A 288,358-nucleotide genomic window follows, 5' to 3' on the forward strand; every position below is an offset into this window, starting at 1 on the left:
CTGCTCTGAGGCCGTGTCGATCACCATGGGGCATCACCTCCCATCAATACTCCCCTGCACTTCAATGCTGTTCACAGTTGCCCTTCTGCACTTTGCTGATGTTGGGGCTTTGGTTGACAAGACTGGTGGCTGCCCCTCAAACACCAACCCTCGCTCATTTTCCGACATCGAGTCCTCTTGCCGGTCCCTGGTCTTCAGTCTTGTTTGCAATGCTCAGGAGCATTGCATGACCAGCAGAGCCACCCCCTGTTGTCTGTCCCCAACTCACCAGACTCCTCTAGAGCCCTCTTCAGCCTTCCGCATTCTTTCTTTTTTATGTTCCGACTTCTCACAATGCCAGCAGATTCCCTGAAACTGGTCCGATGGCATGACTTTTGTCTTCTAGCCTTGAATCCGGAACTCGAGGTCGTCTAAACCTCTCCACAGGTTTACAAACTCCCTCTCCACAAACTCCCTCTCCAAAGCTCAGGCCAGGCCTTCCTTCAGGTTTGTGGGCTGTGCTTGTTGAACTTGAACCATAAGCTGCATTGATGCATTGGTCCTTATGGAGGATTGTCAGCAGCTAAGGTGGTGCAGCAGCTAAGGTGGTGTTGTTGGCCATGCAGAGCACTGGACATCCCGGCCTGACTTAATTACAGGAAGGTTTCTTCTTCGCGACATTCGGAGCACACTATCCTACACAATTCTACATTCACTAAGGTATTTCATTACTTACCCCCATACACGTAACAATATGTACGTGGCTTAGCATGATTTATAAAATGTGTACGTGGGCTAGTGTGATTTATTAAATGTGTATGTGGGTTAGCGTGATTTATAAAACTAGGACGTGCCCGTACGTGGGTGCCCGTTCCTTGCCAAAAAAAAAAAAAAAAATGTCTTCGCCCATGCATGCATGGGCATGCCCATGGGCCCATGGGCGTGCCCGTAAGTGCGTGATGTGACCGTACAATGAATGTATCGTCCCGACGCCGCAGCTCGGATGGCGCTGCAGTTAATCGGGCCTGTATCGGCAGAGTTATTATAAACGTGTACTACAATCGATCGTACCTTACAACAATCAACACAGATTGCAACGTCAAATAAATGAATACGCTCTCAAATGTGCCGTCCGAGGCAGCGTCTGCTCGCCACGTTCAGCATCAGTACGTCGTCACTATGACTATCCGTAAGTCCGGAAGTGACGTCCTCATTTGACTGTCCGGAAGGTCGCATATCGCAGTTACGATGAATCGCAAATTAGTTTTAATTAGTTTTAAAACATAGTTTAACGCCAACATAGCGCCAACATAGTTTGCCAACGTGAAATAAATGAATACGCTCTCAAATGTGCCGTCCGAGGCAGAGTCTGTTCGGCACGTTCGGCACACGTGATAGCTCGCTGCTCTCTGATTGGTTGAATCGTTTTTTGGACATAGCTCGGTAACTACTTCTCCGATTAATATGAAACCTTGAAAAGGCACATCCTCGGGTCCCCAGCAATATACCTGGCAAGTTTAAAGTATATCGGACCCGTGGTTGTCGAGAAACAGCGGTCACAGACACACACACACACATACACACATACACACACACAGAGATTACTGGAATTATAGATAGACTAGGACGTGCCCGTACGTGGGTGCCCGTTCCTTGCCAAAAAAAAAAAAAAAATGTCTTCGCCCATGCATGCATGGGCGTGCCCATGGGCCCATGGGCGTGCCCGTAAGTGCGTGATGTGACCGTACAATGAATGTATCGTCCCGACGCCGCAGCTCGGATGGCGCTGCAGTTAATCGGGCCTGTATCGGCAGAGTTATTATAAACGTGTACTACAATCGATCGTACCTTACAGCGTCTGCTCGCCACGTTCAGCATCAGTACGTCGTCACTATGACTATCCGTAAGTCCGGAAGTGACGTCCTCATTTGACTGTCCGGAAGGTCGCATATCGCAGTTACGATGAATCGCAAATTAGTTTTAATTAGTTTTAAAACATAGTTTAACGCCAACATAGTTTGCCAACGTGAAATAAATGAATACGCTCTCAAATGTGCCGTCCGAGGCAGAGTCTGTTCGCCACGTTCGGCACACGTGATAGCTCGCTGCTCTCTGATTGGTTGAATCGTTTTTTGGACATAGCTCGGTAACTACTTCTCCGATTAATATGAAACCTTGAAAAGGCACATCCTCGGGTCCCCAGCAATATATCTGGCAAGTTTCAATTAGATCGGACCCGTGGTTGTCGAGAAACAGCGGTCACAGACACACACACATACACACATACACACACACAGAGATTACTGGAATTATAGATAGACTAGGGCATGCCCGTACGTGGGTGCCCGTTCCTTGCCAAAAAAAAAAAAAAACGCTACCTGTACGCTCTACCCCGCCCGTACGCCCGTACGCCCGTAAACAAAAAAAACAACGCTCTTCGCTTCCGCCCTTCGCTCTGGGAGAAATAATGCGCATAAGAAATCGAGAAATTATTATTTTCTCCGGAAGAAATCGAATTACGAACCGTAATGGCGCACGCGCTCGGCTCGGCTCGCAACAACGCGTTCTGTGATTGGCTGCCGGAAGTGAAGTCTTCACTGTCCGGAAGGTCGCAAATCGCAGTTACGATGAATCGCAAATTAGTTTTAATTAGTTTTAAAACATAGTTTAACGGCAACATAGTTTGCCAACGTGAAATAAATGAATACGCTCTCAAATGTGCCGTCCGAGGCAGAGTCTGTTCGCCACGTTCGGCACACGTGATAGCTCGCTGCTCTCTGATTGGTTGAATCGTTTTTTGGACATAGCTCGGTAACTACTTGTCCGATTAATTTCAAACCTTGAAAAGGCACATCCTCGGGTCCCCAGCAATATACCTGGCAAGTTGCAAGTATATCGGACCCGTGGTTGTCGAGAAACAGCGGTCACAGACAAACAAACACACACACAGACACACACACACACACACACAGAGATTGCTGGAATTATAGATAGATGTGTTCGTGGATTTGTGTAACTTGTGGGTTCGTGTGATTTTTATAATGTGTACGTGGATTTGTGTAACTTGTGGGTTAGTGTGATTTTTATAATGTGTACGTGGATTTGTGTAACTTGTGGGTTCGTGTGATTTTTATAACTAGGACGTGCCCGTACGTGGGTGCCCGTTCCTTGCCAAAAAAAAAAAAAAAAATGTCTTCGCCCATGCATGCATTGGCGTGCCCATGGGCCCATGGGCGTGCCCGTAAGTGCGTGATGTGACCGTACAATGAATGTATCGTCCCGACGCCGCAGCTCGGATGGCGCTGCAGTTAATCGGGCCTGTATCGGCAGAGTTATTATAAACGTGTACTACAATCGATCGTACCTTACAGCGTCTGCTCGCCACGTTCAGCATCAGTACGTCGTCACTATGACTATCCGTAAGTCCGGAAGTGACGTCCTCATTTGACTGTCCGGAAGGTCGCATATCGCAGTTACGATGAATCGCAAATTAGTTTTAATTAGTTTTAAAACATAGTTTAACGCCAACATAGTTTGCCAACGTGAAATAAATGAATACGCTCTCAAATGTGCCGTCCGAGGCAGAGTCTGTTCGCCACGTTCGGCACACGTGATAGCTCGCTGCTCTCTGATTGGTTGAATCGTTTTTTGGACATAGCTCGGTAACTACTTCTCCGATTAATATGAAACCTTGAAAAGGCACATCCTCGGGTCCCCAGCAATATATCTGGCAAGTTTCAATTAGATCGGACCCGTGGTTGTCGAGAAACAGCGGTCACAGACACACACACATACACACATACACACACACAGAGATTACTGGAATTATAGATAGACTAGGGCATGCCCGTACGTGGGTGCCCGTTCCTTGCCAAAAAAAAAAAAAAACGCTACCCGTACGCTCTACCCCGCCCGTACGCCCGTACGCCCGTAAACAAAAAAAACAACGCTCTTCGCTTCCGCCCTTCGCTCTGGGAGAAATAATGCGCATAAGAAATCGAGAAATTATTATTTTCTCCGGAAGAAATCGAATTACGAACCGTAATGGCGCACGCGCTCGGCTCGGCTCGCAACAACGCGTTCTGTGATTGGCTGCCGGAAGTGAAGTCTTCACTGTCCGGAAGGTCGCAAATCGCAGTTACGATGAATCGCAAATTAGTTTTAATTAGTTTTAAAACATAGTTTAACGGCAACATAGTTTGCCAACGTGAAATAAATGAATACGCTCTCAAATGTGCCGTCCGAGGCAGAGTCTGTTCGCCACGTTCGGCACACGTGATAGCTCGCTGCTCTCTGATTGGTTGAATCGTTTTTTGGACATAGCTCGGTAACTACTCGTCCGATTAATTTCAAACCTTGAAAAGGCACATCCTCGGGTCCCCAGCAATATACCTGGCAAGTTGCAAGTATATCGGACCCGTGGTTGTCGAGAAACAGCGGTCACAGACAAACAAACACACACACAGACACACACACACACACACAGAGATTGCTGGAATTATAGATAGATGTGTTCGTGGATTTGTGTAACTTGTGGGTTCGTGTGATTTTTATAATGTGTACGTGGATTTGTGTAACTTGTGGGTTAGTGTGATTTTTATAATGTGTACGTGGATTTGTGTAACTTGTGGGTTCGTGTGATTTTTATAACTAGGACGTGCCCGTACGTGGGTGCCCGTTCCTTGCCAAAAAAAAATAATAATAATGTCTTCGCCCATGCATGCATGGGCGTGCCCATGGGCCCATGGGCGTGCCCGTAAGTGCGTGATGTGACCGTACAATGAATGTATCGTCCCGACGCCGCAGCTCGGATGGCGCTGCAGTTAATCGGGCCTGTATCGGCAGAGTTATTATAAACGTGTACTACAATCGATCGTACCTTACAGCGTCTGCTCGCCACGTTCAGCATCAGTACGTCGTCACTATGACTATCCGTAAGTCCGGAAGTGACGTCCTCATTTGACTGTCCGGAAGGTCGCACATCGCAGTTACGATGAATCGCAAATTAGTTTTAATTTCGTTTTAAAACATAGTTTAACGCCAACATAGCGCCAACATAGTTTGCCAACGTGAAATAAATGAATACGCTCTCAAATGTGCCGTCCGAGGCAGAGTCTGATCGCCACGTTCGGCACACGTGATAGCTCGCTGCTCTCTGATTGGTTGAATCGTTTTTTGGACATAGCTCGGTAACTACTTCTCCGATTAATATGAAACCTTGAAAAGGCACATCCTCAGGTCCCCAGCAATATACCTGGCAAGTTTCAAGTATATCGGACCCGTGGTTGTCGAGAAACAGCGGTCATAGACACACACACATACACACATACACACACACAGAGATTACTGGAATTATAGATAGATGTGTACGTGGATTTGTGTAACTTGTGGGTTCGTGTGATTTGTATTTATTTATTTATTTTATTTTTTATTTTTTTGTATACAAGATCGAGGCTCGTGAAAGAGCGAACATTAATCACACAGAAAGACAAACAGACACACAAAACAAATAACATCGGGAGCGGTAGACAAGATGGGGAGAGAGGGGGAAGGACACAAACACAACATTTGAGAGCAGGGACCGAGAGACATGGAGACATCGAGAGAACTGTGGGAGGGAGAGGGCTTTGGGAGGGAGGCATGGGAAGGGGGGGGGGGGGGTGGGAGAGGTATAAAACATATGGACACTGCCAGGACTTCCAGGAAAGAAGTTGGAATTTCAAACAAGGTGGATCTGGGGTGAATTAGCGGGGGTAGAAAAGATCAAGGTTTTGGATGGGGGAAGATAAGAGATGGTGGTGAACAGCTGTTTTGAAGACCTGGAGGGAGGAGTGTGATTGAAGTGAGTGTGGGAGTTTGTTCCAGAGGCGGGAGAAAAGAGGAATGAAAGAGTGAAGGTGAGCAGAGAGCCGAGATTTCGGCAGTTTAACCATCAGAGGGTGGCTGGCAGATCTTGTGCGACCTGTAGGAATATTTGGGGGACAGAGCACAGAGAGAGCTGGGGGAGCAAGGCCGGAGAGGAGTCGGTAGAAGACAGAAAGACCACCTACCTGCCTGCGGTGAGTGAGTGAAAGGCCCTCAGAGATAGCTTCATCGCGGGAGATTCCAATGATTCTGAAAGCTTTGGATTCAACAGCGTGAAGCCGAGCCAGGTGTGAGGCAGGAGCACCAGCCCATAGGGGAGAACAGTATTCCATTGAGCTGCGGATGAAAGCCTTGTATGTGGTGAGGAGCTCAGGTGTGCCTAGGAAGGACTTCGCACGACGGAGGATGCCCAGTCGGCGACTGGCTTTGGAGGCCAGCTTGGAAATGTGGTTTTCCCAAGAAAGATCATGGCAGATGGTGAGACCCAAAAGCTTGAGCGACAGAACTTCTTGGAGAGGATTGTTGAGAAAGTAGATGGGAGGGTTGTCCAGTCGAGCTTTTCGGAGAGACATAGTAAGAGTGTGAGATTTGTCAGGATTGAAAGACATGTTCCACATGTTTGACCAGTCTGTGATTTTGTCCAGGTCTTCAGAGAGTGAGGAGGCTGCAGACTGCCGATCTGAGGGAAGAGGAATGGAGCGGCAGAGAGTGGAGTCATCAGCAAAGAGATACAGAGGATTTTCCAGAGAGTCGGAGAGATCATTGATAAAGACCAGAAAAAGCACAGGGCCCAGCACACTGCCTTGGGGAACTCCAGCCTGAACGGGAAGGGGAGATGAGAGAAATCCATTCAGGGCCACACGTTGACTACGACCAGAGAGGAAGTCCGCAAGCCCTGCATGGAGATTTCCATGGATACCATAGGAGGAGAGTTTGGTGAGCAAATTTGTGTAAATTTGTGCAGACGTGGGAGTAAGATAAGGAGAGCTCGGGGTGTCCGTGGGGCGATTGCAAAAGGAACACCGGTTGTGACCTCAGTGTTGTGTGCTTAGCTCATTCCGTTTAGTATTTATGTGGATATTACTGTACCGGTATAATGTGTACCGGTATAATCTGTACGTGGATTTGTGTAACTTGTGGGTTCGTGTGATTTTTCTAATGTGTACGTGGATTTGTGTAACTCGTGGGTTGGTGTGATTTTTATAATATGTATGTGGATTTGTGTAACTTGTGGGTTATTGTAATTTTTATAATGTGTACGTGGATTTGTGTAACTCCTGGGTTATTGTAACTTTTATAATGTGTACGTGGATTTGTGTAACTCCTGGGTTATTGTAACTTTTATAATGTGTACGTTGATTTGTGTTACTCGTGGGTTAGTGTAATTTTTATAATGTGTACGTGGATTTGTGTAATTCCTGGGTTATTGTAACTTTTATAATGTGTACCGGTACTTAGGTTTTTTGTAATATGATGACAAAATGTCTATGTCAGTTAGCCTTGTGGTGTTATTATCTCTGGCTCAGCTCGAGGCAAAGCAGACGTGGGAGTAAGATAAGGAGAGCTCGGGGTGTCCGTGTGGAGATTGCAAAAGGAACACCGGTTGTGACCTCAGTGTTGTGTGCTTAGCTCATTCCGTTTAGTATTTATGTGGATATTACTGTGAATCATTGTGCCTGTGGAGTCGTGGAGCATGATGCGCTCGACACTCGCTGCTCTCCTCGCTCTATGCGCTGTAACCGTTACTGCGGGTCCGCTGTGTGACGAAGGAGATGAGGTGTGCATTCGAAACGAAGCCAGCGTGCAGGTAAGCGGCAAGTTGTTGGGGAATTTACAACGAGCACATTATGACGAATACTTGAAATAGCAGCGAATGTGGAGAAGCTCGTGAGAATGGTAAAAATATATCGTAAAAAAGTTTTCAGAAGTAACATGATTAGAGATGCAGAACTTTCTAGAATTGCAGCATTTAATTGTACTGCAAGACGCCATTGATTTCAGTGACAACTCACAAAATACATTGATCATGCCCAGTACATGAAACATATCCTTTGTGTGTTGATGAAAATATTGTAAATAACGCGATTATTTAAATAAATAAAAAATTGCAAAGTCAAAAGTAGACACTCGGTAGACAGCATACCTCCGCCAGGTTGACCAGTTTATGTTTTGTATCCACTGATCGGTCAGATCTGGATTTGGACCTCAAAAGGCGAATCCGCTTGTTGTTGTCACCTACCTGACTCGTCCACCAAATTTCGGCCGAATCCATCCACAACTTTTTAGATAACCTGCTCAGAGATAGACAGACAGACAAACAGGAGTAAAACATAAACTCCATCCACCTTCAGAGGCAAAGGTAACTAGAAGGGCACTTGGTAGAGCGCACATCTCTGCCAGGCTGAACAGTTTACGTTTTGTATCCACCGATAGGTCAGATCTGGACTCGGACCTGAACCAAAATCAAATTGGTTTGTTCTTGTCACTTACCTAGCTCATCCACCAAGTTTTGTCACAATCCGTCCACAACCTTTTGACATATCCCACTCACAGACAGACAAACAGACAGGGGCCCACCTTTGTTGACGGAAGTATCCAGTCTTGCACAATTTTTTTCCCACAATGCAATCAAAATTTGCCACTAATAATACATACAAATGGGGGCATCATCGGATGAACAAACAAATTGACCCAAGGACTGGTCTCCTCCAGGTAGTAGACAAAAAATGGAAACACCTGGGTAAATGGCGATCGCCAAGGTGCAGCTTCCACGCAGGTGTGGCCCATGTGTGGCAGCAAATAACATCCCAGTGTGCTTAGGGTCATGTATAACAATGCTGCACGGGTCTGGTTGCCTGTAATTATGGCTCGCATGCTATAAGGGGAGACCCTCCCAAAACGCCCCCATCCACAGAGATCCACGGCACATACAGGCAAATAACATCCCAGCGTGCTTAGGGTCATGTATAACAATGCTGCACAGGTCTGGTAGCCTGTAATTATGGCTTGCGTGCTATAAGGGGAGACCCTCCCCAAGGCCCCCATCCACAGAGATCCACGGCATATACAGGCAAATAACATCCCAGCGTGCTTAGGGTCATGTATAACAATGCTGTACGGGTCTGGTTGCCTGTAATTACGGCTAGCATGCTATAAGGGGAGACCCTCCCCAAAGCCCCCATCCACAGAGATGGTGTGGTCACCCAATAGTTTGATGAGTATGACACTGATGTTATCCATATGTTGTGGATCTGAACGTAATCAAGCATTTATGGGATATTCTGGAACAATGCCTGGGACAGTCTTTTCCACCTCCATCAAGCAGGCGTGAGTTGATTGACTTTCTCTTGGAAGAATGGTGCCGCATCCCTCCTGCAGAATTCCAGACGCCGGTGGACTCTATACCATGGCACATACAGGCCGTACTGGTCCGCACGTGGGGACCCAATGCCCCCATTAAGTGACTTTACATTGGTGCTTCCATTTTTTTGATCCATTACCTGTACGTGACAATTGAATGTGTTCCTGGGCAAAACAAAAAAAATTGACGGAAGGATGACTAGTAGAGCATTGTTATATAAACAGTTGTCAGACTGAGAATGTTAAGAAGTCCATGAAAAGAGGGACACACACACCACGAGGGTTAGAAACATTCCATGCCGTTTACGAAACCTCCGCCACTGATAACAGTTTCGTCTTCACTGCGACAACAATGATTAACCAGCTGTTGTTGTGGCTTGCAAAGCACAACGTTGTGTGCCCCATTTACTTTGCTTGGCAGGGTAAAACAGAATGAAAACAGACAAACATACAGGGGGTGAAAACATATAACCTCCATCTACTTTCAATGGCGGAGGTAAAAAAACAATTAAAAAAAATTAGAACTGCAATTCGTTGAACGTATACTTCCGCCAGACTGAACAGTTTACGTTTTGTATCAACTGATAGTCCAGATCTGCTGACCTGAACCAAAATCTAATCGGCTTGTTGTTGTCACTTGCCCAACTCATCCACCAAGTTTTGTCATAATATATCTACGACTTTTTGAGATATCTTGTTCGCAAACAGGGGTGAAAACATAAGCTCCTTCCACCCTCGGTGGCGGATGTAAAAATAAATTTGTGCTTTGGATTGTAAAAAGAGTGTAAAGTGTGTTGAAGGATATAAGAAGTTCAAAGGAATTATGACCAAGTCCTTTTTAGATGGTTATGAGTTAGTGGTATCCAGTTTGAGAAATGAAGAACTGGGTAGAGCAGGGAGGTGGTGCTGGGGTAGAGGTGGGAGCACAAATGTGTGTTCACTACGGTCTATTTTTTGAGGATAAAACAAACTCGAAAAACATTTTCCATAAAAGAGTAATTATGTCTCTTCTATTGGAGATGTAGACGGTGGCTTGCAAACCGAGCCTCAAGGGCGGTGTACAGAAGCGTTTTTTAAAATCACGATAAATGCAAGGCGCAGGAAGGTGAAATTCACTGTACGTGATGTGCAACACTCGCAGAGTAAAACGAGTGTTCATTTACATCCGTAAGATGTCTAATAAATAAAGAAGATAAGCACACCTGACCTGACATTAGGCTGAGGCTTCAGACTTTGGAATGCTCACGAGGCTGCACCGTCAAATAAGCTGTTCCAACCTGTAATTTTTGACGGACTTTTTACAAGTCTGATCTGATTCATCCTCCTGCTCTTGGTACTCTGAATCATGTGGTGAGGCAGTTGTTTTAAAAACAAGTTGCATTCTCCTCCTGGAATGCAAATCCAACCAAATGCAGCCTCACATCATTCCACAAAGCCCGTAACAGTCGTTCCCAGTCATACTCAACTGCTCCTAAATTCTGTCTTTTTTTACACCTGAGAAGGTGGAAACGTTTCTGGCAATCCTAAACTCTGACTCTGACTCAGCAACTGGACCGGATGGCATCAGCTCACGCATGCTAAAAACCTGTGCTCTTGCACTTCCTCTCTCTGCCCATTTTCACCCAGTCATTTATCCTAAGTCATCTTCGTCTGCTTGGAAATCCACAAACATCACAGCATTACATAAAAAGGTGCAAAAAATGATCTCCTTAACTACCGACGAACTACCTTACTTCCAATCATCAACAAGGTCATGGAATCCTTCATCGCACTACATGACATAAAATCATTCCTTTTCTCCAACATCCTCATCCCATATCATCAATTCGGATTCAGACCAGGTCACTCCACCTTGGACATGCTGCTTTTACTCTCCCAAAAATGGATGGAGGCCCTCAATACCAGACATGAGATCAGCGCTGTCTCCCTCGACATACAGCATGTCGAGCATTTTCCATACAGTCTGGCATCCCGCCTTGCTCTCCAAACTCTCTGTCTATGGAATCCAAGGCCACGTCCACTCTTGGATTACTAACTTTCTCCACTCTCATAGCCCACGTGTGGCTCTCAATGGAATCCGGTCTTCTCCTCTCTCTCTCTGTCCAAAGGCTGGAGTTCCCCAAGGTGCAGTGTTCTAGGCCACATCCTATTCCTAATCTTCATCAATGATCTCTCTGGGTCTCTGGAAAATCATCTCTATCTCTTTGCTGATGACTCCACTCTCTGCTATGTCATCCCTCATCCTTCAGGTAGACAGGCAGTTGCCTCTTCCCTCTCCTCAGACCTTGACAAAATCACAACCTGGTCAAACACTTGGAATATGTCTTTCAATCCTGACAAATCCAAGACACTCACCCTCACACTCACTCACATCTTTCACCAAAAGAACCGTATGGAAAACTATTCCATGTACTTTCTCAACAACCATCTCAAAGAGGTTCAGTCACTGAAACTCTTGTGGTTTCACTTTCAGACATGATCTCTGTTGGGCAAGCCACATTTTTGGCCTCCAAAGCCAGACGCCAACTGGGCATCCTCCATTGTGCAAAGTCCTTCCTTGGCACACCTGACCTCCTATCCACTTAAAAGGTTTTCATCAACAGTTTGATGGAGTACTGCTCTCCGTTCTGGGCTGGTGCCCCTGCCTCACATCTTGCTCAGCTTGATGCCGTGGAAACCAACACCATCAAGATCATTGGAATCTATCGCAATAGAAGCTGAATCTGTGAGCCAATCACATCACCATCACCAACAGGTTACTGGTCTCTCTGACTTCTTTCTGGTCTTGCATCTTCTGCCCTCTCCATGCTCTGTCCCCCACAAGCATCTGCTGGATCCACTTGGTCCACCAGCAACCCCCTCCTAGTGAATCTGCCCAAATCTACAACAACTGCTCACCTCCACTCATTTATTCCTCTCTTTCCCCTCCTGTGGAACCACCTTCCACACTCTCTTCAATCTCATTATTCCCTCCGGTTCTTCAAGGCAGGTGTTCACCACCATCCCAGGTCATCCCCCATCCAAAGCCCTTGCCTTTTCTACACCAGTTAAACCACCCCCACATGTCCCTTGTGTTCTCTCCAAACCCTCATCGTTCCCTGCATCCCTCGTTTGTCTGTCTACGTCTACCTTTTTCCTCTGCCCTGCTGTTAGCATTTCCCCATTTGTCCTGCTGTTCCATTAGTTATGTTGTGCCCTGATCTGTTTTGTGTCCCCACTCTTCCAGGAGCCTTGACCATGCATTAAAAAAACTAGCTGAGCACTTCTCAACACATGGATGTTATGGTTTTAAACCCCAATCAAATCTTCATTGCTTTGTTTTGACCTTTTCTTCCTGTTTTCTTACACAAGCTATTATGGGATCATTCGTTATTGCAGAAGTAAGTAAGTTAGCTGTTGGCACATAAGAAAGAATTTGAGAGGGAGTTTGGAAGATGTAAGGAGCTGTCGGCAGGTAAAGTAAAAAATGCTGAGGTAGATGACAGTCCTCATGAAAGTTAAAAAAACAACAACAGGATATAATATGAGAAGGTGTTCAGAATGTTCGAGAACGAGATAGGGTAGTCGTCCCAGAAATCTGAAGTTTTTTGTTTTTCAACATCCAAGTAAGTAGATTTGGTAAGAAAAAGGCCATCCGTAAGCGATGTACTTGTCCATTGAAAGATAAACAACAAGTTGGCATCACTTCAGCTATTGTATCTCACTCAAACTTCTTTTGAACGTCACACATATGTACTGTAAACAAATTAGAAACGTTACATACAAAGCAACAGAAAGGTGGCATGGACAACTCATCACCAATATCATGTTGCGTAAATGTTAACTTTTTATGGTCATCGATATCTTGCCATTATTGATAAATACAGTTGTGCTAAAAACTACCTCCAGTCTACAACTGTCTATAACTTGTCTTTGTGGTGGTTGTATCCCCACACCCCCCAACGTAAGTTGTAATACTTCCCCATTCTTCCCTGCTGCCCGGATTTATCAGGGCAGCGCAGTCATGGTCATAGAGCCGATTGGTCACCATGGACCTGCCCTTTCCATCTTGTCCCTCTCTCTTTGTCCCACTTGTCCCACCTGGCTCTGTCGTGGCCCTGACTTCGTGAAGGCCGGGGTACACCATGCTGGATGTGGGGGATCTCTGGGTCGCTATATGTCGGTCGAATAATTGTCCCGGGATATAAAACAACAACAACAACAACAACTAGCTCTAGACTTACCCAAGGTTTAATTAATGTCGTTATTATAGTGATTAGTTTATTAGAGTAACATCATTAAAATTATCACAGCACATAACGTCACAGCACATAACGTGACAGCACAGTCACAGGAATGTTCTGGTTTCCATTTCTCGGCGTAAGTGGATACTTTTGATTTGTACGAGAAACTTTCTCCAAAGTTAATCATTCTGAGGCAGATTTTATTACTCTCGCCAGAGAGGATATTGCATTTGGGTCCATTTATTACGTCCAAAAAAAAAAATTTCGACAAGTATGTTCATCACCGGTTTGGTTGTGTGTGTGTTTGTGTGTGTGTTTGTGTGTGTGTTTGTGTGTGCGTTTGTTACTTGGCAAAAAAATATATATTCCCCAAGTATGTTGATCACTCCGGTTTGTGTGTGTGTTTGTTTGTGTTTGTGTGTTTGTCTGTCCGCTCACTTATACTTGCCTACAGGTCACAATTTGAAACCGATCTTCACGAAACTTCACCAAATGGTAGAGTTCGTGGTCCGACAAAATCTTATATATTTTTGAGGGCAAAAGGTCAACCACTTTTTTGTCCCCCATCGCACCGCGAAGCGAAAGGGGGGACTATGGTTTTCCCCTCCGTCCGTGTGTCCGTCCGTCCATCCGTCCGTGCATGCATGCGTCCGTGCATGCCTACGTGTGTACGTGCATGCATGCATAAGCGAAGGACCGAATTCTAATTTGGTGTGTGGGTAGTAGGTGATAAATGTTGCTTCTGTGACACCTCCGTTTAACATGGGAAATCCCTATCTAATGTCATTTACCCCCTTGTCTTTTTCAAAAATCATAAACACCTCTATTTCTCCCTCTATGAACCTATAATCCTTCTCACCTTATGAACCTATAATCCTTCTAGCCTTATGAACCTATGATTTTCTTCCTTTATGAACCTATAATCCTTCTAGCCTTATGAACCTATGATTTTCTTCCTTTATGAACCTATAATCCTTCTAGCCTTATGAACCTATGATCCTTCTCACTTACATGTAATTTTTACCCTATTCCCCCCACTAGCCCCTTAATGTAGTTCCTTAGACCACTCTACTAATGAGCCTATAAATATATTATCTCTTTCTAACTTTTTAAAGAGTTCCATTCTCCTATAGAACTCATCCCCATCAAGTATATTTATAAAGTATACAGGTTCCTTAACCTTTTGTTGTGAAAGTATAAAGTGGTATGTTTCACGGAGGGTTCTTGTTTGACCTCCTCCTCTCCCACATACCATTTTAAAATTATAATATTTATTATCCGATTGATAACCATTAAAGTTCTCACTCCACTCTAATATATTTTTCTTCCCGCCCTCCATTACCCCACTTAACAAATGAATACGTTTATCCGTCTTGAGAACCTTCTGACCAGTGATTCTCTCAACCTCTTGAATCTGATATTTTTCACATTCGTTATGTTTTCCATTTATATACCAAGGTTGATTACACCTCCACTCTTTAGTCTGGTTGATACTTGGTTCTATCATTTATATAACTAGGGCGTGCCCGCACGTACGTGCTTGCCCATACGTGCTTGCCCGTACGTGCGTGCAAAAAAACATGCGTGCAAACAACAACAACAAAAAAAAACTTTGAAACCACGTGGCAGTAACGACCACAGAACCCCCCCCCCCTCTATTTACATGAAATGGTTTGGTTCATTCGCAAAGCCAAAGCGAACGGCTTGCGAGTACGGTAGAACCCCCCCCCCCCCCTCTATTTACATGAAATGGTTTGGTCCATTCGCAAAGCCAAAGCGAACGGCTTGCGAGTACGGTGACCATACCTTGGGAACCACTTGTCCGATTAATTTCAAACCTTGAAAAGGCACATCCTCGGGTCCCCAGCAATATACCTGGCAAGTTTCAAGTATATCGGACTGGTAGTTGTCGAGAAACAGCGGTCGCATACAGACAGACAGACAGACACACACACACACACACACACACACACACACACACACACACAGATTGCTGGAATTATAGATAGATAGTAAAAAAGGTGGCGGTAGCCCGTTAAAATCCCTAACCCCCCTTTTTAACTCATCACTTATATATATATCTTATCACTTATATATATCTTATCACTTATATATCTTATCACTTATATATCTTATCACTTATATCTTATCACTTATATATCTTATCACTTATATAACTTATCACTTATATACTTATATAACCATAAGGGAGACTATCAATTCCATTTTCTAAAATAAACCTCTTATCATCAAAAGCCCCCAATGCTTTCTTATTCACCTCTTCTGAATATAATTGATGTTTATAACTTCTTATTCCATTAATCTTTCTAAACTCTTCTTTCTTTGTTGTTAAACAGTTATAATAATCCTTAAAGTTTATTGTTTCTTTAATGACATTTTTCTTTACACCTTTTAACTTCTTATCAGTCTTTTCAACGTTATTCACAATGTATTTATAAGCATAAGCCTTCGACCTCAATCCCACAAATTCACTCATAACATTTCCTCCCAATTCATCCTTGAACTTTCCAATCACCTTTTTATTTTTAGAAGAGAACAACTCACTCTCTGGACTGTAATTACTTGTATCATAGATATTAATGTCCTTTTTCATGTCTGAATAAACATCATCAGTATTAATTTGCAAAATAAAACTATCAGTATCCATATACAACAATGACACATTATCCTTATACTTTGATTTTAGATTAATATGAAAGTAATCATACATTAATGACTTTGACAAGTCAAGAATTGATGTTCCAATGTAAATAGGTTTGTCCATTTCAATACTCTCTTTAACCAAATGGATCGCACAAAAGTTCTCAGTAAAGACCTCAGCTCTAGTAAAACTCGGTCTATTAATTAATTTTGATGCTTGTTCCCAAGATGTTGCTAGTCTGATATTTTGTCTTTTCCTCACATTCTCCATGGTCTTACCAAAGACCGCATTATTCATCAATTTATAAAAGTCTTTCTCAAAATTTGTTTTTGACTCTGTTCTTCTTTGTGTATTAAAATCAATGTACCCCTTTAACCAATGACTTTGATTGAACTTTAGAACCCTGTGGATCTTCTCTACTCTTAGACCTTTTGATAAATATTGTCGCAAATTTCTTTGGTGTAGTACATAATTTTTCTTGTTATATAATGTAGTAAGTAATTTTTCTGTTGATTCACCTATATCAAACGATCGTTGATAATCACTCAACCATTCTTTCTTTGGACTTTCTTTCTCACAAGCAAATGGAAGATCTTTATGTTTGACATGAAGTTCTTCAGGATATTTTAAATCGACCTCAAAATAATAACCAACCTTTGAATCATCCAATTCTTTTTGTGTAGAGATACATACATCTTGTAAAACTTTTGTGTAGTCTTTTTCCTTTACCCATCTTAGTTTCCCATAAGGAAGAGCTTGAGACATTGCCCAGCCATACAAGTTGTTTGCGTCATAGTACATCAAGTAAGAACTCTCTTTCGTTGAATCATAATTTGGAAGATATTTGTTATTTGCTTTTGCGTATCTGCTCGAGCATACTTGTGAAATTCCACCTCTTTTTGCCTTTTCAATCATCAAAAGCATATCGACATCGGTTATCAAATCCAAATCTTGTTTTGTCATTTTCAACATCGCGCTCCAAGCCAATCCAGGTGCTGTGTAGTAGTGAGCAGGATCCAATCCATATCCAGTGCGACAAACAGATCTAAAGGCTTCAAATACATCGGCCAATAAAAGCACATCAGTTTTGAGATACAAATCGTGATACTCGCCAAGATTCTTGATGTTATATTTTTCCCAAACATTTTGTGCGTGTACATAATCTTTATCAGATATATGACTGTTGTTTAATTTGTTATCGAAATTTTCTTTTAAAGGAAGTTGTGTTTCATTGAATCTCTCAAATGAGTCCATATAGTCATAGGGGTAAATTCCCTTTTGTGTTAGAAAATCTTTATCTGAAAAATACTCTGAAAGATATGGAAACTCTTTTAGATTTTGAACCAAGTTAGCCAATGGACTTGCCATGAATTTAAATGTATCAAGAAATCTGATATGAGTAATAGGAGATGTGTGAATTGTTTTTGTGAATGAAATGTATTTCTGATCCGTGTTAGGAATTGCTGAAATGTGTCCAGATGTCTTTGAAAGTTCATTAATAAATAGATGCGTATCATAATGAGCGTTGTTATGAAGAAAGACAGGAATGAAAGAGGGGAGTTGATAATTAATATTACAACTTTGATGAGCTGGACCTCTATATTTACCAGTGAGATGACAATGATCTCTAACCTTTAGACCTTCACCAATTTTTTCCTCACAAATATGACAAACATTGTTTTTTCTAAATTCCCTTTTCTGTTCACTCGTCAAGGACATTGGTTTATTAGTTTCTCTCATTATCTTGGTTAATCAGACACAGTCTTTTTCTAGTCGTTTCACAAACTCCTCTGGGGTATTTGAGCCTCTATACTCCTCTAACTTGTTATATTTATCACCAATGGATGATTTGATATAATAACAAAAACCGCAAGGAGTATGTTTTTGATATTTATTTGTGTATGATTCTTTTGGATCTGGAGAAGCAGTATCTATTTTTTCTAGAATACTTTCAAAATCAGCATATATAACAAATGGATGTTTGATCTTTTTCTTTTCATCTTTGAATGTGATATTTGAGCCTTCTTTAGGCATATTGATTACCGTTGATTTATGTTCACCACAATAATTTGAATGTTTATCTAATCTTTCTTGTGTATGGAAGAAGTTAAGACAACGCAAACAAATATATATTTTATTTGTTTTTTTACATACTTGTGGTTTTATTAATTTAGCAATATCTTTAATGTATGTATAATGTGAATTTTCCTCTGAATTAAAATATAGAAGATTAATATGAGTTTGTTTACAATTGTCAGAAAGCTTTAAAACCTGAATGCTGTTTGTTTCTGTTAGACCATAAACATTAACTGATAAATTATTTATCTTTTCAAATTTAGGAATATCATTTAAAGCCATAGGAAACTTTAGATCTTTCGTATTTAATGTATTCTCATATTTTTTATAATGAGATACTCTTTCATCATGAAAATGTGGAGGATGTAAGTGTGCTAGAATAGACCAGACAAAACATTTATTGTCTTTATTTTTGATATTGATAACTGCTTTTCTATTTTTGATAACACTGGGTAAATCAATGTAGGAAGAAGCTTTTAGAGGATCTGATTTAAGAATATCAATGTCTATGTAAATAATTTTTCCTATATTGAATCCACTTCCTACGATTGAATTATCCACATCTTGCTCTTGTTTAATAAGTTCATCATAGACTCCTGATGTTTTAAAATCTTGATATGAAGATATAAAGTGTGGCTCAGTTCTCATGTATGGTGTATCTATAACTCCTTCATCCTTTGTCTTTTCTAATTTTACTCCCATATAAAATTTAAGTGGTTTCATTTCTTTTAGTGTTTTTTCAATCAACGTTTGAACAGCAGGTTTAACTATTTCTACAGCATCAACTATAGACTCTAGTTCAGGAGGTTTGAAGTTAAAGACTCTTATTTTAATATGTCCTTTGAATGCGCCATCAGAGTTTTTAGTTGTGATAAAATTTGATAAATGTAGAATTGTTTTAAGATGTATTTCGAAGCCTTTCTTGAGGATATTTTTATTACAGGCAGAACAGTGTTTTGTTTCCTTCTGAATAGGAGATAGTAGGTGAAGTAGATTAAATGTGTGTTTGTTAGTTTTAAGGTGTCTTTTGTATTGTTTATATTCTTGTTCACAAACGTCGCAATACGTTGCTTTGATCATATTTATTTATATAGTAAAATTATACTTAAAACAAAGTGCCTTTTTTAGAGGCTTTTTAAAAGATGAAACTGTGCTTAAAGTAAAACACCTTTGAGCTTTTCAACTCGTTTTATGTATATAACTTTATTTAAAGTAAAACACCTTTGAGATTTTCAACTCGTTTTATGTATATAACTTTACTTAAAGTAAAACACCTTTGAGCTTTTCAACTCGTTTTATGTATATAACTTTACTTAAAGTAAAACACCTTGGAGCTTTTCAACTCGTTTTATGTATATAACTTTACTTAAAGTAAAACACCTTTGAGCTTTTCAACTCGTTTTATGTATATAACTTTACTTAAAGTAAAACACCTTTGAGCTTTTCAACTCGTTTTATGTATATAACTTTACTTAAAGTAAAACACCTTTGAGCTTTTCAACTCGTTTTATGTATATAACTTTACTTAAAGTAAAACACCTTTGAGCTTTTCAACTCGTTTTATGTATATAACTTTACTTAAAGTAAAACACCTTTGAGCTTTTCAACACGTTTTATGTATATAACTTTACTTAAAGTAAAGCGTCTATGTATTAGCCAGAAAGTTTAGATACTCTAGTTCATCAATTTCAATTTCACTATCTGAGTCATCAATAAAGCTACTCTCATAACTATCATTTGAACACAAACTATTAGTATCATAACTATCTTCAGATCCTATACTCTCAGTATAATAACTCTCAGAGTATTGACTGTTAATATCACTCATTTACATACCATTAAACTTCCATCAATATCTATATATTTTCTTTCATGAGAACTAATAACCACAATATTTTTTACATTAAATGTTATTTTCAAATAATCTCTAATAATCAGAGTACGGAATGATAGTTCACCACTAATATTCATATTATTAATTTCACCCACATCTTTGGGTCTATTAAAGAATATACAAATGTTTCCTCTAGAATCGTTGATGGTCTTATCATTCATTTTCAAAGCTTCTTTATCAATGACCTTTTCAAGCTTTGAGTAAATTGTTAGTAGTAGTGGAGAAACTTTTGTCAAATTTACTTTAATAGAGTTATTAATTAACAAAGCTTGTCCCGTAAATTTAATAAAAGGACACATGTTATTCTCCATTATGGGTTTAATCCAAAAATTTCCATATTTATCTTTGTTCAATTTAACATCTTTGACATATTTTTCGATATCTTCCACCGAAGTAGAGATTGATTGAAATTTGTCCTTTGTGTTTTACTTTAAGCACAGTTTCATCTTTAAAAAAGCCTCTAAAAAAGGCACTTTGTTTTAAGTATAATTTTACTTTATAAATATGATAAATTCTGAAGGATATTTAGAATTTCCAGACTCTCCATATGATAAATTAGAAATCTGCCACCATTGTGGTAGAATAGGGCTTAATAATGAGGGTTCATATAAACAATGTATTTTCTGTGATTTAATTTTAATTAATGATAATAAAAAATATAGAAAAATATATAACTCTTTTAAATTAGAACCAAAAATGAATTACTTTACAAGATTAATAAGAGAGATGAATGTTAAGTATTATGGTGATAATACACCATTTCTTACAAGGGAAGAGACTATTTGTATTGAGGAAATGTATAAGGGTTTAATGATATTTATTATTCAAAATAATTTTAATGGAAATGTTAATACAAGATACTATATAAACAAAATAATGCATTATTTTGAAATTAAACCTGAACTCAGGATAAAATATAGAGTTTCTCAAAAAACTCAAAAAAAGTTAGATGACTTGTTTTCCAAATATATAAATGAATGATTTTTTACCCGTTTGGGAAAATAAGATAAAATTTAATAACCATAAAAATCTTCCAAATTCATTGAGATGTCTAATAGTCGGTTCAAGCGGATGTGGAAAAACCTGTTTACTTTTAAAGATGCTCCTTAGTCCTAATTTTTTAGATTATGATAATTTAATAATTTTTACAAAGTCAAGTTTTCAACCCGAGTATCAACTACTCTCACAGGGTTTTAATGCGGGTCTTAAAAAGGAAGACATTATCGGTTTATTTAAACTTCAAAACAAACTCAATGATTATAATATTGATGATATAATACAATTATTTTGTGATACACAGAAATCAAAATCAAAACCAAAACCCATAACTTGTATTCTCAGTGATAATACGGATGATATACCTTCACCTCAAGATTTAGATAAATCAAAAAAGAACCTCGTTATCTTTGATGATTGTGTTAATGAGAGAAACCAAACAGTAATGGATAGCTACTATACAAGAGGGAGACATTCTTCTTGTAATTGTATTTATCTTAGTCAGTCATATTTTCAACTCCCTCGGCGCTCAATAAGAAACAATGCTAATACTTTTATTTTATTTAAGTTAAATTCAATAGATACAAATAATTTTTGGAGAGATAATTGTTCTACAATATGTAGTAAGAAGGAATTTGAAAATAATATGAAACACACGATTGGAAAATATAAATATATTGTTGTGAAACCAGATGAGATACTAAATGATATTTTTCAATAAATAAATACAGAAAATGAATACCGAAGAAAGAGTAAGAAAGTTTAAAGAACATCAAGAGTTGGTTTCAAAAGTTGTAAAGCAACAGGAAGACATAAAGAAGAAAAGGAGACAGAAACTAACTGGTGAAGAAGCCTTTGAAAGAAAACAAGAGAAATTTTTTAAACCACTTTTAAAAACTCAACAAACGATTTCACCTACAGTTCCCACGGTAGAATTTACTCCGAAAAAATTTCAAATGCTCAAAGATTTTAGTCAAATGACAGCAAGAACTTGGAGAATTAGAATATGATGATGAAGGATTATTTCGGCATCTTGAGAAGGTAAATAAACTTTCCAATTATATTGTAGAAGCTCTTCAAAACAATGAATATTTGAAGGGTTCAAAAACCAGAGCAGGTCTCATTCCAACAGAAGAACCAGCACAGTTCCATCTTGTGAAAGAAAAGTTATTGATATTTAATGATAAATTGGTGTTCTTAAGTTCTGACCAACCAAATGTTGAATTAACCCCAAGATTAATGTTTCTTCTAACAAAAGATGGACATGCTAATTCACCTTATTTTGATGAACCGCTTGATATGGAAAGAGAGTAAGATAGAGAGTATATTGAGTTGCTAAACGCACTTGATTATGGAGTTTCTGTTGCTGGTAAAAGTAAGAAGAATGAGAAGGAGAAACATATTATTGATGCTTTAAGTAAGCTTGGTTCGGGTGTTAGTTTTCTTCCAAATGACCCATCACAATTAGTTAATAGGCTATTATTGTTGTTAGGTAGTAAGAAGGCTGGAAACAACAATTGTTTTAATGAAGCATCCGCCATTTTAGATCAGTTGATGAATATGAAAATAATTAATAAATGTCAATACAAAGATATTTTATTAGATATTAAATAAGATGAGAAGCACAATTCTTAGTTTTAATTTCACAACGAGTGATTACACAGCTTCATTCCCTTACCCACTACAACTTGACCCCACAAAAGAATATGAGGCTTCTTTGTTGTCAATGGAGACTTACAATACCCTTTTTAATATCACAGAGAAAAACAACAAGTTTAGTTATAATCCAGGAAGTGGATATAAAACTATAACCGTTTCACCCGGTGCTTACGAGATTTCTCAAATATCTTCAGAAGTCTCTCGCCTTATGAAAGAAAAAGGTGATGAACCAAAAAATATTGTAATAGATATTCAAAAACACACTTCAAAATCAACTATTAAACTTAAAAATAATTATAAAGTTGATTTCACGATTGAAAATTCGTTCAGAGAGCTATTGGGTTTCTCTTCTAAAAAGATTGAAACTAACGGGACGTCTTACAGTGATAATGTCATTCAAATATCCTCCGGTATAAATTCAGTATTAATTAATTGTGATTTGATTGATGGTGCTTATAACGATGGAATAAGAACAAATACAATATTTTCATTCAGTGCATACTCAACCCCGATTGGTTATAAATTTAATATGGAACCAAAAAATCTTGTCTATTTACCTGTGTCAGGAAAAACCATATACAGAGTAAATTTTAGGATAACCGACCAAGATAATCGTATGATATCCTTTAATGATGAAATTATATCCATCAGAATTCACCTACGTGAAGTTTTTCAATAAATAAATAATGGTTATTGTGAGAAAACACGAGTTGGGAAAATATAAAATAATTACAGGGGATGGGATGTTCCTTTCACCATACTATAAGGGTGAAGGTATGTTTCTTGGTAGAGGATACTATAAACCAAAGAGACAACGGGGTGACATCAATTTAGAAATAAAGGAGATGGGATAATTGATACTCTAATGGGTATTGGTTCAACCATCCTTAAACATAAAGACCTAATTGGTTCAACTGCTTCAGCCATGGGCTCAGTTGCGGGTGCTATAAAGAGTATAAAAGATGCTCAAAAGGAGTCTCATAAATTACAAGCAATCAAAGAAATTAAAAAAGGTAAAACTCAACTATCTTCACAAGAACGACAAAAAATCATTAAAATACTTGGGTCAGGGTTTCAACGATTTTAATGCTATATAAATACAAGTATGGAAGCGATTGATAGTATCTATGATTTGGATGATACGATTATCATTTCAAACTCTACTAAAAAGGAAGACTATTTTAAGGTAAATGCTATAACAGGAACAGACTGGAATTCAAACGGAACAAAAAGTTTTGAAATAAATAATCAACAAACTTACTTGAATATAGCTGGTAGTTTCTTGCTGTGTAAATTTAAATTCACTAAGGCTGCGAATAATACTAATGCTACACTCGTAAATGATTTCTTCTGGAAAATGTTTGATAGTGTCCGCCTGTATATTGGAACACAAGAGGTTGAAGCGGTTGATTATGTCTCTGCTATATCTGAAATGATGAAATTTACACTATATTCGTTTAGTGATAGAATGGGTAAGGGAGCTGTTGAAGGTTTTATTCCTGATATGTCAACGGGAACAAATGCTGACCCTGGTTATAGTCAAAGGAAGTCAATGTATAATGATGATACAAAAGCAGAGAATAGTTTTACCGTAGCAGTACCTCTGAAAGGTATATTTGGATTTTGTGATTATGATAAAGTTTTGTATGGTCTTAAAATTAGATTTCAACTACAAAGGAATGATAATGTAAATAGATTGCTTTTTGGGGCTGAAAATGCTTTTGGCGACAATAATGAATTTGTTATTAATGATTTGTGTTGGTATATTAGTGAATATACTCCTAATCTTAAAACGGAAGAGATGTTAAATAGAAGACTTAACTCAAAAAAAAAACACCTTCAGAGGCCATTTTTCCCCGCAAAGCGGGGGTTGGCCTTTTTCGGGAACCGTGGTTGTTGTTGTTTTTCGGTCCCCTTTTTGAAGCAATGTTTTACGGCCGGATGCCCTTCCTGACGCCAACTCTTTTTGCCGCCTTTAACGACAAACAGGGAATTACCAGTGAACTGGTACTCAATTAGCCGACCTCGGAAGGATGACAGGCTGAGTCAACCCCCCTGGTGTTAATTCAGCGATTAGACCGGGATTCGAACCCAGGATCCTAGGATCCTAAGCCGGCACCTTAACCGCTAGCCCAACACCAGGGCAAGACTTAACTCAAAGAAACCGCTAAATGTATCATACCTTAAAAGAAGATGTCAACACGTTAAACTGGAACACACTACCTACACTTGGAATTTGGGTGTTCTTGAAGGAAAGCCACGATACCTATGGCTCATTTTTAAGAAACCAGATGGAGAGGAGGGTACTGATAAGAATAATGCACTGAGTGATAATGCTAAGGTGAAACAACTTCGGGTTTCTCTTGATGGAACATTTTATCCGCGAGATAGATTGGAAATTGCTTAGGAAAAAAATGATTATGCGGAAGCCTACAAGTCTTACCAAAAAGTGTGTGAAAGCAACGGTAATAATGAACCTATTTTGGATATGGTTGCGTTTCAAAAACTTTATACCATCTACGCAATTGACCTGAGTTCTCAAAAGGAAACTATAAAGTCTAATAGAGTGGATACTTCTCTATACATTGAAAGAGGAGAGAATGAAGAAGTTGATGCTTATTGTTTGCTTTTGGAGGAAACAGAATTACAGATTAATACAGATAATGGTGTTATGATTAATATCACATAGGTTTTTTTCTCATAAATAAATGAGTAGGAAAGAACTGGTATATGTTAATCAAATCAATCTTAATAAATTAACATCTTGTATTCAAAATCAAAAGCCTTGTATTATTAACGTTAATACAATTCAAAGAAAAGGAGCAGTAAGAATTGATGTTTTACTCACAAGAGAGCAGGTAAAAACACTAAATGATGCTGGTTCACTTAAAATTAAAATGACAAAACCTATGTTAAAGAAATATTCAATACAAGAGGGAGGATTTCTCCCGTTTCGAATTCCTTTATTTGCTGGTTTAAGTGCGGCGGGAGCATTGACTGGTGGTATTTCAGCAGCGGTAAAAACTGCTAACGAAAGGAAGGCACAACTAAAAGCTCAAAAAGAATTGGAAAGACATAACAAGGAGTTGGAGAAACAAATTAGTGGAAGTGGTGTAATTGTGGATTTTGCTCAAAAACTTGAAAGTCTACCTGATAAAGCTAGATTGATAGTTGGAGATATGCTTTCCTCTATCACTCAAGCGGGTGTTAAACTAACTAAAAGGGGTAATGGGTTATATCTTTCTCATAAATAAATGGATAAATGGTTTAAACAATTTGGAAAGAATACAACGTCAAATATAGAACTTACTAAATATTGTAAAAAACTAAAAATTGATAATGTGGTTATTTGTATGAGAGATGAATTAAAAAAGTTGTCCAAGAATACAATGAATATTATTATGAATTTAGACACAGAATGGTTCTCATTGGGTTTGTATTCATAATAGTCAGGATAAATATTATTTTGATAGTTATGGTATGCCACCGCCTGTTGAAGTAATACAATTCTTACAGAATGGTGTTTATCAAACATTTCAAGTTCAAGAAATTAATTCTAAATGTTGTGGTCAATTATGTTTATATGTATTATTTCAACTCAACAATAATGAAAATTTTAATGATATCATTTTTAATCTAATATAAATGACATGTTGGAAAAGATGGTTCTATCTTTGGAAAATCCTCTCAGGATATTGATTTATCAAATTATTATACAAAGGCACAGGCTGAACGACAAAAATCTAGTATAAGTAAAAATATTAATATGAAGAATACTTATAAATTAATCAATTATCCAAACCCGACAGATGCGAATGACTTAATTAGATTTCGTGATTTATCACAATATATATTTTTTAAAGAAAACAGCACGTTTTGTTAAACAAGTAAAATTTACAACCACAACACCCGGTTATACTGACCATACACCTTTCCTCATTCAATTTAACTATCTGCTTACAATTGAATTTTATAAAGAAGGACATATAGTTAATATGCGAATCAATAAATGGGGGTATGATATGCCTGATTTAGGGTATAATTGGTATTTTTCAATAAACTTAGAAGACCTACATGATTTGAATCAGTCTCATAAAGAAGAATATTATCCGCTTGGTGAGGATAAGGATTTATGTGGAAGTACAATTAGTAAACAACAAATACATGGTTTTAAGAAAAGAAAAATATATGATAGTATAGCGATGGTTAGCATGACAAAGAAGGAAGGTAATGAGATAAGGATAGAAAGCCGAGGAATACAAACCGATTTGGTAGTGGGAAGATGGGGTGGTATTACCTGTTATAATATTAATCTCACATATATTTCTGATACATAAATGGCAGGAAAAAGACTACAAGAGAATTATAATTTTTGTATTCAGGGATACCTACAAGAAAAGGGTGCTCGGTATTACATACCTTATGATTTGGAGCATATACATGGAAATTTTGTCATTAAAAACTGGCCTTATACTGATATTGCTAAACCCACAAATAGAGACTTGTTTAAAATATTAAATAAAAATGAACTTCTCAAAGTTATGAAATATAAAACTCTTTTAGAAATCGTCAACAAATCTTATTGGTATCCTATTATGAGAAAAATAATTATAGATACAAGAATATCTCAAAATCCAGATGAGTATATGTATAATATTCTTTGGGGCTCAAGCTCAAGGGTAGCAAGGGATGAGGAAGGAGTTGAAGAAGAGAAGGAGGAAGGAGTTGAAGAAGAGAAGGAGGAAAGAGAGAAGGAGGAGAAGGAGGAAAGGGAGAAGGAGGAGAGGGAGAAAAAGGAGAAGGAGGAGAAGGATGAAAGGGAGAAAAAGGAGAAGGAGGAGAGGGAGGAAAGGGAGAAAAAGGAGGAGGAGGAGAGGGAGGAAAGAGAGAGGGGGGAAAAATATAAAAATATGACCATTCCTGAGATTAATGAAAGATTGAAGTTATTACGACAAATAAATCAATCTCAACGCACCGAAGAGGAAAATAAAGAACTAATGACTCTTATGAAGATATTGGTTTTTAAATTTGCTATAATAAATTCAGAGAGCAGATATACAACATATAGTTGATGATGTTGGTGTTATTGACTTTAGTTAGTTTTATTTGTAAATAAATGGAGGAGAGAGTGAAGGCATTCCTAAGGATTCTTTATGTTTTAAAAATCAAGATAGAAATGTATATGTTGAAAACCCAAAAGGCTTTGGCACTATGTAGGACTTTTTCTCATAAATAAATATGAGTTATTGTCTCAAATGTAAAAAGAAAACTAAATCTAAAAATATCTCCTTTGTTAAAGCTAAAAATAATCGAGTTTATCAAAAAGGAATATGTCAAGTGTGTGGCTCTAAAAAGTGCCAAAACATCTCTCCTAAAAGTGGAGGAGACATACAAAAGTTTTTGTCAGGAAGTAAATTTACAACAACTGGAATTCCAGGGGAACTACATCTACCTGGATATTCTTTCTGTGGTCCTGGAACAAACCTGGATAAAAGATTAGATGAGGCTGACAATCCTAAACCTTGGTCTAAACCTACAAATAGGGTTGACGAAGTGTGTATGAAGCATGATATTGCTTATGGGAAAACCACTACGTTGACTGAAAAACATAAAGCCGACAGAGAAATGTTGTATAATTTGTCTGATACAAAATCCAACGTTGAGAGAGAAGGTTGATAGGTTTATTGTGAGAAATTTGATAAATGCTAAATTGAAACTTGGCCTTGGTTATTCACCCTCAAAAAACTATTAGGCTCTAATGATGTCATCAAGACTGAGGAGCTTTTGGCTGATGAATTACATAAACCTATAATCACAAAGTTTAAAAGAAGGAAAATTTATTCTAAATACACCGACCACATATGGTCCGCTGATTTAATCGAACTAAAAAATGATAAGGGATACAAGTATGCTTTAACCGTTATTGATTTGAGGAGTAGATTTGCTTGGGTTGTTCCTTTGAAAAACAAGAGAGGTTATACTCTGATGTTAGCCTTCCAACAGATATTTAATAAAAGTAAAAGAAAACCAAAGAAACTGTGGACCGATGAGGGAACAGAGTTCTATAACAAAATATTTATGAAATTTCTTAAGGGGGAGGGTATTAAATTATACAGCACCTTTAATGAAGGAAAAGCAGTTGTTATTGAGCGTTTTAATCGTACTTTAAAAGAGAAATTATATAAAAAATTCACACAACTCGGTTCCCAAAAATGGGTGTATTTTATTCAGGATATTGTAGATAATTACAATAATACAGTTCATTCATCAACAAAATCAAAACCATCAAAAACATTTACAAAATTAGAATATGAAAAGGAGATTAATTTCAGAAAGCCCAAGTTCAAAGTTGGTGATATTGTAAGAATATACAGATGGAAAAGTCATTTTGAGAAAGGTTATACAAAGAGATGGACTAATGAATTATTCAAAATCATTGATGTAATGGATACTATGCCTTGGACTTACAAATTATATGATATGAATTGGGAAGAAATCTTGGGTTCATTTTACTCACAAGAATTACAAAAAACAAAACTGATAATTCATTAAACAACAACCATCCATACTTTCATCCACCCAGATTAGCTAATTTAATTAGTAGTAATAAAAAAAATTAAATAAATAAATAAAAATCATAAGCCACACCCAGACAGACCCCACCCACAAACCCCGCCCACACAGACCCCGCCCACACAGACCACACCCACACAGACCCTGCCCATACAGACCACACCCACACAGACCCCACCCACACAGACCACACCCACACAGACCACATCCACACAGACCACACCCACACAGACCACACCCACACAGACCACACCCACACAGACCACACCCATCATCTCCCACCCCTGTGTGCCCCCACCCTTGATCCCCCCTCATCCCACCCCCACCTTCCCCACACACACAAGGGGAGGGGAGGGGTGGGATGAGGGGGGATCAAGGGTGGGGGTGCACCTTCCCATCTTTTTTCCCTTTATTCTCTTTTTGTAATTAAGAATTAAATAATTCTGGACAAAGCGAATAAAATCAAAATTATGAAATAACATTAAAAACATAAAAATTATAATAAAACATTTTTCACGATGTATAAATTCAGTTTCTTCCATAAATTCAGTTTCGTCCAAGGTATAATATCCTCTTGTCTCCCATGTTGGCTTCACCAATTTCTTTTGTGTCTGCAAGGCACAAAAGGGATTTTAAATTAAATTCACCAAACACAGTATTTGCCTGCCGTGTCATCCCAAAACCACATGAGGGCAGTCTAGTACCATAAATGAGAAACTCCATTTTTCCAAACAACTCACATGAGCAGGAAATTGGTTGACACTCCTCCGGTCGTCGAAGTTGTGAAATCCCTGGGTTTCATCAAACTTCATGTTGCTTGGTTGGTTTTTCATGCTGGAATAAAACAAACAGTTAGTTAAAGGAAATAACACACAGCTCACTTTACCACACAGCACCTTTAACACACAGTTATTCAACCACCAACTTTGATAAAAAGGAGAAAATTAATGGATTGAAGTTTGTGAATAATTAATTATATCTCTTACCTCTCGCATAGAATTTCAAACAAGGTGTTTAATTCGTTGTCAGTCATTGGTTCTGTTGTTGAGACAACCTTGGAGAATATTAACGGGTGAGAGAGGCTTTCTAAACACTCAACCATCTCATTATGAAGACCCCTCCGAATTTCAGTGAATTCTGTAAGAGTTTCATTCAAATTCTCCCTTTGTTGGTGAAAATCAATGACTTCATTTTCAACATCAATCACCACCTTTGATAAAGATAGACTGCAAAAGAGAAAAAACAATAATTATTGAGAGGCTGTTAATGATGTTCCATATAAGACAATGAATAATTAATCGTGAGAACAAAAAAACTTACCTGTCTTCTGATAAAGCTTCATCCTCCATCCTCCAGAGAAACATAACGTGTGTTTAAAAAAGCAAGGTGTGGTTAGAGCCTTTATAGGCAAGGCTGAGTCATTGGCAAGGCTGTCATTTCCTGTGCCACGTTGGCAACTGGCTCAACAAAAGATGATGCAATGTTTCGCCATAAATGATAGAACCAAGTATGAGCCAGACTAAAGAGTGGAGGTGAGAAGGATTATAGGTTCATAAAGGAAGAAAATCATAGGTTCATAAGGCTAGAAGGATTATAGGTTCATAAAGGAAGAAAATCATAGGTTCATAAGGCTAGAAGGAGTATAGGTTCATAAGGTGAGAAGGATTATAGGTTCATAGAGGGAGAAATAGAGGTGTTTATGATTTTTGAAAAAGACAAGGGGGTAAATGACATTAGATAGGGATTTCCCATGTTAAACGGAGGTGTCCCAGAAGCAACATTTATCACCTACTGTGGGTGAAACCCACGTCAAAATCCAAGATGGCCGCCGCCATGTATGTCTGACGCCATGTATGTCTGAATCTTGTGAGCGGAATATCTTGAAAAATAAACGAACTCCTACCTTCTAATCTGGTGTGTGGGTGTATCTACGCATAAGGGAGAACGCTATTGAAAATTGGGTCGCCACGTCAAAATCCAAGATGGCCGCCGCCATGTATGTCTGAACCTTGTGAACGGAATATCTTGAAAAATAAGCGAAGTACCAACTTCTAATCCGGTGTGTGGGTGTATCTACGCATAAGGGAGAACGCTATTGAAAATTGGGTCGCCACGTCAAAATCCAAGATGGCCGCCTTGTGTCTTCCACTTTGTCAACTCACATCACTTCACCGACGGGGGACCGAGGCGTAACGCTTGTTCAAATTTCTAAAATCCTCAATTTTCATTTGTTTGTTTGTCTGTCCGCTCACTCATACTTGCCTACAGGTCACAATTTGAAACCGATCTTCACGAAACCTCCCCAAATGGTAGAGTTCATGGTCCGACAAAATCCTATATATATTTTTTTGAGGGCAAAAGGTCAAAAGGTCAACATAGGCCAAAGGTCAACCACTTTTTTCAAATTTCTAAAATCTTCAATTTTCATCCGATTCACTTGAAATTTGAATGGGATTTACATATCATTGAACTTAATTCAACCAACAACTATTTTTGAGATAAGCATCGGCCGAAAGGTCAAAATAGGCCAAAGGTCAACCACTTTTTCAAATTTCTAAAAGCCTCAATTTTCATCCGATTGACTTGAAATTTGAATTAGATTTTCATATCAGCTAACTGAATTCAACCACCAATTATTTGTGAGGTCAAGAGGATGCCCTACTGAGTGCCATTCTGCTTTGTTCTCTTTTGCCAAGTGTCGCTCTATGAGTGATTTTTCATTTGTGTGTTTGTTTATCAGTCCGCTCACTTATAATTGCCTACAGGTCACAATTTTAAACCGATCTTCACGAAACTTCACTAAACGGCAGAGTTTGTGGTCCGACAAAATCCTATATATTTGAGGTCAAACGGTCAAAAGGTCAACAAAGGCCAAAGGTCAACAACCATTTCAAATTTCCAAAATTCTCAATTTTCATCCGATTGACTTGAAATTTGAATAGAATTTACATATCAATTAACTGAATGCAACAACCAATTATTTTGGAGATAAACGGAGGCCAAAAGTTCAACATAGGCCAAAGGTCAACCACTTTTTATCAAATTTCTAAAATCGTCAATTTTCATCCGATTGACTTGAAATTTCAATGGGATTTTCATATGACTGAAATTAATTCAACCACCATTTATTTTTGAGGTCAACATTACCCAAAGGGTCAACATAGGCCAAAGGTCAACCACGTTTTTCAAATTCCTAAAATCCTCAATTTTCATCCGATTGATTTGAAATTTCTATAGGATTTTCATATCAGTGAACTGAATTCAACGAACAACTGTTTTTGAGGTCAACATAGGCCAAAGGTCAACCATGGCCAAATTTCTAAAATCGTCAATTTTCATCCGATTGATTTGAAATTTAAAGACGATTTACATATCAGGTCACTGAATTCAACCACCAATTATTTTTGAGGTCAACATTACCCAAAGGGTCAACATAGGCCAAAGGTCAACAACTTCGTCAAATTTATGAAATCCTCAATTTTCATCCGATTTACTTGAAATCTGAAGAGGATTTGCATATCAGTTCATTAAATTCAACCACCAATTATTTTTGAGGTCATATAGCCCAAAATAGCCCAAAAGGTCAACATAGGCCAAAGGTCAACAATTTAGGTAGAATATCTAAAATCGTCAATTTTCAGCCAATTTACTTGAAATTTGAAGAGGATTTGCATATCCCGTCACTTAATTCAACCACCCATTTTTTTTGGTCTAAAGGTGAAAAGGTCAATTCTGCAAAATTTCTAAAATCGTCAATTTTCATCTAATTGACTTGAAATTTGAAAAGGATTTGCATACTTGATCATTGAATTCAACAACCGATGTTTTTTTAGATTAACATATGCCAAAAGGTTAACATAGGCCAAAGGTCAACAACTTAGTCAAATTTATGAAATCCTCAATTTTCTTCAATCTACTTGAAATTTGAAGAAGATTTGCATATCATTTCACTGAGTTCAACCACCCATTAATTTTGAGGTAAACATAGGCCAGAAGGTCAATCTAGGACAAAGATCAACAACTTTGTCAAACTTCTAAAACCCTCAATTTTCATCCGATTTACCTGAAATTTGAAGAGGATTTGCATGTCACATCACTGAATTCAACCACCAATTATTTTTGAGGTCAACATCGCTCAAAAGGTCAACATAGGCCAAAGGTCAACAACTTATTTTAGGGATTTCGCAAGTCCCTAAACTGTGCTTTGCACGACATATTTATTGTTTGTTTGTCGACACAGAACGTGAGTAGGTATATAAAAAAAAAATTCTTTTTTTTTGTATACAAGATCGAGGCTCGTGAAAGAGCGAACATTAATCACACAGAAAGACAAACCGATACATAAAACATATAACATGGGGAGCGGTAGACAAGATGGGGAGAGAGGGGGAAGGATACAAACACAACATTTGAGAGCAGGGACATCGAGAGATCTGTGGGAGGGGGAGGGCTTTGGGGGGGGGCGTGGGAAGGGGGGGGGGAGAGGTTAAAAAAACATATGGACACTGCCAGGACTTCCAGGAAAGAAGTTGGAATTTCAAACAAGGTGGATCTGGGGTGAATTAGCGGGGGTAGAAAAGATCAAGGTTTTGGATGGGGGAAGATAAGAGATGGTGGTGAACAGCTGTTTTAAAGACCTGGAGGGAGGAGTGGGATTGAAGGGAGTGTGGGAGTTTGTTCCAGAGGCGGGAGAAAAGAGGAATGAAAGAGTGAAGGTGAGCAGAGAGCCGATATTTCGGCAGTTTAACCATCAGAGGGTTGCTGGCAGATCTTGTGCGACCTGTAGGAATATTTGGGGGACAAAGCACAGAGAGAGCTGGGGGAGCAAGGCCGGAGAGGAGTCGGTAGAAGACAGAAAGACCACCAACCTGTCTGCGGTGAGTGAGTGAAAGGCCCTCGGAGTTAGCTTCATCGCGGGAGATTCCAATGATTCTGAAAGCTTTGGTTTCAACAGCGTGAAGACGAGTTTGGTATGAGGCAGGAGCACCAGCCCAGAGGGGAGAACAGTATTCCATTGAGCTGCGGATGAAAGCCTTGTATGTGGTGAGGAGCTCAGGTGTGCCAAGGAAGGACTTCGCACGACGGAGGATGCCCAGTCGGCGACTGGCTTTGGAGGCCAGGTTGGAAATGTGGTTTTCCCAGGAAAGATCATGGCAGATAGTGAGACCCAAAAGCTTGAGCGACAGAACTTCTTGGAGAGGATTATTCAGAAAGTGGATGGGAGGGTTGTCCAGTCGATCTTTTCGGAGAGACATCGTAAGAGTGTGAGATTTGTCAGGATTGAAAGACATGTTCCACTTGTTTGACCAGTCTGTGATTTTGTCCAGGTCTGCAGAGAGTGAGGAGGCTGCAGACTGCCGATCTGAGGGAAGAGGAATGGAGCGGCAGAGAGTGGAGTCATCAGCAAAGAGATAGAGAGGATTTTCCAGAGAGTCGGAGAGATCATCGATGAAGACCAGAAAAAGCACAGGGCCCAGAACACTGCCTTGGGGAACTCCAGCCTGAACAGGAAGGGGAGATGAGAGAAACCCATTCAGGGCCACACGTTGCCTACGACCAGAGAGGAAGTCCGCAAGCCCATACATACATTACATTAGACCCATATATATATTTAGACCCCTTGAGATGCCTAAGAACCCATACGACCCTTAAGACCTTGAAGAGCCTTAAGACCCCTGACACCTTTAATATGTTTAGGACCCATAAAATTCCCAATACCTTAAAATCCTTAAGACCCTTTAAGACCCCTAAAAACGGTTAAGATTCCTAACATCCTAAATACCCTTTATAACCATAAGATCCTTTAAGATCCTTAACACCCTTTATACACCTGAGCCTTTGGACCCTTTCGAACCTTAAGACTCTTCAAGTCCCCTAAGGTCCTTTATCAACCTAAGACCCTTCAAGATCCATAAGAGCCTTTAGACCCTGAAGGCCATTTAGAACCCTAAGACCCTCTCGTCCCCTTAAACACTTTATTACCCATAATACCCCTACGACCTCTTAAAATCCTAAGATCCTTAAGACCATTTAGCAACCTAAGACCCCTTAAGATCCATAAGATCCTTTAAAACCCTAAGAACTTTTATAACTATGTCGACCCTATATACTCCAAAATACCCCCATAGTCCCCGTTGCACCCTTTAGAACCCTTACGTTCAGATGCTGTTCACGACACGACGGATGCTATTCGACGCTTCAGAACTACTAAAACCCTTAAGACCCCTTAGACTCCTTTCTATCCTTTCGACACTTTTAGGCCTTCACACTTTTCAGACCTTTTAATACGCTTTATACCCCTTTGACCTTTAGACCCTTTTTAGACGTTTTTTAAAAAGACCCTTTAGACCTTAAATTACACACCTTAGACCCCATTCAACCTTTGTAGACACTTTAGACCATTTCGACCTTTACATCTTTCGACCTTCAGACCATTTGACCTTTACAACTTTTCAGACCTTTGACCTTTACAGCTAGACCATTTAGACATTTCATCTGCAATCAAAGCAACCATTCATTTAGGACATTCTTCCATTAATTTGCCACACAAAATACACCAAACTAGTCCTGATGATGATCTGCCATCTTTGAATGCTGTTTGTAGTGTTTTTCCTGCATCATTGTTGTTATATGAACTCCCAACTTTGTCTGGTGTGTCCGTTGTTGTCCCATTTCTCCTTTTCTTTGTTGTTGGTTAATATACTTGGCCTAGCACTCTAAGCCTTGTACATACGGGGTTCTGTTAATCTGTCGCTTCCACGGCTTATCCACCTATTTGGGTCTTTTCACTCTTACGTGCTTCTCATGATCCTCATCCAACATCTATTACCCAACCATTCACCAAAATAAGATTTTAAAAATACAAAAATGGTTGCCCTTCCTCCTCTTCGCTTTTTCTTTTTTTCTTCACTTTTATTTCCATGTCTTCTTGACTCTCTCCGACACCTTCTTGATTCATCTGCTTGTATTTGTTGCCATCGCCCCCTTCATTTTCCCTCTTGCTTTTCTATGAAAATGTCAGATTAACAAAAAAAACCTTTGCTTGCACATCTATTGATTCAGTGCTTTAGTTGTGTAAACAGGGGGTGCATGAGTCACATGTCCCCCGACGACTTATTGGAATGCCACTCTCATGCAATCCTAGCTTGCCACATCGTAGCTTCTTTTGCAGGCCTTCCGCATATTCTCAGTGGATGAATTCCATGAAAATCGTCACCCACGTGTGATTCCGTCACATTACCTGGTCTGCCTCACTGAGAGTAGTACTCGTCTGTAGCCATGTGACAGTTCTGGTTCAATACATATAATTGAATTCTCTCTGCTCTTCTTAGCATTCATGATAATTACCTTATATGTTCAAAATTAGAGTGCACATGGTGATTCCGTCACGATGGAATTCATGAGTGGCGGATTGACTGTCCTTGGGGCCTGAGTATCATTTTATTTTGGGGGCCATTTTCTATGATTTTTTTATCAACAATATATGTACATGTACAGTAAATAATTTACATATACGGTACTTAAACTAATTGAGAAACCAACATAAAAGGCTAGTTCTAGTTTGGGGTCTTTTTTAGATAAGTTGGGTGAAGACGAGGGTGATTTTGTTTTGAGCTGATTAGGGGCCCCTTAAACTATGGGGAGCCTACTGTTGGCTTTAGAGTTAAGGTTGCTGGCTTTCTCGGGGTCCTGAGTTCAAGCCCCTGCCATTCTGTTGAATTGGCACCAGATGGGTGACTCAGCCTCTCATCCTTCCAAGATCCACCAAATGAGGACAAGCTTACTAGAACAGGGACACTGCATCAGCAGAAGGGCCGCACTCCCGGCAATGATGGACCCTACAGCCACAGGCTGCGTACTGAGTGATGATGATCTACTTTGTTCCTGCCCAGCTCCAATTGTCCCCTCCAGACCATGTCCTATTGAAAGCAGCCATTTCCCTCACCATATATAGGGAGCTACTAAGGTGCCACCATCTTTGGCAGCTCAACAAGACAAGGTTGTCTGGCAGCAATCTGCTTTCTCTCACATAGACGGCTACACCATCTTTTCAACTGTAGTAATTAACCGGCCCTGGAACACATTCCTCACAAAAATACATTCTCTTCCTCATTAGTCCATACTTTACACATATGGCAATCCCACTCAACATCTGACCTTTGGTATCCCACAATGCTTGCACTGAGAAAATCTGTGCATCTGTACTTTGCTTTATTGTCAGATTTGAAAATTTAATGTTATGTACACTACCTTTACTTATATTACCTGAAAAGTTGTACTGGTATTTATTCACAAAAATGATGGCACATTCGATCCACTTGTTCCAAGACCAATCAGCCTCGTCCGCAATCATAAGCGCAAAGTAATGTGATCAATCATTGCTGCAGACCTCATCTTATTTGATTGTAGATCATCAGTTTGGCTCCCATCATGGCCATGCCACTCTTGGCGTGTCGCTTTTACTATCTGGACAATTGATGGATGCCCTGAATCGCAAATGAGGTCTGAGTACTCTCACTAAACATCTTGTTAAAAGTCGATACCATCCGGTATCCAGCCTTCTCCCTCTCCAAGCTATTGAGGATTCCCTCCTTGACTGGCTGTCAGATTCCCACCAGGCACACAAAAAGCAGCTGGCATTGGGATTGCAGCCGCTTGGGAAGGGGGAGGGGGAGGAGGAAGGGGAGGGGTGAGGGAGGGGGGAGGGGGAGGGGGAGGAGGGAAGGGGAAGGGGTAGGGGTGAGGGGAAGGGGGAGGGGGAAAAGGGAGGGGGAAAAGGGAGGGGGAAAAGGGAGGGGGAGGGGAGAAGAGGAGGGGGTAGGGTAGAGGGGGAAGGGAGGGGGAGGGGAGGATGGAAGGGGGAGGGGGAAGGGGGAGGGAAGGGGAGGGCCAGTCAACAATGACGTTGCAGTTCTCATGGTCGGAGAGCAGCACAACAATCGCGACATCGTCCTGCATCTTCGCAACAGGACGAAGTGGATTTTGGAGACTCACCGATCCTGTGACGCCCTCCAGTACCGGCGTTGCCGGGCGGGGGAAGGGAGACCCGTACATTCCCAACCCGTACATTCGCCCTCTCGACTCAAGCTCACTCGGACAAAAGCCTCGCACAAATTACACCGTGAAGGCCCAATGGCCAGGTCTATGCCACAAATCAAGTACGTGAGCGAGTCGGGCGCACTGAATTGAAAATATATTGAATGCTCATACTCCATGAAAAGTGAAGCCGCCGTGTCGCCATCTTGGTTAGCACGACTTGACCAACTCGCTTCGTGGATCTCGTTTGTTTAGAACGTGTTAATTACGTGCGAACGCGTAACTGTGAGTTTATGGCGGCAAGGAACATCACGTGATCGCTCTGAGCGAATCAGCATGCTGCTCTGCCACCTGCTCAGATTCCGTGTATAATATTCCTCGCTGAAATGCGCTGAGGTAAATATGAATAAAAAAATATGGATCTCGTAAAGATGAAAGAAAAAAAAACCTATGTGGTGTGAATGGCAATGTTCCTCGCTGAAATGTGAAAAAACGCAATCGCTTTTCGCTCTGAAATACGTGCGAACGCGTAACTGAGTTTATGGCAGCAAGGAACATCACGTGATCGCTCTGAGCAAATCAGCACGCTGCTCTGCCACCGGTCAGATTCAGTGCATAATATTCCTCGCTGAAATGCGCTGAGGTAAAAATATGGTAAAAATATATTATGAAATAATTTTTTTTAGGTCGGCCATGTTCTTCCCAGGCTCAATGGCCATGTCTATGCCAAATATCAAGCATGTGAGCCTCTCCGTTTAGGAGTCTATCGGTAACATTACACACACACACACAAACTGTGTTTTATATATATAGATAATCCCCCCATAATTAGACCGTAACCTCTATAATCACCTAAACCACTCCATGGACAAATTGAAACATGGCTCATTGGCTCATTGTCAAGTACTCCCCATGGGGAACAACATATACTCATGAGGTCATCGATTACTTCATTATGACGTCATAATTAGGTAGAACACTCGATCCGATCAGTTTGAAATTTATTTAGCGTGAACTACACGAAAATTTTATGGGAGAAGTAAATTGATGACGTCATCGGTCACGTGGTTCGGCAGCATTATTGGATTGAACATAAATCTATGTCGTCAATGAACCATACAAGCACAGCAGCCAATAAACACCACACCAAATACACCACACAAACACGTCTGTCTCTCTGACTGCTCTTTCTTGTTGGCATTGCATCTGGTACATGTTTTGGAGCTTCGGTGGTGCGCATTTCTGTAGCTTTTCTTGGTTAATGTATGCCGCTTTCTTTGGCTGGAAGAGCATGGGGGTTAATTTATGGAAATCCTATCCACCTGGGGTAATTGATTAGATGAGAGCTGTTAAAGTAAAGAAGGGCCTCTTTCAGTGCAAAGATGCCAAGTACAGTAGGCCTAAGTCGCCAATATACAGTAGGCCTACATATATTAGTATGATAATTGTCAAACAGTTATCAGCAGCATCTGGATGATCACCTTACTTATGCAGCAGCAATATTGAAATGTTGAATGCAAGTTGATTTAAAAAAACATTTAAATACATTTGTTTTGCCTTCAGGCTTTTCTGAAGACTGCAGGTTACATCCAAAAAGCGGAATTACGAGACGACGAGGGACCCGAAGAAAACAGTGCATTGCGCAAGATGCAGGCATTTTACGGGCTTCCTGAGACAGGCAAGGTGGACACCTCCACTTTGGATCTAGTGCGAGCACCTCGTTGCGGATTTCCAGATGTAAAAGCGTTCAGTACATTCGTCAACGAACCACGTTGGGATCGTTATGACCTTACGTACAGGTTTGTTTGTGGGGCCGCCAAGTATGCTCACTTTTCTGCCTGTTATTGATCTCGTTTGTGATGATGTTATGTTCACGTATCATTGCAGAATTGTAAACAGCTCGATCTACACAAACTATGAAATGGTAGAAGCAGCGATAGCAAAGGCATTCAAAACGTGGGCTGATGCCACAGCATTCAAGTTCAGCAAGGTGGAGGATGATCAGGCTGACATCATCATCTACTTCGTCAAAGGAGGTGCTTATGCAATTAAGTCGTTATTATTATTATTATTATTATTATTATTATTATTATTCATGCCATAGCCGCTTCTGGTGGCCGTTGGCAATAGAAAGCACATACATGCAATGTATCTGTAAGCTATAATCTTGGGGGTGCTACTCCACACCAGAAGTGAAATTCCCAGGATACTGGAACTTATTTTGCCAACCTCAGAAGGATCAGACTACTATCAGAAGATCAGACTGACTGATATTAATGTTCGGTACATTCTGGGTTTCGTAGAAAGCTGAAACTTGGCATGCCGACGGACATCCATCAAAGCCGGTACACCGGGAAAAGTCACAGAACCGTCGGAAAGCGTTCGTAAATGCTAATTTAGGTTAAAAAAAACCTCGTAAACGCACATGTAAAAAAACCTCAACCAATATCTAGCATTTGAAAATTGGCATTTCTATAACTGTAAACTGTGAAATAAACATGACAATATCCCTTATTGAAAAAAAAAAGTGTCCGTAAATGAAAATTTATGTAAAAAACCGTAAACGTGCCCGTCAAAAAAAAAAACCTCAATTGATATCTAGCATTTGAAAATTGTAATTTATATAACTGTAAACTGTGAAATAAAAACCTCAATTGATATCTAGCATCTGAAAATTGTAATTTATTTACCTGTAAACTGTGAAATAAAAACCTCAATTGATATCTAGCATCTGAAAATTGTAATTTCTATAAATGTAAACTGTGAAATAAAAACCTCAATTGATATCTAGCATCTGAAAATTGTAATTTCTAAAAATGTAAACTGTGAAATAGAAACCTCAATTGATATCTAGTATTTGAAAATCATAATTTCTATCAATGTAAACTGTGAAATAAAAACCTCAATTGATATCTAGCATTTGAAAATTGTAATTTCTATAACTGTAAACTGTGAAATAAAAACCTCAATTGATATTGAGCATTTGAAAATTGTAATTTCTACAAATGTAAACTGTGAAATAGAAACCTCAATTGATATCTAGCATTTGAAAATTGTAATTTCTATCGATGTAAACTGTGAAATAGAAACCTCAATTGATATCTAGCATTTGAAAATTGTAATTTCTATAAATGTAAACTGTGAAATAAAAACCTCAATTGATATCTAGCATTTGAATATTGTAATTTCTACAAATGTAAACTGTGAAATAGAAACCTCAATTGATATCTAGCATTTGAAAATTGTCATTTCTATCAATGTAAACTGTGAAATAGAAACCTCAATTGATATCTAGCATTTGAAAATTGTAATTTCTCTAAATGTGAACTGTGAAATAGAAACCTCAATTAATATCTAGCATTTGAAAATCATAATTTCTATAAATGTAAACTGTGAAATAGAAACCTCAATTGATATCTAGCATTTGAAAATTGTAATTTCTATACCTGTAAACTGTGAAATAGAAACCTCAATTGATATCTAGCATTTGAAAATTGTAATTTATATAACTGTAAACTGTGAAATAGAAACCTCAATTGATATCTAGCATTTGAAAATTGTAATTTCTATAACTTTAAACTGTGAAATAAAAACCTCAATTGATATCTAGTATTTGAAAATTGTAATTTCTATAAATGTAAACTGTGAAATAAAAACCTCAATTGATATCTGGCATTTGAAAATTGTAATTTCTATAAATGTAAACTGTGAAATAAAAACCTCAATTGATATCTAGCATTTGAAAATTGTAATTTCTACAAATGTAAACTATGAAATAGAAACCTCAATTGATATCTCGCATTTGAAAATTGTCATTTCTATAAATGTAAACTGTGAAATAAAAACCTCAATTGATATCTAGCATTTGAAAATTGTAATTTCTATAAATGTAAACTGTGAAATAAAAACCTCAATTGATATCTGGCATTTGAAAATTGTAATTTCTATAAATGTAAACTGTGAAATAAAAACCTCAATTGATATCTAGCATTTGAAAATTGTAATTTCTACAAATGTAAACTATGAAATAGAAACCTCAATTGATATCTCGCATTTGAAAATTGTCATTTCTATAAATGTAAACTGTGAAATAAAAACCTCAATTGATATCTAGCATTTGAAAATTGTAATTTCTATAAATGTAAACTGTTAAATAGAAACCTCAATTGATATCTAGCATTTGAAAATTGTAATTTCTATAAATGTAAACTGTGAAATAGAAACCTCAATTGATATCTAGAATTTGAAAATCGTAATTTCTATACCTGTAAACTGTGAAATAAAAACCTCAATTGATATCTAGCATTTGAAAATTGTAATTTCTTTAACTGGAAACTGTGAAATAAAAACCTCAATTGATATCTCGTACATATTTGAAAATTGTGATTTCTATAGCTGTAAACTTTGAAATAAAAACCTCAATTGATATCTCATACATATTTGAAAATTGTGATTTCTATAACAGTAAACTGTGAAATAAAAACCTCAATTGATATCTATCATTTGAAAATTGTAATTTCTATAACTGCAAACTGTGAAATAAAAACCTCAATTAAAATTTACGTAAAATCTGTAAACGTGTCCGTAAAATAAAAATCTAAAATCTAAAATGATATCTAGCAGGAGGTCGGTGATGCTTGCTTATGATAATAAAGCTTCTATTTATTATGTATCGATGTACAAAGCACAGTGTGTAATTGTGTAGGCATACCCCACTGGACCCTAGTCTGTTCTCCCCTATGGGCCGGTGCTCCTGCCTCACACCTAGCTCGGCTTCACGCTGTTGAAACCAAAGCTTTCAGAATTATTGGAATCTCCCGCGATGAAGCTATCTCTGAGGGCCTTTCACTCACTCACCGCAGGCAGGTAGGTGGTCTTTCTGTCTTCTACCGACTCCTCTCCGGCCTTGCACCCCCAGCTCTCTCTGTGCTCTGTCCCCCAAATATTCCTACAGGTCGCACAAGATCTGCCAGCAACCCTCTGATGGTTAAACTGCCGAAATCTCGGCTCTCTGCTCACCTTCACTCTTTCATTCCTCTTTTCTCCCGCCTCTGGAACAAACTCCCTCACTCCCTTCAATCCCACTCCTCCCTCCAGGTCTTTAAAACAGCTGTTCACCACCATCTCTTATCTTCCCCTATCCAAAACCTTGATCTTTTCTACCCCCGCTAATTCACCCCAGATCCACCTTGTTTGAAATTCCAACTTCTTTCCTGGAAGTCCTGGCAGTGTCCATATGTTTTATACCTCTCCCACCGCCCCCTTCCCATGCCCCCCCCCCCCAAAGCCCTCGCCCTCTCTCAGATCTCTCGATGTCTCCATGTCTCTCGGTCCCTGCTCTCAAATGTTGTGTTTGTGTCCTTCCCCCTCTCTCCCCATCTTGTCTACCGCTCCCTATGTTATATGTTTTATGTGTCGGTTTGTCTTTGTGTGTGATTAATGTTCGCTCTTTCACGAGCCTCGATCTTGTATACAAAAAAAAAAAAAAAAAAAAAAAAAAAAAAGGTAGCTGCTTATTGTGAAAAATGAAAAAAAACCTGTCTTCAGAACAACTTTTGATCCCATACATTACTCAACCTACTCACTTTTCCCTAGTCTAGTGTTTACCTTTCCTCCCTTCTCCCTCACAATTTATCAGATCCCCTCTCCTTAATTCCCATCATTTAAATTGTCTTTTCCTAAATTTTCTCTCTGTTCCTTCACATAAATGCCAAATCAGTACAAAGCATTTCCCTGAAAACTGATGAGTTGTATCATGGGGTAAATAGTTTGTCTCCAACATGATTTTGTCACACAACTGATGAACAGTTATAACAAGCGTTACGCCTAGGTCCCCCGTCGGTGAAGTGATGTGAGTTGACAAAGTGGAAGACGCAAGGTGGCCATCTTGTATTTTGACGTGGCGACTCAATTTTCAATAGCGTTCTTCTTTGTGCGTAGATACACCCACACACCAGATTAGAAGTTAGTAGATCGTTTATATTTCAAGATATTTCGTTCACAAGGTTCAGAAATATATATGGTTGTGGCCATCTTGGATTTTGAAGTGGCGACCCAATTTGCAATAGCGTTCTTCCTTATGCCTAGATACACCAACACACCAGATTAGAAGTTGGTACTTCGCTTATTTTTCAAGATATTCCGCTCACAAGGTTCAGACATACATGGCGGTGGCCATCTTGGATTTTGACGTGGCGACCCAATTTTCAATAACGTTCTTCCTTATGCGTAGATACACCCACTCACCAGATTGGACGTCAGTAGTTCGTTTATTTCTCAGGCTATTTCGCTCACAGGGTTCAGACATATATATGGTGGCGGCCATCTTGGATTTTGACGTGGCTACCCAATTTTCAATAGCGGTCTTCCTTATGCCTGGATACACCCACACACCGGATTAGAAGTTGGTACTTCGCTTATTTTTCATGATATTCCGCTCACAAGGTTCAGACATACATGGTGGCGGCCATCTTGGATTTCGACGTGGCGACCCAATTTTCAATGGCGTTCTTCCTTATGGCTAGATACACCAACAACACCAGATTAGAAGTTGGTACTTCGCTTATTTTTCAAGATATTCCGCTCACAAGGTTCAGACATACATGGCGGCGGGCATCTTGGATTTTGACGTGGCGCCCCAATTTTCAATAGCGTTCTTCCTTATGCCTAGATACACCCACACACCAGATTAGAAGTTAGTAGTTCGTTTATATTTCAAGATATTTCGCTCACAATGTTCAGACATATATATAGTGGCGGCCATCTTGGATTTTGACGTGGCGACCCAATTTTCAATAGCGTTCTTCCATATGCGTAGATACACCCACACACCAGATTAGAAGTTGGTACTTCGTTTATATTTCAAGATATTTCGCTCACAATGTTCAGACATATATATGGTGGCGGCCATCTTGGATTTTGACGTGGCGACCCAATTTTCAATAGCGTTCTTCCTTATGCGTAGATACACCCACACACCAGATTAGAAGTTAGTAGTTCATTTATTTTTCAAGATATTCCGCTCACAAGGTTCAGACATTTACTTTTCAAGATATCGCGCTCACAAGGTTTAGATATGGTGACAGCCATCTTGGATTTTGACGTGGCGACCTAATTTTCAATAGGGGTTCTTCCATATGCCTAGTTGCACCCACACACCAAATTCGAATTCGGTCCTTCGCTTACGCACACACGGACGCACGCACACACAGACGGACAGACGGACGGACGGACGCACACACGGACGGAGGGGAAAACCATAGTACCCCTTTCGCTCCGCGGTGCGACGGGGGACAACAAAGCGATACTTGGGTTCAGTGGTGTAATGGTTGGAGTGTCCGTTCTGAGTCTGGGAGATCGGTGGTCCGAACTGAGTCACATCAAAGACTTTAAAAATGGCTTCCTTGCTTGACTCTCAAAATTTGAAAAGGATACACAGACAAACAAGCATAGATTTGAAATAATAGTGCAAGCTTTGATGGGCCTAATGACTTCCTTATGCATCCAGGCTCCTTGTAATAGGAGTAATACATAAACAATGTACCAATCAGGTGTATACATATAAATTTGAATGATTATACTCATCCAGTTGCCAAGTACAAACTACCTGCGACATAGAAGGCCGTCTTCATTCCTGGATTTCTGCCTTATTCCACTTATTCAGTCAACATTTGGCCATCAATAGAATCCTCACCTCCCCTCTCTCAGTGGAGGCTGGAGTTCCCCAAGGTAGTGTCTCGGACCCAGTCTTGTTCTTAGTCTCTGTAAGCAACCACGCAGATGCTTTGTAAACCCTCTCTTCTTTTTGGCATGCTACTCAACATTGTGTTGTACAGTAGCCCCATCCATCCCTCTGATAGGAATACAGTAGCTGCTTCTTTCTTTGCTGATCTAGGAATGAGTAGACATGATAAATGGAACATGTCCGTCAATCCAGGAAAATGTCACATTCATCCTATTGCTCTGGAAGGATTGTCAAACGAACCCACATCTATTTCAGTGGCCATTCACTGATACAAGTTTATCCCCTTGAATTTATAGATATCACCATCAGCCATGACTTTTCCTGGGGCGATGACATAGCTGTCCTCCAACGCCAGCCACAGACCGGGCAGCGTCCATTGATCCAAATCTTTCCTTGGAAAATCAGACCTACTCATAGTCTACAAGGCCTTTGTTACTATCTGAATGGAGTACTGCTCTCTGCTCTGGGATGGTGCCCCAGCATCTCACCTGTCTCTCCCAGATTACGTGAAATCTAAAGCTCCAAAAACTATCAGAATCTTCCATGATGAGATAGAAGCCAAGGATCTTTGGCTCTCATAATCCAGGCAGGTCGGTGGTCCCTCTGTTTTCTACGCTCTATTTACCTATGTTGCTCCCTCTCCACCCTCAGTCCTTCGACCCTCCCAATCTACTCGAGGATGCACTCGTTCTTCCAGAAATCCCCTCCATACTTGCTTCTCCTATCTATGGAAACATCTCCCAAAGGTTGTTCCGCTTCACTCTTTCCTCCAGGGCTTCAAACAAGCAGTGTACCGCCATTGTCATCGACAGTTTTGACCCACAATCTTTATTTATCCCCATTACTCTTTCCTAACCCAACCAGCTTACTTGCTAGTTCCATTTTTCCTCCCCTCCTTCTACTCCTTATTCTTGTTCCTTCATTTCCTCCATGTTTGTCTCACTGTCAGTTATGCCTTGCTCTTCCATGAGCCGCACACACTATATTTTTAAAAATGTATGCAAGAGTGCAAAATTGTGGTTGTAAAATACATCCCGAGCTCCTCTATTCTGCTATTTTTGTTTGCTGCACAGTAAGAGCTGTGTGCTGTTCACATTCTGTCTGGTAAGATTGACCACGACTGCTGCTCGTGCCTGTCATCCGTGACATACTATCACCATCCCATACTGTCCGTATTGTCTCTGTTTGGCTGAACAAGACAATTTCACACAAGTATCAGCATGGTGTTCACTGTATTTCGGTATTTAAATATGGTATTTTGTTCTACATCATTTCTTTTCATTCTTTGTCACCTGTTGAGACATCACCCGTTTTTAGGTTATTTCTCCGGAATGACCTCAGCGTGGGTCCCAGTGTCCGGCCGTCCGTCTGTTATCATTTGATTAAAACATCTTCTCCTCACAAACTACCCGACCGATTTGGACCAAATTTGGTGCGATGCATCAGAACAGCGAGGTCTCATGGTGTTGTGCTCCTCATCCTGATGCACCCCTAAATGAGATGGAAAGGGGGGTTTTGTCCCAAATATTGGTATTTCATTCAAAAATCTCCAGACCAAACTTCCCACGAGGCATCGGGACCATACCCAAACCTTAAGTTATGCTCCTCATGGTCGTATCTCCCCCTGGAAAGGGGGCCACGGGCCCCTCCCCGAATCCCTAATTTTCACTAAAACATCCCCTTCTCCCTAACAACCTGAGTGATACGGACCAAATTTGGTACAATGCATCAGTATAGTAAGACCTCATGGTGTTGTGCTCCCCATCCGGATCTGCCCCCTGAAATGACCGTCGGTCCCCCACTGGGCTATTGTTTCATCATTCCAACTTTTCTCTCAAACATTTTACAATGGGTTGCAAACTTGAAACATTTTTGCCTTTTACCCCCAATTATTCATGCCAAATGACTAACTAGTTCCAAATTCTGTTTCATTATTTCTCACCACCCTTCCTTAAATTAAGTTCCCAATAATTTCATACATTTTAGGAATCGCTGACATTATTACATGGGATAAAAATTGCATGACAAATATTGTGAATCAAATTAACTGTTCCACATATTTGACTTTATTTCGATACTGCATACAGTCGTGGCCAAAAATATTGGCATCCTTGCACTTTTTTCAAATAATGGGCCATTTCTTCCAGAAAATTGTTGAAATTAAAAAATCGTTTGGTCTTCACAGTCATATTTATTTCTTTGGTTTGCCGTGGAACAAAACAAAAAAAGCTGAAAAATTACTAAATCTTAGCTTATTCCACACAGAAATCCTAAAATGGCCCGGACGATATTATTGGCACCTTTTAGAAGTTGTTCGAAATAATTAAATTTCAAGCAGGTGATTCTCATTTAGTTTGGAATTGAACTCACATGTGGTGAGTTGCAGGTGCCGGCAATATACAAATCACTCATTCAACCAGTTTGAATCGAGAAAAGGAGTCATTCTGCTGTTTTGTGTCACTGTGTGTACCACCATGAGCATGGAGAAAAGAAATAAAACCAGAGAATTGCCCGAGGAGGTCAGACACAAGATTGTAGCCAAGCTTGGACAATCTCAAGGCTACAAGTCCATCTCCAGAGACCTTGGTGTTCTTGTGTCCACCGTACGCAATGTTATCAGGAAGTTTAAGGCCCATGGCACTGCAGCCAACCTCCCTGGACGTGGCCACAAGAGGAAACTTGATCGAAGATTGCAGTGAAGTTTCAACTTGCACCATCCGTCGCCAACTCAATGAAAGGGGGTTCTACGGTAGGAGACCCAGGAGGACCCCATTGCTGAGAGATAGACATAAAGCCTGACTGGAGTTTTCCAAAACACACCTGAACAAGCCAAAATCCTTCTGGGAGAATGTCCTGTGGACAGATGAGACCAAATTAGAGCTTTTTGGTAAAGCACATCATCTCTATGTTTACAGAAAACAATTAAGCCTTCAAAGAAAAGAACAGCTTCCCTACAGTCAAACATATGGAGGAGGTTCAGTGATGTTTTGGGGTTGCTGTGCTGCCTCTGGCACTGAGTGCCTTGAATGTGTGCACGGCATCATGAAATCAGGAGATTACCAAGGCATTTTGGAGTGCAATGTTCAACCCAGTGTCAGAAAGCTGGGTCTACGTCGAAGATCATGGGTCTTGCAGCAGGAAAATGACCCCAAACACACATCAAAAAGCACCCAGGAATGGTTCACGACAAAACTCCGGACTGTTCTGAAGTGGTCCAGCAATGAGTCCTGATCTAAATGCCATTGAACACCTGTGGGGAGATCTGAAAACAGCAGTTGGGAGAAGGCACCATTCAAATCTGGGGGAACTGGAGCAGTGTGTACAAGAATAGTGGGCCAATCTTCCAGTAGAGACGTGTAGGAAGCTCATTCATGGCTATAAGAAGCACATGACTGCATTATTTTGTCCAATGGCTGAGCTACCAAATATTAAGTCTAGGGTGTCAATAATTTTGTCAATGCCATTTCGTTTTATTTTCTGATTTAAAAGGATGTATTAAGTTCTGAATCAAAAAACAAAGGTTCTGTAATATCATCAGTGAATGAATGAATTATGGAGACCAAATAATTTTGTCAATTTCAACTTACTTTCAGAGAAAATTGTGAGTTATTTGAAAAAAGTGCAACGATGCCAATATTTTTGGCCACGACTGTGTCGAATGTGTAGGCACATGTTGTACATTGAAAACATATTGAGGTGTTGCCCTCATAGTGGTGAGCTTTTCCCGGCGTGGTTTTTTCGGGACATGTTGGACATTGAAAAGCTATGGAGTTATTGGCCACATAGTGGTTATCTTTTGCCTGTGACAAAAGTGACAGCACTGCCAATGCATGGTAGCTTAAAACCTTTCCCAGATTCTGAAGTACCTACACCCAAACGTTTTGGCCTCGAGGTGCTATGGTTTGGCCCTGAAAGAGTAATGTACAAATACACAAACATTTGAAATTATTTATTAGATTAGGTATGTAAGTCCTTTTATTAGTCCCCTACCGGTGTACACCGGAGGGGACTATAGGTTTGCACGCCGTCCCTCCGTCCGTCAGTCCGTCACGCAAAGAACAGTTTTCTGGACTTTTTTTCTAAACGCTTAACGCTAATGATTTCAAACTTGGCACATGGTTTCCTCATGATAAGTTACAGGTCAGGTTCGAACTTCACGACGTTTCGATCATTTTTGACAAAGTTATGGCACTTTGAACTTTGGGAATTCTGAAGATTCTGATGATCCTTAACTCAGTGCCATTTTAAGTTTTAATTTCCTTTAAAAACCAATTTCTCTGCAATAATAGGACCGATTGAGATAAAAATTTCACCATATGATGGACTCGGTCTGTAGAATATTTTAATGGTAATTATGACGTCACAGGTCACGTGGTTCGGTCGCCATATTGTTTTTCGTGAAAACATGAAAACCCCTTTTTCTCTGCAACGGCTGAACAGATCAAGGCCAAACTTTGCAGGCAGAATCGCATACCCATGACGAACAAAAACGTCAGCGAGCATGAGGTCATGCATCACATGGTTTCAAAGTTATGGCGTTTTTAAGCATGAACCTTTAAAACCGAGCTCCTCTCTCATTTTTTATCCAATCGAGGGGAAACTTCACAGATCTGTTCAGCACTAAAATGTCCTTTTGGAATTTGCGATAGGGCACGTGGTTTGGCAGATATCGTTAATTAAACGAAAATATTTTAAAAATGGATATCTCTTGTTTATTCTCGAGTTCTCCTCAAGCCGCACCGCGCGCCCTCAGCCTCGGCTCACGAACGTCAACAGCGTGACACAGCATGCGCTTTCCGGAGGGGCGGAGCCAAGCCGAGCAACATATATATACACATCGATCATTGATCGTGAACCAAAAAATATAATAAATTACTGATGGTTTCAGAGTTATGACGTTTTTAAGCATGAACCTTTAAAACCGAGCCCCTCCCTCATTTTTGATCCAATCGAGGGGACACTTCACAAATCTGTTCAGCATATCAGTCTACTAAAATGTCCTTTTGTAATTTGCGATAGGGCACGTGGTTTGGCAGATATCGTTAATTAAACGAAAATATTTTTTTTAATGGATATCTCTTGAATCGCTAGTACCTCAGACCGTGAGTTGCTAATAATTTATATAATTCACACAGTGCAATACGTGCAGGCCGCTCCACGGAGTGACCTTGCGGGCTTATCAACGAGGCGATGCGTGACACACGTGTCTCAGCATACCTCAGATCAAGTTTGAAAACCAGCATCAACCGGCATAAATTTGCATATTCGATCATTTTTGACAAAGTTATGGCACTTTGAACTTTGGTAGGGGACATGTATTGCAGCGCAATACTCCGAATGCTTGTTTTTCAACAGTTCTGCTTGCTCTATTTCTGTTCCCGTTTGCTTTCAAATCTCAAACAGACATACGGTATTTCTAATGAAGTTGTGCTCTTCGTATATCTTGGAAATTTAAAAAAAGTTTTCCTTGCATTTGTGATTGATGACCGAGCACTACTTTTTCCAGTGATGATGTACAGCACATGCTTAAAGTGTAGCTAAATTTAGAAAAAGATTAATGAGGAAGAGAATGGATACATGTTGGAAAAGAAGAATAGACAGACTTTGCATTAACTTCTTACCAAGTTTGTACCGAATGTTCCAACAGCTCATGAAGACAATGCACCTTTCTTTCCCACCTCAAACACGATGGCGCATGCTTACCCTCCTGGGAAGGATATTGGAGGTGACATCCATTTCAACGATGCCTTTGTTTGGGCAAATGGAAATATTCCTGGTGAGAAACTTTTTCAATGACATTGCACATAAGGGTTGAGGAATTTCTAGATAGAGTTAATAGTTGCTTTTTCAAAACAGTTTGGATATTAGTTCAACCAATGTAGCAGCAATAATCTTATAAGCCTTGGTTTCCACGGCGTTAAAATGGGCAAGATGTGAGGCAGGGGAGCCAGCCCAGAGGAGAGAGCAGTACTTCATCAAGCTGTAGATGAGGCCATGCCAGTGGATAGGAGTTCATGTGTGCCGAGGAAGAACTTTGTATGACGGAGGATGCCCAGTGGCTTTTTTTGGATGCTAACTTTGAAATGTGGTTTCCCAAGAAAGATCATGGCTGATAGTGCGTCTTAGTTTAACATTTTTTTTTTTTTTTTTTGTATACAGGTTCGAGGCTCGTGGAAGCGAACGAGCATTTATCAAACAAAAAATTAAACAGACACACAAAGTATATAATAAGGGGAGCGGTAGACAAGATGGGGAGAGAAGGGGAAGCACAAACACAACATTTGAGAGCAGGGACATCGGGAGATCTGTGGGAGGGAGAGGGTTTGGGGGGAGGAGGCATGGGAAGGGGGGGGGGGGGGAGAAGTATAAAACACAAGGACACCAAGGACTTCCAGGAAAGAAGTTTGTATTTCAAAAAAGTGGATCTGGGGTGAAATTAGCGGGGTAGAAAAGATCAAGGTTTTGGATGGGGGAAGATAAGAGATGATGGTGAACAGCTGTCTTAAAGACCTGGAGGGTGGAGGGAGGAGTGCGATTGAAGCGAGTGAGGGAGTTTGTTCCAGAGGCGGGAGAAAAGAGAAATGAAGGAGTGAAGGTGAGCAGAGAGTCTTGATGAACTGAATCATGAATGACTGAACTTAGTCAAGAGGATTGTTAAGAAAGTAGATGGGAGGGTTTGCCAGATGGTACTTTTGGAGAGAGACAGTGAGAGTGTGAGATTGGTCAGGATTGGAAGACATGTTCCAAGTGTTTCACCACCTTGTGATTTTGTCAAGGTCTGAATATAGGGAAGAGGCTGCAGCGTTCCTGTCTGAAGGATGAGGGATGTCATGGCAGAAGGTGGAGTCATCAGCCAATCGATAAAAATAATTTTCCAGAGAATCACAGTTAATTTATGAAGATTAGGAATAGGACTGGACCCAGAACACTGCCTTGGGGTACTCCAGCCTTGACAAAGAGAGGACATGAAAGGATTCTGTTGAGAGCCACACGTTGGCTACGAGAGCAGAGGAATACATTAAGCCATGTGTGCAGTTGGCCATGGATGCCACATGCAGAAAGTTTGCAGAGTACAACAGGTTGCCAGACTGTATCGAAAGCATGAGATATATCCAAAGAGACGGCCATGATCTCATGTCTGACATTGATGTCCTTTTTTTTTTCTTTTTTTTTGTATACAAGATCGAGGCTCGTGAAAGAGCGAACATTAATCACACTGAAAGACAAACCGACACATAAAACATATAACATCGGGAGCGGTAGACAAGATGGGGAGAGAGGGGAAAGGACACAAACACAACATTTGAGAGCAGGGACCGAGAGACATGGAGACATCGAGAGATCTGTGAGAGGGAGAGGGCTTTAGGGGCGGGGCATGGGAAGGGGGGGGGGTGGGAGAGGTATAAAACATATGGACACTGCCAGGACTTCCAGGAAAGAAGTTGGAATTTCAAACAAGGTGGATCTGGGGTGAATTATCGGGGGTAGAAAAGATCAAGGTTTTGGATGGGGGAAGATAAGAGATGGTGGTGAACAGCTGTTTTAAAGACCTAGAGGGAGGAGTGGGATTGAAGAGAGTGAGGGAGTTTGTTCCAGAGGTGGGAGAAAAGAGGAATGAAAGAGTGAAGGTGAGCAGAGAGCCGAGATTTCGGCAGTTTAACCATCAGAGGGTTGCTGGCAGATCTTGTGCGACCTGTAGGAATATTTGGGGGACAGAGCACAGAGAGAGCTGGGGGAGCAAGGCCGGAGAGGAGTCGGTAGAAGACAGAAAGACCACCAACCTGCCTGCGGTGAGTGAGTGAAAGGCCCTCAGTTAGCTTCATCGCGGGAGATTCCAATAATTCTGAAAGCTTTGGTTTCAACAGCGTGAAGACGAGCTAGGTGTGAGGCAGGAGCACCAGCCCAGAAGGGAGAGCAGTATTCCATTGAGCTGCGGATGAAAGCCTTGTATGTGGTGAGGAGCTCAGGTGTGCCAAGGAAGGACTTCGCACGACGGAGGATGCCCAGTCGGCGACTGGCTTTGGAAGCCAGCTTGGAAATGTGGTGCTCCATCCATTGTTGGGTGATATTATATATATAATTGTATTGGGTGCATCATTTGTATAGGGTGTGTCATAAGTCAGTTTATCCCCTACAAATATTACGTGACTGCTTCTTTGGTGGGAATGTACAGTCACGTGAAAAAGTACGTACACCCCATGTAAAGTTTTGACTTGTTCAACATATTTCAACATACATCTATTTGATCTTCATTTCAACAATATTGAGAGATAAAGGTGATATAATATAACAAATATAATGAAACATTTACATTTTGTAGTCCATTGTAGAATTTAAATAAACATAAACGCAAATTTCGCATGTGGAAAAAGTAAGTACACCCCTACATTTATCACTACTTCAAATACCTAAAATTAGAATCAGGTGCACCAGCTCAGGTGCAAATGATTAGAACATCGTTAGAGAGGATCTTGGAGGAACCTGTCTTATTTAAACCTCAGACGTTCAGTTTGGTTTGCTCTTTGTTGTTGAAGTGTGCGGCGTCACCATGCCTAGATCAAAAGAGCTCTCTGAGGCCTTCAGAAAGAGGTTATAGATGCCTACGAGTCTGGGAAGGGATTTAAAAAGATCTCCAAACAATTTGAAATCAATCATTCGACTGTCCGGAAGATCATTTACAAGTGGAGAAGATTCCAAACAACTGCCAACTTGTTCAGGCCAGGCCGCCCCAGCAAGTTCAGCCCGAGAGCAGACCGCAAGATGCTGAAAGAAGTCTCTAAGAACCCCAGAATGTCATCACGGGACCTACAGGTTGCTCTTGCCACAGTTGATGTCAAAGTGCACGAGTCTACCATTAGAAAGAGGCTGCACAAATTTGATCTACATGGGAGGTGTGCCAGGAGGAAACCTTTGCTGTCCAGAAAGAACATCAGGGCAAGACTAAAGTTTGCCAATGAACACCGAGGCAAAGACCAGCACTTCTGGAACAATGTGCTCTGGACAGATGAGTCAAAGGTAGAGCTATTTGGCCACAGTACCAGAAGACGTGTTTGGCGAAAACCAGAGACAGCATTTGACCACAAGAACCTGATACCAACTGTAAAGCATGGTGGTGGAAATATTATGGTTTGGGGCAGCTTTGCTGCATCAGGGCCTGGGCAGCTCACCATCACAGAATCCACTATGAATTCTTCATTGTACCAGAGGGTGCTTGAGGATAATGTGAGGCCATCTGTCGGAAAGTTGAAGCTCATCCGAAGGTGGACCTTGCAACATGACAATGACCCTAAACATACCAGTAAATCCACCAAGGAATGGCTGAAAAGAAAGAAATGGAGGGTTCTGGAATGGCCAAGTCAAAGCCCGGATCTAAATCCCATCGAGATGTTGTGGGGGGATTTGAAACGAGCTGTGCATGCAAGAAACCCCTCAAGCATCGCACAGATGAAAGAATTCTGCTTGGAGGAGTGGGCAAAAATTTCTCCCAGTCGATGTCAGAGACTGGTAGACAGTTATAAGAAACACCTTCTTGAGGTTGTTTCTGCCAAAGGGGGCAATTCCACCTATTAGAGCCAAGGGTGTCCTTACTTTTTCCACATGCGAAATTTGCATTTATGTTTATTTAAATTATACAATGGACTACAAAATGTAAATGTTTCATGATATTTGTTATATTATATCACCTTTATCTGTCAATATTGTTGAAATGAAGATCAAATAGCTGTATGTTGAAATATGTTGAAAAAGTCAAAACTTTACATGGGGTGTACTTACTTTTTCACGTGACTGTATGTGTATTACATATCGGGGGAAGCGCAACACCCTGTAATTGGTGATAATGAAGAGATGTTTTTAGATAATAAAGGGTTGAGACAAAATAAGTGCAGATGAGTTTTTCAGCAGAAATGTAGAAACTTAAAATTTGGCAAAATTAGTTTTGATCTTTTTTTTTTTTACAATTCCCACAGTGGTGCTGACATTTCCTGAAGAGAGCGTTTGTCACTTTCCATTCATTTACAAGGACCAACCTCACTACGAATGCATCAAGGATGACAGGTATCCCTGGTGTGGTCTCACGGAAAATGTAGACAAGGACTGGAAGCGAGGCTGGTGTCCAGAGAAAGGTACGAACATTGGAAAAAGACTTGTAAAGCCGTCACTGATTTCACATGTGATTCAGGGATGAGTGGTTTGTGCATGTGCTGGGGGTACATTGTGGTTAGGTACAATATTGTTGTTAACATAGGTACTCTGAATAAATTCACATTGATGTGTATGGGTTGCGTATAAAGCTGTTCCTTCATTGGTTCACTTCCTTGTCTTTTACACCCATGGAGAGGCAACTCGACTTTATTATTGGTGAACCTCCATTTTTTTAGGGGGGTGAAGTTAGGAATCCCATCAAAGCGGGGTTATATAAGGGCGGAGTTATACAAGGGCGGGGTTATACAAGGGTGGGGTTACATGAGGGCGGGGTTACACGAGGGCGGAGTTATACAAGGGCGGGGTTATACAAGGGTGGGGTTACACAAAGGAGGGGTTACATGAGGGCGGGGTTACACGAGGGCGGAGTTACACAAGGACGGGATTACACAAGGGCAGGGTTACACAAGGGCGGAGTTAGGAAACCTATCAGGGCGAGGTTATACAAGGGCATGTTTATACAAGGGCAGGGTACTACAAGGTCGGGATTACACAGGGGTGTGGTTACATGAGGGTGGGGTTATGCAAGGGTGGTGCTACACAAGGGCAGGGTTAGACAAGGGTGGGGTTACATGAGGGCGGGGTTACATGAGGGCGGAGTTTACACAATGACGGGGTTACACAAGGGCGGTGCTACACAAGGTCGGGGTTACACAAGGGTGGGGTTACATGAGGGCGGAGTTACACAAGGACTGGGTTACATGAGGACGGAGTTACACAAGGATGGGGTTACACAAGGGCAGTGCTACACAAGGTCGGGGTTACACAAGGGTGGGGTTACATGAGGGCGGGGTTACATGAGGGCGGAGTTTACACAATGACGGGGTTACAGAAGGGCGGTGCTACACAAGGTCGGGATTACACAAGGGTGGGGTTACATGAGGGCAGGGTTACACAAGGGCGGAGTTAGGAAACCTATCAGGGCGAGGTTATACAGGGCGTGTTTATACAAGGGCAGGGTAATACAAGGTCGGGGTTACACAAGGGTGTGGTTACACAAGGGTGTGGTTACACAAGGGTGTGGTTACATGAGGGTGGGGTTATGCAAGGGTGGTGCTACACAAGGGCAGGGTTATACAAGGGTGGGGTTACATGAGGGCGGGGTTACATGAGGGCGGAGTTTACACAATGACGGGGTTACACAAGGGCGGTGCTACACAAGGTCGGGGTTACACAAGGGTGGGGTTACATTAGGGCGGGGTTACATGAGGACGGAGTTACACAAGGATGGGGTTACACAAGGGCAGGGTTATACAAGGGCGTGTTTATACAAGGGCAGGGTAATACAAGGTCGGGGTTACACAAGGGTGTGGTTACACAAGGGTGTGATTACACAAGGGTGGGGTTATGCAAGGGTGGTGCTACACAAGGGCAGGGTTATACAAGGGTGGGGTTATACAAGGGTGGGGTTATACAAGGGCGTGTTTATACAAGCGCAGGGTAATACAAGGTCGGGGTTACACAAGGGTGTGGTTACACAAGGGTGTGGTTACACAAGGGTGTGGTTACACAAGGGTTGGGTTATGCAAGGGTGGTGCTACACAAGGGCAGGGTTATACAAGGGTGGGGTTATACAAGGGTGGGGTTATACAAGGGCGTGTTTATACAAGCGCAGGGTAATACAAGGTCGGGGTTACACAAGGGTGTGGTTACACAAGGGTGTGATTACACAAGGGTGGGGTTATGCAAGGGTGGTGCTACACAAGGGCAGGGTTATACAAGGGTGGGGTTATACAAGGGTGGGGTTATACAAGGGCGTGTTTATACAAGCGCAGGGTAATACAAGGTCGGGGTTACACAAGGGTGTGGTTACACAAGGGTGTGGTTACACAAGGGTGTGGTTACACAAGGGTTGGGTTATGCAAGGGTGTGGTTACACAAGGGCAGGGTTATACAAGGGTGGGGTTATACAAGGGTGGGGTAATACAAGGGCGGTGCTACACAAGGGCAGGGTTATACAAGGGTGGGGTTACATGAGGGCAGGGTTACATGAGGACGGAGTTACACAAGGATGGGGTTACACAAGGGCGTGTTTATACAAGAGCAGGGTAATACAAGGTCGGGGTTACACAAGGGTGTGGTTACACAAGGGTGTGGTTACACAAGGGTGGGGTTATGCAAGGGCGGTGCTATACAAGGGCAGGGTTATACAAGGGTGGGGTTATACAAGGGTGGGGTTATACAAGGGCATGGTTATACAAGGGTGGGGTTACATGATGGTGGGGTTACATGAGGGCAGTGTTATACAAGGGTGGGGTTATGCAAGGGCGGGGTTATACAAGGGCATGGTTATACAAGGACGGCGTTACACAAGGGCAGGGTTATACAAGGGTGGGGTTATACAAGGGTGGGGTTATGCAAGGGCGGTGCTATACAAGGGCGGTGCTACACAAGGGCGGGGTTACACAAAGGTGGGGTTACATGAGGGCGGGGTTACATGAGGGCGGGGTTACATGAGGGCGGAGTTACACAAGGACGGGGTTACACAAGGGCAGGGTTATACAAGGGCGGAGTAAGGAAACCTATCAAAGCGAGGTTATACAAGGGCGTGGTTATACAAGGACGGGGTTACACAAGGGCGGAGTTAGGAAACCTATCAGGGCGAGGCTAAACAAGGGCGTGTTTATACATGGGCGGGGTTACACAAAGGCGGGGTTACAGGGGCGGGGTTACACGAGGGCGGAGTTACACAAGGACGGGATTACACAAGGGCAGGGTTACACAAGGGCGGAGTTGGGAAACCTATCAGGGTGACAAGGGCGTGTTTATACAAGGGCAGGGTAATACAAGGTCGGGGTTACACTAGGGCGTGGTTACACAAGGGTGGGGTTATGCAGGGGCGGTGCTACACAAGGACAGGGTTATACAAGGGTGGGGTTACATGAGGGCAGGGTTATACAAGGGTGGGGTTATGCAAGGGCGGAGTTACACAAGGACGGGATTACACAAGGGCGGAGTTAGGAAACCTATCAGGGCGAGGCTATACAAGGGCGTGGTTATACAAGGACGGAGTTACACAAGGGCGAGGTTATACAAGGATGGGGTTGCACAAGGGCAGGGTTATACAAGGACGGGGTTGCACAAGGGCGAGGTAATACAAGGACGGGGTTGCACAAGGGCAGGGTCATACAAGGGCGGGGTCATACAAGGGCGGAGTTATACAAGGGTGGGGTTATACAAGGGCAGAGTTATACAAGGGTGGGGTTATACAAGGGCAGAGTTATACAAGGGTCGGGTTATACAAGGGCAGAGTTATACAAGGAAGCCTATCTAGAATGCAATTCAAAAGTAAATAATTTTTTGAAGAAAAAAAGTACGGATGGCTTAGAATACCAAAAGTAAAGAAACAACGTAAAGATTATTGCATTAAAATGACAAAATGTGATAATACTTTTGATATAGCAATGCCTATGTAAGTAACACCAACTGGTGAGGCATGTCTACATTCACCAATGAGGTTTTATCCTCCATATCTCTGTGAGCTAATGCAACCCATGTTGGGAAAGGGCAGGACAATGTTGAATGGCATCATCATTAAAAGGCCACACACACACCTGCCTTGCTGAAATTACGTAAAACATTTTGATCAGCAGAGTAATAGTTGTTCATGAAGTGTGTACAGTTTGGTGACATTTGTGGATGCCAATGTTCCTCTCACATTGGACTTCAAAGAAATCAGAGACACAAACATACCAACTACAGGTGAGATCCATTGTTGGTGACAGGTTACTCCAACAACGCAGTTGAGTTACCAATGGACAAGAGTATTCAATATGAGACTTTCCAAATGACTTAATCTGCCCCAGTATGTTCGGCGTGCATGCGCAGAAACCCGTAGAAATAGAAATCTTCAGCGCATGTGAACTCCTATAGTGCGTGCATGGTTAGGATTATTACTACCTAACATGGCTCACAAAGCTTCTAAAAAAAGCTGAAAATACTTGGAAAAATACCTGAAAGAAAGCACAATGAAAGAGCTGGATGGAGACACTGTATCTGGTTTGGGTGTTGCTGAATACTGATGGACAGGTCATATCTGAGGCTTGCGAATCGACAGGGTAATTTTAAAATCAACTTTTAAAATGAGGATATTTACTATTAATTTACTAAAAGAAGTGTGTGCGTGTGCCTGTCGCCACTCACTTGTATTAACAGGATATTGTAGGAACTCGACACCTCGCATCCACTGATATTTCTCGTATTTCTATATATTTTCGCGATGCCGATTTGCATCCATAAACACAACAATTATGATTTATCACTTAGGAATTGCTACTCTTTCGTGTAAATGCTGAGAATTATGTTTAAAAGACGACGTGTTTGAATAACGCATTTTGCCCTAGCAACGGCCCACGCTAGCAGAAGCGAGTCACTGAAAATGCACACTCCGCGCATGCGTAAAGGGCCTCGTTTCGCATTCATACATCATTTCAAAAGTTCTGTATCAATTTCGATTATTTGACCAGAGAAATCTACATGGATTTGAGGAGCATTTATAAATAAAGCCATAACCAAAAGAACATAAGTTCGTCAAGCTGTAAAGCAAAATATTGTCTGTGTTGTGAAGAAATGAGGTGATGAGAAATGCTGAACTATGTGAAACATTGAAAGTGGTATTTGTGATGGTCTACCACAGGATTGCTGACATATGGTGGAAATGGCCTTGGCTTTCCATGTGTCTTTCCCTTTCTTTATGGTGGCACCTGGCACAAAAACTGTCTCCAAGACCAATATGATGGCGGCTACAGCTGGTGTTCCACCACCTCCAACTATGACGTGGATCAGAAGCATGGGATCTGCCCAGAACCTTGTATGTTGTTTAGCTTTACAGGATTTTACTCCTGCGCATCATTAAAGCAATAATACAATAACTGGCAATTTCATTACTATTTAATTATCTCCCAATTATATATATTTTAAAACTTTAAGAAAATGACTTGGGGGTTAATGAAGGGGTTAATTAGATAGTTATTTCATATTGTTCGTACAAAGCATCTAGTAGCACACTGTATAGAAGCTGCTAGAATCATGTGCACAGTGAATGCCCTTTCACCCGAAGCACTGTTTGTGTCTGTCTTCTTTCCCTTTGTCCCTCTGCAATTAATGTCCCTTAATAGTTTTCCTCTTGTGTCATCCTATTCGATAATTGCCTTCTGTGTGTTAACCAGAAGCAAATGGCGTATCAACGTGTATTACTCTCGGGTGCTACCAAACAAATGGCACGTCCATATGTGTAATGTCCATTGAGGGTGGGGACCCATGGCATATGATGTAAAGGCCATGGTTATTTACACGATTGTAGCAGCGACAGAAAGATTGCAGGTAAAGGTTGTTGGTGGGAGGACTAGGTAGCTGTAGAACACACAGCTGGCAGGAACAAACTGCACCGTATCGTGGGTGAAAAACCACCTTTGTACACATCTTCCTTTTTCCAGCCACTCTTCGTGATTAATTTTTCTCACTATTTCTCATTATTGAAGCAAATTCGTGTTTCTCACTATTTATATGAATATTGTTTAAAATGATATTTGGAGACGAGTTTTTCTCACTATTTACACAGAGAAAGATTGTTTAAAATGATTTTTGGAGACGAGTTGTTCTCACTATTTATATAGAGAAAGATTGTTTAAAATGATATTTGGAGACGAGTTTTTCTCACTATTTATATAGAGAAAGATTGTTTGAAATGATATTTGGAGATGAGTTTTTCTCACTATTTATGTCGTGAAAGATTGTTGAAAATGATTTTTGGAGACGAGTTTTTCTCACTATTTACAAAGAGAAAGATTGTTTAAAATGATATTAGGAGATGAGTTTTTCTCACTATTTATGTCGTGAAATATTGTTGAAAATGATTTTTGGAGACGAGTTTTTGTCACTATTTATATAGAGAAAGATTGTTTGAAATGATTTTTGGAGACGAGTTTTTCTCACTATTTACAAAGAGAAAGATTGTTAAAAATGATTTTTGGAGACGAGTTTTTCTCACTATTTACAAAGAGAAAGATTGTTTGAAATGATTTTTGGAGACGAGTTTTTCTCACTATTTACAAAGAGAAAGATTGTTTGAAATGATTTTTGGAGACGAGTTTTTCTCACTATTTACAAAGAGAAAGATTGTTGAAAATGATTTTTGGAGACGAGTTTTTGTCACTATTTATATAGAGAAAGATTGTTTAAAATGATATTTGGAGATGAGTTTTTCTCACTATTTATGTCGTGAAAGATTGTTGAAAATGATTTTTGGAGACGAGTTTTTGTCACTATTTATATAGAGAAAGATTGTTTGAAATGATTTTTGGAGACGAGTTTTTCTCACTATTTACAAAGAGAAAGATTGTTAAAAATGATTTTTGGAGACGAGTTTTTCTCACTATTTACAAAGAGAAAGATTGTTTAAAATGATATTTGGAGATGAGTTTTTCTCACTATTTATGTCGTGAAAGATTGTTGAAAATGATTTTTGGAGACGAGTTTTTGTCACTATTTATATAGAGAAAGATTGTTTGAAATGATTTTTGGAGACGAGTTTTTCTCACTATTTACAAAGAGAAAGATTGTTAAAAATGATTTTTGGAGACGAGTTTTTCTCACTATTTACAAAGAGAAAGATTGTTTGAAATGATTTTTGGAGACGAGTTTTTCTCACTATTTACAAAGAGAAAGATTGTTTGAAATGATTTTTGGAGACGAGTTTTTCTCACTATTTATATAGAGAAAGATTGTTTAAAATGATATTTGGAGATGAGTTTTTCTCACTATTTATATAGAGAAAGATTGTTTGAAATGATTTTTGGAGACGAGTTTTTCTCACTATTTATGTCGTGAAAGATTGTTGAAAATGATATTTGGAGATGAGTTTTTCTCACTATTTATATAGAGAAAGATTGTTTGAAATGATTTTTGGAGACGAGTTTTTCTCACTATTTACAAAGAGAAAGATTGTTAAAAATGATTTTTGGAGACGAGTTTTTCTCACTATTTACAAAGAGAAAGATTGTTTAAAATGATATTTGGAGATGAGTTTTTCTCACTATTTATGTCGTGAAAGATTGTTGAAAATGATTTTTGGAGACGAGTTTTTGTCACTATTTATATAGAGAAAGATTGTTTGAAATGATTTTTGGAGACGAGTTTTTCTCACTATTTACAAAGAGAAAGATTGTTAAAAATGATTTTTGGAGACGAGTTTTTCTCACTATTTACAAAGAGAAAGATTGTTTGAAATGATTTTTGGAGACGAGTTTTTCTCACTATTTACAAAGAGAAAGATTGTTTGAAATGATTTTTGGAGACGAGTTTTTCTCACTATTTATATAGAGAAAGATTGTTTAAAATGATATTTGGAGATGAGTTTTTGCCACTATTTACAAAGAGAAAGATTGTTTGAAATGATATTTGGAGACGAGTTTTTCTCACTATTTATATAGAGAAAGATTGTTTAAAATGATATTTGGAGACGAGTTTTTCTCACTATTTACAAAGAGAAAGATTGTTTAAAATGATATTTGGAGATGAGTTTTTGCCACTATTTACAAAGAGAAAGATTGTTTGAAATGATATTTGGAGACGAGTTTTTCTCACTATTTATATAGAGAAAGATTGTTTAAAATGATATTTGGAGACGAGTTTTTCTCACTATTTACAAAGAGAAAGATTGTTTGAAATGATATTTGGAGACGAGTTTTTCTCACTATTTATATAGAGAAAGATTGTTCAAAATGATATTTGGAGACGAGTTTTTCTCACTATTTACAAAGAGAAAGATTGTTTAAAATGATATTTGGAGACGACTTTTTCTCACTATTTACAAAGAGAAAGATTGTTTAAAATGATATTTGGAGATGAGTTTTTGCCACTATTTACAAAGAGAAAGATTGTTTGAAATGATATTTGGAGACGAGTTTTTCTCAATATTTATATAGAGAAAGATTGTTCAAAATGATATTTGGAGACGAGTTTTTCTCACTATTTACAAAGAGAAAGATTGTTTAAAATGATATTTGGAGACGAGTTTTTCTCACTATTTACAAAGAGAAAGATTGTTTCAAATGATATTTGGAGATGAGTTTTTCTCACTATTTACAAAGAGAAAGATTGTTTGAAATGATATTTGGAGACGAGTTTTTCTCACTATTTATATAGAGAAAGATTGTTTAAAATGATATTTGGAGACGAGTTTTTCTCACTATTTACAAAGAGAAAGATTGTTTAAAATGATTTTTGGAGACGAGTTTTTCTCACTATTTATATAGAGAAAGATTGTTTAAAATGATATTTGGAGACGAGTTTTTCTCACTATTTACAAACAGAAAGATTGTTTGAAATGATTTTTGGAGACGAGTTTTTCTCACTATTTATATAGAGAAAGATTGTTTAAAATGATATTTGGAGATGAGTTTTTGCCACTATTTACAAAGAGAAAGATTGTTTGAAATGATATTTGGAGACGAGTTTTTCTCACTATTTATATAGAGAAAGATTGTTTAAAATGATATTTGGAGACGAGTTTTTCTCACTATTTACAAAGAGAAAGATTGTTTAAAATGATATTTGGAGATGAGTTTTTGCCACTATTTACAAAGAGAAAGATTGTTTGAAATGATATTTGGAGACGAGTTTTTCTCACTATTTATATAGAGAAAGATTGTTTAAAATGATATTTGGAGACGAGTTTTTCTCACTATTTACAAAGAGAAAGATTGTTTGAAATGATATTTGGAGACGAGTTTTTCTCACTATTTATATAGAGAAAGATTGTTCAAAATGATATTTGGAGACGAGTTTTTCTCACTATTTACAAAGAGAAAGATTGTTTAAAATGATATTTGGAGACGACTTTTTCTCACTATTTACAAAGAGAAAGATTGTTTAAAATGATATTTGGAGATGAGTTTTTGCCACTATTTACAAAGAGAAAGATTGTTTGAAATGATATTTGGAGACGAGTTTTTCTCACTATTTATATAGAGAAAGATTGTTCAAAATGATATTTGGAGACGAGTTTTTCTCACTATTTACAAAGAGAAAGATTGTTTAAAATGATATTTGGAGACGAGTTTTTCTCACTATTTACAAAGAGAAAGATTGTTTCAAATGATATTTGGAGATGAGTTTTTCTCACTATTTACAAAGAGAAAGATTGTTTGAAATGATATTTGGAGACGAGTTTTTCTCACTATTTATATAGAGAAAGATTGTTTAAAATGATATTTGGAGACGAGTTTTTCTCACTATTTACAAAGAGAAAGATTGTTTAAAATGATATTTGGAGACGAGTTTTTCTCACTATTTATATAGAGAAAGATTGTTTAAAATGATATTTGGAGACGAGTTTTTCTCACTATTTACAAAGAGAAAGATTGTTAAAAATGATTTTTGGAGACGAGTTTTTCTCACTATTTACAAAGAGAAAGATTGTTTGAAATGATTTTTGGAGACGAGTTTTTCTCACTATTTACAAAGAGAAAGATTGTTTGAAATGATTTTTGGAGACGAGTTTTTCTCACTATTTACAAAGAGAAAGATTGTTGAAAATGATTTTTGGAGACGAGTTTTTGTCACTATTTATATAGAGAAAGATTGTTTAAAATGATATTTGGAGATGAGTTTTTCTCACTATTTATGTCGTGAAAGATTGTTGAAAATGATTTTTGGAGACGAGTTTTTGTCACTATTTATATAGAGAAAGATTGTTTGAAATGATTTTTGGAGACGAGTTTTTCTCACTATTTACAAAGAGAAAGATTGTTAAAAATGATTTTTGGAGACGAGTTTTTCTCACTATTTACAAAGAGAAAGATTGTTTAAAATGATATTTGGAGATGAGTTTTTCTCACTATTTATGTCGTGAAAGATTGTTGAAAATGATTTTTGGAGACGAGTTTTTGTCACTATTTATATAGAGAAAGATTGTTTGAAATGATTTTTGGAGACGAGTTTTTCTCACTATTTACAAAGAGAAAGATTGTTAAAAATGATTTTTGGAGACGAGTTTTTCTCACTATTTACAAAGAGAAAGATTGTTTGAAATGATTTTTGGAGACGAGTTTTTCTCACTATTTACAAAGAGAAAGATTGTTTGAAATGATTTTTGGAGACGAGTTTTTCTCACTATTTATATAGAGAAAGATTGTTTAAAATGATATTTGGAGATGAGTTTTTCTCACTATTTATATAGAGAAAGATTGTTTGAAATGATTTTTGGAGACGAGTTTTTCTCACTATTTATGTCGTGAAAGATTGTTGAAAATGATATTTGGAGATGAGTTTTTCTCACTATTTATATAGAGAAAGATTGTTTGAAATGATTTTTGGAGACGAGTTTTTCTCACTATTTACAAAGAGAAAGATTGTTAAAAATGATTTTTGGAGACGAGTTTTTCTCACTATTTACAAAGAGAAAGATTGTTTAAAATGATATTTGGAGATGAGTTTTTCTCACTATTTATGTCGTGAAAGATTGTTGAAAATGATTTTTGGAGACGAGTTTTTGTCACTATTTATATAGAGAAAGATTGTTTGAAATGATTTTTGGAGACGAGTTTTTCTCACTATTTACAAAGAGAAAGATTGTTAAAAATGATTTTTGGAGACGAGTTTTTCTCACTATTTACAAAGAGAAAGATTGTTTGAAATGATTTTTGGAGACGAGTTTTTCTCACTATTTACAAAGAGAAAGATTGTTTGAAATGATTTTTGGAGACGAGTTTTTCTCACTATTTATATAGAGAAAGATTGTTTAAAATGATATTTGGAGATGAGTTTTTGCCACTATTTACAAAGAGAAAGATTGTTTGAAATGATATTTGGAGACGAGTTTTTCTCACTATTTATATAGAGAAAGATTGTTTAAAATGATATTTGGAGACGAGTTTTTCTCACTATTTACAAAGAGAAAGATTGTTTAAAATGATATTTGGAGATGAGTTTTTGCCACTATTTACAAAGAGAAAGATTGTTTGAAATGATATTTGGAGACGAGTTTTTCTCACTATTTATATAGAGAAAGATTGTTTAAAATGATATTTGGAGACGAGTTTTTCTCACTATTTACAAAGAGAAAGATTGTTTGAAATGATATTTGGAGACGAGTTTTTCTCACTATTTATATAGAGAAAGATTGTTCAAAATGATATTTGGAGACGAGTTTTTCTCACTATTTACAAAGAGAAAGATTGTTTAAAATGATATTTGGAGACGACTTTTTCTCACTATTTACAAAGAGAAAGATTGTTTAAAATGATATTTGGAGATGAGTTTTTGCCACTATTTACAAAGAGAAAGATTGTTTGAAATGATATTTGGAGACGAGTTTTTCTCAATATTTATATAGAGAAAGATTGTTCAAAATGATATTTGGAGACGAGTTTTTCTCACTATTTACAAAGAGAAAGATTGTTTAAAATGATATTTGGAGACGAGTTTTTCTCACTATTTACAAAGAGAAAGATTGTTTCAAATGATATTTGGAGATGAGTTTTTCTCACTATTTACAAAGAGAAAGATTGTTTGAAATGATATTTGGAGACGAGTTTTTCTCACTATTTATATAGAGAAAGATTGTTTAAAATGATATTTGGAGACGAGTTTTTCTCACTATTTACAAAGAGAAAGATTGTTTAAAATGATTTTTGGAGACGAGTTTTTCTCACTATTTATATAGAGAAAGATTGTTTAAAATGATATTTGGAGACGAGTTTTTCTCACTATTTACAAACAGAAAGATTGTTTGAAATGATTTTTGGAGACGAGTTTTTCTCACTATTTATATAGAGAAAGATTGTTTAAAATGATATTTGGAGATGAGTTTTTGCCACTATTTACAAAGAGAAAGATTGTTTGAAATGATATTTGGAGACGAGTTTTTCTCACTATTTATATAGAGAAAGATTGTTTAAAATGATATTTGGAGACGAGTTTTTCTCACTATTTACAAAGAGAAAGATTGTTTAAAATGATATTTGGAGATGAGTTTTTGCCACTATTTACAAAGAGAAAGATTGTTTGAAATGATATTTGGAGACGAGTTTTTCTCACTATTTATATAGAGAAAGATTGTTTAAAATGATATTTGGAGACGAGTTTTTCTCACTATTTACAAAGAGAAAGATTGTTTGAAATGATATTTGGAGACGAGTTTTTCTCACTATTTATATAGAGAAAGATTGTTCAAAATGATATTTGGAGACGAGTTTTTCTCACTATTTACAAAGAGAAAGATTGTTTAAAATGATATTTGGAGACGACTTTTTCTCACTATTTACAAAGAGAAAGATTGTTTAAAATGATATTTGGAGATGAGTTTTTGCCACTATTTACAAAGAGAAAGATTGTTTGAAATGATATTTGGAGACGAGTTTTTCTCACTATTTATATAGAGAAAGATTGTTCAAAATGATATTTGGAGACGAGTTTTTCTCACTATTTACAAAGAGAAAGATTGTTTAAAATGATATTTGGAGACGAGTTTTTCTCACTATTTACAAAGAGAAAGATTGTTTCAAATGATATTTGGAGATGAGTTTTTCTCACTATTTACAAAGAGAAAGATTGTTTGAAATGATATTTGGAGACGAGTTTTTCTCACTATTTATATAGAGAAAGATTGTTTAAAATGATATTTGGAGACGAGTTTTTCTCACTATTTACAAAGAGAAAGATTGTTTAAAATGATATTTGGAGACGAGTTTTTCTCACTATTTATATAGAGAAAGATTGTTTAAAATGATATTTGGAGACGAGTTTTTCTCACTATTTATATAGACAAAGATTGTTTGAAATGATATTTGGAGACGAGTTTTTCTCACTATTTATATAGAGAAAGATTGTTTAAAATGATATTTGGAGATGAGTTTTTCTCACTATTTATATAGAGAAAGATTGTTTAAAATGATATTTGGAGACGAGTTTTTCTCACTATTTATATAGAGAAAGATTGTTTAAAATGATATTTGGAGATGAGTTTTTCTCACTATTTATATAGAGAAAGATTGTTTAAAATGATATTTGGAGATGAGTTTTTCTCACTATTTATATAGAGAAAGATTGTTTAAAATGATATTTGGAGACGAGTTTTTCTCACTATTTATATAGAGAAAGATTGTTTAAAATGATATTTGGAGACGAGTTTTTCTCACTATTTATATAGAGAAAGATTGTTTAAAATGATATTTGGAGATGAGTTTTTCTCACTATTTATATAGAGAAAGATTGTTTAAAATGATATTTGGAGACGAGTTTTTCTCACTATTTATATAGAGAAAGATTGTTTAAAATGATATTTGGAGACGAGTTTTTCTCACTATTTACAAAGAGAAAGATTGTTTAAAATGATATTTGGAGATGAGTTTTTCTCACTATTTATATAGAGAAAGATTGTTTAAAATGATATTTGGAGATGAGTTTTTCTCACTATTTATATAGAGAAAGATTGTTTAAAATGATATTTGGAGATGAGTTTTTGCCACTATTTACAAAGAGAAAGATTGTTTAAAATGATTTTTGGAGATGAGTTTTTCTCACTATTTACACAGAGAAAGATTGTTTGAAATGATATTTGGAGACGAGTTTTTCTGTATTTATATGGAGAAAGATTGTTTAAAATGATATTTGGAGACGAGTTTTTCTCACTATTTATATAGAGAAAGATTGTTTAAAATGATATTTGGAGACGAGTTTTTCTCACTATTTATATAGAGAAAGATTGTTCAAAATGATTTTTGGAGACGAGTTTTTCTCACTATTTATATGGAGAAAGATTGTTTGAAATGATTTTTGGAGACGAGTTTTTCTCACTATTTACAAAGAGAAAGATTGTTTAAAATGATATTTGGAGACGAGTTTTTCTCACTATTTATATAGAGAAAGATTGTTCAAAATGATATTTGGAGACGAGTTTTTCTCACTATTTACAAAGAGAAAGATTGTTTAAAATGATATTTGGAGACGAGTTTTTCTCACTATTTATATAGAGAAAGTTCGACGGTGGGAGGGATTTTCGAAGCTCCACACGGTCTCCACGTTTTTCGAAGTTAAGTCTGTTCACAATTGTATTTTGTCGAAACTGTATTTATCTTTCGGTGTGTGAAGTTATTGTGTGCAACTTTGGTTGTTTCTCGGTGTTTATCTTTCATAAATTGATCGTCTGTTTGCCGTGTCGTGTCTTGAGGCCTTGTACAGTGTGCACTGTACAACCTTGAGGCTTTGTTTTTCTCTCAGCGGTCCGTCGTTTGTGATCCAATAACTTTCGTTCTCTGTATTCCCAGGCTTTTCACCCATAGCCTACTTCCTTGTGTAAATCTCAACTCAAAAAAAAACAAAAAAAAAAAAAACATTTCCTTCTATGTTCTCATTCGTTTATTCATTCTTATTCGTTCGTTCGTTCTTCGACCACGTGTTTCTCCCCCATTTCCCCAGATAGTTTTCACTCATTAACCTTCAATGTTTACACTTTCCCCTCAAGTTATGTATTCCGTCATATTTTATAACACCTTTTTCTTCTTCTTCTTTAAAAGGCTGCTTTCGACTTGCTCACCAAATCAATTCATCCCCAAAAAAATATCCATCTCCTATAGTGCCTTTTTTCTACATTCCCTAAACTCTCCTGCACTCCATCCTCCATCCAGCGTCCTTAAACGTATTTTTAACTCGAAGGTCACAAGAAACTCATTTTGCAATAAATGTTCGTTTCCCATAAATCGTACACTTTCAAAAATCCAATCTCACCCCTCCCCTCCAAATCTTCCCCATAACCCCTCCCCTCCAAATCTTCCCCATCACCCATCCCTTTCAAATCTCCCCCCTTGCCCCCTCCCTCCTAAACTACCCCCTCACCCCTCCCCGCCAAGACGCCCCCTCGCCCCTCCCCTCCTAGACTCCTGCCTCACCCCTCCCCTCCAAATCTCCCCCATATCCCATCCCTTTCAAATCCCTCCCCTTGTCCCTTCCCTCCCAAACTCCCCCCTCACCCCTCCCCTTCAAATCTCCCCACCCTCATTGCTTCTCAATTTCCCCCCTCTCACTCCCCCTCCTCAAAGCGTCCTCCCCGCTTCTTCCCCCTTCAAACTCTCACCTCCATCTCCCCCAACCTTCTGCCTCGCTCTTCCCCCTCCTCAAATAACACCTCATTGTGGCTCACCCAATCACCATCAAACCTTTTGTCCGCCCCATCCTTCCCTTTCTCCGAGCTATTCTGAAATCTCTGACACACCTTCAACAGCTCTCCCTATCTCTTCCACCTCTTCCACATCTTACCCTACCCCTCCTCCCCCCTGTTCTGTATCTGATGCTCCCCCTTCCTCTTCATTAACGGTATGGACCTCAAACATCCGGGGCCTTCGTTCAAACTTAACTGATCTCTCCATACAGGTTGCTTCTGTCAAACCAGACGTGATCTGCTTAACAGAAACTTTCCTCCTTTATGATGTCTCTGATTCCATAGTATCTCTCCCGGGCTACTCCCTCCTCCGGTATGATAGACCTGAGCCTCGTCCTGGAGGCGGGGTTGCTATCTTTATCAAAAACTCTCTTCCTCACTCGCCCTGCACTGCACTCTCTCCACCTCACCCCCAGGAATACCTCTGGCTACGGCTTCCCCTTCGCTCCCACCTCTTGTTCATATGTGTGTTGTACCGTCCACCAAACAGTGATGACTCCATCTACATCTCGCTGTCTGATGATATGGACCAACTTCTATCTACTCATCCCAACTCTCTCTTCCTCATATGTGGTGATTTCAATTGTCACCATGCCAGTTGGCTGGGTGTGGGTACCTCTCTCACCAGCCATGGCTCTTCAGCAAAGGACTTCTGCGACTCACTGGGACTGACACAATCTGTCAATTTCCCGACCCGGATCTCAGTCAACGGAACATCTTCTCTTCTGGACTTGGTTATGACTAACTTCCCTGAAAATGTCTGCTGCTCTTCTTCTGCTCCGATCGGATCATCTGATCATGTCCTTGTTAAAGTGGACATCTCTCTGACCATCCTCAGGGAGCCTGCTCAGCGTCGACGAGTCTGGCATTTCACTCAGGCCAACTGGCACGGTCTTCAAGCAGCCATTAATCATCTGGACTGGTCTCCCATCTCTACCACCTCTGACATCAACTCATCCTGGGAATTCTTCCAAAGTAAATTGCTCTCTCTCATGCACAGATTTATCCCATCTCGTCTTCAGTTGTCATACCCTTCCTCCCGTCGATGATACACGGAATCTTGTGGTGAGGCTGTTGCCCAGAAACAACTTGCCTTCGTCTCCTGGAAAGCAAATCCAACGGAAGGAAATCTCATTCCCTTTCACAAAGCCCGAAACAAGTGTGTGTCCACCCTCAGGAGAGCCAGGAAACAATATCTCTCCGTTCGCAAGACCGAACTCTCTTATCTGTCTCCCTCTTCCAAATCCTGGTGGCGTCTGGTCAAATCCGTTTCTGGTGTTTGTTCCCCCTCCATCCCCTCCCTTACCTCAAACGGCTACACAGCTGACTCCGCACGTGAAAAAGCTGAATGCCTCAACTCTGTGTTTGCCTCTAAATCTTGTGTCCCAAACCCATCCCTCTCTGTACCCACCATACCCAGTCGTACCCTGCTGCTCCTGGACTCCGTGTCCTTTCCTCCTGACAAGGTGGAAAAGTTTCTGTCAACCCTCGACTCTGATTCTGCAACTGGACCCGACGGCATCAGCCCACGGGTCCTAAAATCCTGCTCTGCTGCTCTATCTCACCCTCTCTCTGTTCTCTTCACCCTCTCTTTTGCTCAAGGTCAACTGCCATCTGCTTGGAAATAAGTCAACATCACCGCTTTGCACAAAAAAGGTGCAAAAACAGATCCTAGCAACTACAGACCAATCAGCCTTCTCCCAATTATCAGCAAAGTCATGGAATCCATCATTGCTTCGGATATGAAATCTTTCCTCTTCTCCAATGGCTTGATCTCTGATCATCAATTTGGTTTCAGACCAGGTCACTCTACTCTGGACATGCTGCTTCTGCTGTCTCAACAATGGATGGAGGTCCTCAATGCCAAACAGGAAATTAGAGCTGTCTCCCTCGACATATCACGTGCCTTCGACACGGTCTGGCACCCCGCTCTGCTCACCAAACTCTCCTCCTTTGGTATCCATGGAAATCTCCACGCATGGCTGGCGGACTTCCTCTCTAGTCGTCGTCAACGTGTGGCCCTGAATGGGTTTCTCTCATCTCCTCTTCCTGTTCAGGCTGGAGTTCCCCAAGGCAGTGTTCTGGGCCCCGTGCTTTTTCTGGTCTTCATCAATGATCTCTCTGACTCTCTCGAAAATCCTCTCTATCTCTTTGCTGATGACTCCACTCTCTGCCGCTCCATTCCTCTTCCCTCAGATCGGCAGTCTGCTGCCTCCTCACTCTCTGAAGACCTGGACAAAATCACAGACTGGTCAAACAAGTGGAACATGTCTTTCAATCCTGACAAATCTCACACTCTTACCATGTCTCTCCGAAAAGATCGACTGGACAACCCTCCCATCTACTTTCTCAACAATCCTCTCCAAGAAGTTCTGTCGCTCAAGATTTTGGGTCTCACTATCTGCCATGATCTTTCTTGGGAAAACCACATTTCCAAGCTGGCCTCCAAAGCCAGTCGCCGACTGGGCATCCTCCGTCGTGCGAAGTCCTTCCTTGGCACACCTGAGCTCCTCACCACATACAAGGCTTTCATCCGCAGCTCAATGGAATACAGTTCTCCCCTATGGGCCGGTGCTCCTGCCTCACACCTAGCTCGGCTTCACGCTGTTGAAACCAAAGCTTTCAGAATTATTGGAATCTCCCGCGATGAAGCTATCTCTGAGGGCCTTTCACTCACTCACCGCAGGCAGGTAGGTGGTCTTTCTGTCTTCTACCGACTCCTCTCCGGCCTTGCACCCCCAGCTCTCTCTGTGCTCTGTCCCCCAAATATTCCTACAGGTCGCACAAGATCTGCCAGCAACCCTCTGATGGTTAAACTGCCGAAATCTCGGCTCTCTGCTCACCTTCACTCTTTCATTCCTCTTTTCTCCCGCCTCTGGAACAAACTCCCTCACTCCCTTCAATCCCACTCCTCCCTCCAGGTCTTTAAAACAGCTGTTCACCACCATCTCTTATCTTCCCCCATCCAAAACCTTGATCTTTTCTACCCCCGCTAATTCACCCCAGATCCACCTTGTTTGAAATTCCAACTTCTTTCCTGGAAGTCCTGGCAGTGTCCATATGTTTTATACCTCTCCCACCGCCCCTTCCCATGCCCCCCCCCCCCCCAAAGCCCTCGCCCTCTCTCAGATCTCTCGATGTCTCCATGTCTCTCGGTCCCTGCTCTCAAATGTTGTGTTTGTGTCCTTCCCCCTCTCTCCCCATCTTGTCTACCGCTCCCGATGTTATATGTTTTATGTGTCGGTTTGTCTTTCTGTGTGATTAATGTTCGCTCTTTCACGAGCCTCGATCTTGTATACAAAAAAAAAAAAAAAAAAAAAAAAAAAAGATTGTTTAAAATGATATTTGGAGACGAGTTTTTCTCACTATTTATATAGAGAAAGATTGTTTAAAATGATATTTGGAGACGAGTTTTTCTCACTATTTACACAGAGAAAGATTGTTCAAAATGATATTTGGAGACGAGTTTTTCTCACTATTTATATAGAGAAAGATTGTTTAAAATGATATTTGGAGACGAGTTTTTCTCACTATTTATATAGAGAAAGATTGTTTAAAATGATATTTGGAGACGAGTTTTTCTCACTATTTACACAGAGAAAGATTGTTCAAAATGATTTTTGGAGACGAGTTTTTCTCACTATTTATATAGAAAAAGATTGTTTGAAATGATTTTTGGAGACGAGTTTTTGTCACTATTTACAAAGAGAAAGATTGTTTAAAATGATATTTGGAGACGAGTTTTTCTCACTATTTATATAGAGAAAGATTGTTTAAAATGATATTTGGAGATGAGTTTTTCTCACTATTTACACAGAGAAAGATTGTTTAAAATGATATTTGGAGACGAGTTTTTCTCACTATTTACAAAGAGAAAGATTGTTTAAAATGATATTTGGAGACGAGTTTTTCTCACTATTTATATAGAGAAAGATTGTTTAAAATGATATTTGGAGATGAGTTTTTGCCTCTATTTACAAAGAGAAAGATTGTTTAAAATGATTTTTGGAGATGAGTTTTTCTCACTATTTACACAGAGAAAGATTGTTTGAAATGATATTTGGAGACGAGTTTTTCTGTATTTATATGGAGAAAGATTGTTTAAAATGATATTTGGAGATGAGTCTTTCTCACTATTTATATAGAGAAAGATTGTTTAAAATGATATTTGGAGACGAGTTTTTCTCACTATTTATATAGATAAAGATTGTTTAAAATGATTTTTGGAGATGAGTTTTTCGCACTATTTATATAGAGAAAGATTGTTTGAAATGATATTTGGAGATGAGTTTTTCTCACTATTTATATAGAGAAAGATTGTTTGAAATGATATTTGGAGACGAGTTTTTCTCACTATTTATATAGAGAAAGATTGTTTGAAATGATATTTGGAGATGAGTTTTTCTCACTATTTATATAGAGAAAGATTGTTTGAAATGATTTTTGGAGACGAGTTTTTCTCACTATTTACAAAGAGAAAGATTGTTGAAAATGATATTTGGAGATGAGTTTTTCTCACTATTTATATAGAGAAAGATTGTTTGAAATGATATTTGGAGATGAGTTTTTCTCACTATTTACACAGAGAAAGATTGTTCAAAATGATTTTTGGAGACGAGTTTTTCTCACTATTTATATCGTGAAAGATTGTTTGAAATGATTTTTGGAGACGAGTTTTTCTCACTATTTACAAAGAGAAAGATTGTTGAAAATGATTTTTGGAGACGAGTTTTTCTCACTATTTATATTGAGAAAGATTGTTTGAAATGATATTTGGAGATGAGTTTTTCTCACTATTTATATAGAGAAAGATTGTTTAAAATGATATTTGGAGACGAGTTTTTCTCACTATTTATATAGAGAAAGATTGTTTGAAATGATATTTGGAGACGAGTTTTTCTCACTATTTATATAGAGAAAGATTGTTTGAAATGATTTTTGGAGACGAGTTTTTCTCACTATTTACAAAGAGAAAGATTGTTGAAAATGATATTTGGAGATGAGTTTTTCTCACTATTTATATAGAGAAAGATTGTTTGAAATGATATTTGGAGATGAGTTTTTCTCACTATTTACACAGAGAAAGATTGTTCAAAATGATTTTTGGAGACGAGTTTTTCTCACTATTTATATCGTGAAAGATTGTTTGAAATGATTTTTGGAGACGAGTTTTTCTCACTATTTACAAAGAGAAAGATTGTTGAAAATGATTTTTGGAGACGAGTTTTTGTCACTATTTATATAGAGAAAGATTGTTTGAAATGATTTTTGGAGACGAGTTTTTGTCACTATTTATGTAGAGAAAGATTGTTTGAAATGATATTTGGAGACGAGTTTTTCTCACTATTTACACAGAGAAAGATTGTTTGAAATGATATTTGGAGATGAGTTTTTCTCACTATTTATATAGAGAAAGATTGTTGAAAATGATTTTTGGAGATGAGTTTTTCTCACTATTTATATAGAGAAAGATTGTTGAAAATGATTTTTGGAGACGAGTTTTTCTCACTATTTATATAGAGAAAGATTGTTTGAAATGATATTTGGAGACGAGTTTTTCTCACTATTTATAAAGAGAAAGATTGTTGAAAATGATTTTTGGAGACGAGTTTTTCTCACTATTTATACAGAGAAAGATTGTTTGAAATGATATTTGGAGATGAGTTTTTCTCACTATTTATATAGAGAAAGATTGTTTGAAATGATATTTGGAGATGAGTTTTTCTCACTATTTATATAGAGAAAGATTGTTTGAAATGATATTTGGAGACGAGTTTTTCTCACTATTTATATAGAGAAAGATTGTTTGAAATGATTTTTGGAGACGAGTTTTTCTCACTATTTATATAGAGAAAGATTGTTTGAAATGATTTTTGGAGACGAGTTTTTCTCACTATTTACAAAGAGAAAGATTGTTGAAAATGATATTTGGAGATGAGTTTTTCTCACTATTTATATAGAGAAAGATTGTTTGAAATGATATTTGGAGATGAGTTTTTCTCACTATTTACACAGAGAAAGATTGTTCAAAATGATTTTTGGAGACGAGTTTTTCTCACTATTTATATCGTGAAAGATTGTTTGAAATGATTTTTGGAGACGAGTTTTTCTCACTATTTACAAAGAGAAAGATTGTTGAAAATGATTTTTGGAGACGAGTTTTTCTCACTATTTATATAGAGAAAGATTGTTTGAAATGATATTTGGAGATGAGTTTTTCTCACTATTTATATAGAGAAAGATTGTTTAAAATGATATTTGGAGACGAGTTTTTCTCACTATTTATATAGAGAAAGATTGTTTGAAATGATATTTGGAGACGAGTTTTTCTCACTATTTATATAGAGAAAGATTGTTTGAAATGATTTTTGGAGACGAGTTTTTCTCACTATTTACAAAGAGAAAGATTGTTGAAAATGATATTTGGAGATGAGTTTTTCTCACTATTTATATAGAGAAAGATTGTTTGAAATGATTTTTGGAGACGAGTTTTTCTCACTATTTACAAAGAGAAAGGTTGTTGAAAATGATATTTGGAGATGAGTTTTTCTCACTATTTATATAGAGAAAGATTGTTTGAAATGATATTTGGAGATGAGTTTTTCTCACTATTTACACAGAGAAAGATTGTTCAAAATGATTTTTGGAGACGAGTTTTTCTCACTATTTATATCGTGAAAGATTGTTTGAAATGATTTTTGGAGACGAGTTTTTCTCACTATTTATATAGAGAAAGATTGTTTGAAATGATATTTGGAGACGAGTTTTTCTCACTATTTACACAGAGAAAGATTGTTCAAAATGATATTTGGAGATGAGTTTTTCTCACTATTTATATAGAGAAAGATTGTTGAAAATGATTTTTGGAGACGAGTTTTTCTCACTATTTACAAAGAGAAAGATTGTTGAAAATGATTTTTGGAGACGAGTTTTTCTCACTATTTATATAGAGAAAGATTGTTTGAAATGATATTTGGAGACGAGTTTTTCTCACTATTTATATAGAGAAAGATTGTTTGAAATGATTTTTGGAGACGAGTTTTTCTCACTATTTACAAAGAGAAAGATTGTTGAAAATGATATTTGGAGATGAGTTTTTCTCACTATTTATATAGAGAAAGATTGTTTGAAATGATATTTGAAGATGAGTTTTTCTCACTATTTACACAGAGAAAGATTGTTCAAAATGATTTTTGGAGACGAGTTTTTCTCACTATTTATATCGTGAAAGATTGTTTGAAACGATTTTTGGAGACGAGTTTTTCTCACTATTTACAAAGAGAAAGATTGTTGAAAATGATTTTTGGAGACGAGTTTTTGTCACTATTTATATAGAGAAAGATTGTTTGAAATGATTTTTGGAGACGAGTTTTTGTCACTATTTATATAGAGAAAGATTGTTTGAAATGATATTTGGAGACGAGTTTTTCTCACTATTTACACAGAGAAAGATTGTTTGAAATGATATTTGGAGATGAGTTTTTCTCACTATTTATATAGAGAAAGATTGTTTGAAATGATATTTGGAGACGAGTTTTTCTCACTATTTATATAGAGAAAGATTGTTGAAAATGATTTTTGGAGACGAGTTTTTCTCACTATTTATATAGAGAAAGATTGTTTGAAATGATATTTGGAGATTAGTTTTTCTCACTATTTATACAGAGAAAGATTGTTTGAAATGATATTTGGAGACGAGTTTTTCTCACTATTTATATAGAGAAAGATTGTTGAAAATGATTTTTGGAGACGAGTTTTTCTCACTATTTATATCGAGAAAGATTGTTGAAAATGATTTTTGGAGACGAGTTTTTCTCACTATTTATATAGAGAAAGATTGTTTGAAATGATATTTGGAGACGAGTTTTTCTCACTATTTATATAGAGAAAGATTGTTGAAAATGATTTTTGGAGACGAGTTTTTCTCACTATTTATATAGAGAAAGATTGTTTGAAATGATATTTGGAGATGAGTTTTTCTCACTATTTATATAGAGAAAGATTGTTTGAAATGATATTTGGAGACGAGTTTTTCTCACTATTTATATAGAGTAAGATTGTTTGAAATGATATTTGGAGACGAGTTTTTCTCACTATTTATATAGAGAAAGATTGTTTGAAATGATTTTTGGAGACGAGTTTTTCTCACTATTTATATAGAGAAAGATTGTTTGAAATGATTTTTGGAGACGAGTTTTTCTCACTATTTACAAAGAGAAAGATTGTTGAAAATGATATTTGGAGATGAGTTTTTCTCACTATTTATATAGAGAAAGATTGTTTGAAATGATATTTGGAGATGAGTTTTTCTCACTATTTATGTAGATAAAGATTGTTTGAAATGATATTTGGAGATGAGTTTTTCTCACTATTTATATAGAGAAAGATTGTTTGAAATGATATTTGGAGATGAGTTTTTCTCACTATTTATATAGAGAAAGATTGTTTGAAATGATATTTGGAGATGAGTTTTTCTCACTATTTATATAGATAAAGATTGTTTGAAATGATATTTGGAGATGAGTTTTTCTCACTATTTATATAGATAAAGATTGTTTGAAATGATATTTGGAGATGAGTTTTTCTCACTATTTATATAGAGAAAGATTGTTTGAAATGATATTTGGAGATGAGTTTTTCTCACTATTTATATAGAGAAAGATTGTTTGAAATGATATTTGGAGATGAGTTTTTCTCACTATTTATATAGAGAAAGATTGTTTGAAATGATATTTGGAGACGAGTTTTTCTCACTATTTATATAGAGTAAGATTGTTTGAAATGATATTTGGAGACGAGTTTTTCTCACTATTTATATAGAGAAAGATTGTTTTAAATGATTTTTGGAGACGAGTTTTTCTCACTATTTATATAGAGAAAGATTGTTTGAAATGATTTTTGGAGACGAGTTTTTCTCACTATTTACAAAGAGAAAGATTGTTGAAAATGATATTTGGAGATGAGTTTTTCTCACTATTTATATAGAGAAAGATTGTTTGAAATGATATTTGGAGATGAGTTTTTCTCACTATTTATGTAGATAAAGATTGTTTGAAATGATATTTGGAGATGAGTTTTTCTCACTATTTATATAGAGAAAGATTGTTTGAAATGATATTTGGAGATGAGTTTTTCTCACTATTTATATAGAGAAAGATTGTTTGAAATGATATTTGGAGATGAGTTTTTCTCACTATTTATATAGATAAAGATTGTTTGAAATGATATTTGGAGATGAGTTTTTCTCACTATTTATATAGATAAAGATTGTTTGAAATGATATTTGGAGATGAGTTTTTCTCACTATTTATATAGAGAAAGATTGTTTGAAATGATATTTGGAGATGAGTTTTTCTCACTATTTATATAGAGAAAGATTGTTTAAAATGATATTTGGAGACGAGTTTTTCTCACTATTTATATAGAGAAAGATTGTTTGAAATGATATTTGGAGACGAGTTTTTCTCACTATTTATATAGAGAAAGATTGTTTGAAATGATTTTTGGAGACGAGTTTTTCTCACTATTTACAAAGAGAAAGATTGTTGAAAATGATATTTGGAGATGAGTTTTTCTCACTATTTATATAGAGAAAGATTGTTTGAAATGATTTTTGGAGACGAGTTTTTCTCACTATTTATATAGAGAAAGATTGTTTGAAATGATATTTGGAGATTAGTTTTTCTCACTATTTATATAGAGAAAGATTGTTTGAAATGATATTTGGAGACGAGTTTTTCTCACTATTTATATAGAGAAAGATTGTTGAAAATGATTTTTGGAGACGAGTTTTTCTCACTATTTATATCGAGAAAGATTGTTGAAAATGATTTTTGGAGACGAGTTTTTCTCACTATTTATATAGAGAAAGATTGTTTGAAATGATATTTGGAGACGAGTTTTTCTCACTATTTATATAGAGAAAGATTGTTGAAAATGATTTTTGGAGACGAGTTTTTCTCACTATTTATATAGAGAAAGATTGTTTGAAATGATATTTGGAGATGAGTTTTTCTCACTATTTATATAGAGAAAGATTGTTTGAAATGATATTTGGAGACGAGTTTTTCTCACTATTTATATAGAGTAAGATTGTTTGAAATGATATTTGGAGACGAGTTTTTCTCACTATTTATATAGAGAAAGATTGTTTGAAATGATTTTTGGAGACGAGTTTTTCTCACTATTTATATAGAGAAAGATTGTTTGAAATGATTTTTGGAGATGAGTTTTTCTCACTATTTATATAGAGAAAGATTGTTTGAAATGATATTTGGAGATGAGTTTTTCTCACTATTTATATAGAGAAAGATTGTTTGAAATGATATTTGGAGATGAGTTTTTCTCACTATTTATATAGATAAAGATTGTTTGAAATGATATTTGGAGATGAGTTTTTCTCACTATTTATATAGATAAAGATTGTTTGAAATGATATTTGGAGATGAGTTTTTCTCACTATTTATATAGATAAAGATTGTTTGAAATGATATTTGGAGATGAGTTTTTCTCACTATTTATATAGAGAAAGATTGTTTGAAATGATATTTGGAGATGAGTTTTTCTCACTATTTATATAGAGAAAGATTGTTTGAAATGATATTTGGAGACGAGTTTTTCTCACTATTTATATAGAGAAAGATTGTTTGAAATGATATTTGGAGACGAGTTTTTCTCACTATTTATATAGAGAAAGATTGTTTGAAATGATTTTTGGAGACGAGTTTTTCTCACTATTTACAAAGAGAAAGATTGTTGAAAATGATATTTGGAGATGAGTTTTTCTCACTATTTATATCGAGAAAGATTGTTTGAAATGATTTTTGGAGACGAGTTTTTCTCACTATTTACAAAGAGAAAGATTGTTGAAAATGATTTTTGGAGACGAGTTTTTCTCACTATTTATATTGAGAAAGATTGTTTGAAATGATATTTGGAGATGAGTTTTTCTCACTATTTATATAGAGAAAGATTGTTGAAAATGATTTTTGGAGACGAGTTTTTCTCACTATTTACAAAGAGAAAGATTGTTGAAAATGATTTTTGGAGACGAGTTTTTCTCACTATTTATATAGAGAAAGATTGTTTGAAATGATATTTGGAGACGAGTTTTTCTCACTATTTATATAGAGAAAGATTGTTTGAAATGATTTTTGGAGACGAGTTTTTCTCACTATTTACAAAGAGAAAGATTGTTGAAAATGATATTTGGAGATGAGTTTTTCTCACTATTTATATAGAGAAAGATTGTTTGAAATGATATTTGGAGATGAGTTTTTCTCACTATTTACACAGAGAAAGATTGTTCAAAATGATTTTTGGAGACGAGTTTTTCTCACTATTTATATCGTGAAAGATTGTTTGAAATGATTTTTGGAGACGAGTTTTTCTCACTATTTACAAAGAGAAAGATTGTTGAAAATGATTTTTGGAGACGAGTTTTTGTCACTATTTATATAGAGAAAGATTGTTTGAAATGATTTTTGGAGACGAGTTTTTGTCACTATTTATATAGAGAAAGATTGTTGAAAATGATTTTTGGAGACGAGTTTTTCTCACTATTTATATAGAGAAAGATTGTTTGAAATGATATTTGGAGATGAGTTTTTCTCACTATTTATATAGAGAAAGATTGTTTGAAATGATATTTGGAGACGAGTTTTTCTCACTATTTATATAGAGTAAGATTGTTTGAAATGATATTTGGAGACGAGTTTTTCTCACTATTTATATAGAGAAAGATTGTTTGAAATGATTTTTGGAGACGAGTTTTTCTCACTATTTATATAGAGAAAGATTGTTTGAAATGATTTTTGGAGATGAGTTTTTCTCACTATTTATATAGAGAAAGATTGTTTGAAATGATATTTGGAGATGAGTTTTTCTCACTATTTATATAGAGAAAGATTGTTTGAAATGATATTTGGAGATGAGTTTTTCTCACTATTTATATAGATAAAGATTGTTTGAAATGATATTTGGAGATGAGTTTTTCTCACTATTTATATAGATAAAGATTGTTTGAAATGATATTTGGAGATGAGTTTTTCTCACTATTTATATAGATAAAGATTGTTTGAAATGATATTTGGAGATGAGTTTTTCTCACTATTTATATAGAGAAAGATTGTTTGAAATGATATTTGGAGATGAGTTTTTCTCACTATTTATATAGAGAAAGATTGTTTGAAATGATATTTGGAGACGAGTTTTTCTCACTATTTATATAGAGAAAGATTGTTTGAAATGATATTTGGAGACGAGTTTTTCTCACTATTTATATAGAGAAAGATTGTTTGAAATGATTTTTGGAGACGAGTTTTTCTCACTATTTACAAAGAGAAAGATTGTTGAAAATGATATTTGGAGATGAGTTTTTCTCACTATTTATATCGAGAAAGATTGTTTGAAATGATTTTTGGAGACGAGTTTTTCTCACTATTTACAAAGAGAAAGATTGTTGAAAATGATTTTTGGAGACGAGTTTTTCTCACTATTTATATTGAGAAAGATTGTTTGAAATGATATTTGGAGATGAGTTTTTCTCACTATTTATATAGAGAAAGATTGTTGAAAATGATTTTTGGAGACGAGTTTTTCTCACTATTTACAAAGAGAAAGATTGTTGAAAATGATTTTTGGAGACGAGTTTTTCTCACTATTTATATAGAGAAAGATTGTTTGAAATGATATTTGGAGACGAGTTTTTCTCACTATTTATATAGAGAAAGATTGTTTGAAATGATTTTTGGAGACGAGTTTTTCTCACTATTTACAAAGAGAAAGATTGTTGAAAATGATATTTGGAGATGAGTTTTTCTCACTATTTATATAGAGAAAGATTGTTTGAAATGATATTTGGAGATGAGTTTTTCTCACTATTTACACAGAGAAAGATTGTTCAAAATGATTTTTGGAGACGAGTTTTTCTCACTATTTATATCGTGAAAGATTGTTTGAAATGATTTTTGGAGACGAGTTTTTCTCACTATTTACAAAGAGAAAGATTGTTGAAAATGATTTTTGGAGACGAGTTTTTGTCACTATTTATATAGAGAAAGATTGTTTGAAATGATTTTTGGAGACGAGTTTTTGTCACTATTTATATAGAGAAAGATTGTTTGAAATGATATTTGGAGACGAGTTTTTCTCACTATTTACACAGAGAAAGATTGTTTGAAATGATATTTGGAGATGAGTTTTTCTCACTATTTATATAGAGAAAGATTGTTTGAAATGATATTTGGAGACGAGTTTTTCTCACTATTTATATAGAGAAAGATTGTTGAAAATGATTTTTGGAGACGAGTTTTTCTCACTATTTATATAGAGAAAGATTGTTTGAAATGATATTTGGAGATGTGTTTTTCTCACTATTTATATAGAGAAAGATTGTTTGAAATGATATTTGGAGACGAGTTTTTCTCACTATTTATATAGAGAAAGATTGTTGAAAATGATTTTTGGAGACGAGTTTTTCTCACTATTTATATAGAGAAAGATTGTTGAAAATGATTTTTGGAGACGAGTTTTTCTCACTATTTATATAGAGAAAGATTGTTTGAAATGATATTTGGAGACGAGTTTTTCTCACTATTTATATAGAGAAAGATTGTTGAAAATGATTTTTGGAGACGAGTTTTTCTCACTATTTATATAGAGAAAGATTGTTTGAAATGATATTTGGAGATGAGTTTTTCTCACTATTTATATAGAGAAAGATTGTTTGAAATGATATTTGGAGACGAGTTTTTCTCACTATTTATATAGAGTAAGATTGTTTGAAATGATATTTGGAGACGAGTTTTTCTCACTATTTATATAGAGAAAGATTGTTTGAAATGATTTTTGGAGACGAGTTTTTCTCACTATTTATATAGAGAAAGATTGTTTGAAATGATTTTTGGAGACGAGTTTTTCTCACTATTTACAAAGAGAAAGATTGTTGAAAATGATATTTGGAGATGAGTATTTCTCACTATTTATATAGAGAAAGATTGTTTGAAATGATATTTGGAGATGAGTTTTTCTCACTATTTACACAGAGAAAGATTGTTCAAAATGATTTTTGGAGACGAGTTTTTCTCACTATTTATATCGTGAAAGATTGTTTGAAATGATTTTTGGAGACGAGTTTTTCTCACTATTTACAAAGAGAAAGATTGTTGAAAATGATTTTTGGAGACGAGTTTTTCTCACTATTTATATAGAGAAAGATTGTTTGAAATGATATTTGGAGATGAGTTTTTCTCACTATTTATATAGAGAAAGATTGTTTAAAATGATATTTGGAGACGAGTTTTTCTCACTATTTATATAGAGAAAGATTGTTTGAAATGATATTTGGAGACGAGTTTTTCTCACTATTTATATAGAGAAAGATTGTTTGAAATGATTTTTGGAGACGAGTTTTTCTCACTATTTACAAAGAGAAAGATTGTTGAAAATGATATTTGGAGATGAGTTTTTCTCACTATTTATATAGAGAAAGATTGTTTGAAATGATTTTTGGAGACGAGTTTTTCTCACTATTTACAAAGAGAAAGATTGTTGAAAATGATATTTGGAGATGAGTTTTTCTCACTATTTATATAGAGAAAGATTGTTTGAAATGATATTTGGAGATGAGTTTTTCTCACTATTTACACAGAGAAAGATTGTTCAAAATGATTTTTGGAGACGAGTTTTTCTCACTATTTATATCGTGAAAGATTGTTTGAAATGATTTTTGGAGACGAGTTTTTCTCACTATTTACAAAGAGAAAGATTGTTGAAAATGATTTTTGGAGACGAGTTTTTCTCACTATTTATATTGAGAAAGATTGTTTGAAATGATATTTGGAGATGAGTTTTTCTCACTATTTATATAGAGAAAGATTGTTGAAAATGATTTTTGGAGACGAGTTTTTCTCACTATTTACAAAGAGAAAGATTGTTGAAAATGATTTTTGGAGACGAGTTTTTCTCACTATTTATATAGAGAAAGATTGTTTGAAATGATATTTGGAGACGAGTTTTTCTCACTATTTATATAGAGAAAGATTGTTTGGAATGATTTTTGGAGACGAGTTTTTCTCACTATTTACAAAGAGAAAGATTGTTGAAAATGATATTTGGAGATGAGTTTTTCTCACTATTTATATAGAGAAAGATTGTTTGAAATGATATTTGGAGATGAGTTTTTCTCACTATTTACACAGAGAAAGATTGTTCAAAATGATTTTTGGAGACGAGTTTTTCTCACTATTTATATCGTGAAAGATTGTTTGAAATGATTTTTGGAGACGAGTTTTTCTCACTATTTACAAAGAGAAAGATTGTTGAAAATGATTTTTGGAGACGAGTTTTTGTCACTATTTATATAGAGAAAGATTGTTTGAAATGATTTTTGGAGACGAGTTTTTGTCACTATTTATATAGAGAAAGATTGTTTGAAATGATATTTGGAGACGAGTTTTTCTCACTATTTACACAGAGAAAGATTGTTTGAAATGATATTTGGAGATGAGTTTTTCTCACTATTTATATAGAGAAAGATTGTTTGAAATGATATTTGGAGACGAGTTTTTCTCACTATTTATATAGAGAAAGATTGTTGAAAATGATTTTTGGAGACGAGTTTTTCTCACTATTTATATAGAGAAAGATTGTTTGAAATGATATTTGGAGATGAGTTTTTCTCACTATTTATATAGAGAAAGATTGTTTGAAATGATATTTGGAGACGAGTTTTTCTCACTATTTATATAGAGAAAGATTGTTGAAAATGATTTTTGGAGACGAGTTTTTCTCACTATTTATATAGAGAAAGATTGTTGAAAATGATTTTTGGAGACGAGTTTTTCTCACTATTTATATAGAGAAAGATTGTTGAAAATGATTTTTGGAGACGAGTTTTTCTCACTATTTATATAGAGAAAGATTGTTTGAAATGATATTTGGAGATGAGTTTTTCTCACTATTTATATAGAGAAAGAACATGAAATGATATTTGGAGACGAGTTTTTCTCACTCTTTATATAGAGAAAGATTGTTTGAAATGATATTTGGAGACGAGTTTTTCTCACTATTTATATAGAGAAAGATTGTTTGAAATGATTTTTGGAGACGAGTTTTTCTCACTATTTATATAGAGAAAGATTGTTTGAAATGATTTTTGGAGACGAGTTTTTCTCACTATTTACAAAGAGAAAGATTGTTGAAAATGATATTTGGAGATGAGTTTTTCTCACTATTTATATAGAGAAAGATTGTTTGAAATGATATTTGGAGATGAGTTTTTCTCACTATTTACACAGAGAAAGATTGTTCAAAATGATTTTTGGAGACGAGTTTTTCTCACTATTTATATCGTGAAAGATTGTTTGAAATGATTTTTGGAGACGAGTTTTTCTCACTATTTACAAAGAGAAAGATTGTTGAAAATGATTTTTGGAGACGAGTTTTTCTCACTATTTATATAGAGAAAGATTGTTTGAAATGATATTTGGAGATGAGTTTTTCTCACTATTTATATAGAGAAAGATTGTTTAAAATGATATTTGGAGACGAGTTTTTCTCACTATTTATATAGAGAAAGATTGTTTGAAATGATATTTGGAGACGAGTTTTTCTCACTATTTATATAGAGAAAGATTGTTCAAAATGATTTTTGGAGACGAGTTTTTGTCACTATTTATATAGAGAAAGATTGTTTGAAATGATATTTGGAGACGAGTTTTTCTCACTATTTACACAGAGAAAGATTGTTCAAAATGATTTTTGGAGATGAGTTTTTCTCACTATTTACACAGAGAAAGATTGTTTAAAATGATTTTTGGAGACGAGTTTTTGTCACTATTTATATAGAGAAAGATTGTTTGAAATGATATTTGGAGACGAGTTTTTCTCACTATTTACACAGAGAAAGATTGTTTAAAATGATATTTGGAGACGAGTTTTTCTCACTATTTATATAGAGAAAGATTGTTCAAAATGATTTTTGGAGATGAGTTTTTGTCACTATTTATATAGAGAAAGATTGTTTGAAATGATATTTGGAGACGAGTTTTTCTCACTATTTACACAGAGAAAGATTGTTTAAAATGATATTTGGAGACGAGTTTTTCTCACTATTTACACAGAGAAAGATTGTTTAAAATGATTTTTGGAGACGAGTTTTTCTCACTATTTACACAGAGAAAGATTGTTTAAAATGATTTTTGGAGACGAGTTTTTCTCACTATTTACACAGAGAAAGATTGTTTCAAATGATATTTGGAGATAAGTTTTTCTCACTATTTATATAGAGAAAGATTGTTTAAAATGATTTTTGGAGACGAGTTTTTCTCACTATTTACACAGAGAAAGATTGTTTAAAATGATTTTTGGAGACGAGTTTTTCTCACTATTTACACAGAGAAAGATTGTTTAAAATGATTTTTGGAGACGAGTTTTTCTCACTATTTACACAGAGAAAGATTGTTTAAAATGATTTTTGGAGACGAGTTTTTCTCACTATTTACACAGAGAAAGATTGTTTCAAATGATATTTGGAGATAAGTTTTTCTCACTATTTATATAGAGAAAGATTGTTTAAAATGATTTTTGGAGACGAGTTTTTCTCACTATTTACACAGAGAAAGATTGTTTAAAATGATTTTTGGAGACGAGTTTTTCTCACTATTTACACAGAGAAAGATTGTTTAAAATGATTTTTGGAGACGAGTTTTTCTCACTATTTACACAGAGAAAGATTGTTTAAAATGATATTTGGAGATAAGTTTTTCTCACTATTTATATAGAGAAAGATTGTTTAAAATGATATTTGGAGATGAGTTTTTCTCACTATTTATATAGAGAAAGATTGTTTGAAATGATATTTGGAGACGAGTTTTTCTCACTATTTACACAGAGAAAGATTGTTTAAAATGATATTTGGAGACGAGTTTTTCTCACTATTTACACAGAGAAAGATTGTTTAAAATGATTTTTGGAGACGAGTTTTTCTCACTATTTACACAGAGAAAGATTGTTTAAAATGATTTTTGGAGACGAGTTTTTCTCACTATTTACACAGAGAAAGATTGTTTAAAATGATATTTGGAGATGAGTTTTTCTCACTATTTACACAGAGAAAGATTGTTTAAAATGATTTTTGGAGACGAGTTTTTCTCACTATTTATATCGAGAAAGATTGTTTAAAATGATATTTGGAGATGAGTTTTTATCACTATTTAGTATTTGTATATTATCTTTTTTAAATGGAACTGTCCAAGTTAAGGCCTACTGTGTCTGATTGCTTTTTCCAGCATGTTTTATGTTTTTTTTAAATGGGGTTTCTGGATTTTGTGAATTTTACTTTAGAAAAACAGTTAATTACTGGTCAAAGTACCTTCAAAACTGTCAATTTTGGTGCAAGCTGTCAAGAAGGTGCATTGCCCTCGAACCCCCGTTTTGATGCTTGGAGACCTGCTGTGAATATTGGTACATTTCAGACGCACATGCGCACCTGAGCGATATTCAGTCCCTACCACCTGAATATGTAGGCCTTAGGAAATGAGAAATAGTGATCTGTTTTAAATCTTTTTTTGGAGAGCTAACATAAAAAATATTTTGATTTGACTTTAATGTTAATTTGATGTGCCTTAGAACCCACATTTTCGTACTACTCATGTACATCGATACTATTGTGACAATGGTCATCCCTCGTACAATCGCTCTCAACATGTTGCATGATGTACGTCCATGGAAATACAGACATGGTTTTTACTTTTTTGTGCATCTCTCATCCCTGAATACCACAGTTGAAGCCGTTACGACCGGTGGAAATGCCAATGGTGCACCATGTGTCTTTCCTTTTGTGGCTTACGGAAAGGAGTTTAACCGCTGCACATCCGAAAAACGACAAGATGGTCGCCTTTGGTGTGCTACCACCAAAAGTTACGACAAAGATGCTAAATACGGTCTTTGCCAAAAAAGTGGTGCGTTATAAAGGTTTGATGTAAATTACAGCATGCACATTTTACTCTGTAGATGTTCTCCGACTTTGTTTTGTTTTTTATGTGGCAAACTGCCCGATTCCCTCAATTCTCTTCAATATCCGTATTTCATTTGCTATCTTCTCATTTTCTGGGAATGGGTGTTTCCTAATAGATTTATTTACCCAGTAGCTTTGAGTTCCCTTAGCATCCTTTAATGCAAACTTTATTGTCCTAAAATTATTATTCCTTCTCAGACTTCCTAAATAGCTTGTTTTGGATACATTTAGCTTTGCAAGATAAATACTTGATAGAAGCATGTGGAAAACACCCAAACTTTAATGAGAAAGTGGATAAGAAATTCATGTAGAGCCACTGCCATCCTAGCAGGCAGGCCCAGGCCTATTCAAACATCAGAAACATACTGATGCTGACATTTGGAAAACTGCTTTACCAGAACTACAAAATAAGACTCAAATCAATTTTCATGAATTCAGTTAAGAGGTATGGGGATATGCTTTGCATCTGCATTTTGTGGATTGGTTTGATATACTTAGAGCAAAGGTACTGAAGGAAAATAGAACACGAAAGTATCACAAAACAAGATGCAGTGAGAATTTCTGTTGCAATACATGAGAATTTCTGTCCTCTATCGGTCCCAAGTACTTACTTTTTCCACATGCGAAATTTTCATTTATGTTTATTTAAATTATACAATGGACTACAAAATGTAAATGCTTCATGATATTTGTTATATTATATCACCTTTATCTATCAATATTGTTGAAATGAAGATCAAATAGCTGTATGTTGAAATATGTTGAAAAAGTCAAAACTTTACATGGGGTGTACTTACTTTTTCACATGACTGTAGATCATGCTCAATACATTTCAAACTGATCAGACAAAGCGTTGTCGCTGTCAAATTATGATGTCATAATTATGGCCCCATGAGGTCATCGTTAGCAATACCTATTCCCATATGGAGTTCTTTACAATGAGCCACGTTTCAATTTTTTCCATGTAGCGGTTTGTTAGATGTAGAGGTGCAACATTTTTCGGTTTTCCCAAGATGGCGCCTGTGCCACATGACCTATGACGTCATGATTATCATTAAAATATTCTAAAGCAGGAGGCGCACGGATGGTGAAAATTTCGTGTCCATCAGACCAACAGTTGCTAAAAAAAATTAATAATGATCGGATGGATGAGTGTTGTATTTGTCGAATAATGACGTCATAACGAAGGCACTGATGACATCATCATTAACATATCTTATTCCCCATGGGGATTAGTTGATAATGAGCCAGGTCTCAATTTTTTCCATGGAGTGGTTTCAGAGATATAGAGGTGCAAAGTTTTTCCAAGATGGCGCCTGTAACACATGGCCTATGACGTCATGATTATCATTAAAATATTCTACAGGAGGAGGCGCTCTTATGGTGAAAATTTCATGTCAATCGGACCAACGGTTGCCGAGAAAATGCATTTTTAAAATGCAGACACGTACGGCACAGTCGGCACACGGCACACACACACACATGAATGCTTAACCCCGATTTTCGCTTCGCAAGCGCAGGGTAATAAAGCCATGTGCCGAGTTTCAGTTGAATATGAGACGCTTATCCTGTGTAACCACAAAATTGAACAACACCAACCTCTCAGTAGCAGTATGAAGGATGACTTGGCACTAAACATTGACCTCTATACAGGAAATGCTTTTAATTCCTTCACGCGAATGTAAACAGCAGTAAAGCCTTAATTATACCCGCCCCCCTCCCCCCCCCCACCCCCCCCCACGACAATTCCATCACCAATAAACCTACCAATATTTATGAAAACATGGTGTTTATGAGTATGTGTATATACTGTATAGAGTGAGTGCTCTGTCATTATGGAATGTCTTTGCACAGCCATGGACCTTGCAGTAGTTGCAGCTCATGAGATTGGCCACTCGCTTGGCCTGGGACACAGCCGCAATATGGCAGCTCTCATGTATCCTACATATACTTTTGACAAGAAAGAGCCAGTGCTCATGCAAGATGATCTTGATGGGATCAAGAGTCTGTACGGTGAGGCTGATACACCATTGATTGTTGTTGTTGTTCATTGTGCTTCTTGCTCTTTTTGCTGCTTTCATATTGTATTGAAAGCACTCGGTTTGTAATCTCTGTAAGTGGGGAAAAGGTACTTTGATTATCAAGTAATATTTTTTCCCTTTATCAAGTCAAGCAGACTCAGGGATATAATGGTTAGAGCATCCTCTCTGAATCTGAAAGGTTGGCAGTTTCACTCTGACCCTGGCCTAATCATACGAAAGACTTTAAAAACCTTAGGTGCTGATTCCTTGCTCAACATTTAAAGGAAAAGGTTCTCAAGGGTGAGTGCGCATACCTCGAGGCTCTCTTGCAAGCCTGTTGAGACCCAGAGGCCAGAGTTCATTGGGAAGTGACGTCACTTCCGAGTTCAGTGGCTGTTTGCCTGAAATCAAGTCTGCTGCTGTCTCACATATCTTTCTGCAGTTGTGTGCGTGATTTGTGTTGTGAGCCCTAAACCATGTATTAAAAGTAAATAAAAAGGTGAAAGGTTAATGAGGTACACTACCGGTCAAAAGTTTTAGAACACCTACATTTTTCCAGTTTTTATTGAAATTTACACAGTTTAATGTTCAGTGAATAACCTGAAATGGTACAAAGGTAAGCAGTAAACTGCTCGAGGTTAAAAAAAAGTTTAGGTTAGCAAAAATGGGAAAATAATGTAAATTGCACCGTTATATTGTAAAAAAAAAAAAGGCCTTCTTCAGAGAACAAGTAATGGGTTAACAACTTACATTTGTTCTGTAGCAATAAATAGCCTTGAAAGTTGATGCAAACAATTCCTACAGGTGTCCCAACCTCTGCTGATTACTTGATTACAAACCCCATCTGTATAAAAGCACTATTGGAACAGACTGTTATTACACCCTCTGAAGCATTATTTGGAAAAGATTGCACTGCAGGAAGTAGTATATTGGAAACTGGAGGAAACTCTGACAGGAAGAGGTCTGGCACACCAAAAGCCACAACAGAATCAGAAGACAAGTTTCTGAGAGTCAACAGCTTACGTGATCGGCGGCTCACAGGACAACAGCTTCAAGCACAACTTAACACTGGTCGAAGTAAGCAAGTCTCAGTTTCAACTGTGAAGATAAGACTTTGAGCTGCAGGTTTGACAGGTCGAGTGGCAGTAAGAAAGCCATTGCGAAGATGGCAAAATAAGAAAAAGAGGCTTGCCTGGGCCATGAAGCACCGCCAGTGGACTACTGAAGACTGGAAGACAGTCTTATGGACCGATGAATCAAAATTTGAAATCTTTGGTTCACCACACAGGGTTTTTATACGCCGTCGAGTAGGCGAAAGGATGGTTCCTCAGTGTGTGATACCAACTGTCAAACATGGCGAAGGAAGCGTGATGGTCTGGGGCTCTTTTGCTGGATCCAGAGTCTGCGACTTGCACAGAGTGACTGGCACCCTGAACCAAAATGGCTTCCACATCATTTTGCAGCGCCATGCAATACCCTCTGGTATATGCCGAGTTGGTCAGGGGTTCATCCTACAGCAAGATAATGACCCTAAACACACCTCCAGGCAATGTCAAAATTACCTTCGAGGAAAAGAACAAGACGGTAGGCTTCAAATCATGGAATGGCCAGCACAGTCTCCAGACTTAAACCCCATCGAGCTGGTTTGGGATGAACTGGACAGAAGGGTGAAAGCAAAGCAACCGACAAGTGCAACACATTTGTGGGAACTTCTGCAACAGTGTTGGGAAGAACTTCCCGAACAATATTTGATTTCCATTGTCGAAAGAATGCCACGAGTGTGTTCGGCGGTTATATCTGCAAAAGGTGGCGACTTTGCTGAGTCAAAAATTTAAATTAAATTTTGTTAAACAAAATGATTCTATGATTTCTTTCTTATCTCCAATAGTTTATTTGTTATATGCTTAATTTCAGAGTACATTGAGACATTAAACTGCGTAAATTTCAATAAAAACTGGAAAAATTGAGGTGTTCCAAAACTTTTGACCGGTAGTGTATGAATAATACACTGTTTAATACTTTTGTTCATGACATTGATATAATTGTTGCAGACATTTGTCTTGTTTTGAAGTCTTTGGGCTCATATAAATGGAATGTACCTATGTAGGCAGAAAGACTTATAATGTGGTGGAGAAGAGGGCGAGTACTGTTCCGTATAAGGTGTTTAAGGAAGGATACACTAGCTAGATCCTGACAAAGAATGTTTACCTAAGAGGAAAGCTGACATATTGATACAGAGACAAACACAGGGGGAAAATGGCTGTTTAAAAAAAATGAGGAAAATTACATTCTCAGGTGAGAGTATATCCTCATTGAGGGATTTCAGGTTCAGTGATGCAATTATTTCAAGTCCAAAAAGAACAATTACACACGCAAATATCTGGTGCGACTACGAAATACAAAAGGTTCGACCACAAAAAAGTAATGCAATTGGGAGGGGTCTTGCATGATAAATCATTGCTCGTCAGGTTATACCTACTGGATTAAAGGTGGTCATCTTGCAGAAGACAAGATGACCACCTTATCACCTTCTACAAGTGAAGGGAGTACTTTGGAGGTACCATGTACCAGCTGGAACCTTAACCTGGACTTTACTTCCTGTCAATAAAAGTACTAGCATGAACAAGGGCCTTTACTGTATGGTGCTGTATGGCCTTTACTGTATACCAAGGTTGCTGATTCAGCAGCACAATAAATGTGATTATTTCAAATTGTGCCAATCAGAAAACAGCAACATTCTGATAATCTTCATATGGTGACAGTTTAAACTAGAACAGCACTCGGTAGAGCGCAAACCTCCGCCAGGGTGAACAGTTTACGTTTTGTACTCCACTGATAGGGCAGATCTGGATTCGAACCTGAACGAAAATCTAATTGCCTTGTTCTTGTCACCTACCCTACTCATCCACAACTTTTTGAAATATCATGCCTTATATCGTTTTTAGCCCTATCACTCAATGGAGAAGAATCACTTAAAAAAATTATCTGATCCTGATCCGGATTCGAATTTTCACCAAAATCGAATCAATTTGGCCTTGTCACACAAATAAACTGTCCACATCCATCCACAACTTTTTGAGATATCGTGCTATATATCGGTTTTAGGCCTTTCACTCAATGGTGAAAAATCACTTCAAAAAATTCTCTGATCTGGATCAGGATTCGAATTTTCACCAAAATTGAATAATCTCTTCCTTGTCACACACACAACGTCTCGACCAAATTTCATCCGATTCGGTCTACAACTTTTTGACATATATGTCCTGACAAGAAATATGTCCTGCATAGCACGATACTTGCAAAATCACTAAAATAAGTTATTGAACTTAGGCCTATGTTGACCTCAAAATAATTGGTGGTTGAATTCAGTCATCTAATATGCAAATCCTCTTCAAGTTTCAAGTCAATCAGATGAAAATTGACGATTTTAGAAATTTTGTCTGTGTTGACCTTTTCAGCTTTAGACCTCAAAAATAATTGGTGCTTAAATTAAGTCACCGTATATGCAAATCCTGTTCAAATTTCAAGTCAATCGGATGAAAATTGAGAATTTTAGAAATTTCACCTATATTATTGACCTTTGGCCTATGTTGACCTCAAAAATAATTGGTGGTTGAATTCAGTGACCTTATATGCAAATACTTTTCAAATTTCAAGTCAATCGGATGAAAATTGAGGATTTTAGAAATTTGACAAAATTTGTTGACCTTTGGACCATGCTGACCTTTTGACCTCAAAATCAATAAACCTCTTCTTTAGGACCAACTCTACCATTTGGTGAAGTTTCGTAAAGATCGGTTTAAAATTATGACCTGTAGGCGATTGACATACAAACAGAAAAACAGACAGACAAACAGAGATTGAGGCTCGTGGAAAAGCTAGAACAGAATGGAAGCGAACAAAGTGGAGAGGGGGAAACACCAACAGCAGATTAGAAGTTAGAGTGAGATCAAGGGGAAGGGCACATGGGGGTGAACAAGCTGCACACAATCGGAATGAAAGACAACAAGAAGAGGAAGAGGAAGGCGGAGGTGAAACAGAAAAGGAACGAACCAACCAACAACTAACAACAAAAAGGGGCGAGTGAGGGGGGAAATTCACTATAACCCGGTAAAAAGGGAACGCTTGGGAATGAGGTCATTTGGGGTGGAAGAGATCATGAGTATGGATGGGGGATGACCTGAGTTAGTGGTGAACAGCTGTCCTGAATCCCTGGAGGTAAGAATGGGCCTCAACAGACTGGGGAAGTTGGTTCCGCAGGTAAGCGGAATTTCAAATTGATTTGAAATTCCCCTTAGAGAGGGGAGAGGGGTGAAAGATCCTTAGTGACCAAAAGAGGAACAAATGAGTGGAGGTGAGCAGTGACTCTTGATTTTGGGAGTTTAACAAGAAGAGGGTTACTGGGATATCATGTAGACCCTACAGAAACCCAGGAGGGACAATGGGACATAGCCAGGAGAGGCAGGGGACGCAAAACCAAAAAGGAGGCGGTAGATTACAGAGAGGCCATCACCCTACCTTTGATGTGAAAGTAACAGGCCTAGACACTCGGCTTCATCGTGGGAGATCCCAATGATATTGAGTGCCTTGCTTTCCACAGCACCAAGAAGGTCAAGGTGTGAGGCCAGCAGAGACTTTCTGCAGCAGTATTCCATCAAGCTGCGGATGCAGGCCTTATACTGTAGGTGGACAGACATTCAGGTGTGCCAAGGAAGAACTTTATACGACAGAGGATATCCAAGAAAGATCATGGCTGATGGTGGAGCCCAAACATTTTAGAGACATAACCCCTTCAAGTAGTTTGTTAAGAAATACATGGGAGGGTTTGCCAGGCAGTCCTTTTGGAGTGAGACAGTGATTGCGTGGGATTTCTCAGGATTGAAAGACATATTCAAAGTGTTTGACTAGTTCTTGACTATATCCAGGTATGCAAAGGGAAGAGGCTGCAGCCTGCCTGTCCGAAGGATGAGAAATGACATGGCAGATGATGGAATCATAAGCAAAGAGATCAGCAGGATTTTTCATGGAATCAGAAAGATCATCGATGTTATTGCGCGGTAGCAGTTCATTCCTCAAGGTTCAAGCAAGGAGTGATTAATTAATCAAGAAATAATTTCCCTACAGGACTGAAGCTCAAGTAAGCAAGGTTAACTTCACAGTGGCGTAGCAGGGCAACTACTGGGCACAACCGGCAATTAAATCACGAATAGGAAAGGAAGACAGAGAGAAAGAGAGAGCGAAAAGGGGAGGAAACACTGACATCAGCAAGTAAGAGGTTTGGGTTAGGAAGGATTCATGGGGGTAACAAAAATGGATCCTGGGTGAGGATGGCGGACGACGTGAGGTGACAGTCCACTGCCTACTTGGAGATGAGGGAAGAGTGCGAAAGAACGGCTTCTGGAAGGCAGTTTCACAGACGGGAAAAGCAAAGAACAAAGGAGTCGATATGTGCAGTCAGCCTGGATTTTGGAACTTTAAGCAGGAGAGGGTCACTGGAAGAACAAGTGCATCCTGGAGTTGCTTGGGAGGGTTGGAAGACAGAGAGAGAGAGGAGAGAGGAGAGAGAGGAGAGAGGGGGAGAGGAGAGCGGAGAGAGAGAGGAGAGAGGAGAGAGGAGAGAGAGAGAGAGAGAGAGAGAGAGAGAGAGAGAGAGAGAGGAGAGAGAGAGAGAGGAGAGAGGGGAGAGGGGAGAGGGGGGGGAGAGGAGAGAGAGAGAGAGGAGAGAGGGGAGAGGGGAGAGGGGGGGGGGAGAGGAGAGAGAGAGAGAACGAGAGAGAGAACGAACGAGAACGAACGTGGAAAAATATCAGAGAAGAAGAGATAAATATAAAAAAACAGAGCGATCACGGATCTGCTTCCAATGTGAGAGCAACAGACCTCGTGTTTGGGCCTCATTTCAGGAGATTCTAATAATGTTGGGAGCTTTAGATTGCACAGAATTCAGGAGAGAAAAGATTTGATACTGGGGTGCCAGCCCATAGGAAAGAGCTGTACTCCATTGAGCTATGGGCAAAGACCTTGCAGACTGTTTATCGCTCTGATATTCCAAAGAAAGACTTGGATCAATGGATCATGCTCCATTTGCAGCTAGCTTTGATAGTGAGGTCTATAATTTCAAGAGACTGAACTTCTTCCAGTGACCAGATGACGATGGAAATAAGCACGTCAGTTCATTTGATGATCCTTCCACAGTGACAGGGTGAGACAATGATATTTTTCAAGATTGAAGGATCTGATTAATTGATCAGACCAGAACCTAATCAAATCTAGATCAGCAGAGAGTGATGCAGCTGCAGTGGGTTGGATGGGGGGTACTGTACAATGTATAATGTGGACCTTTGTTGAGCTTTGAACTCCCATATATAGCCAACCAATGGGTGTTCAGATTACCAATTACGTCATGACTGATGAACCAATCAGTGTCGATCCTAAATGGACATGCTTATATATGCACACTCTTTCACTTCCTTCTTTCTCTTGCTGTGATTTACCTGAAGGATTACAGCACCAAAAGCTTCATTTATTCTTATTATGTCGAGTTTGTTTTCGTGCATTTTAAAGTTCTTTATTTTCTGTATTCTATATTAATTCAACATTATATAAATGAATCCAAAGCACTTTGTGAACTGTGAATTGTCTGTGCATTTAACCTGCATCTAATTGCTTTTACCTGCAATTGTTTTAAATTAATTTTATCTTTTTTGTGCTAAATTAAGATGAGCCTGGTGTTGGCTTCGCGGTTAAGGTGCTGGCTTGGGATCCTAGGATCCTGGGTTTGTTGGCTTAGCGGTTAGGGTGCGGCTTGGGATCCTAGGATCCTGGGTTTGTTGGCTTAGCGGTTAGGGAGCCGGCTTGGGATCCTAGGATCCTGGGTTTGTTGGCTTAGCGGTTAAGCTGCGGCTTAGGATCCTAGGATCCTGAGTTTGTTGGCTTAGCGGTTAGGGTGCCGGCTTGGGATCCTAGGATCCTGGATTTGTTGGCTTAGCGGTTAGGGTGCCGCTTGGGATCCTAGGATCCTGAGTTTGTTTGCTTTGCGGTTAAGGTGCCGGCTTGGGATCCTAGGATCCTGGGTTTGTTGGCTTAGCGGTTAGGGTGCTGGCTTGGGATCCTAGGATCCTGGGTTTGTTGGCTTAGCAGTTAGGGTGCCGGCTTGGGATCCTAGGATCCTGGGTTTGTTGGCTTAGCGGTTAGTGTGCGGCTTGGGATCCTAGGATCCTGGGTTTTTTGGCTTCGCGGTTAGGGTGCCGCTTGGGATCCTAGGATCCTGGGTTTGTTGGCTTTGCGGTTAGGGTGCCGCTTGGGATCCTAGGATCCTGGGTTTGTTGGCTTAGCCGTTAGGGTGCGGCTTGGGATCCTAGTATCCTGGGTTTGTTGGCTGAGCGGTTCGGGTGCCGGCTGGGGATCCTAGGATCCTGGGTTTGTTGGCTGAGCGGTTAGGGTGCCGGCTTGGGATCCGAGGATCCTGGGTTTGTTGGCTGAGCGGTTAGGGTGCCGGCTTGGGATCCTAGGATCCTGGGTTTGTTGGCTTAGCGGTTAGGGTGCTGGCTTGGGATCCTGGGTTTTTTGGCCTCGTGGTTAGGGTGCTGGCTTGGAATCCTAGGATCCTGGGTTTGTTGGGTTAGGGTGCGGCTTGGGATCCTAGGATCCTGGGTATGTTGGCTGAGCGGTTAGGGTGCCGGCTTGGGATCCGAGGATCCTGGGTTTGTTGGCTGAGCGGTTAGGGTGCCGGCTTGGGATCCAAGGATCCTGGGTTTGTTGGCTTAGCGGTTTGGGTGCCGGCTTGGGATCCTAGGATCCTGGGTTTGTTGGCTTAGCGGTTAGGGTGCCGGCCTGGGATCCTAGGATCCTGGGTTTGTTGTCTTAGCGGTTAGGGTGCCGGTTTGGGATCCTAGGATCCTGGGTTTGTTGGCTTAGCGGTTAGGGTGCCGGTTTGGGATCCTAGGATCCTGGGTTTGAATCCCGGCCGATCGCTGAATTAACGCTAGCGGGGTTGACTCAGCCTCTCATCCCTCCGAGGTCGGTAAATTGAGTACCAGCTTTCTGGTGATTCCCTGTGTGTCGCAAGAGGTGACTAACAGGGTTGGCGGCAGGAAGAGCATCCGGCCATAAAACATTGCTTCAAAAAAAGGGGACCATGGTGCCCGAAAAAGGCCAACCCCTGCTCTGCGGGGGGAAATGGCCTCTAAAGGTGGTTGTTGTTTTTTTGTGTGTGCTAAATTAAGATGATATTAGCATCTGCAAGAGTTGTAGTGACTAGAAGAGGCAAATAAAGGTGATAACTAGCGAATCAAAAGGTTTTTAGTACAAAAAAAACAACCAGGGAAAGGACATTGAAGGTTGGGCTGGGGGTGAGAATGTGTGAGGTCTAAAGGAAGTGCAATGTGTTCTGATAAAGCAGGTATTGATGGCCTCGGCAATGCTCAACCACGCATCGAAATGACTACCAAAGAGCCAACTCAAGCTATGACTACGACACCAAGTGCTGGTTGTTCACACATAAGCAAAAGCTCATGGGATGAGAGCCAAGGCCTGCCGAACGTCGCTCCTGTTGCATGCGAGACCACAAAATTTGATGCCATAACAGATATTGACGGGAAACTGTACTTCTTCAAAGATGGGTGAGGAATTCACATTATGACATATTTCACTAATACTGTTATGATATGAGATGATACATATAACATGGCAAGCCACATCACAAGGCTGCGGCCTGAAGAAGGTCATAAGTTTGGTTAAAACATCACCAGAGCCTCACTCTGCTCTCTTTCCTGTTTGCTGCAAAATACAACCTTCCATGCATAACTTATGAAATGCTTTCCAAAAGTCTAGATGCACTTCCCTCATCCACACAATCAGAACCTTCTTAAGAGACTCCAATAAATGTGTTAAACATGACCTCCATTGAGTAAATCCAAGCTGACTGCATTTGACTCGTTGAACATTTATTTAAATTGTTCCGCATCTGATCTCGAATTAATGTCTTGAACATCCTCTCCACAATTGAAGTTAAACTAACAGGTTTATATTTCTCAGATACCTCTTTGAATCCTTTCTTAAATATATCCAGGTTAAACTTTATAAATCCAGGTAGACTGCACACCTAAACTTTTATTCCTCGCTTTTCCCCGTCTACGCAACCGCCTTCCAGAAGCTGTTTGTTCTGTCTCACTCTTCCCTCCAGTGCTTCAGGCAGGCACACCACCACATTATGTCATCCCACATCCTGACCCTTCAGATACAGTGCCTCCAGAAAGTATTCACACCCCTTGACTGTTTTCACATGTTGTTGTGTTACAGCCTGAATTTAAAATGGATTAAATTGAGATTTTAAATGTAATTAATCTACACATAATACCTCATAATGTCAAAGTGGATTTTTTTTTTTTAGAATTTTTTTACAAAATAATGAAAAATGAAAAGCTTAAATGTCTTGAGTCAATAAGTATTCGACCCCTTAACTATAACACCACAAATTGAGCTCAGGTGCATTCAACGTCCTTTGATCATCCTTGAGATGTCTCTAAAACTTGATTGGAGTCCACCTGTGGCCAACTCAATTGATTGGACATGATTTAGAAAGAAACACACCTTTCTATATAAGGTCCCACCGTTGACAGAGGACGTCAGAGCAGAAATTCCACCAGGAAGTCCAAGGAACTGTCTGTAGAACTCCGAGATATAATTGTGAGGAGGCATAGATCTGGGGAAGTGTATAAAATAATTTCTAGTGTGTTGAAAGTTCCAAAAAGCACAGTGAGCTCAATCATTAGGAGAATGGAAACAATATGGAATTACCCAGATTCTTCCCAGAGCTGGCCGTCCGACCAAACTCAGCAACTGGGCGAGAAAACCTTGGTCAGGGAGGTGACCAAGAACCCAATGACCACTTGACAAAACTACAGATTTCCTTGGCTGAGGTGAGAGAACCTGCCGGAAGGACAACAGTCTCTGCAGCACTTCACAAATCTAGGCTTTATGTTGAGTGGCCAGATGGAAGCCACTCCTGCGAAAAAGGCACATCACAGCACACCTGGAGTTTGCGAAAAAGGCACGTGAAAGATTCTGAGAGCATGAGACAAAATATTATGTGTTCGGATGACACAAAAAATTACTCTTTGACCTGAATGCAAAGTGCTACGTCTGGCGGAAACTGAGCGCACCTCATTACCCATCTAACACCATCCCTATTGTGAAGCATGGTGGTGGCAGCATCATGCTATGGGAATGCTTTTCAGCAGCAGAGACTGGGAAGCTTGTAAGGATAGAGGGACCAATTAATGGAGTCAAATACAGGCAAATCCTTGAGGAGAATCTGCTTCAGAGTGCAAAAGACCTTAGATTGTAGTGAACATTTATGTTCCAACAGAACAATGACCCCAAGCATACAGCCAAAGCAACACTGTAATGGCTTCAGAACAAGAATGTGAAAGTCCTTGAGTGGCCCAGCCAAAGCCCAGACTTGAATCCCATTGAGAATCTGTGGAAAGCCTTGAAGATTGCTGTTCACCGATGCTCCCCATCCAACTTGACAGAGCTTGAGCAAATCTGCAAGAATTAAGTGTACAGGATGAGAAACTCCACAAATCCAGATGTGCAAAGCTGATACAGACATACCCAAGAAGACTCAGTGTATAGCATATCTCAAAAAAAAAGTTGTGGACGGATTCGGCCGAAACCTTTTGGACGAGTTGGGTACGTCACAAAAACAAGTCAAATAGATTTTAGAGGTCTGGATCCAGATGCGGCCTATCAGTTAGTTAGGTCCAAAACTTCAATTCCGTGAACATTTTCTGGCTAGTAAGGTTTGACGATTGATTTGACTTCTATTGACATTTTATAACAAAAATAGCCTCTATGTCCCTCCCAAAAATCCCGGCATTTTTCGCCAGAGGCCCGAATCCAAGATGACCGCCGGCACTATCTTGAAAAATTAAGTTTTGAACCAGAACACCTAGAATCACGTACAAGACACTTTTTTGGGTAATTTGACCACGAGGATTCCGAATCTGACATTAGTTTGACGTTATGACATTATTTTGACCCAGAAATCCAAGATGGCCACCATCCAGTAGAGCGAAAATGCAACTTTTAAATGGGAGAACATATGATCATGAATTAACACATTATTTTGGCTAAATCTATATTGGCCACGGAATTGAGGTCCTGATTAGTGAATTGCTATTTTCTTGTTTTTTATTTGTCTGTGTGTGTAATGTCATATACTTATTTCTGTCTTTCCAGGGAGTATACGAGCGAATGAGACGGCACTGAGAAGCGCAGTATTCAGAAGATAGCTGTCAAGAGAATGTCCACCGTTCCGTGTGCCCTCCAGTGTGGCGGGCTTTGCAATGAAGCCACTGATGTCGTTACCTCAGTTGAGAGTTGGGAAAATCTCAAGAAAAACGCCCTGTTATGGAGCGGTCTTGACAAGTTCGGAGACGTTTATGCAACAGTCAATTGGGATAATGGTCCCGGCAGACAATGTGTCCATAAATCATGTAGGCTGACCTTATGGAATGCTAATAAACTGGAGCAGGCCAAGACAAGACAGAAAAAACGAGAAGTCAAGGAATGCCAATCTCAGTCTTCGTCCATGTCTGAGGCTTTCCCCCCGGCTGCTTCTCCACCTGCCAAGCGGCTGCGATCAAGTGTAGAAGGGCTGATACATGAAAAAACAAAATGTGTCTGGTGCTGTAAACCGGAGTCGGCAAAGCACCCAGAATCAAAGCTGTCCCTGATTTCGTATGATAATGCATGGGCAACGTTCAAGAGTCACACGGTGGTCCTCGAAGATCAGAGCATGCGAGACAGAATCAACTGTGTGATCGATTACGCAGCTGATGACCCATATGCGATTGAGATCAGATATCACAACAAATGCTGGTTGAAATATGTGCGTAGTTACCAGAAAATGAGTGAAGATGACAAACTCCCACGCATGCACAATGTCAATCTCCGTGAGGCTCAGACTATCTTCTTTGACCACATCAGAACAGTTATCTTTGAGGAACGTGAGCTAAGGTCACTACAGAGCCTCCTCAAAGACTACAGCTCTATCATATCTCGGTATGGCTTCTCAACATCCAGCATCAAGTCATCCTTTATCAAAGATATCCTGACCCGGGAGTTTGAGGGCAAGATCGGCTTCCACTCCCGCCCTCAGAGAAACCAGAGCGACCTAGTCTATGACACGTCTGGGGGTGGTTCATATGTTGAAGCTTCTTCTGCTTCTTGCAGGAGCGGGTATTCAGTAAGAATACCTCCCTTCATGCACCTGTCCCTCTGAGTAAACGCTTGACATTTGCCAAGATGCCAGACACGGAGAAGCCCAGGGAGGAACTCAAAACGAGAGCTGCTGAAATGGAGCAGAATGCTCTCAAGGCAGTGATCAACCTGGTTGAGGTCAGTCGTCTTGTGGACCTCACTGAGTTGCTGGAACATCGTGTTGTTGAGGAGTGTGTGGCTTTATTCAACTCCAACGGAACATACAGGAAGACACAGAAGAGTAAGCTCATCCAGAAACTCTCTCTGCAATCTGTAGATCTGCAGGAACCCTACACCGCTCTCATCGACATGGACATGATTTGGAGGATGGCAACTCCATCAGCAGAGGATCGACAGACGCAACATGGCACCCCATACAAGTGGTCAGACTATGTCCACAAGGTGTCTTCCATCATCCTTGCCCGCCATGGTGATGCTGAACGTATCTTCTGTGTGAATGACCCATATGACACACCATACTCTACTAAAGATGACGAGCGAGACCTGCGGGTACAGGGTAAGGCACATATACCCAACACCTACATGAAATTGAATGACCCCTTCCCTTCTGCCCAAGCATTCAAAACACTTCTATGTAGCGTCAGCAACAAGGGGCGGATGCAAAAGCTGATATGCACCTACCTGACAGACCTTGCAGAGAGTGTTGATGCAGAGATTGTCTACTCTGTTGGCTCCCACTGCACCAATTTGTCAACCCAGCAACCAATGGAGAACTACAGCTTTGACCAGTCTGAGGCTGATACTGTCCTCTTTTCTGCTTACGCAGTTCTGCGTGAATCAGGCTACAGTGGCCCTGTTGTCATTGATACCGCTGATACCGATGCCTATGTCGCGGCAGCAGTCATCTCGCAGCAGCTGCCCGGAAAGCTCTGTATCAAGAGGAAGAAGGAGACTATCTTATGTCATGGCCTGGTTAATGACGAGATGGCAGACTGTATTGTGCAGCTGCACTGTATGACAGGCTGTGATGCCAACTCAGGCATCTATGGCAAGGGTAAGAAGTTGGTGTATGACCGGGTGGCGAAGAGCCCTGTGGCTCGACGGCAGCTCTCGCTGTGTGGAGATAGCCTTGACCTTGAGGAGGAGGTGCTAGAGGAGCTCTTCCAGTTCACACGACATGTCATCTATGGCAACGAAAAGAGTAGCACCATGGCTGAGGCCCGTGCAGCAAAGTCTTTATCCGTCTCCCTCCAGATGCAGACAGCCTACGCCAACACTGCCTCCGAGCAAACTACTTGGCATATCTTGTGCGTCATCCCTCCAAGAAACACCACCCCTCGCCACTCGGACATGGCTGGGAGCTGGTGGGTGGTCGCTGTCGCCCTGTCCGCCACACGCAACCTGCTCTCTGAAAAACACTGAAGACACTGAAAGACACTGAAAAACAAATCATTAATCCGTCTCCCTCCAGATGCAGACAGCCTACGCCAACAATGCCTCCGAGCAAACTACTTGGCATATCTTGTGCATCATCCCTCCAAGAAACACCACCCCTCGCCACTCGGACATGGCTGGGAGCTGGTGGGTGGTCGCTGTCGCCCTGTCCGCCACACGCAAACTGCTCTCCCGACACATCTACCTGCACCAGGGCCAGCTGAAGAGAGTGAGGAAGATGAGAGCCAGGAGGGGAATGAGGAGCGAGATGATGATGTACAAAGGCGGGGAGATTCATCGGAATCTGATGATTCAGATTCTAGTGAAGCAGAATGCTCTGATTCGGACTAATCATATAATTAAAGGTCATATTGATTAATTACTTCATTTGAAAACTGTTCAAGTCACAGCTATTAAAAATAGCTTATTTTGAAGTGTAATGAGTTTACTTGTCATGCAATCATCAATTACTTTACTGCAAGATATCCTTATGGAGGTAGTTTCTTTAACATGTTTAAGTACAAAAGTTGCATTTTCGCTCTACTGGATGGTGGCCATCTTGGATTTCTGGGTCAAAATAATGTCATAACGTCAAACTAATGTCAGATTCGGAATCCCCGTGGTCAAATTACCCAAAAAAGTGTCTTTGTACGTGATTCTAGGTGTTCTGGTTCAAAACTTAATTTTTCAAGATAGTGCCGGCGGTCATCTTGGATTCGGGCCTCTGGCGAAAAATGCCGGGATTTTTGGGAGGGACATAGAGGCTATTTTTGTTATAAAATGTCAATAGAAGTCAAATCAATCGTCAAACCTTACTAGCCAGAAAATGGTCACGGAATTGAAGTTTTGGACCTAACTAAGTGTGATAGAAAACTTAAACTGTCCAGCTTGGCGGAGGTATGCACTCTACCAAGTGCCGTTCTAGTTTACGTATTTGTAACTAAGCTTGTGTTTATTACAAAAACTATACGAAACATTACGGTACTTTCAAAATTATTCTCAAGAAACACAGTTGTTCAATTAATATGTTGAATGAGCTGGGGCTCCCACGTCGATCGGAAGAATGGACGCGACAAAAAGCTGGAATTCATCCGAGTTGCTTTAATCAAACCAAACACTCAGGCACTCTGAAAAGCCCGTTTATCGGGCAGCAATATATATATTATCCCGGAGCATTTGCCCAGGAAAGGCGAGAGGGGGCATGCCCGGGCGTCCCGACCGAGGCCTGGCAAGTTGAGCGCGGGCCTGCCCGGGCGTCCTGGACGAGCCCGGCATGGTGATCGCTCCGCGTCCTTGATAGGTGCAAGGCGATTGTGAAAACCCAGCGGTAGCCGCTACACACGTCCCCCCAGAATCGACTTGCACCGGCAGGGTCAATTTGAGGGGGGTCCTGATGACCCGGCCGAAGCGACCCCTGGCGGGTCGTGGGAGGGGGTCCGGTGTGGTGGTGGGCGGTCGAGTGGGGGGCACCGTGGACGGGGGGCGGCCTCGCCACGGCGGAAGGGCCACCCGTGGTGGGTGGTCGACGTCCACGTGCGCCGGCTTGAGGCGGTCCACCGCAATCCGGTCCGACCTGCCGCCGATGTCGATGACGAACGACTTGTCGTCCCGTCGCAGCACCCGGAAGGGCCCGTCGTACGGCGGCCGGAGTGGCCCCCGATGTGCGTCGTGACGCACAAAAACATACTCCGCTGTGCGAAGTGCTGGGGGGACGTAGGACTGGGGGTCACCGTGGTGGGATGTTGGCACGGGGGCAAACCGTCGGGCGGCCTCCTGGAGGTCCGAGCGCTGGTGAGCTGCGGACCAGGGACTGGTAGCATCGGGCACGAATTCGCCCGGGACACGTAGCGCCTGGCCATAGACAAGCTCGGCGGTGGATGCTTGGAGGTCCTCCTTGGGGGCCGTGCGGAGGCCCAAAAGGACCCACGGCAGCCGGTCGGCCCAACCGCCGTCTTGAAAGCCGGCCATGAGCGCGGCCTTCATGGAGCGGTGGAATCGCTCACACAACCCGTTTGCTTGGGGGTGGTAGGCCGTAGTATGGTGGAGCTTGACCCCCAGGTTGCGGGCGACCGCGCCCCACAGCTCGGAGGTGAACTGTGGTCCGCGGTCTGACGAGATGTCCGCCGGTGCGCCGAAGCGGGCGACCCAGGTGGCGATGAAAGCCTGCGCCACGTTGGCGGTGGTGGTGGAGACGAGGGGAACGGCCTCCGGCCACCTGGTGGTCCTGTCCACCATGGTGAGCAGGTGTGTGAACCCCCGTGACGGGGGGAGGGGGCCCACCAGATCCACGTTGACGTGGTCGAAACGTCGTTCGGGCACGGTGAAAGGTGCCAGCGGGGCCTGGGTGTGTCGGTGGACCTTGGCCCGTTGGCAGGCCGTGCAGGTGCTGGTCCAATCGCGGACGTCCCAACGAAGGCCGTGCCAGACGAATCGCGCCGACACCAGCTTCTGGGAAGCTTTCCGGCCCGGGTGGGAAAGGCCGTGGAGGGAGGCGAAGATGCGGCGTTGCCAGGTGACGGGCACGATGGGGTGAGGCTGGCCTTGGGAGACGTCGCAGAGCAGGACAGTGTCCGCGAAGGGGATGTCGGCCAGGCGGAGGCCCGTGTCCGCCGCCCGGAGGGCTTGCACCGTGGTGTCGGTGGTTTGGTCTGCCGCCATAAGCGCAAAGTCCACGCCCAGGTGAACCGCGTTCGCGCTGGCCCGGGAAAGACAGTCGGCCACGGCGTTGTTTTTGCCGGCGACGTGCCGGATGTCCATGGTAAACTCCGACACGGCGGAGAGGTGGCGCTGTTGGCGGGCCGACCACGGCTCCGTGACCTTGGCCATGGCGTAAACCAACGGCTTGTGGTCGACGAACGCCGTGAAAGGTCGGCCCTCCAGGAGGTGGCGGAAATGGCGGACGGCCAGGTGTAGACCGAGGAGCTCCCGGTCAAACGTGCTGTATTTGAGCTCGTTCGGCCGGAGCTGCCGGCTGAAAAAAGCGAGTGGCTGCCAAACCCCGTTCACCCATTGCTCATGTACAGCGCCCACCGCGTAGTCGGAGGCATCCGTGGTGAGGGCGATGGGAGCGTTGAGCACCGGGTGAGCGAGCAGTGTTGCGTCGGCGAGGGCCCGCTTTGAGCTTTGGAAGGCCGCATCCATCGCTGCGGACCAGGCGATGTCGTGCTTGGCCGGCTTGCCCCGGAGGGCTTCGTAGAGCGGCCGCATGAGTTGAGCAGCGCGGGGCACGAAGCGGTGATAAAAATTCACCATTCCCAGGAATTCCTGCAGGGCCTTTATGGTGCGGGGACGTGGTGATGGGTTCCACGGGAACGTGGTGATGGCCTCGACCTTGGTTGGCAGCGGCACGGCCCCGTTCTTGGTGATGTGGTGGCCCAAAAAATCAACGGCCATCGTGCCGAAGTGGCATTTGGCCGGGTTGACGATGAGGCCGTCCTCGCTGAGGCGCCCGAACAGTGTTCGGAGGTGGAGGAGGTGCTCGGCCCGGGACGTGCTGGCGACGAGGATGTCGTCCAGGTAAACGAAAAGGAACGGCAGGTCACGCAGCACGCCGTCCATCAAGCGCTGGAATGCCTGAGCCGCGTTCTTGAGACCAAACGGCATCCGCAAGAATTCGAATAAGCCGAACGGCGTGATGACTGCCGTTTTAGGGACGTCGGCCGCCCTGACAGGTACCTGGTGATATCCCCGTATGAGATCAATTTTCGAAAAAATGACCCGTCCCGCCAGACGGGCGGAGAAGTCTTGGATATGCGGGATCGGGTACCTGTCGGGGGTGGTAGCATCATTGAGACGGCGGTAGTCGCCACACGGGCGCCATCCACCCCCCGGCTTTGGCACGATGTGCAGTGGCGAGGCCCACACGCTATCGGAGCGCCGCACGATGCCGAGGTGCTCCAACGCGTCGAATTCGGCCTTCGCCACGGCGAGCTTGGCTGGGTCGAGGCGGCGGGCCCTGGCGTAGACCGGCGGGCCCGTGGTTGGTATGTGGTGCTCGATCCCATGCCGTACTGCGACGGCCGAAAACGTCGGCCGCGTGAAGGCCGGGAACTCCGTGAGCAGGCGAGCAAACTCGTTCGCCGCCGGGACGGCGCATGCCAGCTCGGTCGGCGCGGAGCTGCTCAATGTGCATACCAGGGAGCTGAAGGTTTCGGCGTTGATTAAACGACGCCGTTGGACGTCCACCAGCAGTCCGTGTGCACAGAGGAAGTCGGTGCCTAGCAGAGCCATGGGCACGTTTGCGGTTACAAACGTCCAAGCAAAGCGTTGGCCGCCGAAGCAGAGGGTGACGTTGCGCGGGCCGAAGGTGCGGATGGTCGATCCGTTGGCCGCAACCAAGGAGGGGCCGCAAACCGCGGATTGCCTGTCCTGGTCAGAGGTGGGTATGACGCTCAGTTGGGCGCCGGTGTCGCACAGGAAGCGCCGTCCAGACGCTTTATCCATGATGAACAGTAAGTTGCCCGTGTGGCCGGCGCTCATGGCTGGTAATGAACGCCGGCCCGGCCGTTTTTTTTGTTTGTTTGTTTTTTGTTTTTTTTGTATACAAGATCGAGGCTCGTGAAAGAGCGAACATTAATCACACAGAAAGACAAACAGACACATAAAACAAATAACATCGGGAGTGGTAGACAAGATGGGGAGAGGGGGGGAAGGACACAAACACAACATTTGAGAGCAGGGACCGAGAGACATGGAGACATCGAGAGATCTGTGGGAGGGAGAGGGCTTTGGGGGGGAGGCATGTGAAGGGGGGGAGGCATGTGAGGGGGGGGGGTGGGAGAGGTATAAACATATGGACACTGCCAGGATTTCCAGGAAAGAAGTTGGAATTTCAAACAAGGTGGATCTGGGGTGAATTAGTGGGGGTAGAAAAGATCAAGGTTATGGATGGGGGAAGATAAGAGATGGTGGTGAACAGCTGTTTTAAAGACCTGGAGGGAGGAGAGGGATTGAAGGGAGTGTGGGTGTTTGTTCCACAGGCGGGAGAAAAGAGGAATGAAAGAGTGAAGGTGAGCAGAGAGCCGAGATTTCGGCAGTTTAACCATCAGAGGGTTGCTGGCAGATCTTGTGCGACCTGTAGGAATATTTGGGGGACAGAGCACAGAGAGAGCTGGGGGAGCAAGGCCGGAGAGGAGTCGGTAGAAGACAGAAGACAGTAATTATGTCCCGGCCTGCCGAAGGTGCACGGGGGTCGGCATGTCCGGGCCTTCTGTCCGAACCTGGCATGATAGTAACACCACGCTTGGTCAGGTGGAGGCCCCGGTCGTCGTGCTGGAGGTGGTCGGCTCGGTGTAGCGGCCGCCAATTGCGTCGGCAGTTCGGTCGTCGACCGTGCCGGGTGCTCGGGCGCCATGGGTGTTGCGTCGGACGGCGGTGGGTCCCATGTCGCCGCTGCGATGCGCTGTCCTGCGGCGGAGATCTTGTCGGCTTCTCTGGCAAGGGCCCGGGGATCTATGATCGTCGTGCTTGCCAGGGCGAGGCGTACCGGGTTAGGCAGCTGACGGAGGAACAGCTCCCGGAACAGGAATGCCGGAGAGTGCTCGCCGAGCAGTGAAAGCATGTAGTCCATTCGCTCGGAAGGGCGCGTGTCGCCGAGCTCGGGCAGGTCGAGCAGGCGCCGTGCGCGCTCCGCCGATGGGAGGGCGAAAGCGTCGAGGAGAAGCTTCTTAATCGCGCCGTATTTGTCAGCGGCTGGCGGGCTCTCGAGGAGGCTCAGGGCGCGGGCCGCGGTGGCCGAACCGAGCGCTGCTACCACATGGTGGAAGCGGGTGTCGTCGGCCGTGATGCCTCGCAGGGCGAACAGGGAATCCGCCTGTGCGAACCAAACCGCCGCGTGAGCCTCCCAGAAGGTAGGCAGTTTAAGGGCGACTGCCGTGTCCATGTCGGTAGGTCACCAATGAAGGAGCTGGGGCTCCCACGTCGATCGGAAGAATGGACGCGACAAAAAGCTGGAATTCATCCGAGTTGCTTTAATCAAACCAAACACTCAGGCACTCTGAAAAGCCCGTTTATCGGGCAGCAATATATATATTATCCCGGAGCGTTTGCCCAGGAAAGGCGAGAGGGGGCGTGGCCCAGCGTCCTGGCTGTGGCCTGGCAAGTTGAGGGCGGGCCTGCCTGGGCGTCCTGGACGAGCCCGGCATGGTGATCGCTCCGCGTCCTTGATAGGTGCAAGGCGATTGTGAAAACCCAGCGGTAGCCGCTACAATGTAAGCATTTATATGTCTTCAGTAGTCAACATATATACATTGCAGGAAATTATCCACCATATAAAACACAATGTCAGTTTGTGTGTTTGTACAGATGTCTGTCCCACTTCATAAGGGAAGGTTTTAAAGGCCAATCTTTTAACACGCATGTGTGTTCACTCTGGTCTATTTTTGAGGATAAAACAAACTCGAAAAACATTTTCCATAAAAGAGTAATTATGTCTTCCATTGGAGTTGTAGACGGTGGCTTGCAAACCGAGCCTCAAGGGCGGTGTTTTAAAATAACAATAAAAAGAAGGCGCAGGGAGGTGAAATTTGTTGCACGTGATGTGCAACATGCACAGAGTAAAACGAGTGTTAATTTACATCCGTATGATGTCCAATAAATAAAGACTATATAAGCACACCTGACACAAGGCCGAGGCTTCAGACTTTGGCACGCTCACGAGGCTGTACCGTCAAATAGACCGTTCCAACCCGTCATTTTTGACGTGCTTTTATATTAGTTCTTAATAAACCTCCATCTTCAAAAACGTCCTCTTTAATCCGGATGTACGACATGCAATCATCACTATCCTGTGCAGTCAATTGTCAAAATTTCAATGAAAGGGCTTGTTGACGTTTTCGTCGACCAGAAAATTTACAAGTATTACCCATTCCATCCTCTTCGTTATAATAATATGACTTCTTTTGCAAGGAAATTCAATGCAGGAGGAGGCAATCAGGCCTGCACAATCACAACAACAACAACAACAACAGGCATTTTAAGGCCATTTTCCCTGCAAGAGCAGGGGTTGGCCTTGCGGTCCCCATGACAATCTTCTCCATTTTGCCCTATTTTCTGCATCTCCCCTTGTTAACCCCCTTGCCCACATTTCTTCTTCCACCATCTTTAGCCAAGTCTTTTTCGGTCTTCCCCGTCCTCTACTTCCTTCTACATTCATTTCCATCACTCTTCTCAACCAGTCACTTTCATCCTTCCTCAACACATGACCAAACCATCTCAACCTGTTCCTCTTCACAGCATCAATCACAGGCTCTATTCCCATCATCTTTCGCAATTCATCATTTGTCTTCCTCTCTCTCAACGATACTCCACACATCCACCGAACCATTCGCATTTCCACCCTTTCCAGCCTTCGTTGCTGCTCTACGTTCATTACCCATGGCCTGCACAATCGTTGCCATTTAAAGGTTGTTTGCCCATCTCCTATCAGTTTTAAATGCTGAGTATCCAGCAAGGAAGCAGCACGTACCATTTTTATAGTATTTGGTATGACTCGGCCAGGGTGAATTTTAAACTACCGACTTCGCGGACTCAGAGCGGATGCTCGTAGTATCACACTACAGAGCCTGGTTTATTATCCCACTTGCCAACCTTCATACACTACTCTTAACTTTCATAAGTAAACGTCAAGGTCAACTTTGAACCACTGCACTAGAAGTGTGACAAAGAAAGTATAATGCATCACATGACCATTACATGCAGAAGTGGGGGTTGGGTGTTTGGAATGTGCAAGTGTGTGCAGAGAAAGGGTTTTCTTGTATAAAATGGAAAATCCAATGTGTTTTTTCTGGTGAGTTGTTGGTGGAAATCAAAACAAAAGAGGAACAAACAAACAAATACCATAAATTAAAACAATACTATTTATTTACCTGTAATTAAAGTACTGCTGTAAATGCTGGGGAAAATGTGGTGCGTTTTATCCTTGTTTTAGGTACTTTTGGTATAACGATCACTCGGAGCTCATGAAGAAGCCACATGGACCCCGTTTCAGTGCTGACCGGTGGCCCAAGTTTCCTGCGAAACTTTCTGCAGCATTTCAGAACAAATATAATGGCAAAACATACTTCATTTCCGGTGAGTACCTGGGCTGTTAACAGATTCCACAGTGTGACTTTTTTCTTCCTGGTCATCTACCGGGAGGCAGGTTCATTGCTGCCAAAGCAGAGATTGCACTTGGTGGCATGATCACCTCAAAGCTGTCTCGCTCACGTATTTCTACCTTGGATGCTTTTAAATAGTTCAGATATTATTTATAATTCTCTAAAAGTAATTTTCTGTGTTTAGCTAAGATAGGTTCTGTTCTTGTAACCTAATAGTGCTCATCCGCTAGCATTCCAGTTCTACTTCCTTTGCAAGTGGAAAAAGATCAATCTTTCTCTGAGAAACATCTTTTTACAGCTCAGAATACTGTATTGGATTATTTTGTCCAACCTTTGTCCTTATTACCTCCATTTTAAACACTAGGGGGCAGTTTTTAACATGTTGGTCCATTGGACCACATTTTCATTGGTCTTCACGGCCTTGTAGCATACCTATACCTGCGTGCTGTACTGCTTGAGTAATAGCTTGCCTTTCACCAAGCTCAGATGTGCAGTGAGCCAGAGCAGGGAGGCATGGGGAGGGGGAGAGGGGTATTACATGTTCGTTATTAATATTGCCAAATTATACTAATATTATTATTTTTGGTAATATTAATGATATTAATTAATATATGCTTTGCTACAATGTTATCATTAGTTTTGTTATTAATTTACAATTAGAATGCCATGACGTGGAAACACTTAATGACCGCGAATAGGGGGAAAAAACCGCGATTTCATGGAGCAAGGCCGCAAATAGGGGAAAAACCGCGAATTCGCGGAACATGGCCGTGAATAGGGGGGAAAACCTCGATTTTGCAGAACATGGCTGCAAAAAGAAAAACAAAAAGTCAATTTGCCGGATACTTTTCCGTGAATAGAGAAACATGTCGCATTTTATCAACTGCGAATAGCGGAACCGCGAATAGCGAAACGCGAATAGCGGAAACGCGAATAGCGGAACCGCAAATAGAGGGGTCCGACTGTACTTAACATTGAGGAAAATGGCAGGGTCGAAAATCGGCACGACCAAAGCTCAAGGAACCGGAACCAGAAATATCCAAATGTTTAAATATTTCATGAAATGCACAGATATTTAAACTCTACTGCTGTTGAGATGACATGTCTCACTGAACTCTCCTGTCCTCTGTGGTTACCTCCACATCCTCAGTCATCTTGGGACAAATGCAGTGTGTTTTTCATATACATACAAAGTAAACAAATAATTTTCATCACGTCATTAACTTTTGAGAGCTCTCAAATCCTTTTAATATACCAATTTCCGCTTAAGGTGACGTGCAGTAGTCTGCCAATGTTAGGGTCGGGTTGGTATTCCCTGTTGTCTTCCATGTGATTTGGGGATTTCTTTTGCATTCTCCAAAATTCTCAAAAATCGATTTCTGCCAATTTATCATTCCTCTTTTAAATCCCCCATTAAATGCTTCCTTTGGGACATGCTGCTCTGAAACTGAGCAATAAGACCGACTACCTTTTTTCTCTAAAGATGTCAAGGCTTTAAAAAAGCAAAAGGACAGAGGGTGACAATTTTTAAAAAACTGACAGATTGGGGTAGACAACAAAGCCACAGGGGCCAGTGAATAGAGAAAGGGTCAGGGTTGGCAGATACCACAAGGTAACAATGCAGAACAATCTTGAAGGTCTTGAGGGAAGGGTATGGTGATGACAGGTGAGCTGGCAGGTTGACAGGTTGAAAAAGCTTGGCATGTCGAGGCAGAAAGAGTGTAATTTGCCAGCCTGTTGAACAGGGCGGATCAGGTCACCAGAGCCTGTCTTTTGGCCACAGTGACCAAGGAGAGCGGGACGTGGCTTTTTGCAGTCCCTGTTCTCTCTTTGGGAACTCAGCTCGACCCAGAATCCCTAAGTGTTGTGGTCGCCCTGGGAGTCGGAGCGACAGTCTGCAAACGCCATACGTGTCGATGCGGCAGAATGATGTACACACTTGCCCATCATGGTCTATCATGCCGTTTCAGCGCTGGTCGATGACACAGACATTCTGCCCTAAACGACTTGGTTAAACGTGCCCTCAATTTTGGAATCCCTGGGTTTAGTCCGCGGTGAAACATATGCCCAGATGGCTTGAGTATCATCCCATTTAAGAATGGTAAAAACCTAACCTGAGAAGGTACCTGTATTAACACTTTCGTTGACTCACATTTCAATAATACAGCCGCCCTAAAATGGCTTAATCACATAGGCTGGTTAAGACAAGTGGATAGCCGCATAACTGTATTTATTACAAGGGGAAATGATTTGGAATGTTTATACGCACCTTACACCCACATACACATTCTGCAGGATCCCTGGTGTGGCAGTATGCTGGAAGGGTATTGGAGGCCTGCTCACCTCTCCCTCTCTCGACACTTGGCCTGCCCAGTTCCGTTGATCATATTCGTGGTGTTCTTGCTCAACAGAATGTCGCCTACATCTTTGGAGATTCACAACTGTGGAGGTGTGGTGGGCCAAAGTCTTGGACTTGCAAAGTGGATAAGTTGGGAAACAATCAGGAGGATCTTTCTTTTAGAGAATCAAGATGAAGTGTGAAATAAATTGCTTTTTTTCTTCCTTTTTTTGCATACAAGATCGAGGCTAACATTAATTGAGGCCAACATTAACATGTTTTGTAAGAGCTAACATGAATCACATTTTAAAAAACTGACACATAAAACATATGATAAAGGGAGCGGGAGACAAGATGGGGAGAGATAAGGAAGCACACAAGTACAACAGGAGAGAACAGGGACATCGGGAGATCTGTGGGAGGGAGAGGGCTTGGGGAGTGGGGGCATGGGAAGGGGGAGGTGGGAGAGGTATAAAACACATGGACACTGCTACGACTTGGTGGACAGAGCACAGACAGGGTTGGGGGAGCAAGGCTGGAGAGGAGTCCGTAGAAGAGAGAAAGACCACCAACCTGCCTGCAGTGAGTGAGTGAAAGGCCCTTGGAGTTAGCTTCATCGCGGGAGATTCCAATGATTCTGAATGCTTTGGTTTCAACAGCGTGAAGACGAGCTAGGTGTGAGGCAGGAGCACCAGCCCAGAGGGGAGAACAGTATTCGATTGAGCTGCGGATGAAAGCCTTGTATGTGGTGAGGAGCTCAGGTGTGCCAAGGAAGGACTTCAAAAGACAGAGGATGCCCAGCTGGCGACTGGCTTTGGAGGCCAGCTTGGAAATGTGGTTTTCCCAGGAAAGATAATGGCAGATAGTGAGACCCAAAAGCATGAGTGACAGAACTTCTTGGAGAGAATTGTTTAGTAAGTAGATGGGAGGGTTGTCCAGTCGGTCTTTTCGGAGAGACATCGTGAGAGTGTGAGATTTGTCAGGATTGAAAGACATGTTCCACATAGATATGGCATAGATAAACTTTATTAAATGGTTTCATGACCAGTCTGTGATTTTGTCCAGGTCTGCAGAGAGTGAGGAGGCTGCGGACTGCCGATTTGAGGGATGAGGTATGGAGCGGCAGTGAGTGGAGTCATCAGCCAAGAGATAGAGAAGATTTTCCAGATAGTCGGAGAGGTCATTGGTGAAGACCAAAAAAAGCACAGGGCCCAGAACACTGCCTCGGGGAACTCCAGCCTGAACAGGAAGAGGAGATGAGAGAAATCCATTCAGGGCCACACGTTGACTATGACCAGAGAGGAAGTCCGCAAGCCATGCGTGGAGATTTCCATGGATACCATGGGAGGAGAGTTTGGTGAGCAGAGCGGGGTGCCAGACCGTGTCGAAGGCACGTGATATGTCAAGGGAGACAGCTCTAATTTCCTGTTTGACATTGAGGACCTCCATCCATTGTTGAGACAGCAGAAGCAGCATGTCCAGTGTAGAGTGATCTAGTCTGAAACCAAATTGATGATCAGAGATCAAGCCATTGGAGAAAGGAAGGATTTGATATCCAAAGTAATGATGGATTCCATGACTTTGCTGAGATTCGGGAGCAGGCTGATTGGTCTGTATTTGCAAGGATCTGTTTTTGCACCTTTCTTGTGTAAAGCGGTAATGTTGGCTGATTTCCAAGCTGATGACAGATGACCGTGAGCAAAAGAGAGGGTAAAGAGAACAGAGAGAGGGTGTGAAAGAGCAGCAGAGCAGGATTTTAGGACCCTTCGGCTGATGCCGTCTGGTCCAGTTGCAGCATCAGAGTCGAGGATTGACAGAAACTTCTCCACCTTGTCAGGAGAGAAGGACACAGAGTCCAAGAGCAGCTGGGTACGACTGGGTATGTTGGGTACAGAGAGAGAGAGGGTTTGGCACACAAGATTTTGAGGCAAACACAGAGTTGAGGCATTCAGCTTTTTCACGTGCGGAGTCAGCTGTGTAGCCGTTTGAGGTAAGGGAAGGGATGGATGGGGAACAAACACCAGAAACAGATTTGACCAGACACCACCAGGATTTGGAAGAGGGAGAAAGGTTTGAGAGTTCAGTCTTGAGAGTAGAGAGATATTGTTTCCTGGCTCTCCTGAGGGTGGACACACACTTGTTCTGGGCTTTGTGAAAGGAAATGAGAATGCCTTCCGTTGGATTTGCCTTCCAGGAGGCGAAGGCAAGTTGTTTCAGGGCAACTGCCTCACCACAAGATTCCATGTACCATGGACGGGAGGAAGGGTAGGACAACTGAAGACGAGATGGGATAAATCTGTTCCACATATCATGTTCCACAAATTGCATGAGAGTGAGTAATTTACTTGGGAAGAATTCTCAGGATGAGTTGATGTCAGAGGCAGTAGAGATGGGAGACCAGTCCAGATGATTGATGGCTGCTTGAAGACTGTGCCAGTTGGCCTGAGTGAAATGCCAGACTCGTCGACGCTGAGGATGGCTAGGGTGAATCAGGGCTGAGGATGGCTGAGGATGACTCTGAGAATGGCCATTGAGATGTCCACTTTAACAATCATATGGTCAGATGAAGCAATTGGAGCAGAAGAAGAGCAGCAGACATTTGCAGGGAAGTTTGTCATAATCAAGTCTAGAAGAGAAGATGCTCCGTTGACTGAGATCCGGTTCGGGAAATTGACAGATTGTGTCAGTCCCAATGAGTCGCAGAAGTCTTTTGTGGTGCTGTGGCTGGTGTGAGAGGTACCCACACCGAGCCAACTGGCATGGTGACAGTTGAAATCACCACATATGAGGAAGAGAGAGTTGGGATGAGTAGATAGAAGTTGGTCCATGTTATCAGACAGCGAGATGTAGATGGAGTCATCACTGTTTGGTGGACGGTACAGTCGGTACACACACATATGAACAAGAGCAGAGAACGAAGGAACAGGGAGGTGTATAAGCAAATGTGTTAGTACAGGAGGAGAGGCCTACTTTTTAAATTCTTTGTTAATATGTTTTTTGGAAGGTTAGGTGAAAGTGGATCAGAGGAAGAAGGAGAAAGTTGAAGGAGTATGGTGAATAATAGAATTGGAAAGGTGTCTTTTGGCTGGAGAGGATTTAGTTATGAAGGAAGGAGAAAAAAACAAAACAATTCTTAACATAATTCCCAAACTTTGGTTTTCCCAAGTACTTGTTTATAAAAAAAACATTGCCTTAAAAACTCAAGTACATCAAAAAAACTTCTTTTTACTAATATTTGGCAATTAAAGCACCACTTTATTTGAAACCTGGCCTGGAACTTGTTCTCCAGGGTGTCACAGATGTCTTGTGACCACATGGTGGTCCGGATGTCCTGTGACCCCTAACATTTGTTTCCTTTTATCATTCCTTTGCACAAGTGGACCTGCAGGCAATGTTGCATACAATTTCTCGCAGGACATGGCGTTGAATCATCCTGTGCAAAGCAAATGCTGGTTCTCATACAAACTTACTGCACCCATAACAAAGGCATTGTAAATATTTATAATAATGACTTTTAATAAAGTTTATCGATGCCATTTTTATATTGCTTACATTACATTACACTAGCAGAGTACCAGCCGTACAGGCGACCTTCTGCTAAGCATGCAACACCTTCATCCAACACATACCTTTATTTGGGCGGTGTATCGGAACTGAGAGCTAGCTCCCTCAATTGCTCCAAATTTTTTTTTTAATACCTCAGGTTACGTGCATGAAGTAAAAACATACCTACTGCTTATAATTCAAAACACTTCACTGCATTGGAAAATGTGGCAACAGGAATACTGTACATACTATAAACGTATAAAGGGAGGGAACTTGTAATACCCTCTCCCACCTGCAGGCGGCACTACACGTCTATACATAGAGAATTGGCGTTGCCCTCCTTACACCCCAAGTCCACTGGCAAAGATTAAAAAACGCCCCTATACATTAATTAGGTCATGCTGATCCGATGTAGCAAGTCTGGATGTAATTGGGCCAGAACTGCAGGAGGAGTAGCATGACAAACAAACACACAAACAAACCCACACAAACAAACACACACAAACAAACACACAAAAAACATACAAACAAACACACAAACAAACACACAAACAAACACACACAAACAAACACACAAACAAACCCACACAAACAAACACACACAAACAAACACACAAACAACCCCACACAAACAAACACACAAACAAACCCACACAAACAAACACACACAAACAAACACACAAAAAACATACAAACAAACACACAAACAAACACACACAAACAAACACACAAACAAACACACACAAACAACCCCACACAAACAAACACACACAAACAAACACACACAAACAAACACACACAAACAAACACACACAAACAAACACACACAAACAAACACACAAAAAACATACAAACAAACACACAAACAAACACACAAACAAACACACACAAACACACACAAACAAACCCACACAAACAAACACACACAAACAAACACACAAACAACCCCACACACAAACACACACAAACAAACCCACACAAACAAACCCACACAAACAAACCCACACAAACAAACACACAAACAAGCATACAAACAAACCCACACAAACAAACCCACACAAGCAAACACACAAACAAACCCACACAAACAAACACACAAAGAAACCCACACAAACAAACACACACAAACAAACACACACAAACAAACACACACAAACAAACACACACAAACAAACCCACACAAACAAACACACAAACACACACAAACAAACCCACACAAACAAACACACACAAACAAACCCACACAAACACACACAAACAAACTGGCTTGCTGGCGAGGGTTCGTTTATTCGCAGCTCTACACGCTCTCCATCGAAATCGAAGTTAAGTAATTGTTCCCATTTGTATTTTCGTTATAACTGTATTTATTTTATGGTGTATGTACGTATATTGTCCCGACGAAGATTTTCGGTGCAAATCTTTCATACCTGTATTGAAAATCGTGTTAATTCGTGTCGTGTCTTGACGCCTTGTACAGTGAACACTGTACAACCTTGAGGCTTTGTTTTTCTCTCAGCGGTCCGTCGTTTGTGATCCAATAACTTTCGTTCTCTGTTTTCGCAGTCTTTCCACCCCAAAGCCTACTTCCTTATGAAAATCTCAACTCAAAAAAACAAACAAAAAAATAAGACATTACCTTCTCTGTGCTCATTCGTTTATTCATTCTTATTCGTTCGTTCGTTCTTCGACCACGTGTTTCTCCCCCATTTCCCCAGATAGATTGTCAAATTTCAACTCGTTATTTTATCGTCCATGCGATATTGTTTGATTATAGTTAGTTTTGGTTTGAATTTCCTGTAACTCGTAATTAATTAATCGTGTTCTGCTCCTCGTGTGTGGCCTTGTAGTTGTACCCCCGTCGGTGTTTTGTTAACTTAAGCGTGTTTTGCTTGGCTCTTGGTTTTTTCCCTTCTACCCCGAACATAATACTCTGTCTAACGTTCTAAATCCCCACCCCCCCCCCCCCCAAAAAAACAAACAAACAAAAAAACAAAAAAAAAACAAAAAACATTTATTTTCCTTTCTCCACATGTACTGTTGTCTCATCCTGTATTTTCTGTCCAGGTGTGCTGTTCGCCCCGCCCCCATTATCTCCTTGCCATCCACCGTTTGCCCTGTTCACGTGACTCGTGGTGGTCCCTCTCGGCTCTCCCCCCGTTGGTATTTTGTGCATAGAAGATTGTTCACAGTTCTGTTTAAATATTATTTAAATATGTTTAACCTTTCCCCTTCTGTGTTTATTTCAGTGGTATATTACAACACGCTGTTTTTCTTCCTATTTAAAAGGCTTTTCTCAATTTCCTCTCCAACGCATTCCACTTCAAAAAAAAGAAATTCAATATCTTATACGTCTCCCTCACTAATGGTCTAAATTCACATTCATTCCATCCCTCCTCCATCGTTCTGAATCGGATTGCTAACTTGAAAATCACAACAAACCCAATTTGTTATCAATGTTCGTCTTTCATTAATCATCCACTTTCTAAACTCCCCTCTTGCCCCTCCCATCCAAATCCCCCCCCCCTTGCACCTCCCATCCAAATCCCCCCCCTTGCACCTACACTCCTAAACTCCCCCCTTGCCCCTCCACTCCTGAACTCCCCCCTTGCCCTTCCCCTCCTAAACTCCCCCCTTGCCCCTCCCCCTCCAAATCCCCCCCCCTTGCCCCTCCACTCCTGAACTCCCCCCTTGCCCTTCCCCTCCTAAACTCCCCCCTTGCCCCTCCCCTCCAAATCCCCCCCCCCCTTGCCCCTACACTCCTAAACTCCCCCCTTGTCCCTCCACTTCTAAACTTCCCCCTTGCCCCTTCCCTCCAAAACTCCCCCCTTGCGCCTCCCCTCCTAAACCCCCCCCTCACTCCTCCCCTTCAAAACTCCCCCCTAACCCCTCCCATTCAATTCTCCCCCCATACCATTCCTCTCCAATTCTCCCTCCTCCCCCCTCCTCCTCCAAGCTGCCTCCTCCCCACATCGTCTCCCTTCTATCTCATACCTCCACCCCCCCCCCAAACCTTCTACTTTCCTCTGCCCCCCCCCTCAAACAACCCCTCACTGTGCCTCATCCCTTCACCATCAAACCTTTCATCCTCCTCATCCTTCCCTTTCTTGGAACTCTTCTGCAATATCTGACACACTATCAACTGCTCTCCATACCTCCCCCTCTCATCCTTCATCTTACCCTACTCCTCCCCTCCCCTGTCCTGTACCTGATGCTCCCCCTCTCTCTTCATTAACGGTATGGACCTCAAACATCCGGGGCCTTCGCTCAAACCTGACTGATCTCTCCATACAGGTTGCTTCTGACAATCCAGACTTGATCTGCTTAACAGAGACTTTCCTCCCTCAAGATGTCTCTGATTCCTTAATATCTCTTCCTGGTTACTCCCTCCTCTGGTATGATAGACCTGAGCCTCGGCCTGGTGGTGGGGTGGCTATCTTTATCAAAAACTCTCTTCCTCACTCTCCTTGCACTGCCCTCTTTCCTCCTCACCCCCAGGAGTACCTCTGGCTACGGCTCCCTCTCCGCTCCCACCTTTTGTTCATATATGTTCTGTACCATCCCCCAAACAGTGATGACTCCATCTACATTTCACTGTCTGACAACATGGACCAACTTCTATCCACTCATCCCAACTCTCTCTTCCTCATATGTGGTGACTTCAACTGTCATCATGCCACCTGGTTGGGTGTGGGTTCCTCTCTCACCAGTCATGGCACCTCAGCAAAGGACTTCTGTGACTCACTGGGATTGACACAATCTGTCAATTTCCCGACCCCGATCTCAGCCAATGGAGTATCTTCTCTTCTAGACTTGGTGATGACAAACTTCCCTGCTAATGTCTGCTGCTCTTCTTCTGCTCCAATCGGTTCTTCTGATCATGTGCTTGTCAAAGTGGACATCTCTCTGGCCATTCTCAGAGAGCCTCCTCAGCGTCGACGAGTCTGGCATTTCACTGAGGCCGACTGGGACGGTCTTCAAGCAGCCATCAATCGTCTGGATTGGTCTCCCATCTCCACTGCCTCTGACATCAATTCTTCCTGGGAATTCTTCCAAAGCAAACTGATCTCTCTCATGCACAGATTTATCCCATCTCGCCTTCAGTTGTCTTACCCTTCCTCCCGTCCATGGTACACTGAATCTTGTGGGGAGGCAGTTGCCCTGAAACAACTTGCCTTTGCCTCTTGGAAGGCTAATCCAACTGAAGGCAATCTCAGTTCCTTCCACCAAGCTCGGAACAAGTGTGTGTCTACCCTCAGGAGTGCCAGGAAGCACTATCTCTCCTCACTCAAGAATGAACTCTCAAACCTGTCTCCTTCCTCCAAATCCTGGTGGCGTCTGGTCAAATCCGTTTCTGGTGTTTGTTCCCCCTCCATCCCCTCCCTTACCTCAAATGGCCACACAGTTGACATCGCACGTGACAAAGCCGAATGCTTCAACTCTGTGTTTGCCTCAAAATCCTTAGTCCCAAACCCATCTCTCTCTGTTCCCACCTTTCCCAGTCGAACCCAACTGCTCCTGAACTCTGTGTCCTTCTCTCCTGACAAGGTGGAGGAGTTTTTGTCAAACCTCGACTCTGATTCTGCAACTGGACCAGACGGCATCAGCCCACGGGTCCTAAAATCCTGCTCTGCCGCTCTATCTCACCCTCTCTCTGTTCTTTTCACCCTATCGTTTGCTCAAGGTCATCTGCCAGCATCCTGGAAATCAGCTAACATTACCGCTTTACACAAAAAAGGTGCAAAAACAGATCCTTGCAACTACAGACCAATCAGCCTGCTCCCAATTATCAGCAAAGTCATGGAATCCATCATTGCTTCGGATATGAAATCTTTCCTCTTCTCCAATGGCTTGATATCTGATCATCAATTTGGTTTCAGACCAGGTCACTCTACTCTGGACATGCTGCTTCTGCTGTCTCAACAATGGATGGAGGTCCTCAATGCCAAACAGGAAATCAGAGCTGTCTCCCTTGACATATCACGTGCCTTTGATACGGTCTGGCACCCAGCTCTGCTCACCAAACTCTCCTCCTATGGTATCCATGGAAATCTCCATGCATGGCTTGCGGACTTCCTCTCTGGTCATAGTCAACGTGTGGCCCTAAATGGATTTCTCTCATCTCCCCTTCCTGTTCAGGCTGGAGTTCCCCAAGGCAGTGTGCTGGGCCCTGTGCTTTTTCTGGTCTTTATCAATGATCTCTCCGACTCTCTGGAAAATCCTCTCTATCTCTTTGCTGATGACTCCACTCTCTGCCGCTCCATTCCTCTTCCCTCAGATCGGCAGTCTGCAGCCTCCTCACTCTCTGAAGACCTGGACAAAATCACAGACTGGTCAAACAAGTGGAACATGTCTTTCAATCCTGACAAATCTCACTCTCTTACTATGTCTCTCCGAAAAGATCGACTGGACAACCCTCCCATCTACTTTCTCAACAATCCTCTCCAAGAAGTTCTGTCGCTCAAGCTTTTGGGTCTCACTATCTGCCATGATCTTTCTTGGGAAAACCACATTTCCAAGCTGGCCTCCAAAGCCAGTCGCCGACTGGGCATCCTCCGTCGTGCGAAGTCCTTCCTCGGCACACCTGAGCTCCTCACCACATACAAGGCTTTCATCCGCAGCTCAATGGAATACTGTTCTCCCCTATGGGCTGGTGCTCCTGCCTCACAACTGGCCCGGCTTCACGCTGTTGAATCCAAAGCTTTCAAAATCATTGGAATCTCCCGCGATGAAGCTACCTCTGAGGGCCTTTCACTCACTCACCGCAGGCAGGTAGGTGGTCTTTCTGTCTTCTACCGACTCCTCTCCGGCCTTGCTCCCCCAGCTCTCTCTGTGCTCTGTCCCCCAAATATTCCTACAGGTCGCACAAGATCTGCCAGCAACCCTCTGATGGTTAAACTGCCGAAATCTCGGCTTTCTGCTCACCTTCACTCTTTCATTCCTCTTTTCTCCCGCCTCTGGAACAAACTCCCACACTCCCTTCAATCCCACTCCTCCCTCCAGGTCTTTAAAACAGCTGTTCACCACCATCTCTTATCTTCCCCCCTCCAAAACCTTGATCTTTTCTACCCCCACTAATTCACCCCAGATCCACCTTGTGTGAAATTCCAACTTCTTTCCTGGAAGTCCTGGCAGTGTCCATATGTTTATACCTCTCCCACCCCCCCCCCCCTTCACATGCCTCCCCCAAAGCCCTCTCCCTCCCACAGATCTCTCGATGTCTCCATGTCTCTCGGTCCCTGCTCTCAAATGTTGTGTTTGTGTCCTGCCCCCTCTCTCCCCATCTTGTCTACCGCTCCCGATGTTATTTGTTTTATGTGTCTGTTTGTCTTTCTGTGTGATTAATGTTCGCTCTTTCACGAGCCTCGATCTTGTATACAAAAAAAAAAAAAAAAAAAACCCACACAAACAAACACACAAAGAAACCCACACAAACAAACACACACAAACAAACACACACAAACAAACCCACACAAACAAACCCACACAAACAAACACACACAAACAAACCCACACAAACAAACACACACAAAGAAACCCACACAAACAAACCCACACAAACAAACACACAAACAAACACACAAACAAACACACACAAACAAACACACACAAACAAACACACACAAACAAACCCACACAAACAAACACACAAACAAACCCACACAAACAAACACACACAAACAAACCCACAAAAGCAAACACACACAAACAAACACACACAAACAAACACACACAAACAAACACACACAAACAAACACACACAAACAAACACACACAAACAAACATACAAACAAACACACAAACAAATCCACACACACAAACACACACAAACAAACACACAAACAAACCCACACAAACAAACCCACACAAACAAACACACAAACAAACATACAAACAAACCCACACAAACAAACCCACACACACAAACCCACACAAACAAACCCACACAAACAAACACACAAACAAACCCACACAAACAAACATACAAACAAATACACAAACAAATCCACACAAACAAACACACACAAACAAACACACACAAACAAACCCACACAAACAAACACACACAAACAAACACACAAAGAAACCCACACAAACAAACACACACAAACAAACACACACAAACAAACCAACACAAACAAACCCACACAGACAGACCCACACAAACAAACACACAAACAAACCCACACAAACAAACACACACAAACAAACACACACAAAAAACACACACAAACAAACCCACACAAACAAACACACAAAGAAACCCACACAAACAAACACACACAAACAAACCCACAAAAACAAACACACACAAACAAACACACACAAACAAACACACACAAACAAACACACACGAACAAACACACACAAACAAACACACACAAACAAACCCACACAAACAAACATACAAACAAACACACAAACAAATCCACACACACAAACACACACAAACAAACACACAAACAAACCCACACAAACAAACCCACACAAACAAACACACAAACAAACATACAAACAAACCCACACAAACAAACCCACACAAACAAACCCACACAAACAAACCCATACAAACAAACACAAACAAACCCACACAAACAAACCCACACAAACAAACACACACAAACAAACACACACAAACAAACCCACAAAAACAAACCCACACAAACAAACACACAAAGAAACCCACACAAACAAACACACACAAACAAACACACACAAACAAACCCACACAAACAAACCCACACAAACAGACCCACACAAACAAACACACAAACAAACCCACACAAACAAACCCACACAAACAAACCCACACCAACAAACCCACACAAACAAACCCACACAAACAAACCCACACCAACAAACATACAAACAAACACACAAACAAATCCATACAAACAAACACACACAAACAAACACACAAACAAATCCACACAAACAAACATACAAACAAACACACACAAACAAACACACACAAACAAACACACAAACAAACACACACAAACAAACACACAAACAAACACACACAAACAAACACACAAACAAACACACACAAACAAACACACAAACAAACACACACGAACAAACACACACAAACAAACACACAAACAAACCCACACAAACAAACCCACACAAACAAACCCACACAAACAAACACTTTCAAGCAAACACACAAACAAATTCACACAAACAAACACACACAAACAAACACACAAACAAATGCACACAAACAAACACACACACTGCTCCATTAATTATAGTAAGGACACCCATTGGTATACAAAAATATTTAATTTTTAGAGCATGAAATAAGGGCGACAAGACATCTGGAACACACTGTACTGTACTGTACTGTACTGTATAGGCCTAACCATAAGGATCCATAGGACATCTAGAATTGGAAATGAACCCATTCCTAAATGTAAACAAAAGTTTCAGAAAATGAAAAGAAAATAAAAGAAATGACACCGAGTTAAATTAGTTTGAATCCAAATTGAAGACTACTTCCTGCCGGGGTATAAGTGGACATTATTTAACAAGAAGCAATGTAAAAATTGTTCTGACTTGGTGAAACCAAGATTTGTGTCAAACGATATAAAACAGATGGACCAATGGAGAGCAAGTTCGATGGCATGATGAGCGACAAACTCCAACAGTATATTTAATATCCATCTATTGCTATTAGTTTTCTAACTTAAATTATGTTTGCAAATAAATTATGTTTCAGAATGAAACTGCAACGAGGGACAGTAACAACCGTGTCAGAGAAGAAGGAGACCCAACTCTGGCCAGGCGTTGCTCCAGCATGGGACACGGTCTTTCATACCCGGAGTAAGTGTCATCATTTGCATTGAATCCCACAATACGAACCCAACCTTGGGCCTTCTGTCAAATGCTGGGCAAAAATCTTTATTTTTATCTGTTTCACTGTTTTTGATACCCTTGCTGATGTAAATATAATATGAAGAGGCCTGGGTTCTTCGTTATCTACTATATAAGAGAGATGTCTGTCTGTGTGTGTGTGTCTGTCTGTCTGTCTGTGTGTGTGTGTCGCCATTTTTCTCAGAGATGGCTGAACGGATCTTCGTTAAACTTTCAGAGGTTCATCAGTGAGTGCCTGGGGGGAGTGTTTTAGGCAAAAATAATAATAATAATTTTTTTTAAAGATCGTTTTATTGGAGTTAAGAAAAAAAAAATTGCTCGATAGTGCCTAAGCTTTTTAAATTAATGACATATACAAGTACACATTCGCATAAATAAATACAAAACAATCACCAGACATTTGAGCACAAATAAATCAAACAATTCCGGAAGTGCATGTAGTTGGTAGTAAGATTTCTTCTTCTTCCTGATCGGCATCACACTTAACTCAGAAACGTGATGAACGCCACATTCACCCCATTCACCCACCAGCATATATATGAACCCCCTTACTCTCCTGCCTCCCCCCTCCCCTTCCCCCCCACCCATTCCCCCTTCCCCTCCTCTCCTACCCCCCCCCCTCTTCCCCCTCCACCTCCCCTCCCCCCGCTCCTCTTCCCCCCTCTCCCCTTCCCCCCTCTCATCTCCCCTTTCCCCCCCTCCCCTCCTCCCTCCCCCTTCCCTCCCCCCCCGCCCCCCCCGCCCGGCAACACCGGGTACTTCTGCTAGTTTCTGATAAAGTAGTGTTCGAAATGAAAACTTGATTTCAACGCCATATACTGTGCATGCTACTCCAAACTAGTTGGGAAACTACTTTTAGTATTCTGTTAGAAATACTCGTCATCGATTGGTCAATAATCGTCCCCCGGTTGCCATCATGAGTGAGAGAAATGGTTGGCATTGTTTTTGTATTTGTAATTTTATGGATACAAACCAATGGTGTTCCCTTGCAAACTTGAAAAATTGGATGAAGTGCTTTGTTTTGTTTTCCACCCTCTTCACATCACCTCTCCCACTGCAGATCACAACTACTTTGTCACTGGAGACGTCTTTCAAAAGGTGTCCAGTCGTGGTCGCATTTTGCTCATCCATTACCTCCGTCGGTCTTTCCTTGGGTGTTCCATGACTCCTGAAACACCAGAGCCGTGAATCATTCACTTGAGATGGTTGAGTGAATTGAAGCGCTTTGTTGTCCCCAAGGAATGGCGAGATTTAAAATAATTTAGAGAAACAATCGTTCCACGTTGGGTTGTTCAGTCGTATTGGATTCTTTCTGATTTTAAGAGAGCTGCTGTGAAATATTCATTTTTAGAAATTCAGCAGTAGAATCTCAACTTGTACCCTGTCATTAAATAATTATGAGAACTTTTCTAGGAGAATCTTGGGTTTTCTTTCTACTTTTTGCAATCACTTTTTTTTTGGGGGGATTACTTGTAATGCTTGCATTGCCTATTGCTAATTTTGTGGAATAAAAAAAAAAGCATAAATATAAACTGCAAAACTTGCACCGAGTCCTGATCTAAGCATCATGTATGATCTAAACATCACGTAAACTGATCCAGACAACTCATATATATATATATATATATAGTCTCCGGAGGTGATCCGGGCATCTGTCCGGGGGTGTGGCTTACTCCGTTGAGAGAGAAGCTCCACCCATTCTGGAAGAGGCTTCAAAAACAAATATCCACCATTTTATTTACTTGCATAGCTTTTGTTAGGCCCGTGGTGTCTTGCTCTCTCTCACAGTTTTATTTCAACTCAAATTCGATATCTCATTTCATTTTTCACAGTCACTAACATAGTTTTAGACTCGGTTGAAAAAAAAAACGGGAAGAAAATCCGATGAAAGTTTCCGTTGATAGAACGAAATGCATTTTCAAAGGCCTGTGAAATAAAGACCATTCATTGAGTCACCGTCACGATTTTATCTCGAATTCACCATCTGATTTCATTTTAATCGATGGTTTTAGACTCGGTTTCAATGATTGAAAAAATTAATGCACACACGGGAAAATGCCGAGATATATAAAAACTCGCGGCACGTTGTATCATACACCGCCCAACATGACACAGACGGCAAAATGACGTAATATATTAAAAATTCGCTTTTTCTTTTCCGTTAAGATATATTACTTTTCCGTTTGATGACAGTCGTCACAAAAACGTCAACAATGATGCCGACATATATTTCTTCGTTCTTATTTCATTCAACATTATTATCCGGAAGTAAAGGTTCACGTGTTCATTTCACGTGTGCAAAAACAAACTCCATTTCACGTGTGCATGGACGTGTAATTCACATATGTAAAATAAATAAATTAAGAGACGGGAAATTGCTGAGATATTTCGTTCGGAACGATTATACACCGCCCAAAGGAAAAATTTCACTGAGAAACTGAGTGAATTCACCGAGAGAATTTCATCGAGTTTCAGGAAATTACCGAGAGATATTTCTTCGTTTTTATTTTATTAGTTATGTGCACATACATTTTAAACATGTATATACATGTGGGATGTGGGATATATACATGTGGGATATGTGTGTGTGTGTGTGTGTGTGTGTGTGTGTGTGTGTGTGTGTGTGTGTGTGTGTGTATGTGTGTGTGTGTGTGTGTGTGTGTGTGTGTGTGTGTACACAGTCACGTGAAAAAGTAAGTACACCCCATGTAAAGTTTTGACTTTTTCAACATATTTCAACATACAGCTATTTGATCTTCATTTCAACAATATTGACAGATAAAGGTGATATAATATAACAAATATCATGAAACATTTACATTTTGTAGTCCATTGTATAATTTAAATAAACATAAATGCAAATTTCGCATGTGGAAAAAGTAAGTACACCCTTGGCTCTAATAGGTGGTATTGTCCCCTTTGGCAGAAACAACTTCAAGTAGGTGTTTGTTATAACTGTCTACCAGTCTCTGACATCGACTGGGAGAAATTTTTCCCACTCCTCCATGCATAATTCTTTCAGCTGTGCGATGTTTGAGGGGTTTCTTGCATGCACAGCTCGTTTCAAAATCCCCCCACAACATCTCGATGGGATTTAGATCCGGGCTTTGACTTGGCCATTCCAGAACCCTCCATTTCTTTATTTTCAGCCATTCCTTGGTGGATTTACTGGAATGTTTAGGGTCATTGTCATGTTGCAAGGTCCACCTTCGGTTGAGCTTCAACTTTCCGACAGATGGCCTCACATTATCCTCAAGCACCCTCTGGTACAATGAAGAATTCATCGTGGATTCTATGATGGTGAGCTGCCCAGGCCCTGATGCAGCAAAGCTGCCCCAAACCATAATATTTCCACCACCATGCTTTACAGTTGGTATCAGGTTCTTGTGGTCAATTGCTGTCTTTGGTTTTCGCGAAACATGTCTTCTGGTACTGTGGCCAAATAGCTCTACCTTTGACTCATCTGTCCAGAGCACATTGTTCCAGAAGTGCTGGTCTTTGCCCAGGTGTTCATTGGCAAACTTTAGTCTTGCCCTGATGTTCTTTCTGGACAGCAAAGGTTTCCTCCTGGCACACCTCCCATGTAGATCAAATTTGTGCAGCCTCTTTCTAATGGTAGACTCGTGCACTTTGACATCAGCAGTGGCAAAAGCTACCTGTAGGTCCCGTGATGACATTCTGGGGTTCTTAGAGACTTCTTTTAGCATCTTGCGGTCTGCTCTTGCGCTGAACTTGCTGGGGCGGCCTGGCCTGAACAAGTTGGCAGTTGTTTGGAATCTTCTCCACTTGTGGATGATCTTCCGGACAGTCGAATGATTGATTTCAAATTGTTTGGAGATCTTTTTAAATCCCTTCCCAGATCCGTAGGCATCTATAACCTTCATTCTGAAGGCCTCAGAGAGCTCTTTTGATCTCGGCATGGTGACGTCGCACACTTCAACAACAAAGAGCAAACCAAACTAAATGTCTGAGGTTTAAATAAGACAGGTTCCTCAAGATCCTCTCTAACGATGTTCTAATCATTTGCACCTGAGCTGGTGCACCTGATTCTAATTTTAGATATTTGAAGTAGTGATAAATGTAGGGGTATACTTACTTTTTCCACATGCGAAATTTGCATTTATGTTTATTTAAATTATACAATGGACTAAAAAATGTAAATGTTTCATGATATTTGTTATATTATATCACCTTTATCTATCAATATTGTTGAAATGAAGATCAAATAGCTGTATGTTGAAATATGTTGAAAAAGTCAAAACTTTACATGGGGTGTTCTTACTTTTTCACGTGACTGTATATATACACACTACATGACCAAAAGTATGCGGACACCCGTTCTAATTGGTGGAATCGGCTGTTTCAGCCACACCCATTGCTGACAGGTATATATAATCAAGCACACAGCCATGCAATCTCCATAAACAAAACATTGGCAGTAGAATGGGCCGGACTGAAGAGCTCAGTGACTTTCAAGGTGGCACCGTCAATTAATTAAGGCACCAATGATGTCAGCGTTAACAACACCTATTCCGCATGCGGAGTTCTTTACAATGAGCCACGTTTCAATTTTTTACACGGAGCAGTTTTGGAGATATGGAGGTGCAACATTTTTCGGTTTTTCCAAGGTGGAATCTGTACCACGTGACCTATGATATCATAATTATCATTAAAATATTCTACAGGAGGAGGCGCTCCCATGGTGAAAATTCCATTTCCATCAGACCAACAGTTGCAGAGAAAAAAAATCATACAGATCGGATGAAGCGTTGTTCTTGTCAAATTATGACATCATAATCAAGGCACTGATGACATCATAATTGACATCTTATTCCCCATGGGGAGTACTTGACAATGAGCCATGTTTCGGTTTTTTTCCATGGAGTGGTTTCAGAGATATCGAGGTGCGAAGTTTTTTTCCAATATAGTGCCTGTACCATGTGACCTATGCCGTCATAATTATCACGACAATTCTACAGGCGGAGGCGCTCCTATGGTAAAATTTTGTGTCAATCGAACCAACAATTGCAGAGAAAAAAATTTCATAATGATCAGATCAAGCGTTGTACTTATGAAATTATGACGTCATAATTAAGGTCCCGATGACATCATAATTGACATATCGTATTCCCCATGGGGAGTACTTGACAACGCACAATGTTTAAATTTTTTCCATGGAGTGGTTTCGGAGATGTGGAGGTGCAATGTTTTCATTTTTTCCAAGATGGTGCACATACCACGTGACCTATGACGTCATAATTATCTAAAATTCTAAAGGCAGAGGCACTCCTATTGAGAAAAGTTTGTGTCAATCTGCCGAACAATGCAGAGAAAAAAAAATTCATACTGATCGGATGAAGCGCTGTACTTATCGAATTATGACGTTGAAGGAGCTGCGCTCCAACGCGAGTCGAAAGAATTGACGCGACCAAAGACGGAATTCGTCCGAGTTGCTTTATTGAAACAAAACAGCTCAGGTATTCTGAAAAGCCCGTTTATCGGGCAGCAATATATATACACATTTATGCCCGGGCGTTTGCCCGGGAAAACCGAGACCGGGCATGCCCAGGTGTCAAGGGCGAGTCCTGGAAAGGCGAGTCTGGACATGCCCAGGCGTCCTGGACGCGGCCTGGCAAGTCGAGGCTGGGCGTGCCCCGGCGCTCTGGGTGAGCCCTGGAAAGGCGAGAGCGGGCATGCCCGGGAAAGACGAGACCGGGCGTGCCCGGGAGGTTCGGGCGTGCCCGGGAACAGCGAGTCCGGGCATGCCCAGGAGAGGCGCGTCTGGGCCCGTCCGGACGAGCCCGGCATGGCGATCGCGCCCTGGCCGCGTCCTGGCAGGTGCAAAGTGATTGTGTACATTCAGCGGGAACCGCTACACACGCCCCTCCAGAATCGACCTGCACCGGCAGGGTCAATTTAAGGGGGGTCCGGATGACCCGGCCGAAGCGACCCCTGGAGGGTCGTGGGGGGGGGGTCCGATCCGGTGGTGGGTGGTCGAGCGGGGGGAACTGTAGACGGGGGGCGGCCTCGCCACGGAGGAAGGCCCAAACGTGGTGGTCGGTCGACGTCCACGTGCGCCGGTTTGAGGCGGTCCACAGAGATCCGGTCCGACCGGCCGCCGACGTCGACGACGAAGGACTTGTCGCCCCGTCGCAGGACCCGGAAGGGCCCGTCGTATGGCGGCCGGAGTGGCCCCCGGTGCGCGTCATGACGCACAAAGATGTACTCCGCTGTGCGAAGCGCCGGGGGGGACGTAGGACTGGGGGCCACCGTGGCGGGACGTTGGCACGGGGGCAAATCGGCGGGCGGCCTCCTGGAGGTCCGAGCGCTGGTGTGCGGCGGACCAGGGACTGATAGCATCGGGCACGAACTCGCCCGGGACGCGGAGCGGCTGGCCGTAGACGAGCTCGGCGGCGGACGCCCGGGGGTCCTCCTTGGGGGCCGTGCGGAGGCCCAAAAGGACCCACGGCAGCCGGTCGGTTCAACTGTCGTCCTGAAGGCCGGCCATGAGTGCGGCCTTCATGGAGCGGTGAAACCGCTCGCACAACCTGTTGGCTTGGGGGTGGTAGGCCGTGGTGCGTTGCAGCGTGACCCCCAATGAGCGGGCGACCGTGCCCCAAAGTTCGGACGTGAACTGTGGGCCGCGGTCGGACGAGATGTCCGCCGGTGCGCCGAAGCACGCGACCCAGGTGGCGATGAACGCCTGCGCCACGTCGGTGGTGGTGGTGGAGGTGAGGGGCACGGCCTCCGGCCACCTGGTGGTCCTGTCCACCATGGTGAGCAGGTGGGTGATCCCCCGCGATGGGGGCAGGGGACCCACCAGGTCCACGTGGACGTGGTCGAAACGCCGTGCAGGCACGGTGAAAGGTGCCAGCGGGGCCTGGGTGTGGCGGTGGACCTTGGCCCGCTGGCAGGCCGTGCAGGCGTTGGCCCAGTCGCGGACGTTCCGTCGAAGGCCGTGCCAGACGAAACGCGCCGACACCAGCTTCTGAGAAGCTTTCCGGCCCGGGTGAGAAAGGCTGTGGATGGAGGCGAAGATGCGGCGCTGCCAGGAAACAGGCACGATGGGGCGAGGCTGGCCCTGGGAGACGTCGCAGAGCAGGACGGTGCCCGCGAAGGGGATGTCGGCCAGGCGGAGGCCCGTGTCCGCCGCCCGGAGGGCCTGCACCGAGGTGTCGGTGGTCTGGTCGGCCGCCATGAGCGCGAAGTCCACGCCGAGGTGGACCGCGTTCGCGCTGGCCCGAGAAAGACAGTCGGCCATGGCGTTGTCTTTGCCGGCGACGTGCCGGATGTCCGTGGTGAATTCCGACATGGCGGAGAGGTGGCGCTGCTGGCGGGCCGACCACGGCTCCGTGACTTTGGCCATTGCGTAGACCAACGGCTTGTGGTCGATGAAAGCCGTGAACGGGCGGCCCTCCAGGAGGTGTCGGAAATGGCGAACGGCCAGGAATAGACCGAGCAGCTCGCGGTCGAACGTGCTGTATTTTAACTCGTTCGGCTGGAGCTGCCGGCTGAAAAAAGCGAGGTGCTGCCAAACCCCGTCCACCCATTGTTCATGGACGGCGCCCACCGCGTAGTTGGAGGCGTCCGTAGTGAGGGCGATGGGCGCGTTGAGCACCGGGTGAGCCAGCAGCGTTGCATCGGCGAGGGCCTGTTTTGCGCTCGCGAAGGCCGCATCCATGGCCGCAGACCAAACGATGTCATGCTTGGCCGGCTTGCCCCGGAGGGCCTCGTAAAGGGGCCGCATGAGCTGAGCAGCGCGGGGCACGAATCGGTGATAAAAATTCACCATGCCGAGGAACTCTTGTAGGGCCTTGATGGAACGGGGACGCGGGGACGCGGGAACGTGGTGATGGCCTCGACCTTGGTCGGCAGCGGCACGGCCCCGGTCTTGGTGATGCGGTGGCCCAAAAAGTCAACGGTCGTCGTGCCGAAGTGGCATTTGGCCGGGTTGACAATTAAGCCGTGCTCGCTGAGGCGACCGAACAGTGTTCGGAGGTGGAGGAGGTGCTCGGCGCGGGACGTGCTGGCGACGAGGATGTCGTCCAGATAGACGAAAAGAAATGGCAGGTCGCGCAGCACGCCGCCCATTGAGCGCTGGAACGCCTGGGCCGCGTTCTTGAGGCCAAACGGCATCCTCAAAAATTCGAACAGGCCGAACGGCGTGATGACGGCCGTCTTCGGGACGTCGGCCACCCGGACAGGTACCTGGTGGTATCCCCGTATCAGGTCAATTTTGCAAAATATGACCCGTCCCGCCAAACGGGCGGAAAAGTCCTGGATTCCCGGGATCGGGTACCTGTCGGGGGTGGTAGCGTCGTTGAGGCGGCGGTAGTCGCCACACGGGCGCCATCCGCCCCCTGGCTTTGGCACGATGTGCAGTGGTGAGGCCCACGCGCTATTGGAGCGCCGCACGATGCCGAGGTGCTCCAACGCATCAAATTCGGCCTTTGCCACGGCGAGCTTGGCCGGGTCGAGGCGGCGGGCCCTGGCGTAGACCGGCGGGCCCGTAGTGGGTATGTGGTGCTCGATCCCATGCCGCACTGCGACGGCCGAAAACGTCGGCGGCGTGAGGGCCGGGAATTCCGCGAGCAGGCGAGCGAACTCGTTTGCCGTCGGGAGGGCGCACGCCAGTTCGGTCGGCGCGGAGCTTCTCATCGTGCACGCCAGGGAGCTGAAGGTCTCGGCGTTGACAAGGCGACGACGTTTGACATCGACCAGCAGCCCGTGCGCGCAGAGGAAGTCGGTGCCCAGCAAAGCCATGGGGACGCAGGCGGTCACAAAGGTCCACTGAAAGCGCTGGCTGCCGAAGCAGAGGGTGATGTCGCGCGGGCCGAAAGTGCGTATGGCCGAGCCATTAGCAGTGACCAAAGAGGGGCCGCAAACGGCGTCCCGCCTGTCCTGCTCGGAGGCGGGTATGACGCTCAGTTGGGCGCCGGTGTCACAAAGGAAACGCCGCCCGGACGCTTTGTCCCGAATAAAAAGCAAGTTGCCCGAGTGGCCGGCGCTCATGGCTGGGAATGAACGCCGGCCCGGCCGTTTCCCGACTTGCCGAAAGTGCACGGGGGTCGGCACGTCCGAGCCTTGTGTCCGAACCTAGCGTGGTAATAACACCACGCCTGGTCAGGTGGAGGCCCCGGCCATCGTGTCGGAAGCGGTCGGCGCGGCGTGGCGGCCGCCAGTTGCACCGGCAGTTCGGCCTCCAACCGCGCAGGGCGCTCAGGCGTCGTGGGCGTCGCCTCGGACGGCGGCAGGCTCCAGGTAGCCGCGCCGATGTGTTGGCCCGCCGAGGAGATCTTATCGGCTTCCCTGGTGAGGGCGCGGGGATCGGTGATCGACGTGCCAGCCAGGGTGAGGCGTACCGGGTGAGGCAGCTGGCGAAGGAACAGCTCGCGGAACAGAAAATCCGGAGAGTGCTCACCGAGCAACGAGAGCATATAGTCCATGCGCTCGGACGGGCGCGTGTCGCCGAGCTCGGCAGGTCGAGCAGGCGCCGTGCGCGTGCCGCCGATGAGAGGGCGAAAGCGTCGAGGAGGAGCGTCTTCAGCACGTTATACTTGTCGGCAGCCGGCGGGTGCTCGAGGAGGAGCGTCTTCAGCGCGTCATACTTGTAGGCAGCCGGCGGGTGCTCGAGGAGGCTCAGGGCGCGGGCCGCGGTGGCGGAACCGAGCGCTGCCACGACGTGGTGGAAGCGGGTGTCGTCCGCGGTGATGCCTCGCAGGGCGAACTGGGAGTCCGCCTGGGCGAACCAAACAGTCGCGTGAGCCTCCCAGAAGGTAGGCAGTTTAAGAGTCACTGCCGTGTCCATGTCGGTAGGTCACCAGTGAAGGAGCTGCGCTCCAACGCGAGTCGAAAGAATTGACGCGACCAAAGACGGAATTCGTCCGAGTTGCTTTATTGAAACAAAACAGCTCAGGTATTCTGAAAAGCCCATTTATCGGGCAGCAATATATTGTTGCGGATATGAGGACTGTATTTTTTTGGATTGTGTGTATTATTATTATTGTTTATTCTGCGCCTCCTGCCTCCGGAGCTGTGTAAAGGTCAAAGGGCGTCCCATAATTAGTCCATAAAGCATCCACACCACAGCCAATCATAGAATACCCCTGTTCGATAGTTATATCTTATTATGTGTTTTAGGGTAAGGCTGTGTCTCCCATTAATTGAAATACTCCATTGCACCAGTGAAAGAGATAGATTCCCTTCATTCCCACTCCCAAAACTTCCATTCCCCCTTTTCGTCAATTGCCATTCGCATTGCCAACTGCATTTTGGGCGGTTTTCTCTTCATCCGCCATTGACCACGAGGCAGGGTTGGGGAAGAAAGGCGGGTCCCCACCTCGTCATAGAGGGGAGGAGTGAGTCAGCCCCACTCAACCAACCACGAACAAGGGGTTGGACTTGGAGAGGGTGTGGAGAGAAACATCGAGGAGGTTCGCGAAGGTTGAGGGGCGGGGCCTATATAACCCGCAGGCAGGGCGTTTCCGAAAGGAGATGAGCCTTTACCGAGAGACGAGAGGGAGTCCAAGGAGTTGAGTCCAACCAAGAAGTCCAGAGTTGAACTGCAGCTCGAGCCACTGCAACTGCATTTGCTGCAGCTGGAGCCACCGAAACTGCAGCCACAGCAGCGTGAGGCCTGGACGGCAGTTTGGAGCAGGGCCGCAAAGGAGCGGCGGCTGCCCATGAGTCGAACGGCTGCAGGACCAGTTGGACCTCCCTATCCGGCCAGCCATCCATCTCCCGCCAGTCCTATCATCATTCCCCGCGTGAGTCTGTCCTTGTTTGTTCTGTCCCTGGGTTAATTAAGACTGTAGGTAAGCTAGCGTTGCACTGTGTATCTAAGCTCGTCTGTAAATAAACGTGACTGCTTTCTTCTTGATTATATGTGTAAATAATAAATCCAATTACTCTTCTGTACGTCTTCTTCCTCTTTGTATTCGGTCGCTTTAGAGTTTTCCCGATTGAATAGCGGTGGCGCGATCCGGCCAAAGTTTGGGGCAAATCAGGTATTAATCAAGGAAGCACTGTTCGGTCACGGTAATACCACCGCTCGGTCAAAATAACATCTTTAACCGCGGCCGTAACAATATATACACATTCATGCCCGGGCGTTTGCCCGGGAAAACCGAGACCGGGCATGCCCGGGTGTCAAGGGCGAGTCCTGGAAAGGCGAGTCTGGACATGCCCAGGCGTCCTGGACGCGGCCTGGCAAGTCGAGGCTGGGCGTGCCCGGGCGCTCTGGGCGAGCCCTGGAAAGGCGAGACCGGGCGTGCCCGGGAGGTTCGGGCGTGCCCGGGAACAGCGAGTCCGGGCATGCCCAGGAGAGGCGCGTCTGGGCCCGTCCGGACGAGCCCGGCATGGCGATCGCGCCCTGGCCGCGTCCTGGCAGGTGCAAGGCGATTGTGTACATTCAGCGGGAACCGCTACAACGTCATAATTAACCATATCGGACCCGTTCCACTGAAGCGAGCGCTGCTCGTGAGGACCAGCCACTTCCAGCTGTATCATGCAGTTATATGAATGGTGAAATTCATGTCAGAAGGTTGAGTATGGGCGTGGCGACTAAAGTCGACAGCGGGTTCGATAGGGTACCGATGACAGGTACCGATGGTACCGATGACATCATCCTTAACACATCTTATTCCCCGTTGGGAGTACTTGACAACACACCATGTTTCAATTTTTTTCCATGGAGCGGTTTCGGAGAACAGAGGTGCAACGTTTTTGGATTTTTCAAAAATGGCGCCTGTACCACGCGATCTATGACGTCATAATTATCATTAAAAGATTATACAGGAAGTCAAAATTTCATGTCCATCTGATCAGATCAAGCGTTGTACGTGTCGAATTATGACGTCAAAATGAAGGCACCGATGACATCATCATCAACATATCTTATTCCCCATGGTACTTGACAACGAGCCTTGTTTCAATTTTTTCCATTGAGCGGTTTCGGAGATATAGAGGTGTAACTTTTTTCCAAGACGGCGTCTTTCCAAGACGGCATCTGATCAGTACCACGTGACCTGTGACGTCATAATTCTAAAAAATATATATACAGGCGGAGGCGCTCCAATGGTAAAATTTCGTGTCAATCGGACCAATGGTTGCCAAGAAAATTAATTTTAAAAATGCAGACACGTACGCCACACGTACAGACGGACGGACGCACCCGAATGCCTAACCCTGTTTTCGCTTCTCGAATGCAGGGTAACAAATGTGAATGAGAAAGAGAGAAAGAGATTGAGAAGATTTGATTGTGTGGCCGACCTGAAGTCAGGTCCTTGGCTGCTTGGCAAGCGTGATTCTGGGCTTGGTTTGCCATTGCCTTCCCAGCAGTTAGTCGGGGCAGGATTTTATAGTTTCAGCAGGATGCCGGTGATAACTCGCCTCTCTTGGCGAAGGACACCATGGGATCTTTCACATCCCCCAAACTAATGCTGGCAGACAGGACACCCAGCTTAATGTCCATTACATGGACGGCACTCACTGATGAAATCACCTGCCTGTGAAACACAAGGATGACAGTTTATAGCTGGGTCGGGATTCAAACGCAGGTAAGACAGCTTTGAGGTGAGTGTGCGTACCTGCAGGCTATCCTGCCTGCACCTGTGTCGGAACACAACTAGAGTAAAGAGAGGTCGCACGCTTCTATTTGATCTTAAACAAGGAAATAAGGAGACCATTCGGCCCATCATTAACATGTTGCACTCACCAGTTATTTTTTTCTTCAGGTACAAACAACAATCTTTTTTTTTATTATTGAAGTCCAAATAACCCGATTTTGATCAGGTGACCCAACTTATATAATCTATATACTGTATACCACAAATAGTTTAATAACTGGTCTCAGACTCCTTGGATTCATCTATCTATAATTCCAGTAATCTCTGTGTGTATGTTTGTATGTTTGTATGTTTGTATGTTTGTATGTTTGTATGTTTGTATGTCTGTATGTCTGTGACCGCTGTTTCTCGACAACCACGGGTCCGATATACTTGAAACTTGCCAGGTATATTGCTGGGGACCCGAGGATGTGCCTTTTCAAGGTTTCATATTAATCGGAGAAGTAGTTACCGAGCTATGTCCAAAAAACGATTCAACCAATCAGAGAGCAGCGAGCTATCACGTGTGCCGAACGTGGCGAACAGACTCTGCCTCGGACGGCACATTTGAGAGCGTATTCATTTATTTCACGTTGGAAAACTATGTTGCCGTTAAACTATGTTTTAAAACTAATTAAAACTAATTTGCGATTCATCGTAACTGCGATTTGCGACCTTCCGGACAGTGAAGACTGCACTTCCGGCAGCCAATCACAGAACGCGTTGTTGCGTAGGCGTGGCCGATGTGAGAGCGAGCCGAGCCGAGCGCGTGCGCCATTACGGTTCGTAATTCGATTTCTTCCGGAGAAAATAATAATTTCTCGATTTCTTATGCGCATTATTTCTCCCAATTCAGTCAGAGCGAAGGGCGGAAGCGAAGAGTGTTGTTTTTTTTGTTTACGGGCGTACGGGCGGGGTAGAGCGTACGGGTAGCGTTTTTTTTTTTTTTTGGCAAGGAACGGGCACCCACGTACGGGCATGCCCTAGTCCTTTAAAATCCCATTATCATAATATTTTGCCTTATTATCATTTCTTTGTACCCATAACTATCAATCAACTCAAACCTTTTTCCACAGAATTCTTTCTCGAGTAATCAGAAAATCCCATCCGGTAAAGATGGTGAAAGAGGAAGAGACGCCATCTTGAAAAGCAACCTCCTCTGGGTAAGGCCTAGGTCAGAGAACGAAGTGTGGAGCTGAGGTAAATATGGTGAAAGAGGAAGAGACGCCATCTTGAAAAGCAACCTCCTCTGGGTAAGGCCCAGGTCAGAGAACGAAGTGTGGAGCTGAGGTAAATATGGTGAAAGAGGAACAGGCGCCATCTTGAAAAGCAACCTCCTCTGGGTAACGCCCAGGTTAGAGAACGAAGTGTGGTGCTGAGGTAAATATAGTGAAATATGAAGAGGCGCCATTTTGAAAAGCAACCTCGAGGTAAGGCCCAGGTCAGAGAACCAAGTGTGGGGCTGAGGTAAATATGGTGAAATATGAAGAGGCGCCATCTTGAAAAGCAACCTCATCCAGGTAAGGCCCAGGTCAGAGAACCAAGTGTGCAGCCTTAACCTGAGGTAAATATGGTGATGTAGCGGTTACCGGAAGCATAACACAATTACCGTGCACCGCCGATGACGCAACCGGCGAGCGGTCACGTTTCCGGACTCGCCCGGGCGTGTCCAGACTTATCTTTCTCGGGCAAACACTTGCCTTGCATACCACGCCCCGCCGAGAGGCGTGACTTACGTATTTTGCATACCACGCCCCGCCTGAGAGGCATGGCTTTTGTGTGTTCAGTTTGCGATATAAATTGCTGCCCGTTCGAGGGGAGGATTCAGCGTGCTTTTGAGTTCTTTGGTTTTGAGCTAAATAAATAGCTCGGTGAAACTTCGTTCCTGTGTCGTCCATTGTGTCTGGCTTTATCGTGCGAGCACAGCTCCCACAATTGGTGACCCCTTTCTACGAACACGGTGATGGAGTCAGCTGTAGCTTTGAAGCTCCCGGGCTTTTGGGAATCTCACGCGGCCGTTTGGTTTGCTCAAGCCGATTCTCAATTCGCCCTGCGGAACATTACGGAGGACACGATGCGCTACCACCACGTGGTCTCCGCACTCAATGCCTCCGCCGCGACCCGGGTCCTAAGCTTCCTACAGCACCCGCCGGACGCCGACAAATACGGCGCGCTCAAAGGCCTACTCCTCGGTGCGTTTGTACTCACGGAGACTGAACGCGCACGACAACTACTACATCTCCCGGAGCTGGGCGAGGCCCGTCCGTCCGAAAGCATGGACCACATGCTTGCTCTTCTCGGTGACCACAGCCCGGACTTCCTCTTCCGCGAGCTGTTCCTCCAGCGGCTACCCGGGCAGGTACGCTTAGCTTTGGCTAATTCGCCCATCACGGACCCTCGCGCCCTGGCCAAGGAGGCCGATAAATTTTTCTCGGCCAGGCGACATGTCGGAGCGGCCGCCTGGGACCCTGGGCCGACCGATGCAATGCCCGCGCCACGACCGGCGCCTCCACCGGCCGAGTCCACACCACTGATGGCTGCGACCGCCGGGACGCCCCGTCGACCGAACCCGACGCGACCGCCGGAGCCTCCACCAGAGCGGACCATGTGCTATTACCACGCCAGGTTCGGGCAGAAGGCCAGAACGTGCCACCCACCGTGCACTTTCGGCGGGTCGAGAAATGACCAGGCCGGCACTCGTTGCCTGCCATGAGCGTCGGCCATTCAGGCAGCCTTCTGTTTATCACGGACACGGTGTCCGGGCGGCGTTTTTTGTGACACCGGCGCTCAGCTGAGCGTGATACCCGCATCGGTGGAGGACAAACAGGCCGCGCTTTGTGGCCCCGCCTTGGTCGCCGCAAACATTTCCTCCATCCGCACCTTCGGTTCGCGCAGCATCGCATTCTGCTTCGGGGGCCAGCGCTTCAGGTGGGACTTCATCAGGGCGAACGTGCCCATGGCCTTGCTGGATGCAGATTTTCTTTGTGCGTATGGGCTTTTGGTCGACGTCAAACGGCGTCGGCTCATCAACGCGGAGACCTTCAGCTCGCTCGCTTGCTCATTGAGCGGGTCCGCTCCGACCAAGCTAGCCTGCGCGCTCCCGGCCGTGGACGATTTCACCCGCCTACTCGCCGAGTTTCCCGCCCTCACGCAGCCGACGTTTTCGGCCGTCGCTGTCAAGCATGGCGTCGAACACCACATCCCGACCACAGGTCCACCGGTCTACGCCAGGGCTCGCCGCCTCGACCCGGCCAAACTCGCCGTGGCGAAGGCGGAATTCGACGCGCTGGAGCGGTTGGGCATTGCGCGGCGCTCGAACAGCGCGTGGACCTCGCCCGTGCACATCGTGCCCAAACCGGGTGGCGGATGGCGACAATGCCGCGATTACCGCCGCCTCAACGACGCCACCACCCCCGACCGGTACCCGATACCACACATACAGGACTTTTCCACCCGTTTGGCGGGGCGGGTGATCTTCTCCAAGGTCGACCTTATTCGGGGCTAACACCAGGTACCTGTCCGGCCGGCCGACGTTCCGAAGACGGCTGTAATTACACCTTTTGGCCTCTTCGAGTTCCTCTGAATGCCGTTCGGCCTGAAGAACGCGGCCCAGGCCTTCCAGCGGCTGATGGACAGTGTGCTGCGCGATCTCACCTTTCTGTTCGTCTACCTGGATGACATTCTCATCGCCAGCACTTCCCGGGTGGAGCACCTCGTCCACCTGCGCACGCTTTTTGAGCACCTCGGCCAGCACGGCCTCATCATCAACCCGGCGAAATGCCAGTTTGGCGTAACGGCCGTCGACTTCCTGGGGCACCGCATCACGAAGCGCGGGGCCGTCCCGCTGCCTACTAAGGTGGAGGCAGTCACAAGTTTCCCGCGCCCCCACTCCATTAAGGCTCTACAGGAATTTTTGGGGATGGTAAATTTTTATCACCGGTTCGTGCCTCGCGCCGCCCAACTCATGCGCCCCCTGTACGAAGCCCTCCGGGGCAAGCCGGCCAAGCACGACGTCGCCTGGACCACAGAGATGGACGCGGCGTTCACGGGCGCTAAGCTGGCCCTCGCCAACGCGACCATGCTGGCGCACCCGGCGCTCGACGCACCCATCGCCCTCACCACGGACGCTTCCGACTACGCGATGGGCGCCGTGCATGATCAGTGGGTGAACGGAGCTTGGCAACTGCTGGCCTTCTTCAGCCGGCAGCTTCAACCTAACGAGCGCAAGTATAGTGCTTTCGACCGCGAGCTCCTCGGCCTTTACCTGGCCATTTGCCACTTCCGCCATCTTTTGGAGGGCTGCCGTTCATGGCGTTTGTGGACCACAACCCCTGGTCTTCGCCATGGCCAAGGTTACGGAGCGGTGGTCGGCCCGCCAGCAGCACCACCTCTCCGCCGTGTCCGAATTTACGATGGACATCCGGCACGTTGCGGGCAAGGACAACGCTGTGGCCGATTGCCTCTCCCGGTCCGGCGTGAACGCCATCCACCTGGGTGTGGACTTCGCCCGCATGGCGGCCGACCAGACCGCCGACCCCATGGTGCAAGCCCTCCGGACAGCGGACACAGGCCTGCGGTTGGCCGACGTCCCCTTCGAGGACACAGGCACAGTTCTCCTGTGCGACGTTTCCCTGGGCCAACCTCGCCCCATCGTGCCCACCGGATGGCAGCGGCACATTTTTGACGCCCTCCACGGCCTTTCCCACCCGGCCTGGAAAGCATCACAGAAGCTCGTGGCAGCGAAATTCGTCTGGCACGGTCTCCGTAAAGACGTCCGCGACTGGACCAATGCCTGTGTCGCTTGCCAGCGCGCGAAGGTCCACCGGCACACACAGGCCCCGTTGGCACCATTCGACGTGCCCACGCGGCGCTTCAACCACGTCAATGTGGGCCTGGTGGGACCCCTCCCCTCCTCGCGGGGCTTCACCCACCTCCTCACGATGGTGGACAAGACAACCAGGTGGCCAGAGGCCGTCCCGCTGGCATCAACAACATCCGCCGACGTGGCGCAGGCCTTCGTTGGCACCTGGATTGCCCGTTTTGGCGCCCCCTCGGACATCTCCTCCGAGCTTTGGGGCGCGGTCGCCCGGGCCTTGGGGGTCAAGCTTCACCGCACCACGGCCTACCACCCCCAAGCCAACAGCTTGTGCGAGCGGTTCCACCGCTCGATGAAGGCCGCTCTCAGAGCCAGCCTCCAGGACGACGGTTGGGCCGACAGGCTCCCGTGGGTCCTATTGGGCCTCCGAACGGCCCCTAAAGAGGACCTCCAGGCTTCCACCGCCGAGCTGGTCTACGGCCGGCCACTGCGCGTGCCGGGCGAATTCATCCCCGACTCCACCGGCCCCTGGTCCACGGCTCTCCAACGCTCGGACCTCCAGGAGGCCGCCAGGAGATTCGCCCCCGTGCCCATGTCCCACCACGGCTGCCCCCAACCCCACGTCCCCTCAGCACTTCGCACTGCGGAGTACGTTTTTATCCGGCACGACGCACACCGTGGACCGCTCCGGCCGCCGTACGATGGACCTTTCCGGGTCCTGAAGAGGGACGACAAGTCATTCATCGTCGACATCGGCGGCAAGCCGGACCGCATCTCCGTGGACCGCCTCAAGCCGGCCCATTTGGACCTCGACCAACCTCCACGGTTGGCCCTTCCTCCACGACGGGGCCGTCCCCAGTCAACCAAGCTCCCCGCCGGACCATCCACCGCCACGCCACCTACCACCCCCACACGAATCGCCAGGGGTCGTTTCGGCCGGGTCATCAGGACCCCCCTCAAACTGACTCTCCCGGTGCAGGTTAATTCTGGGGGGGCGCATGTAGCGGTTACCGGAAGCATGACACAATTACCGTGCACCGGCCAATGACGCAACCGGCGAGCGGTCACGTGTCCGGACTCACCCGGGCGTGTCCAGACTTGCCCTTCTCGGGCGAACACTTGCCTTGCATACCACGCCCCGCCGAGAGGCGTGACTTACCTATTTTGCATACCACGCCCCGCCTGAGAGGCGTGGCTTTTGTGTGTTCAGTTTGTGATATAAATTGCCGCCCGTTCGAGGGGCGGATTCAGTGTGCTTTTGAGCTCTTTGGTTTTGAGCTAAATAAATAGCTCGGTGAAACTTCGTTCCTGTGTCGTCCATTTTGTCTGGCTTTATCGTGCGAGCACAGCTCCCACAGTGAAATATGTAGAGGCGCCATCTTGAACAGAAACCTCCTCTGGGTCAGGCCCAGGTCAGATAACCAAGTGTCGAGCCTCAACAGGAAAATGGCAGCACAGTCACGTGGCGTGATGGGTTTGTACCATGGAGGATATATATGTACATACCGTTGTGCATTTGTTGTGCATGTTTTCACTGTGGGTTCAGGGGTGGATCAAGATAGGGGGGGTGCATGAAACTATAGAGCTGGGGGGAGTGAAGGGAGGTCTGGGGGTCCTCCCCCAAGAAATTTCTAAAAACTGATCGTCAGAAACGGCATTTCGTGCGTTTTTGGAAGTTTCTGCAGTTCCTTGTGTTCTTCCCTGGTTCAACAGTTCAACAGATTCGCGATGACTAATGGTCAGATAGAGGAACTGGTGAACCGACTTGCCCAGCTGTTCCTTCTGCTATAAGTTGATGAATTTTGTAGGTGTGTGTGTGTGTGTGTGTGCGTGTGTGTGTGTGTGTGTGTGTGTGTATAAAAGAGAGAGATAGAATTGTGAGGAACAGAAATGACAAAACGAGGTGTGTGTGTGTGTGTGTGTGTGTGTGTGTGTGTGTGTGTGTGTGTGTGTGTGTGTGTGTGTGTGTGGTGTGCATGCGTGCGGCATGTTATTTGTGTAGTTCTACTGGAGCTTTCTGATATGGAATTTCTGATTTGTGTTGTTCTCGCGAAATGATTGTTATGATCTCCTGAATTAATTAGTCTCATTAACTACAAAGAATCCAGAAGAATTCCCATGTTTCTAAACGCACGCCATGTTAAGATGCATAGAGCAGCTTAATAGGTCCTTCCATGGCATGCCATTGTCATTACTAAATAAACAACAAAAACAATGATAATATTTTACAAAGCATTTATTCCAACTCAAGCACCACAGCCGGCAGGTATGCTGCAAGGCCATGAAAGCCGATGAAAATTTGGTCCATTTGGACCAACGGGCTCACTAGTAGTTATAAAAGACCTGAGCACTCCCATAGTGTGAAATGATGGCGATGACAGACTGTGTGCTGGTCAAAGCCCGGCACCGCCATGCGCCGAGGTTGTGAAGCTCAAGGCAGGGGGTTCTACCCACAAAGCCCGGCACCGCCATGCGCCGAGGTTGTGAAGCTCAAGGCAAGGGGTTCTACCCACAAAGCCCGGCACCGCCATGCGCCGAGGTTGTGAAGCTCAAGGCAGGGGTTCTACCCACAAAGCCCGGCACCGCCATGCGCCAAGGTTGTGAAGATCAAGGCAGGGGGTTCTCCCCACAAAGCCCGGCACCGCCATGCGTCGAGGTTGTGAAGATCAAGGCAGGGGGTTCTCCCCACAAAGCCCCGCACCGCCATGCGCCGAGGTTGTGAAGCTCAAGGCAGGGGGTTTCCCCACAAAGCCCGGCACCGCCATGCGCCGAGGTTGTGAAGATCAAGGCAGGGGGTTCTCCCCACAAAGCCCGGCACCGCCATGCGCCGAGGTTGTGAAGCTCAAGGCAGGGGGTTCTCCCCACAAAGCCCGGCACCGCCATGCGCCGAGGTTGTGAAGCTCAAGGCAGGGGGTTCTCCCCACAAAGCCCGGCACCGCCATGCGCCGAGGTTGTGAAGCTCAAGTCAGGAGGTTCTCCCCACAAAGCCCGGCACCACCATGCGCCGAGGTTGTGAAGCTCAAGGCAGGGGGTTCTCCCCACAAAGCCCGGCACCGCCATGCGCCGAGGTTGTGAAGCTCAAGGCAGGGGGTTCTCCCCACAAAGCCCGGCACAGCCATGCGCCGAGGTTGTGAAGGTCAAGGCAGGGGGTTCTCCCCACAAAGCCCGGCACCACCATGCGCCGAGGTTGTGAAGCTCAAGGCAGGGGGTTCTCCCCACAAAGCCCGGCACAGCCATGCGCCGAGGTTGTGAAGGTCAAGGCAGGGGGTTCTCCCCACAAAGCCCGGCACCGCCATGCGCCGAGGTTGTGAAGATCAAGGCAGGGGGTTCTCCCCACAAAGCCCGGCACCACCCTGCGCCGAGGTTGTGAAGCTGAAGGCAGGGGGTTCTCCCCACAAAACAGATCAGATCGGACAGCGGAAGGTGAATTATTTTTATTAATCGTAAATTTTGCTATTTTGTAACAGACGGCGCTTGTGTTTCTGAATGAAAATGTCACACACGTCATGTGCGGATATGGTGACGTCATGGTGTATGTTCATGAGGGCCAGAGATGCCATCCGACTTTCTCCCATGGATTTCTCAGGTAGGTCTTCAGACGACGCAGGTAAGAAAATGAGCGTTCGGCCTCACAGGAGGCTACAGGGTGGGTGCATCCAATATGGAGTAGGACTTTGATGGATGGAAATTCGTCTCCATCTACTGCGCAGAAACAATCCATGAATGTGCTTGGAAGCGAGTTGTTGGGCCTCCTTCTCCAAAACACCTGCCAGTCTCTAAGCTCATTTGTCAGTCCTGCTGGATGTTTCATATCGTTTTTCCAACGCAACACCTTCTGATGTAGGGCTGGAATGTCGCAGGTATCGCCGATTATTGCGGATGGCATCAGCAGAAACAGATCACGACCTTCCAGATTTTCAGCACAGAATCGGGTGTCCCTTTCCTGGCTGAGGAGGTCGACAAATGGAATGGACATGTTTCTGAAGTGGAAGAGCAAGGGAGTGTTGGCGGCAGTGTTCGGACGATGGATTTGTCGTTTTACATCTCTCGGCATTGTGACGTCACCTCCTACAGATTACATCATGGCCTCAGCGTGATCGAACCACAGAGAGAATTCAGTTTCTGCATTTGACCGAAGTTGAGTGAGCGCGTCCTTCTTGTCGTCAATCATGGAGTATTCCTCCTGCACATCCATGCCGTTGCGTTGAAGAGGGGGGGGGGGGGGGATAGTGCGCACGCCCTGCCCCCCCCCCTGGATCCGACGCTGGGGTTCTTCTTCAATTATCCATCGGGTGAATGGACCAAGCCACGTGATTTCCCTCTTCCACGAACCTCGACCTCTGCGGAAAAGAAAATCTGCAAGTCCTCATGCGTTTCACTGTTAGCATTTCCCAAAAAATATTTATTCTGCAGTTTAATTGTGGTTCACCTAGTTTACCTTTATTTTAGACCAGCGGCGTGCCTCGATGAATCAAGACCGTTACAAATCAAGGCCGATCAGCGAATATAAGCACGAGGATGTGAAAAATAAACAGGTGATTATATTGCATCCAGTAATACTCGGTTTAAACTAACAACAGATAGCCTTGTGGATCCCGCACGGTATTGTGGAAACATCCCAAAACTGGGAAGGGGAGGCCGATGCAATCGTGAGGAATGTTTTTGGTTTTAAACGGGAATTAAGGAATTGCTTCGCCACGTCGGTCTGATTTCACATTTTGAACACGAGAACACGAATCGGAAAACACGAACCTGAAGTTTAGCAGTACTTTGACTGAATTTGGCAAATTGTGCGGAATCTCGTCATGAGCGCCCACTTAGGAGCGAGGTAATTGTCGTAGTCTGTCCGTCCGGCAGTCAAACTAAAATGAAAATCATTCCAAACAGGAAACTTACTGTTTTTAGGGACGTCAGCCTGGTGTTGGCTTAGCAGTTAGGGTGCCGGCTTGGGATCCTAGGATCCTGGGTTTGTTGGCTTAGCGGTTAGGGTGCCGGCTTGGGATCCTAGGATCCTGGGTTTGTTGGCTTAGCTGTGGGTGCTGGGTTGGGATCCTAGGATCCTGGGTTTGTTGGCTTAGCGGTTAGGGTGCCAGCTTGGGATCCTCGGACCCTGGGTTCGAATCCCGGTCAATCGCTGAATTAACGCCAGGGGGGTTGACTCAGCCTGTCATCCTTAGAGGTTGGCAAATTGAGTACCAGTTCACTGGTAATTCCCTGTGTGTTGCAAGAGGCAACTTACCGGGTTGGCACCGGGTTGGCAGCAGGAAGGGTATCCGGCCATAAAACATTGCATAAAAAATGGGACCACGGTGCCCGAAAAAGGCCAAACCCTGCTCTGTGGAGAAAAATGGCCTCTAAACGTGGTTCATATATATATATACACACAGTCACGTGAAAAAGTAAGTACACCCCATGTAAAGTTTTGACTTTTTCAACATATTTCAACATACAGCTATTTGATCTTCATTTCAACAATATTGTTAGATAAAAGTGACATAATATAACAAATATCATGAAACATTTACATTTTGTAGTCCGTTGTATAATTTAAATAAACATAAATGCAAATTTCGCATGTGGAAAAAGTAAGTACACCCTTGGCTCTAATAGGTGGAATTGCCCCCTTTGGTAGAAACAACCTCAAGTCGGTGTTTCTTATAACTGTCTTCCAGTCTCTGACATCGACTGGGAGAAATTTTTGCCCACTCCTCCATGCAGAATTCTTTCAGCTGTGCGATGTTTGAGGGGTTTCTTGCATGCACAGCTCGTTTCAAATCCCCCCACAACATCTCGATGGGATTTAGATCCGGGCTTTGACTTGGCCATTCCAGAAACCTCCATTTCTTTCTTTTCAGCCATTCCTTGGTGGATTTACTGGTATGTTTAGGGTCATTGTCATGTTGCAAGGTCCACCTTCGGTTGAGCTTCAACTTTCCGACAGATGGCCTCACATTATCCTCAAGCACCCTCTGGTACAATGAAGAATTCTTAGTGGATTCTGTGATGGTGAGCTGCCCAGGCCCTGATGCAGCAAAGCTGCCCAAAACCATAATATTTCCACCACCATGCTTTACAGTTGGTATCAGGTTCTTGTGGTCAAATGCTGTCTTTGGTTTTCGCCAAACATGTCTTCTGGTACTGGGGCCAAATAGCTCGACCTTTGACTCATCTGTCCAGAGCACATTGTTCCAGAAGTGCTGGTCTTTGCCTAGGTGTTCATTGGCAAACTTTAGTCTTTCCCTGATGTTCTTTCTTGACAGCAAAGGTTTCCTCCTGGCACACCTCCCATGTAGATCAAATTTGTGCAGCCTCTTTCTAATGGTAGACTCGTGCACTTTGACATCAACAGTGGCAAGAGCTACCTGTAGGTCCCGTGATGACATTCTGGGGTTCTTAGAGACTTCTTTCAGCATCTTGCGGTCTGCTCTCGGGCTGAACCTGCTGGGGCGGCCTGGCCTGAACAAGTTGGCAGTTGTTTGGGATCTTCTCCACTTGTAGATGATCTTCCGGACAGTCGAATGATTGATTTCAAATTGTTTGGAGATCTTTTTAAAATCCCTTCCCAGACTCGTAGGCATCTATAACCTTCTTTCTGAAGGCCTCAGAGAGCTCTTTTGATCGAGGCATGGTGACGCCACACACTTCAACAACAAAGAGCAAACCAAACTAAATGTCTGAGGTTTAAATAAGACAGGTTCTTCCAAGATCCTCTCTAACGATGTTCTAATCATTTGCACCTGAGCTGGTGCACCTGATTCTAATTTTAGGTATTTGAAGTAGTGATAAATGGAGGGGTGTACTTACTTTTTCCACATGCGAAATTTGCATTTATGTTTATTTAAATTTTCCAATGGACTACAAAATGTAATTGTTTCATGATATTTGTTATATTATTTTGTGGTGCTGTGCACACACGACTCGATTGCCAGAGAGGTAGGCCACAACGCGTTGGTACAAACAAAGAGTCTTTATTAAGAGCTTCCACTTCAGCACTGGGCGGGCTCGAGCTTAGACCCCGCATATATGTCCCAAGGCCACGCCTTGTCCCCGGGCGTGGGCGATCGCTCGAAAGGCGGGGCATGCGCTTTCGTTCCCCGCCTGGACGCTCGTGCCACCCACTGGTGCGCGGAATTATTGTCCCATGTGCCTGCCACATGCACCCCCCCCCCCCCCCAGAATTCCCACGCACCTGAAGGGTGAGTTTGCGGGGAAGCCAGATGACGCGGCCGAAACGCCCCCTGGCGATGCGTGCAGGGCTGGGAGGTAGCGGGACGGCGGGGCTGGGGGGTGCCGGGGGTCCGACCGCCGGGGGTGGCCTCGACGCGGAGGCAGAGCTGCTTGCGGGGGGTGGTTCAGATCGAGGTGGGCCGGCTTGAGCGGTCCACGGAAATGCGATCCGGGGCACCGCCGATGTCGATGGTGAAATATTTGTCCCCGGGCATGTGGAAGGGCCCGACGTACGGGGCCCGTAGCGGTGCCCGGTGGGCGTCGTGCCGGACGAAGACGTACTCCGCCGTGCGAAGCTCCGGGGCGACGTGGGAAGACGGGCAACCGTGGTGTGCCGTCGGCACCGGGGCGAACCTCCGGGCGGTCTCCTGAAGGGCGGAGCGCTGTTGCGCCGCGGACCGATGAGCCGTGGATTCGGGGATAAATTCGCCCGGTACCCGCAGTGGTTGCCCGAAGACCAGCTCCGCCGAGGACGTGCGCAGGTCGTCCTTGGGCGCCGTCCTGAGGCCCAGCAGGACCCAGGGGAGCCTGTCGGCCCAGCTGCCGTCGCGGAGGCTGGCCCGGAGCGCGGCCTTCATCGAGCGATGAAAGCGCTCGCACAGGCCATTGGCCTGGGGGTGGTAGGCTGTGGTGCGGTGTACTTTTACGCCGAGCCCTTGCGCCACCACGGCCCAGAGCTCCGAGGTGAACTGGGGGCCGCGGTCGGATGAGATGTCCGAGGGGGCACCGAACCGGGCAACCCAAGTGGCGATGAAGGCTTGCGCCACATCAGCCGCAGACGTCGTCGCCAATGGGACGGCCTCCGGCCACCGTGTGGTGCGGTCCACCATGGTGAGGAGGTGGGTGAACCCCCGCGAGGGGGGCAGAGGTCCCACCAAGTCGACGTGCACGTGGTCGAACCGACGCTCGGGCACCGCAAACGGGGCCAACGGGGCCTGGGTGTGGCGGTGGACCTTTGCGCGCTGGCACGCGAGGCACGTCCTGGCCCGGTCGCGGACGTCCTTCCTGAGGCCATGCCAGACGAACTTCGCCGCGACGAGCTTCTGGGAGGCCTTCGTGCCCGGGTGGGACAGGCCGTGGATGGCGTCGAACACTGAGCGCTGCCAGCCAGCGGGCACGATGGGGCGAGGCCGGCCGAGGGAGACGTCGCACAGGAGGGCCGCGCCCGCGGCGTCGAACGGCACCTCGGTGACGCGGAGGCCTGTGATGGCGGTCCGCAAGGCCTGGATGCCGGGGTCGGCGGTCTGGTCCTCCGCCATCCGGGCATAGTCGATCCCGAGGTGGACCGCGTGCGCGACGGACCGGGAAAGGGCAATCCGCCACCGGGTTGTCTTTACCCGCCACATGACGGATGTCCGTCGTATACTCGGACACGGCAGAGAGGTGACGCTGGTGCCGTGCCGACCATGGCTCGGCGACCTTGGCCATCGCGAACACAAGGGGCTTGTGGTTGATGAAAGCCGTGAACGGGCGGCCCTCCAGAAGATGGTGGAAGTGTCGGACCGCCAGGTGGAGCCCGAGCAGCTCGCGGTCGAAGGTGCTGTAGCGGCGTTCGTGCGGGCGAAGCTGCTGGCTAAAAAACGCCAGCGGTTGCCAAGCACCACGCACCCACTGCTCGTGCACCGCACCCACCGCGTAGTCCGATGCGTCGGTGGTGAGGGCGATCGGCGCATCGGGCGCCGGGTGCGCCAGCATGGTGGCGTTGGCCAGGGCCAGCTTTGCGCCCGCAAACGCCACGGCCATCGGCTCCGACCAGGCGATGTCACCTTTGCCCGGCTTGCCCCGGAGGGCCTCGTGCAGGGGACGGAGGAGCTGGGCGACGTGGGGCACGAAGCGGTGGTAAAAATTTACCATGCCCAGGAACTCCTGGAGCCCCTTGATCGTGCAGGGTCACGGGAAATCCCTGACCGCCTCCACCTTGGCCGGTAAAGCGACGGCCCCGTGCCTGGTGATGCGGTGCCCCAAGAAGTCGATGGTGGCGACGCCGAAACGGCACTTGGCGGGGTTGATGATTAGGCCATGCTGGCCCAGGCATTCGAAAAGCGTGCGGAGGTGGAGCAGGTGCTCCTCCCGGGACGCGCTCGCGACTAGGATGTCGTCCAGGTAGACAAAGAGGAAAGGTAAGTCGCGCAAGACGCTGTCCGTAAGCCGTTGGAACGCCTGGGCCGCATTCTTCAACCCGAAAGGCATTCGCAGGAACTCGAAGAAGCCGAAAGGGGTGATGACGGCCGTCTTCGGGACATCGCCCGGTTGTACGGGGACCTGGTGGTAGCCCCGGATGAGGTCCACCTTGGAAAACACGGTCGTGTTTGCCAACCGGGCGGAAAAGTCCTGGCTATGCGGGACCGGGTAGCGGTCGGGGGTGGTGGCATCATTGAGCCGGCGGTAGTCCCCGCACGGCGGCCATCCCCCGCCGGGCTTCGGCACAATGTGCAGAGGAGAAGCCCAAGCGCTGTTGGAGCGCCGTACAATCCCCAGCCGCTCCAGCGTGGCGAACTCCGCTTTCGCCACGGCGAGCTTCGTGGGTTCGAGTCGGCATGCCCGGGCGTAGACCGGCGGCCCGACCGTGGGTATATGGTGCTCCACCCCATGTTTAACGGCCACCGCTGAGAAGGTGGGCCGCGTGAGGGCCGGGAAACTGGCTAGGAGGCGGGTAAAGTCGTCCGCTGCCGGAAGCGTGCAAACTAAACTCGCCAGGACGGAACCTTCCAGCAATCCGCTTGGCAAGCCGCTCGGTGAGCCGCTCAGTGAGCCGCTCAACGAGCCGCTCAGCGAACAAGCGAGCGAGCTGAAGGTTTCGGCCTGGAGGAGACGTCTGCGCTTCACGTCGACCAACAGCCCATGCGCACATAGGAAGTCCGCGCCCAGTAGGGCCATTGGCACGCTGGCGGTCACGAACGACCATTGAAAGCGCTGCCCTCCGAACCGCAGTGAGAGGCAACGCTTCCCGAATGTGCGGATGGGTGTACCGTTGGCGGCAAGCAAAGCGGGGCCCCGGCCCGCGGCTTGCTTGTCGGACGTGGAGGCGGGGAGGACGCTTACCTGCGCTCCTGTGTCACAAAGAAAACGGCGCCCGGACAAGGTGTCCGTGATGAACAGGAGGCTGCCGAAATGGCCGACGCTCATGGCCGCAAGTGAGCGCCGGTCGTTTCCTGACCTGTCAAAAGAACACGGCGGGCGGCACGTTTTAGCCTTGCAGCCGAACCTGGCATGGTAGTCGCACCCGGTTTGCGGCGGTGGCCCCCACGGCGGCCGTGTCGGCGGCGGTCGTGGTGGTGGCGGCGGTAGTGGGCGGGGCGTAGCAGCGACCACGAGGGAACCAGGGGGCGCTGGAGCCTCCGCACCGGGAGCCACTACGGCAGCACCGTACACCGACCGCGTGTCGCAGGCCGCAAAATAATTGTCGGCCTCTCCAGCCAGGGCGCTGGGTTTCGTTAGTTTGGAACCGGCCAGCGCGAGGCGCACCTGTGCAGGTAGCTGGCGGAGGAAAAGTGCTCGGAACAAGAAATCCAGGCGCTGGTCTCCAAGCAGCGACAGCATGAAATCCATCCGGACGGATGGTCGTGTGTCGCCGAGGGCGGGAAGGTCCAGGAGGCGGTCGGCCCGTTCGATCTCCGTGAGCCTGAACGTGGCGAGGAGGAGGCGTTTGAGCGCCTCGTACTTGTTGTCGCCCGGCGGGCGCCGAAGGATGGACGCGACTCGGGCGGCAGTGCCGGGCCCGAGGGCGGCGACCACGTGGTAGTACCGGGTCTCGTCCGCCGTGATGCCTCGGAGCTGAAATTGAGCTTCAGCCTGCACAAACCAGACGTCGGCTTGCGCTTCCCAAAACTCGGGGAGTTTGACGGCGTTGGTAGCCATGGCGTGTTCGGGGGTCAGCAACGGCTGAACCAATCGGGGTCACCAGTGTGGTGCTGTGCACACACGACTCGATTGCCAGAGAGGTAGGCCGCAACGCGTTGGTACAAACAAAGTCTTTATTAAGAGCTCGCACTTCAGCACTGGGCGGGCTCGAGCTTAGAGCCCGCATATATGTCCCGAGGTCACGCCTTGTCCCCGGGCGTGGCCGATCGGTCGAAAGGCAGGGCATGCGCTTTCGTTCCCTGCCTGGACGCTCGCGCCACCCACTGGTGCGCGGAATTATTGTCCCTTGTGCCCACCACAATATCACCTTTATCTATCAATATTGCTGAAATGGAGATCAAATATCTGTGTTGAAATATGTTGAAAAAGTCAAAACTTTACATGGGGTTTACTTACTTTTTCACGTGACTGTATATATATATATTGTATATGCATAAAGGACACAAATTGGCATGAAGATCTCATTTAAGGTGTTCGATAAGGTGCGGTAGTAGACGGTGCATCAATGGCGGTAAACTTCCGGAAAACGATCGTTCTCTGAGAAGCGTTGGTAGAAGTTCCAGCTCTGGATTGCTCAGTTTGACCGATCGGCTTCGTTTGGTTTTACCATCTCCCTTATTCCAAGTTATATTACTATATATTCAAAGATGTAGATCGTGCCCGGAAACGCAAAGGAAGAATTGATACGACACTTCCCATGTTCCTTTTATCAAGACTGTGCGGGGTCAGGTGTTCTTTGAACTCCCTCGTTTCTTTCTCTTCTTATCTCAACTTTGGACTTACCAATTTTGACTAGTCATGGTCATATGTAATAAAGAGATGACCTTCTCAAGGGAAAGAAACAACCATTACCTGAAAGGCATGAAACCAATGGACCTCTACCTGAGAAGCAGTCACCTGATTGGGCTGCGGATATCGATTCATTTGATGTTTGATCCATGGGGTAAAAGCCTTTAAAGTCTCCAGGGTTTCAAGACAGATGTTCAATCCATACTTACGTGATGTTCAATCACCCCCATCCATACTTACGATATCTTCTTCCCCAAATTACCCCATTCCCAGGAAATCCCTTTTTCCAGCTAATGGGGACCCTTTCCCCTCTCCCTCACCCCTAGTCAGTTGTTAGTTGTCGGTTGGTTTGCTCCTTTTCTGTTTAATCCCAACGGTCGCCTCCTTCTTCTTGCCGTGTTCCATTCCGCTTGTTCAACCCCATGTGTCCTCCAACTCCCCTTGATCCCACTCTCACCTCTACTCTGCTGTTGGTGGTTCCCACTTTCCTCCACGTTGCTCCCTTACTTTCTGCTCTCGCTCTGGGATGAGCCTCGATCATGTATACCAAAGAAAACCTGGCTTTCCATGGAGGTTGCCCATCAATTAGTTTAGGTAGTCGGTTGTAGACAGCAACCACCCAGGGTGGTACTACTGTTCTGACTTAGGAGAGTTAAAGTGGTGCCCGGAACCATCTTACACTCTGTGTCAGGATTGCTGGTCTTATTTTCTGTCTCACTCAAACTACATCTACCGGCCTAGCTTCAACCTCTCTTTCTTACAAACAAACACCGTACACTTTTCATCATACACTTTTATTACCCTCGCCAGAGGAGAGGGTATTACATTTGAGTCCGTTTGTTTGTCTGTCTGTCTGTTTGTCTGTGTTTGTCCGCACAGAATAAATATGATTTTCTCTGCAACCGTTGGTCCGATTGACAGGAAATTTTCACCATAGGTGCAACTCCACCTGTATAATTTTTTTAATGTTAATTATGACGTAATAGTCATAATGGTTCGGCCGCCATCTTGGAAAAACCAAAAAACTTTGCACCTCTATATATCCGAAAGCACAGAATAGAAAAAAATTAGACATGGCTCATTGTAAAGAACTCTCCATGTGGAATATAATATGTTAATGATGATGTCATAGGTGCCTCAATGATGATGTCATAATTCGATAAGTGCAAAGCGTCATCCGATCAAGATGAAATTTCTTGAGCGTCATGTAGGCATAAATTGGTGGGGGAAAAAATAATGACGTCATCGGTCACGTGGTTCGGCCGCCATATTTGTTTTAACACAAAAGCCTTAAAAACCACTGAAAATACATCCTGGCGAGGGTTTGCAATCTCTGATTGCTCTTTCTTGTTCTCTTTTATTTAAGGCCTGGCCTCGTTGAGGGCTATATGGTCCATGCCTGGAGCCTCCGACATAAAAAAAAAAAAATTAATAATAATAATAATAATAAAACTTGTAAAAAATAATTCTCTTATCCAGATTCAGATCTTCATCAAAATTGAATCAGTTCTTCCTCGTCACACAACGAACCTGTTCACCAAGTTTTGTCTGAATCTGTCCACAACTTTTTGGGATATCGTGCTAAACATCATTTTTTGGCTCTATCTCTCAATGGTTAAAAATCACGAAGATTCTCAGATCCGGATCTTCACGAAAATCTAATCATTTCGTCCTTGACACACACCCAACCTCTCCACCAAATGTCGTCTGAATACCTCCACAACTTTTTGAGATATCCTGCTCACAGACGGACAGACATGGGTTAAAAAACCTTACGTCCGTGTCCACTTTCGGTGGAGCAGGTAATAATAATGATCAGCTGTTTCAATGGGATGGACGTCTGACTATAAGTAATGGGTACTGTATTACGAAGAGCATTCAGGTCGAACCAGAGTATCAGAATCATGGCAATGGCTGCCAGCCACAATGGTGACTTTGGAAGCACGCGCTAGCCGTTCCACGTGCCGACACTTTGCCTGCGCAATCTCATCACTCTTGCTCGCCAGTGGACTTGTCGAGTGAATCAGTACAAAGAAACAGTCCAAATGTTGTGATTGTTTAACAATAAACTGAGGACGGCACACCCGCTCATCCGGACTGCGTGTGTTCCAGGCCTAAGGGCAGGAGAGGACAATGTGGAGGCTCTGTCCCACGCAGACCGTGAGATTTCAAACATCGGATGCGAGAGTTTACCGCCCCGGAAACTTTTCCAAATAAACGCCATGTGGGTGGCCAAAGAACACGCAAAATGGTCACGCCTCGGGGCAGACGAGAAGGATGGAGAAGAAATTGTGGGGGTTGTGGGTGGCAGGAAGGAGAGAGGGAGAGAGAGAGAGGGCCAATTGCAGTCAGATTGTTACCTTGTCTTTCTACGCCATTCCCTCGCAGTCTGTGCATCATCAAGATTCAAATTGCATCATTTGAACCACGTTGCTTCATCTTATTCGACGCTCAATCCTATATATTTGATGGGTACGACACATCACGGCCCTTGGGTTACTCGTAAATGTCTTGTCCCTCCCCACCTGCGCACATTTATGTGCCCTATTGAAGTATATATAAGTGATAAGTACAGTGTATCCCACACAAGTCGATGACCTCCTTTTGCGGAGCTGTAGATCACGGAATATTTGATGAAAACGCACGTTTCTGGCATCAAAATTTAACTTAAGGATCAGAATAGAGATGGCGATGCTAGCCCTGTGCCTTTGGCCCTTAAAAATAAATAATTAATAAAATAATTGAAGAACGAGCAAGTGGGGTCGACAAACTTCCAGGCACATTGCTCTTCCACCCGGGAAATCAGCTGGCGCGTCTTCGATTATTTTATGTATGTGATAAGTCGCCATCTCTATTCTGATCCTTAAGCTAAAGTTGGATGCCATGAAGCATGGGAGAACAAGGTGGATGAACCACCCCGTAAACGAGACTAAACGATTAATGATGTTTTTATTTTACCAGAAAGGAGAGAAATCACACTTTAAAAAAAGAAAAATTCTCTCTCCCTCTGAGTCTTTCTTCTCATCAACTTTTCTCTTTCCCTCTCTGTCCCTAATTGCAGCAGTTAAAGGAAGCAGGACAAAGTTTGTTTATTGTTATATGTTGATTTCGTCCCTTTTGGCGTTTATGTCAACAATGGAGATTTTGAGGACGGGGAAGGCAAAGGGGTTGGCCGGAGATTCAAACCAGTCAGCAATGAGACCTCGTCATGTGACAGAAAGAAGTGACTTTTAACATCACACAAAGTGAAAATCTGCACAGAAAAGGATGAGAGAGAGAGAATGAGGGAAGTCCAGAAAGAGAGTCGACAAAGGCAAAGACAACTGCATTGGTGAGCAAGGCCGTTTTCCTTTGTGGTCCATGGTCATGGCATCGACCTTCTTTTATCCTGGAAGTTCTCTGCAACCTGACGCATTTCGAGGCCACCGTCCAAGCACCTTTCTTTGCTTCCCTCCAGCGCTACTCTCGGCCGGGGCGATCAGCCCAGGATGTCCGAATGAGGCCCAGAAACCGCCATACAGCTACATCGCTCTCATCAGCATGGCCATAGAGAGCGCACCAGATCGCCGGATCTCCCTCAGTGGGATCTACCGCTTCATCATGGAGCATTTTCCCTACTACCGAGAGAACCGCCAGGGCTGGCAGAACTCCATACGGCACAACCTGTCGCTTAACGACTGCTTCGTCAAGGTGCCGAGAGAACACGACCGCCCAGGCAAGGGCAGTTACTGGACTTTGGATCCACACTGCACTGACATGTTTGAACACGGTAACTATCGGCGACGAAAGAGACGCGGACTGCAACAGTCGAACGGTCATTGCTACGCCTCACAATCTGCGACTACAACAACTGCACTCGAGGACCCTGGTAAGGCCATGAAGAAAGACCTTGCAGGCACGACCGAGCAGGAAAAGAACTCCTTGGAGACAAGATTTCCTTTTCAATCTCATATGCAGAAAAATGGAAAAATTACAGAGGCTGGATGGAAGCAGGAAGGGGATGACAAAATGGAGGTAACATTTCCTTCACCCCACACACCACAGTATACTTCAATACCACCAATCTGCCTTCGGCGGCGAAAGTTCGATATCGACAGCATCTTGGACACCAAGGACGCATTCCCAAATGCTTCCTTGACTCTTCCGCCGGTCAGCCAGAATTGGTCCTGCTCAGCAACTGGGAGTAGTTGCTATTGGACCAATGGGTGGCCATACATGTCAACCTGGCTTTCGATACTGAAGCATGGATATCCATCCCCAAAGTCGTCCGTCCTGGCGTTTCCTTCACTGACGGAATGCCATATCGAGTCGGAAAGTAGAAATCCTGCTTCAAAACCCCTAACGATGGGTTAAACCCACCAGCAAAAGTCCTTACTGGTAATCGTCTGGATCGGTGTGCAAATAAATACCTTTTTGTCTTCAATCCAAAAACATTTCCTGCTGTACTCTTCCACTGTGCATCACATTAAACCTGCATGACAAAAAGAAAACTTGGTCTTATCTTGGTACAATATATATAATATGTAGATGAAGGGGTTCAAGGAAGAAAAAAAAAATTTGATAAGATTATTTTACAAAAGTTGTATATGTTACCTCCGCCACCGGTGTGGATGGAGGTTATGTTTTCACCTGTCTGTTTGTTTCTGTCTGTCTGTATTTGTGAACAAGATATCTCAAAAAGTTGTGGACGGATTCGGACAAAATTTGGTGGACAGGTTGGGTGTGTGACAGACAAAATGATTAGATTTTGGTGAAGATACGGATCTGAGAATTTTTCAAGTAATTCTTCACCATTTAATGACATGGCTAAAAGCGTTATGTATATAGCACGATTTCTCAAAAAGTTGTGGACGGATTCGGACGAAGCTTGGTGGAGGGGTTGGGTGCGTTTCAATTTTGTTGAAGATCCAAAGACGAAAATTTTCAAATTTTTAAAGTGATTCTTCACCATTGTAATAGGGTAATAAGAGTAATAGGGCCAAAAAAATATGGTGCATGATATTTCAAAAAGTTGTGGATGAGTTGTGTAGGTGACAAGAACAAGCCGATTAGGTTTTGGTTCAGGTCCGAATCCAGATCCGGCCTATCAGTGGGATACAAAACATAAACTGTTCAGCCTGGCGGAGGTATGCGCTCTACCAGGTGCCGTTCTAGTTTACCTTCTATGGTGCTTTCCTGCAAACTTTTCCTTAGTTTGAGTTTCAGCATAAAATGGTGATGGTAGCGAACTGCTTTGTGCGGATGCTTATCTAATTTGGAGAAGTTTAATTTCCACCACACTATACATTACACCTGTGAACACTACATCCTCACTCATCACTCGAAAAACACACCTGCACACTCACATCACACACCTCAAATTTGATTAGCATCACCAGTCACTTTTCCATAAAATTCTCTTTAGCACAATCACAGTCATTCTACCCTGGATCCTGAATTCTCCAGCATTACTGTTGGGGGGAGGGTAGAGGGAGGGTGAGGGTAGAGGGGGGGGGGGGGTTGGGAGCTGGGGAGCAGTGATACAGGGTCCTTTGGGGGGGGGGGTTGGGAGCTGGGGAGCTGGGGAGCAGTGATACAGGGTCCTTTGGGGGTGGGGGGGGGGGGGGGGAGGCTTCTAGCCCCAAATGACATTCAAAATTTTTCCAGCCATCATGAGAGACTCTCACGTATTTATAACTTCACAGGAGAATCTCGTGATTTTTCAATACCTTATTTTTAATCTGGATCGTAATTATTTCTCATATGCACAGTTCAGTTGCTGTTCATAATTGAGAAAAGATTGTCAACATTCATCCACTAACTTGGGTCATTGGACCACAAAGTGGACCTTGATTCGTCCACAAACTTAATCAAAATGGACAAAGCGGAGATCACGTATGACAGATATAAACTTGTTTTCATGAAAACAAACAATTTCAACATGGGATTAAGAAACAAAATTTGTTACAAGACAAAGTTAGAATGTATACAACCATCAGAACTTTTCAATTTTAAACATCCATGAGATCGAAATGCACCCTTAAAAACAAGCATCAGAAGAGCAATTGTGAAAAATAAAATAAAGTGTGCAATATTATTCTAAGGATAAAGAAACTACGAAGGGCATTAAAAAAAGTTATGCAAACAAGATACTCACAACAGTCGAGACATGCCAAGGTATCTTTCCTTTTCAATTGTTTCTAAATACATAAATACGATATCCAATGCCGTCCGTAAGTATTGGAACAGTGAAATCAAATTTGTTATTATTGCTAAATACTCGAGAAATTTGAATGAGATCAAAACATGAATATGAGGCAAGAGTACAGAAGGTCAGCTTTTATTTCTTGGTATTTCTATGTAAATATTTTTTACCATTTCAGAACAATACCAATTTATATGTTCAGTCCCCCCATTTTATGTAAGCATAAGTATTGGAACAGATGACTGACAGGTGTTTCTTGTTACATTCATTGTACACACATAAAAGAAATGTGAATGTCTCATCTTAGTTTTAGCCTTTGCCTTGGGAATCTGCCTTTGGAGACAGTCGGCATAAACCAACATGAAGACCAGAGAACTGTCGATGAAAGAAAAGCAAACAATTTGGAAGCTGAAATAAAAGAATAATTCATTTAGAACCATAGCACAAAAATTGGCAAAGAAAATACAACAATTGGGAATATCTTTAAAAAGAAAGAAACCACAAGTGTACTTGGCAATAGACAACGGCCAGGTTGGACAATGAAAACAACTACAGTTGATGACAGAAAAAGCATCAGATCTGTGAAGAAAAACCCTAAAACAACTGTCAGTGACATCACCAGCAACTTCCAGGGTGCAGGAATTAAAGTATCAAAATCAACCGTTCACAGATTTCAACAGCAGAATTACAAAGGCTACACCGCAAGATGCAAACTTTTCATTTGCAGCAAAAATAGAAAGGCCCAGGTTAGGATTTGCCAAGCAGTACAGAGGTGAGCCAGTATAATTCTGGAACAACGTTTTATGGACAAATGAGACCAAGATCAATGTTTACCAAAGCGATGGAAAGGTGAAAGTGTGGAGAAAGTAAGGAACTGCATGTGATCAGAAGTGAAGCATGGTGGAGGAATGGTGGAGCATACTACCTCATCTGTGAAGTATGGTGGAGGTAGTGTCATGGCTTGGGCTTGCATGGCTCCCTCTAGTACTGGCCCACTCATCTTTATTGATGATGTAACTAATGATGGCAGCAGCAGAATAAATTTGGAAATGTACACAAATATTATGTCTGCCTATGTACAAGAAAATGCCTCCAACCTCATTGGGCGGTGCTTCACCATGCAGCAAGCCAATGACCCAAAACACACCGTCAACACAACAAAGTAGTTCATCGGGGGGAAAGAAGTGGAAGGTTCTAGACTGGCCAAGTCAATCTCCTGATATTTAAATCCAATGGATTTCACTTGCTGAAGAGGAGACTAAAGTCAGAAACCCCCAAAACAAACAACTGAAAATGGCTGCAGTAAAGGCTTGGAAAAGCATCTCAAAGGAAGAAACCAAGAGTTTGGTGACGTCAGTGGGTCACAGGCTTGATGTAGTTATTGCATGTGAGTGATATGCAATCAAATACTCATGATTATACTACTTTAAGTTAATCTGTTCCAATACTTATGCTTACCTAAAATTGGGGGAATAAACATAAAAAATGCTTTTGTTCTACAATGGTAAAACATATATCCATAAAAATACCAAGAAATAAAAGATGACTTTCTGTGCTCTTGCCTCATATTCATCATTTGATCTCAAATTCAAATTTCTTGAGTATGCAGCAATAATAACAAATTTGACTTCACCGCTACATTACTTTTGGACGGCATTGTATATGTGATTAGTAAGAAAATCTTCTTTAAAAAAAAAAATTTTTTAATTGCTAAATAAATAACATCTTCTACTACTACTACTACTACTACTACTACTACTACGACTACTTTTTCTCTTTAACGACAAATTTTTGCCCCATTTGAGCGTTAACAATTATCATGTTTCTCTCGTCAACCTGCTGGGGAAAAACTGATGTATTTCGTTGTGGAACTGCAGAGGGTAATGCGTTCACTCCTACCATTTACTGAAATGACCCCAATTATTCCCACCTCATGGTAGGGTCGGTCGGAGAAGGTTTTTAGCCCACGTCTTTCATGAACACGTTGGTCAGATCTGACCTTTGGCTGAAGGTGCAGGAATTTGGAAGTTGTTCAGGGTGCCGGCGATAACTCGCCTACTCTTTGGGAAAGACACCGTAGGATGTTTAAAATCCACCCTCGCCGAGTGCTGGCAGACGGTTCTTCTGGCTTTAACGTCCATTCGAGCGACGGCACACACATTGATGCATCGCCCTGCATGTGAAACACCAGGGCAGTGGTTTATAGCCGAGTCGAGATTCGAACCCAGACTAGACAGCTCAGAGGAGATTGCACATAGGTATATGGGCTATCCTCCAAAGCCATTATTACTTACATGAACTTCTTTATTGAAGATTTTAAAAACCTCGACGAGTGTTGTATTGCAGAGTATCTCGGTACACAACCTTTTTTAACACCTTCGTATAGCGGCGACAATAAAACAAGATTTCAGAAAAAGAGAGGACAGCACCACAAAAATTAATCTAGAAGGTAAAAGCGATTTTAAAAACCAAAACAATTACTATTGATCCCTGTTGATCACAAAGAGTGTGCAGACTGTTCTGAGACACAAAGAAGAGGACGTCAGACAATGCGGGCACCATAACGCAGTCGGAGCACGGGACTATGCATTAGCGTTGGACCTCATCAGCTCCACATCTGATTCCACCATCTCCCGCACAAGCTCCTGCAGAAGAAAACCAAAAGGGTGGCTTTCGCTTAGTAATCAAGGTTACAAGAGGCTGTTCATGATGAAACTGTGTTTCTGAGATTTACAAAACGGTGTTTTTGAGACTAAACGATGTGTTTCTGAGATTAAGAAACTGTGTGTTTCTGAAATTAAAAAACTGTGTGTTTCCGAGATTAACCTGTGTGTTTCTGAGAATAAAAAAACGGTGTTTCTGAGATTAAGAAACTGTGTGTGTTTCTGAGAATAAAAAAACGGTGTTTCTGAGATTAAGAAACTGTGTGTGTTTCTGAGAATTAAAAAACGGTGTTTCTGAGATTAAGAAACTGTGCGTTTCTGAGATTAAGAAACTGTGTGTTTCTGAGATTAAGAAACTGTGTGTTTCTGAGATTAACCTGTGTGTTTCTGAGATTAAGAAACTGTGTGTGTTTCTGAGATTAAGAAACTGTGTGTTTCTGAGATTAAGAAACTGTGTGTTTCTGAGATTAAGAAACTGTGTGTTTCTGAGATTAAGAAACTGTGTGTGTTTCTGAGATTAAGAAACTGTGTGTTTCTGAGATTAAGAAACTGTGTGTTTCTGAGATTAAGAAACTGTGTGTTTCTGAGATTAAGAAACTGTGTGTTTCTGAGATTAAGAAACTGTGTGTTTCTGAGATTAAGAAACTGTGTGTTTCTGAGATTAAGAAACTGTGTGTTTCTGAGATTAAGAAACTGTGTGTTTCTGAGATTAAGAAACTGTGTGTTTCTGAGATTAAGAAACTGTGTTTCTGAGATTAAGAAACTGTGTGTGTTTCTGAGAATAAAAAAACGGTGTTTCTGAGATTAAGAAACTGTGCGTTTCTGAGATTAAGAAACTGTGTGTTTCTGAGATTAAGAAACTGTGCGTTTCTGAGATTAAGAAACTGTGTGTTTCTGAGATTAAGAAACTGTGTTTCTGAGATTAAGAAACTGTGTGTTTCTGAGAATAAAAAAACGGTGTTTCTGAGATTAAGAAACTGTGTGTTTCTGAGATCAAGAAACTGTGTGTTTCTGAGATTAAGAAACTGTGCGTTTCTGAGATTAAGAAACTGTGCGTTTCTGAGATTAAGAAACTGTGCGTTTCTGAGATTAAGAAACTGTGCGTTTCTGAGATTAAGAAACTGTGTGTTTCTGAGATTAAGAAACTGTGCGTTTCTGAGACTAAGAAACTGTGTGTTTCTGAGATTAAGAAACGGTGCGTTTCTGAGATTAAGAAACTGTGTTTCTGAGATTAAGAAACTGTGTTTCTGAGATTAAGAAACTGTGCGTTTCTGAGATTAAGAAACTGTGTGTTTCTGAGCTTAACCTGTGCATTTCTGAGATTAAGAAACTGTGCGTTTCTGAGATTAAGAAACTGTGTGTTTCTGAGCTTAACCTGTGCGTTTCTGAGATTAAGAAACTGTGCGTTTCTGAGATTAAGAAACTGTGTGTTTCTGAGCTTAACCTGTGCGTTTCTGAGATTAAGAAACTGTGCGTTTCTGAGATTAAGAAACTGTGTGTTTCTGAGCTTAACCTGTGCGTTTCTGAGATTAAGAAACTGTGCGTTTCTGAGATTAAGAAACTGTGTGTTTCTGAGCTTAACCTGTGTGTTTCTGAGATTAAGAAACTGTGTGTTTCTGAGATTAAGAAACTGTGTGTTTCTGAGATTAAGAAACTGTGTGTTTCTGAGATTAAGAAACTGTGTGTTTCTGAGATTAAGAAACTGTGTGTGTTTCTGAGATTAAGAAACTGTGTGTGTTTCTGAGATTAAGAAACTGTGTGTGTTTCTGAGATTAAGAAACTGTGTGTGTTTCTGAGATTAAGAAACTGTGTGTGTTTCTGAGATTAAGAAACTGTGTGTGTTTCTGAGATTAAGAAACTGTGTGTGTTTCTGAGATTAAGAAACTGTGTGTGTTTCTGAGATTAAGAAACTGTGTGTGTTTCTGAGATTAAGAAACTGTGTGTTTCTGAGATTAAGAAACTGTGTGTGTTTCTGAGATTAAGAAACTGTGTGTGTTTCTGAGATTAAGACTCTGTGTGTGTTTCTGAGATTAAGAAACTGTGTGTGTTTCTGAGATTAAGATACTGTGTGTGTTTCTGAGATTAAGAAACTGTGTGTTTCTGAGATTAAGAAACTGTGTGTGTTTCTGAGATTAAGAAACTGTGTGTTTCTGAGATTAAGAAACTGTGCGTTTCTGAGATTAAGAAACTGTGTGTTTCTGAGCTTAACCTGTGTGTTTCTGAGATTAAGAAACTGTGTGTTTCTGAGATTAAGAAACTGTGTGTTTCTGAGATTAAGAAACTGTGTGTTTCTGAGATTAAGAAACGGTGTGTTTCTGAGCTTAACCTGTGTGTTTCTGAGATTAAGAAACTGTGTGTGTTTCTGAGATTAAGAAACTGTGTGTGTTTCTGAGATTAAGAAACTGTGTGTGTTTCTGAGATTAAGAAACTGTGTGTGTTTCTGAGATTAAGAAACTGTGTGTGTTTCTGAGATTAAGAAACTGTGTGTGTTTCTGAGATTAAGAAACTGTGTGTGTTTCTGAGATTAAGAAACTGTGTGTGTTTCTGAGATTAAGAAACTGTGTGTGTTTCTGAGATTAAGAAACTGTGTGTTTCTGAGATTAAGAAACTGTGTGTGTTTCTGAGATTAAGAAACTGTGTGTGTTTCTGAGATTAAGAAACTGTGTGTGTTTCTGAGATTAAGAAACTGTGTGTGTTTCTGAGATTAAGATACTGTGTGTTTCTGAGATTAAGAAACTGTGTGTGTTTCTGAGATTAAGAAACTGTGTGTTTCTGAGATTAAGAAACTGTGTGTGTTTCTGAGATTAAGAAACTGTGTGTGTTTCTGAGATTAAGAAACTGTATGTGTTTCTGAGATTAAGAAACTGTGTGTGTTTTTGAGATTAAGAAACTGTGTGTTTTTGAGATTAAGAAACTGTGTGTGTTTCTGAGATTAAGAAACTGTGTGTGTTTCTGAGATTAAGAAACTGTGTATGTTTCTGAGATTAAGAAACTGTGTGTGTTTCTGAGATTAAGAAACTGTGTGTGTTTCTGAGATTAAGAAACTGTGTGTGTTTCTGAGATTAAGAAACTGTGTGTGTTTCTGAGATTAAGAAACTGTGTGTGTTTCTGAGATTAAGAAACTGTGTGTTTCTGAGATTAAGAAACTGTATGTGTTTCTGAGATTAAGAAACTGTGTGTGTTTTTGAGATTAAGAAACTGTGTGTTTCTGAGATTAAGAAACTGTGTGTTTCTGAGATTAAGAAACTGTGTGTTTCTGAGATTAAGAAACTGTGTTTCTGAGCTTAAGAAACTGTGTGTGTTTCTGAGATTAAGAAACTGTGTTTCTGAGATTAAGAAACTGTGTGTGTTTCTGAGATTAAGAAACTGTGTGTGTTTCTGAGATTAAGAAACTGTGTGTTTCTGAGATTAAGAAACTGTGTGTGTTTCTGAGATTAAGAAACTGTGTTTCTGAGATTAAGAAACTGTGTGTGTTTCTGAGATTAAGAAACTGTATGTGTTTCTGAGATTAAGAAACTGTGTGTGTTTCTGAGATTAAGAAACTGTGTGTGTTTCTGAGATTAAGAAACTGTGTTTCTGAGATTAAGAAACTGTGTGTTTCTGAGATTAAGAAACTGTGTGTTTCTGAGATTAAGAAACTGTGTTTCTGAGATTAAGAAACTGTGTGTTTCTGAGATTAAGAAACTGTGTGTTTCTGAGATTAAGAAACTGTGTGTTTCTGAGATTAACCTGTGTGTTTCTGAGATTAAGAAACTGTGTGTGTTTCTGAGATTAAGAAACTGTGTTTCTGAGATTAAGAAACTGTGTGTTTCTGAGATTAAGAAACTGTGTGTGTTTCTGAGATTAAGAAACTGTGTGTTTCTGAGATTAAGAAACTGTGTGTTTCTGAGATTAAGAAACTGTCTGTGTTTCTGAGATTAAGAAACTGTGTGTTTCTGAGATTAAGAAACTGTGTGTGTTTCTGAGATTAAGAAACCGTGTGTGTTTCTGAGATTAAGAAACCGTGTGTGTTTCTGAGATAAAGAAACTATGTGTTTCTGAGATTAAGAAACTGTGTGTTTCTGAGATTAAGAAACTGTGTGTTTCTGAGATAAAGAAACTGTGTGTTTCTGAGATAAAGAAACTGTGTGTTTCTGAGATTAAGAAACTGTGTGTTTCTGAGATTAAGAAACTGTGTTTCTGAGATTAAGAAACTGTGTGTTTCTGAGATTAAGAAACTGTGTGTTTCTGAGATTAACCTGTGTGTTTCTGAGATTAAGAAACTGTGTGTGTTTCTGAGATTAAGAAACTGTGTGTTTCTGAGATTAAGAAACTGTGTGTTTCTGAGATTAAGAAACTGTGTGTTTCTGAGATTAAGAAACTGTGTGTTTCTGAGATTAAGAAACTGTGTGTGTTTCTGAGATTAAGAAACTGTGTGTGTTTCTGAGATTAAGAAACTGTGTGTGTTTCTGAGATTAAGAAACTGTGTGTTTCTGAGATTAAGAAACTGTGTGTGTTTCTGAGATTAAGAAACTGTGTGTTTCTGAGATTAAGAAACTGTGTGTGTTTCTGAGATTAAGAAACTGTGTGTTTCTGAGATTAAGAAACTGTGTGTGTTTCTGAGATAAAGAAGCTGTGTGTTTCTGAGATTAAGAAACTATGTGTTTCTAAGATTAACCTGTGTGTTTCTGAGATTAAGAAACTGTGTGTTTCTGAGATTAAGAAACTGTGTGTTTCTGAGATTAAGAAACTGTGTGTGTTTCTGAGATTAAGAAACTGTGTGTGTTTCTGAGATTAAGAAACTGTGTGTTTCTGAGATTAACCTGTGTGTTTCTGAGATTAAGAAACTGTGTTTCTGAGATTAAGAAACTGTGTGTTTCTGAGATTAAGAAACTGTGTGTGTTTCTGAGATTAAGAAACTGTGTTTCTGAGATTAAGAAACTGTGTGTTTCTGAGATTAAGAAACTGTGTGTGTTTCTGAGATTAAGAAACTGTGTGTTTCTGAGATTAAGAAACTGTGTGTTTCTGAGATTAAGAAACTGTGTGTTTCTGAGATTAAGAAACTGTCTGTGTTTCTGAGATTAAGAAACTGTGTGTTTCTGAGATTAAGAAACTGTGTGTTTCTGAGATTAAGAAACTGTGTGTGTTTCTGAGATTAAGAAACCGTGTGTGTTTCTGAGATTAAGAAACCGTGTGTGTTTCTGAGATAAAGAAACTATGTGTTTCTGAGATTAAGAAACTGTGTGTTTCTGAGATTAAGAAACTGTGTGTGTTTCTGAGATAAAGAAACTGTGTGTTTCTGAGATTAAGAAACTATGTGTTTCTAAGATTAACCTGTGTGTTTCTGAGATTAAGAAACTGTGTGTTTCTGAGATTAAGAAACTGTGTGTTTCTGAGATTAACCTGTGTGTTTCTGAGATTAAGAAACTGTGTGTGTTTCTGAGATTAAGAAACTGTGTGTTTCTGAGATTAAGAAACTGTGTGTTTCTGAGATTAAGAAACTGTGTGTTTCTGAGATTAAGAAACTGTGTGTGTTTCTGAGATTAAGAAACTGTGTGTGTTTCTGAGATTAAGAAACTGTGTGTGTTTCTGAGATTAAGAAACTGTGTGTGTTTCTGAGATTAAGAAACTGTGTGTTTCTGAGATTAAGAAACTGTGTGTGTTTCTGAGATTAAGAAACTGTGTGTTTCTGAGATTAAGAAACTGTGTGTGTTTCTGAGATTAAGAAACTGTGTGTGTTTCTGAGATTAAGAAACTGTGTGTTTCTGAGATTAAGAAACTGTGTGTGTTTCTGAGATTAAGAAACTGTGTGTGTTTCTGAGATTAAGAAACTGTGTGTGTTTCTGAGATTAAGAAACTGTGTGTTTCTGAGATTAAGAAACTTTGTGTTTCTGAGATTAAGAAACTGTGTGTTTCTGAGATTAAGAAACTGTGTGTTTCTGAGATTAAGAAACTGTGTGTTTCTGAGATTAAGAAACTGTGTGTTTCTGAGACTAAGAAACTATGTGTTTCTGAGATTAAGAAACTGTGTGTTTCTGAGATTAAGAAACTGTGTGTTTCTGAGATTAAGAAACTGTGTTTCTGAGATTAAGAAACTGTCTTTCTGAGATTAAGAAACTGTGTGTTTCTGAGATTAAGAAACTGTGTGTTTCTGAGATTAAGAAACTGTGTTTCTGAGATTAAGAAACTGTGTGTTTCTGAGATTAAGAAACGGTGTGTGTTTCTGAGATTAAGAAACTGTGTTTCTGAGATTAAGAAACTGTATGTTTCTGAGATTAAGAAACTGTATGTTTCTGAGATTAAGAAACTGTGTGTCTCTGAGATTAACCTGTGCGTTTCTGAGATTAAGAAACTATGTGTTTCTGAGATTAAGAAACTGTGTGTGTTTCTGAGATTAAGAAACTGTGTGTTTCTGAGATTAAGAAACTGTATGTTTCTGAGATTAAGAAACTATGTGTTTCTGAGATTAAGAAACTGTGTGTTTCTGAGATTAAGAAACTGTGTGTTTCTGAGATTAAGAAACTGTGTCTCTGAGATTAACCTGTGCGTTTCTGAGATTAAGAAACTATGTGTTTCTGAGATTAAGAAACTGTGTGTTTCTGAGATTAAGAAACGGTGTGTTTCTGAGATTAAGAAACTGTATGTTTCTGAGATTAAGAAACTGTGTGTCTCTGAGATTAACCTGTGCGTTTCTGAGATTAAGAAACTATGTGTTTCTGAGATTAAACTGTGCGTTTCTGAGATTAAGAAACTGTGTGTTTCTGAGATTAAGAAACTGTGTGTTTCTGAGATTCAGAAACTGTGTGTTTCTGAGATTAAGAAACAGTGTGTCTCTGAGATTAACCTGTGTGTTTCTGAGATTAAGAAACTGTGCGTTTCTGAGATTAAGAAACTATGTGTTTCTGAGATTAAGAAACTGTGCGTTTCTGAGATTAAGAAACTGTGTGTCTCTGAGATTAACCTGTGTGTTTCTGAGATTAAGAAACTGTGTGTTTCTGAGATTAAGAAACTATGTGTTTCTGAGATTAAGAAACTGTGTGTTTCTGAGATTAAGAAACTGTGTGTTTCTGAGATTAAGAAACTGTGTGTGTTTCTGAGATTAAGAAACTGTGTGTCTCTGAGATTAACCTGTGCGTTTCTGAGATTAAGAAACTGTGTGTTTCTGAGATTAAGAAACAGTGTGTCTCTGAGATTAAACTGTGTGTTTCTGAGATTAAGAAACTGTGTGTTTCTGAGATTAAGAAACTGTGTGTTTCTGAGATTAAGAAACTGTGTGTTTCTGAGATTAAGAAACTGTGTGTGTTTCTGAGATTAAGAAACTGTGTGTCTCTGAGATCAACCTGTGCGTTTCTGAGATTAAGAAACTGTGCGTTTCTGAGATTAAGAAACTGTGTGTTTCTGAGATTAAGAAACAGTGTGTCTCTGAGATTAAACTGTGTGTTTCTGAGATTAAGAAACTGTGTGTTTCTGAGATTAAGAAACTGTGTGTTTCTGAGATTAAGAAACAGTGTGTCTCTGAGATTAAACTGTGTGTTTCTGAGATTAAGAAACTGTGTGTCTCTGAGATTAAGAAACTATGTGTGTTTCTGAGATTAAGAAACTGTGTGTCTCTGAGATTAACCTGTGCGTTTCTGAGATTAAGAAACTGTGCGTTTCTGAGATTAAGAAACTGTGTGTGTTTCTGAGATTAAGAAACTGTGTGTTTCTGAGATTAAGAAACTGTGTTTCTGAGATTAAGAAACTGTGCGTTTCTGAGATTAAGAAACTGTGTGTTTCTGAGATTAACCTGTGTGTTTCTGAGATTAAGAAACTGTGTTTCTGAGATTAAGAAACTGTGTGTTTCTGAGATTAAGAAACTGTGTGTGTTTCTGAGATTAAGAAACTGTGTGTTTCTGAGATTAAGAAACTGTGTGTTTCTGAGATTAAGAAACTGTGTGTTTCTGAGATTAAGAAACTGTCTGTGTTTCTGAGATTAAGAAACTGTGTGTTTCTGAGATTAAGAAACTGTGTGTGTTTCTGAGATTAAGAAACCGTGTGTGTTTCTGAGATTAAGAAACCGTGTGTGTTTCTGAGATAAAGAAACTATGTGTTTCTGAGATTAAGAAACTGTGTGTTTCTGAGATTAAGAAACTGTGTGTGTTTCTGAGATTAAGAAACCGTGTGTGTTTCTGAGATAAAGAAACTATGTGTTTCTGAGATTAAGAAACTGTGTGTTTCTGAGATTAAGAAACTGTGTGTTTCTGAGATTAAGAAACTGTGTGTTTCTAAGATTAACCTGTGTGTTTCTGAGATTAAGAAACTGTGTGTTTCTGAGATTAAGAAACTGTGTGTTTCTGAGATTAAGAAACTGTGTGTGTTTCTGAGATTAAGAAACTGTGTGTTTCTGAGCTTAAGAAACTGTGTGTGTTTCTGAGATTAAGAAACTGTGTGTGTTTCTGAGATTAAGAAACTGTGTGTGTTTCTGAGATTAAGAAACTGTGTGTGTTTCTGAGATTAAGAAACTGTGTGTTTCTGAGATTAAGAAACTTTGTGTTTCTGAGATTAAGAAACTGTGTGTTTCTGAGATTAAGAAACTGTGTGTTTCTGAGATTAAGAAACTGTGTGTTTCTGAGACTAAGAAACTATGTGTTTCTGAGATTAAGAAACTGTGTGTTTCTGAGATTAAGAAACTGTGTGTTTCTGAGATTAAGAAACTGTGTGTTTCTGAGATTAAGAAACTGTGTTTCTGAGATTAAGAAACTGTGTTTCTGAGATTAAGAAACTGTGTGTTTCTGAGATTAAGAAACTGTGTGTTTCTGAGATTAAGAAACTTTGTGTTTCTGAGATTAAGAAACTGTGTGTTTCTGAGATTAAGAAACTGTGTGTTTCTGAGATTAAGAAACTGTGTGTTTCTGAGACTAAGAAACTATGTGTTTCTGAGATTAAGAAACTGTGTGTTTCTGAGATTAAGAAACTGTGTGTTTCTGAGATTAAGAAACTGTGTGTTTCTGAGATTAAGAAACTGTGTTTCTGAGATTAAGAAACTGTGTGTTTCTGAGATTAAGAAACGGTGTGTGTTTCTGAGATTAAGAAACTGTGTTTCTGAGATTAAGAAACTATGTTTCTGAGATTAAGAAACTGTGTGTTTCTGAGATTAAGAAACTGTATGTTTCTGAGATTAAGAAACTGTATGTTTCTGAGATTAAGAAACTGTGTGTCTCTGAGATTAACCTGTGCGTTTCTGAGATTAAGAAACTATGTGTTTCTGAGATTAAGAAACTGTGTGTGTTTCTGAGATTAAGAAACTGTGTGTTTCTGAGATTAAGAAACTGTTTGTTTCTGAGATTAAGAAACTATGTGTTTCTGAGATTAAGAAACTGTGTGTTTCTGAGATTAAGAAACTGTGTGTTTCTGAGATTAAGAAACTGTGTCTCTGAGATTAACCTGTGCGTTTCTGAGATTAAGAAACTATGTGTTTCTGAAATTAAGAAACTGTGTGTTTCTGAGATTAAGAAACTGTGCGTTTCTGAGATTAAGAAACTATGTGTTTCTGAGATTAAGAAACTGTGCGTTTCTGAGATTAAGAAACTGTGTGTCTCTGAGATTAACCTGTGTGTTTCTGAGATTAAGAAACTGTGTGTTTCTGAGATTAAGAAACTATGTGTTTCTGAGATTAAGAAACTGTGTGTTTCTGAGATTAAGAAACTGTGTGTTTCTGAGATTAAGAAACTGTGTGTCTCTGAGATTAACCTGTGCGTTTCTGAGATTAAGAAACTGTGCGTTTCTGAGATTAAGAAACTGTGTGTTTCTGAGATTAAGAAACAGTGTGTCTCTGAGATTAAACTGTGTGTTTCTGAGATTAAGAAACTGTGTGTTTCTGAGATTAAGAAACTGTGTGTTTCTGAGATTAAGAAACTGTGTGTTTCTGAGATTAAGAAACTGTGTGTGTTTCTGAGATTAAGAAACTGTGTGTCTCTGAGATTAACCTGTGCGTTTCTGAGATTAAGAAACTGTGCGTTTCTGAGATTAAGAAACTGTGTGTTTCTGAGATTAAGAAACAGTGTGTCTCTGAGATTAAACTGTGTGTTTCTGAGATTAAGAAACTGTGTGTTTCTGAGATTAAGAAACTGTGTGTTTCTGAGATTAAGAAACAGTGTGTCTCTGAGATTAAACTGTGTGTTTCTGAGATTAAGAAACTGTGTGTCTCTGAGATTAAGAAACTATGTGTGTTTCTGAGATTAAGAAACTGTGTGTCTCTGAGATTAACCTGTGCGTTTCTGAGATTAAGAAACTGTGCGTTTCTGAGATTAAGAAACTATGTGTTTCTGAGCTTAAGAAACTGTGTGTGTTTCTGAGATTAAGAAACTGTGTGTTTCTGAGATTAAGAAACTATGTGTTTATGAGATTAAGGGACTGTGTGTGTTTCTGAGATTAAGAAACTGTGTGTGTTTCTGAGATTAAGAAACTGTATGTTTCTGAGATTAAGAAACTATGTGTTTCTGAGATTAAGAAACTGTGTGTTTCTGAGATTAAGAAACTGTGTGTTTCTGAGATTAAGAAACTGTATGTTTCTGAGATTAAGAAACTGTGTGTCTCTGAGATTAACCTGTGCGTTTCTGAGATTAAGAAACTGTGCGTTTCTGAGATTAAGAAACTGTGTGTTTCTGAGATTAAGAAACAGTGTGTCTCTGAGATTAAACTGTGTGTTTCTGAGATTAAGAAACTGTGTGTTTCTGAGATTAAGAAACTGTGTGTTTCTGAGATTAAGAAACTGTGTGTTTCTGAGATTAAGAAACTGTGTGTGTTTCTGAGATTAAGAAACTGTGTGTCTCTGAGATTAACCTGTGCGTTTCTGAGATTAAGAAACTGTGCGTTTCTGAGATTAAGAAACTGTGTGTTTCTGAGATTAAGAAACAGTGTGTCTCTGAGATTAAACTGTGTGTTTCTGAGATTAAGAAACTGTGTGTTTCTGAGATTAAGAAACTGTGTGTTTCTGAGATTAAGAAACAGTGTGTCTCTGAGATTAAACTGTGTGTTTCTGAGATTAAGAAACTGTGTGTCTCTGAGATTAAGAAACTATGTGTGTTTCTGAGATTAAGAAACAGTGTGTCTCTGAGATTAACCTGTGCGTTTCTGAGATTAAGAAACTGTGCGTTTCTGAGATTAAGAAACTGTGTGTGTTTCTGAGATTAAGAAACCGTGTGTGTTTCTGAGATTAAGAAACCGTGTGTGTTTCTGAGATAAAGAAACTATGTGTTTCTGAGATTAAGAAACTGTGTGTTTCTGAGATTAAGAAACTGTGTGTGTTTCTGAGATAAAGAAACTGTGTGTTTCTGAGATTAAGAAACTATGTGTTTCTAAGATTAACCTGTGTGTTTCTGAGATTAAGAAACTGTGTGTTTCTGAGATTAAGAAACTGTGTGTTTCTGAGATTAACCTGTGTGTTTCTGAGATTAAGAAACTGTGTGTGTTTCTGAGATTAAGAAACTGTGTGTTTCTGAGATTAAGAAACTGTGTGTTTCTGAGATTAAGAAACTGTGTGTTTCTGAGATTAAGAAACTGTGTGTGTTTCTGAGATTAAGAAACTGTGTGTGTTTCTGAGATTAAGAAACTGTGTGTGTTTCTGAGATTAAGAAACTGTGTGTGTTTCTGAGATTAAGAAACTGTGTGTTTCTGAGATTAAGAAACTGTGTGTGTTTCTGAGATTAAGAAACTGTGTGTTTCTGAGATTAAGAAACTGTGTGTGTTTCTGAGATTAAGAAACTGTGTGTGTTTCTGAGATTAAGAAACTGTGTGTTTCTGAGATTAAGAAACTGTGTGTGTTTCTGAGATTAAGAAACTGTGTGTGTTTCTGAGATTAAGAAACTGTGTGTGTTTCTGAGATTAAGAAACTGTGTGTTTCTGAGATTAAGAAACTTTGTGTTTCTGAGATTAAGAAACTGTGTGTTTCTGAGATTAAGAAACTGTGTGTTTCTGAGATTAAGAAACTGTGTGTTTCTGAGATTAAGAAACTGTGTGTTTCTGAGACTAAGAAACTATGTGTTTCTGAGATTAAGAAACTGTGTGTTTCTGAGATTAAGAAACTGTGTGTTTCTGAGATTAAGAAACTGTGTTTCTGAGATTAAGAAACTGTCTTTCTGAGATTAAGAAACTGTGTGTTTCTGAGATTAAGAAACTGTGTGTTTCTGAGATTAAGAAACTGTGTTTCTGAGATTAAGAAACTGTGTGTTTCTGAGATTAAGAAACGGTGTGTGTTTCTGAGATTAAGAAACTGTGTTTCTGAGATTAAGAAACTGTATGTTTCTGAGATTAAGAAACTGTATGTTTCTGAGATTAAGAAACTGTGTGTCTCTGAGATTAACCTGTGCGTTTCTGAGATTAAGAAACTATGTGTTTCTGAGATTAGGAAACTGTGTGTGTTTCTGAGATTAAGAAACTGTGTGTTTCTGAGATTAAGAAACTGTATGTTTCTGAGATTAAGAAACTATGTGTTTCTGAGATTAAGAAACTGTGTGTTTCTGAGATTAAGAAACCGTGTGTGTTTCTGAGATAAAGAAACTATGTGTTTCTGAGATTAAGAAACTGTGTGTTTCTGAGATTAAGAAACTGTGTGTTTCTGAGATTAAGAAACTGTGTGTTTCTAAGATTAACCTGTGTGTTTCTGAGATTAAGAAACTGTGTGTTTCTGAGATTAAGAAACTGTGTGTTTCTGAGATTAAGAAACTGTGTGTGTTTCTGAGATTAAGAAACTGTGTGTTTCTGAGCTTAAGAAACTGTGTGTGTTTCTGAGATTAAGAAACTGTGTGTGTTTCTGAGATTAAGAAACTGTGTGTGTTTCTGAGATTAAGAAACTGTGTGTGTTTCTGAGATTAAGAAACTGTGTGTTTCTGAGATTAAGAAACTTTGTGTTTCTGAGATTAAGAAACTGTGTGTTTCTGAGATTAAGAAACTGTGTGTTTCTGAGATTAAGAAACTGTGTGTTTCTGAGACTAAGAAACTATGTGTTTCTGAGATTAAGAAACTGTGTGTTTCTGAGATTAAGAAACTGTGTGTTTCTGAGATTAAGAAACTGTGTGTTTCTGAGATTAAGAAACTGTGTTTCTGAGATTAAGAAACTGTGTTTCTGAGATTAAGAAACTGTGTGTTTCTGAGATTAAGAAACTGTGTGTTTCTGAGATTAAGAAACTTTGTGTTTCTGAGATTAAGAAACTGTGTGTTTCTGAGATTAAGAAACTGTGTGTTTCTGAGATTAAGAAACTGTGTGTTTCTGAGACTAAGAAACTATGTGTTTCTGAGATTAAGAAACTGTGTATTTCTGAGATTAAGAAACTGTGTGTTTCTGAGATTAAGAAACTGTGTGTTTCTGAGATTAAGAAACTGTGTTTCTGAGATTAAGAAACTGTGTGTTTCTGAGATTAAGAAACGGTGTGTGTTTCTGAGATTAAGAAACTGTGTTTCTGAGATTAAGAAACTATGTTTCTGAGATTAAGAAACTGTGTGTTTCTGAGATTAAGAAACTGTATGTTTCTGAGATTAAGAAACTGTATGTTTCTGAGATTAAGAAACTGTGTGTCTCTGAGATTAACCTGTGCGTTTCTGAGATTAAGAAACTATGTGTTTCTGAGATTAAGAAACTGTGTGTGTTTCTGAGATTAAGAAACTGTGTGTTTCTGAGATTAAGAAACTGTTTGTTTCTGAGATTAAGAAACTATGTGTTTCTGAGATTAAGAAACTGTGTGTTTCTGAGATTAAGAAACTGTGTGTTTCTGAGATTAAGAAACTGTGTCTCTGAGATTAACCTGTGCGTTTCTGAGATTAAGAAACTATGTGTTTCTGAAATTAAGAAACTGTGTGTTTCTGAGATTAAGAAACGGTGTGTTTCTGAGATTAAGAAACAGTATGTTTCTGAGATTAAGAAACTGTGTGTCTCTGAGATTAACCTGTGCGTTTCTGAGATTAAGAAACTATGTGTTTCTGAGATTAAACTGTGCGTTTCTGAGATCAAGAAACTGTGTGTTTCTGAGATTAAGAAACTGTGTGTTTCTGAGATTCAGAAACTGTGTGTTTCTGAGATTAAGAAACAGTGTGTCTCTGAGATTAACCTGTGTGTTTCTGAGATTAAGAAACTGTGTGTTTCTGAGATTAAGAAACTATGTGTTTCTGAGATTAAGAAACTGTGTGTTTCTGAGATTAAGAAACTGTGTGTTTCTGAGATTAAGAAACTGTGTGTCTCTGAGATTAACCTGTGCGTTTCTGAGATTAAGAAACTGTGCGTTTCTGAGATTAAGAAACTGTGTGTTTCTGAGATTAAGAAACAGTGTGTCTCTGAGATTAAACTGTGTGTTTCTGAGATTAAGAAACTGTGTGTTTCTGAGATTAAGAAACTGTGTGTTTCTGAGATTAAGAAACTGTGTGTTTCTGAGATTAAGAAACTGTGTGTGTTTCTGAGATTAAGAAACTGTGTGTCTCTGAGATTAACCTGTGCGTTTCTGAGATTAAGAAACTGTGCGTTTCTGAGATTAAGAAACTGTGTGTTTCTGAGATTAAGAAACAGTGTGTCTCTGAGATTAAACTGTGTGTTTCTGAGATTAAGAAACTGTGTGTTTCTGAGATTAAGAAACAGTGTGTCTCTGAGATTAAACTGTGTGTTTCTGAGATTAAGAAACTGTGTGTCTCTGAGATTAAGAAACTATGTGTGTTTCTGAGATTAAGAAACTGTGTGTCTCTGAGATTAACCTGTGCGTTTCTGAGATTAAGAAACTGTGCGTTTCTGAGATTAAGAAACTATGTGTTTCTGAGCTTAAGAAACTGTGTGTGTTTCTGAGATTAAGAAACTGTGTGTTTCTGAGATTAAGAAACTATGTGTTTATGAGATTAAGGGACTGTGTGTGTTTCTGAGATTAAGAAACTGTGTGTGTTTCTGAGATTAAGAAACTGTATGTTTCTGAGATTAAGAAACTATGTGTTTCTGAGATTAAGAAACTGTGTGTTTCTGAGATTAAGAAACTGTGTGTTTCTGAGATTAAGAAACTGTATGTTTCTGAGATTAAGAAACTGTGTGTCTCTGAGATTAACCTGTGCGTTTCTGAGATTAAGAAACTGTGCGTTTCTGAGATTAAGAAACTGTGTGTTTCTGAGATTAAGAAACAGTGTGTCTCTGAGATTAAACTGTGTGTTTCTGAGATTAAGAAACTGTGTGTTTCTGAGATTAAGAAACTGTGTGTTTCTGAGATTAAGAAACTGTGTGTTTCTGAGATTAAGAAACTGTGTGTGTTTCTGAGATTAAGAAACTGTGTGTCTCTGAGATTAACCTGTGCGTTTCTGAGATTAAGAAACTGTGCGTTTCTGAGATTAAGAAACTGTGTGTTTCTGAGATTAAGAAACAGTGTGTCTCTGAGATTAAACTGTGTGTTTCTGAGATTAAGAAACTGTGTGTTTCTGAGATTAAGAAACTGTGTGTTTCTGAGATTAAGAAACAGTGTGTCTCTGAGATTAAATTGTGTGTTTCTGAGATTAAGAAACTGTGTGTCTCTGAGATTAAGAAACTATGTGTGTTTCTGAGATTAAGAAACAGTGTGTCTCTGAGATTAACCTGTGCGTTTCTGAGATTAAGAAACTGTGCGTTTCTGAGATTAAGAAACTGTGTGTTTCTGAGATTAAGAAACTTTGTGTTTCTGAGATTAAGAAACTGTGTGTTTCTGAGATTAAGAAACTGTATGTTTCTGAGATTAAGAAACTGTGTGTTTCTGAGATTAAGAAACTGTATGTTTCTGAGATTAAGAAACTGTGTGTTTCTGAGATTAAGAAACTGTGTGTTTCTGAGATTAAGAAACTGTGTGTTTCTGAGATTAAGAAACTGTGTTTCTGAGATTAAGAAACTGTGTGTTTCTGAGATTAAGACACTGTGTGTTTATGAGATTAAGGGACTGTGTGTTTCTAAGATTAACCTGTGTGTTTCTGAGATTAAGAAACTGTGTGTTTCTGAGATTAAGAAACTGTGTGTTTCTGAGATTAAGAAACTTTGTGTTTCTGAGATTAAGAAACTGTGTGTTTCTGAGATTAAGAAACTGTGTGTTTCTGAGATTAAGAAACTGTGTGTTTCTGAGATTAAGAAACTGTGTGTTTCTGAGACTAAGAAACTATGTGTTTCTGAGATTAAGAAACTGTGTGTTTCTGAGATTAAGAAACTGTGTGTTTCTGAGATTAAGAAACTGTGTGTTTCTGAGATTAAGAAACTGTGTTTCTGAGATTAAGAAACTGTGTGTTTCTGAGATTAAGAAACTGTGTGTTTCTGAGATTAAGAAACTGTGTTTCTGAGATTAAGAAACTGTGTGTTTCTGAGATTAAGAAACTGTGTTTCTGAGATTAAGAAACTATGTTTCTGAGATTAAGAAACTGTGTGTTTCTGAGATTAAGAAACTGTGTGTTTCTGAGATTAAGAAACTGTGTGTTTCTAAGATTAACCTGTGTGTTTCTGAGATTAAGAAACTGTGTGTTTCTGAGATTAAGAAACTGTGTGTTTCTGAGATTAAGAAACTGTGTGTGTTTCTGAGATTAAGAAACTGTGTGTGTTTCTGAGATTAAGAAACTGTGTGTTTCTGAGATTAAGAAACTGTGTGTTTCTAAGATTAACCTGTGTGTTTCTGAGATTAAGAAACTGTGTGTTTCTGAGATTAAGAAACTGTGTGTTTCTGAGATTAAGAAACTGTGTGTGTTTCTGAGATTAAGAAACTGTGTGTTTCTGAGCTTAAGAAACTGTGTGTGTTTCTGAGATTAAGAAACTGTGTGTGTTTCTGAGATTAAGAAACTGTGTGTGTTTCTGAGATTAAGAAACTGTGTGTGTTTCTGAGATTAAGAAACTGTGTGTTTCTGAGATTAAGAAACTTTGTGTTTCTGAGATTAAGAAACTGTGTGTTTCTGAGATTAAGAAACTGTGTGTTTCTGAGATTAAGAAACTGTGTGTTTCTGAGACTAAGAAACTATGTGTTTCTGAGATTAAGAAACTGTGTGTTTCTGAGATTAAGAAACTGTGTGTTTCTGAGATTAAGAAACTGTGTGTTTCTGAGATTAAGAAACTGTGTTTCTGAGATTAAGAAACTGTGTTTCTGAGATTAAGAAACTGTGTGTTTCTGAGATTAAGAAACTGTGTGTTTCTGAGATTAAGAAACTTTGTGTTTCTGAGATTAAGAAACTGTGTGTTTCTGAGATTAAGAAACTGTGTTTCTGATATTAAGAAACTGTGTGTTTCTGAGATTAAGAAACTGTGTGTTTCTGAGACTAAGAAACTATGTGTTTCTGAGATTAAGAAACTGTGTGTTTCTGAGATTAAGAAACTGTGTGTTTCTGAGATTAAGAAACTGTGTGTTTCTGAGATTAAGAAACTGTGTTTCTGAGATTAAGAAACTGTGTGTTTCTGAGATTAAGAAACGGTGTGTGTTTCTGAGATTAAGAAACTGTGTTTCTGAGATTAAGAAACTATGTTTCTGAGATTAAGAAACTGTGTGTTTCTGAGATTAAGAAACTGTATGTTTCTGAGATTAAGAAACTGTATGTTTCTGAGATTAAGAAACTGTGTGTCTCTGAGATTAACCTGTGCGTTTCTGAGATTAAGAAACTATGTGTTTCTGAGATTAAGAAACTGTGTGTGTTTCTGAGATTAAGAAACTGTGTGTTTCTGAGATTAAGAAACTGTTTGTTTCTGAGATTAAGAAACTATGTGTTTCTGAGATTAAGAAACTGTGTGTTTCTGAGATTAAGAAACTGTGTGTTTCTGAGATTAAGAAACTGTGTCTCTGAGATTAACCTGTGCGTTTCTGAGATTAAGAAACTATGTGTTTCTGAGATTAAGAAACTGTGTGTTTCTGAGATTAAGAAACGGTGTGTTTCTGAGATTAAGAAACTGTATGTTTCTGAGATTAAGAAACTGTGTGTCTCTGAGATTAACCTGTGCGTTTCTGAGATTAAGAAACTATGTGTTTCTGAGATTAAACTGTGCGTTTCTGAGATCAAGAAACTGTGTGTTTCTGAGATTAAGAAACTGTGTGTTTCTGAGATTCAGAAACTGTGTGTTTCTGAGATTAAGAAACAGTGTGTCTCTGAGATTAACCTGTGTGTTTCTGAGATTAAGAAACTGTGCGTTTCTGAGATTAAGAAACTATGTGTTTCTGAGATTAAGAAACTGTGCGTTTCTGAGATTAAGAAACTGTGTGTCTCTGAGATTAACCTGTGTGTTTCTGAGATTAAGAAACTGTGTGTTTCTGAGATTAAGAAACTATGTGTTTCTGAGATTAAGAAACTGTGTGTTTCTGAGATTAAGAAACTGTGTGTTTCTGAGATTAAGAAACTGTGTGTGTTTCTGAGATTAAGAAACTGTGTGTCTCTGAGATTAACCTGTGCGTTTCTGAGATTAAGAAACTGTGCGTTTCTGAGATTAAGAAACTGTGTGTTTCTGAGATTAAGAAACAGTGTGTCTCTGAGATTAAACTGTGTGTTTCTGAGATTAAGAAACTGTGTGTTTCTGAGATTAAGAAACTGTGTGTTTCTGAGATTAAGAAACTGTGTGTTTCTGAGATTAAGAAACTGTGTGTGTTTCTGAGATTAAGAAACTGTGTGTCTCTGAGATTAACCTGTGCGTTTCTGAGATTAAGAAACTGTGCGTTTCTGAGATTAAGAAACTGTGTGTTTCTGAGATTAAGAAACAGTGTGTCTCTGAGATTAAACTGTGTGTTTCTGAGATTAAGAAACTGTGTGTTTCTGAGATTAAGAAACTGTGTGTTTCTGAGATTAAGAAACAGTGTGTCTCTGAGATTAAACTGTGTGTTTCTGAGATTAAGAAACTGTGTGTCTCTGAGATTAAGAAACTATGTGTGTTTCTGAGATAAAGAAACTGTGTGTCTCTGAGATTAACCTGTGCGTTTCTGAGATTAAGAAACTGTGCGTTTCTGAGATTAAGAAACTATGTGTTTCTGAGCTTAAGAAACTGTGTGTGTTTCTGAGATTAAGAAACTGTGTGTTTCTGAGATTAAGAAACTATGTGTTTATGAGATTAAGGGACTGTGTGTGTTTCTGAGATTAAGAAACTGTGTGTGTTTCTGAGATTAAGAAACTGTATGTTTCTGAGATTAAGAAACTATGTGTTTCTGAGATTAAGAAACTGTGTGTTTCTGAGATTAAGAAACTGTGTGTTTCTGAGATTAAGAAACTGTATGTTTCTGAGATTAAGAAACTGTGTGTCTCTGAGATTAACCTGTGCGTTTCTGAGATTAAGAAACTGTGCGTTTCTGAGATTAAGAAACTGTGTGTTTCTGAGATTAAGAAACAGTGTGTCTCTGAGATTAAACTGTGTGTTTCTGAGATTAAGAAACTGTGTGTTTCTGAGATTAAGAAACTGTGTGTTTCTGAGATTAAGAAACTGTGTGTTTCTGAGATTAAGAAACTGTGTGTGTTTCTGAGATTAAGAAACTGTGTGTCTCTGAGATTAACCTGTGCGTTTCTGAGATTAAGAAACTGTGCGTTTCTGAGATTAAGAAACTGTGTGTTTCTGAGATTAAGAAACAGTGTGTCTCTGAGATTAAACTGTGTGTTTCTGAGATTAAGAAACTGTGTGTTTCTGAGATTAAGAAACTGTGTGTTTCTGAGATTAAGAAACAGTGTGTCTCTGAGATTAAACTGTGTGTTTCTGAGATTAAGAAACTGTGTGTCTCTGAGATTAAGAAACTATGTGTGTTTCTGAGATTAAGAAACAGTGTGTCTCTGAGATTAACCTGTGCGTTTCTGAGATTAAGAAACTGTGCGTTTCTGAGATTAAGAAACTGTGTGTTTCTGAGATTAAGAAACTTTGTGTTTCTGAGATTAAGAAACTGTGTGTTTCTGAGATTAAGAAACTGTATGTTTCTGAGATTAAGAAACTGTGTGTTTCTGAGATTAAGAAACTGTATGTTTCTGAGATTAAGAAACTGTGTGTTTCTGAGATTAAGAAACTGTGTGTTTCTGAGATTAAGAAACTGTGTGTTTCTGAGATTAAGAAACTGTGTGTTTCTGAGATTAAGAAACTGTGTTTCTGAGATTAAGAAACTGTGTGTTTCTGAGATTAAGAAACTGTGTGTTTATGAGATTAAGGGACTGTGTGTGTTTCTGAGATTAAGAAACTGTGTGTGTTTCTGAGATTAAGAAATTATGTGTTTCTGAGATTAAGAAACTATGTTTCTGAGATTAAGAAACTGTGTGTTTCTGAGATTAAGAAACTGTGTGTTTCTGAGATTAAGAAACTGTGTGTTTCTAAGATTAACCTGTGTGTTTCTGAGATTAAGAAACTGTGTGTTTCTGAGATTAAGAAACTGTGTGTTTCTGAGATTAAGAAACTTTGTGTTTCTGAGATTAAGAAACTGTGTGTTTCTGAGATTAAGAAACTGTGTGTTTCTGAGATTAAGAAACTGTGTGTTTCTGAGATTAAGAAACTGTGTGTTTCTGAGACTAAGAAACTATGTGTTTCTGAGATTAAGAAACTGTGTGTTTCTGAGATTAAGAAACTGTGTTTCTGAGATTAAGAAACTGTGTGTTTCTGAGATTAAGAAACTGTGTTTCTGAGATTAAGAAACTGTGTGTTTCTGAGATTAAGAAACTGTGTGTTTCTGAGATTAAGAAACTGTGTTTCTGAGATTAAGAAACTGTGTGTTTCTGAGATTAAGAAACTGTGTTTCTGAGATTAAGAAACTATGTTTCTGAGATTAAGAAACTGTGTGTTTCTGAGATTAAGAAACTGTGTGTTTCTGAGATTAAGAAACTGTGTGTTTCTAAGATTAACCTGTGTGTTTCTGAGATTAAGAAACTGTGTGTTTCTGAGATTAAGAAACTGTGTGTTTCTGAGATTAAGAAACTGTGTGTGTTTCTGAGATTAAGAAACTGTGTGTGTTTCTGAGATTAAGAAACTGTGTGTTTCTGAGATTAAGAAACTTTGTGTTTCTGAGATTAAGAAACTGTGTGTTTCTGAGATTAAGAAACTGTGTGTTTCTGAGATTAAGAAACTGTGTGTTTCTGAGATTAAGAAACTGTGTGTTTCTGAGACTAAGAAACTATGTGTTTCTGAGATTAAGAAACTGTGTGTTTCTGAGATTAAGAAACTGTGTGTTTCTGAGATAAAGAAACTGTGTGTTTCTGAGATTAAGAAACTGTGTTTCTGAGATTAAGAAACTGTGTGTTTCTGAGATTAAGAAACTGTGTGTTTCTGAGATTAAGAAACTGTGTTTCTGAGATTAAGAAACTGTGTGTTTCTGAGATTAAGAAACTGTGTTTCTGAGATTAAGAAACTATGTTTCTGAGATTAAGAAACTGTGTGTTTCTGAGATTAAGAAACTGTATGTTTCTGAGATTAAGAAACTGTGTGTCTCTGAGATTAACCTGTGCGTTTCTGAGATTAAGAAACTATGTGTTTCTGAGATTAAGAAACTGTGTGTGTTTCTGAGATTAAGAAACTGTGTGTTTCTGAGATTAAGAAACTGTATGTTTCTGAGATTAAGAAACTATGTGTTTCTGAGATTAAGAAACTGTGTGTTTCTGAGATTAAGAAACTGTGTGTTTCTGAGATTAAGAAACTGTGTCTCTGAGATTAACCTGTGCGTTTCTGAGATTAAGAAACTATGTGTTTCTGAGATTAAGAAACTGTGTGTTTCTGAGATTAAGAAACTGTGTGTTTCTGAGATTAAACTGTGCGTTTCTGAGATTAAGAAACTGTGTGTTTCTGAGATTAAGAAACTGTGTGTTTCTGAGATTCAGAAACTGTGTGTTTCTGAGATTAAGAAACAGTGTGTCTCTGAGATTAACCTGTGTGTTTCTGAGATTAAGAAACTGTGCGTTTCTGAGATTAAGAAACTATGTGTTTCTGAGATTAAGAAACTGTGCGTTTCTGAGATTAAGAAACTGTGTGTCTCTGAGATTAACCTGTGTGTTTCTGAGATTAAGAAACTGTGTGTTTCTGAGATTAAGAAACTATGTGTTTCTGAGATTAAGAAACTGTGTGTTTCTGAGATTAAGAAACTGTGTGTTTCTGAGATTAACCTGTGTGTTTCTGAGATTAAGAAACTGTGTGTTTCTGAGATTAAGAAACTGTGTGTTTCTGAGATTAAGAAACTGTGTGTGTTTCTGAGATTAAGAAACTGTGTGTGTTTCTGAGATTAAGAAAGTGTGTGTGTTTCTGAGATTAAGAAACTGTGTTTCTGAGATTAAGAAACTGTGTGTTTCTGAGATTAACCTGTGTGTTTCTGAGATTAACCTGTGTGTTTCTGAGATTAAGAAACTGTGTGTTTCTGAGATTAAAAAACTGTGTGTTTCTGAGATTAAGAAACTGTGTGTTTCTGAGATTAAAAAACTGTGTGTTTCTGAGATTAAGAAACTGTGTGTTTCTGAGATTAAGAAACTGTGTGTTTCTGAGATTAAAAAACTGTGTGTTTCTGAGATTAAAAAACTGTGTGTTTCTGAGATTAAGAAACTATGTGTTTCTGAGATTAAGAAACTGTGTGTTTCTGAGATTAAGAAACTGTGTGTTTCTGAGATTAAGAAACTGTGTGTGTTTCTGAGATTAAAAAACTGTGTGTTTCTGAGATTAAGAAACTGTGTGTGTTTCTGAGATTAAGAAACTGTGTGTTTCTGAGATTAAGAAACTATGTGTTTCTGAGATTAAGAAACTGTGTGTTTCTGAGATTAAGAAACTGTGTGTTTCTGAGATTAACCTGTGTGTTTCTGAGATTAAGAAACTGTGTGTGTTTCTGAGATTAAGAAACTGTGTGTTTCTGAGATTAAGAAACAGTGTGTCTCTGAGATTAAACTGTGTGTTTCTGAGATTAAGAAACTGTGTGTTTCTGAGATTAAGAAACTGTGTGTTTCTGAGATTAAGAAACTGTGTGTTTCTGAGATTAAGAAACTGTGTGTGTTTCTGAGATTAAGAAACTGTGTGTCTCTGAGATTAACCTGTGCGTTTCTGAGATTAAGAAACTGTGCGTTTCTGAGATTAAGAAACTGTGTGTTTCTGAGATTAAGAAACAGTGTGTCTCTGAGATTAAACTGTGTGTTTCTGAGATTAAGAAACTGTGTGTTTCTGAGATTAAGAAACTGTGTGTTTCTGAGATTAAGAAACAGTGTGTCTCTGAGATTAAACTGTGTGTTTCTGAGATTAAGAAACTGTGTGTCTCTGAGATTAAGAAACTATGTGTGTTTCTGAGATTAAGAAACTGTGTGTCTCTGAGATTAACCTGTGCGTTTCTGAGATTAAGAAACTGTGCGTTTCTGAGATTAAGAAACTATGTGTTTCTGAGATTAAGAAACTGTGTGTTTCTGAGATTAAGAAACTGTGTGTTTCTGAGATTAAGAAACTGTGTGTTTATGAGATTAAGGGACTGTGTGTGTTTCTGAGATTAAGAAACTGTGTGTGTTTCTGAGATTAAGAAACTGTATGTTTCTGAGATTAAGAAACTATGTGTTTCTGAGATTAAGAAACTGTGTGTTTCTGAGATTAAGAAACTGTGTGTTTCTGAGATTAAGAAACTGTATGTTTCTGAGATTAAGAAACTGTGTGTCTCTGAGATTAACCTGTGCGTTTCTGAGATTAAGAAACTGTGCGTTTCTGAGATTAAGAAACTGTGTGTTTCTGAGATTAAGAAACAGTGTGTCTCTGAGATTAAACTGTGTGTTTCTGAGATTAAGAAACTGTGTGTTTCTGAGATTAAGAAACTGTGTGTTTCTGAGATTAAGAAACTGTGTGTTTCTGAGATTAAGAAACTGTGTGTCTCTGAGATTAACCTGTGCGTTTCTGAGATTAAGAAACTGTGCGTTTCTGAGATTAAGAAACTGTGTGTTTCTGAGATTAAGAAACAGTGTGTCTCTGAGATTAAACTGTGTGTTTCTGAGATTAAGAAACTCTGTGTTTCTGAGATTAAGAAACTGTGTGTTTCTGAGATTAAGAAACAGTGTGTCTCTGAGATTAAACTGTGTGTTTCTGAGATTAAGAAACTGTGTGTCTCTGAGATTAAGAAACTATGTGTGTTTCTGAGATTAAGAAACAGTGTGTCTCTGAGATTAACCTGTGCGTTTCTGAGATTAAGAAACTGTGCGTTTCTGAGATTAAGAAACTATGTGTTTCTGAGATTAAGAAACTGTGTGTTTCTGAGATTAAGAAACTGTGTGTTTCTGAGATTAAGAAACTGTATGTTTCTGAGATTAAGAAACTGTGTGTTTCTGAGATTAAGAAACTGTATGTTTCTGACATTAAGAAACTGTGTGTTTCTGAGATTAAGAAACTGTGTGTGTTTCTGAGATTAAGAAACTGTGTGTCTCTGAGATTAAGAAACTGTGTGTGTTTCTGAGATTAAGAAACTGTGTGTCTCTGAGATTAAGAAACTGTGCGTTTCTGAGATTAAGAAACTATGTGTGTTTCTGAGATTAAGAAACTGTGTGTTTCTGAGATTAAGAAACTGTGTGTTTATGAGACTAAGGGACTGTGTGTGTTTCTGAGATTAAGAAACTGTGTGTGTTTCTGAGATTAAGAAACTATGTGTTTCTGAGATTAAGAAACTGTGTGTTTCTGAGATTAAGAAACTGTGCGTTTCTGAGATTAAGAAACTGTGTGTGTTTCTGAGATTAAGAAACTGTGTGTGTTTCTGAGATTAAGAAACTGTGTGTGTTTCTGAGATTAAGAAACTGTGTGTGTTTCTGAGATTAAGAAACTGTGTGTTTCTGAGATTAAGAAACTGTGTGTGTTTCTGAGATTAAGAAACTGTGTGTTTCTGAGATTAAGAAACTGTGTGTTTCTGAGATTAAGAAACTGTGTGTTTCTGAGATTAAGAAACTGTGTGTTTCTGAGATTAAGAAACTGTGTGTGTTTCTGAGATTAAGAAACTGTGTGTGTTTCTGAGATTAAGAAACTGTGTGTTTCTGAGATTAAGAAACTGTGTGTGTTTCTGAGATTAAGAAACTGTGTGTGTTTCTGAGATTAAGAAACTGTGTGTTTCTGAGATTAAGAAACTGTGTGTGTTTCTGAGATAAGAAACTGTGTGTTTCTGAGATTAAGAAACTGTGTGTGTTTCTGAGATTAAGAAACTGTGTGTGTTTCTGAGATTAAGAAACTGTGTGTTTCTGAGATTAAGAAACTGTGTGTGTTTCTGAGATTAAGAAACTGTGTGTGTTTCTGAGATTAAGAAACTGTGTGTGTTTCTGAGATTAAGAAACTGTGTGTTTCTGAGATTAAGAAACTTTGTGTTTCTGAGATTAAGAAACTGTGTGTTTCTGAGATTAAGAAACTGTGTGTTTCTGAGATTAAGAAACTGTGTTTCTGAGATTAAGAAACTGTGTGTTTCTGAGACTAAGAAACTATGTGTTTCTGAGATTAAGAAACTGTGTGTTTCTGAGATTAAGAAACTGTGTGTTTCTGAGATTAAGAAACTGTGTTTCTGAGATTAAGAAACTGTGTGTTTCTGAGATTAAGAAACTGTGTTTCTGAGATTAAGAAACTGTGTGTTTCTGAGATTAAGAAACTGTGTGTTTCTGAGATTAACCTGTGTGTTTCTGAGATTAATAAACTGTGTTTCTGAGATTAAGAAACTGTGTGTTTCTGAGATTAAGAAACTGTGTGTGTTTCTGAGATTAAGAAACTGTGTTTCTGAGATTAAGAAACTGTGTGTTTCTGAGATTAAGAAACTGTGTGTGTTTCTGAGATTAAGAAACTGTGTGTTTCTGAGATTAAGAAACTGTGTGTTTCTGAGATTAAGAAACTGTGTGTGTTTCTGAGATTAAGAAACTGTGTGTTTCTGAGATTAAGAAACTGTGTGTTTCTGAGATTAAGAAACTGTGTGTTTCTGAGATTAAGAAACTGTGTGTTTCTGAGATTAAGAAACTGTGTGTTTCTGAGATTAACCTGTGTGTTTCTGAGATTAAGAAACTGTGTTTCTGAGATTAAGAAACTGTGTGTTTCTGAGATTAAGAAACTGTGTGTGTTTCTGAGATTAAGAAACTGTGTTTCTGAGATTAAGAAACTGTGTGTTTCTGAGATTAAGAAACTGTGTGTGTTTCTGAGATTAAGAAACTGTGTGTTTCTGAGATTAAGAAACTGTGTTTCTGAGATTAAGAAACTATGTTTCTGAGATTAAGAAACTGTGTGTTTCTGAGATTAAGAAACTGTATGTTTCTGAGATTAAGAAACTGTGTGTCTCTGAGATTAACCTGTGCGTTTCTGAGATTAAGAAACTATGTGTTTCTGAGATTAAGAAACTGTGTGTGTTTCTGAGATTAAGAAACTGTGTGTTTCTGAGATTAAGAAACTGTATGTTTCTGAGATTAAGAAACTATGTGTTTCTGAGATTAAGAAACTGTGTGTTTCTGAGATTAAGAAACTGTGTGTTTCTGAGATTAAGAAACTGTGTCTCTGAGATTAACCTGTGCGTTTCTGAGATTAAGAAACTATGTGTTTCTGAGATTAAGAAACTGTGTGTTTCTGAGATTAAGAAACTGTGTGTTTCTGAGATTAAAAAACTGTGTGTTTCTGAGATTAAAAAACTGTGTGTTTCTGAGATTAAGAAACTATGTGTTTCTGAGATTAAGAAACTGTGTGTTTCTGAGATTAAGAAACTGTGTGTTTCTGAGATTAAGAAACTGTGTGTGTTTCTGAGATTAAAAAACTGTGTGTTTCTGAGATTAAGAAACTGTGTGTGTTTCTGAGATTAAGAAACTGTGTGTTTCTGAGATTAAGAAACTATGTGTTTCTGAGATTAAGAAACTGTGTGTTTCTGAGATTAAGAAACTGTGTGTTTCTGAGATTAACCTGTGTGTTTCTGAGATTAAGAAACTGTGTGTGTTTCTGAGATTAAGAAACTGTGTGTTTCTGAGATTAAGAAACAGTGTGTCTCTGAGATTAAACTGTGTGTTTCTGAGATTAAGAAACTGTGTGTTTCTGAGATTAAGAAACTGTGTGTTTCTGAGATTAAGAAACTGTGTGTTTCTGAGATTAAGAAACTGTGTGTGTTTCTGAGATTAAGAAACTGTGTGTCTCTGAGATTAACCTGTGCGTTTCTGAGATTAAGAAACTGTGCGTTTCTGAGATTAAGAAACTGTGTGTTTCTGAGATTAAGAAACAGTGTGTCTCTGAGATTAAACTGTGTGTTTCTGAGATTAAGAAACTGTGTGTTTCTGAGATTAAGAAACTGTGTGTTTCTGAGATTAAGAAACAGTGTGTCTCTGAGATTAAACTGTGTGTTTCTGAGATTAAGAAACTGTGTGTCTCTGAGATTAAGAAACTATGTGTGTTTCTGAGATTAAGAAACTGTGTGTCTCTGAGATTAACCTGTGCGTTTCTGAGATTAAGAAACTGTGCGTTTCTGAGATTAAGAAACTATGTGTTTCTGAGATTAAGAAACTGTGTGTTTCTGAGATTAAGAAACTGTGTGTTTCTGAGATTAAGAAACTGTGTGTTTATGAGATTAAGGGACTGTGTGTGTTTCTGAGATTAAGAAACTGTGTGTGTTTCTGAGATTAAGAAACTGTATGTTTCTGAGATTAAGAAACTATGTGTTTCTGAGATTAAGAAACTGTGTGTTTCTGAGATTAAGAAACTGTGTGTTTCTGAGATTAAGAAACTGTATGTTTCTGAGATTAAGAAACTGTGTGTCTCTGAGATTAACCTGTGCGTTTCTGAGATTAAGAAACTGTGCGTTTCTGAGATTAAGAAACTGTGTGTTTCTGAGATTAAGAAACAGTGTGTCTCTGAGATTAAACTGTGTGTTTCTGAGATTAAGAAACTGTGTGTTTCTGAGATTAAGAAACTGTGTGTTTCTGAGATTAAGAAACTGTGTGTTTCTGAGATTAAGAAACTGTGTGTCTCTGAGATTAACCTGTGCGTTTCTGAGATTAAGAAACTGTGCGTTTCTGAGATTAAGAAACTATGTGTTTCTGAGATTAAGAAACTGTGTGTTTCTGAGATTAAGAAACTGTGTGTTTCTGAGATTAAGAAACTGTATGTTTCTGAGATTAAGAAACTGTGTGTTTCTGAGATTAAGAAACTGTATGTTTCTGAGATTAAGAAACTGTGTGTTTCTGAGATTAAGAAACTGTGTGTGTTTCTGAGATTAAGAAACTGTGTGTTTCTGAGATTAAGAAACTGTGCGTTTCTGAGATTAAGAAACTGTGTGTGTTTCTGAGATTAAGAAACTGTGTGTGTTTCTGAGATTAAGAAACTGTGTGTGTTTCTGAGATTAAGAAACTGTGTGTGTTTCTGAGATTAAGAAACTGTGTGTTTCTGAGATTAAGAAACTGTGTGTGTTTCTGAGATTAAGAAACTGTGTGTTTCTGAGATTAAGAAACTGTGTGTGTTTCTGAGATAAAGAAACTGTGTGTTTCTGAGATTAAGAAACTGTGTGTGTTTCTGAGATTAAGAAACTATGTGTTTCTAAGATTAACCTGTGTGTTTCTGAGATTAAGAAACTGTGTGTTTCTGAGATTAAGAAACTGTGTGTTTCTGAGATTAACCTGTGTGTTTCTGAGATTAAGAAACTGTGTGTTTCTGAGATTAAGAAACTGTGTGTTTCTGAGATTAAGAAACTGTGTGTTTCTGAGATTAAGAAACTGTGTGTTTCTGAGATTAAGAAACTGTGTGTTTCTGAGATTAAGAAAGTGTGTGTGTTTCTGAGATTAAGAAACTGTGTGTGTTTCTGAGATTAAGAAACTGTGTGTGCTTCTGAGATTAAGAAACTGTGTGTTTCTGAGATTAAGAAACTGTGTGTGTTTCTGAGATTAAGAAACTGTGTGTTTCTGAGATTAAGAAACTGTGTGTGTTTCTGAGATTAAGAAACTGTGTGTGTTTCTGAGATTAAGAAACTGTGTGTTTCTGAGATTAAGAAACTGTGTGTGTTTCTGAGATTAAGAAACTGTGTGTGTTTCTGAGATTAAGAAACTGTGTGTGTTTCTGAGATTAAGAAACTGTGTGTTTCTGAGATTAAGAAACTTTGTGTTTCTGAGATTAAGAAACTGTGTGTTTCTGAGATTAAGAAACTGTGTGTTTCTGAGATTAAGAAACTGTGTGTTTCTGAGATTAAGAAACTGTGTGTTTCTGAGACTAAGAAACTATGTGTTTCTGAGATTAAGAAACTGTGTGTTTCTGAGATTAAGAAACTGTGTGTTTCTGAGATTAAGAAACTGTGTTTCTGAGATTAAGAAACTGTGTGTTTCTGAGATTAAGAAACTGTGTGTTTCTGAGATTAAGAAACTGTGTTTCTGAGATTAAGAAACTGTGTGTTTCTGAGATTAAGAAACGGTGTGTGTTTCTGAGATTAAGAAACTGTGTTTCTGAGATTAAGAAACTGTATGTTTCTGAGATTAAGAAACTGTATGTTTCTGAGATTAAGAAACTGTGTGTCTCTGAGATTAACCTGTGCGTTTCTGAGATTAAGAAACTATGTGTTTCTGAGATTAAGAAACTGTGTGTGTTTCTGAGATTAAGAAACTGTGTGTTTCTGAGATTAAGAAACTGTATGTTTCTGAGATTAAGAAACTATGTGTTTCTGAGATTAAGAAACAGTGTGTTTCTGAGATTAAGAAACTGTGTGTTTCTGAGATTAAGAAACTGTGTCTCTGAGATTAACCTGTGCGTTTCTGAGATTAAGAAACTATGTGTTTCTGAGATTAAGAAACTGTGTGTTTCTGAGATTAAGAAACGGTGTGTTTCTGAGATTAAGAAACTGTATGTTTCTGAGATTAAGAAACTGTGTGTCTCTGAGATTAACCTGTGCGTTTCTGAGATTAAGAAACTATGTGTTTCTGAGATTAAACTGTGCGTTTCTGAGATTAAGAAACTGTGTGTTTCTGAGATTAAGAAACTGTGTGTTTCTGAGATTCAGAAACTGTGTGTTTCTGAGATTAATAAACAGTGTGTCTCTGAGATTAACCTGTGTGTTTCTGAGATTAAGAAACTGTGCGTTTCTGAGATTAAGAAACTATGTGTTTCTGAGATTAAGAAACTGTGCGTTTCTGAGATTAAGAAACTGTGTGTCTCTGAGATTAACCTGTGTGTTTCTGAGATTAAGAAACTGTGTGTTTCTGAGATTAAGAAACTATGTGTTTCTGAGATTAAGAAACTGTGTGTTTCTGAGATTAAGAAACTGTGTGTTTCTGAGATTAAGAAACTGTGTGTTTCTGAGATTAAGAAACTGTGTGTGTTTCTGAGATTAAGAAACTGTGTGTCTCTGAGATTAACCTGTGCGTTTCTGAGATTAAGAAACTGTGCGTTTCTGAGATTAAGAAACTGTGTGTTTCTGAGATTAAGAAACAGTGTGTCTCTGAGATTAAACTGTGTGTTTCTGAGATTAAGAAACTGTGTGTTTCTGAGATTAAGAAACTGTGTGTTTCTGAGATTAAGAAACTGTGTGTTTCTGAGATTAAGAAACTGTGTGTGTTTCTGAGATTAAGAAACTGTGTGTCTCTGAGATTAACCTGTGCGTTTCTGAGATTAAGAAACTGTGCGTTTCTGAGATTAAGAAACTGTGTGTTTCTGAGATTAAGAAACAGTGTGTCTCTGAGATTAAACTGTGTGTTTCTGAGATTAAGAAACTGTGTGTTTCTGAGATTAAGAAACTGTGTGTTTCTGAGATTAAGAAACAGTGTGTCTCTGAGATTAAACTGTGTGTTTCTGAGATTAAGAAACTGTGTGTCTCTGAGATTAAGAAACTATGTGTGTTTCTGAGATTAAGAAACTGTGTGTCTCTGAGATTAACCTGTGCATTTCTGAGATTAAGAAACTGTGCGTTTCTGAGATTAAGAAACTGTGTGTGTTTCTGAGATTAAGAAACTGTGTGTTTCTGAGATTAAGAAACTGTGTTTCTGAGATTAAGAAACTGTGTGTGTTTCTGAGATTAAGAAACTGTGTGTTTCTGAGATTAAGAAACTGTGTGTTTCTGAGATTAAGAAACTGTGTGTTTCTGAGATTAAGAAACTGTCTGTGTTTCTGAGATTAAGAAACTGTGTGTTTCTGAGATTAAGAAACTGTGTGTGTTTCTGAGATTAAGAAACCGTGTGTGTTTCTGAGATTAAGAAACCGTGTGTGTTTCTGAGATAAAGAAACTATGTGTTTCTGAGATTAAGAAACTGTGTGTTTCTGAGATTAAGAAACTGTGTGTGTTTCTGAGATTAAGAAACCGTGTGTGTTTCTGAGATAAAGAAACTATGTGTTTCTGAGATTAAGAAACTGTGTGTTTCTGAGATTAAGAAACTGTGTGTTTCTGAGATTAAGAAACTGTGTGTTTCTAAGATTAACCTGTGTGTTTCTGAGATTAAGAAACTGTGTGTTTCTGAGATTAAGAAACTGTGTGTTTCTGAGATTAAGAAACTGTGTGTGTTTCTGAGATTAAGAAACTGTGTGTTTCTGAGCTTAAGAAACTGTGTGTGTTTCTGAGATTAAGAAACTGTGTGTGTTTCTGAGATTAAGAAACTGTGTGTGTTTCTGAGATTAAGAAACTGTGTGTTTCTGAGATTAAGAAACTTTGTGTTTCTGAGATTAAGAAACTGTGTGTTTCTGAGATTAAGAAACTGTGTGTTTCTGAGATTAAGAAACTGTGTGTTTCTGAGACTAAGAAACTATGTGTTTCTGAGATTAAGAAACTGTGTGTTTCTGAGATTAAGAAACTGTGTGTTTCTGAGATTAAGAAACTGTGTTTCTGAGATTAAGAAACTGTGTTTCTGAGATTAAGAAACTGTGTGTTTCTGAGATTAAGAAACTGTGTGTTTCTGAGATTAAGAAACTGTGTTTCTGAGATTAAGAAACTGTGTGTTTCTGAGATTAAGAAACGGTGTGTGTTTCTGAGATTAAGAAACTGTGTTTCTGAGATTAAGAAACTATGTTTCTGAGATTAAGAAACTGTGTGTTTCTGAGATTAAGAAACTGTATGTTTCTGAGATTAAGAAACTGTATGTTTCTGAGATTAAGAAACTGTGTGTCTCTGAGATTAACCTGTGCGTTTCTGAGATTAAGAAACTATGTGTTTCTGAGATTAAGAAACTGTGTGTGTTTCTGAGATTAAGAAACTGTGTGTTTCTGAGATTAAGAAACTGTATGTTTCTGAGATTAAGAAACTATGTGTTTCTGAGATTAAGAAACTGTGTGTTTCTGAGATTAAGAAACTGTGTGTTTCTGAGATTAAGAAACTGTGTCTCTGAGATTAACCTGTGCGTTTCTGAGATTAAGAAACTATGTGTTTCTGAGATTAAGAAACTGTGTGTTTCTGAGATTAAGAAACGGTGTGTTTCTGAGATTAAGAAACTGTATGTTTCTGAGATTAAGAAACTGTGTGTCTCTGAGATTAACCTGTGCGTTTCTGAGATTAAGAAACTGTGCGTTTCTGAGATTAAGAAACTGTGTGTTTCTGAGATTAAGAAACAGTGTGTCTCTGAGATTAAACTGTGTGTTTCTGAGATTAAGAAACTGTGTGTTTCTGAGATTAAGAAACTGTGTGTTTCTGAGATTAAGAAACAGTGTGTCTCTGAGATTAAACTGTGTGTTTCTGAGATTAAGAAACTGTGTGTCTCTGAGATTAAGAAACTATGTGTGTTTCTGAGATTAAGAAACTGTGTGTCTCTGAGATTAACCTGTGCGTTTCTGAGATTAAGAAACTGTGCGTTTCTGAGATTAAGAAACTATGTGTTTCTGAGATTAAGAAACTGTGTGTTTCTGAGATTAAGAAACTGTGTGTTTCTGAGATTAAGAAACTGTGTGTTTATGAGATTAAGGGACTGTGTGTGTTTCTGAGATTAAGAAACTGTGTGTGTTTCTGAGATTAAGAAACTGTATGTTTCTGAGATTAAGAAACTGTGTGTTTCTGAGATTAAGAAACTGTGTTTCTGAGATTAAGAAACTGTATGTTTCTGAGATTAAGAAACTGTGTGTCTCTGAGATTAACCTGTGCGTTTCTGAGATTAAGAAACTGTGCGTTTCTGAGATTAAGAAACTGTGTGTTTCTGAGATTAAGAAACAGTGTGTCTCTGAGATTAAACTGTGTGTTTCTGAGATTAAGAAACTGTGTGTTTCTGAGATTAAGAAACTGTGTGTTTCTGAGATTAAGAAACTGTGTGTTTCTGAGATTAAGAAACTGTGTGTTTCTGAGATTAAGAAACTGTGTGTGTTTCTGAGATTAAGAAACTGTGTGTCTCTGAGATTAACCTGTGCGTTTCTGAGATTAAGAAACTGTGCGTTTCTGAGATTAAGAAACTGTGTGTTTCTGAGATTAAGAAACAGTGTGTTTCTGAGATTAAGAAACTGTGTGTTTCTGAGATTAAGAAACAGTGTGTCTCTGAGATTAAGAAACTATGTGTGTTTCTGAGATTAAGAAACAGTGTGTCTCTGAGATTAACCTGTGCGTTTCTGAGATTAAGAAACTGTGCGTTTCTGAGATTAAGAAACTATGTGTTTCTGAGATTAAGAAACTGTGTGTTTCTGAGATTAAGAAACTGTGTGTTTCTGAGATTAAGAAACTGTATGTTTCTGAGATTAAGAAACTGTGTGTTTCTGAGATTAAGAAACTGTGTGTTTCTGAGATTAAGAAACTGTGTGTGTTTCTGAGATTAAGAAACTGTGTGTCTCTGAGATTAAGAAACTGTGCGTTTCTGAGATTAAGAAACTATGTGTGTTTCTGAGATTAAGAAACTGTGTGTTTCTGAGATTAAGAAACTGTGTGTTTATGAGATTAAGGGACTGTGTGTGTTTCTGAGATTAAGAAACTGTGTGTGTTTCTGAGATTAAGAAACTATGTGAGTAGTGTAATAATGTTGCTTCTGGGACACCTCCGTTTAACATGGGAAATCCCTATCTAATGTCATTTACCCCCTTATCTTTTTCAAAAATCATAAACACCTCTATTTCTCCCACCCTCATCTTTATGAACCTTTTGTCTGTAGTACCTATCCTTAATGTTGTTCATTAGACCACTCAAACACTACAAATATTTGTTTTCTCTTATAGACCTATCATCCTTCTTCTACATATCATCTGGCAGATTAATCTTTGACCCATTCACTTCCATATTAATTCTTTCCCTCCCTCATTGCCCCTAAACACCTATATTTCTCTCACCCTGTTCTTTACGAACCTTCTAACCTTTTGACATGTTATCCTTATTCATTAGACCACTTAAACACCTGTGATCCTTCTGACCTTATGAACCTTTTAACCTTTTACTCTTAATATCATCTGGTGAATATAACCCACTCAAACAACGACCCTACAAATATTTGTTTATGTGTGGGAAATAATTTAATTCTCCTACAACTCTCCTCACCGTCTAATACATTAACAAAAAATATGTTTGAGTTTGGTTCTTTATTAAGATATTTTAACTGAGCTAAGATAAAATGGTAAACCTCCCTCAATGTTCTTATTTGAGCGCCTCCAGTGCCACACACTTTTTGGTAGGCTCTGCCCACCTTTTGTTAAGCTCCGTCCACTTTTTGGAAAAACCCCGCCCACTTTTTGGTAAGCCACGCCCACCTTTTACTAAGCCCCGCCCACTTTTTGTTAAGCCACGCCCACTTTTTGCTATGTCCCGCCCCCTTTTGCTAAGCTCCGCCCACTTTTGCTAAGTCCCACCCACTTTATAAACTCTTCAGCATTGTATCATTTCCAGGTAAAACATTACATCATTTTCAGGGAATTTCCATCACATCATTTCCAGTTAAGACACGCCCAGGGAATTTCCACAGGAAATGACACACACCCAGCCCTTCTTATAAAAGGCACCGACCACACAGGCTTTTTCAAACACGCTTTCTGCTTCACTTGAGAATGGACTCCTATGCCGAAATGGAATGGGATAACTTTGCTATTCCTTGGAGTCCTACTACCTGTGTAGAACTCAACCTTCAGATTGATGAACTGGACTCGAACCTCTTATCAATGGAGGTAAGTTTGTTTATTTATTTATTTATTTATTTAATTAATTATTTATTTAATTATTTATTTTAATATTTTTTTTTAGATGAGACTCATGTAAGAGTTAACAAAGTTAATTTTAATATTCATAGAGCTTGATTTATACAAATAAAAAATATTGTATTAAATTAATACATTGTTATTTTCTTTCACAGGAAATTGTATCTGAGATACGAAATGAAAATTCTGCTTTTAACACAACTTGGGATGAAGTTATTTTTTTGTTTGAAGACATTTTGAACAACCAAGACCCCCAGAACGAGTTCTACCTTGATGACCCAGCCAAAGAGTTATACCTTGGAGATCCACAAAATCCTGAAAAAGAGTTTTACCATGATGATACTTGTTGTGAGTTATCAAAACAAAACCCACTGAACAAGTTCTACCTTGATGAGCCAGAATACAAGTCATACATTGGAGACCCACAAATTTCTGAAAATTGGGAAAGGGGAGTTCTCCCTGATGGTCCGCAGTTATACTATGTGAGACACATCATAGAAACCCTAAAAAATTGGGCAAGGAGAGTTCTCCCTGATGGTCCGCAGTTATACTATGTGAGACACATCATAGAAACCCTAAAAAATTGTGAAATGGGAATTCTCCCTGATGGTCCGCAGTTATACTATGTGAGACACATCATAGAAACCCTAAAAAATTGGGCAAGGAGAGTTCTCCCTGATGGTCCGCAGTTATACTATGTGAGACACATCATAGAAACCCTAAAAAATTGGGAAAGGGAAGTTTTCCCTGATGGTCCGCAGTTATACTATGTGAGACTTATCACGGAAACCCCAAATATTTCTGAAAATTGTGGTTCTACCTTGGGGACTTGGAAAGATGGTTATATTTTTGGAGACTCGGAATGGGGGTTTTGTTTTGATGACTCGGAATGTGATACCTATCTTGGAGGCTCAACAGGAATGTGGTTATACCTTGGGAACTTGGAAAGTTGGTTTTATTTTGGAGACTCTACCTGTGGGGTCCATCTTGGAGACTCTTTGGATTCTAAAGCAATGAACAATGTTCTTTGTTTAATGACGCTTGATTTAAGCAATATCAAGAAAGTTCGAGGAAGAAAATGCTGGAAAATTCTTTCTTCCCATTTCTACTTCTTCAAACTTGAAAGCCTTGAAAGACAGAATTGGAAGAAGAGGAAAAAAAATAAAAATGAAATACATATTTTTAAAAAAGAAGAAAAAAAAGATTATGTTAGGGTTTGGGTGGGATTTTGAATGTGAGGGTTAGGGATGGGGTTGGGTTAGGGATGGGGTTGGGTTAGGGTTGGGATTTTGAATGTGAGGGTTAGGGTTGGGGTTGGGTTAGGGATGGGGTTGGGTTCGGGTTGGGATTTTGAATGTGAGGGTTGGGGTTGGGTTAGGGATGGGATTGGGTTAGGGTTGGGATTTTGAATGTGAGGGTTAGGGATGGGTTGGGGTTGGGTTAGGGATGGGGTTGGGTTAGGGTTGGGATTTTGAATGTGAGGGTTAGGGATGGGGTTGGGTTAGGGATGGGGTTGGGTTAGGGATGGGGTTGGGTTAGGGATGGGGTTGGGTTAGGGATTGGGTTGGGTTAGGGATGGGGTTGGGTTAGGAATGGGGTTGGGTTAGGGATGGGGTTGGGTTAGGGATTGGGTTGGGTTAGGGATGGGGTTGGGTTAGGAATGGGTTGGGTTAGGGATGGGGTTGGGTTAGGGATGGGTTTGGGTTAGGGATGGGTTTGGGTTAGGGATGGGTTTGGGTTAGGGATGGGGTTGGGTTAGGGTTTGTATATTATTATGACTCACTCACACATACACAAAAGTTAAGCCCCAACTGGAAAGTTGAGGGATTCTGTGTTTGGGGTTCACAGATTTAAAAACGTATCCCCATTATACACACACAAAAGTTAAGCCCCAACTGAAAAGTTGTGGGATTCTGTGTTTGGGGTTCACAGATTTAAAAACGTATCCCCATTATGCACACACAAAAGTTAAGCCCCAACTAAAAAGTTGTGTGATTCTGTGTTTGGGGTTCACAGATTTAAAAACGTATCCCCATTATACACACACAAAAGTTAAGCCCCAACTGAAAAGTTGTGGGATTCTGTGTTTGGGGTTCACAGATTTAAAAACGTATCCCCATTATGCACACACAAAAGTTAAGCCCCAACTAAAAAGTTGTGTGATTCTGTGTTTGGGGTTCACAGATTTAAAAACGTATCCCCATTACATTTTATTTATTTATTTATTATTTTCAAGGGTATTATCTGCTTACTTGTGTTTTTTGTAATTCTTGCGAGTAAAATGAACCCAAGATTTCTTCTCCATTTAAATCATATAATTTGTAGGTCCAAGGGACTGTATCCATTACATCAATGATTTTAAATAATTCACGAGTCCATTTTTGTGTATAACCTTTCTCAAAATGACTTTTCCATTTGTATATTCTTACAATATCACCAACTTTAAACTTGGGCTTTCTCAAATTAATCTCCTTTTCATATTCTAATTTTGTAAATGTTTCTGATGGTTTTGATTTTGTTGATGAATGAACTGTATTATTGTAATTATCTACAATATCCTGAATTAAATACACCCATTTTTGAGAACCGAGTTGTGTGAATTTTTTATATAATTTCTCTTTTAAAGTACGATTAAAACGCTCAATAACAACTGCCTTTCCTTCATTAAAGGTGCTGTATAATTTAATACCCTTCCCCTTAAGAAATTTCATGAATATTTTGTTATAGAACTCTGTTCCCTCATCAGTCCATAACTTCTTTGGTTTCCTTTTATCCCGATCAAATATTAGCTTAAAGGCTAACATTAAAGTATCACCCCTTTTATTTTTTAAAGGGACAACCCAGGCAAATCTACTCCTCAAATCAATAACGGTTAAAGCATACCTGTATCCCCTGTCATTATTCAATTCAATGAAATCAGCGGACCATATGTGGTCGGTGTATTTAGAATAAACCTTCCTTCTTTTAAACTTTGTGATTATAGGTTTGTGTAATTCTTCAGCCAAAAGCTCCTCAGTCTTGATGACATCATTAGAGCCTAATAGTTTTTTGAGGAATAACCAAGACCAAGTTTCAATTTAGCATTTATCAAATTTCTCACAATAAACCTATCAACTTTCTCTCTCAACGTTGGATTTTGTATCAAAGACAAATTATACAACATTTCGCTGTCGGCTTTATGTTTTTCAGTCAACGTAGTGGTTTTCCCATAAGCAATATCATGCTTCATACACACTTCATCAACCCTATTTGTAGGTTTAGACCAAGGTTTAGGATTGTCAGCCTCATCTAATCTTTTATCCAAGTTTGTTCCTGGACCACAGAAAGAATACCCTGGAAGGTGTAATTCCCCTGGAATTCCAGTTGTTGTAAATTTACTTCCTGACAGAAACTTTTGTATGTCTCCTCCTCTTTTAGGAGAGATGAATTGGCACTTTTTAGAGCCACATACTTGACATATTCCTTTTTGATAAACTCTATTATTTTTAGCTTTAACATAAGAGATATTTTTAGATTTAGTTTTCTTTTTACATTTGAGACAATAACTCATATTTATTTATCAGAAAAATTCCGACAGAGTATCAAAACCTTTTTGGTTTTCAACATATACATTTCAATCTTTATTTTTAAAACATAAAGAATCCTAAGGAATGCCTTCACTCTCTCCTCCATTTATTTACAAATAAAAACTAACTAAAGTCAATGACACCAACATCATCAATCACATAATCTTTTCCTTCTTCTTCTTCTTCTTCTTCTTCACCACTTTCTCGTTTAAATCTCCTCCCTGAAATTGAAGACATTGACGTTGTTATTTTTGAAACCATTATCTTCATAAGAGTTGTTAATTCTTTAATTTCCTCTTCGGTGCGTTGAGATTGATTTATTTGCTGTAATACACTCAATCTTTTACGAATCTCACTGATTTCCATCTTTTTATATTTTTCCTCCCTCTCTCTTTGCTCCCTTTCCTCCCTCTCCTCCTTCTCCTTTTTCTCCCTCTCCTCCTTCTTCTTTTTCTCTCTTTCCTCCTTCTCCCTTTTCTCTCCTTCCTCCTTCTCCTTTTTCTCCCTCTCCTCCTCCTTTTTCTCCCTCTCCTCCTCCTTTTTCTCCCTCTCCTCCTTCTCCTCCCTCTCCCTTTCCTCCTTCTCCTTTTTCTCTCTTTCCTCCTTCTCTTCTTCAACTCCTTCCTCATCCCTTGCTACCCTTGAGTTTGAACCCCAAAGAATATTATACATATACTCATCTGGATTTTGAGATATTCTTGTATCTATAATTATTTTTCTCATAATAGGATACCAATAAGATTTGTTGACGATTTCTAAAAGAGTTTTATATTTCATAACTTTGAGAAGTTCATTTTTATTTAATATTTTAAACAAGTCTCTATTTGTGGGTTTAACAATATCAGTATAAGGCCAGTTTTTAATGACAAAATTCCCATGTATATGCTCCAAATCATAAGGTATGTAATACCGAGCACCCTTTTCTTGTAGGTATCCTTGAATACAAAAATTATAATTCTCTTGTAGTCTTCTTCCTGCCATTTATGTATCAGAAATATATGTGAGATTAATATTATGACAGGTAATACCACCCCATCTTCCCACTACCAAATCGGTTTGTATTCCTCGGCTTTCTATCCTTATCTCATTACCTTCCTTCTTTGTCATGCGAACCATCGCTATACTATCATATATTTTTCTTTTCTTAAAATCACGTATTTGTTGTTTACTAATTGTACTTCCACATAAATCCTTATCCTCACCAAGTGGATAATATTCTTCTTTACGAGACTGATTTAAATCATGTAGGTCTTCTATGTTTATTGAAAAAGACCAATTATACCCTAAATCAGGCATATCATACCCCCATTTATTAATTTGCATATTAACTAAATGTCCTTCTTTATAAAATTCAATTGTAAGCAGGTAGTTAAATTCAATGAGGAAAGGTGTATGGTCAGTATAACCAGGTGTTGTGGTTGTAAATTTTACTTGTTTCACAAAACGTGCTGTTTTCTTTAAAGATATATATTGTGATAAATCACTGAATCTAATCAAGTCATTCGCATCTGTAGGGTTTGGATAATTGATTAATTTATAAGTATTCTTCATATTAATATTTTTACTTACACTATATTTTTGTCGTTCAGCCTGTGCCTTTGTATAATAATTTGATAAATCAATATCCTGAGAGGATTTTCCAAAGATAGAACCATCTTTTCCAACATAAGTCATTTATATTAGATTAAAAATGATATCATAAAAATTTTCATTATTGTTGAGTTGAAATAATACATATAAACATAATTGACCACAACATTTAGAATTAATTTCTTGAACTTGAAATGTTTGATAAACACCATTCTGTAAGAATTGTATTACTTCAACAGGTGGTGGCATACCATAACTATCAAAATAATATTTATCCTGACTATTATGAATACAAACCCAATGAGAACCATTCTGTGTGTCTAAATTCATAATAATATTCTTTGTATTCTTATTTATATGTATTAATTCATCTCTCATACAAATAACCACATTATCAATTTTTAGTGTTTTACAATACTTAGTAAGTTCTATATTTGACGTTGTATTCTTTCCAAATTGTTTAAACCATTTATCCATTTATTTATGAGAAAGATACAATCCATTACCCCGTTTAGTTAGTTTAACACCCGCTTGAGCGATAGAGGAAAGCATATCTCCAACCAACAATCTAGCTTTATCAGGTAGACTTTCAAGTTTTTGAGCAAAATCTACAATTACACCACTTCCACTAATTTGTTTCTCCAACTCCTTGTTATGTCTTTCCAATTCTTTTTGAGCTTTTAGTTGTGCCTTCCTTTCGTTAGCAGTTTTTACCGCTGCTGAAATACCACCAGTCAATGCTCCCGCCGCACTTAAACCAGCAAATAAAGGAATTAGAAACGGGAGAAATCCTCCTCTTGACTCGTCTATTGAATATTTCTTTAACATAGGTTTCGTCATTTTAATTTTAAGTGATCCAACATCATTTAGTGTTTTTACTTGTGTGTGTGTGAGTAAAACATCAATTCTTACAGCTCCTTTTCTTTGAATTGTATTAACATTAATAATACAAGGCTTTTGATTTTGAATACAAGATGTTAATTTATTAAGATTGATTTGATTAACATATACCCCAACCATTTATTTATGAGAAAAAACCTATGTGATATTAATCATAACACCATTATCTGTATTAATCTGTAATTCTGTTTCCTCCAAAAGCAAACAATATGCATTAACCTCTTCACTCTCCCCTCTTTCAATGTATAGAGAAGTATCCACTCGATTAGACTTTATAGTTTCCTTTTGAGAACTCAGGTCAATTGCGTAGATTGTATAAAGTTTTTGAAACGCAACCATATCCAAAATAGGATCATTATTACCATTACTTTCACACACCTTTTGGTAGGACTTGTAGGCTTCCGCATAATCATTTTTTTCCCAATCAATTTCCAATCTATCTCGCGGATAAAATGTGCCATCAAGAGAAACCCGAAGTTGTTTCACCTTTGCATTATCACTCAGGGCATTATTCTTATTAGTACCGTCCTCTCCATCTGGTTTTTTAAAAATGAGCCAGAGGTATCGTGGCTTTCCTTGAAGAACACCTAAATTCCAAGTGTAGGTAGTGTGTTCCAGTTTAACGTGTTGACATCTTCTTTTAAGGTATGATACATTTAGCGGTTTCTTTGAGTTAAGTCTTCTATTTAACATCTCTTCCGTTTTAAGATTAGGAGTATATTCACTGATATACCAACACAAATCATTAATAACAAATTTATTATTTTCTCCAAAAGCATTTTCATCCCCAAAAAGCAATCTATTTACATTATCATTCCTTTGTAGTTGAAATCTAATTTTAAGCCCATACAAAACTTTATCATAATCACAAAATCCAAATATACCTTTCAGAGGTACTGCTACGGTAAAACTATTCTCAGCTTTTGTGTCATCATTATACATTGACTTCCTTTGACTATAACCAGGGTCTGCGTTTGTACCCGTTGACATATCAGGAATAAAACCCTCAACAGCTCCCTTGCCCATTCTATCACTAAACGAATATAGTGTAAATTTCATCATTTCAGATGTAGCAGAGACATAATCAACCGCTTCAACCTCTTGTGTTCCAATATACAGGCGGACACTGTCAAACATTTTCCAGAAGAAATCATTTACGAGTGTAGCATTAGTATTATTCGCAGCCTTAGTGAATTTAAATTTACACAGCAAGAAACTATCAGCTATATTCAAGTAAGTTTGTTGATTATTTATTTCAAAACTTTTTGTTCCGTTTGAATTCCAGTCTGTTCCTGTTATAGCATTTACCTTAAAATAGTCTTCCTTTTTAGTGGAGTTTGAAATGATAATCGTATCATCCAAATCATAGATACTATCAATCGCTTCCATACTTGTATTTATATAGCATTAAAATTGTTGAAACCCTGACCCAAGTATTTTAATGATTTTTTGTCGTTCTTGTGAAGATAGTTGAGTTTTACCTTTTTTTATTTCTTTGATTGCTTGTAATTTATGAGACTCCTTTTGAGCATCTTTTATACTCTTTATAGCACCGGCAACGGAGCCCACGGCAGAAGCAGTTGAACCAATTAGGTCTTTATGTTTAAGGATGGTTGAACCAATACCCATTAGAGTATCAATTATCCCATCTCCTTTATTTCGAAATTGATGACCTACACCTCGTTGTCTCTTAGGTTTATAGTATCCTCTACCCACATACCTTGTATAGTCTGGTGAAAGGAACATGCCCTCCCCTGTAATTATTTTATATTTTCCCAACTCGTGTTTTCTCACAATAACCATTATTTATTTATTGAAAAACTTCACGTAGGTGAATTCTGATGGATATAATTTCATCATTAAAGGATATCATACGATTATCTTGGTCGGTTATCCTAAAATTTACTCTGTATATGGTTTTTCCTGACACAGGTAAATAGACAAGATTTTTTGGTTCCATATTAAATTTATAACCAATCGGGGTTGAGTATGCACTGAATGAAAATATTGTATTTGTTCTTATTCCATCGTTATAAGCACCATCAATCAAATCACAATGAATTAATACTGAATTTATACCGGAGGATATTTGGATAACATTATCACTGTAAAACGTCCCGTTATTTTCAATCTTTTTTGAAGAGAAACCCAATAGCTCTCTAAACGAATTTTCAATCGTGAAATCAACTTTATAATTATTTTTAAGTTTAATAGTTGATTTTGAAGTGTGTTTTTGAATATCTATTACAATATTTTTTGGTTCATCACCTTTTTCTTTCATAAGGCGAGAGACTTCTGAAGATATTTGAGAAATCTCGTAAGCTCCAGGTGAAACAGTTATAGTTTTATATCCATTTCCTGGATTATAACTAAACTTGCTGTTTTTCTCTGTGATATTAAACAAGGTATTATAAGTTTCCATCGACAATAAAGATGCCTCATATGAGGTAAGGGGGTCAAGTTGTAGTGGGTAAGGGAATGAAGCTGTGTAATCGCTCGTTGTGAAATTAAAACTAAGAATTGTGCTTCTCATCTTATTTAATATCTAATAAAATATCTTTGTATTGACATTTATTAATTATTTTCATATTCATCAACTGATCTAAAATGGCTGAGGATTCATTAAAACAATTGTTGTTTCCAGCCTTCTTACTACCTAACAACAATAATAGCCTATTAACTAATTGTGATGGGTCATTTGGAAGAAAACTAACACCTGAACCAAGTTTACTTAAAGCATCAATAATATGTTTCTCCTTCTCATTCTTCTTACTTTTACCAGCAACAGAAACTCCATAATCAAGTGCATTTAACAACTCAATATATACCCTATCTTCCTCTCTTTCCATATCAAGTGGTTCCTCAAAATATTTTGAACCGCTGAATCCGGGGTTTGTTAGAAGAAACATTAATCTTGGAGTTAATTTAACATTTGGTTGAGTAGAACTCAAGAACATCAATTCATCATTAAATATCAATACCTTTTCTTCCACAAGATGAAACACTGCTGGTTCTTCTGTTGGAATGAGACCTGCTCTGGTTTTTGAACCCGCCGAATATTCATTGTTTTGAAGAGCTTCCACAACATAATTAGGGGGTTGATTTACCTCCTCAAGTTTCCGAAATAATCCCTCGTCATCATATTCTAATTCACCAAGTTCTTGTTTTGTTATCTGACTAAAATCTTTGAGCATTTGAAGTTTTTTCGGAGTAAATTCTACCGTGGGAACTGTAGGTGAGTGTTGAGTTTTCAAAAGTGGTTTAAAGAATTTCTCTTGTTTTCTTTCAAAGGCTTCTTCACCAGTTAGTTTCTGTCTCCGTTTCTTCTTTATCTCTTCCTGTTGTTTAACAACTTTTGAAACTAATTGTTGATGTTCCTTAAACTTTCTTTCTCTTTCTTCGGTATTCATTTTCTGTATTTATTTATTGAAAAATATCATTTAGTATCTCATCTTGTTTCACAACAATATATTTATATTTTCCAATCGTGTGTTTCATATAATTTTCAAATTCTTTTTTACTACATAACGTAGAGCAATTATCTCTCCAAAAATTATTTACATCTATTGAATTTAACTTAAATAAAATAAAAGTATTGGCATTGTTTCTTATTGAGCGTCGAGGGAGTTGAAAATATGATTGACTAAGATATATACAATTACAAGAAGAATGTCTCCCTCTTGTATAGTAGCTATCCATTACTGTTTGGTTTCTCTCATTAACACAATCATCAAAGATGACGAGGTTCTTTTTTGATTTATCTAAATCTTGAGGTGAAGGTATATCATCCGTATTATCACTGAGAATACAAGTTATGGGTTTCGATTTTGATTTCTGTGTATCACAAAATAGTTGTATTATATCCTCAATGTTATAATCATTTAGTTTGTTTTGAAGTTTAAATAAACCGATAATGTCTTCCTTTTTAAGACCTGCATTAAAACCCTGTGAGAGTAGTTGATACTCGGGTTGAAAACTTGACTTTGTAAAAATTATTAAATTATCATAATCTAAAAAATTAGGACCAAGGAGCATCTTTAAAAGTAAACAGGTTTTCCCACATCCGCTTGAACCAACTATTAGACATCTCAATGAATTTGGAATGTTTTTATGGTTATTAAACTTTATCTTATTTTCCCAAACGGGTAAAAAATCATTCATTTATATATTTGGAAAACAAGTCATCTAACTTTTTTTGAGCTATTTTAGAAACTCTATATTTTATCCTGAGTTCGGGTTTAATTTCAAAATAATTCATTATTTTATTTATATAGTATCTTGTATTAACATTTCCATTAAAATTATTTTGAATAATAAATATCATTAAACCCTTATACATTTCCTCAATACAAAGAGTCTCTTTCCTTGTAAGAAATGGTGTATTATCACCATAATGCTTAACATTCATCTCTCTTATTAATCTTGTAAAGTAATTCATTTTTGGTTCTAATTTAAAAGAGTTATATGTTTTTTTATATTTCTTATTATCATTAATTAGAATATAATCACAGAATAAACATTGTTTATATGAACCCTCATTATTAAGCCCTATTCTATCACAAGCCGGACAATTCTCTAATTTATCATATGGAGAGTCTGGAAATTCTAAATATCCTTCAGAACTTATCATATTTATATAGTAAATTTTTACTTAAACTAAACGCAAGTTTATTCATTAATAAATACAATGTTTCAAAGCACAAAAGACAAATTTCAATCAATCTCTACTTCGGTGGAAGATATAGAAAAATATGTCAAAGATGTTAAATTGAACAAAGATAAATATGGAAATTTTTGGGTAAAACCAGTTATGGAAAATAACATGAGCCCCTCTATTTCATTTAAAGGAAGAGCTCTAACTATACCTGGAAAGACATCCATTAAAGTAAATCTAACAAAAGTTTCTCCTCTACTCCTGGCAATTTATTCAAAGCTTGAAAAAGTGATTGACCACGATACTTTGAAAAAGAATGATAAGACCATTAATAATTCTAGAGGAGACATTTGTATTTTCTTTAATAATCCAAAGGGTGTAGATCTAAGTAAAATGAATGATGTTAATATTTCTGGTGAAATGTCATTTCGTTCTATGATAGTTAGAGATTATTTAAAGATAACTTTTGATATAAAAATTGTAGAGATTGAATCTGTTAATGAAAGAAAGTATATAGATATTGATGGGAATATTTTTCTTGCTAATTAAATACGAGTCAATACAGCAGTGAAGATTTTACTATTTCATTGAACTCGGACGATAGTGATGATAGTATTTCATTGAACTTGGACGATGGTGATGATAGTATTTCATTGAACACAGATGATAGTTATGATACTAATAGTTTGTGCTCAAATGATAGTTATGAGAGTAGCTTTATTGATGACTGAGTATGATTCTGAGTATTCATGTGATAGTTATGACTTAGATGATTCTGAGTGAAAAAGTGTTTTAGTTTAAGCACAGCGATATATATAAAACGGAGCTGTAAAGCCCAAAAGTGTTTTATTTTAAGCACAGTGATATATATAAAACACCACGTTTTCTCACGCTATAAATATGGTTTATTGTGATACTTGCGAGAAGGAAGTAAAATATTATAAACAACATATTCTCACCGCAAAACATACATACAACATTTTAAACAAACTTTCCCCTCTTCCACCTGAAACAAAACACTGTTCTACATGTAATAAAAATATCCTCAAGAAAGGCTTCAAAATACATCTTAAAACAAATCTACATTTATCAAATTTTATCACAACTAAAAACTCTGATGGAGCATTCAAAGGACATATTAAAATAAGAGTCTTTAACTTCAAACCTCCTGAACCAGAGTCTATAGTTGATGCTGTAGAAATAGTTAAACCTGCTGTTCAAACGTTGATTGAAAAAACACTAAAGGAAATGAAACCACTTAAATTTTATATGGGAGTAAAATTAGAAATGACAAAGGATGAAGGAGTTATAGATGCACCATACATGAGAACTGAGCCACACTTTATATCTTCATATCAAGATTTTAAAACATCAGGAGTCTATGATGAACTTATTAAACAAGAGCAAGATGTGGATAATTCAATCGTAGGAAGTGGATTCAATATAGGAAAAATTATTTACATAGACATTCATATTCTTAAATCAGATCCTCTAAAAGCTTCTTCTTACATTGATTTACCCAGTGTTATCAAAAATAGAAAAGCAGTTATCAATATCAAAAATAAAGACAATAAATGTTTTCTCTGGTCTATTTTAGCACACTTACATCCTCCACATTTTCATGATGAAAGAGTATCTCATTATAAAAAATATGAGAATACATTAAATACGAAAGATCTAAAGTTTCCGATGACTTTAAATGATATTCCTAAATTTGAAAAGATGAATAATTTATCAGTTAATGTTTATGGTCTAACAGAAACAAACAACATTCAGGTTTTAAAGCTTTCTGACAATTGTAAACAAACTCATATTAATCTTCTATATTTTAATTCAGACGAAAATTCACATTATACATACATCAAAGATATTGCTAAATTAATAAAACCACAAGTCTGTAAGAGAACAAATAAAATATATATTTGTTTGCGTTGTCTTAACTTCTTCAATTCACAAGAAAGATTAGATAAACATTCAAATTATTGTGGCGAACATAAATCAACGGTAATCAATATGCCTAAAGAAGGCTCAAAGATCACATTCAAAGATGAAAATAAAAAGATCAAACATCCATTTGTTATATATGCTGATTTTGAAAGTATTTTAGAAAAAATTGATACTGCTTCTCCAGATCCAAAAGAATCATACACAAATAAATATCAAAAACATACTCCTTGTGGTTTTTGTTATTATATCAAATCATCCGTTGGTGATAAATATAACAAGTTAGAGATGTATAGAGGCTCAAATACCCCAGAGGAGTTTGTGAAACGACTAGAAAAAGACTGTGTTCGATTAACCAAGATAATGAGAGAAACCAATAAACCAATGTCCTTAACAAGTAAAGAAAAAAGGGAATTTATAAAAAACAATGTCTGTCATATTTGTGAGGAGAAAATTGGTAAAGGTCTAAAGGTTAGAGACCATTGTCATCTCACTGGTAAATATAGAGGTCCGGCTCATCAAAGTTGTAATATTAATTATCAACTCCCCTCTTTCATTCCTGTCTTTCTTCATAACAACGCTCATTATGATACACATCTATTTATCAAGGAACTCTCAAAGACTTCTGGAAGTATCTCAGCAATTCCAAACACGGATCAGAAATACATTTCATTCACAAAAACAATTCACACATCTCCTATTACTCATATCAGATTTCTTGATACATTTAAATTCATGGCAAGTCCATTGGTTAACTTGGTTCAAAATCTAAAAGAGTTTCCATGTCTTTCAGAGTATTTTTTAGATAAAGATTTTCTAACACAAAAGGGAATTTACCCCTATGACTATATGGACTCATTTGAGAGATTCAATGAAACACAACTTCCTTCAAAAGAAAATTTCTATAACAAATTAAACAATAGTAATATATCTGATAAAGATTATGTACACGCACAAAATGTTTGGGAAAAATATAACATCAAGAATCTTGGCGAGTATCACGATTTGTATCTCAAAACTGATGTGCTTTTATTGGCCGATGTATTTGAAGCCTTTAGATCTGTTTGTCGCACTGGATATGGATTGGATCCTGCTCACTACTACACAGCACCTGGATTGGCCTGGAGTGCGATGTTGAAAATGACAAAACAAGGTTTGGATTTGATAACCGATGTTGATATGCTTTTGATGATTGAAAAGGCAAAAAGAGGTGGAATTTCACAAGTCTGCTCGAGTAGATACGCAAAAGCAAATAACAAATATCTTCCAAATTATGATCCAACGAAAGAGAGTTCTTACTTGATGTACTATGACGCAAACAACCTGTATGGCTGGGCAATGTCTCAGGCTCTTCCTTATGGAAAACTTAGATGGGTAAAGGAAAAAGACTACAAAAACGTTTTACAAGATGTATGTATCTCTACACAAAAAGAATTGGATGAAGAAAAAGTTGGTTATTATTTTGAAATTGATTTAAAATATCCAGAGGAACTCCATAACCTACACAAAGATCTCCCATTTGCTTGTGAGAAAGAAAGTCCAAAGAAAGAATGGTTGAGTGATTATCAACGATCGTTTGATATAGGTGAATCAACAGAAAAATTACTTACTACATTATATAACAAGAAAAATTATGTTCTACACCAAAGAAATTTGCGACAATATTTATCAAAAGGTCTAAGAGTAGAGAAGATCCATAGGGTTCTAAAGTTCAATCAAAGTCATTGGTTAAAGGGGTACATTGATTTTAATACACAAAGAAGAACAGAGTCAAAAACAGATTTTGAGAAAGACTTTTATAAATTGATGAATAATGCGGTCTTTGGTAAGACTATGGAGAATGTGAGGAAAAGACAAAATATCAGATTATCAACATCTTGGGAACAAGCATCAAAATTAATTAATAGACCGAGTTTTACTCGAGCTGAGGTCTTTACTGAGAACTTTTGTGCGATCCATTTGATTAAAGAGAGTATTGAAATGAACAAACCTATTTATATTGGGACAACAATTCTTGATTTATCAAAGTCATTAATGTATGATTACTTTTATAATAACTTGAGGAAGAAATATCAAAATGATGTTAATCTACTTTATATGGATACAGATAGTTTTATTTTGAAAATTAATACCAACGATGTTTATTCAGACATGAAAAGAGACATTAATATCTATGACACGAGTAATTACAGTCCAGAGAGTGAGTTGTTCTCTTCTAAAAATAAAAAGGTGATTGGAAAGTTCAAGGATGAATTAGGAGGAAATGTCATGAGTGAATTTGTGGGATTGAGGTCTAAGGCTTATGCTTATAAATACATTGTGAATAACGTTGAAAAAACTGATAAGAAATTAAAAGGTGTAAAGAAAAATGTCATTAAAGAAACAATAAACTTTAAGGATTATTATAACTGTTTAACAACAAAGAAAGAAGAGTTTAGAAAGATTAATGGAATAAGAAGTTATAAACATCAATTATATTCAGAAGAGGTGAATAAGAAAGCATTGGGGGCTTTTGATGATAAGAGGTTTATTTTAGAAAATGGAATTGATAGTCTCCCTTATGGTTATATAAGTATATAAGTGATAAGATATATATAAGTGATAAGATATATATAAGTGATAAGATATATATAAGTGATAAGATATACATAAGTGATAAGATATATATAAGTGATAAGTTAAAAAGGGGGGGTTGGGGATTTTAATGGGCTACCGCCGCCTTTTTTACTATTATATAAATGATAGAACCAAGTATCAACCAGACTAAAGAGTGGAGGTGTAATCAACCTTGGTATATAAATGGAAAACATAATGAATGTGAAAAATATCAAATAGGTATAATTGAAAAGGCAACTGGTAAAAAAATTCACAAAACAAATAAGAGAATTAATTTAAATACCGGTGAATTGGGTAAAAAAGATGGAAATATTTTTGAGTGGACGGAAAACTTTGATGGTTGTCAGGAAAATATATACTTTAATTTTAAAATGGTATGTGGCACTGGAGGTGCTCAAACAAGAACATTGAGGGAGGTTTACCATTTTATCTTAGCTCAGTTAAAATATCTTAATAAAGAACCAAACTCAAACATATTTTTTGTTAATGTATTAGACGGTGAGGAGAGTTGTAGGAGAATTAAATTATTTCCCACACATAAACAAATATTTGTAGGGTCGTTGTTTGAGTGGGTTATATTCACCAGATGATATTAAGAGTAAAAGGTTAAAAGGTTCATAAGGTCAGAAGGATCACAGGTGTTTAAGTGGTCTAATGAATAAGGATAACATGTCAAAAGGTTAGAAGGTTCGTAAAGAACAGGGTGAGAGAAATATAGGTGTTTAGGGGCAATGAGGGAGGGAAAGAATTAATATGGAAGTGAATGGGTCAAAGATTAATCTGCCAGATGATATGTAGAAGAAGGATGATAGGTCTATAAGAGAAAACAAATATTTGTAGTGTTTGAGTGGTCTAATGAACAACATTAAGGATAGGTACTACAGACAAAAGGTTCATAAAGATGAGGGTGGGAGAAATAGAGGTGTTTATGATTTTTGAAAAAGATAAGGGGGTAAATGACATTAGATAGGGATTTCCCATGTTAAACGGAGGTGTCCCAGAAGCAACATTATTACACTACTTATGTGTTTCTGAGATTAAGAAACTGTGTGTTTCTGAGATTAAGAAACTGTGCGTTTCTGAGATTAAGAAACTATGTGTTTCTGAGATTAAGAAACTGTGTGTTTCTGAGATTAAGAAACTGTGTGTTTCTGAGATTAAGAAACTGTATGTTTCTGAGATTAAGAAACTGTGTGTCTCTGAGATTAACCTGTGCGTTTCTGAGATTAAGAAACTATGTGTTTCTGAGATTAAACTGTGCGTTTCTGAGATTAAGAAACTGTGTGTTTCTGAGATTAAGAAACTGTGTGTTTCTGAGATTCAGAAACTGTGTGTTTCTGAGATTAAGAAACAGTGTGTCTCTGAGATTAACCTGTGTGTTTCTGAGATTAAGAAACTGTGCGTTTCTGAGATTAAGAAACTATGTGTTTCTGAGATTAAGAAACTGTGCGTTTCTGAGATTAAGAAACTGTGTGTCTCTGAGATTAACCTGTGTGTTTCTGAGATTAAGAAACTGTGTGTTTCTGAGATTAAGAAACTATGTGTTTCTGAGATTAAGAAACTGTGTGTTTCTGAGATTAAGAAACTGTGTGTGTTTCTGAGATTAAGAAACTGTGTGTCTCTGAGATTAACCTGTGCGTTTCTGAGATTAAGAAACTGTGCGTTTCTGAGATTAAGAAACTGTGTGTTTCTGAGATTAAGAAACAGTGTGTCTCTGAGATTAAACTGTGTGTTTCTGAGATTAAGAAACTGTGTGTTTCTGAGATTAAGAAACTGTGTGTTTCTGAGATTAAGAAACTGTGTGTTTCTGAGATTAAGAAACTGTGTGTGTTTCTGAGATTAAGAAACTGTGTGTCTCTGAGATTAACCTGTGCGTTTCTGAGATTAAGAAACTGTGCGTTTCTGAGATTAAGAAACTGTGTGTTTCTGAGATTAAGAAACAGTGTGTCTCTGAGATTAAACTGTGTGTTTCTGAGATTAAGAAACTGTGTGTTTCTGAGATTAAGAAACTGTGTGTTTCTGAGATTAAGAAACAGTGTGTCTCTGAGATTAAACTGTGTGTTTCTGAGATTAAGAAACTGTGTGTCTCTGAGATTAAGAAACTATGTGTGTTTCTGAGATTAAGAAACTGTGTGTCTCTGAGATTAACCTGTGCGTTTCTGAGATTAAGAAACTGTGCGTTTCTGAGATTAAGAAACTATGTGTTTCTGAGATTAAGAAACTGTGTGTTTCTGAGATTAAGAAACTGTGTGTTTCTGAGATTAAGAAACTATGTTTCTGAGATTAAGAAACTGTGTGTTTCTGAGATGAAGAAACTGTGTGTGTTTCTGAGATTAAGAAACTGTGTGTCTCTGAGATTAAGAAACTGTGTGTGTTTCTGAGATTAAGAAACTGTGTGTCTCTGAGATTAAGAAACTGTGCGTTTCTGAGATTAAGAAACTATGTGTGTTTCTGAGATTAAGAAACTGTGTGTTTCTGAGATTAAGAAACTGTGTGTTTATGAGATTAAGGGACTGTGTGTGTTTCTGAGATTAAGAAACTGTGTGTGTTTCTGAGATTAAGAAACTGTGTGTTTATGAGATTAAGGGACTGTGTGTGTTTCTGAGATTAAGAAACTGTGTGTGTTTCTGAGATTAAGAAATTGTGTGTGTTTCTGAGATTAAGAAACTGTGTTTCTGAGATTAAGAAACTGTGTGTTTCTGAGATTAACCTGTGTGTTTCTGAGATTAAGAAACTGTGTGTGTTTCTGAGATGAAGAAACTGTGTGTGTTTCTGAGATTAAGAAACTGTGTGTGTTTCTGAGATTAAGAAACTGTGTGTGTTTCTGAGATTAAGAAACTGTGTGTTTCTGAGATTAAGAAACTGTGTGTTTCTGAGATTAAGAAACTGTGTGTGTTTCTGAGATTAAGAAACTGTGTGTTTCTGAGATTAAGAAACTGTGTGTTTCTGAGATTAAGAAACTGTGTGTTTCTGAGATTAAGAAACTGTGTGTGTTTCTGAGATGAAGAAACTGTGTGTGTTTCTGAGATTAAGAAACTGTGTGTTTCTGAGATTAAGAAACTATGTGTGTTTCTGAGATTAAGAAACTGTGTGTGTTTCTGAGATTAAGAAACTGTGTGTTTCTGAGATTAAGAAACTGTGTGTTTCTGAGATTAAGAAACTGTGTGTTTCTGAGATTAAGAAACTGTGTGTGTTTCTGAGATGAAGAAACTGTGTGTGTTTCTGAGATTAAGAAACTGTGTGTTTCTGAGATTAAGAAACTATGTGTGTTTCTGAGATTAAGAAACTGTGTGTGTTTCTGAGATGAAGAAACTGTGTGTGTTTCTGAGATTAAGAAACTGTGTGTGTTTCTGAGATTAAGAAAGTGTGTGTGTTTCTGAGATTAAGAAACTGTGTGTGTTTCTGAGATGAAGAAACTGTGTGTGTTTCTGAGATTAAGAAAGTGTGTGTGTTTCTGAGATTAAGAAAGTGTGCGTTTCTGAGATTAAGAAACTGTGTGTTTCTGAGATTAAGAAACTGTGCGTTTCTGAGATTAAGAAACTGTGTGTTTCTGAGATTAAGAAAGTGTGTGTGTTTCTGAGATTAAGAAACTGTGCGTTTCTGAGATTAAGAAACTGTGTGTTTCTGAGATTAACCTGTGTGTTTCTGAGATTAAGAAACTGTGTGTTTCTGAGATTAAAAAACTGTGTGTTTCTGAGATTAAGAAACTGTGTGTGTTTCTGAGATTAAAAAACTGTGTGTTTCTGAGATTAAGAAACTGTGAGTGTTTCTGAGATTAAGAAACTGTGTGTTTCTGAGATTAAGAAACTATGTGTTTCTGAGATTAAGAAACTGTGTGTTTCTGAGATTAAGAAACTGTGTGTTTCTGAGATTAAGAAACTGTGTGTTTCTGAGATTAAGAAACTGTGTGTTTCTAAGATTAACCTGTGTGTTTCTGAGATTTAGAAACTGTGTGTTTCTGAGATTAAGAAACTGTGTGTTTCTGAGCTTAAGAAACTGTGTGTGTTTCTGAGATTAAGAAACTGTGTGTTTCTGAGATTAAGAAACTTTGTGTTTCTGAGATTAAGAAACTGTGTGCGTTTCTGAGCTTAAGAAACTGTGTGTTTCTGAGATTAAGAAACTTTGTGTTTCTGAGATTAAGAAACTGTGTGTTCCTGAGATTAAGAAACTGTGTGTTTCTGAGATTAAGAAACTGTGTGTTTCTGAGATTAAGAAACTGTGTGTTCCTGAGATTAACCTGTGTGTTTCTGAGATAAAGAAACTTTGTGTTTCTGAGATTAACCTGTGTGTTTCTGAGATTAACCTGTGTGTTTCTGAGATTAAGAAACTGTGTGTTCCTGAGATTAAGAAACTGTGTGTTTCTGAGATTAAGAAACTGTGTTTCTGAGATTAAGAAACTGTGTGTTTCTGAGATTAAGAAACTGTGTGTTTATGAGATTAAGAAACTGTGTGTGTTTCTGAGATTAAGAAACTGTGTGTTTCTGAGATTAAGAAACTGTGTGTTTCTGAGATTAAGAAACTGTGTGTTTCTGAGATTAAGAAACTGTGTGTTCCTGAGATTAAGAAACTGTGTGTGTTTCTGAGATTAAGAAACTGTGTTTCTGAGATTAAGAAACTGTGTGTGTTTCTGAGATTAAGAAACTGTGTGTTTCTGAGATTAAGAAACTGTGTGTTTCTGAGATTAAGAAACTGTGTGTTTCTGAGATTAAGAAACTGTGTGTGTTTCTGAGATTAAGAAACTGTGTGTTTCTGAGATTAAGAAACTGTGTGTTTCTGAGATTAAGAAACTGTGTGTTTCTGAGATTAAGAAACTGTGTGTTTCTGAGATTAAGAAACTGTGTGTGTTTCTGAGATTAAGAAACTGTGTTTCTGAGATTAAGAAACAATGTGTTTCTGAGATTAAGAAACTGTGTGTTTCTGAGATTAAGAAACTGTGTGTTTCTGAGATTAAGAAACTGTGTGTTTCTGAGATTAAGAAACTGTGTGTTTCTGAGATTAAGAAACTGTGTGTTTCTGAGATTAAGAAACTGTGTGTGTTTCTGAGATTAAGAAACTGTGTGTTTCTGAGATTAAGAAACTGTGTGTTTCTGAGATTAAGAAACTGTGTGTGTTTCTGAGATTAAGAAACTGTGTTTCTGAGATTAAGAAACTGTGTGTGTTTCTGAGATTAAGAAACTGTGTTTCTGAGATTAAGAAACTGTGCGTTTCTGAGATTAAGAAACTGTGTGTTTCTGAGATTAAGAAACTGTGTGTTTCTGAGATTAAGAAACTGTGTGTGTTTCTGAGATTAACCTGTACGTTTCTGAGATTAAGAAACTGTGTGTTTCTGAGATTAACCTGTACGTTTCTGAGATTAAGAAACTGTGTGTTTCTGAGATTAAAAACTGTGTGTTTCTGAGATTAAGAAACTGTGTGTTTCTGAGATTAAGAAACTGTATGTTTCTGAGATTAGGAAACTGTGTGTGTTTCTGAGATTAAGAAACTGTGTGTTTCTGAGATTAAGAAACTGTGTGTGTTTCTGAGATTAAGAAACTGTGTGTTTCTGAGATTAACCTGTACGTTTCTGAGATTAAGAAACTGTGTGTTTCTGAGATTAACCTGTACGTTTCTGAGATTAAGAAACTGTGTGTTTCTGAGATTAAAAACTGTGTGTTTCTGAGATTAAGAAACTGTGTGTTTCTGAGATAAAGAAACTGTGTGTGTTTCTGAGATTAAGAAACTGTGTGTGTTTCTCAGATTAAGAAACTATGCGTTTCTGAGATTAAGAAACTGTGTGTTTCTGAGATTAAGAAACTGTGTGTTTCTGAGATTAAAAAACTGTGTGTTTCTGAGATTAAGAAACTGTGTGTGTTTCTGAGATTAAGAAACTGTGTGTGTTTCTGAGATTAAGAAACCGTGTGTGTTTCTGAGATAAAGAAACTATGTGTTTCTGAGATTAAGAAACTGTGTTTCTGAGATTAAGAAACTGTGTGTTTCTGAGATTAAGAAACTGTGTGTTTCTGAGATTAAGAAACTGTGTGTTTCTGAGATTAAGAAACTGTGTGTTTCTGAGATTAAGAAACTGTGTGTGTTTCTGAGATTAAGAAACTGTGTCTCTGAGATTAAGAAACTGTGTGTGTTTCTGAGATTAAGAAACCGTGTGTGTTTCTGAGATAAAGAAACTATGTGTTTCTGAGATTAAGAAACTGTGTGTTTCTGAGATTAAGAAACTGTGTGTGTTTCTGAGATTAAGAAACTGTGTGTTTCTGAGCTTAAGAAACTGTGTGTGTTTCTGAGATTAAGAAACTGTATGTTTCTGAGATAAAGAAACTATGTGTTTCTGAGATTAAGAAACTGTGTGTTTCTGAGATTAAGAAACTGTGTGTTTCTGAGATTAAGAAACTGTGTGTGTTTCTGAGATTAAGAAACTGTGTGTGTTTCTGAGATTAAGAAACTGTGTGTGTTTCTGAGATAAAGAAACTATGTGTTTCTGAGATTAAGAAACTGTGTGTTTCTGAGATTAAGAAACTGTGTGTTTCTAAGATTAACCTGTGTGTTTCTGAGATTAAGAAACTGTGTGTTTCTGAGATTAAGAAACTGTGTGTTTCTGAGATTAAGAAACTGTGTGTGTTTCTGAGATTAAGAAACTGTGTGTGTTTCTGAGATTAAGAAACTGTGTGTTTCTGAGCTTAAGAAACTGTGTGTGTTTCTGAGATTAAGAAACTGTGTGTTTCTGAGATAAAGAAACTATGTGTTTCTGAGATTAAGAAACTGTGTGTTTCTGAGATTAAGAAACTGTGTGTTTCTGAGATTAAGAAACTGTGTGTGTTTCTGAGATTAAGAAACTGTGTGTGTTTCTGAGATTAAGAAACCGTGTGTGTTTCTGAGATAAAGAAACTATGTGTTTCTGAGATTAAGAAACTGTGTTTCTGAGATTAAGAAACTGTGTGTTTCTAAGATTAACCTGTGTGTTTCTGAGATTAAGAAACTGTGTGTTTCTGAGATTAAGAAACTGTGTGTGTTTCTGAGATTAAGAAACTGTGTGTGTTTCTGAGATTAAGAAACTGTGTGTTTCTGAGATTAAGAAACTTTGTGTTTCTGAGATTAAGAAACTGTGTGTTTCTGAGATTAAGAAACTGTGTGTTTCTGAGATTAAGAAACTGTGTGTTTCTGAGATTAAGAAACTGTGTGTTTCTGAGACTAAGAAACTATGTGTTTCTGAGATTAAGAAACTGTGTGTTTCTGAGATTAAGAAACTGTGTGTTTCTGAGATTAAGAAACTGTGTGTTTCTGAGATTAAGAAACTGTGTTTCTGAGATTAAGAAACTGTGTGTTTCTGAGATTAAGAAACTGTGTGTTTCTAAGATTAAGAAACTGTGTTTCTGAGATTAAGAAACTGTGTGTTTCTGAGATTAAGAAACTGTGTTTCTGAGATTAAGAAACTATGTTTCTGAGATTAAGAAACTGTGTGTTTCTGAGATTAAGAAACTGTGTGTTTCTGAGATTAAGAAACTGTGTGTTTCTAAGATTAACCTGTGTGTTTCTGAGATTAAGAAACTGTGTGTTTCTGAGATTAAGAAACTGTGTGTTTCTGAGATTAAGAAACTTTGTGTTTCTGAGATTAAGAAACTGTGTGTTTCTGAGATTAAGAAACTGTGTGTTTCTGAGATTAAGAAACTGTGTGTTTCTGAGATTAAGAAACTGTGTGTTTCTGAGACTAAGAAACTATGTGTTTCTGAGATTAAGAAACTGTGTGTTTCTGAGATTAAGAAACTGTGTGTTTCTGAGATTAAGAAACTGTGTGTTTCTGAGATTAAGAAACTGTGTTTCTGAGATTAAGAAACTGTGTGTTTCTGAGATTAAGAAACTGTGTGTTTCTGAGATTAAGAAACTGTGTTTCTGAGATTAAGAAACTGTGTGTTTCTGAGATTAAGAAACTGTGTTTCTGAGATTAAGAAACTATGTTTCTGAGATTAAGAAACTGTGTGTTTCTGAGATTAAGAAACTGTATGTTTCTGAGATTAAGAAACTGTGTGTCTCTGAGATTAACCTGTGCGTTTCTGAGATTAAGAAACTATGTGTTTCTGAGATTAAGAAACTGTGTGTGTTTCTGAGATTAAGAAACTGTGTGTTTCTGAGATTAAGAAACTGTATGTTTCTGAGATTAAGAAACTATGTGTTTCTGAGATTAAGAAACTGTGTGTTTCTGAGATTAAGAAACTGTGTGTTTCTGAGATTAAGAAACTGTGTCTCTGAGATTAACCTGTGCGTTTCTGAGATTAAGAAACTATGTGTTTCTGAGATTAAGAAACTGTGTGTTTCTGAGATTAAGAAACTGTGTGTTTCTGAGATTAAACTGTGCGTTTCTGAGATTAAGAAACTGTGTGTTTCTGAGATTAAGAAACTGTGTGTTTCTGAGATTCAGAAACTGTGTGTTTCTGAGATTAAGAAACAGTGTGTCTCTGAGATTAACCTGTGTGTTTCTGAGATTAAGAAACTGTGCGTTTCTGAGATTAAGAAACTATGTGTTTCTGAGATTAAGAAACTGTGCGTTTCTGAGATTAAGAAACTGTGTGTCTCTGAGATTAACCTGTGTGTTTCTGAGATTAAGAAACTGTGTGTTTCTGAGATTAAGAAACTATGTGTTTCTGAGATTAAGAAACTGTGTGTTTCTGAGATTAAGAAACTGTGTGTTTCTGAGATTAACCTGTGTGTTTCTGAGATTAAGAAACTGTGTGTTTCTGAGATTAAGAAACTGTGTGTTTCTGAGATTAAGAAACTGTGTGTTTCTGAGATTAAGAAACTGTGTGTGTTTCTGAGATTAAGAAACTGTGTGTGTTTCTGAGATTAAGAAAGTGTGTGTGTTTCTGAGATTAAGAAACTGTGTTTCTGAGATTAAGAAACTGTGTGTTTCTGAGATTAACCTGTGTGTTTCTGAGATTAAGAAACTGTGTGTTTCTGAGATTAAAAAACTGTGTGTTTCTGAGATTAAGAAACTGTGTGTTTCTGAGATTAAAAAACTGTGTGTTTCTGAGATTAAGAAACTGTGTGTTTCTGAGATTAAGAAACTGTGTGTTTCTGAGATTAAAAAACTGTGTGTTTCTGAGATTAAAAAACTGTGTGTTTCTGAGATTAAAAAACTGTGTGTTTCTGAGATTAAGAAACTATGTGTTTCTGAGATTAAGAAACTGTGTGTTTCTGAGATTAAGAAACTGTGTGTTTCTGAGATTAAGAAACTGTATGTTTCTGAGATTAAGAAACTGTGTGTGTTTCTGAGATTAAAAAACTGTGTGTTTCTGAGATTAAGAAACTGTGTGTGTTTCTGAGATTAAGAAACTGTGTGTTTCTGAGATTAAGAAACTATGTGTTTCTGAGATTAAGAAACTGTGTGTTTCTGAGATTAAGAAACTGTGTGTTTCTGAGATTAACCTGTGTGTTTCTGAGATTAAGAAACTGTGTGTGTTTCTGAGATTAAGAAACTGTGTGTTTCTGAGATTAAGAAACAGTGTGTCTCTGAGATTAAACTGTGTGTTTCTGAGATTAAGAAACTGTGTGTTTCTGAGATTAAGAAACTGTGTGTTTCTGAGATTAAGAAACTGTGTGTTTCTGAGATTAAGAAACTGTGTGTGTTTCTGAGATTAAGAAACTGTGTGTCTCTGAGATTAACCTGTGCGTTTCTGAGATTAAGAAACTGTGCGTTTCTGAGATTAAGAAACTGTGTGTTTCTGAGATTAAGAAACAGTGTGTCTCTGAGATTAAACTGTGTGTTTCTGAGATTAAGAAACTGTGTGTTTCTGAGATTAAGAAACTGTGTGTTTCTGAGATTAAGAAACAGTGTGTCTCTGAGATTAAACTGTGTGTTTCTGAGATTAAGAAACTGTGTGTCTCTGAGATTAAGAAACTATGTGTGTTTCTGAGATTAAGAAACTGTGTGTCTCTGAGATTAACCTGTGCGTTTCTGAGATTAAGAAACTGTGCGTTTCTGAGATTAAGAAACTATGTGTTTCTGAGATTAAGAAACTGTGTGTTTCTGAGATTAAGAAACTGTGTGTTTCTGAGATTAAGAAACTGTGTGTTTATGAGATTAAGGGACTGTGTGTGTTTCTGAGATTAAGAAACTGTGTGTGTTTCTGAGATTAAGAAACTGTATGTTTCTGAGATTAAGAAACTGTGTGTTTCTGAGATTAAGAAACTGTGTGTTTCTGAGATTAAGAAACTGTGTGTTTCTGAGATTAAGAAACTGTATGTTTCTGAGATTAAGAAACTGTGTGTCTCTGAGATTAACCTGTGCGTTTCTGAGATTAAGAAACTGTGCGTTTCTGAGATTAAGAAACTGTGTGTTTCTGAGATTAAGAAACAGTGTGTCTCTGAGATTAAACTGTGTGTTTCTGAGATTAAGAAACTGTGTGTTTCTGAGATTAAGAAACTGTGTGTTTCTGAGATTAAGAAACTGTGTGTTTCTGAGATTAAGAAACTGTGTGTGTTTCTGAGATTAAGAAACTGTGTGTCTCTGAGATTAACCTGTGCGTTTCTGAGATTAAGAAACTGTGCGTTTCTGAGATTAAGAAACTGTGTGTTTCTGAGATTAAGAAACAGTGTGTCTCTGAGATTAAACTGTGTGTTTCTGAGATTAAGAAACTCTGTGTTTCTGAGATTAAGAAACTGTGTGTTTCTGAGATTAAGAAACAGTGTGTCTCTGAGATTAAACTGTGTGTTTCTGAGATTAAGAAACTGTGTGTCTCTGAGATTAAGAAACTATGTGTGTTTCTGAGATTAAGAAACAGTGTGTCTCTGAGATTAACCTGTGCGTTTCTGAGATTAAGAAACTGTGCGTTTCTGAGATTAAGAAACTATGTGTTTCTGAGATTAAGAAACTGTGTGTTTCTGAGATTAAGAAACTGTGTGTTTCTGAGATTAAGAAACTGTATGTTTCTGAGATTAAGAAACTGTGTGTTTCTGAGATTAAGAAACTGTATGTTTCTGAGATTAAGAAACTGTGTGTTTCTGAGATTAAGAAACTGTGTGTGTTTCTGAGATTAAGAAACTGTGTGTCTCTGAGATTAAGAAACTGTGTGTGTTTCTGAGATTAAGAAACTGTGTGTCTCTGAGATTAAGAAACTGTGCGTTTCTGAGATTAAGAAACTATGTGTGTTTCTGAGATTAAGAAACTGTGTGTTTCTGAGATTAAGAAACTGTGTGTTTATGAGATTAAGGGACTGTGTGTGTTTCTGAGATTAAGAAACTGTGTGTGTTTCTGAGATTAAGAAACTATGTGTTTCTGAGATTAAGAAACTGTGTGTTTCTGAGATTAAGAAACTGTGCGTTTCTGAGATTAAGAAACTATGTGTTTCTGAGATTAAGAAACTGTGTGTTTCTGAGATTAAGAAACTGTGTGTTTCTGAGATTAAGAAACTGTATGTTTCTGAGATTAAGAAACTGTGTGTCTCTGAGATTAACCTGTGCGTTTCTGAGATTAAGAAACTATGTGTTTCTGAGATTAAACTGTGCGTTTCTGAGATTAAGAAACTGTGTGTTTCTGAGATTAAGAAACTGTGTGTTTCTGAGATTAAGAAACTGTGCGTTTCTGAGATTAAGAAACTATGTGTTTCTGAGATTAAGAAACTGTGTGTTTCTGAGATTAAGAAACTGTGTGTTTCTGAGATTAAGAAACTATGTTTCTGAGATTAAGAAACTGTGTGTTTCTGAGATTAAGAAACTGTGTGTGTTTCTGAGATTAAGAAACTGTGTGTCTCTGAGATTAAGAAACTGTGTGTGTTTCTGAGATTAAGAAACTGTGTGTCTCTGAGATTAAGAAACTGTGCGTTTCTGAGATTAAGAAACTATGTGTGTTTCTGAGATTAAGAAACTGTGTGTTTCTGAGATTAAGAAACTGTGTGTTTATGAGATTAAGGGACTGTGTGTGTTTCTGAGATTAAGAAACTGTGTGTGTTTCTGAGATTAAGAAACTGTGTTTTTATGAGATTAAGGGACTGTGTGTGTTTCTGAGATTAAGAAACTGTGTGTGTTTCTGAGATTAAGAAACTGTGTTTCTGAGATTAAGAAACTGTGTGTTTCTGAGATTAACCTGTGTGTTTCTGAGATTAAGAAACTGTGTGTGTTTCTGAGATGAAGAAACTGTGTGTGTTTCTGAGATTAAGAAACTGTGTGTGTTTCTGAGATTAAGAAACTGTGTGTGTTTCTGAGATGAAGAAACTGTGTGTGTTTCTGAGATTAAGAAACTGTGTGTTTCTGAGATTAAGAAACTGTGTGTTTCTGAGATTAAGAAACTGTGTGTGTTTCTGAGATTAAGAAACTGTGTGTTTCTGAGATTAAGAAACTGTGTGTGTTTCTGAGATGAAGAAACTGTGTGTGTTTCTGAGATTAAGAAACTGTGTGTTTCTGAGATTAAGAAACTATGTGTGTTTCTGAGATTAAGAAACTGTGTGTGTTTCTGAGATTAAGAAACTGTGTGTTTCTGAGATTAAGAAACTGTGTGTTTCTGAGATTAAGAAACTGTGTGTTTCTGAGATTAAGAAACTGTGTGTTTCTGAGATTAAGAAACTATGTGTGTTTCTGAGATTAAGAAACTGTGTGTGTTTCTGAGATTAAGAAAGTGTGTGTGTTTCTGAGATTAAGAAACTGTGTGTGTTTCTGAGATGAAGAAACTGTGTGTGTTTCTGAGATTAAGAAACTGTGTGTGTTTCTGAGATTAAGAAAGTGTGTGTGTTTCTGAGATTAAGAAACTGTGCGTTTCTGAGATTAAGAAACTGTGTGTTTCTGAGATTAAGAAAGTGTGTGTGTTTCTGAGATTAAGAAACTGTGCGTTTCTGAGATTAAGAAACTGTGTGTTTCTGAGATTAACCTGTGTGTTTCTGAGATTAAGAAACTGTGTGTTTCTGAGATTAAAAAACTGTGTGTTTCTGAGATTAAGAAACTGTGTGTTTCTGAGATTAACCTGTGTGTTTCTGAGATTAAGAAACTGTGTGTTTCTGAGATTAAAAAACTGTGTGTTTCTGAGATTAAGAAACTGTGTGTGTTTCTGAGATTAAGAAACTGTGTGTTTCTGAGATTAAGAAACTGTGTGTTTCTGAGATTAAAAAACTGTGTGTTTCTGAGATTAAGAAACTGTGTGTTTCTGAGATTAAGAAACTGTGTGTGTTTCTGAGATTAAGAAACTGTGTGTTTCTGAGATTAAGAAACTATGTGTTTCTGAGATTAAGAAACTGTGTGTTTCTGAGATTAAGAAACTGTGTGTTTCTGAGATTAAGAAACTGTGTGTTTCTGAGATTAAGAAACTGTGTGTTTCTAAGATTAACCTGTGTGTTTCTGAGATTAAGAAACTGTGTGTTTCTGAGATTAAGAAACTGTGTGTGTTTCTGAGATTAAGAAACTGTGTGTTTCTGAGCTTAAGAAACTGTGTGTGTTTCTGAGATTAAGAAACTGTGTGTTTCTGAGATTAAGAAACTTTGTGTTTCTGAGATTAAGAAACTGTGTGTTTCTGAGATTAAGAAACTGTATGTTTCTGAGATTAAGAAACTGTGTGTTTCTGAGATTAAGAAACTGTGTGTTTCTGAGATTAAGAAACTGTATGTTTCTGAGATTAAGAAACTGTGTGTGTTTCTGAGATTAAAAAACTGTGTGTTTCTGAGATTAAGAAACTGTGTGTGTTTCTGAGATTAAGAAACTGTGTGTTTCTGAGATTAAGAAACTATGTGTTTCTGAGATTAAGAAACTGTGTGTTTCTGAGATTAAGAAACTGTGTGTTTCTGAGATTAACCTGTGTGTTTCTGAGATTAAGAAACTGTGTGTGTTTCTGAGATTAAGAAACTGTGTGTTTCTGAGATTAAGAAACAGTGTGTCTCTGAGATTAAACTGTGTGTTTCTGAGATTAAGAAACTGTGTGTTTCTGAGATTAAGAAACTGTGTGTTTCTGAGATTAAGAAACTGTGTGTTTCTGAGATTAAGAAACTGTGTGTGTTTCTGAGATTAAGAAACTGTGTGTCTCTGAGATTAACCTGTGCGTTTCTGAGATTAAGAAACTGTGCGTTTCTGAGATTAAGAAACTGTGTGTTTCTGAGATTAAGAAACAGTGTGTCTCTGAGATTAAACTGTGTGTTTCTGAGATTAAGAAACTGTGTGTTTCTGAGATTAAGAAACTGTGTGTTTCTGAGATTAAGAAACAGTGTGTCTCTGAGATTAAACTGTGTGTTTCTGAGATTAAGAAACTGTGTGTCTCTGAGATTAAGAAACTATGTGTGTTTCTGAGATTAAGAAACTGTGTGTCTCTGAGATTAACCTGTGCGTTTCTGAGATTAAGAAACTGTGCGTTTCTGAGATTAAGAAACTATGTGTTTCTGAGATTAAGAAACTGTGTGTTTCTGAGATTAAGAAACTGTGTGTTTCTGAGATTAAGAAACTGTGTGTTTATGAGATTAAGGGACTGTGTGTGTTTCTGAGATTAAGAAACTGTGTGTGTTTCTGAGATTAAGAAACTGTATGTTTCTGAGATTAAGAAACTGTGTGTTTCTGAGATTAAGAAACTGTGTGTTTCTGAGATTAAGAAACTGTGTGTTTCTGAGATTAAGAAACTGTATGTTTCTGAGATTAAGAAACTGTGTGTCTCTGAGATTAACCTGTGCGTTTCTGAGATTAAGAAACTGTGCGTTTCTGAGATTAAGAAACTGTGTGTTTCTGAGATTAAGAAACAGTGTGTCTCTGAGATTAAACTGTGTGTTTCTGAGATTAAGAAACTGTGTGTTTCTGAGATTAAGAAACTGTGTGTTTCTGAGATTAAGAAACTGTGTGTTTCTGAGATTAAGAAACTGTGTGTGTTTCTGAGATTAAGAAACTGTGTGTCTCTGAGATTAACCTGTGCGTTTCTGAGATTAAGAAACTGTGCGTTTCTGAGATTAAGAAACTGTGTGTTTCTGAGATTAAGAAACAGTGTGTCTCTGAGATTAAACTGTGTGTTTCTGAGATTAAGAAACTCTGTGTTTCTGAGATTAAGAAACTGTGTGTTTCTGAGATTAAGAAACAGTGTGTCTCTGAGATTAAACTGTGTGTTTCTGAGATTAAGAAACTGTGTGTCTCTGAGATTAAGAAACTATGTGTGTTTCTGAGATTAAGAAACAGTGTGTCTCTGAGATTAACCTGTGCGTTTCTGAGATTAAGAAACTGTGCGTTTCTGAGATTAAGAAACTATGTGTTTCTGAGATTAAGAAACTGTGTGTTTCTGAGATTAAGAAACTGTGTGTTTCTGAGATTAAGAAACTGTATGTTTCTGAGATTAAGAAACTGTGTGTTTCTGAGATTAAGAAACTGTATGTTTCTGAGATTAAGAAACTGTGTGTTTCTGAGATTAAGAAACTGTGTGTGTTTCTGAGATTAAGAAACTGTGTGTCTCTGAGATTAAGAAACTGTGTGTGTTTCTGAGATTAAGAAACTGTGTGTCTCTGAGATTAAGAAACTGTGCGTTTCTGAGATTAAGAAACTATGTGTGTTTCTGAGATTAAGAAACTGTGTGTTTCTGAGATTAAGAAACTGTGTGTTTATGAGATTAAGGGACTGTGTGTGTTTCTGAGATTAAGAAACTGTGTGTGTTTCTGAGATTAAGAAACTATGTGTTTCTGAGATTAAGAAACTGTGTGTTTCTGAGATTAAGAAACTGTGCGTTTCTGAGATTAAGAAACTATGTGTTTCTGAGATTAAGAAACTGTGTGTTTCTGAGATTAAGAAACTGTGTGTTTCTGAGATTAAGAAACTGTATGTTTCTGAGATTAAGAAACTGTGTGTCTCTGAGATTAACCTGTGCGTTTCTGAGATTAAGAAACTATGTGTTTCTGAGATTAAACTGTGCGTTTCTGAGATTAAGAAACTGTGTGTTTCTGAGATTAAGAAACTGTGTGTTTCTGAGATTAAGAAACTGTGCGTTTCTGAGATTAAGAAACTATGTGTTTCTGAGATTAAGAAACTGTGTGTTTCTGAGATTAAGAAACTGTGTGTTTCTGAGATTAAGAAACTATGTTTCTGAGATTAAGAAACTGTGTGTTTCTGAGATTAAGAAACTGTGTGTGTTTCTGAGATTAAGAAACTGTGTGTCTCTGAGATTAAGAAACTGTGTGTGTTTCTGAGATTAAGAAACTGTGTGTCTCTGAGATTAAGAAACTGTGCGTTTCTGAGATTAAGAAACTATGTGTGTTTCTGAGATTAAGAAACTGTGTGTTTCTGAGATTAAGAAACTGTGTGTTTATGAGATTAAGGGACTGTGTGTGTTTCTGAGATTAAGAAACTGTGTGTGTTTCTGAGATTAAGAAACTGTGTTTTTATGAGATTAAGGGACTGTGTGTGTTTCTGAGATTAAGAAACTGTGTGTGTTTCTGAGATTAAGAAACTGTGTTTCTGAGATTAAGAAACTGTGTGTTTCTGAGATTAACCTGTGTGTTTCTGAGATTAAGAAACTGTGTGTGTTTCTGAGATGAAGAAACTGTGTGTGTTTCTGAGATTAAGAAACTGTGTGTGTTTCTGAGATTAAGAAACTGTGTGTGTTTCTGAGATGAAGAAACTGTGTGTGTTTCTGAGATTAAGAAACTGTGTGTTTCTGAGATTAAGAAACTGTGTGTTTCTGAGATTAAGAAACTGTGTGTGTTTCTGAGATTAAGAAACTGTGTGTTTCTGAGATTAAGAAACTGTGTGTGTTTCTGAGATGAAGAAACTGTGTGTGTTTCTGAGATTAAGAAACTGTGTGTTTCTGAGATTAAGAAACTATGTGTGTTTCTGAGATTAAGAAACTGTGTGTGTTTCTGAGATTAAGAAACTGTGTGTTTCTGAGATTAAGAAACTGTGTGTTTCTGAGATTAAGAAACTGTGTGTTTCTGAGATTAAGAAACTGTGTGTGTTTCTGAGATGAAGAAACTGTGTGTTTCTGAGATTAAGAAACTGTGTGTTTCTGAGATTAAGAAACTATGTGTGTTTCTGAGATTAAGAAACTGTGTGTGTTTCTGAGATTAAGAAAGTGTGTGTGTTTCTGAGATTTAGAAACTGTGTGTGTTTCTGAGATGAAGAAACTGTGTGTGTTTCTGAGATTAAGAAACTGTGTGTGTTTCTGAGATTAAGAAAGTGTGTGTGTTTCTGAGATTAAGAAACTGTGCGTTTCTGAGATTAAGAAACTGTGTGTTTCTGAGATTAAGAAAGTGTGTGTGTTTCTGAGATTAAGAAACTGTGCGTTTCTGAGATTAAGAAACTGTGTGTTTCTGAGATTAACCTGTGTGTTTCTGAGATTAAGAAACTGTGTGTTTCTGAGATTAAAAAACTGTGTGTTTCTGAGATTAAGAAACTGTGTGTTTCTGAGATTAACCTGTGTGTTTCTGAGATTAAGAAACTGTGTGTTTCTGAGATTAAAAAACTGTGTGTTTCTGAGATTAAGAAACTGTGTGTGTTTCTGAGATTAAGAAACTGTGTGTTTCTGAGATTAAGAAACTGTGTGTTTCTGAGATTAAAAAACTGTGTGTTTCTGAGATTAAGAAACTGTGTGTGTTTCTGAGATTAAGAAACTGTGTGTTTCTGAGATTAAGAAACTATGTGTTTCTGAGATTAAGAAACTGTGTGTTTCTGAGATTAAGAAACTGTGTGTTTCTGAGATTAAGAAACTGTGTGTTTCTGAGATTAAGAAACTGTGTGTTTCTAAGATTAACCTGTGTGTTTCTGAGATTAAGAAACTGTGTGTTTCTGAGATTAAGAAACTGTGTGTGTTTCTGAGATTAAGAAACTGTGTGTTTCTGAGCTTAAGAAACTGTGTGTGTTTCTGAGATTAAGAAACTGTGTGTTTCTGAGATTAAGAAACTTTGTGTTTCTGAGATTAAGAAACTGTGTGCGTTTCTGAGCTTAAGAAACTGTGTGTTTCTGAGATTAAGAAACTTTGTGTTTCTGAGATTAAGAAACTGTGTGTTCCTGAGATTAAGAAACTGTGTGTTTCTGAGATTAAGAAACTGTGTTTCTGAGATTAAGAAACTGTGTGTTCCTGAGATTAACCTGTGTGTTTCTGAGATAAAGAAACTTTGTGTTTCTGAGATTAACCTGTGTGTTTCTGAGATTAACCTGTGTGTTTCTGAGATTAAGAAACTGTGTGTTCCTGAGATTAAGAAACTGTGTGTTTCTGAGATTAAGAAACTGTGTTTCTGAGATTAAGAAACTATGTGTTTCTGAGATTAAGAAACTGTGTGTTTCTGAGATTAAGAAACTGTGTGTTTATGAGATTAAGAAACTGTGTGTGTTTCTGAGATTAAGAAACTGTGTGTTTCTGAGATTAAGAAACTGTGTGTTTCTGAGATTAAGAAACTGTGTGTTTCTGAGATTAAGAAACTGTGTGTTCCTGAGATTAAGAAACTGTGTGTGTTTCTGAGATTAAGAAACTGTGTTTCTGAGATTAAGAAACTGTGTGTGTTTCTGAGATTAAGAAACTGTGTGTTTCTGAGATTAAGAAACTGTGTGTTTCTGAGATTAAGAAACTGTGTGTTTCTGAGATTAAGAAACTGTGTGTTTCTGAGATTAAGAAACTGTGTGTGTTTCTGAGATTAAGAAACTGTGTTTCTGAGATTAAGAAACTGTGTGTGTTTCTGAGATTAAGAAACTGTGTTTCTGAGATTAAGAAACAATGTGTTTCTGAGATTAAGAAACTGTGTGTTTCTGAGATTAAGAAACTGTGTGTTTCTGAGATTAAGAAACTGTGTGTTTCTGAGATTAAGAAACTGTGTGTTTCTGAGATTAAGAAACTGTGTGTGTTTCTGAGATTAAGAAACTGTGTGTTTCTGAGATTAAGAAACTGTGTGTTTCTGAGATTAAGAAACTGTGTGTGTTTCTGAGATGAAGAAACTGTGTGTGTTTCTGAGATTAAGAAACTGTGTGTGTTTCTGAGATTAAGAAACTGTGTTTCTGAGATTAAGAAACTGTGCGTTTCTGAGATTAAGAAACTGTGTGTTTCTGAGATTAACCTGTGTGTTTCTGAGATTAAGAAACTGTGTGTTTCTGAGATTAAAAAACTGTGTTTCTGAGATTAAGAAACTGTGTGTGTTTCTGAGATTAAAAAACTGTGTGTTTCTGAGATTAAGAAACTGTGTGTTTCTGAGATTAAGAAACTGTGTGTTTCTGAGATTAACCTGTACGTTTCTGAGATTAAGAAACTGTGTGTTTCTGAGATTAACCTGTACGTTTCTGAGATTAAGAAACTGTGTGTTTCTGAGATTAAAAACTGTGTGTTTCTGAGATTAAGAAACTGTGTGTTTCTGAGATTAAGAAACTGTATGTTTCTGAGATTAAGAAACTGTGTGTGTTTCTGAGATTAAGAAACTGTGTGTTTCTGAGATTAAGAAACTGTGTGTGTTTCTGAGATTAAGAAACTGTGTGTTTCTGAGATTAACCTGTACGTTTCTGAGATTAAGAAACTGTGTGTTTCTGAGATTAACCTGTACGTTTCTGAGATTAAGAAACTGTGTGTTTCTGAGATTAAAAACTGTGTGTTTCTGAGATTAAGAAACTGTGTGTTTCTGAGATAAAGAAACTGTGTGTGTTTCTGAGATTAAGAAACTGTGTGTGTTTCTCAGATTAAGAAACTATGCGTTTCTGAGATTAAGAAACTGTGTGTGTTTCTCAGATTAAGAAACTATGCGTTTCTGAGATTAAGAAACTGTGTGTTTCTGAGATTAAGAAACTGTGTGTTTCTGAGATTTAAAAACTGTGTGTTTCTGAGATTAAGAAACTGTGTGTGTTTCTGAGATTAAGAAACTGTGTGTGTTTCTGAGATTAAGAAACCGTGTGTGTTTCTGAGATAAAGAAACTATGTGTTTCTGAGATTAAGAAACTGTGTTTCTGAGATTAAGAAACTGTGTGTTTCTGAGATTAAGAAACTGTGTGTGTTTCTGAGATTAAGAAACTGTGTGTGTTTCTGAGATTAAGAAACCGTGTGTTTCTGAGATTAAGAAACCGTGTGTGTTTCTGAGATTAAGAAACTGTGTGTTTCTGAGATTAAGAAACTGTGTGTGTTTCTGAGATTAAGAAACCGTGTGTGTTTCTGAGATAAAGAAACTATGTGTTTCTGAGATTAAGAAACTGTGTGTTTCTAAGATTAACCTGTGTGTTTCTGAGATTAAGAAACTGTGTGTTTCTGAGATTAAGAAACTGTGTGTTTCTGAGATTAAGAAACTGTGTGTTTCTGAGATTAAGAAACTGTGTGTTTCTGAGATTAAGAAACTGTGTGTTTCTGAGATTAAGAAACTGTGTGTTTCTGAGATTAAGAAACTGTGTGTTTCTGAGATTAAGAAACTGTGTGTTTCTGAGATTAAGAAACTGTGTTTCTGAGATTAAGAAACTGTGTGTTTCTGAGATTAAGAAACTGTGTGTTTCTGAGATTAAGAAACTGTGTTTCTGAGATTAAGAAACTGTGTGTTTCTGAGATTAAGAAACTGTGTTTCTGAGATTAAGAAACTTTGTGTTTCTGAGATTAAGAAACTGTGTGTTTCTGAGATTAAGAAACTGTGTGTTTCTGAGATTAAGAAACTGTGTGTTTCTGAGATTAAGAAACTGTGTGTTTCTGAGATTAAGAAACTGTGTGTTTCTGAGATTAAGAAACTTTGTGTTTCTGAGATTAAGAAACTGTGTGTTTCTGAGATTAAGAAACTGTGTGTTTCTGAGATTAAGAAACTGTGTGTTTCTGAGATTAAGAAACTGTGTGTTTCTGAGACTAAGAAACTATGTGTTTCTGAGATTAAGAAACTGTGTGTTTCTGAGATTAAGAAACTGTGTGTTTCTGAGATTAAGAAACTGTGTGTTTCTGAGATTAAGAAACTGTGTGTTTCTGAGATTAAGAAACTGTGTGTTTCTGAGATTAAGAAACTGTGTGTTTCTGAGATTAAGAAACTGTGTGTTTCTGAGATTAAGAAACTGTGTGTTTCTGAGATTAAGAAACTGTGTGTTTCTGAGATTAAGAAACTATGTGTTTCTGAGATTAAGAAACTGTATGTTTCTGAGATTAAGAAACTGTGTGTTTCTGAGATTAAGAAACTTTGTGTTTCTGAGATTAAGAAACTGTGTGTTTCTGAGATTAAGAAACTGTGTGTTTCTGAGATTAAGAAACTGTGTGTTTCTGAGATTAAGAAACTGTGTGTTTCTGAGACTAAGAAACTATGTGTTTCTGAGATTAAGAAACTGTGTGTTTCTGAGATTAAGAAACTGTGTGTTTCTGAGATTAAGAAACTGTGTGTTTCTGAGATTAAGAAACTGTGTTTCTGAGATTAAGAAACTGTGTGTTTCTGAGATTAAGAAACTGTGTGTTTCTGAGATTAAGAAACTGTGTTTCTGAGATTAAGAAACTGTGTGTTTCTGAGATTAAGAAACTGTGTTTCTGAGATTAAGAAACTATGTGTTTCTGAGATTAAGAAACTGTGTGTTTCTGAGATTAAGAAACTGTATGTTTCTGAGATTAAGAAACTGTGTGTCTCTGAGATTAACCTGTGCGTTTCTGAGATTAAGAAACTGTGTGTTTCTGAGATTAAGAAACTGTGTGTTTCTGAGATTAAGAAACTGTGTTTCTGAGATTAAGAAACTGTGTGTTCCTGAGATTAACCTGTGTGTTTCTGAGATTAAGAAACTTTGTGTTTCTGAGATTAACCTGTGTGTTTCTGAGATTAACCTGTGTGTTTCTGAGATTAACCTGTGTGTTTCTGAGATTAACCTGTGTGTTTCTGAGATTAACCTGTGTGTTTCTGAGATTAACCTGTGTGTTTCTGAGATTAACCTGTGTGTTTCTGAGATTAAGAAACTGTGTGTTTCTGAGATTAACCTGTGTGTTTCTGAGATTAAGAAACTGTGTGTTTCTGAGATTAACCTGTGTGTTTCTGAGATTAACCTGTGTGTTTCTGAGATTAACCTGTGTGTTTCTGAGATTAACCTGTGTGTTTCTGAGATTAACCTGTGTGTTTCTGAGATTAAGAAACTGTGTGTTTCTGAGATTAACCTGTGTGTTTCTGAGATTAACCTGTGTGTTTCTGAGATTAACCTGTGTGTTTCTGAGATTAACCTGTGTGTTTCTGAGATTAACCTGTGTGTTTCTGAGATTAAGAAACTGTGTGTTTCTGAGATTAACCTGTGTGTTTCTGAGATTAACCTGTGTGTTTCTGAGATTAACCTGTGTGTTTCTGAGATTAAGAAACTGTGTGTTTCTGAGATTAACCTGTGTGTTTCTGAGATTAACCTGTGTGTTTCTGAGATTAACCTGTGTGTTTCTGAGATTAACCTGTGTGTTTCTGAGATTAACCTGTGTGTTTCTGAGATTAACCTGTGTGTTTCTGAGATTAAGAAACTGTGTGTTTCTGAGATTAACCTGTGTGTTTCTGAGATTAACCTGTGTGTTTCTGAGATTAACCTGTGTGTTTCTGAGATTAATAAACTGTGTGTTTCTGAGATTAACCTGTGTGTTTCTGAGATTAACCTGTGTGTTTCTGAGATTAACCTGTGTGTTTCTGAGATTAACCTGTGTGTTTCTGAGATTAAGAAACTGTGTGTTTCTGAGATTAACCTGTGTGTTTCTGAGATTAAGAAACTGTGTGTTTCTGAGATTAACCTGTGTGTTTCTGAGATTAACCTGTGTGTTTCTGAGATTAAGAAACTGTGTGTTTCTGAGATTAACCTGTGTGTTTCTGAGATTAAGAACCTGTGTGTTTCTGAGACATTAAGGATTGACCTCCGCCCCTTGAAATGAATATACAGTGTGCAAACATCCTCAATACATGCTATCAATGTACACAAGTATTCAAGCTCATCGCCCGGACGGTATCTGAGACGCAGAGTGGAAATAAATGGTATTTTCACATTCTGTTATAACAATGATTGGTAATACAAATATTGTTCAAACGCTTTCAAAAATAAAATGTTATTGCAACAAAAACGTTTATATTTACCCGTGTTTAAAGCAATGTGTACACTGCAGTTTGACATGACACTGTGCATAAAATATTTAACATATTGCATCACTTTGTGTAAATAAATATTGCAACAACACTTGTGTTTGCGAGAATGCTGTTTCTCAAACCTGCTTCAAAGTCTCAAAATAGCTTGAGGACAAGGAAGAGAACGAGGAGCAATGTCGAGTGAGGATGCGTGTGCTGCTCTGACAAACACGTTAAAGTCAAATATATTCGGTGTGTTTCCAGTCTCCCAATATCTCTTTGAAGCGACGTCAGTAAAAACAATGAGGGGTGACATCTTTATTGTAGGGTGAGTCAAATATCACGGACCACCCTGCCTCCCCCTCGCCCCTTCTTCCCCCCAATCTAACCATGAAGCAGTCAGTGGTCATGTGCCAGCAAAAGACAGCACTGATCAAGGTATGTATGCAGCTAGTAAAGGTTGTTTGTTGCAAATGAATAATGGCAGATTTCTCCAATTTCCTTGTAACAAACCAACTTGTTATGTTTCAGTTGCTCAAAAGTAAACGGAGTCGCTTTGCTTGGTGCTCAGCATCAAGGAAGCTGTACAGAAAATGCTGTGGCCTATAGTTGTTGCACCGTGTGCCAACTTGCACCAGTAACCGGTCGGAAGTTCTGATGTGGAGGTTCTGATGTGGAAGTTCTGATGTGGAAGATCTGATGTGGAAGTTCTGATGTGGAAGTTCTGATGTGGAAGTTCTGATGTGGAAGTTCTGATGTGGAAGTTCTGATGTGGAAGTTCTGATGTGGAAGATCTGATGTGGAAGTTCTGATGTGGAAGTTCTGATGTGGAAGTTCTGATGTGGAAGTTCTGATGTGGAAGATCTGATGTGGAAGTTCTGATGTGGAAGTTCTGATGTGGAAGTTCTGATGTGGAAGATCTGATGTGGAAGTTCTGATGTGGAAGTTCTGATGTGGAAGTTCTGATGTGGAAGTTCTGATGTGGAAGTTCTGATGTGGAAGTTCTGATGTGGAAGTTCTGATGTGGAAGTTCTGATGTGGAAGTTCTGATGTGGAAGTTCTGATGTGGAAGTTCTGATGTGGAAGTTCTGATGTGGAAGTTCTGATGTACTTGCATCGTATTGGTTGGAGCGGCCACTCCAAGTCTGGGAGGTCGGCAGTTCGAACCCAGGCCGAGTCATACCAAAGATTTTAACAATGGCACATGCTGCTTCCATGTTTCACAGTCAACATTTTAAAGGTTAAGAGCAACTACAATCCCCAAAGGTTGGAGGACATTTCTCGCAAGGAAAGCCCCCACTGAATGCAGTGAAAAAGGTGACGCCATTGTCGTGACGGCGTTGGTACCCAGAAGTGATGATGTGATGGCAATTCCCCCAATCCCAGTGGCTGCTTGCCTCGTCTAACAGTCTTGTTTCGGCCTCATATACTCATCTGTATATCTGTATGAGATGTGCGTGTGGCAGCTCCACTAAGAGCCTAAAATACTGTAAATGTATTTACATATAGACGAGTACATACATTTATTTATTTTTACACACACACACACACACACACACACACACACACACACACACACACACACACACACACACACACACACACACACACACACACACACACACACACACACACACACAAGATCTTGGAAGTTGAAGAGCATCGAAATTGTACCAGTGATAAATGGAGCAACAGGAATGATGAAGAAGAACCTCAATGAGATTTTAAAAATCATCCCCGGGAATATTACCACAAATGCAATACAACTGGAGGCAATCCGGGGTTCGGTGACGATCCTGAAAGGAGAACTTGGAACAAAACTCTGAAAAAGTTGAACAGCTTGGTCCATGGACTGTGATCTCTTAGCGAAGAGAACGTGGATACTTTGGGTCCTGGGAGGACTCCTGGGAGGACTCGACCTCCTGAAACCCGCATTTGGAGATAACGACCAACGACACACACATACATACACAGAGACAGACAGACACACACAGACAGACAGAGACACACACACACACACACACACACACACACACACACACACACACACACACACACACACACACACACACACACACAAAGACCAGTTCTCCTCCTGCAACAACCTCCACACCCTCATGTTTGCTGAGGATGGAAACATACATATACAGTACATCTCCGAAAAAATTATATATATACATATATATTCTGTTGTGTTCTGTTGCGTCCTGATCGATTCAGTACACTAGCTCTTCCATGAGCACACACACACACACACACACACACACACACACACACACCTTCTTTCCAAAAAAGGTTTTTTTGGGCCACATGAAAATGCTAATAAATGGATCGCTTATGCTGAATACAACAACATGCATTTTAAGGCCATGTTCCCTGCTAGAGCGGGGGTTAGCCTTGCGGTCCCCATGACAATCTTCTCCATTTTGCCCTATTTTCTGCATCTCTCCTTGTTAACCCCCTTGCCCGCATTTCTTCTTCCACCATCCTTAGCCAAGTCTTTCTCGGTCTTCCCCGTCCTCTACTTCCTTCTACATTAACTTCCATCACTCTTCTCAACCAGTCACTTTCATCCTTCCTCAACACATGACCAAACCATCTCAACCTGTTCCTCTTCACAGCATCAATCACAGGCAATATTCCCATCATCTTTCGCAATTCATCATTTGTCTTCCTCTCTCTCAACGATACTCCGCACATCCATCGAACCATTCGCATTTCCACCCTTTCCAGCCTTCGTTGCTGCTCTACGTTCATTACCTATGTCTCACTCCCATAAATCATAACACTTCTCACACATGCAGCATACACCTTTCCCTTCAGCTTCAACGACACTCCCCTCATCATCAGCATGCCACTCAATTCCCGAAACTTCTTCCATGCACATCTCACTCTAGCAACCGTTGCCGAGTCTGATCCACCTTCTCCATTCAACACATCTCCGAGGTAGCAAAATGTTTTCACACCTTCCAGCTTCACGCCGTCTCCAAGATCCAACTCAACATTTCCTCCATCTGCAGCTCCCTCTGTGCACACCTTACATTTGAATGTAGCTGCCACACTGGTTAATGACCCTCTCAGACCACTACATTTTTGATGAACCCACTCAGCACACATTGTACATTGAATGGATGATGTTAGATGTACATTGTACATTATGCTGAATAGATGATGTGAAAATTTTAGTTATCAATATCGTGAGGTGGGGTTGAGGGTTACCTGCAGCCAAGGTTTGCGTTGGATTAGAGACCAATCATTACTGGAATCAAGTCATGAGAGTAGATTTGCTGTCTCTAGTTTATCGGCACTAGTACGCACAAACAAACATTAAATGAATACATCATATTAAAGCATGCCAATCGCATGTATGTATGTACTGTATGCACAGTAAAACCACAATTTAATAGATTTCGGATTTGCCTGATAAAAAATAAAAACTTTGTGTGCACCGTCCTGTAATTCACGAGGAGACCAATAGAGGGCATCAGACTATGCACAGTCTGACCCAGAAGTCATTGCTACCGACCATCTTCCTGGTCAGATGGTGCCGAGTTCAGTTTGTGACATTGTGCATTTCTTGTGTTATTTATTAGCATATAAAGATGTACAAGTAATTTACCATGGCTTCGAAGGACAGTGGTGTTTTTTCAGTCAGGTCGGTCTCTTGACTGACACTGGTAACATGTAACCCGGTGTGACCTGCTGCATGGTCGGGTAGTCGGCGACCAAACTGACTACCCTCACTGGCTCGCCAGTGGGGAGGGTGACTGTGACACCCCGCAGGACTAAAAACAATACCTGTCAAAGGGCGGATGAGCTCCCTTAGTGAGCCAAAGACCATCCAGTAAGGAGATGGTGTCTCCTAAAAAAACACCCATCCAGTTGGACTGGTTTTTTCGGTAGTAGGTTGTAGACGGCAACCGCCCAGGGCAGTACTACCGTCCTGACTTAGGAGCGTTAAAGTGGTGCCCGGAACCATCTTACACTCTCCGTGTCAGGATTGTTGATCTTACCTTCTGCCTCACTCAAACTATAGCTACCAGGCTAGCTTTAATCTCTCTTTCTTACAAACAAACATCATGCTTTTCATCATACACTTTTCTTTTCTCTTTTATGTAAGGCCTGGCCTCGAGGGCTATACAGTCCATGCCTGGAGCCTTCAACATTTCCAAAAAAAAAAAAAAAAACTTGAGAATTTTTTTTTAATGGAAATCGGGATTCGACGAGGCCTCCGCAGAATGGCTCGGGTGCGTGTTCCGTGGTGCGAGAAATATCGCCGGCCAGCCGGTGTGCATGAAAGGAGTGCGAGTGAGAGTAGTGCGTCATGAGAGAACGAGTGTGAACAGTTGTGAGATGGCCCGTGTGAGTGAACAGTGCTCGGAAGGTCGCAAGGTGGCCCGTGTACCGAAGTGGTGTGAAGGAACAAGGAACGGCCTGTGTGAATGAATGGTGTGCGAGGGATCGACAGCCGTCTTGTGTGCGTGTTCGGTGTGTGAAAGGTCACGAGGTGGATGCAGTGAGAAAGGCCATGAGATGTGTAAATGAATGGTGTGCGTGGTGGCTTTTGAGCATGCGTGATGTGCGAAAGACAGCGGTATGTCCCATCTGTGTAAGTGGTGTGAGAGCCAGGGGACGTTCCACAAACGGAGATGGCTTGGGGAAGCTCCACGTAGGGAGTGTGGGCATGGTGAAGGTCGTGAGGAGGCCCGGATATGAGTGACGTGTGTGGAGATTCCGCAGTACGAGCGGCGGCCGTGGCAGACACGTTGGGGTTTCCCGTGGGGAATACCCAGAACAGCAATTCCTACATAAAGAATCCGAGTGTTGCGCAGAAATTCGCGTTAATTTAAAAGTTAAAGTCCGGTGTATTGGTTACCTGGAAAGAAACAAACGGTGTCTGATTAGATTAGCACACAGACTCTGAAGGTGCTGATTCACAGGAGCATTCGCCTCCTCGGCCTTTTAGCTCCGACTCAGCATAAAAGTATATTCTATCTATTTCATGCTTGTTTTCTTCTGTTTATTTATTATTTGAGTGTTTTGTAACATACATGTACTGTATAACTGTTTACTAATGTCTGTTATACATGGTAGGGCATTTATTACCATTCAAAAATAACCATTCCATTTAATGGACTTTTGGCATTATTGGACAACCCCTCCACACGATTAGTCAGTTAAATTGAGGTTTGCTGTATGTATGTACAGTATGAATGTACAGTATGTATGTACAGTATGTATGTACAGTATGTATGTATACGTGTCTCAACCTTATAGAATCCAAAACTGTTTGGCTAATGTCCCTCGAATTCTAAACTCGCCTGTGCTAACTTGTGATTAGCAGAACATATTTCATTCCCGGAGTGAGCGAATCACCAGTAAAACAAGCGTTACGCTTAGGTCCCCCGTCGGGGAAGTGATGTGAGTTGACAAAGTGGAAGACGCAGAAAACATGCTATGATATGATATTTCGCTCACAAGGTTCAGACATACATGGAGGCGGCCATCTTGGATTTTGACGTGGCGACCCAATTTTCAATAGGGTTCTTCCTTATGCCTAGATACACCCACACACCAGATTAGAAGTTGGTACTTCGCTTATTTTTCAAGATATTCATCTCACATGGTTCAGACATACATGGAGGCGGCCATCTTGGATTTTGACGTGGCGACCCAATTTTCAATAGCGTTCTTCCTTATGCCGAGATACACCCACACACCAGATTAGAAGTTGGTACTTCGCTTATTTTTCAAGATATTCAGCTCACAAGGTTCAGACATACATGGCATCAGACATACATGGCGGCGGCCATCTTGGATTTTGACGTGGGTTGCACCCATACACCAAATTCGAATGCGGTCCTTCGCTTACGCACGCACGCACGCACGCCCGCACGCCCGCACGGACGGACGGGAAAACCATAGTCCCCCTTTCGCTCCGCTGTGCGACGGGGGACAATAAACCCCCAAAAAGAAGGGGATGAAGAAGAAGTAGAAGAAGGAGAGGAATACGTGTCATGTTCTCTGGCTATTGAAGCTGTATTTCTGACCTTGGTGAGGTGAGTTTGCCGCTTCACAGTTCTCATTTACTCTGGATTCTGCCTTTCTATACCTGGTTAGTGTCAGCTGTTTCTCTCTTCTCATTGGTCAAGGCAGCTGTTGATCTGGATCGAGATTGCCTGGCCTGTGAAAGTCACCTCTCCCTCTCAACTGGAGTCTCTAGAGCTTTGTGCCTGCTTTCTCTTTCGATGTGCTTCCTGTCTTTGCTTGGCGTGTACGTATTGAGATCAAAGTGACTATTTGTCGGCAGAATAACTCGACAACATGAGCAGCAAAATTATTGCCAGATTTGGCACACAGCTTCATATTGCACACCCAGACGTCATCGCCGCAATACTCATGCCGGCCTATGGCCGCGGCACATGTAGTCCTGGATTAAATGTCATTTTACATTTTTCCTTACGACCTCAAGGTTTGACTCACCTGAGACAGTCACCATATGAAGCTCTGTGCCAAATCTGGTGACTGTAACTACCCTCTGTCCAGTTATTCTGCCAACAAACGCACAAGCTGGATGATCGCAAAGGTCCAAACAATCGCTACTTCTGCTGGGCTTCTGCATGCTCCATTCAGCAATAAAACCACAACACAAGAGAGCACAAATGCAACATGCAAATGGAGGCAGGTAAGTGCCAAAAAATGTTTCACGGTTTACATGCTCACGTTTACATCTAAAAATGTTTACTTCAGTTTTGAATGCAAGAAAATAAACAAGAAACAAGGCAGGCCGACCAAGAAAGATGCACACACCAAGAACATTAGAAGGGCAGTCGGTAGAGCACACACCTCTAGGGTGAACAGTTTATGTTTTGTATCCACTGATAGGCAAGATCTGGATTCGGACATTAATCAAAATCGAATCGGCTTGTTCTCGTCACCTACCCAACTCATCCACCTAGTTTTGTCACAAGTCGTCCACAACTTTTTTAATAAGATGCGACATATCATCTTTGGCTTATCTACATATCATATCTGTCTTTGCTTGGCGTGTACATATTGAAAATTCTTCCCTGCTGCAGGTAAAGCAGAGGAGGGAGAGTGGGGGAGGAAGAGAAAAAGGAGAAGGGAGGGATTGGTGGGGTAGGAGAGAGTAGGAGAGGGGTAGGGAGGGGAGAGAGAGAGAGAGAGAGAGTTGGAGGAGGAGAGAGTGTGTAATGAGGGGAGAAGGGGTAGGGTGATGGTGGTGGGGAGGTGGTGGGGAGAGGAGAGAGGAAGAGTGATGTCGTAACTACATTGAAAGCTCTTGAAATACAATATAACTCCATTGAAATCTCTTCCTGGTCTTTGGGGGAAAAGGGAGAGGAGAGAGAAACTGAGGGAGGAGAAGAGAGGGGAAGGAAGGGGGAGAGTGGTGTGAGAGGCAAAGAGTGGGGATGGAGAGTGATGGGTTGGTGGGAGAGACAGAGGGGGAAGGAGGGAGTTGGGGTTGAGGGTTTTGGGGGGGGGGGGAGAGTAGGGGGAGGAGGAGAGGAGAGAGTGGTGGGGGGGGCGGGGGGGGAGAGGGGGGGGGGAAACAAGGAGGAGGGAGTGAGTTGAGGTCTTGAAGTCACATTTTACATTATATTGAAGGAACTGCGCTCCAACGCGAGTCGAAAGAATTGACGCGACCAAAGACGGAATTCGTCCGAGTTGCTTTATTGAAACAAAACAGCTCAGGTATTCTGACCAGCCCGTTTATCGGGCAGCAATATATATACACATTTATGTCGGGAAGTTTGCCCGGCAAAAGCTATACCGGGCATGCCCGGGTGTCAAGGGCGAGCTTTGGAAAGGCGAGTCTGGACCTGCCCGGGCGTGTTTGGCTGCGGCCTGGCAAGTCGAGGCTGGGCGTGCCCGGGCGCTCTGGGCGAGCCCTGGAAAGGCGATAGCGGGCATGCCCGGACGCTCTGGGCGAGCCCTGGAAAGGCGATAGCGGGCATGCCCGGACGCTCTGGGCGAGCCCTGAAAAGGCGATAGCGGGCATGCCCGGACGCTCTGGGCGAGCCCTGGAAAGGCGAGAGCGGGCATGCCCGGGAAAGACGAGACCGGGCGTGCCCGGGAGGTTCGGGCGTGCCCGGGAACAGTGAGTCCGGGCATGCCCGGGAGAGGCGCGTCTGGCCGTGTTCTGGCCGGTGCAAGGCGATTGTGTGCATCCAGCGGTAACCGCTACACACGCCCCTCCAGAATAGACCTGCACCGGCAGGGTCAATTTAAGGGGGGTCCGGATGACCCGGCCGAAGCGACCCCTGGAGGGTCGTGGGGAGGGGTCCGACGTGGTGGTGGGTGGTCGAGCGGGGGGAACTGTGGACGGGGGGCGGCCTCGCCGCGGAGGAAGGGCCAACCGTGGTGGTCGGTCGACGTCCATGTGCGCCGGTTTGAGGCGGTCCACAGAAATCCGGTCCGGCCGGCCGCCGAAGTCGACGATGAAAGACTTGTCGCCCCGTCGCAGGACCCGGAAGGGCCCGTCGTACGGCGGCCGAAGTGGCCCCCGGTGCGCGTCATGACGCACAAAGACGTACTCCACTGTGCGAAGCGCCGGGGGGACGTAGGACTGGGGGCCACCGTGGCGGGACGTCGGCACGGGGGCAAATCGTCGGGCGGCCTCCTGGAGGTCCGAGCGCTGGCGAGCGGCGGACCAGGGACTGGTAGCGTCGGGCACGAATTCGCCCGGGACGCGGAGCGGCTGGCCGTAGAGGAGCTCGGCGGCGGACGCCTGGAGGTCTTCCTTGGGGGCCGTGCGAAGGCCCAAAAGGACCCACGGCAGCCGGTCGGCCCAACCGTCGTCCTGAAGGCCGGCCATGAGTGTGGCCTTCATGGAAGCGGTGAAACCGCTCGCACAACCCGTTGGCTTGGGGGTGGTAGGCCGTGGTGCGGTGCAGCGTGACCCCCAACGAACGGGCGACCGCGCCGCAAAGCTCAGACGTGAACTGTGGGCCGTGGTCGGACGAGATGTCCGCTGGTGCGCCGAAGCACGCGACCCAGGTGGCGATGAACGCCTGCGCCACGTCGGCGGTGGTGGTGGAGGCGAGGGGCACAGCCTCCGGCCACCTGGTGGTCCTGTCCACCATGGTGAGCAGGTGGGTGAACCCCCGCGAGGGGGGCAGGGGACCCACCAGGTCCACATGGACGTGGTCGAAACGCCATTCAGGCACGGCGAAAGGTGCCAGCGGGGCCTGGGTGTGGCGGTGGACCTTGACCCGCTGGCAGGCCGTGCAGGCGTTGGCCCAGTCGCGGATGTTTCGTCGAAGGCCGTGCCAGACGAAACGCGCCGACACCAGCTTCTGAGAAGCTTTCCGGCCCGGGTGAGAAAGGCCGTGGATGGAGGCGAAGATGCGGCGCTGCCAGGAAACGGGCACGATGGGGCGAGGCTGGCCCTGGGAGACGTCGCAGAGCAGGACGGTGCCCGCGAAGGGAATGTCGGCCAGGCGGAGGCCTGTGTCCGCCGCACGGAGTGCCTGCACCGAGGCGTCGGTGGTCTGGTCGGCCGCCATGAGCGCGAAGTCCACGCCGAGGTGGACCGCGTTCGCGCTGGCCCGAGAAAGACAGTCGGCCACGGCGTTGTCTTTGCCGGCGACGTGCTGGATGTCCGTGGTGAACTCCAACACGGCGGAGAGGTGGCGCTGCTGGCGGGCCGACCACGGCTCCGTGACCTTAGCCATTGCATAGACCAACGGCTTGTGGTCGACGAAAGCCGTGAACGGGCGGCCCTCCAGGAGGTGTCGGAAATGGCGAACGGCCAGGAATAGCCCGAGCAGCTCGCGGTCGAACGTGCTGTAGTTTAACTCGTTCGGCCGGAGTTGCCGGCTGAAAAAAGCGAGTGGCTGCCAAACCCCGTCCACCCATTGCTCGTGGACGGCGCCCACCGCGTAGTTGGAGGCGTCCGTAGTGAGGGCAATGGGCGCGTTGAGCACCGGGTGAGCCAGCAGCGTTGCGTCGGCGAGGGCCCGTTTGGCGCTGGCGAAGGCCGCGTCCATGGCCGCGGACCAAACAATGTCATGCTTGGCCGGCTTGCCCCGGAGGGCCTCGTAAAGGGGCCGCATGAGCTGAGCAGCGCGGGGCACGAATCGGTGATAAAAATTCACCATGCCGAGGAACTCTTGGAGGGCCTTGATGGAACGGGGACGCGGGAACGTGGTGATGGCCTCGACCTTGGTCGGCAGCGGCACGGGCCCGGTCTTGGTGATGCGGTGGCCCAAAAAGTCAACGGTCGTCGCGCCGAAGTGGCATTTGACCGGGTTGACAATTAAGCCGTGCTCGCTGAGGCGACCGAACAGTGTTCGGAGGTGGAGGAGGTGCTCGGCGCGGGACGTGCTGGCGACGAGGATATCATCCAGATAGACGAAAAGAAATGGCAGGTCGCGCAGCACGCCGTCCATCAAGCGCTGGAACGCCTGGGCCGCGTTCTTGAGGCCAAACGGCATCCGCAAAAATTCGAACAGGCCGAACGGCGTGATGACGGCCGTCTTCGGGACGTCGGCCGCCCGGACAGGTACCTGGTGGTAGCCCCGTATCAGTCCATTTTCGAAAAGATGACCCGTCCCGCCAAACGGGCGGAAAAGTCCTGAATATGCGGGATCGGGTACCTGTCGGGGGTGGTAGCGTCGTTGAGACGGCGGTAGTCGCCACACGGGCGCCATCCACCCCCCGGCTTTGGCACGATGTGCAGTGGCGAGGCCCACGCGCTATCGGAGCGCCGCACGATGCCGAGGTGCTCCAACGCGTTGAACTCGGCCTTCGCCACGGCGAGCTTGGCCGGGTCGAGGCGGCGGGCCCTGGCGTAGACCGGCGGGCCCGTAGTGGGTATGTGGTGCTCGAGCCCGTGCCGCACCGCAACGGCCGAAAACGTCGGCTGCGTGAGGGCCGGGAATTCCGCGAGCAGGCGAGCGAACTCGTTCGCTGCCGGGAGGGCGCATGCCAGTTCGGTCGGCGCGGAGCTGCTCATCGTGCACGCCAGGAAGCTGAAGGTCTCGGCGTTGACAAGGCGACGACGTTTGACGTCGACCAGCAGCCCGTGCACGCAGAGGAAGTCGGCGCCCAGCAAAGCCATGGGGACGCAGGCGGTCACAAAAGTCCATTGAAAAAGCTGGCTGCCGAAGCAGAGGGTGACGACGCGTGGGCCGAAAGTGCGTATGGCCGAGCCATTAGCAGCGACCAAAGAGGGGCCGCAAACGGCGTCCCGCCTGTCCTGCTCGGAGGCGGGTATGACGCTCAGTTGGGCGCCGGTGTCACACAGGAAACGCCGCCCAGACGCTTTGTCCCGAATAAACAGCAAGTTGCCCGAGTGGCCGGCGCTCATGGCTGGGAATGAACGCCGGCCCGGCCGTTTCCCGACCTGCCGAAAGTGCACGGGGGCCGGCACGTCTGAGCCTTGTGTCCGAACCTGGCGTGGTAATAACACCACACCCGGTCAGGTGGAGGCCCCGGCCGTCGTGTCGGAAGCGGGCGGTGCGGCGTGGCGGCCGCCAGTTGCACCGGCAGTTCGGCCTCCAACCGCGCAGGGCGCTCGGGCGTCGTGGGCATCGCCTCGGACGGCGGCGGGCTCCAGGTAACCGCGCCGATGTGCTGGCCCGCCGAGGAGATCTTATCGGCTTCCCTGGCGAGGGCGCGGGAATCCGTGATCAACGTGCCAGCCAGGGTGAGGCGTACCGGGTGAGGCAGCTGGCGAAGGAACAGCTCGCGGAACAGAAAATCCGGAGAGTGCTCACCGAGCAACGAGAGTATATAGTCCATGCGCTCTGACGGGCGCGTGTCGCCGAGCTCGGGCAGAGTGAGCAGGCGCCGTGCACGTGCTGCCGGTGAGAGGGCGAAAGCGTCGAGGAGGAGTGTCTTCAGCGCGTCGTATTTGTCAGCAGCCGGCGGGTGCTCGAGGAGGCTCAAGGCGCGGGCCGCGGTGGCGGAACCGAGCGCCGCCACAACATGGTGGAAGCGGGTGTCGTCCGCGGTGATGCCTCGCAGGGCGAACTGAGAGTCCGCCTGAGCGAACCAAACAGCCGCGTGAGCCTCCCAGAAGGTAGGCAGTTTAAGCGTCACTGCCGTATCCATGTCGGTAGGTCACCAATGAAGGAACTGCGCTCCAACGCGAGTCGAAAGAATTGACGCGACCAAAGACGGAATTCGTCCGAGTTGCTTTATTGAAACAAAACAGCTCAGGTATTCTGACCAGCCCGTTTATCGGGCAGCAATATATATACACATTTATGTCGGGAAGTTTGCCCGGCAAAAGCTATACCGGGCATGCCCGGGTGTCAAGGGCGAGCTTTGGAAAGGCGAGTCTGGACCTGCCCGGGCGTGTTTGGCTGCGGCCTGGCAAGTCGAGGCTGGGCATGCCCGGGCGCTCTGGGCGAGCCCTGGAAAGGCGATAGCGGGCATGCCCGGACGCTCTGGGCGAGCCCTGGAAAGGCGATAGCGGGCATGCCCGGACGCTCTGGGCGAGCCCTGAAAAGGCGATAGCGGGCATGCCCGGACGCTCTGGGCGAGCCCTGGAAAGGCGAGAGCGGGCATGCCCGGGAAAGACGAGACCGGGCGTGCCCGGGAGGTTCGGGCGTGCCCGGGAACAGTGAGTCCGGGCATGTCCGGGAGAGGAGCGTCTGGCCGTGTTCTGGCCGGTGCAAGGCGATTGTGTGCATCCAGCGGTAACCGCTACAATATGAAATTTCCATGGATCCCTGCTAGTATATTTATTATTTATATAATAGGCTCACGTTGTCTGCATACAGTCACATGAAAAAGTAAGTACACCCCATGTAAAGTTTTGACTTTTTCAACATATTTCAACATACAGCTATTTGATCTTCATTTCAACAATATTGATAGATAAAGGTGATATAATATAACAAATATCATGAAACATTTTTACATTTTGTAGTCCATTGTATAATTTAAATAAACATAAATGCAAATTTCGCATGTGGAAAAAGTAAGTACACCCCATGAAATGTTTTTAAAATCTTTTTAACATATGTGGACATATCAATATTTGATCTTCATTAAAACAGTATCTATAGATAAAGGTGATCTAATTGAACAAAAAACAATGACAAATTCACTTTGCAATAATTTATTTAACAAAAAATTGTATGCACAGCTCGTTTCAAATCCCCCCACAACATCTCGATGGGATTTAGATCCGGGCTTTGACTTGGCCATTCCAGAACCCTCTATTTCTTTCTTTTCAGCCATTCCTTGGTGGATTTACTGGTATGTTTAGGGTCATTGTCATGTTGCAAGGTCCACCTTCGGTTGAGCTTCAACCCTCCGACAGATGGCCTCACATTATCCTCAAGCACCCTCTGGTACAATGAAGAATTCATAGTGGATTCTATGATGGTGAGCTGCCCAGGCCCTGATGCAGCAAAGCTACCCCAAACCATAATATTTCCGCCACCATGCTTTACATTTGGTATCAGGTTCTTGTGGTCAAATGCTGTCTTTGGTTTTTGCCAAACATGTCTTCTGGTACTGTGGCCAAATAGCTCTACCTTTGATTCATCTGTCCAGAGCACATTGTTCCAGAAGTGCTGGTCTTTGCCGAGGTGTTCATTGGCAAACTTTAGTCTTGCCCTGATGTTCTTTCTGGACAGCAAAGGTTTCCTCCTGGCACACCTCCCATGTAGATCAAATTTGTGCAGCCTCTTTCTAATGGTAGACTCGTGCACTTTGACATCAACAGTGGCAAGAGCTACCTGTAGGTCCCGTGATGACATTCTGGGGTTCTTAGAGACTTCTTTCAGCATCTTGCGGTCTGCTCTCGGGCTGAACTTGCTGGGGCGGCCTGGCCTGAACAAGTTGGCAGTTGTTTGGAATCTTCTCCACTTGTAGATGATCTTCCGGACAGTCGAATGATTGATTTCAAATTGTTTGGAGATCTTTTTAAATCCCTTCCCAGACTCGTAGGTATCTATAACCTTCTTTCTGAAGGCCTCAGAGAGCTCTTTTGATCTAGGCATGGTGACGCCGCACACTTCAACAACAAAGAGCAAACCAAACTAAATGTCTGAGGTTTAAATAAGACAGCCTCCTCCAAGATCCTCTCGAACGATGTTCTAATCATTTGCACCTGAGCTGGTGCACCTGATTCTAATTTTAGGTATTTGAAGCAGTGATAAATGTAGGGGTGTACTTACTTTTTCCACATGTGAAATTTGCATTTATGTTTATTTAAATTATACAATGGACTACAAAATGTAAATGTTTCATGATATTTGTTATATTATATCACCTTTATCTATCAATATTGTTGAAATGACGATCAAGTAGCTGTATGTTGAAATATGTCGAAAAAGTGAACACTTTTCATGGGGTGTACTTACTTTTTCACTGACTGTATCTCTGTCTCAGTTGGAAATATGGGAATGCTCCTTGGAGAGAAAAATATTAAGTGCTTCTCTATGCTTCAAATGAATCCAAACCTACAGGAAAATTATTTTTAAAAATTCCAATCAGATGAAGAATTGAACCCGGGTGGTGTATAGGCACCAGACCGCTGCCTCGCTCACTCCTGAAAAAAAAATTTCGCTGTTAAGAAATATATAACCTCCCATTTTTTTGCTTCTTTCACCTAGCTCAAGGATATCGGAATATCTTATCGGAATTGGAATCTTGTGCTGGGCTTTTGCTAGTGAACAATAACTTTCTTAATCCTCCAGGACAAAATTGAGGCAAACATAAAGAATGTGTGGATATGAAAGAAGAAGGTTATACAATAGAGAGCATGGAACAAATGTGCAGACAGCCTGAGCCCAATAAAGGAAAGCAAAACTCTAGTTTACCTCAAAGGTCGTACAAGGGTTCCACCGTAGCTTCTCTTTTGCCTTGCTGCAGTCACCTTGTAACAATTCCTGATGACGATTAAAAAACAACATGCAGTAAGAGTGATTTTACAGCACAGACACAAATAATGGAACCAATGTGCACATGTGACCAGACAGTGGGTGGTTTTGAGCCACACTTTTGCGGAGTCAAGAATGGAGAGCTTGAACTCACATCGGATACCGACTGGTGCAGTTGTTACGTCAATTTTATACACTACAAAAATCGCATCGATTTATTGGTGACAACATCAATGGTCCGCGCACCACTTCAGTGGGTCGGTAGTACTTTGGATCCACTCGAACATGTATCTCGCCTGTCTCCTTGCAACGACCCACCTCGCTTGTGCCCTTTCCCTCCCATCTGGACAAAAAAGGCAAAATATGAAAGAAACAAACAAGGACAGATTCATTAAAAGCACACCGCCCAAATGCCAAATAAATAAATAACATCCTCCTGCACGCGGCATTGCCGGGACACCTCCAGCGCTCGACGATACCGCCATGCAGCACATCGAGACGGTATTGGGAGGGAGAGGTGTACAATAATTGATTGATTAATTGTGTAATTAAAATCAATAAATAATAATTGTAAAATAATTTCTTAATCAATTTGCTAATAGCATACCTCAACCACCAGGTGGCTGTAACTCCATCCAAAGCTGTAACTTTTTGAAAAATAATTAAACAAGTCATTAATCGAAAAAAAAAAAAGAACCGAATTGATTAACCAATACATAATAAATCAATGAATTGATTAATCAATAAATCAAAAATACCTTTTACAGCCAAATCTCTTGGTCATTGTCCTGTCCAAATATCAGCTTCCTAGCTCAAAAAGTGGTCTCGCGAGATCTTTGGTCTTTGGAGGTCTCGCGAGATCTCGGAGACGGTGGGAGGGATTTTCGAAGCTCCACACGGTCTCCACGTTTTTCGAAGTTAAGTCTGTTCACAATTGTATTTTGTCGAAACTGTATTTATCTTTCGGTGTGTGAAGTTATTGTGTGCAACTTTGGTTGTTTCTCGGTGTTTATCTTTCATAAATTGATCGTCTGTTTGCCGTGTCGTGTCTTGAGGCCTTGTACAGTGTGCACTGTACAACCTTGAGGCTTTGTTTTTCTCTCAGCGGTCCGTCGTTTGTGATCCAATAACTTTCGTTCTCTGTATTCCCAGTCTTTTCACCCATAGCCTACTTCCTTGTGTAAATCTCAACAAAAAAAAAAAAAAAAAAAAAAAAAAAAAAAAACTTTTCCTTCTCTGTTCTCATTCGTTTATTCATTCTTATTCGTTCGTTCGTTCTTCGACCACGTGTTTCTCCCCCATTTCCCCAGATAGTTTTCACTCATTAACCTTCAATGTTTACACTTTCCCCTCAAGTTATGTATTCCGTCATATTTTATAACACCTTTTTCTTCTTCTTCTTTAAAAGGCTGCTTTCGACTTGCTCACCAAATCAATTCATCCCAAAAAAAATATCCATCTCCTATAGTGCCTTTTTTCTACATTCCCTAAACTCTCCTGCACTCCATCCTCCATCCAGCGTCCTTAAACGTATTTTTAACTCGAAGGTCACAAGAAACTCATTTTGCAATAAATGTTCGTTTCCCATAAATCGTACACTTTCAGAAATCCAATCTCACCCCTCCCCTCCAAATCTTCCCCATAACCCCTCCCCTCCAAATCTTCCTCATCACCCCTCCCCTCCAAATCTTCCCCATCACCCATCCCTTTCAAATCTCCCCCCTTGCCCCCTCCCTCCTAAACTACCCCCTCACCCCTCCCCGCCAAGACGCCCCCTCGCCCCTCCCCTCCTAGACTCCTGCCTCACCCCTCCCCTCCAAATCTCCCCCATATCCCATCCCTTTCAAATCCCTCCCCTTGTCCCTTCCCTCCCAAACTCCCCCCTCACCCCTTCCCTTCAAATCTCCCCACCCTCATTGCTTCTCAATTTCCCCCCTCTCACTCCCCCTCCTCAAAGCGTCCTCCCCGCTTCTTCCCCCTTCAAACTCTCACCTCCATCTCCCCCAACCTTCTGCCTCGCTCTTCCCCCTCCTCAAATAACACCTCATTGTGGCTCACCCAATCACCATCAAACCTTTTGTCCGCCCCATCCTTCCCTTTCTCCGAGCTATTCTGAAATCTCTGACACACCTTCAACAGCTCGCTCTCCCTACCTCTTCCACCTCTTCCACATCTTACCCTACCCCTCCTCCCCCCTGTTCTGTATCTGATGCTCCCCCTTCCTCTTCATTAACGGTATGGACCTCAAACATCCGGGGCCTTCGTTCAAACTTAACTGATCTCTCCATACAGGTTGCTTCTGTCAAACCAGACGTGATCTGCTTAACAGAAACTTTCCTCCTTTATGATGTCTCTGATTCCATAGTATCTCTCCCGGGCTACTCCCTCCTCCGGTATGATAGACCTGAGCCTCGTCCTGGAGGCGGGGTTGCTATCTTTATCAAAAACTCTCTTCCTCACTCGCCCTGCACTGCACTCTCTCCACCTCACCCCCAGGAATACCTCTGGCTACGGCTTCCCCTTCGCTCCCACCTCTTGTTCATATGTGTGTTGTACCGTCCACCAAACAGTGATGACTCCATCTACATCTCGCTGTCTGATGATATGGACCAACTTCTATCTACTCATCCCAACTCTCTCTTCCTCATATGTGGTGATTTCAACTGTCATCATGCCAGTTGGCTGGGTGTGGGTACCTCTCTCACCAGCCATGGCTCCTCAGCAAAGGACTTCTGCGACTCACTGGGACTGACACAATCTGTCAATTTCCCGACCCGGATCTCAGTCAACGGAACATCTTCTCTTCTGGACTTGGTTATGACTAACTTCCCTGAAAATGTCTGCTGCTCTTCTTCTGCTCCGATCGGATCATCTGATCATGTCCTTGTTAAAGTGGACATCTCTCTGACCATCCTCAGGGAGCCTGCTCAGCGTCGACGAGTCTGGCATTTCACTCAGGCCAACTGGCACGGTCTTCAAGCAGCCATCAATCATCTGGACTGGTCTCCCATCTCTACCACCTCTGACATCAACTCATCCTGGGAATTCTTCCAAAGTAAATTGCTCTCTCTCATGCACAGATTTATCCCATCTCGTCTTCAGTTGTCATACCCTTCCTCCCGTCCATGGTACACGGAATCTTGTGGTGAGGCTGTTGCCCAGAAACAACTTGCCTTCGTCTCCTGGAAAGCAAATCCAACGGAAGGAAATCTCATTTTCCTTTCACAAAGCCCGAAACAAGTGTGTGTCCACCCTCAGGAGAGCCAGGAAACAATATCTCTCCGTTCTCAAGACCGAACTCTCTTATCTGTCTCCCTCTTCCAAATCCTGGTGGCGTCTGGTCAAATCCGTTTCTGGTGTTTGTTCCCCCTCCATCCCCTCCCTTACCTCAAACGGCTACACAGCTGACTCCGCACGTGAAAAAGCTGAATGCCTCAACTCTGTGTTTGCCTCTAAATCTTGTGTCCCAAACCCATCCGCTCTGTACCCACCATACCCAGTCGTACCCTGCTGCTCCTGGACTCTGTGTCCTTTCCTCCTGACAAGGTGGAAAAGTTTCTGTCAACCCTCGACTCTGATTCTGCAACTGGACCCGACGGCATCAGCCCACGGGTCCTAAAATCCTGCTCTGCTGCTCTATCTCACCCTCTCTCTGTTCTCTTCACCCTCTCTTTTGCTCAAGGTCAACTGCCATCTGCTTGGAAATCAGCCAACATCACCGCTTTGCACAAAAAAGGTGCAAAAACAGATCCTAGCAACTACAGACCAATCAGCCTTCTCCCAATTATCAGCAAAGTCATGGAATCCATCATTGCTTCGGATATGAAATCTTTCCTCTTCTCCAATGGCTTGATCTCTGATCATCAATTTGGTTTCAGACCAGGTCACTCTACTCTGGACATGCTGCTTCTGCTGTCTCAACAATGGATGGAGGTCCTCAATGCCAAACAGGAAATTAGAGCTGTCTCCCTCGACATATCACGTGCCATCGACACGGTCTGGCACCCCGCTCTGCTCACCAAACTCTCCTCCTTTGGTATCCATGGAAATCTCCACGCATGGCTGGCGGACTTCCTCTCTAGTCGTCGTCAACGTGTGGCCCTGAATGGGTTTCTCTCATCTCCTCTTCCTGTTCAGGCTGGAGTTCCCCAAGGCAGTGTTCTGGGCCCCGTGCTTTTTCTGGTCTTCATCAATGATCTCTCTGACTCTCTCGAAAATCCTCTCTATCTCTTTGCTGATGACTCCACTCTCTGCCGCTCCATTCCTCTTCCCTCAGATCGGCAGTCTGCTGCCTCCTCACTCTCTGAAGACCTGGACAAAATCACAGACTGGTCAAACAAGTGGAACATGTCTTTCAATCCTGACAAATCTCACACTCTTACTATGTCTCTCCGAAAAGATCGACTGGACAACCCTCCCATCTACTTTCTCAACAATCCTCTCCAAGAAGTTCTGTCGCTCAAGATTTTGGGTCTCACTATCTGCCATGATCTTTCTTGGGAAAACCACATTTCCAAGCTGGCCTCCAAAGCCAGTCGCCGACTGGGCATCCTCCGTCGTGCAAAGTCCTTCCTCGGCACACCTGAGCTCCTCACCACATACAAGGCTTTCATCCGCAGCTCAATGGAATACTGTTCTCCCCTATGGGCCGGTGCTCCTGCCTCACACCTAGCTCGGCTTCACGCTGTTGAAACCAAAGCTTTCAGAATTATTGGAATCTCCCACGATGAAGCTATCTCTGAGGGCCTTTCACTCACTCACCGCAGGCAGGTAGGTGGTCTTTCTGTCTTCTACCGACTCCTCTCCGGCCTTGCACCCCCAGCTCTCTCTGTGCTCTGTCCCCCAAATATTCCTACAGGTCGCACAAGATCTGCCAGCAACCCTCTGATGGTTAAACTGCCGAAATCTCGGCTCTCTGCTCACCTTCACTCTTTCATTCCTCTTTTCTCCCGCCTCTGGAACAAACTCCCTCACTCCCTTCAATCCCACTCCTCCCTCCAGGTCTTTAAAACAGCTGTTCACCACCATCTCTTATCTTCCCCCATCCAAAACCTTGATCTTTTCTACCCCCGCTAATTCACCCCAGATCCACCTTGTTTGAAATTCCAACTTCTTTCCTGGAAGTCCTGGCAGTGTCCATATGTTTTATACCTCTCCCACCGCCCCCTTCCCATGCCCCCCACCCCCCCCAAAGCCCTCGCCCTCTCTCAGATCTCTCGATGTCTCCATGTCTCTCGGTCCCTGCTCTCAAATGTTGTGTTTGTGTCCTTCCCCCTCTCTCCCCATCTTGTCTACCGCTCCCGATGTTATATGTTTTATGTGTCGGTTTGTCTTTCTGTGTGATTAATGTTCGCTCTTTCACGAGCCTCGATCTTGTATACAAAAAAAAAAAAAAAAAAAAAAAAAGTGCCTGATATAATGCCCAGAAGAGAAAGGAAATATATAAGTAATTAATTAATCGATAATAATGTAGTAATTAATTAATTGATTAATCAAAAAATACAAAAGCACGTGCTCACTGTTGTGCAAAAATTTCAGCATCCTAGCTCAAAGGATGGCTGAGATATCACCCGGACAAACAAACAAGAAAGAAAGAAAGAAGGAAAGAAAACAAGAAACCGGAGTGAAAACCGAGTCCTCTCTTTCAGCACGCTTCATCGCCGGGCCCCCTTCGGTGCCCGGCAATGACGTCATGCAGCGCCTGAAGATGGAATAGGAAAGGAGTGGTGTACAATAACCATGTGCTACACACACACAAAGAAGTGTGTAAAGCAGCTCATACAGGTGGTGTAGTTCACTCAGCGATATGGTTGGATCTCAGAGAATGACCTAATCGACCAATATTTTAGGGTAAGATAGAACAATGTGTGGTATACATACACAATTGTCTTTCCGATGAAATGGAAAGCCCTTTCCACGAATGTGCGCACACTATTTGCTGTGCCCGTTGAGATAACAAACTCCTCTGGCTCATCTTGCTGCAGCATCAACCACATGGCCTGTTCTCACACAGGTAGTAGAGCAAATTCGCCAAATGAACATGAGAATAATCTGAGGAAGAGGAATGGGGCTCGGCTGGGGTTATTAAACACGAACCTCTACATAGTCCCGAGCATGGCCCCAGTCTCGTTTGGAATCCAAGTTTCCTAAGCTGAAGCAGTTGAGCTGGCCCAAATGAATCTTGGCGACGGAGCGGGTAATCTTCCGAGTGACAAAGTTGGCCCCTGAGGTAAGACAAAGTGAACAGCGAACAATATTTGAAAGATGAGAAAACATTTCACGCCACAAGAGCAAAACTCAGGTACAAACCAAATATATACAATTAAACAAATTAGCATTTCAGAAGCGCAACAGACGCAACATGGAAATGTTCTACGCAGACTGACTTACCACGACGAGGGCTCTCATGGTTGAAGAGAATGCCATTGCATGCAAACATCCCATAGGCTTCTCTAAAGTTGACTACAATCCAATAGGCATACAGCTTGGCAGCACCTGTCAGGAAGGTGAAACGGTGTCGTTTACCCGGGCTGGCGTTACTACGTCAATGAGCTGCGCACAATGGCATTCACTGAAAGATGCTCACCATACGGAGAGCGGGGGTAGAAAGGCGTCGTCTCGGTCTGTGGGATCTCCAAAACCTTCCCATAAAGTTCGCTGGTTGAAGCCTGATAAAAACGGAGCTCCTTCGTCAACCCACATGTCCTAATGGCGTCGAGAAGGCGCAAGGTGCCAACACCATCCACGTTCGCAGTGTATTCGGCCAGGTCAAAAGAGATCTGGCAAATCAAAAGCAAAGGAATAATGAGAATGGTGATGCCACAGTGAAAATAAACAAGCAATAACAAAAAATAATCAAATAACACAACAGGGTGTTACACAACAGCCGGACATTTTCTGACATTTCAGTCAATTTTAAATTCACAGGAGCTCAGTTACAGATAGATGATGCGCACTTACATATATAAGAGCAGCCATGTTTACAAGGAAGTGACATCATTGCTGTACACGAATGAAGCAAAGTTTCTCCTTGACCGAATCACGACTTGGGCAACGTTTCTGCAGAACTATCGGTTCACGATAGAGCGGATCAAAGTGAAAGAGAATGTTGGAGCAGATTACATATTAATTCAGCAGGATTATTTACCTGTGATTTCCAACTGGGATATCAGAGAGTGTGCCAGCACTCTCTATTTAGGGATGGGGTGGAAAAAATGTCGTACACTGTGTGTGTGTCAATGTGTCGTTGGTTGATATCGCCATTTGCGGGTTTCAGGAGGTGGAACTGAGTCCTCCCAGGACCCAAAGTATCCACCTCCGCCTCAATAAGGCATCACGGTTCATGGACCAAGCTGTTCAACCTTTTCAGAGTTTTGTTCCAAGTTCTCTTTTCAGGATCGTCACCGAACCCCGGATTGTCTCCAGTTGTAGTTCATTTGTGGTAATATTCCCAGGGATGGTTCTTGCAATCTCAATGAGGTTCTTCTTCATTATTCCTGTTGCTCCAATTATCACTGGTACAATTTCAATGTTCTTCAGCTTCCAAGATCTCTTGACCTCATTTTTGAGGTTCTGGTATGTGGTCATTTTCTTGATTTCCGTGTCGTTTAGGCCAAAGTCGCTGGGTACTGACTCATATCTCAATCATCAATGCTGTCTTTTCCTTTTTGTTCCTGAGTACAATGTCCGGACGCAATGCTTTGTTTTCTATGGTCACGCTCGATGGAATCATCAGGTCGTACGTGTGTGTGTGTGTGTGTGTGTGTGTGTATGTGTGTGTTTTTATTACTTGTTTCTTTACTTTTTTTTTAAACTTTTTTTTTTAGACATACATATAGATGCTCTACTACTGATTTACAATTGTTGTATTACAAACTTTATAGACGTGCTCACATTGTAAATACTTCATAGACAATCGAACATAGTACGTACTTTATAGAAATATGTGTGGGTTGCTGCTTCACTACCTTCCTGATAATGTTCCGCCGTTAACCTTTCTTGTTAATTTTTTCTTTTTTATTGCTTTATCCTTATATTTTTCTAACTTTCTCTTAGCCCCTTACCTAGAGTCGCTGTATGCCTTGTCTGGGGCAATATCTATAAATAAATAGTAAAAAAAAAAAAACACACCCATATAGGTCTGATTGGCCCTAGAGCAAATGTGTCTAGCGACCCCACCCCCATCAGGTTGATTGACAGTCGTACTCCCGGTCACCCCTTTGATCCCTTCCTATTCCTTTACAAAGAAATCTAGTTTTGCATACTTTTCATGGAATCTTTTCAAGCTATAAAGAAAATACCGTAGCAAAGGATGCTGCACCAGGTATAAATTGTGTCGGATGGTACCTACGTCATTGCCATTGAGAGAGGCAGCTCAGAACTATGCCGTCTGAAGATTATTAATTATTTTTATTATTATTGTTATTAATGAGAATATTTGCCGATTTTGACCTCAGTTTTTTGCTTTTTTTTGGTTTTTGCCATGGTCTGGAGTACTTTAAAGTGATCACTGCCTAGACGATCAGCTGAACAGACCAGGTGGGCTCGTATATGTAGCCTAAGTGACTTTTTAGAAAAGATACTCCAACTTTAGCTTTGCATATAGCAGGTGCGACAGACATTTTATTCTCCGCACCATCTTCATTCTCATTACAACACTTTGTAGAGGGAAGGGCATTCACAAATGTTCCGTCTCTGAGTGTACATAAATGGGACGGCATAGTGGAAAGGGAAGAAAGAATAAGAGCAGCCAGTGAGGAGTTGCTTTGCTGTGCACAGCGTGTGTCGTATTGCTGCATGTACCACCTGTTCTTTAACTCTGAAATGGACTCAAGGTTCTAGTTATTGTTATTTTTGGAGTTATTTGCAGTTATTGCTACCAGGGACAATATTACTTGACAATTCAACTCAACAAGATAGGGTTTGGCATAGAAAATTTGACAAAAACATGACCAGCAACACAGGATTTAAAATAAAACAATAAAATGCAAAGATCTGGTCTGGGAAACTAAGCTTTGTTGAGCTGGAGGGAGGAACCAACGAACCAGCAACATGTGTGGAGCAACCCGGGAATGGTTGTAAAAATGTTTTTTTTTAAACATTTTCAAGCAGCTTAAGCTTTTAAGATGTAAACTAGAATGGCACTCTTCGATGTCACAACGGCGACTGATATGCCTCGGCCCACATTATTACATCATTATAATACTTGTATCAAATTTGATTTAAATCCAATCAGCTGCGCCCAGGTTAGCACATTTGTACCTGACATGACCTCTGACCTATTGACCTCGGGACCCCCAAAATCGAATCAATTAATCTATAGATCATTATACATATCTGTACCAAGTTTGAATTAGATCCCTATAGCCATTCTCAAGTTATAGACCTATTACAGACTTTGACCTTTAACCTTTGACCTCTTGAACCCAAAATCTAATCAGTTAATCGTTACATCATTATACATACCCGTTACCAAATTTGAATTGGATCACTTCAGCCATTCTCAAGTTATAGACCTATTACAGACTTGACCTTTGACCCCAAAATATAATCGCTTAATCTTTACAATATTATACATACCTGAATCAAGTTTAAATTACAGTCGTGGCCAAAAATATTGGGACCCTTGCACTTTTTTCAAATAATGCACCATTTCTTCCAGAAAATTGTTGAAATTGAAAAATCTTTTGGTATCCACATATGTATTTCTTTGGGTTGCAGTGGAAAAAAACAAAGCAAAAAAAAAGCTGAAAAAATTACTAAAACTTAGCTTATTGCACAAAGAAATCCTAAAATGGCCCGGACAATATTATTGGCACCTTTTAGAAGTTGTGAGAAATAATTAGATTTCAAGCAGGTGATTCTCCTTTACTTTGGAATTGAACTCACCTATGGTGCGTTGCAGGTGCCTGCAATATAAAAATCACTCATTTAACCAGTTTGAATGGAGAAAAGGAGTTATTTCGCTGTTTTGTGTCACTGCGTGTACCGCAATGAGCATGGAGAAAAGAATGAAAACCAGAGAATTGTCCGAGGTCAGACACAAGATTGTAGTCAAGCTTGGACAATCTCAATGCTACAGGTCCATCTCCAGAGACCTTCATGTTCCTGTGTCCACCGTACGCAATGTTATCAGGAAGTTTAAGGCCCATGGCACTGTAGTCAACCTCCCTGGACGTGGTCGCAAGAGAAAACTTGATGGAAGATTGCAGCAAAGGATTGTTCGAATGGTTGAGAAAGCACCTCGATCAACTGCAATCAACAGTTTCAAGCTGACCAACAGACACAAGGTACGACAGTTTCAACTCGCTGCACCTTTTTGTTTTCTATGTTTTAGTCTGCCGGCACCACTGCGGGCTACAATTAGCACGTCTCGTCTAAATTACTCAATATCAATCTCCTTAATGAAGCCGTATTACAGCAAAGCTTTTTATGCCTCCGCCGACGAAGTCTCCGGAGGCATTATGTTTTCAGGCTGTCCGTCCGACTGTCCGCGATAGGTTTTCGTTCCTTCGATAACTTGAGAACAGCTTAAAGGGTTCTGAGTCAAACTTGGTGCAGGTATGTATAATGAGGTAAAGATGAACTGATTCGATTTTGGGGTCATGAGGTCAAAGGCCAAAAATCAGAGGTCATTTTAGGTAAATATACTCTTTCCATGATAACTTGTCCAGTGATGGGGTTCTGACCAAACTTGGTACAGTTATGTATAATGATGGAAATATGAACTGCAAAGATTTTGGGGTCAAGAGGTCAAAGTCTGTAATAGGTCTATAACTTGAGAACAGCTGAAGTGATCCAATTCAAACTTGTACAGGTATGTATAACGATGCAAAGATTAACTGATTAGATTTTGGGGGCAAAGGTCAAAGTCAAAGTCTATTGTCATGTGTCTACCCTGTAGTGAACACTGCAGGGCGACACGGATGACCAAACGAGCTTTAACTCCAAGGCGTTCCATCCAATGATGACGGTATTCTTTACACGTGAGGGAAAAGAGGATGATGAACTTACCTTCACGTGTCCCACCGGTGGACGTCTTTGCACCTGCGATGATTAACTCACACCGACACGGAATTAAAATGTACAAAAATACCTGCTTTATTTAAACAAATGCCGGAAACAAAACAATGCACAATAAAAACTATGATTCCTAAATGGGACGTCCACACACAAACTCGAATACAGACAAAGGAAAAAATAACTGTGAAAATAAAGGCGTTAGTTTGTGGGCACATAGCTCTGAGCAGCTCTTGAACCTCGACAGGAATCATCCTGGATCGTCACAGGCCTCCACATCCTTGCGCGGGAACCACAGGCTGCACTGCCGCAAGCGGAAACTAGGCCTCCTGTGCAGTCCGCGTCTCTCACCGCCGAGCGCGAAGTCAGCAGGCCGTGCCCGTTGCACTCGCCCCCACTCATCCCTGTCGATCTTGTTCACCAACACCGATGTGCCAAACAAAAGAAAAATGCGGCCGTGCCTTCAATCGGAACCCCGCGCCAAAAGAGCACGCAAATGCGCCCGCTTTCCATGAACACCTTTAAGTCCAGCTCAACAGGCACCGTATGTGCGACTGCTCTTAATGAACCCCAGATGCCGAGAGAGAAAAACCACAAGAGATGACAAAATGTCAGGGAGACGACCGTTCACCACCGAGCCCCAAAAACCAGACAGCAAGAGGGATAAAATTGTGGTGTCTCAATGAATGTCCCTCACTCAAGAGGCCAAAATGTTGGGGAGAGTATTCTTTTATACTCAAGGCTCTGACGTCATCCGTGCCTGCTCCACCAATCCAACAGTCCCATCTTAGCAGTCCTTGCTCCAATCAATCCCGGACCAATCACTCTTCTTCGGGGCGTGGCCTTACGGACCTTTCCGGCCTTTGTGATCACCAGGTCCGTGGTATCACCGGTAGTGCTCCATGTCCTGTTTCCGGTTGGTTTTATTTAGTGTTATAAATGCGTGATTTCCTGGCTATGTGTGTGTGCTGCTTTGTCATAAGGAACAGAGGAAAAATAACAGAGGTCATTACATACAGGGGATTAACTACCCATAATCCCCAAACAATTAACATAACCCCACCCCTCATGATGGGAATGAAGATACACTCTTACATGACATACGGTCTACCAGATCCCTACTTATGATACATGGGGTTTCTTCTTCTTCACAACAGCCGGAGCACACTGCCAATACAATTCTACCTGGACTAAGGTAATCACAGCCTACTCCCAACAAACGTAACACTATAATATGTCTATAACTTCAGAATGGCTTAATTGATCTAACTCAAACTTGGTACAGGTATGTATAATGATGTAAACATGAACTGATTAAATTTTGGGGTCAAGAGGCCAAAGGTCAGAAGTCATCTCAGGTAAAAATGTGATAACTTCAAAACAGCTGAATGGATTTAAATCAAACTTGGTGTAAGTATTCTAATGATGAAATAATGTGGGTGGAGGCATATCGGTCGACGTCGTGATGTCGAAGAGTGTCGTTCTAGTTTCTTCTTGTGTCAATTGGTGCATCTAAACTTTCATGGTTGCTCAGATTTGAGCACCGAAGAAAAGCAGACCGAGTCCTGGCATGGTTACCTTGACGTGACTCTGAGCGCCCAGGTTATAAATCTCGGTCGGTCGCACCTCGCTGATTATTTTCACCAAACATGTGCTGTCTGTCAAATCGCCATAGTGCAGCTTCATTCCTGTTCAAGGATAACAACAATGTTATGATAGGATAAGTGTCTTTTGAGCCTTATGACAAGATAAACCCTCGCTTCTTTATCACGCCGGCACGTACTCCCTTCCTGGTGCGTCGATGGGTTTTTGTAGAGGTGTTCGATACGGCCCGTGTTGAAGGAACTCGAGCGACGCACGATTCCATGAACCTGCCGAGAAACAAACGGCCATACAACAAATACAGTAAGTACTGTACAACAAAGCTGCGGGATTACTAGCAGAGCATAAAGGAAAACCCTTCCCATCGAGGCCCTCAAAATGAGCAGAAAATAATTATGCCACTTGCAATTCATCATCAAATGGCGGATTATTATTTTATTAATGGATTACACAGCATAGGACGAATCGCTATCGAAACTGCATGTTGTAACCACACGGGGTTTTAAAAGGATAAAATTGCCACAAACCTTTCATTGTATGAGCTTTGATTTTTTTTTTTTTTTTTAAACAATCGCAATCGTTTATCCCGTGTCCCAGCCCTCTCCCTTCCACAGATCTCTCGATGTCCCTGTTCCATCCTGTTGTTGTGCTTCCCTCTCTCTCCCCATCTTGTCTCCCGCTCCCTTTATTATATGTTCTATGTGTTAGCTCTTACACGAGCCTCGACTTGGTATAGGAAAAAAATAATAGGGGAGAGGCAGGTTAGTTGATACAACCTTCCTCCTCACCCTCAGAAATGAAACTTGTGTAAATTCTGCCCTCTGTTGTTAGCTAGTTGCATTACATATCATTGATAAGTAGGTCAAGAAGTTACAGACAAAGAAAGGGTGTGATTCTCCAAAAAACCTGTTTGTGTCCTCTTGAGTAAAAACGCCAACAAAAGGTAAGATCATTTATTGTGATAATACTACATAGATTTCACAGGAGTTCGCATTGGTTGATTATACTTTGTGAAAGTGGCTTTCAGCCGACGCTGCTTTGATTGCCAGGTTAACACACATAAGCATGTGGGCAACATGTGTTGCAAAAGTCCCATGGATGGGTTAGATAATACAGTCTGAGTAGGTTAGTTGATACTGTTACATGCTCCTCCCCAAACCCCGGCCACGGTGTACCTCCGAGCCCCGAAAGGAGTCACGGCAGAAAGATGTGCTATTATGTGTGCCAATGACCAATGGTGAAACCACACCAATCAATTGTTACAAAAACCAAGTATTGTATTAAAACCACACAATAATAACCAGTAACCCACGTACAAGAAAACCTTACTTGCACAGCAAACACCATATAATTTATATAATGGTACCACCAATTTCCTGAATCAATAACTCACGGTCTTCCCAAGTGAGCAATCGGTAACATCCCCCAAAGTCATTGTGTCACGATACCAGGCCAAAGTCGATCCCCTTGGCTCTCGCGATCACAAGAAAAGGTCGTACTGAGACCTGAACCCAGAACGGCTAACAGTCGACGCTGCAGAAGAGCCGCTTGGTGAGGTGTCGGGCCGACGTCCATCCGGCAAAAGTTCACCCAAAAGGCGACTGGGAGTTCACACCTTCGGTTCACCAGACAATGACGCTGACATTAACGATCAGCGGCTCCCAAGCGGAGAACCACGAAGAACCGGTCTCTGGTTCTCCCAAGCGGAGAACCAGAGATCTCGCGAGGTCACATCTTTTCGAAGCTGTTCCATGCGCTCACGCTTTCGAAGCTAAGTGATCTTTCACAATTGTGTTTTTGTCGAGACTGTATCTATCTTTCGGTGTATGTACCTACAGCGTATCTTTTGGAAAATTTTCGGTGCTAATTTTTCGTACATGTATACACAATCGTCAGTTAATCCGTATCGAGTATTCTGCGGCCTAGTACTCGTAGGCTTAGGCTACCGTACCGTCTCCAACCTTGTGGTTTTGTTTTTCTCTCAGCGATTCGTTGAATGCGCTGCAATTATTTTCGTTCTCTGTTTCGTCCCAGTCGTTCACCCCACACCTCCTTGTTTAATATCTCTACTCAAAAAAAAAAAACCCAAAAAATATTTCCTTCCCAGGTCTTATTCGTTTATTTGTTGTTCTTATTTGTTCATTCGTTCTTCGTTCACGTTGTTCGCGATCACGCGATCACGTGGTTAGAAATGTATAATCTCTCCCCTGAACAACTATTTTCTCTCATATATTATAACACCCTTTTCTTCTTCTCCTACAAAAGGATGCTTTCGTCTTGCTCACCAAATCTATTCATTCCAAAAAATATATATAATACCATCTCTTAGAGTTCCTCCTTTCTACATTCCCTAAACAATCCAGAACTCCACCCCTCCTTCAGTGTCCTCAAACATATTTTTGACTCGAAGGTCTCAAACTCATTTTGCAAAAAATGTTAGTTTCCCATGAATCGTACACTTTTCAAAATCCAATCTCACCCCTCCCCTCCAAATCCTCCCCATCACCCATCCCTTTCAAATCTCCCCCCTTGCCCCTTCCCTCCCCTCCCTCCTAAACTCCCCCCACACCCCTCCCCTCCGAGACTCTCCCTCGCTCCTCCCCTCCTAGACTCCCCTCTCACCCCTCCTCCTCAAAGCATCCTCCCTGCTTCTTCCCCCTTCCAACTTTCACCTTCATCTCCCCCAACCTTCTGCCTCGCTCTTCCCCCTCCTCAAATAACACCTCACTGTGCCTCACCCAATCTCCATCAAACCTTTTGTCCGCCCCATTCTTCCCTTTCTCCAAGCTATTCTGAAATCTCTGAAATCTCTGACACACCTTCAACAGCTCTCCCTACCTCTTCCTCCTCTTACCCTACCGCTCCCCCCCCCCCCCCCCTGTTCTGGACCCGATGCTCCCCCTTCCTCTTCATTAACGGTATGGACCTCAAACATCCGGGGCCTTCGCTCAAACTTGACTGATCTCTCCATACAGGTTGCTTCTGACAAACCAGATGTGATCTGCTTAACAGAAACTTTCCTCCTTCATGATGTCTCTGATGCCTTGGTATCTCTCCCAGGTTACTCCCTCCTCCGGTATGATAGACCTGAGCCTCGTCCTGGAGGTGGGGTTGCTATCTTTATAAAAAACTCTCTTCCTCACTCGCCCTCCACTGCCCTCTCTCCACCTCACCCCCAGGAATACCTTTGGCTACGGCTTCCCCTTCGCTCCCACCTTTTGTTCATATGTGTGTTGTACCGTCCAGCAAACAGCGATGACTCCATCTACATCTCGCTGTCTGATAATATGGACCAACTTCTATCTACCCATCCCAACTCTCTCTTCCTCATATGTGGTGATTTCAATTGTCACCATGCCAGTTGGCTGGGTGTGGGTACCTCTCTCACCAGCCATAGCTCTTCAGCAAAGGACTTCTGCGACTCACTGGGACTGACACAATCTGTCAATTTTCCGACCCGGATCTCAGTCAACGGAGCATCTTCTCTTCTGGATTTGGTTATGACTAACTTCCCTGAAAATGTCTGCTGCTCTTCTTCTGCTCCAATCGGCTCATCTGATCATGTGCTTGTCAAAGTGGACATCTCTCTGACCATTCTCAGAGAGCCTCCTCAGCGTCGACGAGTCTGGCATTTCACTCAGGCCAACTGGCACGGTCTTCAAGCAGCCATCAATCATCTGGACTGGTCTCCCATCTCTACCGCCTCTGACATCAACTCATCCTGGGAATTCTTTCAAAGTAAATTGCTCTCTCTCATGCACAGATTTATCCCATCTCGTCTTCAGTTGTCATACCCTTCCTCCCATCCATGGTACACGGAATCTTGTGGTGAGGCTGTTGCCCTGAAACAACTTGCTTTCGTCTCCTGGAAAGCAAATCCAATGGAAGGAAATCTCATTTCCTTTCACAAAGCCCAAAACAAGTGTGTGTCCACCCTCAGGAGAGCCAGGAAACAATATCTCACCGTTCTCAAGACCGAACTCTCTTATCTGTCTCCCTCTTCCAAATCCTGGTGGCGTCTGGTCAAATCTGTTTCTGGTGTTTGTTCCCACTCCATCCCCTCCCTCACCTCAAACGGCTTTACGGCTGACTCCGCACGTGAAAAAGCTGAATGCCTCAACTCTGTGTTTGCCTCTAAATCTTGTGTCCCAAACCCATCCCTCTCTGTACCCACTGTACCCAGTCGTACCCAGCTGCTCCTGGACTCTGTGTCTTTTCCTCCTGACAAGGTGGAAAAGTTTCTGTCAACCCTCGACTCTGATTCTGCAACTGGTCCTGACGGCATCAGCCCACGGGTCCTAAAATCATGTTCTTCCGCTCTTTCACTCTCTCTTTCTGTTCTCTTCACCCTCTCTTTTGCTCAAGGTCATCTGCCATCTGCTTGGAAATCAGCCAACATCACCGCTTTGCACAAAAAAGGTGCAAAAACAGATCCCAGCAACTACAGACCAATCAGCCTTCTCCCAATTATCAGCAAAGTCATGGAATCCATCATTGCTTCAGATATGAAATCTTTCCTCTTCTCCAATGGCTTGATCTCTGATCATCAATTTGCTGTCAGACCTGGTCACTCTACTCTGGACATGCTGCTTCTGCTTTCTCAACAATGGATGGAGGTCCTCAACGCCAAACAGGAAATTAGAGCTGTCTCCCTTGACATTTCACGTGCCTTCGATACGGTCTGGCACCCTGCTCTGCTCACCAAACTCTCCTCCTTTGGTATCCATGAAAATCTCCACGCATGGCTGGTGGACTTCCTCTCTGTTCGTAGTCAACGTGTGGCCCTGAATGGGTTTCTCTCATCTCCTCTTCCTGTTCAGGCTGGAGTTCCCCAAGGTAGTGTTCTGGGCCCTGTGCTTTTTCTGGTCTTCATCAATGATCTCTCTGACTCTCTTGAAAATCCTCTCTATCTCTTTGCTGACGACTCTACTCTCTGTCGCTCCATTCCTCATCCCTCAGATCGGCAGTCTGCAGCCTCCTCACTCTCTGCAGACCTGGACAATATCACAGACTGGGCAAACAAATGGAACATGTCTTTCAATCCTGATAAATCTCACACTCTTACGATGTCTCTCCGAAAAGACCGACTGGAAAACCCTCCCATCCACTTTCTGAATAATCCTCTCCAAGAAGTTCTGTCACTCAAGCTTTTGGGTCTCACTATTTGCCATGATCTTTCCTGGGAAAACCACATTTCAAATCTGGCCTCCAAAGCCAGTCGCCGACTGGGCATCCTCCGTCGTGCGAAGTCCTTCCTTGGCACACCTGAGCTCCTCACCACATACAAGGCTTTCATCCGCAGCTCTATGGAATACTGCTCTCCCCTCTGGTCTGGTGCTCCTGCCTCACACCTAGCTCGTCTTCACGCTGTTGAAACCAAAGCGTTCAGAATCATTGGAATCTCCCGCGATAAAGCTAACTCCAAGGGCCTTTCACTCACTCACCGCAGGCAGGTTGGTGGTCTTTCCGTCTTCTACCGACTCCTCTCTGGCCTTGCCCCCCCAGCTCTCTCTGGGCTCTGTCCCCCAAATATTCCTACAGGTCGCACAAGATCTGCCTGCAACCCTCTTATGGTTAAACTGCCAAAATCAAGACTTTCTGCTCACCTTCACTCCTTCATTCCTCTTTTCTCCTGCCTCTGGAACAAACTCCCTCACTCTCTTCAATCCCACTCCACCCTCCAGGTCTTTAAAACAGCTGTTCACCACCATCTCTTATCCTCCCCCATCCAAAACCTTGATCTTTTCTACCCCTGCTAATTTCGGTCCCCTTGTGTTTTATACCTCTCCCCCCCCCCCCCCTCCCCTTCCCACGCCTCCTGCCCCCAAGCCCTCTCCCTCCCACACTTCTCCCCGCTCTCAAATGTTGTGATTGTGTGCTTCCCCTTCTCTCCCCATCTTGTCTTCCGCTCCCTCTTTTTGTATATTTTGTTTGTCTGGTTGATTTGTTTGTGAAATAAATGTTAGCTCTTTCACGAGCCTCGATTCAGTATACAAAAAAAAAAAAAAAAAAAAAAAAAAAAAAAACACGAGTTCCCAAGCGAAATCCATGACATACACGAGAACCAGGCGGAAGGCTGGTGCGTGGTGAAATGGCAGACGGGCCGGTAATGGAGGCGTACCTGCTCTCCAGCGATGATTCACTTTCGGAACGAAAAGCAAAACCCGTCACGCAGGTTTATTTGCCACAGCAATAACGACACTGTCACAGGAATCCCTTTCCGCTCGACACCACGAAACAGATAGGCCTTCCTTTCCCAATCTCACTCGATCCGCTCGCCCGCCGCTTCTTCTTCTTCCGTTTTCTTCCCTCACCCATCTCGTTTTCCTTCTGAGACATTATTTTTTTTATCTTTGAAGACAGTTATCTCCATTTCACACTCAAACTGTAACAATAATAGTACATGAAACTAAAAATACTTCAAGTGGATGACAACCACAAAGACGGAAGTGACGAATCCGTAACAATACGCGTAACAACTAAACCTACCGACCTGTATCAACTAAACCTACCGACCTGTATCAACTAACCCATTCATTTTTTATTTTTTTTTACAAGAAAATGCTGTAGCCATTTGTAACTGGGCTTCATACATAATATATGTAGGCCTATATAGCCTACGCTGTACATCTTTAGAATATAAGAGTTGCGTCCATCTGAGTTGTGAATATTGTTCCTTTCCTGATATTTGATGCTTGCCGATTCATTTGTTTGGCAGATCTTATTTTTCTCTCTAACTTCACCTTTAGCCCTATTGTTAGATATACTTTACATTACCTATGTATAAATAGCAGGTATACAACTGAATAAATAACAAACAAACAGCTTTAAATAACAGTGATCATTGACTGAAAATACCATTAGTACAAATATTATACAGAAATGATGGTATGTAGCCTAGTTTGATGTGTATCTGTAATTATGTGCATGCTAATTTGTTACCATTTGCAGAAATACCATGTAAATCGATGTATCATCTACCTCATTCACCATGTAAATCAATGTATCATCTAACCTACCAAGGTGTATCAACTAACCCACTTGGTCAGGTCAGATGATACGTTTGACAAACGGTTTTTTTTGTGAGCCACCATCCCAAGTTTGATAATGCAGCGGATCTGGCATGCTTCACAGATATGTACAAGACCCTGATATTTCTTTTGGACAATTCATGAATCCTGTCGAGCTGACAGTCTTCATTATAGGCCAACATAACTGAAAAGTGTATCAACTAACCTGCCTCTCCCCTATATCTATATAAATAAACGGAGAGGCTCACGTACTTCATTTTGGCATAGACATGGCCATTTGGCCTGGGAAGGATATGGCCTACCTAAAAATGACCTCCGATGACGAGATCCATATTTAACTTAGCGCATTTCAGCGAGGAACATTATACACTATCACAGCCTGTGTCACAGCGGCTCGCTGATTCGCTCAGAGCGATCACGGGATGTTCCATCCTCGCCACCAGACTCGCTGCCGTCCCTCACTCCCCTTCCCCCCTCCCCCCTCCCCTCCCCTCCCCCCCCCCCTCTCCTCCCTCACCCCTCCCCCATCCCTCCCCCCTCCTCCCCTTCCCCCCTCCAGCCGCTTCCCCTCCACCCCCCATTCTCCCCCTCCTCCCCTTCCCCCCTCCAGCCCCTTCCCCTCCACCCCCCATTCCCCCCCCGCCCCCCTCCCCTCCCCTTCCCTTCCCCCCCTCCCCTTCCACCCCTCTCCTTCCCACCCCCCCCCCCCCCCATAGTAAGTTACACCACAACATGTAGCCTCGCATAGTTAGTTATTTCTTATTAAATGTGAAGTATCATCTCCTTCCCAGTGTTAGTATGCGTTGAGGCAGGCAGGATAATGGTAGGCCTCATTGCAGCCTAAAGTGCCTTGTCATGGGCCTAGGACAAGCCTTGCAGGCCCGAGGGAGGAGCTGGAGGGTGTGGCCGGAGAACAGCGAACAGCCAATGGGAGCTGAAGGGAGTGGCCAAGGGTGACCAATAAGGGACTGTCATGACACGTGACCCCAGGCGGCCAATGGAGGCCCGTGGAACGTTCGAGTGGGGAGGTCGGGGGGCTATAAAACCTGGCCCGAACCCCCACGCTCTCTCTCTCTCTGGCAGGCTGGCCCTCTCTGGCTCGGCACTCTGAACTCTCTCTGCCCCGACGCTCTCTCTGCCCCGACGCTCTCTCTGCCCCGACGCTCTCTCTGCCCCGACGCTCTCTCTGCCCCGATGCTCTCTCTGCCCGGACTCCCTGCATACAGACGCTCTCTCTGCCACGCGCGCTCTGCCTCGCTTTCCCCGAGATACGCTCCTCGGATTCCTGCTACATGCACATCCGTGATCAACGCCCCTACCGCGAACATCCCCGGCTGTGGTGTCCTGGGTTGGAGCGATCCTTGGGGGTATCCGCCCAATGAGCCCGTCCAGGAAAACTGCACAAAGCGGCCGCGCTTTGTGCGCATTCCCCTCTACCTTCCCTTCCCCGAACGAATCTGAGGGCCCTTGTCTGGGAACTTAGATAAGGCCGTTAAGATTCTTCGCTGTGTCCTATTCCTGTGAATACTGTACCGTGTAAATAAATCCTGTGGTTTGTTTCCAACCTGGCCGTCATCGTCCTTTTAACATTGGCCTAGCATTGCCCGAATTAAAACTGCTCGATCGGGTTCAATAGTGTTAACAGCACGACGTGAGTTACGTGACGCACAACTGCTCGGGCGTTCAATACCAGCGTGACTCGTGCGAGGTTCAGTCCCCATTCTCACAGCTACGTGTGTTGAAGGTACTCGGGTTGTGACCGTTAACCCTTCCACGCGTAGCTGCAGGCTCGGCGGCTGGAATTGCTTAGCAATCCGTCCACCACGAGTGTAGTGTGGGTGGCGGCCTCGTGGACCCGGAGTTCGAGGGGGAGCAGGGCTTAACCCCCCTTAGTACGTCGACGAACCCGAGATCCGCAACAATATACTGTTTATATATATTGAAAGGTGGAATTCCAGATGAACAATTTTCTATATATATTTAGCATTTCTCTGCTCCCCGCGGCGTTTAGAATACCTCGATGAACAGTTTGTTCCTTCCATTGTTCTACCTGTCTCCTGGTGCAGATGGGCTTCGTTCGTAAACAGCATAAGACTGCAGGGTAGTATCATTGGCTGAGGGCGCGGCTGTGCTGCTGATGCAACGCCCAATGCTGGTCAGGGCAGGAATTTGGAATTTCTTCATGGTGCCAAACCCAGGCTAGACAGCTTAGAGGTGAATGTGGGTACCTCTAGGTCATCCTGTCAGCCCATAGGTAGACAGACAATAAGGATTATAATCATCATGACGAACTCACCTCATATCCTTTGGCAAGAAGAAACTCAGCAAGGTATGAACCATCCTAAACGAAAAGGGGAAGGGTGCAGGTGTATGCAACAGGAACAGCAGGTTGAGTTGGTTTTTTCTGGTACCAAATCCAAACTCACAATAATAGAGATAACCTTTAACATTGCAGGTGTTATCCCAACTCCCAGGTAATGCACAAGAGGCTCTATTCCTTATGTCAAGTGCACACCTCATTTTGAAATTTGTACCTGTAACATGCGACTGGCAAGATAGGTTGGACTGTTAGAGGTGTGCGCACTCACCTGAAAGCTGTCTATGTTTATTGTTTGGGTTCGAACCTCGACCCAGCTATAGTATAAAGCGTCACCCAGGTGTGCCAGGTGCAAGGCAATACATCATTGGATAGGGGGAGGACCAACCCCTCTGCCAGCACCGGTTGTTGGTGAACGTTAAAGATTCCACGGTGCGTTTCACAAAGCGTAGGCGAGTTATCGCCAGCATCCTGAACAATTTACAAATGACTGCGGGGAAAGCAACGAATGTTATGACCCAGTAAAACTTCACTAAAATACCGCTTCGGTAGCAACGAGCCCCTGTAAATATCAGTACGATATGATGACGATGATCGTCATGATGAAGAATCATTAATGAATGCGATATCTAACGGGGTGAATATTTACCTATTTATTCAATGACACACACTGTGGTATTGCTATTGGAGGTTATACACCGCTCATGAAGACACCGATGTGCCGGGAAGAAAATCCTCAGCAAAAACACAGAGATATAAACTGCGCAGCAATAAACAAAACGATCACAGAAAAATAGTTAGAAAATAAAATTAAATCGACGCTGACGTGAACCAACGCGGCTATCGACCATTGATCACGTTCCGGTGCTTATACACCGTCCCAATCGTTTTCGCCGCAGGGCAGGTGCTTTCGGCTGTCAAATTTCCAATTAAAATAAGGAACATAACATTTAATATATGAGTGTTACATTCGTGTTTGTCCACGAACACAAAACAGCAATTAAATCCACTGTAAATAACGATCACGTATGTGGGTTTCATAATACAGTATTCAGTCATGCACTGAATTGTCGGACTGGTGACGGTACATCGTGAACGGCTAATTACTGAGTTAGACAAGAGAGAAGAGCCTTGATTAATATATGTTATAATTACATGCACATACACATTAAATATTATATAATTAATGTATGTTATATGCACATACACATCCCTCCCAGAAAGAGCCGGCTCACCTGGCCCGTAATCCCGGTAATCAGAGCGACCCGCCGACCGGGACTCGGTAAGCTCTCGGCTCCATCATGACCTGCCATGCTGTTCATTTAGCAAGAATAACTACACGAATGGGAACCACCTCCCGGAAGTTTAACTCAGCCTAGGTAATTTGTGCAACTCGGAGAACCTGTTTGAATGGGGAAAAACCGTACCTGTGAGCTGTGACGTCACGTGTGTCCAGTGTGACCAAATGTTAATTATCCCATGGAAGCATCAGGAAAAGCTCCCGAATCGAATTCTTAATTCTTCCCTCCAAAATCTATGTACAGCGTCAAAGCACGTACAGTGTACTCGTGGGGCTTGTTTCGTACGTGGAGACACGCGTCATGTTTAATAATAAAGGGTGGTATTAAGTATGTGGGGTTTAGTAAAAGTATTTAATAGTAAAGGGCCTAATCTCCCCCTCCCCATCTCCCCCGCCTCCTCCCTCATCCTCACCGCCCCGTCATCCTACATCCTCATCTCTCCTCGCCCCTCCCCGTCCTCGCCTCTCAGCCTCACCTCCCTCTTACCCCCCCCCCCTCACCCTCTCCCTCACTTATACTCCCCCTTCATTCATCCCCACCCTCAACTCCTCCCCTCCCCTCGGCCCTCATCCTCACCTCCTCCCCTCTCCTCACACTGCCCTACCCATCTCCTCCTCATTCCTCACCCTCACCTCCCCTCATCCTCACCCTCACCTACCCTCATTCTCACCTCCTCCTCGCCCCTCATCCTCACCTGCCAGCCTCACCTCCTTCCTTTTCCCATCTCCTCGCACTGCTCTACCCATCTCCTCTCCATTTCCTCACCCTCACCTACCCCCACTCTCACCTACACCCCACCCTCACCTCACCTCTCACCTACCTCCCCTCATCCTCACCTACCTCCATCCTCACCCTCACCTACCCCACCCGCACCTACCCCCATACTCACCTACCTCCCCTCACCCTCACCTACCTCCATCCTCACCTCCCCTCATCCTCACCTACCCTCAACCTCACCTACCCTCATCCTCACCTACCCCCATACTCACCTCCCATCATCCTCACCTACCCCCACCCTCACCTCCCCATCATACTCACCTACCCCCACCCTCACCTCCCCTCACCTATCCCCACCCTCACCATCACCTATCCCCATCCTCACCTCCCCTCACCATCACCTAGCCCCATCCTCACCTCCCCTCACCCTCAATTCCCCTCACCCTCACCCATACCTACCCACATCCTCACCTCTCCTTTACCTACCCCCACCCTCACCTCTCCTCACCCTCACCTACCCCCAACCTCACCTCACCTCCCCTCCCCTCACACCTCCCCTCATCCTCACCTCCCTCCTCACTCTCACCTAACACCATCGTCACAGGTGGTATCTTCAACATACCTATGCAGTATCACAAAATAATGCATTTTGCATAAATTTGCATAGTTTAGCCAAATATCATGAGAACGTCCATTTTTTGATTCAGCACAAAATTACATAAGCAACTGAATTTGCAGGTGCAAATTTGCAGGTGCAAAGGTGACCGACGAAAGTCAAACACGAGGCTCATTTTCCAGGTCATCCTATAGATTTTTATCAGCCATTCCTCTGGAACACGACGACTGGACATGGGGATTTTGAAATGTTGAAAGTTTGACTGACGTCAGTGATCGTGGAGGTGGTGAGGGATTCGCAGAGTTTTTGAAAATCCTCATTCAAAACCAACTCACCTGCATTGGACGAAAAGTTTATCCCATCTTCCGGAATTTAATGTGGAGCTCAGGTTTCCACACGGCGTGGGTGATCCACCATCAACCACCTTCTGGTGAAACTCCCCAAATCCACAACTGTCGGGGACACCTCTTTGTGGTGGCTGTACCCCCCAATGCAAGTCGGGGGCTACATCTTCTCCATTCTTTCCTCCTACCCAGATTCGTCAGGGCAGCGCAGTCATGGTCAGAGTTCCGATCCCCGATCACAGAAGATGTAGCCCTGTCAGACCGCGGATCCCCATGGATCAGCACTTTCCCTCTTGTCTCTCTCTCGCCCCCTACTGGCCGTTTGTGTATTGGACGTGGCAAGATGGCGGCTGTGTGTAACTGCTCTGTGTTGTGGTGAGTTGTCAGTGTGGTTTTCTCCCTCCTGCCCCTTCTCTCCCTTTCTTTTTCAGTCTTTCCGTGTTTTGTGGTGTTCTGTTTTTCTCTACACTTTGTGTCTTTTGAAAGAGAGAGCTGGCCTATTTGGGTGAGGCCTACCTGCTTTGATAAGGCATTATCAGCATCCTTGTGCTTATGATGCGGTTTATTATTAATTTATTTTGATTCGTTTCAGTTTTGACCTTCTTGTCAGATTTAGGCAAGGTTGTGTCGAGAATGTCCATGATCTCCCTGAAGAGCCGAGACGAGAGGATAAAACACGTGATGAATTTCCGTCGCCAAGTTTACATGGTACTTCCCGATCGTGGCGACGACACAAGGTTGAATATTTCGTTTAAAGTAAAATCCGACGATCGGGAGTATCAAATGTACGCCTCGTCAGCCTCACGAACATGCTTTCACTGTGGAGCCTTTTTTTTTTTTTTTTTTTTTTTGTATACAAGATCGAGGCTCGTGGAAGAGCTAACATTAATCACACAGAAAGACAAACCGACACATAAAAGGGCTTTGGGGGGGGAGGGAAGGCATGGGAAGGGGGGGTGGGAGAGGTATAAAACATATGGACACTGCCAGGACTTCCAGGAAAGAAGTTGGAATTTCAAACAAGGTGGATCTGGGGTGAATTAGCGGGGGTAGAAAAGATCAAGGTTTTGGATGGGGGAAGATAAGAGATGGTGGTGAACAGCTGTTTTAAAGACCTGGAGGGAGGAGTGGGATTGAAGGGAGTGTGGGAGTTTGTTCCAAAGGCGGGAGAAAAGAGGAATGAAAGAGTGAAGGTGGGCAGAGAGCCGAGATTTCGGCAGTTTAACCATCAGAGGGTTGCTAGCAGATCTTCTGCGACCTGTAGGAATATTTGGGGGACAAAGCACAGAGATAGCTGGGGGAGCAAGGCCAGAGAGGAGTCGGTAGAAGACAGAAAGACCACCTACCTGTCTGCGGTGAGTGAGTGAAAGGCCCTCGGAGATAGCTTCATCACGGGAGATTCCAATGATTCTGAAAGCTTTGGTTTCAACAGCGTGAAGCCGAGCTAGGTGTGAGGCAGGAGCACCAGCCCATAGGGGAGAACAGTATTCCATTGAGCTGCGGATGAAAGCCTTGTATGTGGTGAGGAGCTCAGGTGTGCCGAGGAAGCACTTCGCACGACGGAGGATGCCCAGTCGGCGACTGGCTTTGGAGGCCAGCTTGGAAATGTGGTTTTCCCAAGAAAGATCAAGGCAGATAGTGAGACGCAAAAGCTTGAGCGACAGAACTTCTTGGAGATGATTGTTGAGCAAGTAGATGGGAGGGTTGTCCAGTCGATCTTTTCGGAGAGACAGAGTAAGAGTGTGAGATTTGTCAGGATTGAAAGACATGTTCCACTTGTTTGACCAGTCTGTGATTTTGTCCAGGTCGTCAGAGAGTGAGGAGGCTGCAGACTGCTGATCTGAGGGAAGAGGATTGGAGCGGCAGAGAGTGGAGTCATCAGCAAAGAGATAGAGAGGATTTTCCAGAGTCAGAGAGATCATTGATAAAGACCAGAAAAAGCACAGGGCCCAGAACACTGCCTTGGGGAACTCAAGCCTGAACAGGAAGGGGAGATGAGAGAAATCCATTCAGGGCCACACGTTGTCTACGACCAGAGAGGAAGTCCGCAAGCCATGCATGGAGATTTCCATGGATACCATAGGAGGAGAGTTTGGTGAGCAGAGCTGGGTGCCAGACCGTATCGAAGGCACGTGATATGTCAAGGGATACGGCTCTGATTTCCTGTTTGGCATTGAGGACCTCCATCCATTGTTGAGACAGCAGAAGCAGCATGTCCAGAGTAGAATGACCTGGTCTGAATCCAAATTGATGATCGGAGATCAAGCCATTGGAGAAGAGGAAGATTTCATATCCGAAGCAATGATGGATTCCATGACTTTGCTGATAAATTGGGAGCAGGCTGATTGGTCTGTAGTTGCAAGGATCTGTTTTTGCACCTTTTTTGTGTAAAGCGGTAATGTTTGCTGATTTCCAGGATGCTGGCAGATGACCTTGAGCAAAAGAGAGGGTGAAAAGAACAGAGAGAGGGTGAGATAGAGCGGCAGAGCAGGATTTTATGACCCGTGGGCTGATGCCGTCTGGTCCAGTTGCAGAATCAGAGTCGAGGTTTGACAAAAACTCCTCCACCTTGTCAGGAGAGAAGGACACAGAGTCGACTTTGGTCACGTTAAACGTTTCCTCCCAAAGGTTTCGCGTTCAAAATGTAGGGAAAATGGTCACGAAGACACCGATTGCAAAAAGGATAATAACAAGTACAGATACATTCAAAGTACACCGCCCCATGCCAAATAATTAAATATCCTACAGCGCAGCGTTGCCGGGATGCCTCCGGTGCCCGGCAATACCGCAGTGCACCTCATAGAGGCTGCATTGGGAAGGAGAGGTGTACGCTAATTGATTGATTAATTGTAGAATTAAAATCAATAAAAGATTATCACAAAATATTTTCTTAATCAATTGGCTAATGGCATAACTAAACCACTAGTGCTTCATCCGAAGATGTATCTTTTAGAAATTTAATTAAATAAGTCATTAATAAAAAATAAATAATTAATTGATTAATCAATAAATAATGAATCAATTAATCAATAAATAATTAATCGATTAAATGATTAATCAATAAATCAAAAATATCCTTGATAGCCACATCACTTGGTCACTGTCATGTCCAAATATTAGCTTCCGAGCTCAAAAGGTGCCTGTGATATTGGCCAAATGAGAAAGAAAATAAATAAATGATTAATAATGAAAATAAATAAATAATAATCATGAAAAAATTAAATTATTAATCAATTCGGTCACAGAACACATAAACCACCACCATTTCATCAGAATCTGTAACTGAAAAAATGTTTTTTTTTTAGTAATTAATCGATTAATGCATTAATCAATAAATCAAAAATATCCTTGATAGCCACATCACTTGGTCACTCATGTCCAAATATCAGCTTCCTAACTCAAAAGGTGCCTGAGTTAATGGTCAGAAGAGAAAGGAATTTAATTAATGAAATAAGTACTGTAGCGGCTACCGCTGGGTTTACACAATCGCCTTGCACCTACCAAGGACGCGGAGCGATCACCATGCCGGGCTCGTCCAGGACGCCCGGGCAGGCCCGCGCTCAACTTGCCAGGCCTCGGCCGGGACGCCCGGGCATGCCCGGGCACGCCCGGCCACGCCCGCTCTCGACTTGCCAGACCGCGTCCGGGACGCCCGGGCATGCCCGCCCTCGACTTGCCAGGCCGCGGCCAGGACGCCCGGCCACGCCCCCTCTCGCCTTTCCCGGGCAAACGCTCCGGGATAATGTGTGTATATATATTGCTGCCCGATAAACGGGCTTTTCAGAGTACCCGAGTTGTTTTGTGACAATAAAGAACCTCGGACGAATTCCAGCTTTTTGTCGCGTCCATTCTTCCGATTGACGTGGGAGCACAGCTCCTACATTGGTGACCTACCGACATGGACACGGCAGTTGCCCTTAAACTGCCTACCTTCTGGGAGGCTCACGCGGCGGTTTGGTTCGCCCAGGCGGACTCCCTGTTCGCCCTGCGAGGCATCACGGCCGACGACACCCGCTTCCACCATGTGGTAGCAGCGCTCGGTTCAGCCACCGCGGCCCACGCCCTGAGCCTCCTCGAGAGCCCGCCAGCCGCTGACAAATACGGCGCGATTAAAAAGCTCCTCCTCGACACTTTCGCCCTCCCATCGGCGGAACGCGCACGGCGCCTGCTCGACCTGCCCAAGCTCGGCGACACGCGCCCGTCCGAGCGAATGGACTACATGCTTTTGCTGCTCGGCGAGCACTCTCAGGCATTCCTGTTCCGGGAGCTGTTCCTCCGTCAGCTGCCTAGCCCGGTACGCTTCGCCCTGGCAAGCACGACGATCACGGATCCCCGCGCCCTCGCCAGGGAAGCCGACAAGATCTCCGCGGCAGGCCAACGCATTGCAGCAGCGACCTAGGGCCCACCGCCGTCCGACGCAATGCCCATGGCGCCCGAGCACCCGGCACGGTCGACGACCGAACTGCCGACGCAATTGGCGGCCGCTACGCCGAGCCGACCACCTCCAGCACGACGACCGGGGCCTCCACCTGACCAAGCGTGGTGTTACCATCATGCCAGGTTCTGACAGAAGGCCCGGACATGCCGACCCCCATGCACCTTCGGCAGGCCGGGAAAAGGCCGGGCCGGCGTTCATTACCAGCCATGAGCGCCGGCCACACTGGCAACTTACTTTTCATCACGGACAAAGCGTCCGGACGGAGCTTCCTGTGCGACACCGGCGCCCAACTGAGCGTCATACCCGCCTCTGATCAGGACAGGCATTCCGCGGTTTGCGGCCCCTCCTTGGTTGCGGCCAACGGATCGGCCACCCAAACTCTCCCCCCTCGCAACGCCACCCTCTGCTTTGGCGGCCAACGCTTTACTTGGACGTTTGTAACCGCAAACGTGCCCATGGCTCTGCTAGGCGCCGACTTCCTCTGCGCACACGGACTGCTGGTGGACGTCCAACGGCGTCGCCTCATCAACGCCGAGACCTTCAGCTCCCTGGTATGCACATTGAGCAGCTCCGCTCCGACCGAGCTGGCATGCGCCCTCCCGGCGGCGAACGAGTTTGCTCGCCTGCTCACGGAGTTCCCGGCCCTCACGCGGCCGACGTTTTCGGCCGTCGCAGTACGACATGGGATCGAGCACCACATACCAACCACGGGCCCGCCGGTCTACGCCAGAGCCCGCCGCCTCGACCCAGCCAAGCTCGCCGTGGCCAAAGCCGAGTTCGACACTTTGAAACACCTCGGCATCGTGCGGCGCTCCGATAGCGCGTGGGCTTCGCCACTACACATCGTCCCAAAGCCAGGGGGCGGCTGGCGCCCATGTGGCGACTACCGCCGCCTTAACGACGCTACCACCCCCGACAGGTATCCGATCCCGCACATCCAAGACTTCTCCGCCCGTCTGGCAGGACAGGTCATTTTTTCAAAAATCGATCTCATACGGGGATATCACCAGGTACCTGTCAGGGCGGCCGACGTCCCTAAAACGGCCGTCATCACGCCGTTCGGCTTATTCGAATTCCTACGGATGCCGTTTGGCCTCAAGAATGCGGCTCAGGCGTTCCAGCGCTTGATGGACGGCATGCTGCGTGACCTGCCGTTCCTCTTCGTTTACCTGGACGACATCCTCGTCGCCAGCACGTCCCGGGCCGAGCACCTCCTCCACCTCCGAACACTGTTCGGGCGCCTCAGCGAGCACGGCCTCATCGTCAACCCGGCCAAATGTGACTTCGGCACGACGGCCGTTGATTTTCTGGGCCACCACATCACCAAGAACGGGGCCGTGCCGCTGCCAACCAAGGTCGAGGCCATCACCACGTTTCCGCGTCCCCGCTCCATAAAGGCCCTGCAGGAATTCCTGGGAATGGTGAATTTCTATCACCGCTTCGTGCCCCGCGCTGCTCAACTCATGCGGCCCCTCTACGAAGCCCTCCGGGGCAAGCCGGCCAAGCACGACATCGTCTGGTCCGCAGCAATGGACGCGGCCTTCCAAAGCTCAAAGCGGGCCCTCGCCGACGCAACACTGCTCGCTCACCCGGTGCTCAATGCTCCCATCGCCCTCACCACGGATGCCTCCGACTACGCGGTGGGCGCCGTACATGAGCAATGGGTGAACGGGGTTTGGCAGCCACTCGCTTTTTTCAGCCGGCAACCCCGGCCGAACGAGCTCAAATACAGCATGTTTGACCGTGAGCTCCTCGGTCTACACCTGGCCGTTCGCCATTTCCGCCACCTCCTGGAGGGCCGACCCTTCACGGCGTTCGTCGACCACAAGCCGTTGGTTTACGCAATGGCCAAGGTCACGGAGCCGTGGTCGGCCCGCCAACAGCGCCACCTCTCCGCCGTGTCGGAGTTTACCACGGACATCCGGCACGTCGCCGGCAAAAAGAACGCCGTGGCCGACTGTCTTTCTCGGGCCAGCGCGAACGCGGTCCACCTCGGCGTGGACTTCGTGCTTATGGCGGCGGACCAAACCACCGACACCACGGTGCAAGCCCTCCGGGCGGCGGACACGGGCCTCCGCCTGGCCGACATCCCCTTCGCGGACACTGTCCTGCTCTGCGACGTCTCCCAAGGCCAGCCTCGCCCCATCGTGCCCGTTACCTGGCAACGCCGCATCTTCGCCTCCCTCCACGGCCTTTCCCACCCGGGCCGGAAAGCTTCCCAGAAGCTGGTGTCGGCGCGATTCGTCTGGCACGGCCTTCGACGGGACGTCCGCGATTGGACCAGCACCTGCACAGCCTGCCAACAGGCCAAGGTCCACCGACACACCCAGGCCCCGCTGGCACCTTTCACCGTGCCCGAACGACGTTTCGACCACGTCAACGTGGATCTGGTGGGCCCCCTACCCCCATCACGGGGGTTCACACACCTGCTCACCATGGTGGACAGGACCACCAGGTGGCCGGAGGCCGTTCCCCTCGTCTCCACCACCACCGCCGACGTGGCGCAGGCTTTCATCACCACCTGGGTCGCCCGCTTCGGCGCACCGGCGGACATCTCGTCAGACCGCGGACCGCAGTTCACCTCCGAGCTGTGGGGCGCGGTCGCCCGCAACCTGGGGGTCAAGCTCCACCGTACTACGGCCTACCACCCCCAAGCCGACGGGTTGTGCGAGCGATTCCACCGCTCCATGAAGGCCGCGCTCATGGCCGGCCTTCAAGACGGCGGTTGGGCCGACCGGCTGCCGTGGGTCCTTTTGGGCCTCCGCACGGCCCCCAAGGAGGACCTCCGGGCATCCACCGCTGAGCTTGTCTACGGCCAGGCGCTACGCGTCCCAGGCGAATTCGTGCCCGACGCTACCAGTCCCTGGTCCGCAGCTCACCAGCGCTCGGACCTCCAGGAGGCCGCCCGACGGTTTGCCCCCGTGCCAACATCCCACCACGGTGACCCCCAGTCCTACGTCCCCCCAGCGCTTCGCACAGCGGAGTACGTTTTTGTGCGTCATGACGCACATCGGGGGCCACTCCGGCCGCCGTACGACGGGCCCTTCCGGGTCCTGCGACGGGACGACAAGTCGTTCGTCATCGACATCGGCGGCAGGTCAGACCGGATTGCGGTGGACCGCCTCAAGCCGGCGCACGTGGACATCGACCAACCGCCACGGTTGGCCCTTCCGCCGTGGCGAGGCCGCCCCCCGTCCACGGTGCCCCCCACTACCACACCGGACCCCCTCACCCCCACGACCCGCCAGGGGTCGCTTCGGCCGGGTCATCAGGACCCCCCTCAAATTGACCCTGCCGGTGCAAGTCGATTCTGGGGGGACGTGTGTAGCGGCTACCGCTGGGTTTACACAATCGCCTTGCTCCTACCAAGGACGCGGAGCGATCACCATGCCGGGCTCGTCCAGGACGCCCGGGCAGGCCTGCGCTCAACTTGCCAGGCCTCGGCCGGGACGCCCGGGCACGCCCAGCCACGCCCGCTCTCGACTTGCCAGGCCGCGTCCGGGACGCCCGGGCAGGCCTGCGCTCAACTTGCCAGGCCTCGGCCGGGACGCCTGGGCACGCCCAGCCACGCCCGCTCTCGACTTGCCAGGCCAGGACGCCCGGCCACCCCCCCTCTCGCCTTTCCCGGGCAAACGCTCCGGGATAATGTGTGTATATATATTGCTGCCCGATAAACGGGCTTTTCAGAGTACCCGAGTTGTTTTGTGACAATAAAGAAACTCGGACGAATTCCAGCTTTTTGTCGCGTCCATTCTTCCGATTGACGTGGGAGCACAGCTCCTACAGTACTTAATTAATCGCTTATAATTAAATAACTCCTCAATTAATTGATTAATCAAAAAACAAAAAATACCTTTTTTGACAAAGGACTTGCTCGCTACTGTGCCGAAATT

The 288,358-nt window shown here is 41.7% G+C and overlaps 4 protein-coding genes across 7 annotated transcripts in view; 3 read left to right on the forward strand and 1 right to left on the reverse strand.

The window, feature by feature from the left end:
• The first annotated feature begins 7,196 nt into the window (after nt 1-7,196).
• LOC137421433 (matrix metalloproteinase-9) lies at nt 7,197-130,390 on the forward strand. Of its 2 annotated transcripts, none has more exons than XM_068107487.2 (13): nt 7,197-7,651; nt 39,887-40,122; nt 40,211-40,359; nt 51,715-51,843; nt 56,036-56,191; nt 60,907-61,080; nt 90,213-90,389; nt 92,300-92,458; nt 100,862-101,084; nt 114,053-114,195; nt 116,517-116,670; nt 128,828-128,931; nt 130,043-130,390. In XM_068107487.2, exons 1-13 carry the CDS (start codon nt 7,538-7,540, stop codon nt 130,168-130,170), a joined length of 2,046 nt encoding a protein of 681 aa, XP_067963588.2. In that variant the 5' UTR covers nt 7,197-7,537; the 3' UTR covers nt 130,171-130,390. The 2 variants fall into 2 exon arrangements, with proteins under 2 accessions (XP_067963588.2, XP_067963590.2); XM_068107489.2 differs by having other exon boundaries at nt 100,865-101,084.
• Nucleotides 130,391-161,462: 31,072 nt separating this feature from the next.
• LOC137422584 (forkhead box protein I3-like) lies at nt 161,463-162,770 on the forward strand. The gene has a single exon (XM_068109307.2). It carries the CDS (start codon nt 161,641-161,643, stop codon nt 162,631-162,633), a length of 993 nt encoding a protein of 330 aa, XP_067965408.2. The 5' UTR covers nt 161,463-161,640; the 3' UTR covers nt 162,634-162,770.
• Nucleotides 162,771-163,974: 1,204 nt separating this feature from the next.
• Nucleotides 163,975-278,461, reverse strand: GMDS (GDP-mannose 4,6-dehydratase). 2 transcript variants are annotated; one of them, XM_068107482.2, is made up of 11 exons: nt 278,285-278,461; nt 277,029-277,073; nt 267,883-267,970; nt 267,678-267,787; nt 261,667-261,859; nt 261,471-261,575; nt 261,177-261,304; nt 260,961-261,079; nt 255,327-255,423; nt 255,021-255,089; nt 163,975-167,109 (listed from the first exon to the last, which is right to left on the reverse strand). In XM_068107482.2, exons 1-11 carry the CDS (start codon nt 278,369-278,371, stop codon nt 167,047-167,049), a joined length of 1,104 nt encoding a protein of 367 aa, XP_067963583.1. In that variant the 5' UTR covers nt 278,372-278,461; the 3' UTR covers nt 163,975-167,046. The 2 variants fall into 2 exon arrangements, with proteins under 2 accessions (XP_067963583.1, XP_067963581.1); XM_068107480.2 differs by lacking the exon at nt 163,975-167,109 and adding an exon at nt 247,449-247,585 and having other exon boundaries at nt 278,285-278,437.
• Nucleotides 278,462-280,373: 1,912 nt separating this feature from the next.
• The window catches only part of LOC137422583 (uncharacterized), a 19,341-nt gene continuing 11,356 nt past the window's right edge, over nt 280,374-288,358 (forward strand). For both annotated transcript variants that reach the window (XM_078772798.1, XM_078772797.1), the window contains exon 1: nt 280,374-280,402. The gene's annotated coding sequence lies outside the window, so the exon portion shown is untranslated. The remainder of the gene's footprint in view (nt 280,403-288,358) is intronic.

This window comes from Myxine glutinosa, chromosome 2, assembly GCF_964187855.1.
Source record: "Myxine glutinosa chromosome 2, kmMyxGlut1.1, whole genome shotgun sequence".
NCBI classification, from domain to species: Eukaryota; Metazoa; Chordata; class Myxini; order Myxiniformes; family Myxinidae; genus Myxine; species Myxine glutinosa.

Coding starts and splice junctions, on each gene's coding strand:
- LOC137422584 (XM_068109307.2), top strand. CDS start 161,641: ATGGTCATGGCATCGACCTTCTTTTATCCTGGAAGTTCTCTGCAACCT.
- LOC137421433 (XM_068107487.2), top strand. CDS start 7,538: ATGATGCGCTCGACACTCGCTGCTCTCCTCGCTCTATGCGCTGTAACC. Junction 40,360..51,714: donor CATCTACTTCGTCAAAGGAG/GTGCTTATGCAA, acceptor ATGTTCCAACAG/CTCATGAAGACAATGCACCT. Junction 114,196..116,516: donor CAAAACATACTTCATTTCCG/GTGAGTACCTGG, acceptor CACATTCTGCAG/GATCCCTGGTGTGGCAGTAT.
- GMDS (XM_068107480.2), bottom strand. CDS start 278,371: ATGAACAGCATGGCAGGTCATGATGGAGCCGAGAGCTTACCGAGTCCC. Junction 261,576..261,666: donor CTACCCCCGCTCTCCGTATG/GTGAGCATCTTT, acceptor CCTTCCTGACAG/GTGCTGCCAAGCTGTATGCC. Junction 261,080..261,176: donor ATGCTCGGGACTATGTAGAG/GTTCGTGTTTAA, acceptor GTGTGAGAACAG/GCCATGTGGTTGATGCTGCA.